The 288,358-nt window shown below is 38.4% G+C and overlaps 4 protein-coding genes, 1 non-coding gene and 1 pseudogene across 7 annotated transcripts; 2 read left to right on the top strand and 4 right to left on the bottom strand.

Annotated features, from left to right (window-relative positions):
• Positions 1-68,452: 68,452 nt before the first annotated feature.
• C9H9orf40 (chromosome 9 C9orf40 homolog) lies at positions 68,453-73,746 on the bottom strand. Its single transcript, XM_061201184.1, has 2 exons — positions 73,026-73,746; positions 68,453-68,964 (listed from the first exon to the last, which is right to left on the bottom strand). Exons 1-2 carry the CDS (start codon positions 73,452-73,454, stop codon positions 68,806-68,808), a joined length of 588 nt encoding a protein of 195 aa, XP_061057167.1. The 5' UTR covers positions 73,455-73,746; the 3' UTR covers positions 68,453-68,805.
• A 10,847-nt stretch (positions 73,747-84,593) lies between these two features.
• On the bottom strand, positions 84,594-124,922 carry CARNMT1 (carnosine N-methyltransferase 1). Its single transcript, XM_061201183.1, has 8 exons — positions 124,452-124,922; positions 116,725-116,920; positions 115,718-115,881; positions 100,309-100,449; positions 99,182-99,360; positions 97,035-97,148; positions 86,540-86,643; positions 84,594-85,835 (listed from the first exon to the last, which is right to left on the bottom strand). Exons 1-8 carry the CDS (start codon positions 124,895-124,897, stop codon positions 85,734-85,736), a joined length of 1,446 nt encoding a protein of 481 aa, XP_061057166.1. The 5' UTR covers positions 124,898-124,922; the 3' UTR covers positions 84,594-85,733.
• A 761-nt stretch (positions 124,923-125,683) lies between these two features.
• LOC133098391 (ribosomal protein eL22-like 1) lies at positions 125,684-126,135 on the top strand (annotated as a pseudogene).
• A 21,431-nt stretch (positions 126,136-147,566) lies between these two features.
• On the bottom strand, positions 147,567-182,194 carry NMRK1 (nicotinamide riboside kinase 1). 3 transcript variants are annotated; one of them, XR_009702136.1, is made up of 10 exons: positions 181,974-182,194; positions 169,131-169,184; positions 164,051-164,141; positions 163,707-163,755; positions 157,221-157,368; positions 157,070-157,141; positions 156,340-156,446; positions 154,002-154,085; positions 149,668-149,778; positions 147,567-147,771 (listed from the first exon to the last, which is right to left on the bottom strand). XR_009702136.1 is itself a non-coding variant. In XM_061201179.1 (9 exons), the coding sequence occupies exons 2-9, from the start codon at positions 169,157-169,159 to the stop codon at positions 149,759-149,761; spliced, it is 600 nt and encodes a 199-aa protein (XP_061057162.1). In that variant the 5' UTR covers positions 169,160-169,184; positions 181,974-182,194; the 3' UTR covers positions 149,182-149,758. The 3 variants fall into 3 exon arrangements, 2 of the variants coding, with proteins under 2 accessions (XP_061057162.1, XP_061057163.1); XM_061201179.1 differs by lacking the exon at positions 147,567-147,771 and having other exon boundaries at positions 149,182-149,778; XM_061201180.1 differs by lacking the exons at positions 147,567-147,771; positions 157,070-157,141 and having other exon boundaries at positions 149,182-149,778.
• Positions 182,195-182,412: 218 nt separating this feature from the next.
• Positions 182,413-228,620, top strand: OSTF1 (osteoclast stimulating factor 1). Its single transcript, XM_061201178.1, has 10 exons — positions 182,413-182,703; positions 202,751-202,797; positions 208,664-208,714; positions 211,508-211,571; positions 213,243-213,296; positions 214,728-214,835; positions 215,732-215,781; positions 218,834-218,912; positions 222,126-222,224; positions 228,232-228,620. Exons 1-10 carry the CDS (start codon positions 182,670-182,672, stop codon positions 228,288-228,290), a joined length of 645 nt encoding a protein of 214 aa, XP_061057161.1. The 5' UTR covers positions 182,413-182,669; the 3' UTR covers positions 228,291-228,620.
• TRNAV-UAC (transfer RNA valine (anticodon UAC)) lies at positions 207,801-207,872 on the bottom strand. The gene has a single exon. It is a non-coding gene; the product is annotated as a tRNA-Val (tRNA).
• Positions 228,621-288,358: the final 59,738 nt, after the last annotated feature.

The following is a 288,358-nucleotide window of genomic DNA, read 5'->3' as shown; positions in this document are numbered from 1 at the left end:
CCCTGAGAAAACCATAATTCAAAAAGAGTCATGTACCACAATGTTCATTGCAGCTCTTTTTACAATAGCCAGGACATGGAAACAACCTAAGTGTCCATCAACAGATGAATGGATAAAGAAGATGTGGTACATATATACAATGGAATATTACTCAGCCATTAAAAGAAACAAAATTGAATTATTTGTAGTGAGGTGGATGAACCTAGAGTCTGTCATACAGAGTGAAGTAAGTCAGAAAGAGAAAAACAAATGCTGTATGCTATATGGAATCTAAAAAAAAAAAAAAGGTTCTGAAGAAGCTGTGGGCAGGACAGGAACAAAGACACAGATGTAGAGAATGGACTTGAGGACACGGGGAGGGGGAAGGGTAAGCTGAGATGAAGTAAGAGAGTGGCATGGACATATATACACTACCACATGTAAAATAGATAGCTAGTGGGAAGCAATTACATAGCACAGGGAGATCAGCACGGTGCTTTGTGACCACCTAGAGGGGTGGGATAGGGAGGATGGGAGGGAGACTCAAGAGGGAGGAGATATGGGGATATATGTATATGTATAGCTGATTCACTTTGTTATAAAGCAGAAACTAACACACCATTGTAAAGCAATTATACTCGAATAAAGATGTTAAGAATATATATATATCACCAGTCTCACAGCTAATTAGGTGTGAAGCCAACAAAAATTTGAAAACAGATGTGTGTGGCTGTAAAAGTCCATTGTTTTCTGTACTCACACCTTGAACATAACGAGCATTCATTAAAAATTTAGTTGGATGACTGTCTGAATCAGAACTTGTTTTTTTGTTTTTGTTTTTGTTTTATTAATTAATTATTTATTTGGCTGTGCCGGGTCTTAGTTGTGGCACGCTGGATCTTTGTTGCCTCGTGCCAGCTCTTTTAGTCGCAGCATGTGAACTCTTAGTTGCGGCATGCAGAATCTAGTTCCCTGACAAGGGATCAAACCCAGGCATTGGGAGCCTGGAGTCTTAACCACTGGACCACCAGGAAAGTCCCAGAACTTGGTTTTTATTACTTGTATATATCAGAATTAAGAATATATTTATTGGAACTTCCCTGGTGGCGCAGTGGTTGAGACTCTGTGCTCCCAATGCAGGGGGCCTGGGTTCGATCCCTGGTGAAGGAACTAGATCCCACATGCATGCCACAACTAAGAGTTCGCATGCCACAACTAAGGAGCCTGTGTGCCGCAACTAAAGGAGCCCACCTGCCGCAACTAAGACCCAGAGCAAGCAAAAAAAAAAAAGAATATATTTATTCAACAAGACATGTCTACTAGTAAGAAATTTTTAACCCTTAGTCCTTTTCTCTTGATTAAATTACTTGAAAGGAAACAGTATTCAACCTATTATGTTCTCCCTAAAATGTGAACCACAATTGTTCATCCTTGGAACAAGTACTCTAGTAGCTTAGGAATTGTGTTTCTCCATTTCAGGTGAGAAACTGAGAGACAGAAAAAATAAATGACTTAACCAGAAGGAACCAACTAATTGAACCCTCCATACCTGACTCATTTACCTAATACTGTCTTTTTTATTTTTCTTAACTTTTTATTTTAAAAATTTTATTATTATTATTATTATTTTGGCCACATGGAGCGGCATGCGGAACTTCCCCCACCAGGGATCAAACTCATGACCCTGCAGTGGAAGCATGGAGCCTTAACCACTGGACCACCGGGGAAGTCCAACTTTTTATTTTTAAATGAATATAGTACAGCCTCACAGAAAGTTGCAAAACTCATTTATAGAGTCCCTTGAACTAAAATGAGTCTTTTTAAGTAGTTTATTTTATTTATTTATTTATTTATTTATTTAAATTTATTTATTTTTTGGCTGTGTTGGGTCTTCGTTGCTGCACACAGGTTTTCTCTTGTTGCAGCGAGTGAGGGCTACTCTTCGTTGCGGTGCGTGGGCTTCTTATTGCAGTGGCTTCTCTTGTTGTGGAGCACGGGCTCTAGGCACGCAGGCTTTCAGTAGTTGTGGTGCACGGGCTTTGTTGCTCTGCGGCATGTGGGATCTTCCCGCACCAGGGCTCGAACCCGTGTACCCTGCATTGGCAGGCAGATTCTTAACCACTGCGCCACCAGGGAAGTCCCTTTTTAAGTATTTTAAATTATATATTTCCTCCTGAAATATTCTTTACATTTTCAGTGTGAGCCATGAATAAAGGAGGGAAGAAATATTACTAATTAGTAATAAATGGGCACTCACTGTAGACTAGGCAATTTGATACATGCCTTATTTTTATTTAATACATTATTAACCACCATTTTATACAATCTGAGTTTCTGAAAAGCCAAAACTTGTCCAGAGTCAGAGGTTGAATAAGTGGCAGAGCTGCAATTCCAAAGACAGTTTGTCTGACTCCAGGGCCCATGGTGTTTCCATCCTGTCAGAGTTCCTATCCAAAATAATTTCAACTTTCATTTACTAGTGAGGTTTTATTTTGTGATTATTTAATTTTTTTTTAATGTTACTTTGGTAAAAGTATTTATAAACCCTGGGCAAAGTCTTATTTTTTTCCAACTCTCAGTGCAGTAGCATGTCTGCATAGCAAAACAATCTGCACACTTCCATTACTGATGAGATCTTTCTATTACATCTTTCTCTAAACAAACTGCATGTAATTTACTTGATGATAAAGATGCCCAGACAGACAAAACAAAATTTTTTTAAAGAAAAAATATTTTAATTAAAAAAAAAAAAGATGCCCAAGCATTTCTGTAACATCCTTGAAGGTATAATAATTCAAACTTCTTTAAGACAAGGTCATTATCAGACTTCCCTGGTGGCACAGTGGTTAAGAATCCACCTGCCAATGCAGGGGACACGGGTTCGAGCCCTGGGCCAGGAAGATCCCACACGCTGCAGAGCAACTTAGCCCATGTGCCACAACTACCGAGCCTGCACTCTAGGGCCACAACTACTGAGTCCACGTGCCGCAACTACTGAAGCCCGCGCACCTAGAGCCCGTGCTCCGCAACAAGTGAAGCCACCACAACGAGAAGCCCGCATACCACAACGAAGAGTAGCCCCCGCTCGCTGCAACTAGAGAAAACCTGCGTGCAGCAATGAAGACCCAATTCAACCAAAGATAAAATAAATAAATAAATATAAAAATATATATATTAAAAAAATCTTTTTTAAAAAAAGACAAGGTCATTATGCTTAGATATTAAATTCAGAATTGCTGCGATCCAACCACGAAATTTATTTAGTCATTTTAGGCTCTGATAAAATGGAGACTATCTTACTGACCTAAGAACAAAGTGCTGTCATAAAAGGCCTCATAACCCTATGACCCAGAAAGATCACATCTCCTGCCCAAAAAAACCCTAATATGATGAAAATTTACATAATAAGATATTTATATCAAAATTATATAACATAATACATGAGGGATTTGTTAAAGTCTATTATTTGAGAAGTAATTAAGTAAGCTATCAGATAGGCAATTATATAACTGTTAAAAAATGTTAACAATGAAGAGTATGCAAAGCCAAAAAGGGAGCTAGAACATTGTATGTACTGTATGAGTACAACTATGTCAAAGACCATATAGAAAAAAATTAGGAAGAAATGACTCCTTTTCATTTTTCCAAGTATTCTGTAATGAGACCTTATATTGAAAATAATTTTTTAAATTAATTTAAAATTAAAATCCTATATATCTTGGAATGACTTACAGGATTAGTGTGTCTGAAATTCCAATATTACACTTTTACTGATCATTTATTCTTCCTGACTTAATAAAACATGCATTTCACTCACTTCGCAGGCCCTTTGAGCCCACAAGTTAAGGACCAAGGCTATTGTTATTTTCTTTTAATGTTTTATGATTTGTGTATTACACTGACTAACCTGGTGCTTCTTTTTTGTTTTTTTTTAAAGCCTGGTGCTTCCTAACCACATAGTCTAGGATAATTTTGTTTTAGCTACAGCTGTTTAACTGAACACACAACAGTGATATGCCAATTTCTTCTTTGCCAAGAAAATGTGTGTACCACTATTTTATCTATACTTATGAAGATCAAGATAAATGAAGAAAGCGTAACATAAGAGTAAGAACAATCCTATGTGAATTTCAGCATGGAATCTACGTGTCATCATAATGTATGAAGTTTCTCATTGACCTTTCACGGTAATGACACAAGAACACAGATTGCATTTTGCAAGCAGGTAAAGGCCTAATGTTCCTACATCTAAGCCACTAACATGTAAGCCAAACAAAATGTATATTCCTCTCCTTAACTTTCTGTCTGCCTGCTATTCAATATTTTGAAAGTATAAGTGATCAGTTTTATATGCAATTGCACGAACATGCCCAAAGGCGAAAAACCTTTGTCACTATAACCACTTTGAACTAACTCAAGATCATTCCTCCACAGAGCTCAGAATTCATCATATTTATTATTCTGTGAATCATAAAATCCCTGTGGAGATGGGGAAAGGAAAAAATAGCTTTTAATTTCATAAGTAAAGTCAGATCTCATAGTAGAGAATTATCAACTAATGTGGTAAAAATTGACCAGTCTATTTGTGGCACCTCCCAGACATGGCATCCCATAGCTCCACATGCTCTAGTCAACTGCCACTTGAACATCCTCTGCCACCAGTGTCCAGTCTTTATTGCCCAATGGAAGGAGGAATTGTGGAACACTAATAATCCCCCAAAATAAAAGTTTCTATTTCTCTAATCATCCTCCATTCTGTTTATTCTCCCCACCCATCTTACCTTATTAAAGCCTATAATAGAATTGCCTCCTGATCATGATGTATACTAAGAAGATAGTGCCCACTAGCCATCCAGATGTAACATCTCTTCTATTGTGGTGCTCTTGTCAAGTTTCTACCATCTTTCCTGTTATTAGTTAAATCATGCCCCCCACCAAACAAAGATATATTAGTGTACTAATCCCCAGTACTTCAGAATGTGACCTTATCTGGAGATATGGTCTTTATGGAGGCAATCAAGATAAATGAGGTCATTAGGATGGACTCTAAGCCAATATGACTAGTGTACTTATAAAAAGGGGAAATTTGGACATACAGACATGCATAGAGGGGAGATGATGTGAAGATACAGGAAAAAGACAACCTTCCTCAGCCACGGAGAGAGGTCTGGAACAGATCTTTCCCTCACAGTCTTCAGAAAGAACTGACCCTGCTGACACCTTGATTTTGGACTTCTAACTTCCAAAACTGCAAGACAATAAAATTTCCATTGTTTAAGCCATCCTTTTGTGGCAGCCCTCGCAAACTAATACACTTCCCTACCATTTATATTCATGGAAGTTCTCCTAAATTCATTTTTTTAACGAAGGGCACCATGACTCCCTGTTGGCCTAAAATGGACTAAGATTGTGCCTCTTGCATAAACATAAGTATTAGTAGCACCTCTTTTATTCTCAAAAGTGCCCAGGTTTATATAGTCATCCTACCTCTCATGCCACCCACAATCCTTCCTACACCCCACTTCCATTCAGCCAGGAGGTTCTTCACAATCACTTTAGTATCTCTGATTATTACAGACCTCCTTTGGTACGATGACAAAAGGGATATTCACTTAAAAGCTTTCATCAATTTTTGTTTTGTTTTGACTAGATTGTACACCCTGTAAAGATAGGAACTGCTTCTTTCTCACTTTTGCTTCACTTAGCATTGACATGGTCCAGCATGCAAGAAATGTTTATACAACAAAATTAAATTGAAGTAGGAACTTTATTATCTTTACTAAAATATCATATTTGTTCCAAATTAACCTCTCTTAAAGTTATCAAGAAATAGATGCAAATTGCTAAGTATCTCTATTTTATGGGACTGAGGAATTCTCATTTTTTTAAAAGCATGAAGAATAAGCAAGTTGAAGCATTTTAGCTTTTTATGGCATTAGTATGCTTAGGCCAGCATGATTGTATCTACAGGGAGAAACCAAATATATTGCACATGTATTAGTATCATGTTCCCATAAACATTCTACGAAGTTGTAATAGCATAATGGAAATCAAAAACTACAAAAGCAGATGATTACTGGAAGTAATGCAATCATCACTGAGATAAGGAGAGAAGAGAAGACAAATACTTTCATGTGGGCTTGTAGACCATATTTAAAGGGCATGGCATAAGTATTTATAAGTATCTATAAACTTAAAGTCCCATCTAGGACAGCATAGAGAGGACCTAAGAAGCCTAAACACTGCTGTTTGACGCTCTGGGCAGAAATGGAAAATGATATGTGAACATGCCTTAACATGCATGGTTTTCAGTATAACTTCTTCCAGAATGGTGATGTAAACCCAGGGCTTAAAGGACTTATGGCTCAGTAGCAATCAGGCTACTTTCTTGACTCTGGCAGGACCCTGCCCAAAGGTGTCAATGGTAGCTTTGTATTTCATTGCAGGAACCAAGGAAAGGATAGCATCTGTGCATTCCCAGAGTAAACCTCTCCCCTGTAAAGTGCTGAATTGTGTACATGCCTGTGCCCACTCAGAAGGTTCCTACCTTTCCAGGTACCTGTTACTGTACTTGGAAACCACCTTGCTTCTACCTTGTGGAGCACATTGCTCCATATTCTACCCCCTCTCCTGCCAACCATATTGGGAACTGCTTCAAAAACCTGCATGCACTTCTTTCATTCCAGAGCACTCTAATGTTTGTGGTTATAAAAGCAATGCATCCCAGTTGTAGAGAATTTGGAAAATTCAGAAAGATACAAAAGAAACAGAGAGAGTGAGGATGAGGGAGAGGGAGAGAGAGAAAGAGAGAAAATATGAAGAATGAATCATTGGTAATTCCACCTCTCAGAGACAATCACTGTATTATTCTGGTGTATTTCCTTTAAGGAGCTCTCTTTCCAGTATTTCTCTGCCTAGTTCTCCTAACAGCTCCCTTGTCTGCACTTCCTCTGTCATCTCTTACAGAACTGATAGTTAAGTGGGTGAACACTTGAATTAGGAAAGATTTTATTTTGTGTAATTAAAAGTATAAAAAAGGGGCTTTTCCTTTAATATTACCCATTGTATGCAGTGGGAGTTTGTAGCAATAGAACTCCTATTAAGATAGGAGCCCATCTGACATAGCAGAGAATCCTCCTCCCTAACTCTCAGAAACCCAACCACTACCACCATGTACAGCAATGATCAGTATTGTTCTGTAAAGAGATTAGTTACATTTTGAGTTACGTGGCCCAGAGATAGGCCAGGGAACCCATAATCTATGTACCTTTGTTTCCATGAGAAAATCTGTTCTGGGTTCCATCTACTTATTTACAAACTAGCTCACAGAAAACAAATGGTTTCTAGGAGGGAGACTGCCTATGTTTGGATCACTGGAATAAGAGAACAGGAGTGACAGATGAATGGATAAAGAAGATGTGGTACATATACACAATGGAATACTACTCAGCCATAAAAAGAGCGAAATAATGCCATTTGCAGCAACATGGATGTAACCAGGGATTATCATATGAAGTGAGGTAAGTCAGAAAGAGAAAGACAAACCATGTGATATCACTTATATGTAGACTCTAAAATATAACACAGATGAACCTATCTATGAAACAGAAACAGAATCACAGACATAGAGAACAGATTGGTGGTTGCCAGGGGGGAGAGGGTTGGTGGAGGGATGGAGTGGGAGGTTGCAGGTAGCAGACTTAAGCTTTTATATATAGAATGGATAAACAACACGGTCCTACTGTATAGCACAGAGAACAATATTCAATATCCTATGATAAACCATAATGGAAAAGAATATTTTTTAAAAAGAGCATGTATATATATATATAAATGAATCATTTTGTTGTTCAGCAGTAATTAACACAACATTGTAAATCAACTACACTTCAATGAAAAGAAGAGAGAGAGAGAACAGGAGTAAGTGCTTGGGTAACATTTGTGAAGAGGAGGTAACAAGCCAACCTCCAGTGAGGAAAGCAGTGTGGTTAATTTGCATAGGGGATGCCTAAGAGTTGGAAGAACAAGAAAGAGGACAGTTCTTCAAAGTAACTGCCCTGTGAGACTTTGTTTATCTCTAGTTTTTTTCTCATTCCTCTTGTCTATTGAACTCATTTATCAAAACTCAGCTCCATGGAAGTGTGTGCATGTGAAACTGGTGAAATCTGGAAAAGAGCTGTAGGTTGTCTCAATGTCGGTATGCCAGTGTGGGTATTGTACTCAAGTTATATAAGACGTTACTATTGGGGGAACCTGGGGGAATGGTACATGGGACCTCTTTGTACTATTTTTGCTACTTCCTGTGTGTCTATAATTATTTCAAAAGAAAAACTTAGCTCCAGAGCTTGCTGCAGCACAGAGTCTTGCCTGACAATTGGATTCACATTACCTTCCAACTGCTTTGGCTTATTGTCCCTTCATGTAATTTTCATACTGCATCTTGCCCACTTTCTAATTATCTGCGCCACACCACTTAGCATACGTGTATATTTACGTTGTACTGCATATGTTTATATATGTTTACATACATTGAGATAAACACACAAGATATAATATATATAATACATCTTGTTCACTAGCTGGTTCATATGTATATATACTGTGAATCCCCACAAGACTGTAAGCTCTTTCTTTGTACTTCCTTCCTTGATACCCCCAGGGCACCCCACTGCTAACTGTATGGTAGGTACTCAATAACTACTACTTAAACCACTGAAAAAGCAAGAAATATTAAAGGAAAAAAAATAGTTAAAACACTTGACCAAGTTTTTTTTTTTAAAACAATATAGTTTGGTGCCCAGGAAACATTTACTAGTCCAAGATTAGAGTTTAAAGGCTGTAGAAGCCTGTACCTCTGTCTCCTTTAATCTTGGTTATCACCATAAACAGGCAGTTATCAGCTGAGAAGCACAAAGGTTAGTCACAGGTGCGTTGTTTTAACACTTGCCATAAAATCTCTGTGAGTTCATTGAAGGAAATGCTGAAGAAGCACTTTGCTAATTCCAGAATCCACCCTTCCCTAGGTAATCTTGTCTGAATCAAAGGGTGAACAGGTTTGTTTAAGCTGAAAAGTTGGGTGAAAAAAACAAACAGGTAAATTTTAAACTTTATGAAAAATGTGTACCTTCAAAATCAATATGAACAGTATCTCCACATTGAGAAATTAGAAACATATCTGCTGACTTAATAGAGAATATTCTTAGAAAAGTTACCTTCTGATTTAAACTGCTATTTACAGGCTAAAATATATGGGTTGTCGCCTAGAAATAGGAAATGACTTTATACAGTTGACCATTGAACAATATGGGTTTGAACAGTGTGAGTTCACTTATATGCAGATATTTTTCAATAAATACAATAGAATTTTTAAAAATATTTTTGACAATTTGAAAAAATGTGCAGATGAAATGTGTGGCCTAAAATATTGAAAAAATTAAGAAAAAGGCGTGTCATGAATGAGTAAAAATTATGTAGATACTAGTCTATTCCTACATAGGCATAAGGTGAGTGATATTTAATACAAAATTAATAATGTGTTAGTTTTCTTACTGGTTTATAAGCTTTCAAAGAATTACATTACTATACAGGATGCCTCTCTCTCCTGTACTTGGAGAAACTGCATATCAGCCTGTTACCTCAGGTAAGTGTTTTTTTAAAAAATGTAATAATGTTTCCAATACTGTGTTATAAATAAGACTGTAATACTACATGCCACAAAAATTTTATAATGATTTATTCATTAGTGTATAGGCTACTCTACCATGAAGCAATCTTATTGATTACACAAAGCTACCATTAAAGCAAACACATTGCTGCTTCTTTGTTATCAAAGCATGAATCGTTTTATCTGTTAAAAAATATGAATTTCTTTTTCACATTATCTTTTCATTTTTGATGTCTAGTGTTAGTAACATGTATAACATCTACAGCGTTTTGTATTACATACAATATTAATGTAGGTACTGACAAGTAACTCACCTTGTAAACAGAGGACATAAACTTAAGTATAGTACTGTAAATGTATTTTCTCCTCCTATGATTTTCTTAATAACATTTTTTAATCTAGCTTACTTTATTGTAAGAAAACAGTATATAATACTTATACAAAATATGTCTTAACCGAGTGTTAATGTTATTGGTAAGGCTTCCAGTTAGGTTTTTGAGGAGTCAAAAGTTATATGTGATTTTCGACTGTGAGGGGAATCAGCACACCTAACCCCCATGTTGTTTAAGGGCACTATGTGATAGTAGATATATCATCCACAAAATAAAATATTTAGTGAAATAAACAAAGATCAGAATATGTGCATGGTATTCTTTTTTTTTAAGTTTATTTTGTATTTTAATAACTTTTTATAATTATCAAAGTAAAAGCCACACAATTTTGGATATTTAGAAAATATGGCAATGTAAAGAGAAAAAATCGTTTTTAATTGAAGTATAATTGATTTACAACATTGTGTTAGTTTAAGGTGTACAGCAAAGTGATTCAGTTATTTTTTTTTCAGATTATATTCCACTATAGGTAGGATATCGAATATAATTCCCTGTTGTGCATGGTATTCTAATTCTACCACTTATACTTTTAAATGAGAGGAAATTTTATACACATTTATATTTATATATACATACATATATATATATATATACACACATACATACGTGTATGTGTGTGATTTTATATGCATGAGATCTCTCTGGATAGATACACAAGAAGCAGGTGACAACGGCTACTCCTAGGGAAGAAAATTACTAGGAGATGAGTTGGGAAGATTGATTTTTCACTATATAAAATTTTCCACTGTTTTGAGTCGTTTACCACATGGATGTATTATCTTTAGAGATGTTGTTTTTATCTTTTTAATTGTAAAATAAAACACAGGTAAAGAAAAACCACATGAAACAAATTCATGTCTCAGTAAATTATTAAAAGGTAAACACTTTCATTTACCTTGACACCAGGTCAAGAAATAAAACTTTGCCAGCCACCCAGAAGCCTCTCCATGTGCCCCATCTCAATCACAGACTGTCCCCACCCTTTCCAAAAGTAACTACTATCTTGGCTTTTAGAGTAATCATTTACTTCCACTCTCCTGCTTTGATAACTTCCCTTGCACTTCTTTATAATTTTATCAATCAAGTGTGCATCCCTAGCTGCTATAGTTAGTCTTGACCATTTTTTTTTTTAAATTGGTCTTTTATGTCTCTTGTAAGGTGTAGTTTTCTAAATTTTTTCTACTGTGAATTCATGGACTTAAGCATATCTAATGGGTTTCAGATTGTGGGAGCCAGAGTCCAGGACGGCCCCCAGTGATCCCTGCCTTCTGGTATTCACACCTTTATATGGTCCCCTCCCACACTGGACAAGGGTCGGTCTGTGTAACCAATAAATTACAGGCATACCTCAGAGATATTGCAGGTCGGGTTCCAGACCACCACAATAATGAGAATATTGCAATGAAGTGAGTCACAGGAGCTTTTTGGTTTCCCAGTAACTATAAGTTATATTTACACTATACTGCAGTCTATTAAGTGTTCAATGGCATTGTCTAAAAAAAAGTACATATCTTACTTTTAAAATACTTTATTGCTAAAAATTTCTAACCATTATCTAAGGCTTTAGCGAACCCTAATCTTTTGCTGGTGGAGGGTCTTGCCTCGATGTTGATGACTGCTGACTAATCAGGGTGTTGGTTGCTGAAGATTGGGGTAGCTTTGGTCAACCCAACCCATTTCTTAAAATAAGACAACAATGAACGTTGCTGTGTTGATTGACTCTTCCTTTCATGAACAATTTCTCTGTAGCATGCATTGATCTTTGATAGCATTTTACCATGGTAGAACTTCTTTCAAAATTGAAGTCAGTCCTCTCAAACCCTGTTGCTGTTTTATCAACTAAGTTTATGTAATATTCTAAATCCTTTGTTGTCATTTCAACAATCTTCACAGCACCTTCACCAGGAGTAGATTCCATCTCAAGAAACCAATTTCTTTGCTCATCCATAAGATGCAACTCATTCTTTAAAGTTTTATCATGAGATTGTAGCAATTCAGTCACATCTTCAGGCTCCACTTCTAATTCTAGATCTCTTGCTATTTCCACCATACCTACAGTTACTTCCTCCAATGAAGTCCTGAACCCCTCAAAATCACCTGTGAGGGTCAGAATCACTTCTTCCAAATTCCTGTTAATGTTGATATTTTGACCTCTTCCCATGAATCACAAATGTTCTTAATGGCATCTAGAATGGTGAATCTTTTCCAGAGGTTTTCAATTTACTTTGCCCTCCATCAGAGGAATCACTATCTATGGGAGCTATAGCCTCATGAAGTATATTTCTTCAATAATAAGACTTGAAAGTCGAAATGACTCCTTGATCCATGGGCTGCAGTATGAATGTTGTGTTAACAGGCATGAAAACAACATTAATCTCACTGTACATCTCCATCAGAGCTCTTCGGTGACCAGGTACATTGTCAATGGGCAGTAACATTTTGAAAGGAATCTTTCCTTTCTGAGCAATAGGTCTCCACAGTGGCTTTAAAATATTCAACTTAAAGTCACCAGCTACATAAGCCCCAAACAAGAGGGTCACCCTGTCCTTTGAAGACTTGAAGCCAGGCATTGATTTCTCCTCTGTAGTTTTAAAAGTCCTAGATGGCATCTTCTTCCAATATAAGTCTGTTTTGTCTACACTGAAAATCTCTTGTTTAGTGTAGCTACCTTCATTAATTATCTTAACTAAATCTTCTGGATAACTTGCTGCAGATTCTGCATCACCTTGCTGCTTCATCTTGTACTTTTATGTTATGGAGGTGGCTTCTTTCCTTAAACCTCATGAAGCAGCCTCTGCTAGCTTCAGACTTTTCTTCTGCAGTTTCCTCATCTCTCTCAGCCTTCCTAGAATTGAAGAGAGTTAGGCCTTGCTTTGAATTAAGGGAATTTTGTGGCTGGTTTGCTCTTCTAACCTGATCACTCAAACTTTCTCCATATCAGTAATAAGGCTGTTTCACTTTCTTAACATTTGTGTGTTCACTGGAGTAGCACTTTTAATTTCCTTTAAGAACTTTTCCTTTGCATTCACAACTTGGTTAACTGTTTAGCGCAAGAGGCCTAGCTTTCTGCCTATGTCTTTTGACATACCTTCTTCACTAAGCTTAATCATTTCTGGCTTTGGATTTAAAGTGAGAGAGAGCATTGAGTAGAGTTCCCTGTGCTATACAGGAGATTCTCATTAGTTATCTATTTTATACATAGTATCAAAATTGTAAATATGTCAATCCCAATCTCCCAATTCATCCCACCTCCCCTTACCCTCTTGGTAGCCATATGTTAAAAATTTTTAAAATAGGCCAGTGAGAGGAGAGACCTTCAAGATGGCAAAAGAGTAAGACGTGGAGATCACCTTCCTCCCCACAAATATGTCAGAAATACATCTACATGTGGAACAGCTCCTACAGAACACCTACTGAACGCTGGCAGAAGACCTCAGACCTCCCAAAAGGCAAGAAACTCCCCACATACCTGGGTAGGGCAAAAGAAAAAAGAAAAAACAGAGACAAAAGAATAAGGACGGGACCTGCACCTCTGGGAGGGAGCTGTGAAGTTTCCACACACTAGGAAGCCCCTTCACTGGAGGAGACAGGGGGTGGCATGGGGGAAGCTTCAGAGCCACGGAGGAAAGCGCAGCAACTGGGGTGCAGAGGGCAAAGCAGAGAGATTCCCGCACAAAGGATCAGTGCCGACCAGCACTCACCAGCCCGAGAGGCTTGTCTGCTCACCAGCTGGGGCGAGTGGGGGCTGGGAGCTGAGGCTCGGGCTTCGGGGGTCAGACCCCAGGGAGAGGACTGGGGTTGGCTGCGTGAACACAGTCTGAAGGGGGCTAGTGCGCCACAGCTAGCCGGGAGGGAGTCTGGGGAAAACTCTGGACCCGCCTAAGAGGCAAAACACCATTGTTTCAGGGTGCACGAGGAGAGGGGGGTCAGAGCACAGCCTAAAGGAGCTCCAGAGACAGGCACGAGCCGAGCCGTGGCTATCAGCGCAGATACCGGAGACGGGTATGAGACGCTAAGGCTGCTGCTGCAGCCACCAAGAAGCCTGTGAGCAAGCACAGGTCACTATCCACACCGCCCCTCCCGGGAGCCTGTGCAGCCCGCCACTGCCAGGGTCCCGTGATCCAGGGACAACTTCCCCAGGAGAACACACAGCACGCCTCAGGCTGTTGCAACGTCACACCGGACTCTGCCGCGGCAGGCTCGCCCCACATTCCGTACCCCTCCCTCCCCCCAGCCTGAGTGAGCCAGAGTCCCCTAATCAGCTGCTCCTTTAACCCCGTCCTGTCTGGGCAAAGAACAGACGCCCTCAGGCGACCAACACGCAGAGGCGGGGCCAGATCCAAAGCTGAACCCCAGGAGCTGTGCAAACAAAGAAGAGAAAGGGAAATTTCTCCCAGCAGCCGCAGGAGCAGTGGATTAAATCTCCACAATCAACCTGATGTACCCTGCATCTCTGAAATACTTGAATAGACAACGAATCATCCCAAAATTGAGGCAGTGGACGTTGGGAGCAACTGTAGACTTCGGGTTAGCTTTCTGCATCTAATTTGTTTCCGGTTTTATGTTTATCTTAGTCTAGTATTTGGAGTTTATTATCATTAGTAGATTTATTGATTTGGTTGCTCTCTTCTTTTCTTTATATATATATAGATATAGATATATTTTTTTCTTTTTCTCTTTCTGTGAGTGTGTATGTGTATGCTTCTTTGTGTGTTTTTGTCTGTATAGCTTTGCTTTTACCATTTGTCCTGTCTGTCCATTTTTTTTTTTTTTTAGTATAGTTTTTAGCACTTGCTATCATTGGTGGATTTGTTTTTTGGTTTGGTTGCTCTCTTCTTTCATACTTTCTTTTTTATTTTTCTTTTTATTAATTTTTTATTTTTTATTTTTAATAATTTATTTCTATTTTTTCATTTTAATAACTTTATTTTACTTTATTTTTTTCTTTCCTTCTTTCTTTTTTTCTCCCTTTTCTTCTGAGCCATGTGGCTGACAGGGTCTTGGTGCTCCAGCTGGGTGTCAGGCCTGTGCCTCTAACATGGGAGAGCCGAGGTCAGGACACTGGTCCACCAGAGACCTCCCACCTCCACGTAATATCAAACTGTGAAAGCTCTCCCAGTGATCTCCATCTCTATGCTAAGCCCCAGCTCCACTCAATGACCAGCAAGCTATAGTGCTGGACACCCTATGCCAAAAACTAACAAGACAGGAACACAACCCCACCCATTAGCAGAGACGCTGCCTAAAAGCATAATAAGGTCATAGACACCCCAAAACACACCACTGGACATGGTCCTGCCCACCAGAAACACAAAATTCAGCCTCATCCACCAGAACACAGGCACCAGTCCCCTCCACCGGGATGCCTACACAAACCACTGACCCAACCTTACCACTGGGGGCAGACACCAAAAACAATAGGAACTACGAACACACAGCCTGCAAAAAGGTGACCCCAAACACAGTAAGTTAAGCAAAATGAGAAGACAGAGAAAAACACAGCAGATGAAGGAGCAAGGTAACAACCCACCAAACCAAACAAATGAAGAGGAAATAGGCAGTCTACCTGAAAAAGAATTCAGAGTAATCATAGTAAAGAGGATCCAAAATCTTGGAAACAGAATGGAGAAAACACAAGAAAACTTTAAGAAGGACCTAGAAGAACTAAAGAGCAAACAAACAATGATTAACAACACAATAAATGAAATTAAAAATTCTCTAGAAGGAGTCAATAGCAGAATAACTGAGGCAGAAGAACGGATAAGTGACCTGGAAGATAAAATAGTGGCAATAACTACCGCAGAGCAGAATAAAGAAAAAAGAATGAAAAGAACTGAGGACACTCTCAGAGATCTCAGGGACAACATTAAATGCACCAAGATTCAAATTACAGGAGTCCCAGAAGAGGAAGAGAAAAAGAAAGGGACTGAGAAAATATTTGAAGAGATTATAGTTGAAAACTTCCCTAATATGGGAAAGGAAATAGTTACTCAAGTCCAGGAAGTGCAGAGAGTCCCATGCAGGATAAATCCAAGGAGAAACACGCCAAGACACATATTAATCAAACTATCAAAAATTAAATACAAAGAAAAAATATTAAAAGCAGCAAGGGAAAAACAACAAATAACATACAAAGGAATCCCCATACGGTTAACAGCTGATCTTTCAGCAGAAACTCTGCAAGCCAGAAGGGAGTGGCAGGACATATTTAAAGTGATGAAAGGGAAAAACCTACAACCAAGATTACTCTACCCAGCAAGGATCTCATTCACATTCGATGGAGAAATTAAAACATTTACAGATAAGCAAGAGCTAAGAGAATTCAGCACCACCAAACCAGCTTTACGACAAATGCTAAAGGAACTTCTCTAGGCAAGAAACACAAGAGAAAGAATAGACCTACAATAACAAACCCAAAACAATTAAGAAAATGGTAATAGGAACATACATAGCAATAACTACCTTAAATGTAAATGGATTAAATGCTCCAACCAAAAGACATAGACTGGCTGAATGGATACAAAAGCAAGACCCATATAGATGCTGTCTACAAGAGACCCACTTCAGACCCAGGGACACATACAGACTGAAAGTGAGGGGATGGAAAAAGATATTCCATGCAAATGGAAATCAAAAGAAAGCTGGAGTAGCAATTCTCATACCAGACAAAACAGACTTTAAAATAAAGACTATTACAAGAGACAAAGAAGGACACTACATAATGATCAAGGGGTCAATCCAAGAAGAAGGTATAACAATTGTAAATATTTATGCACCCAACATAGGAGCACCTCAATACACAGGCAAATTCTAACAGCCATAAAAGGGGAAATCGACAGTAACACAATCATAGTAGGGGACTTTAACACCCCACTTTCACCAATGCACAGATCATCCAAAATGAAAATAAATAAGGAAACACAAGCTTTAAATGATACATTAAAAAACATGGACTTAATCAATATTTATAGGACATTCCATCCAAAAACAACACAATACACTTTCTTCTCAAGTGTTCATGGACCATTCTCCAGGATAGATCATATCTTGGGTCACAAATCAAGCCTTGGTAAATTTAAAAAAATTAAAATCGTATCAAGTATCTTTTCCAACCACAACGCTATGAGACTAGATATCAATTACAGGAAAAAATCTGTAAAAAATACAAACACATGGAGGCTAAACAATGCACTAGTAAATAACCAAGAGATCACTGAAGAAATCAAAGAGGAAATCAAAAAATACCTAGAAACAAATGACAATGAAAACACGACAAACCAAAACCTATGGGATGCAGCAAAAGCAGTTCTAAGAGGGAAGTTTATAGCAATACAAGCCTACCTCAAGAAACAAGAAACATCTCAAATAAACAACCTAACCTTACACCTAAAGAAATTAGAGAAAGAAGAACAAAAAAACCCCAAAGTTAGCAGAAGGAAAGGAATCATAAAGATCAGATCAGAAATAAATGAAAAAGAAAGGAAGGAAATGATAGCAAAGATCAATAAAACTAAAAGCTGGTTCTTTGAGAAGATAAACAAAATTGATAAACCATTAGCCAGACTCATCAAGAAAAAAAGGAAGAGGACTCAAATCAATAGAATTAGAAACGAAAAAGGAGAAGTAACAACAGACACTGCAGATATACAAAGGATCATGAGAGATTACTACAAGCAACTATATGCCAATACAATGGACAACCTGGAAGAAATGGACAAATTCTTAGAAAAGCACTACCTTCCAAGACTGAACCAGGAAGAAACTGAAAATATAAACAGACTAATCACAAGCACTGAAATTGAGACTGTGATTAAAAATCTTCCAACAAACAAAAGCACAGGACCAGATGGCTTCACAGGCGACTTTTTTCACACATTTAGAGAAGAGCTAATACCTATCCTTCTCAAACTCTTCCAAAATATATCAGAGGGAAGAACACTCCCAAACTCATTCTACGAGGCCACCATCACCCTGATACCAAAACCAGGCAAAGATGTCCCAAAGACAGAAAACTACAGGCCAATATCACTGATGAACATAGATGCAAAAATCCTCAACAAAATACTAGCACACAGAATCCAACAACACATTAAAAGGATCATACACCATGATCAAGTGGCGTTTAGCCCACGAATGCAAGGATTCTTCAACATACACAAATCAATCAATGTGATAAACCATATTAACAAATTGAAGGAGAAAAACCATATGATCATCTCAATAGATGCAGAAAAAGCTTTTGACAAAATTCAACACCCATTTAAAATAAAAACCCTCCAGAAAGTAGGCATAGAGGGAACTTACCTCAACATAATAAAGACCATATATGACAAACCCACAGCCAACATTGTTCTCAATGGTGAAAAACTGAAACCATGTCCACTAAGATCAGGAACAAGACAAGGTTGTCCAATCTCACCATTATTATTCAAGATAGTTTTGGAAGTGTTAGCCACAGCAATCAGAGAAGACAAAGAAATAAAAGGAATCCAAATCGGAAAAGAAGAAGTAAAGCTGTCACTGTTTGCAGATGACATGATACTGTACATAGAGAATCCTAAAGACTCTACCAGAAAACTACTAGAGCTAATCAATGAATTTGGTAAAGTAGCAGGATACAAAATTAATGCACAGAAATCTCTTGCATTCCTGTACATTAATGATGAAATATCTGAAAGAGAAATTAAAGAAACACTCCCATTTAGCATTGCAACAAAAAGAATAAAATACCTAGGAATAAACCTATCTAAGGAGACAAAAGACCTGTATGCAGAAAACTATAAGACATTGATGCAAGAAATTAAAGGTGATACAAACAGATGGAGAGATATACCATGTTCTTGGACTGGAAGAATCAACATTGTGAAAATGACTCTACTACCCAAAGCAATCTACAGATTCAATGCAATCCCTATCAAACTACCAATGGCATTTTTCACAGAACTAGAACAAAAAATTTCACAATTTGTATGGAAACACAAAAGACCCCAAATAGCCAATGCAGTCTTGAAGGAAAGAAACGGAGCTGGAGGAATCAGACTCCCTAACTTCAGACTATACTACAAAGCTACAGTAATCAAGACAGTATGGTACTGGCACAAAAAGAGAAATATAGATCAGTGGAACAGGATAGAAAGCCCAGAGATAAACCCACGCACATATGGTCACCTTATTTTTGATAAAGGAGGCAAGAATATACAATGGAGAAAAGACAGCCTCTTCAATAAGTGCTGCTGGGAAAACTGGACAGCTACATGTAAAAGAATGAAATTAGAACACTTCCTAACACCATACACAAAAATGAACTCAAAATGGATTTAAGACCTAAATAACCAGACACTCTAATACTCTTAGAGGAAAACACAGGCAGAACACTCTATTACATACATCACAGCAAGATCCTTTTTGACCCACCTCCTAGAGAAATGGAAATAAAAACAAAAATAAACAAATGGGACCTAATGAAACTTAAAAGCTTTTGCACAGCAAAGGAAAACATAAGGTGAAAAGACAACCCTCAGAATGGGAGAAAATATTTACAAATGAAGCAACTGACAAAGGATTAATCTCCAAAATTTACAAGCAGCCCATGCAGCTCAATATCACAAAAGCAAACAACCCAATCCTATAATGGGCAGAAGACCTAAATAGACATTTCTCCAAAGAAGATATACAGATTGCCAACAAACACATGAAAGAATGCTCAACATCATTAATCATTAGAGAAATGCAAGTCAAAACTACAATGAGATATCATCTCACACCGGTCAGAATGGCCATCATCAAAAAATCTAGAAACAATAAATGCTGGAGAGGGTGTGGAGAAAAGGGAACACTCTTGCACTGTTGGTGGGAATGTAAATTGATACAGCCACTATGGAGAACAGTATGGAGGTTCCTTAAAAAACTAAAAATAGAACTACCATACAACCCAGCAATCCCACTAGTGGGCATATACCCAGAGAAAACCATAATTCATAAAGCGTCATGTACCACAATGTTCATTGCAGCTCTATTTACAATAGTCAGGACATGGAAGCAACTAAGTGTCCATGGACAGATGAATGGATAAAGAAGATGTGACACATATATAAAATGGAATATTACTCAGCCATAAAAAGAAACGAAATTGAGTTATTTGTAGTGAGGTGAATGGACCTAGAGTCTGTCATACAGAGTGAAGTAAGTCAGAATGAGAAAAACAAATACCGTATGCTAACACATATATATGGAATCTAAAAAAAAAAAAAAAAAAAATGGTTCTGAAGAACCTGGGGGCAGGACACGTATAAAGACACACATGTCGACGATGGACTTGAGGACACCAGGAGGGGGAAAGGTAAGCTGGGATGAAGTGAGAGAGTGGCATGGACATATATACACTACCAAATGTAAAATAGATAGCTAGTGGGAAGCAGCCGCATAGCACAGGGAGGTCAGCTCGGTGCTTTGTGTCCACCTAGACGGGTGGGATAGGGAGGGTGGGAGGGAGATGCAAGAGGGAGGAGACATGGAGATGTATGTGTATGTATAGCTGATTCACTTTGTTGTACAGAAGAAACTAACACACCATTGTAAAGCAATTATACTCCAATAAAGATGTTAAAAAGAAAAAAAAAAGAAGGCCAGTGAATGCTAATGAGGGAAATGCAATATGAGTGAAGACCCCATCAACAGAGGAGGTTGCAGAGAGAAAGGCAGTAGCCTGGGTGCTGAAGTGACCTCAGACTTAGGGGACCACACACTGGCTGCCCTACTTGTTTCATCATGTCCGCCACCTCAGGCCCCTGGTCTAATGGCTATTCCTGTTCCTATTCCATGTTTATTTGATTCACTTTTTTTTGTATGTCCCAGTAGTGGGTGAACCTAGCCCTTTTCTCACTTTTGATTTCTTTTGGTTTGGGCTTTGATCTCTTTTTTGACAAATCCAATGGGCACACTCTCGTTCTGCTTCTCTTCCTCAACCAACATGTCAATGAACCCCCTCCTGGACCATACTCTATAAAATCCTGCATATTCCATTACAATCTACCCCCTTTCTTTATATGATTTATCCCTGTCGACCTTATGTCATACAAGCATTTGCTTCATCGCTCTTTGCTTTCTTTATTATAATGTATTATCCAAACGAGCAGGGACCTCATCTGCTTCGTCCACTTCTATGTTTTCACAAAGGTGTGCATTTAAGCAGAAACAAATTTTAGAAAATGGCAATTCATTAAATAAAAAGAATGGTACTGAAAATAAAACTCTGTTCAATATAGTAGATTCAAATAATTGTATTAAAAATTAATAAATATGTAATACTAACATCTCAAAGAAAATATATAAAATAATAATAAATTAATCACACCAAAAAAAAAAATTCTTTTTAAATAAAGCGAGAGAGATATGTGACCCCTGCTTTCACTTGAACACTTAGATGCCACTGTAGGGCCATTATTGGCCTAATTTCAGTATTGTTGTATCTCGGAATAGGAAGGCCCAAGGAGAGGGAAAGAGAAGGGGGAACAGCCAGTTGGTGGAACAGTCAGAACACACACATTTATCGATTACGTTCGAAGTCTCATATGGGCGGAGTTCATGGCGCCCCAAAACAATTATAATAATAACATCAAAGATCACTGATTGCAGATCACCATAACAAATATAATGACAATGAAAAAGTTTGAAATAGTGCAAGAATTACCAAAGTTTTACACAGAGCCACACAGTGAGCAAATGCTGTTGGAAAAATTGTGCCAACAGACTTGCTCAAGGCAGGGTTGTCACAAACCTTCAATTTGTAAAATAAAAGCATTATCTGCGAAGTACAATAAAGCAAAGCACAATAAAACAAGGTAAGCCTGTACAGCAGAAGTAATGGTGTGTCACTTCTGAGATTAGGTTACAAAAGTCTGCAGCTTTTATTTTTGGTGATCACTCACTGGACTGCTCTGTCTCCCTACACTCACTCTGGGGGAAGCCATGTTGTAAGCAGCCCTGTAAGCCTCCTGTCAAGAGCCATGTGAATGAGTTTCAAAGTGGATCTTCCACACCCAGATTCAAATAAACATATTCCCATTGAACATCCTGACTGCAATCTCTTTAAGGACACTGAGACAGAATCACCAGTTAAGCTGATCTTGGAGTCCTGACTCTCTGAAACTGCACAATATGATAAACATGTCTGGCTTTAAGCAAAGCTTTGGGGCAACTTTTTACACAGCAATACATAACTGATTTACAATCCACTGCAATTCTTATTGTTACTGAAAGTCAATTTGTCCCATCTTCCCAGTGGAGGCCTCTTCGAATTGTCTCCTGAGTTATTTGAGATAATCCTAGTAGTCTTTAATAGTTCTTTTTCTCGCTAATATGTGAAGATTTTCCAGGGTTTTCTTATACATTGCTTGCTCTAACTTCCTGGTGGTCCAGTGGTTAAGATCCCACGCTTCCAGTGCAGGGGGCACGGGTTTGACCCATGGTTGGGGAACTAAGATGCAACATCCCCCAGGGCACAGCCAAAAAAAGAAAAAGAAAAAGAAAAAGTATGGGGTAAAAAAAAAAAATTAGCTATTTCTCCAAGAAGTCCTGGTTTATTTTATTCAGAATGGTCTTGAGAAAGACCACAGTCTGGGTGCCATGGGTGCTTGGTTGGTCATTATTTCTAGATCTTTTCAGTAATGAGATAAAATATTTATCTTGTGAGTTCATACTTAAATTTCCAATTCATATTCAGGATTAAAGATGTTTATTTAACTTCTTTTATATTAAATCTGATTCTTTTCAACTACATGAAGAATCTTAGTCCTCAAAGACAGAGCCAACAAAATTAAATATCCATTAATTAGTCATTTGCTTTATTCCACATAAGCACACAACAGTCTCAGAAAACAACTCCAATACTATAACCAATCATTATGATTTCTGAAAACCATTTGAAAAACTTCTGCATATGCTACCATACTTTTCTCCTTTTTAAATACTTGTACCATGTCTACATTCTATGATCAGGTAATCATTTTTAATGATTAAACCTTTTTAATATTCACATAATGTTAGTTCTAGAACTAACCATACAGTATATTTGATGCCTACCACCAGTACAATGATATGATAGGGTCTTTCATATCACTCTGGTTGGTAAGTTGTTCTTTAGTAGATTACTCAGGGAAAGCTCAGGAAAACAATATTCTCTAAATCCTTGCATGTTGCTAACAGTTTATGCCCTTCATACTTGATGGTCAATTTTGTTGGATATAAAAGCCTCAGTTCACATTTTCTTTCACTGAATATCTAAAATGTGTTACTTAAGTTCCTTCGGAATAGATTATTGTGGTCAAAATGTCTGATGATAATATGATTTTCTTTCTCTTATACATCACATGCTATTTTTTTTCCTAGATGACAAATTTTTTTATTTTTTTAATTTTAAAAAAATATTTATTTATTTATTTATCTTTGGCTGCATTGGGTCTTCGTTTCTGCACGTGGGCTTTCTGTAGTCATGGCGATCGGGGGCTACTCTTCCTTGTGGTGCATGGGCTTCTCATTGTGGTGGCTTCTCTTGTTGCAGAGCATGGGCTCTAGGCACACGGGCTTCAGTAGTTGTGGCATGCGGGCTCAGTAGTTGTGGCTTGCGGGCTCTAGAGTGCAGGCTCAGTAGTTGTGGCGCATGGGCTTAGTTGCTCCATGGCATGTGGGATCTTCCTGGACCAGGGCTTGAACCCGTGTCCCCTGCATTGGCAGGCGGATTCTTAACCACTGTGCCACCAGGGAAGCCCCTGTTCTTTAAACTTCAGCAATTTTACCAGAATATGACTTGGTCATAGTTATTCTAAGTCAGTGTTCTCAGATATTCAATGTACTCTTTCAATACTTATTTCAAATATTTTTATTTCAGGAAATCTTAGAAAAATTATACCTTTTACTATTTGCTCTGTTCTCTTAAGTTTTCTTCTTCAGGGACTCCTATGACCCACATGTTGAAACATCTTTGTCTATCTTCAATACTTATGGGATTTTCTCAAATACTTTTCCCCCTTTTTCTTCTCCTTTTTCTATTTTTTAAAAATTCCCATTATTATTCCATTTTTATTAAGGCATTATTTGCTGTGTTTATTTACTCTTTTGCCTCTTCTAGTTTAGTCATTAAAATTTTTTTTTTGTTTTTTTTCTAATTCTTTCTTGAGTTCTGTCACCTGATTTCTGAATTTTTCTATTTCTGTTTCATATTGCTCATTCATGTCTTTTATCATTTCCCTATTGTCTATTAATTTGTTTTGAGATAGTTATAGTTTTAAATCATTACATTATTTTTAATCATGTTTACATGATTACATTATTTTAATCATGTTTTTCTGATTAAATGCTTTCATTTTCTATAAGGATATTATTCTGATCCTTATTCTCTTTTTTTGCATATAGTAATTTTGTGTGAGACTTGAATACTTGAATACTTTTCTGTTACTCATTTTATGTAAAATTAAGTCTCCTGAGATTTTAGAAGGAGAGGAAGTTCAGGATAGTTGGGGTTTTTGGGGGTTTTTTTGTTTTTGTTTTTGTCTTCACAGAGCTCCCTCTTTTATAGGTTTCCATGTAGTGTGCAGAAATGTGGTGTCTCACTTTCTGAGGTTTCCTGGCTCTACTCCAACTCCCACTTGTATCTGGACCTTCTCTTTCCTCTTCCTCTGTTTTCCCCTCTTGCTCAATTTTGTTTTCACTCCCAGCAGGTTTTCCCCTGTTTGAGCTCTTCTGGGAAGAAACCCTAGAGGGTCCATTTCAAGAGTTGATAGGGGTGGACTCACTAGTCCTTTACGCTTTATCACAAGGCCACCTGCCCTCATTCATGGGTAGTAGTGTCCGAGTAGTGACACTGAGTAGCGTCAGCTGATGTTCTCAAAGTGCCCACCGCACTTTTCAGTGATTACCTGTTGGTTCCTTTGAGTTTCTCCTGTTCTCAGTCCATCTGCCACCCCATTGTTTCTGTCTGCTGTCTCCCACATAGATGATAATAACATACACAATCTGGTTGTTGATGATTTCTCTCTACCTGGTTGTACTTGGGGGTTCCTAGAGTTGTCACTTAGTTTGGTATTTATTCTTCTCGGTGTTCTCTGAGCTTCTGGATCTGTGGTTTGGTGTTTATCATTAATTTTGGGAAATTCCTAGTCATTATTTCTTCAAATATTTCTGTGCTCCTCCCTTTCTTCTCCTTCTGGTATTCCCACTGCATGTATGTTACACATTTTCTAATTGTCCCACAGAATTGAATATCTGTTCTGTCTTTTTCATTCTCTTTTTCTCTTTGCATTTCAGTTTTAGAAGTTTCTATCAACATTTCTTCAAAGAAGAGTTGTTGGGTTTCAGTTTGTTCAGTTTTTTTCTTGTTGTGGCATTGGGAGAGAAAACTTCTAATCTCCTTACATGCTGGACTAGAAACTGAAGTCTATTTAGTTCTGTTGTAAATTTTGTTCATGGGTTTTTTGTTTTGCCATATATTTTATATGTGAGGGTTTAGGAGGGTCAAAAAATATACAGACACTGCTATCCTCTCAAAATCAGAAATAATGTTTAATAATAATAAAGTAAGAGGCATTTGGCACAAAGTAATTCAATGTTACAACTTGAGCTAAGTTTCTTGGTTTAAAAATGATTTAATAAATATTTAATTATAAATTAACAAGCAGGGACTTCCCTGGTGGTCCAGTGGTAAAGAATCCGCCTTCCAATGCAGGCGACGCGGGTTCAATCCCTGGTCAGAGAACTAAGATCCCACATGCCATGGGGCAACTAAGCCCACATGCCAAACTACTGAGCTTGTGCGCCTCAACTAGAGAGCTCGCGTGCCACAAACTACAGAGCCCACGCTCTCTGGAGCCCGTACCACAACTAGAGAGAAGCCTGCGCCCCGCAACGAAGAGCCCTCGTGCCACAACTAAGACCCGACGCAGCTGAAAATAAATAAATAAAAATAAATTTAAAAAATAACTACTATATTTAAAAAATTCTGAAAAAGTTTAAAAAAATAAATTAACAAGCAAAAGACAAGAATTCCCTTGGTAATCACAAGCACTGAAATTGAAACTGTGATTAAAAATCTTCCAACACACAAAAGCCCAGGACCAGATGGCTTCACAGGCGAATTCTATCAAACATTTAGAGAAGAGCTAACACCTATCCTTCTCAAACTCTTCCAAAATATTGCAGAGGGAGGAACACTCCCTAACTCATTCTACGAGGCCACCATCACCCTGATACCAAAACCAGGCAAAGATGTCACAAAGAAAGAAAACTACAGGCCAATATCACTGATGAACATAGATGCAAAAATCCTCAACAAAATACTAGCAAACAGAATCCAACAGCACATTCAAAGGATCATACACCATGATCAAGTGGGGTTTATTCCAGGAATGCAAGGATTCTTCAATATACGCAAATCAATCAACGTGATACATCATATTAACAAATTGAAGGAGAAAAACCATATGATCATCTCAATAGATGCAGAGAAAGCTTTCGACAAAATTCAACACCCATTTATGATAAAAGTCCTGCAGAAAGTAGGCATAGAGGGAACTTTCCTCAACATAATAAAGGCCGTATATGACAAACCCACAGCCAACATTGTCCTCAATGGTGAAAAACTGAAACCATTTCCACTAAGATCAGGAACAAGACAAGGTTGCCCACTCTCACCACTATTATTCAACATAGTTTTGGAAGTGTTAGCCACAGCAATCAGAGACGAAAAAGAAATAAAAGGAATCCAAATCGGAAAAGAAGAAGTAAAGCTGTCACTGTTTGCAGATGACATGATACTATACATAGAGAATCCAAAAGATGCTACCAGAAAACTACTAGAGCTAATCAATGAATTTGGTAAAGTAGCAGGATACAAAATTAATGCACAGAAATCTCTTGCATTCCTATACACTAATGATGAAAAATCTGAAAGTGAAATTAAGAAAACACTCCCGTTTACCATTGCAACAAAAAGAATAAAATACCTAGGAATAAACCTACCTAAGGAGACAAAAGACCTGTATGCAGAAAATTATAGGACACTGATGAAAGAAATTAAAGATGATACAAATAGATGGAGAGATATACCATGTTCTTGGATTGGAAGAATAAACATTGTGAAAATGACTCTGCTACCCAAAGCAATCTACAGATTCAATGCAATCCCTATCAAACTACCACTGGCATTTTTCACAGAACTAGAACAAAAAATTTCACAATTTGTATGGAAACACAAAAGACCCCGAATAGCCAAAGCAATCTTGAGAACGAAAAATGGAGCTGGAGGAATCAGGCTCCCTGACTTCAGACTATATTACAAAGCTACAGTAATCAAGACAGTTTGGTACTGGCACAAAAACAGAAATATAGATCAATGGAACAGGATAGAAAGCCCAGAGATAAGCCCACGCACATATGGTCACCTTATCTTTGATAAAGGAGGCAAGCATATACAGTGGAGAAAAGACAGCCTCTTCAATAAGTGGTGCTGGGAAAATTGGACAGGTACATGTAAAAGTATGAAATTAGAACACTCCCTAACACCATACACAAAAATAAACTCAAAATGGATTAAAGACCTAAGTGTAAGGCCAGACACTATCAAACTCTTAGAGGAAAACATAGGCAGAACACTGTATGACATAAGTCACAGCAAGATCCTTTTTGACCCAGGTCCTAGAGAAATGGAAATAAAAACACAAATAAACAAATGGGACCTAATGAAACTTAAAAGCTTTTGCACAGCAAAGGAAACCATAAACAAGACCAAAAGACAACCCTCAGAATGGGAGAAAATATTTGCAAATGAAGCAACGGACAAAGGATTAATCTCCAAGATTTACAAGCAGCTCATGCAGCTCAATAACAAAAAAACAAACAACCCAATCCAAAAATGGGCAGAAGACCTAAATAGACATTTCTCCAAAGAAGAGATACAGATTGCCAACAGACACATGAAAGAATGCTCAACATCATTAATCATTAGAGAAATGCAAATCAAAACTACAATGAGGTATCATCTCACACCGGTCAGAATGGCCATCATCAAAAAATCTAGAAACAATAAATGCTGGAGAGGGTGTGGAGAAAAGGGAACACTCTTGCACTGTTGGTGGGAATGTAAATTGATACAGCCACTATGGAGAACAGTATGGAGGTTCCTTAAAAAACTAAAAATAGAACTACCATATGACCCAGCAATCCCACTACTGGGCATATACCCTGAGAAAACCATAATTCAGAAAGAGTCATGTACCAAAATATTCATTGCAGCTCTGTTTACAATAGCCAGGACATGGAAGCAACCTAGGTGTCCATCATCGGATGAATGGATAAAGAAGATGTGGCACATATATACAATGGAATATTACTCAGCCATAAAAAGAAATGAAATGGAGGTGTTTGTAATGAGGTGGATGGAGTTAGAGTCTGTCATACAGAGTGAAGTAAGTCAGAAAGAGAAAAACAAATACAGTATGCTAACACATATATATGGAATCTAAGGGAAAAAAAAAAAAAAAAAAAAGAGGTCATGAAGAACCTAGTGGCAAGATGGGAATAAAGACACAGACCTACTAGAGAATGGACTTGAGGATATGGGGAGGGGGAGGGGTGAGATGTGACAGGGTGAGAGAGTGTCATGGACATATATACACTACCAAATGTAAAATAGATAACTAGTGGGAAGCAGCCGCATAGCACAGGGAGATCAGCTCGGTGCTTTGTGACCACCTAGAGGGGTGGGATAGGGAGGGTGGGAGGGAGGGAGATGCAAGAGGGAAGAGATATGGCAACATATGTATATGTGTAACTGATTCACTTTGTTGTAAAGCAGAAGCTAGCACACCATTGTAAAGCAATTATACTTCAATAAAGATGTTTAAAAAAAAAAAAAAAAAAAAAAAAGAATTCCCTTGGTAAAAAACAGAAAATATATTTACAATCAGGCAATTTATAGAAGAAAGTGAAATAAACATGAAGATTTTGAAACTCATTAGTAAACAATCGAACACCTATTAGAACAACAATGAAATATCAATTTTAACCCTGTTAGTCTAGCAAAAATTAGAAAACTGGGTAATACTAAGTGCTGATAGGGTTGTAGTTTATAGAAACCCTGACACAGAGCCTGCCTGGAAATGTTTTGTTTTGTTTTTTTATTTTATTTATTTATTTTTGGCTGTGTTGGGTCTTTGTTGCTGTGCACGGGCTTTCTCTAGCTGCGGCGAGCAGGGGCTACTCTTTGTTGCAGTGTGTGGGCTTCCCATTGCAGTGGCTTCTCTTGTTGCAGACCACGGGCTCTAGGCACGTGGGCTTCAGTACTTGTGGCATGCGGGCTCAGTAGTTGTGGCTCATGGGCTTAGTTTCTCCCCGGCATGTGGGATCTTAGTTCCCTGACCAGGGCTCAAACCCGTGTCCCTTGCATTGGCAGGTGGATTCTTAACCACTGCATCACCTGGGAAGTCCCCTGGAAAGGTTCTTACAGGCAGACTTTTTTTTTAAGTGAAAGAGACTTTATGGGGGGGCGGGTGGGGGAGAGAGAATGTGTGCATAAACTAATGCCACCATTCTGCAGTGAAATCTGGTACTTCTTAGTCAAATTAAATAGATGCATATCCTGTGATCCAGCAATGCCATTCCAGGAGATACATCCCAAATAAACTCTCAGACTAGATGTATGAAGAAACAATATGAGATTGTGCTATTGGTTTCCATCACTGGAGATGTAACTAGGTGAAATGTGATGAATTCACATCATGACGTCTTATGTAGCAATTAGAAACAACAGATCTATAGCAATATGCATAGATCTTTAAAACCTTAACGCTTAGTGAAAAAGGTAAGAACCCAAATTGAGATCCATAACGCATTACAGCATATATAAATGTTTTAAACACATGCTAAAAAACAAAAAGAAATACACATTTTACAAAAACTGATACAAAAAGAGAATACACATTAACCGAATTAGAATGGCTGCTGTGACAGTAATGACAATAGGAAAGGAGATAAAGAGGAACACAATAAATAAATAGATTTTTTTTAAAAAAAAGAGCAAGATCTTATCAATGATGATAAATTTCCTTAAACTGAGAAGTATATCAACTCATTTCTCCACATCTGAATTTCCATAATGTTTTAAAGTAAACTTAAATATTGTCTCTCAAAACCTGTACTTCTTGAGAATACCTCAAACCACAAAGTACTATTTATTTTCCTTGTCCTATTAGCATCTCCTCTAATTATTTTCCATTCTTTGACTTCCTTTTTTAGCAGCATTTCTAACCTCATAACTTTTTATTCATCTGACTCATTCATTTATTTACTCAATAAGTATTTAAGTGTCTACTCAAATATTAAGTGTACATAAAGTATTGTTGGGCACTAAAAGGATATTCGGGAAATGTCTTATGATCCCTTTTTCTGGAACGTTTATTCTAATGGTGGATGTAAAGCATTAACCCATGAAACAGCTCAAAACAGTCCAAGGCAGTACTGATTTAGTGTCTAAAAATGAGAGGTGAATGCTAACATGTGATGGGATCCAGAGAAGAGATCAGTGAGGATTGGAGTAGATGGGAAAAATCTGTCGAAAGTGTCAAGGTGCAGGACTTCCCTGGCACTCCAGTGGTTAAGACTCCAAGCTTCCACTGCAGGGGGCATGGATTCGATCCCTGGTCAGGGAACTAAGATCCCGCATGCCATGCGAGGTGCAGCAAAAAAGAAAAAAAGAAAGAGTCTAGGTGCATTGGATCTTTTTTTTTTTTTTTTGGCTGTGTTGGGTCTTCACTACTGAGCACGGACTTTCTCTAGTTCTCCATTGCGGTGCGCGGGCTTCTCATTGCGGTGGCTTCTCTTGTTGCGGAGCACAGGCTCTAGGCACCCAGGCTTCAGTAGTTGTGGCACGCGGGCTCAGTAGTTGTGGCTCGCAGGCTGTGGAGCGCAGGCTCAGTAGTTGTGGTACATGGGCTTAGTTTTTCCGCGGCATGTGGGATCTTCCCGGACCAGGGCTTGAACCCATGTCCCCTGCATTGGCAGGCAGATTCTTAACCACTGCACCACCAAGGAAGTCCTGTGCACTGGGTCTTATATAATGAGTGAGAGAGAGAGAGAGAGAGAGAGAGAGAGAGAGAGAGAGAGAGAGAGAGAGAGAGAGAGAGAGAGAGAGAGAAAGAAAGAAAGAGAGAAAGAGAGAAGAGCATTCCAAGCAGGGATATGTCTTTTTACAAGGCACAAAGTTAAGACTGAATAAAGCATAATCGGAAAGCATAAAACTAGAGGGTAGGAACTGAGGTAAGGAATTAAGGGCAATAAGATTAAACCAGGGGCTTCCCTGGTGGCTCAGTGGTTAAGAATCTGCCTACCAATACAAGGGACACGGGTTCGAGCCCTGGTCCGGGAAGATCCCACATGCCGTGGAGCAACTAAGTCCGTGTGCCACAACTACTGAGCCCACAAGCCACAACTACGGAGCCCATGTGCCACAACTACTGAAGCCTGCACGCCTAGAGCCCGTGCTCTGCAACAAGAGAAGCCACAACAATGAGAAGCCCACGCACCACAACAAAGAGTAGCCCCAGCTCGCCGCAACTAGAGAAAGCCTGCGCACAGCACCGAAGACCCAACACAGCCAAAAATAAATAAATAAATAAATAAATAAATAAATAAATAAATAAATAAATAAATTTATAAAAAAGAAAAAAAAAGATGAAGCTAGCAGAGAACAAATTACACAGGACTTGAAGGTCTAACCTAGTAATCTTGATTTTATACTGTAGATAGCAGGAAGCTTCTGGAGGTTTTTTGATTTGGAAACTGAATAGATTTTTCTGTGTTATATTATCACATGAAATCTTTCACCAAATACTGCTCGGGATCATAGTTCTCTTTCTGTCCAGTCCCACAATGATAGACCTTGTCCAAGATCGGTCCAGTGAACTACTACAACCCCTTCATTGCTCCCCTCCCTCCCCGACTTGCTGCCTTTTTTCCTTCACTTCTTCCACTTCTTCAGCTTCATAACTTGACCTCATTCCATCAGAGTTTGGGTTAGGTGTGTTTCCCTGGCATCCTATGCTTGCCTCTACCACATTAATTGATCATTAGTTTATTTATCAAATATTTAGTGACCCCCTACTGCCTTCTAGGCTGAACCCACAGTGATGAGCAAAAACAGAACCAAACCCTGCCCTCATGTAGCCTAGAAGCAGAGAGAGAAGCTATCATATTTTGGAATCCTATTTTTCACTGTAGAATGTACTGCACTGCATTTCAACTGAGCTCAGAGTGTCCCACACTTTGTAGATGCTCAATAAATGTTTACTGAATGAATGAATGCGAAGATGCTTGGAGAATCCTACTCATACAGCCACAAGCATTATCATCAGTCTTGGATTGATAATGGCAATCTCATCCCTTCTCAGAACTGCTTATCACATAAAAACGTAAACTCTAGGTCAAAGGTCGGCAAACTTTTTCTGTAAAGTGCTAGCTAGTAAATATTTTAGGCTTTATAAGCTATATAGTGTCTGTCACAACTACTCAGCTCTGCCATGGTTGTGCAAAAGCAGCCATAGGCAATATGTAAACAAATGAATGTGGCTGGTTCCAATAAAATATTATTTATAAAAACAGGTGGCCGTCTAGATTTGGCACACAGGCCCTTGTTTGCCACCCTGTGCTGTAGGTCAGGGGTCCCCAACCCCGGGGCTGTGCACTGGTACGGGACCACGGCCTGTTAGGAGCGGGGCCGCACAGCAGGAGGTGAGTGGCAGGCGAGCGAGCAAGCAAGTGAAGCTTCATCTGCCACTCCCCATCGCTCCCCATCGCTCGCATTGCTGCCTGAACCATCCCCCCCCACCCCCATCTGTGGAAAAATTGTCTTCCATGAATCCGGTCCCTGGTGTCAAAAAGGCTGGGGACTGCTGCTGTAGATGATGCCACTTCTGTCAATTTTTCAGGACCGCCTTCATGCCTAGTCCATACTCTGTTCTTTAGTCAGGTAAATTGACTTGCTACACCCAACAGCTGAGTTCCCCCTTAAACTCATGTCTGACACCTGTAATTGTGGTAATGCGAAACAGTATATAATTTGGAGCTCAAAAGACCCACTTTATTCATTGATTGACCTTTTGCCAAGTTACTTCAGCATTATTGAACCTTTATTTCCTCACGGTAAATGGAGTTTGGGTTTTTTTTTTTAATCCTGACTATGAAGATCAAGTGTGAAATGTATATTGAGAACTGAACACGATGCTTACACAGAGTAGACAGTTCACAAATATGCCCCCCCCCCATATCTTTGCCCAGTTATGTTCTTTTCCTCTTTTAAATCAAGTCATCAGATATTTATGGAGGATCTACTATATCCAAGGTACAGTTTCAGGTACCTTTAAAACTATTCTAAATCCTCCCCGATATCTCTCTTGACCACTGGGTCTCCAAATTGCATATAACACAATACACCTGGGAGCCTAAAAGTACTGATGCTTGAGTCCCAACACTAGGTATTCTGATACAAGTGTTATAAAGAGTGGCCTGAGCATCAGAATTACCCACAGAGAATTTCAGTATAGAGCAAATTTGAGAGTCATTGCTCCCAAATAGGACTCTGGGTTCAATCAATTCAGAAGCTCTCTTCTTCCATCTTTCCAACTGCTTTCTCTTTAACAGTTAGTACCTGTATGCACATCCTTATAGAGTTAGAGTTGATTGAGTTCTCCCAGCGATTACTTACTCATATGTGGATATATTTATGTTAAGGAGAGAGGAAAAAAGAGAATGAAGTAATTCTCTTACCTTGAATTTGACATTTGTTGTTTAATTAACAGGCATCCATTCCCCTTTCTTGTAGCAACAACCTTGATTTTTATTTGGGGATCCTCCTCTCCCCACTCTCAGTTCGCTTGGCCTACTTGAGGCTTTATTCCTGGCCCCTAGAAGCTCATGAAACCAGTACACTAACATCCTGGTTTCAGTTACTGTTGGTCCACTCTGAGCAACTGTCATGGTTTAGTTTTCTAGGATTGCTGAAAGACACTCACTTTTTTTCTGCTCCATTGGAATCTGAAAGAATATGGTTCTTGGAGATTCAGGCAGCTATTTTATAACCTCAAAGAGAAAGCCTGTCTGAGAACAGAATAAGAGAAAGAGAGACAAACAGACAAAGAGAGAGATATCACTTTGTGCCACAGTGTCTAGCTATTTCTCAAGCCAGGTGCACCATTAAACTGCTATATGAGCCAATAAATCCCCTTTGCTTCCGCTTCTGCTTCTGCCAATTTTAGTCAGGTATTCTATCACTGGCAACCAAAAGAATCCCAAACTGATACAGTCTCCTCTCATCTCCCTCAGAACCCCATTTACCAGCCATACACACAGAGATTACATGCCAGAGTCAATCACCAATCATTCGTTCAATAAATGTACTGAGTGCCTACTGTATACGATGCTTAGCCTAGGAGGAGGGATTATAGTAGTATGCCATCATTAAGAACTGCACAAAAGTTTGTGGAAACTTAGTTAGTCCTACTAACTCACTATTTTTTTTTTGAAACTTGCTTTTTTAAAAAAATAACTTAGAAATATTATTTGGACTGCCTTCATGTTAATAAATATAGATTCACCTCATTCTTTTTTACAGGTTATGTAGTATGCCATTGTCTTTAACCGCTGTTCTGTTCATTAACATTTAGTTCTTTCCAGGTTTTCACAATGATGAGCAATGCTGTTGTAAAAAACAGGTGGCATTTTCTATAATTTTTCAAACACTCAGAAGAAAAGTATTAATTACAGTTCTCCAAAATGGAAAGGTTTGGTTCATAGTGGGAAAGAGGTGAATTAAATTCCTTCCAGATAAAGACCCTTTTCTATTTCCTTTTTAATTCATCATTGACATATTGAGTACTGAATAAAGTTTTACACAAGTGACTAGAAGATATCTTCTAAAATCCATTAATGTAAGTGCAGACTTAAAAATAAATAATCAATAGCTAATTCCACAAAGTCTTCTATGTGCCCGGGACTATTTTAGGCCTCAAAAAAGAGAAATCCTGTATTTTTCTTGAAATAAAAGGTCACCACAATTGAAATGCGCAAGAACAGAGTCAGTACTCTTCTAATGAAAGCACTTCTATTATACCCAAATATAATTTTCCTTTTCCAGAAAGACAATAATTGAAATATCATTATAGGTTTAATTCATAAAACTGTTATGACTACTTCAAATAGATTTCAAGAAACAAGAAAAAAATCATCTTGCTAAATAAAAACACACAGCTAATATATTTCTATTAGAATTATTTGACATTTGAAGTCTGCCTCCAGATGTTCCATCCAGTTCCTACCTTGGCTATTTCCAAAAATCAAAATTATTTATGTCTTTTTGTTCACAAAAAATTGTTTCCAGTCTATTTACTGAACAGTCCAACATTCCATTAATGCAGAAAGACATTTCAATAACCGTTCAATTAACTAAATAAACTGTATAATTAATAGAAATGATTTTTTTTAGGAGGAAAATGAAACAATTTTGTTTGGCATGTATGCCTAATTGTGCTTTAAATTCTTGGTTTTGGCCTGTGATCACTTAAAAACAACCTCCAAACACATCTAAATGGTTAACTATAAATGCAAGATTATGCCTTTTGCATTTTATGGTGTATAAAATCTAGCATAAGAGAAAATAAACCCAAGGGCAACAAAGAGGTCCAGTCACTTACCCTCTTCATAACCACAGCCAGGGTAAACTTCACTCAGCCTTCAGCCATTGAATTTTATCCTGAGGTTCCCATCTACCACACAATCAGATAAACCCCAATTTGTGGGAGCAACTAATGGAAATTGTGATGTAAAAAGAATTGCCAAACAAATTTCCATGTGCTTAACCTGAAAGGGAGAAACTGCAAAGTGAACTGAGTAAAAAGTTTTTTAGCTGCTTTTAAACCCAAGGGGCTGATTTCACTTTTAGTGAACTTGTGACTAAGATTGCCTGGTCGGGAAATGATTAACACTCCTGTTGTCGTCATCTGCTTGAGCTCTCCAGCTGCAGGAAATTGGCTGAGGAACCTTATCAATCCTGGGCATGTGTGCTGTGAATACACTGTCCTCCTGAGCTGGCATTTAGTTATTTTAAATAAAAATGTATTTAGAACCTCTACCAACTTCGTTAGTGGTTATTTTATTAAAACTATTATTATAAAACATTTTATTTTCATTTTTCATTTCTTTACCACCCCCTTAAAGGAAAGATCATCACTTAGATCCTTTTTCTTTAAATTCCAAAGTTTTATAAGTAACATTAGCAATACCTCTGTGTTCTCTCAGCCTTGTTTCTCTTCCCAGCCATGCTTGTGTCTAAAGCTTCAGTGTCCTTTTGAACTGCCAGTTTTCAACTCATCTGGAAACAGGGGCATGAAAAAATAAGGAGTTAACAGGTGTACATAATTTGGAGGCATTAGATAGCTATCAAAGGATTTTTTGTTCTTTAAAATGATTGTCATGAATAGCATCTACTACCTGATGAGTCCTTCATAAATATTTGTAGAAGAAAAGAAAAATCTCATCCAAATATGAGAAAGAAATGGCAGAGATTTATTTAGATAAACTTCTGTGCAGTATTTGTGAACAGGAGCCTGAGATGATATTGCAAATGCATGGCTTCTCTAAGGAGGGCTTTCACTCCAACAACAGGGAGAAGTAAATGGTGCATTTCAGGTCAAATGGCCAAAGAAAGTTGAAACTGGGTTTCAAATACAGTGCTGAGCAAAGAGTTTAAGAACTAGTTGTCAGTTGTGTTTATTACACTATAAACTTCATTTTTCTCATAACCTTAGATTGCTGATTTAGGAGCAGATTGATGACTGAAGAGTTCATATCACCCTTCCTGAGGTATTTTCCATGAATTGCCAAGTTCCTTTTAGGAACTCAGTTTCATCACCACCAAAGAAAGCAAGTTTGAACTGTTTCAATGCTATAAAACAATTCCAAACAAATTCAACTAGTTTTTCCATTTGCACCTTTATATTGCTTTTATCTCTGAAAAATAACAGGCACTCTGAGTTTCAAATATTCTTTGCATGCCTTCATGCTGAGTACTTTACAGTCCTAACTACCACAACTTCACTTTATTTTGCTGGGCCACAAGAAACAGCTAGGAAGTTGAAGGAAAATGCCTCCTCCCCCTGCCCCCGGCCCCCCGCCCCCCAAGCTTTAAGTCATCTTAGTTGCTTATCATTATAACAGTGCCTGGATCATAATAAGCACTGAATAATCATTTGTCATTATTATTCAGTGGTACAAAAGAATAGTGTCCACAAGCATACGAAAAAAGCAAAACGCAAAAACAAACAAACAAACAAACAACAACAAAAACAAATCTTCCAGAACTGAAGTTCTTAACCTAGATTTTAAGGGAACCAGAGGTTCTAGGAACACCCTGAACTATATGTAAAATTTACAATTCTGTGCATTTTTCTGGGGAAAACATGGTTAGGATTCATCAGATCCTTAACTGAATGAGTCAATAACACACATAGAAAAGGGCAAGAAACACCACCTCAGAGAAATATTAAAAATATGTAGTCTCAAAAGAGAGAGGACCAAAATAAGAAAGAGGAGAAATAATAACTAACATCACAGAGATTAAAAAAAAATCATGAGAATACTACCATCAGTTATATACCAACAAGCTAGACAACCTAGAAGAAATGGATAAATTTCTAGAAACATACAATCTTCCAAGACTGAATCAGGAAGAAATAGGCAATCTGAACAGAACAATCACTAGTAGTGAAACTGAGTTAGTAATCAAAAACCTCCCAGCAAACAAAAGTCCAGGACCAGACAGTGTCACAGGGAAATTCTACCAAACACATAAATAAGAGCTAAATAAATATCTATCTTTCTCAAAATATACCAAAAAAATTGATGAGGACGGAATATGCTCAGATTCATTCTATGAGGCTACCATTACCCTGATACCAAAACCAGACAAAGACATTACAAAAAAAAGAAAATTAGGGGCTTCCGTGGTGGCACAGTGGTTGAGAATCTGCCTGCCAATGCAGGGGACACGGGTTCGAGCCCTGGTCTGGGAAGATCCCACATGCCGCGGAGCAACTGGGCCCGTGAGCCACAATGACTGAGCCTGCGCGTCAAGAGCCTGTGCTCGGCCGCGACAGTGAGACGCCCGCGCACTGCGATGAAGAGTGGCCCCCGCTTGCCACAACTAGAGAAAGCCCTCGCACAGAAACGAAGATCCAACACAGCGGGGGTCTGGGCAAGATGGTGGAAGAGTAAGATGCGGAGATCACCTTCCTCCCCACAGATACATCAGAAATACATCTACACGTGGAACTGCTCCTATAAAACACCCACTGAATGCTAGCAGAAGACGTCAGACCTCCCAAAAGGCAAGAAACTCCCCACGTACCTGGGTAGGGCAAAAGAAAAAAGAAATAACAGGGACAAAAGAATAGGGACGGGACCTGCACCAGTGGGAGGGAGCTGTGAAGGAGGAAAGGTTTCCACAAACTAGGAAGCCCCTTCGAGGGTGGAGACTGCGGGTGGCAGAGGGGGGAAGCTTCGGAGCCAAGGAGGAGAGCGCAGCCACAGGGGTGCGGAGGGCAAAGCGGAGAGATTCCCGCACAGAGGATCAGTGCTGAGCAGCACTCACCAGCCCAAGAAGCTTGTCTGCTCACCCGCCGGGGTGGGCGGGGGCTGGGAGCTGCGGCTCGGGCTTCCATCGGATCGCGGGGAAAGGACTGGGGTTGGTGACGTGAACACAGCCTGAAGGGGTTAGCGCACCACAGCTAGCCGGAAGGGAGTCCGGGAAAAGGTCTGGAGCTGCCGAACAGGCAAGAGACTTTTTCTTGCCTCTTTGTTTCGCGGCGCGTGAGGAGAAGGGATTCAGAGCGCCGCCTAAACGAGCTCCCCAGACGGGCGCGAGCCACGGCTATCAGCGCGGACCCCAGAGATGGGCATGAGACGCTAAGGCTGCTGCTGCCGCCACCAAGAAACCTGTGTGCGAGCACAGGTCACTATCCACACCGCCCCTCCCGGGAGCCTGTGCAGCCCGCCACTGCCAGGGTCCCGTGATCCAGGGACAACTTCCCCGGGAGAACGCACAGCGCGCCTCAGGCTGTTGCAACGTCACGCTGGCTTCTGCCGCCGCAGGCTCGCCCCGCATCCGTACCCCTCCCTCCCCGCGGCCTGAGTGAGCCAGAGCCCCCGAAGCAGCTGCTCCTTTAACCCTGTCCTGTGTGAGCGAAGAACAGATGCCCTCAGGCGACCTACACACAGAGGCGGGTCCAAATACAAAGCTGAACCCCGGGAGCTGTACGAACAAAGAAGAGAAAGGGAAATTTCTCCCAGCAGCCTCAGAAGCAGCGGATTAAATCTCCACAAACAACTTGATGTGCCTGCATCTGTTGAATACCTGAATAGACAACGAATCATCCCAAATTGAGGAGGTGGACTTTGGCAGCAGGCTATACTATTTTTTCCCCTTTTCCTCTTTTTGTGAGTGTATATGTGTATGCTTCTGTGTGAGATTTTGTCTGTATAGCTTTGCTTTCACCATTTGTCCTATGGTTCGGTCCGTCTGTTTTTTTTTGTTTGTTTGTTTTTACTTAAAAAAATTTTCTTTCTTAATAATTCTCTTAATAATTTTTTTCTTATTTTTTATTTTAAAAAATTAAAAAATTTTTCTTAATAAATTTTTTCTTAATTTTTTTATTTTTTATTTTAAAAAATTAAAAAAAATTTTTTCTTAATAATTTTTTTCTTACTTTTTATTTTAAAAAATTAAAAAATTTATTTCTCAATAAATTTTTTCTTAATTTTTTTCTTATTTTTTATTTTAAAAAATTTAAAAATTTTTTTCTTAAAATATTTTTTCTTAATATTTTTTTTCTTATTTTTTATTTTAAAGAATTAAGAAATTTATTTTAAAAAATTTAAAAATTTTTATTTCTTAATAAATTTTTCTTAATAATTTTTTTATTTTTTATTATAATAGATTTATTTTATTTTATCTTTATTTTATTTTATACTCTTTCTTTCTTTCTATTTTTTCTCCCTTTTATTCTGAGCCGTGTGGATGAAAGGCTCTTGGTGCTCCAGCCAGGCATCAGGGCTGTGCCTCTGAGGTGGGACAGCCAACTTCAGGACACTGGTCCACAAGAGACCTCCCAGCTCCACGTAATACCAAATGGTGAAAATCTCTCAGAGATCTCCATCTCAACACCAAGACCCAGCTTCACTCAACGACCAGCAAGCTACAGTGCTGGACACCCTATGCCAAACAACTAGCAAGACAGGAACACAGCCCCATCCATTAGCAGAGAGGCTGCCTAAAATCATAATAAGGCCACAGACACCCCAAAACACACCACCAGACGTGGACGTGCCCACCAGAAAGACAAGATCCAGCCTCATCCACCAGAACACAGGCACTAGTCCCCTCCACCAGGAAGCCTACACAACCCACTGAACCAACCTTAGCCACTGGGGGCAGATACCAAAAACAACAGGAACTACGAACCTGCAGCCTGTGAAAAGGAGACCCCAAACACAGTAAGATAAACAAAATGAGAAGACAGAAAAACACACAGCAGATGAAGGAGCAAGGTAAAAACACACCAGACCTAACAAATGAAGAGGAAATACGCAGTCTACCGGAAAAAGAATTCAGAATAATGATAGTAAAGATGATCCAAAATCTTGGAAATACAATAGACAAAATGCAAGAAACATTTAACAAGGACATAGAAGAATTAAAGAGGAACCAAGCAACAATGAAAGAAAAATAAATGAAATTAAAAATACTCTAGAAGGGATCAATAGCAGAATAACTGAGGCAGAAGAACGGGTAACTGACCTGGAAGATAAAATAGTGGAAATAACTACTGCAGAGCAGGATAAAGAAAAAAGAATGAAAAGAACTGAGGACAGTCTCAGAGAACTCTGGGACAACATTAAACACACCAACATTCGAATTATAGGGGTCCCAGAAGAAGAAGAGAAAAAGAAAGGGACTGAGAAAATATTTGAAGAGATTATAGTTGAAAACTTCCCTAATATGGGAAAGGAAATAGTTAATCAAGTCCAGGAAGCACAGAGAGTCCCATACAGGATAAATCCAAGGAGAAACACACCAAGACACATATTAATCAAACTATCAAAAATTAAATATAAAGAAAACATATTAAAAGCAGCAAGGGAAAAACAACAAATAACACACAAGGGAATCCCCATAAGGTTAACAGCTGATCTTTCAGCAGAAACTCTGCAAGCCAGAAGGCAGTGGCAGGATATACTTAAAGTGATGAAGGAGAAAAACCTACAACCAAGATTACTCTACCCAGCAAGGATCTCATTCAGATTTGATGGAGAAATTAAAACCTTTACAGACAAGCAAAAGCTGAGAGAGTTCAGCACCACCAAACCAGCTTTACAACAAATGCTAAAGGAACTTCTCTAGGCAAGAAACACAAGAGAAGGAAAACACCTACAATAACAAACCCAAAACATTTAAGAAAATGGGAATAGGAACATACATATCGATAACTACCTTAAATGTAAATGGATTAAATGCTCCCACCAAAAGACACAGACTGGCTGAATGGATACAAAAACAAGACCCATATATATGCTGTCTACAAGAGACCCACTTCAGACCTAGAGACACATACAGACTGAAAGTGAGGGGATGGAAAATGATATTCCATGCAAATGGAAGTCAAAAGAAAGCTGGAGTAGCAATTCTCATATCAGACAAAATAGACTTTAAAATAAAGACTACTACAGGAGACAAAGAAGGACAGTATATAATGATCAAGGGATCGATCCAAGAAGAAGGTATAACAATTGTAAATATTTATGCACCCAACATAGGAGCACCTCAATACATAAGGCAAATACTAACAGCCATAAAAGGGGAAATCGACAGTAACACAATCATAGTAGGGGACTTTAACACCCCACTTTCACCAAAGGACAGATCATCCAAAATGAAAATAAATAAGAAAACACAAGCTTTAAATGATACATTAAACAAGATGGACTTAATTGATATTTATAGGACATTCCACCCCAAAACAACAGAATACACATTTTTCTCAAGTGCTCATGGAACATTCTCCAGGATAGATCATATCTTGGGTCACAAATCAAGCCTTCGTAAATTAAAGAAAATTGAAATCGTATCAAGTATCTTTTCCGACCACAACGCTATGAGGCTAGATATCAATTACAGGAAAAGATCTGTAAAAAATACAAACACATGGAGGCTACACAATACACTACTTAATAACGAAGTGATCACTGAAGAAATCAAAGGGGAAATCAAAAAATACCTAGAAACAAATGACAATGGAGACACGATGACCCAAAACCTATGGGATGCAGCAAAAGCAGTTCTAAGAGGGAAGTTTATAGCAATACAATCCTACCTCAAGAAACAGGAAACATCTTGAATAAACAACCTAACCTTGCACCTAAAGCAATTAGCGAAAGAAGAACAAAAAAACCCCAAAGCTAGCAGAAGGAAAGAAATCATAAAGATCAGATCAGAAATAAATGAAAAAGAAATGAAGGAAACAATAGCAAAGATCAATAAAACTAAAAGCTGGTTCTTTGAGAAGATAAACAAAATTGATAAACCATTAGCCAGACTCATCAAGAAAAAATGGGAGAAGACTCAAATCAATAGAATTAGAAATGAAAAAGGAGAAGTAACAACTGACACTGCAGAAATACAAACGATCATGAGAGATTACTACAAGCAACTCTATGCCAATAAAATGGACAACCTGGAAGAAATGGACAGATTCTTAGAAATGCACAACCTGCCGATACTGAACCAGGAAGAAATAGAAAATATGAGCAGACCAATCACAAGCACTGAAATTGAAACTGTGATTAAAAATCTTCCAACAAACAAAAGCACAGGACCAGATGGCTTCACAGGCGAATTTGATCAAACATTTAGAGAAGAGCTAACACCTATCCTTCTCAAACTCTTCCAAAATATTGCAGAGGGAGGAACCCTCCCCAACTCATTCTACAAGGCCACCATCACCCTGATACCAAAACCAGACAAAGATGTCACAAAGACAGAAAACTACAGGCCAATATCACTGATGAACAAAGGTGCAAAAATCCTCAACAAAATACTAGCAACCAGAATCCAACAGCACATTAAAAGGATCATACACCATGATGAAGTGGGGTTTACTCCAGGAATGCAAGGATTCTTCAATATACGCAAATCAATCAACGTGATACACCATATTAACAAATTGAAGGAGAAAAACCATATGATCATCTCAATAGATGTAGAGAAAGCTTTCGACAAAATTCAACACCGATTTATGATAAAAGCCCTGCAGAAAGTAGGCATAGAGGGAACTTTCCTCAACATAATAAAGGCCATATATGACAAACCCACAGCCAACATCGTCCTCAATGGTGAAAAACTGAAACCATTTCCACTAAGATCAGGAACAAGACAAGGTTGCCCACTCTCACCACTATTATTCAAGATAGTTTTGGAAGTGTTAGCCACAGCAATCAGAGAAGAAAAAGAAATAAAAGGAATCCAAATCGGAAAAGAAGAAGTAAAGCTGTCACTGTTTGCAGATGACATGATACTATAAATAGACAATCCTAAAGATGCTACCAGAAAACTACTAGAGCTAATCAATGAATTTGGTAAAGTAGCAGGATACAAAATTAATGCACAGAAATCTCTTGCATTCCTATACACTAATGATGAAAAATCTGAAAGTGAAATTAAGAAAACAGTCCCGTTTACCATTGCAACAAAAAGAATAAAATATCTAGGAATAAACCTACCTAAGGAGACAAAAGACCTGTATGCAGAAAATTATAAGACACTGATGAAAGAAATTAAAGATGATACAAATAGATGGAGAGATATACCATGTTCTTGGATTGGAAGAATCAACATTGTGAAAATGACTCTGCTACCCAAAGCAATCTACAGATTCAATGCAATTCCTATCAAACTACCACTGGCATTTTTCACAGAACTAGAACAAAAAATTTCACAATTTGTATGGAAACACAAAAGACCCCGAATAGCCAAAGCAATCTTGAGAACGAAAAATGGAGCTGGAGGAATCAGGCTTCCTGACTTCAGACTATACTACAAAGCTACAGTAATCAAGACAGTTTGGTACTGGCACAAAAACAGAAACATAGATCAATGGAACAGGATAGAAAGCCCAGAGATAAACCCACACACATATGGCCACCTTATCTTTGATAAAGGAGGCACGCATATACAGTGGAGAAAAGACAGCCTCTTCAATAAGTGGTGCTGGGAAAACTGGACAGGTACATGTAAAAGTATGAAATTAGAACACTCCCTGACACCATACACAAAAATAAACTCAAAATGGATTAAAGACCTAAATGTAAGGCCAGACACTATCAAACTCTTAGAGGAAACCATAGGCAGAACACTCTATGACATAAATCACAGCAAGATCCTTTCTGACCCAGCTCCTAGAGAAATGGAAATAAAAACAAAAATAAACAAATGGGACCTAATGAAACTTAAAAGCTTTTGCACAGCAAAGGAAACCATAAACAAGACCAAAAGACAACCCTCAGAATGGGAGAAAATATTTGCAAATGAAGCAACTGACAAAGGATTAATCTCCAAGATTTACAAGCAGCTCATGCAGCTCAATAACAAAAAAACAAACAACCCAATCCAAAAATGGGCAGAAGACCTAAATAGACATTTCTCCAAAGAAGATATACAGATTGCCAACAAACACATGAAAGATGCTCAACATCATTAATCATTAGAGAAATGCAAATCAAAACTACAATGAGATATCATCTCACACCGGTCAGAATGGCCATCATCAAAAAATCTACAAACAATAAATGCTGGAGAGGGTGTGGAGAAAAGGGAACCCTCTTGCACTGTTGGTGAGAATGTAAATTGATACAGCTACTATGGAGAACAGTATGGAGGTTCCTTAAAAAACTAAAAATAGAACTACCATACGACCCAGCAATCCCACTACTGGGCATATACCCTGAGAAAACCATAATTCAAAAAGAGTCATGTACCACAACGTTCATTGCAGCACTATTTACAATAGCCAGGACATGGAAGCAACCTAAATGTCCATTGACAGATGAATGGATAAAGAAGATGTGACACAGATATACAATGGAATATTACTCAGCCATAAAAAGAAATGAAATGGAGGTATTTGTAATGAGGTGGATGGAGTTAGAGTCTGTCATACAGAGTGAAGTAAGTCAGAAAGAGAAAAGCAAATACAGTATGCTAACACATATACATGGAATCTAAGGAAAAAGAAAAAACAAAAGGTCATGAAGAACCTAGTGGCAAGACGGGAATAAAGACACAGACCTACTAGAGAATGCACTTAAGGATACGGAGAGGGGGAAGGGTAAGATGAATAGAAATAGAAACCCAAATAGAAACCCCTCTCCCCATCCTTGGTTTGAGAGACGCTACACTCTCTTCCCCTGTCTCTGACTGCCCTTCTTCTGCCTCCTACCCTTTCTATAGTTTTAAAGAGGTAGTGGTCCTAGGTATGTGGCCAGAGTCTTCTTTCTGTCTTCTCCCTCAATATCTCAATTACTCTTTTTGCTTCAATGGGCACCTCCAGGCAAATGACTCTGAAATCTAATACTTCAGCCCCAAGTCTTCTCCAGCCTGAGATTTCCTGACTACCTGCTGAACATTTGCAGCCACCGCCAAGTTCAGTTCAACAATACTAAACTGGCCTTGCACTCATTCTCACAATTCCCATTCTTACTTCTCTATTTCTAGCAATGGTCCATTATTGTCTCTCTTACCAAGGTCTGAAACTTCAGTGCCATGTTTTATCTAACTCTCTCTCTGTCTCAGGGTCCTTTCCCACTCACTAGTATATCTAATCATTGCCTAAGTTTTATGGGGTTTTTTTCCCTTCATTAAAAAAACTCTTGGGGGAGGGACTTCCCTGGTGGTCCAGGGGGTAAGACTCCATGCTCCCAATGCAGGGGACCCAGGTTCGATCCCTGGTCGGGGAACTAAGATCCCACATGCATGCCACAACTAAGAAGCCCACAGGCCACAACTAAGAGAAGTCCGCATGCTGCAACTAAAAGATCCTGCATGCCACAAGGAAGATCCCGCGTGCCACAACTAAGACCCGGCGCAGCCAAAATAAACAAATAAAAATAAATGATATAAATAAAATAAATATTAAAAAAAAAAAACTCTTGGGGGAATTCCCTGGCGGTCCAGTGGTTAGGACTCCGTGCTTCCACTGCAGGGGGCATGGGTTCGATACTTGGTCAGGGAACTAAGATCCCCCATGCTGTGTATGGCGCGGCCAACAAAACAAAACAAAAAACTCTTGGGAGGGAGAGGGAAAAACTGAAGTTGCTGGAGACAAAAAAAAAAGTCAAAGGAGGAGATGAGAAGGAGGGGATCAAGGATTTGGAGGGAAGTATTAGTCTTAAACAAGAAGGGCAGTGCTTAAGATCGGAGAACATAGATAAACAAAGACAAGTATAGGTATGAATAAGTGTATGGGGGTATGTGGGAAAAGAATGAGTACTGAAGGACAACATACATTGTAGCCTAGGAAGAGAATGGTTATGAAGAATTAAGGACATGGGAATTTCAAGATGAAATAATTAATAGCATATCTTGGCACAAAGATGCCAAGGAACATGAAGAATGATAGAGGATCACTAGATTTGCAAAACCATCCATTGGTGTCATACAGGAGTGTATTTTTAGGAGAATGGTGATGATAGAAGCCTGATTATAAGGGTGAAAAAAGAAAAGAGATATAAAGACAAATAAAGGGATATAAATAACAGGAAAACAAAACAAAACTCCGGAATTCCCTGGCAGTCCAGTGGTTAGGACTTGGCGCTTTCACTGCCGTGGCCCAGGTTCAATCCCTGGTCAGGGAACTAAAATCTAAGATCTCGCAAGCTGCTCAGCCAAAGACAAAAACAAAAAAACTCTTGCCTCCATTCCTTCTTTTTTTAAATTATTTTTCACTCCTACTGTCATTAGCCTACTTCAGCCATTCAGCCCCAAACTTCTGGGTAATTGGGGTTATTGTAATTTCCTCCTGGTTGGTATCCTCTCTTCTCTATCTCTTTGCTACCAAATAAAATTTCCACAGAGCATCACTTCAATAGTATCCTTCCCCTGATCAATAAGCTTCAACAACAGTATTTCATAGTTTAGATGAGGGTTCCTCAAACTTCAGTGTGCACATGAATCACCTGGGGCTCTTCCTAAAATGCAGATTGAGATTCAACTGGTCTGGAGTGAGGCCTGAGACTCTGCATTTCTAGGTACCAGGTGATGTGGCTGCTCCTGGTCCATGGACCACATGTTGAAGGTTTATGACCTTGGTCATGTCCAAGTTACATTCTCCTCATCTATCACATGGGCAGACTAATAGCTAATAAAAGGCCACCCTGCCCTCACCCTTGTCCCATTCAGTCTATTCTCAATAAAGCAGAACAATTTTGTTATATGTAAGTCTGATCATGTCACTCCTCTGATCAAGATTCCAATGCCTTCCTTCTCAGGCAAAAAGAAAGTCCTCACAATGGCCTGCAAGGCCTACATGATCTCACCCACCCTTTGCCCACCTGACTGCATCTCCCTGCACTCTCTTTCTTGCTCACTCTATTCCAGCCACACTGCTTTCCTTGTTTTTAGAACACAACAAGCTCCTTCCTCTAGGCTTTTGCTCTCATCTTTTCTTCTGCCTAGAATGTTTTCCTCCAGACAGTTGGACAGCTTGATCCTTCACTTCCTTTAAGCTTGGACTCAAAGGTCATTCTCTCACTGATATCTTCCTCAGCCCACTATCTAAAACTGCAAACATCTCTCCTTCATCACCATTTCCTCACATCCCCTTCCTTGCTCTATTTTTCTAAGGAACATTTATCCATATCTAGTATACCAAATATTTTCCTTGTATAATGTAAGCTCCAGAAAGGTGTAGATTCTTCTCTGCTTCATTTAACTATTCATAGATTTCTGTTTCTTTTAGTTGATTCCCCAACACCTAGAAAACTGCCTGGAACATAATAGGTATATTAATAGGTATATTAATAAATATTAATAATTGAATGAGGAATGAATGTATGAATGATAGTATCCACTTCTAGGATTATTATGAGGATAAATAAGATAACACACATAAAGCATTTAACACAGTACTTGACCAATTTCATAGAAACAGAATAAAATGGTTGCCAGGTACTGAGGGGGAGAGGAAAATGGGTGATATAGGTTAAATGGGCACACGTTTTCAGTTCTAAGAAGTATGAGGATCTAATTTACAGCATGGTGACTATAGTTATTAATATGATATTATGCATCTAAAACTTGCTGAGGGTAGATCTTAAGTATTCTCACCACGCACACAAAAAGTTACCTATGTTAACTATGTGAGGTGTTATAATTAACTATATGTTAACTACCTTGATAATCATTCTATGTATGTATACCAAATCATCATGTTGTACACTTTAAATATATACAATTATACTTGTCAATTATTCCTCAGTAAAGTTTAAAAAATACAGTGCTTGAAATATAGATACCAAATCATCATGTACACTTTAAATATATACAATTATACTTATATATATGTATAATATATATATATGTATACCAAATCATCACGTTGTACACTTTAAATATATACATTTATACTTGTCAATTACTCCTCAGCAAAGTTTAAAAAATACAGTGCTTGAAATATAGAACCATAATTCTTTGATTCTAACTCAATTGTCCATCAACAGTAAAACGGAAAAATAAATTGTGGTAAATTCATACAGTGGAATTCTTTGAAGCCATGAAAATAAACAGCTACATGTAATAGTACGGATAAATCTAAGTAACATAATGTTGAGTGAAAGAAGCCAACAAATAAGGAAATAACATATATTTGTGTGTGTGTTTAACGATGGGCAAAAACTAATCTGGAGTGGTAGAATTTTTTTTTTTTTTCTGCTGGGCCGTGCGGCTTGCAGGATCCTCACTTCCTCAACCAGGGACTGAACCCAGGCCATGGCAGTGAAAGCCTGGAATCCTAACCACTAGGCCAACAGGGTACTCCCTGGAGTGATAGAATTTAAAATATTAGTTACCTTTGATGGTGGGACAAGAATGACTGAAGATGCATAAAGTAGGCATCTGAGGTGCTGATTATGTTTTATATCTTGATCTGTGTGGTGCTTACACAGCTGTATTTACTGTGTAAGAATTCAGTGAGTTCCACATTTATGTGTGCACTCTCTGTATGTTACATTTCAATAAAAACACTTCCTTTAAAAAAGAGAAAATAGTCTTTAGACTAGGAAACACAAAGCAAAATTAAGGTAAGAGAAATTAATCAGAATTTCATGTAATAAATGTCTAGACCATCAGTCTTCTCTTTACTTGCCAATTAGAGCACACTCAGTCAGCATTTTCCTTCCAGACAGGAGGTTAGAAGATTCTTCCCTGGGAACTCTGACTAGTTGGAAGAAAAGACCTATAAGTATTAATATTAGGAGTTCCTCAAAATAAGGCATAGCCGGACCACTGTCTAATGAAGGTGCCAGTTGACAGGCTTCACACATGCACAGAGCACGTAATAAGCTTTTTACTATCCAAATCTTAAATATGAACACATAGCTAAGGGCTACTGGATATTTTAAAAAATATTTAATAGGAGTAAAAGGAGAAAAAATTTTCAAAAAAGAAATCATTCCTACACTTATCGAGTTAAGATCATATTACATCCATGAACAAGAATAGGATTGTTATTTTGAAGGGAATAGTCTGAGAACAAGCAAAAGCTCTTAAAAATTAAAAGTATGGTAGGAGAAATTAAAAAAACTCTACAAAATGGTTGGAAGATAAAACTGAAAAAAATCTTCCAGGAAGTAGGACAAAAAGACAATGATATAAAAAATAGGATGGAAAAGCTAAGAAAATTAATAGACCAGTTTGAGAAGTCCAAGATAGAAGAGAAAATCCAGAGTCAAGGATATTATCAAAGAATAGATTTTTTAAAAATTACCTAGAATACAAGAACCTAAATTTCCAGACTGAATGAGCACCTAACACAAAGAATGAAATGAGAGTCAAACTGCTGTGAAATTCTACAACAGTGGCAACGAATAAAAACTCCTACAAGCTTTCAACAGAAAAATGTCATACAAAAACTGATGAATCAGGACTTCCCTGGTGGTGCAATGGTTAAGAATCCGCCTGCCAATGCAGGGGACATGGGTTCCCACATGCCATGGAGCAACTAAGCCCGTGTGCCACAGCTACTGCCTAGAGCCCTAGCGCTGCAACTACTGAAGCCCGTGTGCTCTAGGGCCCGTGTGCTGCAACGACTGAGCCTGTGTGCTGCAGCTACCGAAGCCTGAGTGCCCAGAGCCCGTGCTCTGCAACAAGAGAAGCCACTGCAGTGAGAAGCCCATGCACCTCTATGAAGAGTAGCCCCCGCTGGCTGCAACTATGACCCAACGCAGCCAAAAAAAGAAAAAAAAAAATGATGAATCAGAAGAACATTGGGGGAATTCCCTGGCAGTCCAGTGGTTAGGACTCAGAACTTCCACTGCTGTGGCCCAGGTTCAATCCTTGGTCTGGGAACTAAGATCCCGCAAGCTGTGCTGTGTGGCCAAAAAAAAAAAAAAAAAGAAAGAAAAGAAGAAGAAGTTGGGAAGTCTAACTCCAATGCTGGTGCAACTGTCCAAGGATCTTAGAGAACCATAACCCTTCAATATTTCTGCTGTGCAACGTTTAGTATGTGATTTCTGACTTCATTGTTACAAGATGGCTGCTGCCCAACCACATAAAAGACATATGACTATGTTAATTAATTAACAAAGGATAAAATTTAAGAGCAATCCCTAATAAAATATCTATTTGAGTTTTCTAGGTATGATATTTTTAAAATCTACATAGAGATCATTTTCTCTTTTCTTCTCCATGTTTGGCTGATTATTTTAGTTTCTGAACCATTAGCTAGAATCTCCAGAAAATTTTTTAAATAAAATAGTGATAATGGACATTATTTGCTGTTCTTAATTTTTCCAGAAATTGATTCAGTAATTCACTGTTTTTATTTCATTTTCTTACTGTATTTGTAGGACTGCCAAAACAATGTTGAATAATGAGGATAGTAGTGTACCTTTTTATATTGTCTTGATTTTACTAAAAAAATGCTTCAGCATTTTATTACTCAGCATGATATTTATCACTTTTAAGGAGTTTTCTTTTATTTGTGTTTTATTTAGAATAATGCCTAAAAGGTTCTGAGAGGGAAAAAGTGAGACTTAAGAATATTATAGCCAGTCAAGCTTTGTTGAAATGTAAAGGCAATGGGCAGACAATGTCCACCATGCAAGAGCTGAAGGACTATAGAAATTGAGCACTCTTCTTGAAAAAATTCCTTAATTATAAATTCAAGACTATCAAAAATGAAAAATTTTATACCAGCCAAGATGTAATACAAATATAAGAATAGGGCATAGGCACTCTTGAATAAGCAAAGCAACACATATAAAAATAAACTTTAAAGAAAAACTATACAGCAATGAAATCAGCCAACCAGGAGATAACTTTTTTTAATCCTCTAGAATGAATGGGGTATGGTAAAAAATATGTTAACAAGCATCTATGGCAATTATGTGTAGAACTAAAAGTAAATAAACATGGAATTATGATTACAGAGGGAAAATAAATGTTTTTAAGCTGACAAAGTAAAAATAATGTAAGTAACAAAAGTTAGAAGAAGGGAAATAGAAAAAAATATGAGAATATTAATTTCCTTGTCTTTTAGTAAAGAAAATCAATCAATATGATCTAAAATTGAGGGAATTCCCTGGGGGTCCAGTGGTTGGGACTCTGCCCTTCCACTACGGGGGGCCCGAGTTCCATCCCTGGTTGGGAAACTAGGATCACGCAAGTGGCGTGGCGAGGCCAAAAATAATTAAATAAGTAAGTAAATAAGTAAATAAATAAAATTGAAACATGTAGGTCATGTAGAATTCTTCATGATCTTTCCTTCTTAACTTTTGATAATTTTTTATTTGCTAAAATATTTAGCGGTAAAGAAACATTTACCTGATGTTTAGCAATTTCTTCTGTTTTACTTCAATTTCTTCTATTAAATTCAAGTAAAACTGCATGTAATACTTTTCATGGTGCCATTTTATAAACCTACTTCTGTCTACCTTTCCTCTACCCACCAATGTATTTCTATCCATCAATTCCTCTATCCATCAAGAGGTGCTAGATATGATGCTCACTTAGTGTTGTCAAACATTACTTCTAAGTGATAGTGGTGGCATTTTACATTCTTCTTTGCATTTACCTGCATTGCTTAAATTCCTATGAGTATACTTCATTTTAATAAAGTCAAAGCCATTAAATTTTAAAATACTTGGGAATTTCAAGCACACAGAAAGGTCACAAAAGAAGAGTGTGTTAACAGATGTAGAGAACAAATGTATGGATACCAAGGGGGGAAAGTGGGGAGATGAATTGGGAGATTGGGATTGACATATATACACTACTATGTATAAAATAGATTACTAATGTGCTACTGTATAGCACAGGGAACTCTACTCAATGCTCTGTGGTGACCTAAATGAGAAGGAAATCCAAAAAAGAGGGGATATATGTATACATATAGCTGATTCACTTTGCTGTATGGCAGAAACTAACACACCATTGTAAAGCAACTATACTCCAATAAAAATTAATTTAAAAAAAAGAAGAGTGTGTTAAAACAACTCAAGAGTTCTCTAAAAACAATGTGAATTTGAAAAAAATTAAATGTATATTCAGCCATGTCCCTGAATTTCTTTGATTAAATAAAGCAATAATGGTGAATTCAAATATATATATAAGAAAAATCAAGCTAAAACCATGATTGTCTCTGGAAACAGGATTTTAATTTTTTCTGTATCTTCATGCCTTCATGAATTTCCAAAATGGGCACATATTACTTATATAGTCAGAAAAAGAATATATGTGTTTTAAATATAGATTTATCATTTATAGATGATAGATTTAGCTATGTACAGTTAGAGAGTCATGTACTGGGTTAACATCTTTGCCTGCAAGACTTTACAGCTGCTTGTTTAACAATGAAACACAGTGATCAAATGATGCCTGTAAAGCTTAGAGTTAGAATTCTATTAGACAGTATTGAATACACCCACACTTTTGCACCTGCAGTTTTACAAGCTCAAGTTAGAAAACCTATCATATTAGAAAAATAAAAATATTTTCAAATTTTAATAAGCATTATAAAATTATATAATAATGCCCTTTGTAATTCTAACTACCACCTTTCATCTAAAGGTCAAGCCAGTATATTTTAAAGAGTTGATTAAAAATATTGTGCTACTTATATGAAAAGCAATACTATTTTTAAAAGTCCAGGTGTTCAAAAGACTCATTAAGCCTTAGAAATACCCAAATAAAATATTCAGGAGTAATAATGATTACAGCATCACTCTATCTTGGACTAAAAAACAAAACCAAAACAAAATAGACACACAAAAACCAGAATTAGCTTATTGTAAGAAAAAAAGAACAACATTTATATCTATTCAATCTATTCTAGTAGATTAGAGGGGGATATTTATTTTTATCTTTTTGTACATTATCATTTTAATATATTGTTAGATTTATTTGCAAATATTTTCTAGAGGATTTTTGTGTTTAGCTTCATGAGGGGTACTGATCTATCGTTTTTTTTTTTTTTTGTAATTATTTGTCTGGATTTGGTAGCAGGGTAATGCTGGTCTCATAAAATGAACTGGAAAGTGTTCTATCCTCTTTTATTTTTCTGAAAGAGATTATATTATTTCTTCCTTAACTGTCTGGTAGATTCCCCAGTGAAACCATGTTAAGTCTGGAGTTTTAAAGAATTAACTAGGAGTTTAATTTTTTTAATAGATATAGGACTATTCAGGTTATCTATTTTCTCTTGACTGAGCCTCGGTAGATTATGCCTTTGAATAACTTGGTCCATTTCATCAAATTTGTGAAACTTACAGGAATAAAGTTGTTCATAATATCTGAGACTACGATGACACAAGTAAATTATGTGTTTTGATACATACAGGTCACAGAGGCTCTGCTAATTTCTTTTAATCGTTTTTCTCCTTGTTTTTCAGACTGGAGAATCTCTATTGAATTATCTTCAAGTTCACTGATTCTTTCCTCTGTCATCTCTATTCTACTCCTTAGCACATTTACTGAATCTTCTATTTCAGATATCTTATTTTTCTCTTCTAAAATGTACATTTCTTTCTTTTCTTACCATTTATATTTCTCTTCTGAGAAATTCTATATTTTCATTAAGTTCATTTTCTTTATGGAACATAGTTTTAATAACTGCTTTAAAAGCACTGAAAATTTGGAGGGAGGGATCAAGATGGCAGAGTAGGAGAAGGTGGACCTCACCTCCCCTCAGGAACACATCAAATATATATCTATACGTGTAACAGTTATCACTGAAAACTAACTTCAAATTGGCAGCAGAACTTCTGTACAACCAAGACTGTAAGAAAGATACACATATAATCAGGTACTAGGGGAAGAAAAGTGTGATTGGTTTGAGACCTGTGTCCCTGGGAGGGGACTCAAAGAAAAAGGAAAATTACATGGGCAGATACCCTCCCTGATGAGTGAGTGGTTTGAGCCAGATTTGGGGCCCCAATTCTGGGGTTCTATGTGAAGGAGACAGCTGCCTGGACTAGTTTGAGGACCACTGAGACAAACAGAAAGGCTGTGGGAAGACTGGACTCTGATTGTGAGGAGCATGTGTGCACTGGCTTGCTCATGAGGCAGAGCACAGAGAGGTCTGCTCTAGTGGCTGCCAGGTTTCCCATTACCACATCATTGTGTGCCCCAGCCCAAGCTGAGCGAACACTCCAGCCTCATTCACTCCATGCCACGGCACAGCACTGGATCTGGGGTGCCCACAACCGGGGAAAATACTCAACTATGGGACACAGAGGTGACCTGGTCCCAGGGTGGAGCCTGAGTAGGGTGGCAGCAGCCACTGTTGGTGCTTACTCAAGCAGTACCTCAGAAGACAGATCTCTGATGGTGGCTGCTCCACCACAGCTGACCTCCTGATACATGCTGAGAGTCCATGGGCCCTGCCAGCCATGTGGAGTCAGTCTACAATGGTGCAGTGATCAGCTGTGAGGGACAAAGGGGACTTGCACCCAAGGCTGCATCTAAGCAGAGCCACAGATGCCTGCACAGGCAGTACATCAGACCTCAGTCTGCACATGGGCCACACTTGCACTCCCCTCTGAGGCAAGGGCCCCAGTGTGGGAAGGGGTAAAAATCACACTTAAAAGCAACAGAGTCAGCTTGGGCCCAACCCTCAAGGCTTCAGCAACTTGGGATCAGACCCTGCTCCCAACAGGGTGATGACAGCCACCGAGCAGAAGGAAGTCCTGCCTCACAGCTGGCACCAGCTCTAGCCCCTCCATCTCTAGCCCCACAACCTACCAAGGTGATAGCTGCCAAGAAACCCTGAGGACAGACATGACTTGCATCCATGTCAAACCCAGCTCTTCCACCAAAGGCACTTGACAAATATAGTCTGCACAGGAATGCTCCCACATAAGAACATTCCTTCAAGACCATAATAGGTAACTACTTCACCTAAGTTCTTAGAGGCAGAGAAAGTTAAGCAAAATGAAAAGTCGGAGGAACTACTCTCAATTGGAAGAACAAGAGAAAACACCTCTTGTTTTCTCATAAATAATGAAACAGAAATAAATAATTTACCAGATAAAGAATTCAAAACATTAGTAATAAAGATGTTAACTGAATTAGGGGAAAAATCAATGCAAAAAGTGAATATTTTAACAAAGTACTAGAAAATGTAAAAAAGACCCAATCAGAAATGAATAATTAAATAGCTGAAACACATTAGAAGGAATGAATAGCAGACTAAGTGATATAGAAGAACACATAAGTGATCTGGAAGATACAATAATGGAAATCACCCAATCACAACAGAAAAAAGAAAAACAAATTTTAAAAATGAAAGCAATTAAAGATATCTCTGAGATAACATTAAGTATATCAACATTCACATTATAGGGGTCCTAGAAGAAGAAGAGAGAGAAAAAGGGATCAAAAATTTATTTGAAGAAACTATGGCTGAAAACTTCCCAAACCTGAAGAAGGAAACAGATATCCAGGTCCAGGAAGCACAGAGGATCGCAAATATTAACCCAAACAACCCACACCAAGATATATCATGATTAAAGTGGCAAAAATTAAAGATAAAGAGAATTCTAAAGGCTGCAGGAGAAAAACAAAGAGTCATGTACAAGGGAATCCCCATAAGGATATCAGTTGATTTCTCTGCAGAAACTTCACAGGCCAGAAGGAATGGCATGATATATGCAAACTGCTCAATGGTAAAACCCTGCAACCTAGGATACTCTACCCAGGAGGATTATCATTTAGAATAGAAGGAGAGATAAAGAACTTCTCTGACAACCAAAAACTAAAAGAGTTCATCAATACTAACCCTACTCCAAAGTAAATGTTGAAGGGTCTTCTCTAAGGGGAAAAGAAGAAGAATCTATAGAATAGGGAAAATCCCACCAGGAAAGGCAAATATATAGTAAGGTCTGTGGATCAACTACTTAATTAAGCCAGTATGTAGATTAAAAGTCAAAAAATTTAAAAAGCAACTACAACTCCAATAAACATTTAAGGGATAAGCATGAAGATGTAAAATATGACATCAAAAACACAAAATGTAAGAGAGGGGGGTAAAAAATGTAGATCTTTTAGAATGTGTTTGAACTTAAATGACTACCAGTTTAAAACAAGTAGACATAATTATAGGTCAACATATATGAACCACATGGTAAATCACAAATCAAAAACCTACAGTAGAAAAAGAAAACTAAAAAGAAAGGAACACAGCACTCTACTGAAGAAAATCACCAACCACAAAGGAGGAAACAAAAAGAAAAATGAACAGAGAAGAACTACAAAAACAACCAGAAAACAAGTAATAAAATGGCAATAAATACATATCTATCAATAATAGCTTTAAATGTCAAAGGACTAAATGCTTGAATCAAAAGACATGGGGAGGCTGACTGGATTTTTAAAAAGACTCTTCAATATGCTGCCTACAAGAGAATCACTTTGAGGCTAAAGACACACATAGACTGAAAGTAAGAGGACAGAAAAAGATATTTCATGCAAATTGAAATGAGAAGAAAGTGGGGGTAGCAATAATTATATCAAACAAAAGAAATTTTAAAACAAAGTCTAAACCAAAGACAAAGAAGGGCATAATATAATGATCAATACAAAAAGAGGATATTACACTCATTAACACATATGAACCCAATAAAGGAGTGCTTAAATATATAAAGCAAACACTAACAGATAGAAAAGGAAAACTGACAACTATACAATAATATTAGGAGATTTTAGCACTCCACTTACATCAATGGACAGATTAGCCAAATAGAAAACAGTAGTCTTAAATGACACAATAGACCAGTTGGACTTAATCTACAGCTACAGAACATTATATCCCAAAACAGCAGAATACACATTGTTTTCAAGTGCACATGGAATGTTCTCCAGGAGAAATCAAATGGCAGACAAAAAAGTCTCAACAAATTTAAGAGGACAGAAATTACATCAAACATTTTTTCTGAACACAACAGTATGAAACTAGAAATTAGTTACATTAAAAGACATGGGAAAAGAACAAACACATGGAAACTAAACAACATGCTACTAAAAATCCAATGCTTAATGAAGAAATCAAAGAGGACATCAGAAAATACCTCCAGACAAATGAAAATGGAAACACAACACTCCAAAATGTACGTGATACAGCAAAAGCAGTTCTAAGAGGGAAGTTTATAGTGATGCAGGCCTTCTCCAAGAAACAAGAAAAATCTCAAATAAAAAACATAACCTACCATCTAAAGAAATGAGAAAAGGAAGAAAAAGCAAAGCCCAAAGTCAGCAGAAGCTAGGAAATAATAAAGATCAGAGAAGTAAATAAAATAGAGATCCAAAAAAAAACAATAGAAAATATCAATGAAGCCAAGAGCTGGTCTTTGAAAAGATAAACAAAACTGATAAACCTTTAGCCAGGCTCACCAAGAAGAAAAGAGAGAGGAACAAATAAACAAAATAAGAAATGAAAGAGGAGAAATTACAACCAATACCACAGAGATACAAAAAATCATAAGAGGATACTACCATCAGTTATATGCCAACAAATTAGACAGCCTAGAAGAAATGGATATATTTCTAGAAACATACAACCTGCCAAGACTAAATCAAGAAGAAACAAACAATTTGAACTGCTTGATCACTAGTAGTGAAATTGAGCTTGTAATTAAAAAACTTCCAGCAAACAAAAGTCCAGGGTTGAACAGCTTCACAGAGGAATTCTACCAAATATAAAAAGAAGAACTAATACATATCCTTCTCAAACTATACCAAAAAAAAAAAAAATTGAAGAGGACGGAACACTCTCAAATTCATTCTATGAGGCCACCATTACCCTGATACCACAACCAGACAATGACACTACAAAAAAGGAAAATCACAGGCTAATATTTTGATGAATATAAACAAAAAATACTCAACAAAATATCAGCAAACCAAATCCAACAAAAAGGATCACACACCATGACCAAATGGGATTTATTCCAGGGATGCAAGGATGGTTCAATATCTGCAAATCAATCAATGTGAAACACCACATTAACAAAAGAAAGGATAAAAACCACATGATCATCTCACTAGACACAAAAAAAGCATTTGACAAAATTCAACATCCACTCATGATAAAAACTCTCATCAAAGTGGATACAGAGGGAATATATCTCAACATAATAAAGACCATTTATGAAAAACCTCAGCTAACATTATACTCAATGGTGAAAAGCTGAAATCCTTTCCTCTAAAATTGGGAACAAGACAGCAACATCCACTCTCCCCACTTTTATTTAACATAGTATTGGAAGTCCTAGCCACAGCAATCAGACAAGAAAAAGAAATGAAAGGTAACCAAATTGGAAGGGAAGAAGAAAAACTGTTTTCATCCCAATATTATTAGAACTAATAAATGAGTTCAGCAAAGTTGCAGGATACAAGATTAATATACAGAAATATGTTGCTTTTCTTTTTTTTTTTTAAGTTAATTCATTTATTTGTTTTTGGTGCGTTGGGTCCTTGTTGCTATGCGCGGGCCCTCTCTACTCTTCATTGCTGTGCGTGCACCTCTCACTGCGGTGGCCTCTCCCATCGCAGAGCATGGGCTCTAGGCACGCATGGGCTCAGTAGTCACGGCCTGTGGGCTCCAGAGTGCAGGCCCAGCAGCCAGGGCACACGGGCTCAGCCGCTCCGCAGCATGCGGGATCCTCCCAGACCAGGGATTGAACCCGCGTCCCCCACACTGGCAGGCGGACCCTCACCACTGCCCCACCAGGGAAGTCCCTATGTTGTTTTCTACACACTAATAACTATGAACTATCAAATGAATGATCAGAAAGAGACAGCAGAAAAAATTCTATTTAAAATTGTTTATCAAAAGAATAAAATAACTAGGAATGAACTTAACCAAGGAGGTGAAAAACCTATACTCTGAAGACTATAAGACACTGATGGAGAAAACTGAAGATGATACAAACAAATGGAAATGTATGCCATGTTCATGGACTGGAAGAATTAATATTGTTAAAATGTCCATACTACTCAAAGCTATCTACAGACATTTTTCATAGAACTAGAACAGATAATCCTATAGATAATTATGGATAATCCATATGGAACCACAAAAGTTGCCAAAGCAACCTTGAGAAAAAAGAACAAATCTGGAGGTATCATACTCCCAGAGTTCAGACTATACTACAAAGCAACAGTAGTCAAAACAGTATGGCCTGGCACAAAAACTGACACATAAAGCAATGGAAGAGAATAGAGAGCCCAGAAATAAACCCATGCACTTATGGTCAATTAATCTACGAGCAAGGGGGCAAGAACATACAATGGATAGAAGACAATCTCTTCAATAAGTGGTGCTGGGAAAACTGGAGAGCTACATATAAAAGAATGAGATTCGAATATTTCCTCACATTATATACAAAAATAAACTCAAAAATGGATTAAAGAGCTGAAACCATAAAACTCCTAGATGAGAACACTCTTTGACATAAATCATAGCAATATTTTTTAGACCTGTCTCCTAAGGCAAAAGAAACAAAAGTAAAAATAAACAAATGGAACCTAATTAAACTTAGAAGTTTTTGCACAGCAAAGGAAACCATTAACAAAATGAAAAGACAGCCTACTGACTGGGAGAAAATAATTGCAAATGATATGACCAGCAAGCGGTTAATATCCAAAATATATAAACAGATCATCAACTCAATATTAAAAAACAAACAAACAAACAAACAACCAAAGAATGGGCAGAAGACCTGAATAGACATTTTCCCAAAGAAGACATACAGATGGCCAACAGGCACATGAAAATATGCTGAACATTGGTAATCATCAGGAAAATGCAAATCAAATTCTCAATGAGATTTCACCTCACACGTGTCAGAATGGCTATCATCAAAAAGTCTACAAATAATAAATATTGGAGAGGATGTGGAGAAAAGTGAACACTTATCCACTGTTGATGGGAATGTAAATTAGTGCAGGCACTATGGAAAACAATATAGAGGTTCCTCAAAAAATTAAAAGTAGAACTACCATATGATCCAGCAACTCCACTCCTGGGAATATATCCAGAAAAAACAACAACACTAATTCAAAAATATACATGCACCCCAGTGTTCATACCAGCTCTATTTACAATAGCCAAGACATGGAAGCAACCTAAGTATCCATCAACAGACAAATGGATAAAGAAGATGTAGTATATATATGCAGTGGAATAGTACTGAGGTATAAAAAAAGAATGAAATTTTGCTATTTGGAGCAATGTGGATGGACCTAGAGAATATTTTGCTTAGTGAAATAAGTCAGACAGAGAAAGACTTTATATTATCACTTATATGTGGAATCTAAAAAATAATACAAATGAATATATATATCAAAACAGAAACAGACTCACAGATATTGAAAACAAACTAGTGGTTACCAGAGGGGAAAGGGAAGGGGGGAGGGGAAAATTAGGGGTATGGGATTAAAAGATGCAAACTACTGTGTATAAAATAGATAAGCAACAAGGCTATATTGTATAACATAGGGAATTATAGCCATTATCTTTTAGTAACTTTTAATGGAGTATAATCTATTAAAATACTGAATCATTATGTTGTACACCTGAAACTAATATTGACTGTAAATCAACTATATTTCAATACAAAAATAACTTTCATAATTCTAACATCTGTCTCATCTTGGAATTGGCATCTGTTGATTACCTTTCCCTTGTAAATTGATCACATTTTCTTGATTGTTTGCATATTAAGTATTTTGGATTGTGTCCTGAATATTATGTTGTGAGATTCTGGGACTTTTTAAAATCCTCTAGAGGATGTTGATTTTTTTTTAAAAGCAGGCACTCAGCCCAGTTAGGTTCAGACCATAAATTCTGTCTCTTCTGTGGGTACGGCTCTCAGGTCAGTTCAGTTTTTAAAGTCCTGGCTATGCTGCTATGTGCCGGTCCCATGCATGCATCACTCAGACATCAGTGAAGAAATTGGGCAGAAGTTCATACTGTTGTTTAGTTCTCAAAGCCTTTGCTATATAGCTTTCAGTCTGTGCCATGCATGTGTACCTTAGGGATGAGCCCAGGATTAGTGCCAGTTTATATACAGAATTATGGGATCACTTACCCAGCTCTCATCTCCAGAATTCTCTCTCCTGCTCAAAGCAGCTCCCTTTCCTGGTCTTCAACCCAAAAAGTGAAGCTTCTCTCAGAATTTGAGCTGCCCATGCTGCCACTGCAGTTCTGCTGGGTGTTCACTCTTAGTTCAAAGCTGAGGAAAAGAGTAAGAAATAAAACCAGAAAACTTAACGCTGTATGAGTTGCTTTGCCAAATTTGACTTCTGTTTCCAATCCAGTAATGCTTTCATTTAGCTTTCAGAGACCACAGGTATGTGTTAGCTAGAGTTTTTAGTTGTAATTAGTGGGAAAGAGAGAGTGTACTGAGTTTACTCCGCCTTGATCAACTCTTAAAGTCCTAATTTTTTTATTTTTAAGCATTTTTCTATATCATTAAAAATTCTTAACACTATTTTATGATTTCATTATCTTCTATTACACATATTTAAATTACCCATCCATTCTCTTTAAAGCTATTTTTTATTTCTAATATTTTGCTATTACAAATAACACTACAAATAATAAGTGTGCATCTAATTTTCTGATTATTTCTTTAGGATAATTTTTAGACATAGAATTACCAGTTCAAATTATAATAAGGCTCTGAAAGCATATTATCAAATTGCTTTACAGAAAGGTGTTACTAAAACTAAAGCATCATCTGCAACTTTTGCCAATTTATATAGAAAAATATTATAGTATCTTGTTTTAAATTTAGGACCACAATTGATTAGAAATGTTTATTTTTTATACTCACGTATATTTTTTCTTTTATAAACTATTTTTTGTAGTTTAATGCATGTCCATTACTCATTTATTAGAATCATAGTTTTATAATAAATTTGTATGAATTATATATATAAATAAAGAAGAAATTACATGTCTACCTGCCCACTAGTGCAAAAATAAAAACAATAGAACAAATCAGAAATTAAGGAGATTTTTACTTACAGGGGCAAGTGACAAAGTAGGAAAAATAGGGGAGTGAGAGTGGGGTAAAATATTTAGGGGGAATGACTTCTCTGATGATACATTTTTGTATAGTTCTGACTTGTAGAACTATGTGAATGTCTTACAAACTTATAAAATTAAAAGAACATAGATGGAAAGTCAAAACAAAATAGAAACAACTGAATCCAACTATATTACAAATAAATAACATAACCACTTTGAAGAGAGGGATGGGAAAATAGAATCAAATGAAGTAACTTTGGGAAACAATATTTTAATTGCATATCCAAAGACTAAAGACAACAAGAAAAGTGTATACAAATATTTTGCTCTAATTAGCCGCCTACTTATTACAGAAGTATGGGTTAGCAGTTTACAAACTATGTTATATGTATTTGAGGACTGAGTAAATAAATATACTGTGGATAAAAAGCCTCATTTTCTCACAGTTGGAGAAAGGAGTTACAAATAAGGAAAGATGGGAAGATAAAATGAACCCTGTCATGTTTATCAGTATGAATTCAAGTGTTTTTAAATATTTTTATATGTTTTAAAAATCCACTTAAAAATATGTATAGGAATTCCCTGGCGGTCCAGTGGTTAGGACTCCATGGTTGCACTGCAGGGGGCATGGGTTCGATCCCTGGTGGGGAACTAAGATCCCACAAGCCGTGCAGCCAAAAATAAAAATAAATAAATAATTAAAATATGTATATACAGATATAGACAAAACATACAGATACATATAGAAACACATTAGTTGTATACACAAAATATATTTTATTGTTCTGTCAGCTGAGAGGACCTAAAAGGAATGATACCCAATACCAATGAGCAGATCTTGCACTGAGCTCATTTCTAAATACCATTCTCTAATAAAGGAATCAGGGCTTTTTGGAGAAATAATTTCAGGACTAGGGTAGAGAAATTACAAGAGAAACATCTGTGCCAAACATCTTGTGTGAGAAGCTAAGGAAGTGTTAAAAAGTGATGGGGTCTGTATTAGCTGTCTATTGCTTCATAATAAATTGCCACAAACTAAGCAGCCTGGAAAAACAGAACAAAATTTATCAATTTATTAACTCACTTCTAAATGTCAGAAGTCCAGCTTGACATGTAACGTTCTCTGTTGAGTATCATTAAGCTGAAATCAAGGTGTCAGCCAGGCTATGTTCCTTCTGAAGGTTCTGGGGAAGAATCCACTTCCAAGTTCATTCAGGTTGTTGGCTGAGTTGATCCTTGAGGTTGTAGGACTGGGGTCCCATTTTCTTTCTGGGTTGTCACCAGGACTTAGGCCCTCGGCCTCTTGTGGTTGCTCTCAGGTTCTTGTCACATTGGCTCCCTCCATCTTCAAAGCCAGAGGAAAATCACTCTCATATTGAATCCCTCCTCCACTCTGTATCTCTCTGACTTCTCTAGCCTCTCCACCCATATTTAAAGGGCTTGTATGATTAGATCAGGCCCACCAACTCATCTCCCTATCTTAAGGTCAACTTGTTTGAGACCTTAATTATATCTGCAAAGGTATTCAAGTAGTACCTAAATTAGTGTTTGATCAAATAACTGGATGTTAACAACAGGGTCTGGGAATCTTGGGGCCCATCTCTGCCTATCACAGGGTCATATCATTAGAATACAAGATACAGCAATCAACAAATATAAGGTGTTATGGTATTACTGTTTAGGTCTGTGGACTCCAGATAATTCAGCAGCTGAAATTCTTTAAAACTGATCTTCCTAGAGTGTTTTCCTCAATCAACTTCAGGTATTGAGAGATCACTAATAGTTATCTATCTGTCTGTCTATCTATCCATCTACCTATCTGAAAGATAGTGAATACATACATTTCAAGTACTGTAAAAGAAGAGAGATATGTATTTAGTGCCCACTATGGTTTCCCCACAGCCACCATATCATTTCACCCCAACTCTGCTCCTCTGAGAGAAGTATTAGTGTCCCCATTTTCTGACGAGGATACCAAGGCTCAAACTGTTTAGTGAGTAACAGAGTTGCCACAGCTGGCACTGATTTCCATCCAGAGACCTTGTAAATGCAAAAGTGCACTGCCAATATTAACCAGTATTCACACAATAAATAATAAAATACATTTAAAAAGGGGAAGGCACAAGAGCCAACTTGAAGGGACTCCCAATGGCTAAACCTAGGATTTGTGCAACAAAATAATGATAGTAACAGATTATAAGTCATAGAATAAAATATATACTCATTAGTCTATATTGATATAAACAACTGAATATAGAAATGAGGATGAAAGGAAAGCTCTTCCTTTACAGTAGAATTCCAATAAATAAATATACTAGGGATGATGGAAATAGAAAATTACCATTTGACAGATACCAGAGAAATAAGTATTTCAGGCAAGAATCATCAAGATTCTAAAATTTGTGGGCAGAATGAGAAATTTATATAGTTTCAAAGTATCTTTCTAAAAGATAATTATTAATTACAAAGGAGAAAATTGTAACTTTACAAGAGAGAAACCTGGCAGACACCCCCTTGACCAAGTAATCAGTTACAATCACCAATAAAGAGACAAGCTGACATCCCATGCCTCCTGGTATGATGCACTAAGGTTACATCACTTCTATGGAGTTCTTATCAAAAATGCATAATTATGGGAAGTAACAAACAGAAATTGAGTGCCACCTGATAAAATAACTAACCAGAATACTCGTCAAAAAGTATCAAGATCATGAAAGGCAAAGAAATTCTGAGGAATTGTTTAAAGAGGACTAAGGAGGTACAACTAAATATATGACACGGATTGAATCTTGAGGCAGAAAAGGGATGTTAATAAGACAGAAAAGGGATGTTAATAAGACAATGGTGAAATCTGAACCTTCCTTTTTTTTGGGTTTTTGACATATATTCTTGCAAAGAGTTGTCTGAAGTCACTCTTTCCATGTCCTCATCAAAGTATAATAGAATTATATTGATGTTAATTTCCTCATGTTCATAATCATACTGTGATAATGTAAGATATTACAATAGGGAATCTGGGTGAAGGGCATACAAGTTTAAAAAAAAAGAAAAAGAAAAAGAAAAACCTACTTTTTAATTTCCATCTCAATTTATCCACAATGCAATTTTGCCAAGTTACCTGAGGGTTACTAAATTAACAACTTTTTTTTAAAGGACAAAATTATTTCAAATCTCTCTCTGTATATATATGTATACATACACACACACACACACACCCTGCATGTGTATATTATACATATTTAACATATATGTGTAAATGTTTACATTGTACTTATACACCTACATAAAAATATTAAATCTTTTAACATATTAACAGCAAGTGTTTTCCCTGAATCTTTACCTTATTTTTTTTGTTTTATTTATTTTTGGCTGCATTGGGTCTTTGTTGCTGTGTGCAGGCTTTCTCTAGTTGCGGCGAGCAGGGGCTACTCTTCATTGCAGTGTGCAGGCTTCTCATTGTGGTGGCTTCTCTTGTTGCAGAGCTCAGGCTCTAGGCCGTGGGCTTCAGTAGCTGTGGCACATGGGCTCAGTAGTTATGACTCGCAAGCTCTAGAGTGCAGGCTCAGTAGTTAAGGCACACAGGCTTAGCTGCTCCGTGGCATGTGGGATCTTCCCGGACCAGGGATCGAACCCGTGTCCCCTGCATTGGCAGGCAAATTCTTAACCACTGTGCCACCAGGGAAGTCCTATCTTATGGTTTTGATGTTTTTTGACATATGCTTGAAAAAGTCATCCAAGCTACTCTTTGGATCTCTTTCACTCTGACACTGCAGTGTGGTGTCCGATGAAACTTCTTGTCAAAGTAACCACCTCCTATTGTTCATCCGGGGGACATGTCTTAGTCCTTACGTTACTATACAATAAATATAATAAAGTTAGCACATTTCCAATGTTTTACTACTGGATCTCTGTAACAAAACTTTTGTATATGCATCTTCAGGAAATGGTCTAAAATTGCTGGCATGACCCTCCCATCAACAAATAGGAACACCCATTCATTCGTTCATGCAATATTTATTGACGGACTACTATGTGGCAGGCACTGTTCAGGCACTAGGAAGACCAGTGCACAAAAATAGACACCTTCCAAAAATAAAAAATGAACACCTTCCTACCCTCAGGTCAAAGAGAAAGGAGGAAGAAAGTTTATCCTTTCCACAGTACTTTAACTGCTTCTTCCCCCTGCCTGCCTGCTTTGTTTGCTATTTCTTCAATCCCAACTCTTATTCTTAAACTTCTAGTAGCAATTTAAAGTGGAATGAAGTGCAACTATAGGAAGCACATTTATTCCAATTATTTTTTTTGTACCCATAAGATCATTACGAGAATTAAACAAGATGATGCAGGTACTTAGTATACTGCTTGAAAATAAACATAGTCTGAGGTAGATACTATTTATTCTCATTTTACAAGTGAGGCATCTGGAGCTTGGAGATGAAAAATAACTTGCTTAATGTTACACAGGTAGAAAGTGGCAGGCCAAGACTTTGAACTGTCTGACTTCAAACCCTCAATTATACAGTTTGTCTTCTGTTCTAGAATATTATTAATGTAAACCCATACTTAAATCCTACAGTACACACAAAACATTGGTGGTTCTCTCTCTCTCTCATTGGCATTTATCATCTTTCCTAAATTTTGGATCTAATGTCATTAACAACAACAAAAAATATACAAGCAAGATGAGTTAGTCAATTACAAAGCCAACATTCTGAATGCAATACAAAAATTAACTTAATTACTAAGTTATTAGTAACTTAGTTATTAATATAACAAACACAAATTGCTTACTTTATTTAACAATGAAACAGTAATAATGACACAGTAATTCAGTTGTAACAAAGCCATCAACAGAGCAAAATAAAAACAAAGCTAACTAAGGAGGCAGTGCTTCAGCTCAAGTTAGTTATCTCCTTTAAACAGGAAAAACAATCATTAGTCTAGTGGTTCTTGAACTGGCCTGCTCATTTGAGGAATGGGAGGAAGGAAGACTGGTGCTTAAAAAAATAGCTACACCCAAAGCCCACCTCAGAACAATTATATGAGAATTTCTCAAGAGTGGGGCCCGTTTGAAGTGTTGTCAGTGTTGACAAGTACAAGTCTAAAATAATAAGCAATAAACAGCATGCCCTCAAAGCAATTCAAAACCAAGAAATTTAAAAAAGAAAAGAAAAGAAAAAGAAATATAATAAATTTCTTTCCTCCTATCCTGGGAAAAGGGGGAAGGAAGCACCTACTCATTTCTCTTTGTTCTTTATCCATCTTTGATTGCCCAAAGTCAAGTTTAACAAACGTTAAATATTGGAAGTTATGCAAACATCCTACCCAAATTAAAATTTTCACTACTGTACATTTAGAAAGCTCTTTTAAAATACCAGGTTTCAGAAAGAATCCCCCACATTTTAAGTTTGCATAGATGTTTAAGTCAGCTATTTGTTCAACGAAGAAGAGTCGATGAAATGTATTAGAAAGCATTTTATTAATAAGTTATTATAAAACAATATTCATTTCATGTACCACAAATTAACTTTTTGGTGCAACAAGAGGAATATCTGAATGTTTCCCATCTATTTCTAAAACTGTCACAATTCCTTTTTATAAGATTGATACCTTCATATTTAGAACCTAAACATAAATTTTTCTTAAGAATGCATACATAAAATACTTCTCCTATAACTGCACTATATCCTTGACAAATCCCTATCGGGAGGTATAGTAGTGACTGCAGGCATTTATCTTTAAAACAACTTTTCCTCATTTTTCAGGTTTGGGGATGATATCACATCAAGTATGGAAAATAACTTTTTTCCTTAAGAATACAGAAATTCACTTAGCGATGTCTCCTCAAATTCAGAAAAACCCATTTCTTCAGCTCCTTCTGTCAGGACTCCATATCAATCTCAACAACTTCATTCTTGTCCTGAAGTGTTGTTTCTGTCAGGTTGTCTTCACTTACATCTTCAATGTCTGCCAGATCAATAGGTGGTAAAGGATTCCTCCAGTACTGGAAGGTGTTATACTGCCAAAATTCTTCACTGAGCTTTAGTGAAAAGAAGAGAGAGATGAAAGTACATCAATGGTGTAGAAAAAATTAAGTTTTTTCATGAAACAAATTTTTTTCTGTTTTAAAAGCAAACTCACGTTAAGATTTTGCAGTCTTTAACTTTGCATCTTCAACAAATATATATTTTTAATTCTGCCTAATCAAAGTACTTCATGGACTCAGTCAAATCTGTGCATTTTCATATTCATGAATTTGTGAAAGTATTTCCTGTTAGTAGTCTAAATTTAAAAGAATTTCCTCCAAGAGCTTCTCTTCCCAGAATTTTCTTCCATTTTTCAACCAAAAAATAATGCCTGAAGATGGTCTTAAAATTTTTTACCTTTCAGTGAGGAAAACAATTTATTTAAAAAACACATGCACACATCTTAAAATTTACTTTTGGTCTTTTTCCTGATGTTTGGTATTTTAAGGGATTGACTTGACGTAGGCTAAAATATTTTGACAACCTTCTAAAAAGCATTAGAATAAAAACATGGTAAATAACAAGAAAATCTTAAACTGGTCATTTTATTAAAGATGCCATTTTGTACAAGACATGAGTCAAGATACCAAAACTGATAAATCCAAGTGAATGCTGGCCCCTTCAAAATTCAACAGCTTACTGTAACAGGCTATAAAATTGTTTCAAGTAACTATGAAGTGAAGTTGATATTCCAATGAAGTTCAAAACTGGCACAAAATTAAAATACTTTGTGCAAAGGAAGTGGCATTGCAATTACATATAGGCTTCCAAAGTGACCATTTTGAAGGTTAACACCTTTCCCAGATGGATATCTATATATCTATATTTAGTCTACTAAGTTGTGTTTGTACTTTAGGTTCATACTTGCTATAGCAGCATTAACCAACAGAAATATAATGAAAGCCACATATGTAATTTAAAATTTTCTAGTAACTTCAGTTAAAAAAAAAAGTAAAAAGAAACAGGTGAAATTAATCTTAAAATTTCATTTGACCTAATAAAGCCAAAATACTATCATTTCAACATGCAGTCAATATTTTTAAAAATTAATGAGATATTTTACATTCTTTTTGTCTAACTAAAAGTTTTCAAAATCTGCCAGGTATTTTACACTTCCAGCACTAGTCAGACTAGCCCCATTTCAATGCTCAATAGCCACATGTGGCTAGTTACTTAAATGGGGAGCACAGGTCTTCTCAATAATAAGTTTATTCACTGCCTTAGACACTAAGGCTTAAGAGAATTAAGAGTCTCTTTGGAATTCCTTAACACTGGGATAAAAATGTAATAACTCAAAGGATGCCAAGAAAAACTTAATTTTAATAAGTAAATAGGGTTAAAAACAAGGACCTATTTCTCTTTTGGAAAAAAAAACTATTGTTCAAATGATCTACTTATAAAAACAAACCAAAAAAGATCCTTAATGAGGTCAGTATAACCTAGTAGCTAAGAGCACAGACTTTGCCACCAGACAGACCTGGGCTTGCATGATAACTCCTCCACCCATTAACTCTGATCTTGACCTAGGTCTCTTTCATCATTGGTAAAAAAGCAGAAAGGCTCTTGTGCAAATTACAGTTTAGCACTATAAGTGCCCAATATAGCTAGTTATTATATCCCAAGAAGCCTACGAACCAATATCACTATGAACCAAAATCACAACATTTCTGCTTCCTTTCTATTTAAAGTATTTAACAGTAAGGGTCAGCACCGACAGAGTACTCAATCTGCATAAACTGACACTAAAGTGACACTAACATGAGAAAATACATGAATATTTATTGAAGTAATACCTGGTTTTATTTTAGTTCTCCGGTTAAAAAAACACCTGAAACAACTCAAATATTGAGGTTCTAGGACAGAAAAATAGGTACCACGATTCTGCCTAGATTGCATCCTCAATATGGAAAGGACATATTTGAGGAAATTCTTCCCAAATGAGATCCCAAGGGTAAGGGTAGGGACTTAAGCTCTTTTCTGAGCAAAACAGGAACCAGGGAGACATTTGCTGCATGAACTGAAAAAGCTTTTTAACTTCTACATGTTTTTGCTATATCCTATTTTCCCTTGGCTGTAAGACCCTTAAAACAAAAACCATGCATCTTTGGTGGCAGGAAAGAAAGAGGGAAGCTGGAGAAAATTAAGTTTGCACAAAGAAGCAGCTCAAGGAACAGAACAAAAGAAAGGAACATGAGGGTTTCTGGGCTTTTGCCAAAAGAGAACAGGGGACTAGCCTTGATGAAGAAGGAACCCCTAGAGGCAAGCTTGTTCCCTGTCACAGGCTTGTAGTGACTACAAGAAGCAGAGAGCTGTCAGATGTGGTCACTGCTGTGGAAGAAGACACAGGTGTGTCTAGGAGATTCTAAGCAAATGTCTGTGTCAGTTTACTAAAAATTTCCTTTGCTTACCTGCCATTTCCATGTCCCTCTTATCAATTTGTGGCATACTGCAGTCAGTATATTCTGGTAGGAAAGACAAGCCTAAGTATGGGTTGGGTACCAAAAATGGTCAAGTTTGCAAACTACACAGTACTTATCTCCATACCAAATAGGTCTGGATGACTGTCACTCTGGATTTTTGTTTTTTCAGGTTTTGCACATTGGTGTGACATGATTTAATTGGAAATTCTAATTCTTTATTCTACTTTCAAAACATAAGTGCTATCTAAAAGCAGTCTGAAGAAAAAAAAATCTAAATAAGGCTCATGTTTTCTAAATTCCAAGAAAACTGGGGGTAGAAATATTTACAATTTATAGTTTCATCCAGAAATGCTCATCGCAATAATTATATCTAAAGGATAATTTCTCATGACCACAAAAAAAGATCTTTCCCAACTACTGTGTTTTATTGGCAAGGTGTTTGATAAATTCTGCATAAGATACTTGAGACAATGGAAAAATGTGGGGAGGATGCTATGATGGAGTAGTTGAAGAGAATTTGGTGAAGTCTGGGCTCTACATTTGGCTCTTCCACCCCCAAAGCTCCTGGTTCAACCCAGGACTGCCAAAACGCAACTTGAATTCCAAAGATTAGACCAACGCTGCCCAATAAATACAAAATGCCAGCCACAAACGTAATTCGAAATTTTCTGATGGCTATATTAAAAAAGTAAAAGAAATAAGTGAAATGAATTTTAATATAATTTATTCAATCCAATATCTCCAGATTATTTCAACGTGTATTCAATATAAAATTTTTTGAGATCTTCGAAATCTAGTGTGTATTTTACTTTGACTGCATCTCAATTTGGACTAGTCCCATTTTAGGTGTCGTGTCACATAGCTAGTGGCTGCCACACTGAATAGCACAGATCTAGACAGATCTTATGTGCAGTGATAGGGCAGGCTCATTTCCCAAGGAAGAGGAACTCTCCAAAGATCCTCATACAGACGCTTGATCTTAAGAACCAAATTAATTCTCAACGATCCTTTTTCATAGGATCAGATTTAACACTGCCTTTTCCCAATATACGGAGGCCCTTCCTCTCAACCAAAAGAGCTGTACCATGCCTAAAGGATGTCCAACTGGTGGCTACCACATTCGTCACCCTCTTTAGAAAGAAATCGATCACGAATTCCAGAAAAAAACTCATCGTTAAACCAAGGAAGACGCAGTACACCTTTCTCTGACGTTTGTTGTTGAGCTTAACTTATTGCGGTTCACGGTCAACGTCTTCCCTAAGTTCTACAGTCTGTCATGACTCACGCCCCTGCTTCCCTCTTGGACAGCACAGATGCTGAAGGTGCAAGGCCACGTCTACTACCTCACCCAACGATCTGTCTCCCCCTAGTTTAGCTTAGTGCTCTCAGCTCGTCGGACTCTCCCAAAACGTTGCCAAAGGTGGGCTCTGGGGCCCCTGGTGTGCTGCCTGGGGCGGTGGGTCGGTGTTCATTCTTGCGGCGAGGATCCCGGCTTTTCATCTTTTGGGGGGTCGTGACGAACACGAGTCTAGAGGGGAACGATCGGTTCCTTCCCGGGACGCGCAGTGCCCGGGAAAGTGTGACCCTTTTTCCCCTCACCCCGGGCCCCGCCTCCCGTCCCCCGCCGGAGCGCCCAGCCCACCGCCAGCCCCTACCTGGCGCGGTGCGGCCCCCCAGTCTCCCCGCAGGGACTCTGCGCGCTCCGCCCCGTCGTCGCCACCGCCCCTCGGGGGCCGAACGCCCCGGGGCTCCTCCCCCGGCCCGCGAGGCCGCACGGGCGGCTGCAGCAGCGGCGGCTCGCCGGCCTCCAGGCCGCGGCCCTCACGCTCCGCGCCGTCCGGAGCGCCAGTGTCCCCGCCGTCGCGGCGCTTGCTGGGCGAAACCAAAGGCTCAGTCATACCCCCTGCGTCGATTTTACGCTTTCGGGGCAGCTCCGGGACGCCGAGGGGCTGCTCCGGATGCGAGGCCCCCGGCGGCGGGATCCAGAGCGGTGGCCGCGGCGGCTCCTCAGGAAAGTCGCAGAGCAGGAGCCGCTTCCAAGGCACGTGGAACGTCAGGGGCTCGGCCGCACGCCGCTTGGCCATGGGCCCCGAAGGCTCGGGCGGAGCCCGCCGGGCGCGGGAGGCCGAGCGCCGATAGCTGTGGGGGCGGAGGGCGAGGGCGGAGCGTGCAGAGCGCTAGGAAGGGCGAGGACCGAGTCCGGGCGAGGCTGCGGCTGGAAAGTGCAGAGGGCGGAGGGGGCGGGGCAGCCGGTGCGGCCCAGCCCGCGCACGCTGCCCTGGCCACCGCCGAGGTGCGGCCGGACGCTGAGGAGCAACCACGAAGCGGCGGAGATTCGAACCTGCGCACAAATGTGCGCGCGCGCACTCGCGCCGGCGAGGCGGAGCCTTTGGTTGGTGGAGGCTCGCGGGGCGAACTCCCGAGCGCCCCTGCGGCCGGAAGTGCGCGCCCCGGGGCGAGGCGGGAAGGCCGCGGCAGGTTTATTAAAGGCCGAGTGGTGGTGTTCTTGGAGGATGTGATTTTTCCTCAGGGACGGGGAGAGGGGTGTGCAAATCCCGAGCTTAAAGTGTATATGTTAATATTCCCTTCCTTGAGTCAGTGGTCGCCGGGACGTCCCCAGGAGGTTAAAACAGAATTATACAAATTTAATAAATTAGTGTTAACAGGCTTTAGCGCTACATTAAATGATTACGCCAAACAGACTGCTGAACGGGGGTCGGGGCTGAGGGAAATAGATAAAGCCAGTATGCAAAAACAAAACAAAAGAAAACAAACCAACGAGCGTGTTTTGCAGTGGCTGTTGTGGAAGGTGAAGTAGGCACTACATTCCTTGATCTTTTGATTAAAAATTCACTGATGAAATTGCAGAGAAGATGCGTCGCTCATCTACGAGCTAATCCTGGAGCACAGCCCTCTTCCGACTGAAACCTAAAATCGTTTGGCTCTTAACTTACGTGGGAAGCGCACAGAATTCCCTGCTTGCTCTGCGCGGTGATCAAAAGTGAGATTCCAAGACCTTTGTTATATCAAACTTGTGTGTGTTGTCAAAGAAAATGAGGAGACGATAACAACATATAAGGTATTTACCTTATATTTTAATAGTTAATAAAGACAGTAACCAAGTAAAGAAGAAGGTAAGGAAGAAAATTATATATAAGTGCTTTGAAGGGAGAAACTACTATGATCTTCTAGAGGAAAAGAGTGCAAGGAAGGTAACTGTCCTCTAACTGGTTGGTACTACCTATATTAATTACCCCACGCCCCTATACCTCAAGGCTGTTGTGAGAAGATAGGGCAACCAGTTGTTTATTAATAAGCACAGAAATATAATAAGTAGGGTAATAAACAGTAGCTTTTCTGCTTGATCTTTCCATTTCCTCTTGTTTTGTTTTCCTCTCATCCCCGCGTCCCCCTCCCCTCTGGCAACCACCTGTTTGTTCTGTGTATCTATGACTGCTTCTCAAGTTTGCTCACTTGTTTTTTAGATTCCGCATATAAATAAAATGATACAATATTTGTCTTTCTCTGACTTACTTCACTTTGCATAATATCCTCTAGGTCCATCCATATTGTTGCAGATGGCAAGATTTCATTCTTTTTCATAGCTGAGTAATTTTCCATTTATTTTATTGATATTGATATTTATATATATATATATATGGATGGATATATCACAATTTGTTTATCCATTCACTGATGATGGACATGTAGGTTGCTTTCAGTTTGGGGCTATTACAGATAAAGCTGCTGAGAACATTTGTATGGACATAGGCTTTTTTTCTCTTGGGTGAATAAATACCTAGGAGTGGAAAGGCTGGATCACATAGTAAGTGTATATTTGACTTATTAGCAAACTGCCAAACTGGTTTCCAAAGTGGTTGTACCATTCTACATTGCCACGAGCAGTGTATGAGAGTTCTAGCTCCTACATATTCTCTCCAACAGTTGGTTTAGTCAGACTTTAATGTTAATCTTTCTAAATAAGTATCTCATGTATCCCTTTGTAGTTTATCCCTTTGCATTCCCCTAATGACTAATGATGTTGAGCATCTTCTAAGTGCTTACTTGCTATCTGTATATCGTCTTTGGTAAAATGTTCAAATTTTGCCCAATTTTATTTTATTTTTGCCCAATTTTAAAATTGGGTCATTTGCTTTCTTATTTTTCTTATTTCATATTTTTATGCATGTAATCATATTTCATTCATTTGTATTAAGTATAGTATTCCATCATATGAATCCACTTCATTGTTGATAAACATTTCAGTTTATTCAGATTTTTGCAGTTACAAATAGTGTGCTATGAGCATGCTTGTTCATAATTTCTAAGGCACATGTGCAAGAATGTCTCTACAGAGTGGAATTACTGAGTTGTAGAATATGTTTAACTTCACCTGGACTAGGTAGTGCCAAAGCTTCCTAAAGTGCTTTTTACCAGTTTATCATTCTAGTAGAGGACGAGAGATGCCTTTTTGTCACATCCTCACCAGTAAACTTGAGTATGGTCTTACCGGAGCAGTGTGATATGGTATCTCATTGTGGCCTCAGTTTGTATTTCCCCAGTGAAATTGGACATCTTTTTATATGGTTTATGGACCATTCCTGGAGCAGTAATCCTGGCTCTTTACTCTGCATGGTGTCTTGTTGAACAAGTTCTAAACTTAAATGTGGTCTAAATTATCAATCTTTTCTTTGTCTAGTTTATGCTTCTTTTTTGTCTTGTTTAAGGCATTGGCCCTTTCACCACCACCTCTGCCTCAAGACCACCCTGCCTAATCCCAGTCTCTGCTTGGCCCAACTTGGATCTCTAGCTTTTTGTAAAAGGATTGTTAAATTCTTTGCCCTTTAAAAAAATTGGTTTAGTTGGGTTTTTTCTGATTTGGAAGAGCTTCTTTTTTATTCTAGAAAGCAATGTTCTTATGGGTAGTAGGTGTTGTAAATATTATAAATATTTCCTCCCAATTTGTGTCTTGTATTTTTACTCTCTGTGATACCTTATTAATGTAGTCAAGTTTATCAATGTTTTCTTTTCTGGTTTACACATATTACATCTTGTTTAAGAAGTCCTTTCCTGTCCCAGTTCTAGACATTTTATGGTTTTATATTTTTGCTTCCACATTTAAATCTTTCATCCATGTGGAATTGATTTGTGTGTTTTTGTGGTGTGAAAAAAGGCAAGTTCATTCTCCTTCCCTGTATGGAATAACTAGTTTTCTTAACACCATAAATTGAATAGTTGTCCTTTTTTCACTGTTATGCAGTACCTGCTTTGTCACAAGTTAAGTTTTCATAAATACACACAACTTTGGGGGAGCTCTCTATTCAGTTAGATTGGTCTATTTGCTATCTTGGGCCAATTCAACAGTGTCTTAATTACCATAGCTTTGTAATAAATCCTTGATATCTTTAGAGCAATCCTCCACATCTTGTTCTTCAGGAATATCTTGACTCTACTAGGCCTTTTGCTCTTCCATGTACAGTCATCTTGTAGCATTACATTACCCTTTGGAATCATAATTGCATTGAAACTATAGATCAATTTGGAGAGAACTGTCATCTTTACAATATGGAGCCCATTTCCTTTTCAATGATATTTTATAGCCTCAAATTATTTAGGTCTTTTAAAAAGTCTCTCAATAAAGTTTTATAATTCTCACTGCAAGGAGCTTATGTATCTTTTGTTAGGTTTATTCCTAGGCACTTTATAGTTTTTGTAAATAGTTTTTCCCCCCACACCATACCTTTCTTTTTCTCCAACATTTTGAGTTATTACTCAGGAGTTGTTACTCCTGCGCTGTCTTTAAAAAATTAGTTTACTCCAAGTTTTATATAGTACCAGATTCATTGCTTCAAGGAATTTGTCCATTTCATTCCAGCTGTCAAATTTGTTGGCGTAGTATTTTCTATTTTCTGTTTCCTTGATTTCTACTTAATTGGGGTTTACTTTGTTCTTCTTTCTCTAGGTTCTTTTGATTTAACCTCTAGCGTCATTGATTTTAGCCTTTCTTCTTTTCTAATATAAACATTTAAAGCTATAAATTTCCCTGTAGCACTTCTTTATCTGCAGCCGCCCAAATTTTGATATATTTTCATTATCTTTCAGTTTGAAATACTTTCTAATTTCCCTGATTTCTTTTTTGACCTATGGATTATTTCAATGTGTTAATTTTTCAAATATCTGAGATTTCCCTAAATATCTTTTTCTTATTTCTAGTTTAATTTCATTCCCCTTTAATTCATACTCTGTGTAATTTTAATCCTTTTAAATTTATTGAGATTTTATGACCCTATATATGAATTATCATGGTGCATGTACCACGTGCTCCTGAAAAGAATATATAGTCTGCATGTATTGGGCACAGTGCTGTCACGTAAGTAAATGTCACTTAGGTAAAGGTGGTTGATAATGTTTTTTAGATCTTATGTCTTTACTGATTTTTTTTTTTTTGTCTAATAGTTCTATTAATTGCCAAGAAAGGAGTGTTAAAAATCTCCATCTATGATGGTGATATTTTGTTTCTCCCTTAAGTTCCATCAATTTTTGTCTATGTATTTTGAAGCTCTGTTATTAGGTACACATGTATTATGATTGTCATGTCTCTGATGTACATCCATCTTTCTCTCTGATAATGCTCTTTGTTTTGAAGTTGTCTTAATTTGAGATTAGTATAGTTGTTCCAGCCCTCCTATGCTTACCATTTGCATAGTATATCTTTTTTTTCCATCCATTTACTTTCAGCTTGTCTGTATTTTTACATTTAACCTATCTCTTGCAGACAACTTACACAGCTGGATCTTGCTTTTCTGGCATTCTGACCATTTCTGAATTTTAATTGGAATGTTTAGTCCTTTAACATTTGATATAAATTATTGATATGGCTATATTTAGGTCTGCTGTTGTACTATTTGTTTGTTCTCTTTCTTTTCTGGCTCTGTACCTCCTTTCCTGACTTTTTTTTTTTTTAATATTTATTTATTTATTTGGCTGCACAAGATCTTAGTTGTGGCACGCAGGATCTTTAATTGCAGCATGTGGGCTGTCTTAGTTGCAGCATGTGGGATCTAGTTCCCTTACCAGGGATTGAACTCGGGCCCCCAGCATTGGGAACGCAGAGTCTTAACCGCTGGACCACCAGAGAAGTCCCTTTCCTGACTTCTTTTGGATTAACTGAATATTGTTTTGAATTTCATTTTAATTTAATTCTTAACATTTAACTATATCTCTTTGCATTAATTTTTAGAGATTGCTCTAAGGATTGCAGTATACATCTTTAACTTTTTAGTCTATATGAAGTTAACACAGTACCACTTCGTGTAAAGCAGAAATCTTGAAACCCTTCTTTCTCACCCCTGCCCTGTCCCAGAAGCACTTTTATACTGACCCAGTAGGATATTCTACCTATCCTATAATTTCGTTAGAAGCACTCTGACTTCTTTCCCCAATACTTCTTGTGGAAAATAACCCAGAACTCATCATTAGTAACAACAAAGCAACAAGGACGTTTTCTTAATGTCTTCTTGGTAAAGACTCTCATGAATTTATTCTGCTTTTCTTTAAACTTGCCTGTTGCAGACTGATTGAATGAAGCCCCACAGCAGTTTAGGATAGGGAAGTGGTTTAAAAATTTTTAGCAACTACGTATTTGCCAGACCTTTTACATATCTCATTTAATCCTAAAAACTGCAGCAGATGCTATTACCAATTTAACAGATAAACCTCACCCCTGAGCATCAGATCCCTGTCAACTTCTCAATGCGTCCAGACTTCACCACCGTATTTAAAATTGCAACTCACTCGGCACTACCCATGTTAAGATTCCCCTTGCCTTTTTTTCCCCCATAGCACTTTGCACCTTCCAATCTGTTATATAATTCACTTATTTGTTATTCTTATTATCTCCCTCTCTAGAAAGTAAGCTCCTTGAGGGTAGGGTTCTTTGTTTTTTTTTCACTGATATATTCAAGCACTTAGAACAGCGCCTGGCATGTATTAGTAGCTCTTTACATATTGTTGAATGAATGACTATTCTTCATTTTACCTGGGTGTTTCACAGGCGTCTCATACTCCATCCTCCAGTATTCCCTATGAGCCATCATTCATCCAACCAGGTACTCATATCAGAAGTACTCCTGTGCCCCTTCACAATCTTATGTTCAGTCATTAATTTATTCTTTGAACAAATATTTTGAGCATCTGCTGTGACTGGGCAAAATTCTAGACACTAGAGTTTCAACAATAAACAAAGCTAAAATCCCTATCCCTTGACTCTCCCACCGAAGCTCTGTATTGGGGGGATTAGACAATAAACAAGTACATCTGTCAAATGCTGAGGAAAAAAATAAAGCAGGGTAAGAAGGATAGGGAGGGTTTATATAAGGTGAGCAAGAAGGATCTCTCTGATAAGGAGACTTAAGCAGAGACCTGAGGAAAATGAAGGGACAAGTTGTATATATATATGGGGAGTGTTTGTAGGCAGAGGCAATGGCAAATACAAATGTCCTAGAGCAAGAGCATACCTGGCATGAGCTTGGGACAGCAAAAAAGCCAGTGTGGCCTTTTTTCTCTCAGTGTTTTGTTTTGCATAGTTGCTATATCTGCTGTTAATCTATACATTTTTTCATCCCAGACAATGTACCTTTCAATTCTAGAAGCTCAATGTGGGTTTTATATGTCTCTACATAACTTTTTGAACATATGGAATACAGTTATGCTATTTTATTATTTTTTAAAATATTTATTTGGCTGCACCAGGTCTTAGTTGGGGCATGTGGGATCTTTTAGTTGTGGCATGTGGGGTCTTTAGTTGGGGCATGGGGGATCTTTAGTTATGGCCTGTGGGATCTAGTTCCCTGACCAGGGATTGAACCCGGGCCCCTTGCATGGGTGCACAGAGTCTTAGCCACTGGACGACCAGGGAAGTCCCCAGTTATGCTATTTTAATGTTCTCTGCTAATTGTTGGTTCTGGGTTGGTTTCAATTGATTTTTCTCCTCTTTATGGGTGGTGGTTTCTTCTTTCTCTGCACAAATGGTAATTTTTGATTGGATACCAGATAGTATGAGTTTTATTTTGTTGGGTGTTTTTTTTTCCTCTGGCTTGGGTATCTAGTTATCTCACACACATGCACTGATCAGTACTCTACAGATTACTCCAGGGGCACTGTCCTCAGATCTCCAATGTTCTCTCTGTGTGCAACTCTTTCCTCTCAGGAACTCTGTCCTACACAAGGTAACAACAGCTCACTGCCAGTGGAATCTGAAGCCTGTGATGCTGTGTGATAACAAAAACACGACGCAAACCCAACTCAAGGTCTTCTAAGATTGACTCAACCTCCCATGCCTGCCTGAGAGGCATATATTTACACCCAGGCATAAATACTGTTTACTTCAGGTTCTGTTTTTTTTCTACACAGTAAGTGGAATTCAGTATTATGAGACTCAGGGAAAAAAAGGAAAAAAAAAAAAGCCCTTGTCAGCAGATGAAGCAATTAATGGAACTAGACTCAGAGTTGACCCACATATTGGGATTATCAGTTAGGGACTAAAATATCTATAATATATTAAAGGATACAGTAAAAAAAAAAGGTGGACAACATGCACTGATACACAGGGAATTTCAGCAGAGATGAAAACTACAAAAAATAGATAAATAGATATGCTAGAAATAAAAAACATAATATCAGAGATAAAATTTCTTTCAATGGTTTCATTAGTAGAATGGACAAAGATGAGGAAAGACTCAAGGAACTTGAAGATAGGTAAAAAGAAACTATTCAGTTTGAAACACACAGAAAAAATTTTTTTAAAAAGTGTAAAAAACAAAACAAAAACTAAGAAACCACCAAAAACAGCATCCAGGAGTTGTGGGACAATGACAAGACAATCTGATGTACATGTAATAGAAGCCCCAGAAGCAAGAAGCAAGAGACAGCAGGGCAGAAGAAATATTTGAAGAGATAACGGCAAAGAACATTACAGAAATAGTAACAAAATATCAAACCACAGATCCAACAAATGGGGTCCAATGGGCTGCTGCTGGTCAGCCTCAGTGCCAGCTACGTAAAACCAAAAGCAGATGTGGTCAGTCTTCAGAGGCCAGAACTCAGAACAGTCCTCACGACTCTGGCCAATCCTCCGCTTAATGAACCTCACTACGTTTTTACTAACTTTTGGGTCTGGTCTGCCAGGTGAGAGCCTACAGACTGGCAGATTAAAGACACCTCTCTTTGGCCCTTAAACTTACGCAAATTGCTCAGCTTCCCTCATAGTTAAAAGAATAAATATTAAAATTAGATACTTATATTGACAAAATATGGAAAGCTTAGCAATATCTAGTACTGGCCAGGAATGGATGCAAAGTTATTCTCAAACGCTGGATGGAATGTAAATTGGTAGTCTTCTTGAAAGGCAACTTGACTGAAAGTGCACATACACACTCAATGATCCCACTTCTAAACAGCTACTGAAGAGAAATAAACATATATATGAGGCATGTACTACTAGCATGTTTGTAAAAGTGAGGGTAAACCTCCATTAAATTTTACTTGTGCCCTCTCTCCCATTACCTACTATTATATTTCTTTACACTTCCCACCAAGCTTTTGGAATCTATACTTATACCCGTCATCTTTGATTTTTTTCCCTAAGATTGCACTGAAACTGTTTTCAAAGGGTCACCATAAATATTAAAAGTAATGTCCTGTTACCAATCTTCATCTTTTTCTATCACTATACATCTTTTTCTATCACTATACAACAGTCAACACAGATTGAAATCACATTTACTTGTCCACCATGTGCTTTCACATATTCACATACAGGCATACCTCAGAGACATTGCAGACTCGGTTCCAGACCATTGCAATAAAGCTAATATCGCAATAAAGTGAGTCACACAAATATTCTGGTTTCCCAGGACATCTGAAAGTTATGTTTATACTGTCGTTTATTAAGTGTGCAGTAGCATTATGTCTTAAAAAAATGCACATACCCTAATTTAAAAATACCTATTGCTAAAAATGCTACCATCATCTGAACCTTCAGCAAGTCATAATCTCTTTGCAATGGTAACATCAAAGATCACTGTTCACAGATGACCATAACAAATACAATAATGGAAAAGTTTGAAATATTGCAAGAATTACCAAAATGTGACACAAAGACAGGAAATGAGCAAATACTGTTGGAAAAATGGTGCCGACAGACTTGCTCAACACAAGGGTTATCACAAACCTTTGATTTGTAAAAAATGCACTATTTGCAAAGTGCAGTAAAATGAGGTACACCTGTATAATATTTCACAGATAGCACATACGACCTCATAAAAGCCCACTGAAATAGGTGGTATCAATCCTCTCTTATAGATGAGGAAACAAACTCGGAGCACCTTGCCCAAGATCACAAATAATAATTCAGGAAAAGTATCTAAGTGCAAGTTAAGTGCTCATCCTACTAATGGCTGGTCCTGGAATTTTCTTCTACTGGTTCCTTTACAATTCTTGTTTGATTATTTAACAAAACCAAAGACCAAGATTAATTAGCATAAGGCCTAGCATACTCAGAAACCAAGTAATCATATTAGATGCATATAAAAATAGGCTAATCCAAGGGTTCAAAAGTATTATGTGTTCAATTAATTAAAATTCCCATGTCTATGGTTATGAGTAATTTAGATGGAAACAACCAAGCAAATATTGTTTCATAGCAATTGGCAGACTTTAATATTCAAGAAAAATTAAGTCCATCATACACATTAAAAATATAGGAAATTTCATGCAGACATGAAGCTTCCGATTCAGCCTTTGTGGCAATTTTTAGAATGAGAGTTACATATAAATACAGTACATTTTACAATTCCCAAACTTCATAATTTTATACTGTGATTTATACAGCTTCTCTTTATATTTTACATATCCCATCTTGCTCACTTGGTTAATATACCCTAGCCTGCACTGCTTCAGATTATGGAAATTTTAAAAAAAACAACAAAAGCAAGCACAATGACCTATCTCCTCCCACTTGATGAAAATGAATGAAAACATTTGTGTATAGAGTTATTTAAGAAAAATGTTTTAAACTTTAAGGCTTACACACTTTAGTAGCTATTTCTACACATAAGAAATACAAAATTAAATCCTCCAGTGACACCTCTATCATTGATTGATACCACAATTTTCAAGTTTAGATTAACTACAAAAGCTATAAGAAAAAGAGTGACGCAAATTTGTGAAGTACGTTTAAAAAACAGTATTCATAACATGAGGGAGAAATTAGAAACAAATGAAATAACTGATTTCAGAGTTAACTAAAATATAAGCTATAATTTAGAAATATAAGTAACATTATTAAAGAATAAAACCTGATAGCAAAAATTTTAAGTAATAATGCCAACCCATTGGTGTCAACTTGTTTTTCCCTCTATGAGAAAACCAAGATCGTTTGTTTTGATACAAGTTGTAAAAAAGTGAATATTAATCAGTGAATAAAAAGCATTTCTAAATTACAAACAGCATGATTCCTTTCCTTTCAATGGCTTTTTAAAAATACTTATGCTCCTTTTAAGTTTCTTTCTTTAAAAGAAAATAATAAATTTGGGGTGTTTTTCCCCTTGCAATTAATTTCAAGTTCATCCATGTGGTAGGTAAGGAGAATTCCCACTAAGTGAATATCTGCCAAGTATTGAGGAACACAAAAAAGAGAAACAGTTTTTCAGAAACACTCAACAGGTTACATACAAGTGTCCATAACTTGACAAATCAAATTAACTTCACGGAATCCTTCACTGCATCATGGGCATGAAGGCCACAGGAGCTCCTGTAGCGTATGCAGAAAAGGTCCTACTGGTAAGATGCCAAATCGCGTAGTGACTCCCCCGCACCTAACTGACAGTAAAGGTCTAAAGATTTCTAAGTAAGTTTTCCTATGAAAACATGACATTTATGCTACCAGCACATTATTGAGATTAAGTCTATCTAATCCAAACTGCCACAGAGGTCACTTAATGTCATCACAATCATCTGTGAAAATATTCAATATTACTTCCTTTTCTCCAAGAAAAGGTTAAATTAGTCATCTCTACTTATCAAGCTACTGGAAAACAGGATAATAAACATTAAAAAAATACAAAGGAAAACTCCCTCCAATAAAAGATCCACTAGAGGTAGAAATTTAAAGCAGCATATATACTGTTTTAGCTACAGCTATCAGGGAACAAAATTGGTATTAATCTGAAATTATATTAATGGCTGCTTCTTACAATATCAAAGACACAGACCATGGGCAGTAATGTATCCCCAAATTTCATAATCAAAATTTCTCCACATTAATACTATCATGACAGTTTTTACTAGTATATAATTGTTTTAACGGAAAAAAAGTGCTTGCTTTTGTAATTCATGTAACCTAAAGAAAAGACATTATTGTAAACATCTCACTGACAAACTCTGTATTCATTTATAGTTTGAAATCATACATTTCAAATGGGCAGATTTTATTCTTATGTCCCTAGTTTCCGAGCAGTACCTTTAATAAAGGCTTTTGTGCCTCACTTAGAATGGTGTGATCTCATACATTTCAGAGTGATCCATGATGAGTATGCTTTCAAAAAGCGTTCAATTTAGTGTGGCCAAAAGACTTAATTTCTCAGTTATTTAAAATGCATTTTACTGGCCTGTGATCCTATGAATTCAGCATTTCATAAAAATGAAATGTTTGATGCTAACTATAAATTCAGCTGAGCTAGAAAATAAAATCAAATAATCTGAATGATAAAAGAATAGATGCACATTTTATGTATAGATTCCTTAGGTCCAAAGTAAACAAAATTCCCAATTCCAGATGTTGAAAGTGACAGAGGATCCTTAGACTCTTTTAAAAATAACATGTGCAATGCATACAAAAGAACAAAAAAGGAGATTATTATGGACTTCAATACTATTAGTCATTCATATGGCAGACTTGCAATGGACAGCTTCATGAAGACACTGGAGATAAAGTTTTTTCTACTGAAAGACAATTCTGGACTTCAAGGAAAATGTATACTTGAAGACATTTCCTCCATTTTTACTTGTGTAGTACAAATATGCATGGCATAGTATGTTTCTGAAAAAGCAATAGACATATTAAGAAAATAGACGCTATTTCTTAATTCTGTTAGGAATAAGAAGGCACCACTGACTTGAGGTTGTGTCCTGTCATTGTGATAGTTGACTTTGAGTTGTTTATTTCAGCATCTGCTATTATTAAGCTTTTTTCCTTGTGATACCACTTGAGATTGTGTCCTGTCATTGTGATAGTTGACTTTGAGTTGTTTATTTCAGCATCTGCTATTATTAAACTTTTTTCCTTGTGATACCACTTGAGACCATTACTGTGGTTTACGGACCACAAACAAGACACATTCATAGTAGTACTTCATCATGGAGAGATCATTCACAGTATATGTTGACAAGACAGATTCTTTTTCCACCTGAAATGCAAACAATAATCATAATGATGATGATGATGACAACCATGGTGCTATTTTAAACATATTCTGTATATTAATTCATTTATTACACACAAGTACCCCCTAAGATTGGCACTATTAGTAATCCCACTTTACCAACAACAGTTTTGCTCAAGGTCACACCACTAATAAGTGGTGGAACTGGAATTCACACTCAAGAAGTCTAATTCCAAAGCTTGAACTCTAAACTACTATAATATGTTGCTTTTCTTTATCTTTAAGAACAAACCTGTTGTTTACTTTTTAAATGAATCAAATGCTTCTAAATAAACATACAACTAAAACACAATAGTCAAAGTATCATGAAACCTTATAATCACATGATAAGGAAAGACTGAACAGTACAAAAGTACATACAGTAAACAATATCCCTCTTACACCTGCCCTCCCACCCTGTCTACCTGGTATTTTTCAGTCTACAAAGGCCAATATTATAATGGTCAGCTACCACTTATTGAAAGGTGATTACACCAGAGATTACAGTTTTCCATTTACATACACATTATCTCAAATCCTTATAGTTCTAAAAGCTAAGTATTATTATTTTCACTTTATGGGTGAGAAAACAAAGGTTAAGAGGTAAAGCCAGTAACTGCCATAACATCACCATTCCTGTTTAAGTGCTTTGGAAGTTAAATTTTGGCAATACTTCATTCCATCCTTACCTCTACCTGGAATCCATACTGCAGGACAACGTTTTTTATATCCTCATAGCTCAATTCTATGGAAAGTTCATTTGCCAAATTTTCAAAGTGGTATAGCAGAGGACCTATGGTTTAAAGATACTATGAATGAACTACTTAAATATAAACATGCACTAGTAGCCGTTTAAACTGAACTCCAAGTTGAGAAATAAGTTGGGTAGAGGATGAAACGTAAAAAGGAGAAGTAAAGAACCATTACATTTGCCAAGGACAAGTATCTAGACCACTGAAACTTTGGCCAAGTAACTGCCATTTGAGTGCTGGGCCTACATTCATGGGGATCGAGACCCTCTGGTATAACCGCCTTGCACTGTGATTCTCCACATCATGGGCCTTACACCTGTAACTCTTAAGGTCCTGAAGGAGTAGCTGAATCACAGAATACCAAGTCCCCAAAATGCAAGGGTATACTGTAATTATAATTCCATAAGTAAATGCAAAACTGCAGTTACAAACTGAGTATCGCGTGAAAACAGAGAAGAGTCCTCAAGCCAGACTGGGAAGGAAAAATGCTGGGGTAAGGGGGGTTGGAGAGTTATAGGCTGGGCTTCCTAGAAGGAAAAGGTGATACGAGAGCTGGCTTTTTTTTTTTTTTTTTCCCTTCTTTTTTGGCAGCACCTCGTGGCTTGCAGGATCTTAGTTCCCTGACCAGGGATTGAACCCGGGCTACCACAGTTAAAGCACTGAGTCCTAACCACTTGACCACCTTGTGCTGGCTTTTTAAGTGCACAGTTCATATCCCAGCTCTAACACCAACTAATTGTGTGCCTATGAACAAGTCACTAACTCTGCCCCATCTGTAACATGACTTTAACGTGAGATAACACACCTGGCATATAGTAGGCACTAAGCTCATCAAAGCTATTACAACTTCGTAAAATGACATTCCCCCTTTACTATTCTCTCACTCCAGATATCCAAGGAACTATCACCTGACTCAAACCAAATTTTCCAATCTTTTAGTCTCACATTTTGCCCGATCTATCAGCTTTATCCAGGTAACATTATCATTCCAAAGTTATACTAAAAGATTAATCTAGACAATCGTCTCTGTACCTTTCATTGGGTTACTTATAAATCCTGAGACCAACTCACCACCCACACCCCATCCCCACTGCTCATACCATGTGCTAATAATCACAAGAGATAAAAGTAACAAACAAGACAAAGTTTCTGCTCCCAAACTGCTCAACACTCTGTGGAACATACTTACTTAGGGTTAAAAGGTTTTTCTTCTTCTCTTTTTTATTGTACATAAACCACTAGAAAAAAATAACTATAATTTATATATTAGTGCTCTTTTCAAAAGATAACAATGACTCCCCACCAAACTACTCACTCTATCAAGCTTCAATTCGTTTTAGCTGGATTAGTACTAGTAAAAATGAAAGATGCTACCATTTACTGAGCACCTATTGTATCCAAGATCATCCCAAAGCTTTTGAAACCTTTTATTAAAGAACGCAGAGCCTCATAGCAAAGTCTTTCCAGCTCTAAAGCATATGGTGTTCCTTCTCTATTATTTTAAGAACCTCCAACAATACTGTTTTATTATATCTACATAAACACATTCCTAGGCCAGATTTTACTTCTACTTATGTTGTATTCCATTACAAGCTATACGTCTTAAGTTTCTTTTGAATCCAACATAACGCCCAGCATAGCACTGAATGTACAGTTAAGCATCTGTAACTTTACCACCCAAAGACAACCATTACAACTGTGCTGTATTTTTCAGTCTCCTATTACAAATGGTACTTCAACAAATAACTCTGTGTATATTTCAGATTCTTCCTTACAAAGACATTCCTTGAAATGAAATTTCCAGGTCAAAGAGAATAAACAGGGCTTCCCTGGGGGCGCAGTGGTTAAGAATCTGCCTGCCAATGCAGGGGACACGGTTCGATCCCTGGTCTGGGAAGATCCCACATGCCGCGGAGCAACTAAGACCGTGCGCCACAACTACTAAGCTTGCACTCTAGAGTCCGCGAGCCACAACTACTGAGCCTGTGTGCCACAACTACTGAAGCCCACGTGCCTAGAGCCCGTGCTCCGCAACAAGAGAGGCCACCGCAATGAGAAGCCTGTGCACTGCAATGAAGAGTAGCCCCTGCTCACCGCAACTAGAGAAAGCCCACGCGTAGCAACGAAGACCCAACGTAGCCAAAACTAAATTTATTAAATAAATAAATAAAATAAAACAAAGAGAATAAACATTTTTACTGACTTGATTCAAACTGCCAAAATGCTTTCCAAAGGAGATATAACAGTTTTCACTCACAACTGCAATGGTAAGTACTTGTTTTAACACCTTACTTTAGGAAGTGGTGGGAATGCAATGGTACAGTCACTCTGGAAAACTGGTTGGCAGTTTCTTGTAAAGTTTTACATACATGCACCACATATGACCCAGTAATTCCACCAGTAGGTACTTATCCAAGAGAAATGAAAACTTGTGGCTACATAAAGATTTGTACTCAAGTGTTTATAGCAACTTTATTCATAATCATAATAATTTGGGAACAACCCGAATGTCCATCAACCAGTGAAAGAATAAACAGAATGTAGTATATCCATACAATGAAATATTACTCAGCAATTAAAAAGAAAAAAGCTACTGGTATATGCAACAAAATGGATGAATTTCAAAAGCATTATGCTAAGCGAAGAAAGCCAGACACAAAAAGCAACTTACTGTATGATTCTATTTATATGGTATTCTGGAAAAGGGAGAACTATAGTAACATAAAACAGAGAACTGCCAGGTATTAAGGATGAGAGAACTGCCTACCAAGGGGCACAAGAGACCTTTTGGGGATGATAGAAATGTTCCCTATCTTGACAGAGGTAACAGTTACATGATTATCCAGCTTTCAAAATACATCAAACTGTACACTTAAAAAAAAAAAGGGTGAATTTATTATATGTCAACTACACCCCCCCCAAATCTAACTTAAAAAGAAAAAACACAGTAAGTATTTTTATTAAACTAAGTATTTGCTAATTTGGCAAGAGGAAAATGATAGGCCAGACACGATTTCATCTGCATTTCCTTGAGGCTGAGCAGTTTTTCACATTTATTACCTGGTCGCTCATTCTTTAAATGAATGTTTACCAAGCACCTAGCAAATACCTGGCACTGGATATATAAAGATGAATAAAACATTGCCACACTCCTCAAGGAGTTCTTTATTTTCTCAACTCGCGTGTCTCTTCACATTTTTTAACGGAAATAACAGAAGAAGCAAAGAAATATTTTTTCCTTGACCATAAGTATAAAGCAAGCTCAATAAGAGAAAGCTAAAATAACATGAAATATCATAAAAATAAAATCAAACCCATGAGTAATCCTAACACTCACAGATAACCACTTGAAAACTTAATGTATCTCCTTGCAGTCTTTCCCTGATGCATTAGCATGAGATATTACGTATATAGTTTTGCATCTTACACTTCATTAGGAACATTTCCCTATTTTATTGATTATTTCTGGAGAATGGTTTTACTATGTGGCTATCCTATGACTATTTATCCATTCCATTACTGTTAGAAATGTAGGTTCAGTATAAGTTTTCGCTCAGTGAGTATGTCCATTAATTGGTCTTTAGTCTTCACCCATATCTAATTATTTCGCTCTGACAGACTTCTACAAGTATAATTAACCTAACACATGTACGTAATACTGAATGCAATTATGTAATAGGTTAGATGGCAAGGCAAATATTTGAGGCTTTGTGGACCACATACAATCTCAATCACACATTCTTATTTGTGTGTCCCCCTACCCCAACCCTTTAAAAAATGTAAAAAATACTCTTAGCTGGTGGGCCATAAATAGGCGGCTGGCCAGATATGGCCTGTGGGCTATAGTTTGCCAAACCCTGACCAGTGTATGAATTGTTAAGATTTTATCATACATTATCAAATTGTTTTCTTCCTGAATAAAGTTTTATTACTATACTCCCACTAGCAGTACATAAGCATACCCTATCTCACTGTACCTTATCTAAACATCAAGCAAAAAATTTTAAAATCTACCCAATATGATACGTGAAAAATGGCATCTCATGTATATTTATTTGATTAGCAATGAAGGCGAACATTTTTTCCCCCTGTATATAGGTCATTTACATTTACTCTTTTATAACTTATACATTTATGTTGTCTGTCTATTTCACTTCTGGGTAGGTTTCTCTTAAAGACCTTTAACCTTTTTTCCCTTTCCAATTTTTTTCTAATTAAAAAAATAGAGCTCATTGCAAAAATACAAAAACATATAAAGGAACTTCTGCTTCCTGTAAAGGCAGGTTAGGTTATTCAGACCAATGCTTCTACTGAAAACAACTAAAATTGGCGTATATAATTTATTTTTTTAAATTTAAAAATATAGAATACATGGCAAGTTACTAAGAAACTACCAGGAGCCCAGAGGATTCACCAGAGGTAAAGCTAGATGCCATTTTTACCCTGAGGGTATTTGACTATCCATATGAAATGGACCTGCAATTTAACAAACTCTTTTGGCCAGGGTGATAAAAAGACAAAACTCTGAGCCTACCCAAGGTAGGTCTGACAGATCACCCAACATTATATTTGGAATCTTACAGGCTATCTTCTGCTTTTTTTTTTTTTTAATTTTTTTTTAAACATCTTTATTGGAGTATAATTGCTTTATAATGGTGTGCTAGTTTCTGCTGTATAACAAAGTGAATCAGCTATACGTATACATATATCCCCATATCCCCTCCCTCTTGCATCTCTCTCTCACCCTCCCTATCCCACCCCTCTAGGTGGTCACAAAGCACCGAGCTGATCTCCCTGTGCTATGTGGCTGCTTCCCACTAGCTATCTATTTTACATTTGGTAGTGTATATATGTCCATGCCACTCTCTCACTTTGTCTTATGGGCTATCTTTAAGGTAAGAAATAAGTAAATTGAACTCTATCCTTTAACCTGGGGGTTGGGGGAGAAGGGGGTTGCAAGAAAAGCTGACCTAGTGCTTACTAAACAAGGGGAAAAAAAGAGAAAAAAAATAATTTCAGAGAGATATTGTAAATCATGCTTTAACCCTAGGGTAGATTTTCAGCCTAATTTTACATAACATGAGTGGTCCAATGAATCTCAAGTCCAGGTTTCAGTTTAATATTTAATTTTAATTTAATTTAGAATTTAATATTCTGTTGTTTATCTGATAATGTTCCAATCTTCTCCCAGAAGCAAATGCACGTTCCTCTGGAGAAAAAACCCTTTAATGTAGGTCTCCAGAAATCTCCAAAAGTGACTTCTCAAGGGCAATGAGCAATAAATAAATGGTTAAGGTCCACAGCCCAGGGAAACAAAGAACCATAAACAAGAACCGGCAGGAACAGGAGAAAGCAGAGACTGACCTGCAAAGACTTGAGATATTACAATTACTGGACAAAATACACTCAGTATTTTCAAAGAAATAAAAGACTATCTTGAAAATATATTCAGAGAATAGAAGATTCTTAAATGACATCGCAGACCAAAACACACAAACAAACAAAAAAACCCCACCTAATAGAAATAAAACAGATGTTAGACACAGTGAAAGAGAGAATTTGTGAATGGGAGGACAGGTCAGAATAAATTATCCAGAATGCAGAACAGAGAGACAAAAAAATACCAAGTAAAGAGAAGTGAAAGCTAGAGTGAGAAGGTCTAAAATACATTTGACTGCATTTCCAGGAGAGAAAACGAATGAGGGAGAGGAGGTTTATGAAATAATAATAGAAATAATACATGTTATTACTTATTTTGATGCTACGCTTGTCTCATATTGGCAAGTGGAGACCCTTTTTTAAGCTAAGATTTTTCAGAACTGATGAAAAAATTTACAGACTCAGGTAGCCCAATAAACTGTATAGTTTTTAAAAAGAAAAATTCACAACTAGATATAATATTGAACCTGAAAAAACTACAAAGTGAAAAATCTTAAAAACAAAACTGATTACTTAAAGAAGCAACAGTTAAAATAGCTAAAGTCTCAACAGCAAAAATGGAAGCTAGAAGCCACTGGAATGATATCTTCCATGTATTGAAAGCTATATGCCAACCTTGTACTCTATACCTAGTGTTGCTTGGGAACTAAAAGTACCAGCATAAACTCATGATCTATAAACATGAACTGTGTCTATAGACATAGAAGGGTACAAACATATACTTCTAAAAAGGTCTAGAAGCAATAGCATCACGGAGGTAGAATCCAGATTTTCATTTCTACATACCATTCCCCACTAAAAGGAACCAGGAATCCTTGGAAAAAATGACTGATTTCAGGGATCTCAGGCAGAAAAAGTATAAGATGGGCCTGGTATACCTGGTTATGCCAGAAAGGAGGTGCTCAAAAAATGACAGGGATATGTCAAAAGGACACAGGAGCCAGCTTGAAGGAGATCCCATTTACCAAATCTGGGATAAGTTGATTTAAACCATTTATATCCTTAAGGTTCTAAAAGTTCCAGTTAAGAGACAGAGATTATTAGATTGGATAGTGAAAGAAAATTTAACTGTATGCTGTGTATAAGAGACGCATCTAAAACATAAAGATACAGAAAGGATTTAAGAGAAAAAGATCCACCATACGATTATTAAAAGCTGGTGTAGGACTTCCCTGGTGGTGCAGTGGTTAAAAATCCACCTGCCAATGCAGGTGACATGGGTTTGAGCCCTGGTCCAGGAAGATGCCACATGCCGCGGAGCAACTAAGCCTGTGCACTGCAACTACTGAACCTGCACTTTAGAGCCCGCGAGCCACAACTACTGAGCCTGCATGCCAAAACTACTGAAGCCCACGCACCTCTAGCCCATGCTCCACAAGAGAAGCCACCGCAATGAGAAGCCCGCACACTGCAACGAAGAGTAGCCCCCGGTTGGCCACAACTAGAGAAAGCCTGCGTGCAGCAATGAAGACCCAATGCAGCCAAAAATAAATAAATAAATTTAAAAAAAAAAAAAAAAAAAAAAAAAAAGCTCATGTAGCTATACTGACATGCCCACTTAAAGAAACATGGCTTGCATCTGTGCAAAACAGACAGCTGGCACTCAAACCCCAGCAAAAAGTTTTATAGGCAGGGTAAGGAGGTGTTGGGAGTAGGAGTAGGGTGAACTGGTGGTCACTGCCTGATCATTTTCCAATGCAGACTTTTAATTAATCCTCTTCTTTTCTGTCCTACATTTCACACTCACTCTCTACTAGGCCATGCTTTCATAAATTCTGCTCCTTTTCCATTTACTTTTTCCAGGGAATTAAACTTCTGGTCTCCTGCCTGAGCATGGACTGGAAGGGGGCATAAGGTAGGCATCTTGGTTACATAAGAGGTCAACTGTTTCCTAAACATAGATTTTCAACTTATGTTGTTTTCATTTGGTGCCTCATTTTCCAGGGTTATTCCAGGTCAACCGGCTCTATTCACGTTGGTCTCTTTGCACAACTTATCCACCTACCCCATCTTCTGAAATACTGTTACATTCTTTTGTCCCCTGATGACATCCCTGCCATTCTTTGTTCATGTGTTTTATACCTTTTTATAAACTGTAACAAGATCTCAGTGAGGAGATAATGTATGTGTTCAATCATCCACCTTTTATAGGAAATCGCTCATGTTTTTAAAAATTCTGTAGGTTTACAGTGCTTTCAAATCTGATAGGCTCCATTTCTCATTACGCTTTACAAAGACCTCCTTTGGTACTTTTTAACCTGTTTATTCTTCCAGATGAAGTTAGATTCAATTTGCTAATTGCCTGCCCTCTGCTATCCAACTATAAATGTATCAGTGCATGGGCACAGACACTCACACCTACACCCCCACTTTAAGAAATAAATTCCATATAAATGCATTTAAGGGGTACTGATCACCATGAAAAACTAAAAAACAGTTGCACAGGATGCACAGGCATTCTTCTGCATTTTGCCAGATCAGAGCCTTTCCCAAAGGACATATGCATAAGCGTTCCCTTGAAAAGCTCACTAGTTTTCCCGAACCTAGGAAACATTAATGTGAATACCTTAAATACCCCTTAAAGCATTTTATAAATTAATAATATTCCCAACTCTAATCTCATATAATGTCACAAATTTTTCATTACAATTTAACTTCCAATGTAACTTTTTAGTATTCCAGAATGGCTAGCAGTTACCTCTCTCATTACATATGAATATGTTGACATTCTGGTCTATGTAAGCATGATTAGGGTGAAACTGTCCCCGAGGGGCTGGGGACACACTCTCAGTTTACAGATAAAACTAATTTTCCAAGTCCACATGGCTGAAGCCGAAACCATAGGAATGTTATGAATTTACCAATATAAATGCCATTTTATTAAGTCCCTTGGCAGCAAACTTCTGTGGCATCTTAACATTACTTTGATCCTGATTTCAAATTCTGAAACAATACATCCATTCATACACATAACAGTTGCTAAATATTCACTCCAAGTGAGGAAGAGGCATTAGATTCCTGCCCTCATCAAGCTTGAAGACTAGTAGGGGAAACAAAAAGATGACTATACCACAATATGTTAAATGCTACTGACAGATTCTGTGAGAATATAAAAGAGAAATACAGGATATTTAACCCAATCTGAAAGGATCTCCTGAGCTGAGTGTTAAAGAGCACATAGGGCAGAGCCAAATGAAAACAGAGAAGAAAAAGAAAGCGCTTTCTAGGCCAGAGGACTAGCACTTGAGGTCAGGGCAGGGGCAGTAAAAAAAAAAAAAAAAAAAAAATGAAGCTGAGACACAAGACAGAAGAAAGATCACAAAGGGCACTATACATCCAGAAGAGTTTAGGTTACCAACAAAGTTAGACTTTTATGCAGGGAGTCTGACAGGGATAGATGTGCACGTTGGGAAGATCACTCTGGTGGTAAATGGAGAACTGAAAGAGGTGTAGAGGGTTGAAGATAACTTGAAAGCAGGGATACTCTTAAGAAAACGACTGCATTAATCCAGGCAAGCAATGATGAGGGCCTGGACTAAGGCATTAGCACAAGGCTAGAGCAATGGTTTTTGATCAAGGGTAGTTTTGCATTTTTGGCTGTCACAACTGGGGAACTACTACTGGAATCTAGTAGGTACAAGCCAGGGATGCTGTCAACCATCCTACAGTGTACAGGACAAACCCCCAACCCCCAAATGACTGCACAGTCAGAATAATGCTAAGTTATAGACTGACCCAGCACAAGCCTGCAGAGGTAGCTGATTAGGCTTTCAAGGGGTTGGATGGGGGCTGTCAGCCTGTCTCTGCCATATATAAGCTCCACAACCTTTCTGCTAGTTACTTAACCCAAGATTCAGTTTCTTCAATTATAAAATAGCAATAATCCCATTTCAACATAGGGTTGTTTTGAGACTAAACAAGGTATTTTTAAGTGGCTAACATAATGCCTAACCCACAGGGAGCAAATACCCAGTAGGTAATGTTATCTTTCAATTATTCCTCAGGAAAAAGAATACTTTTCTTTTACGGAAGACCCAAGGTTAGAGATACTTGCTTCATATCATGGCTACAGTTTACAGCTGCTCTCATCTTTCCTATGGACTTCTAAAGAGAAGTCTGGAAAAGACCTACTACTACCTGTAGGCTTAGTCCTACTGGCTAATGCTCTGGTAAAGTCAAATCATTAAAGAGAGCACGTAACAGAACCCACCAACAAAACTACACCAATACTGAAGACACCAAGGACTCAAACAATGTTTATCTGACTTTTACATAATATAAAGTCTTTCTTAGTATGGATTATATATCCTACTAAAAAAGACAAGTATATTTACCTTGATTATCATTATTCTCCCTTTATTTTAAAGGAAGAGGATAAAATTGGCAATTTCCCTTAGACTCTGGATGGGAAGGACCATGTCATACTCATTATTTGATTTCTAGCACGTGGCAATAGGATGCAGTAAAAAGTTTTTTGCATAAATTAAATTATATTTCTACCCTTTCTTAAACTCAAGGTAGTAACATAAGTTATCATACCTACTCTTTTCCTAGTATGTATATGTACTGGGGAGGAGGCTTCCATGGGAGAGATTAAGTGCTTTCCCTCAAATGTTTCATTACAGAAATAAAAAAAGAACACTTCCTTCTTAAAGGAAGCGCTGTCTCCATGGAATGGAGGGTGGGGAAGATGAGGGAACGATTATAATCAAGTTAATAGTTAGTACCTCTTTGAAATTATGACTGCTGTGAGACTGACCTAGTATGAATATACAAATTTTGGGGGTTCTACTGCTTTTGGAGGAACTAACTATGATTGGAGGAGCTGTACCACTAACTAGAATGCAGTCTAGAGGAAACTGCGGAGGTTTTAAAACATGTATGACATAATTACAACTTCCGTGAACATTTAGTACTGGGAAGTTACCAAATGCAGAACAGCTCTAAGTACTCAGATTAATGTGTAAATTCTAATAAATACTGAGGAACTTACCTAGATTTATCCAAATTCCACCTGGTTTGAGTATTTTCCATATTGTGTCAATATAATCAATTACATTGTGAGCTGTGTCTATGAAGAAACAGGTAGCAATACAGTCCCAGGTACCTATTCAAGGAAAATCAAATTACTACATGTTATATTATTTTGCCTTTCTTTTAATGAATTCTATAAAGGTACCAGTTACCTCTTTACAGACTATGAATATTTCATTTAACTGCAGGGGTATAGAAGCTAAACTCTTCCAATCAACTACTAAAATCAAGGCTACCAAATAATCATTTATGAGATACTTTGTAATTCATAAAAGCTTTTATTACTAATTTGATAAGGTAATCAATTTGGAAATCAATTTTGATAACCTATATCACTATATCTTTACCAAATAATATTTATAAGAGTTTTGTTTATAATCTTTTCAACTTCTAGCCTTCATTTAAAATCAGTTTAGATGAAATAATATTTGAATTTTAAGTTGTGATTTAAACCAGTGTTAGCTACCAATTCTGGAAGGTTTCAAAAAGACTGCATGCATTTGCTGCCAATTGAGAAATGAATGGCATCAAAATACATAAGCATCCACCAGTACTTGGGAGAACTGCCAGTTGAAAAGGGGGATGGGGGCAGTCAGCAGCAGTGGGTGGGAACCCAGCAGAGAGCTCTGTTTGCCTTTTGGAGGCTGTGGCCTGGCACAGAGACAGAAGAGACTGCATTGAAGGTGGCTGTCTGTACAAATAAGGCACTTGATCCAACTGTGGATTACCTTCACCATCTCCTCTTTCAAACCTGCTCCAGAAGAAAGTTACTTTTACTTGACAAAGCAATGTTTTCCATTATTTCACTCCTATTTTGAGACCCTGCTCCCTAACTTACCCCCAGCACCTAACACCTTCTATTTCTCTCCTACCTTCAGAGTGCAGGTTTTCCCAAGGTCAGCGTTCAGGGAAAAATAAACAAAAACTTTACTATCTTATTCCTCTCCTGCTCTAATCTCTCCAAGGCCTCCCATTTCTCTCAGAGCACAATTCAAAGTCTTCGCTGTGGCCTACGAGTCAGCCTCACCAAACCCACTCCAACCTGATCTCCCATCATTTGCCCACTGCTTATCACACCCCAGCCAAACTGACCCTCTTACTCTTCTTGAGCAGAACAAGCGTCCTTCCCACCCCCTAATCTTCTTTCCTTTGCCATTCCCTCTGCAACACTTTCCCCCACATATCTGAATGGCTTGTTTCTTCATTCCTTTGAGGTTCTCTGCTCAATCTTTCTTTTTAAGTTCCCCTTTTAGAAAGACCTTCCCTGGGAATTCTATATAAACCAGCAGTCTCTCCCCAGTCACTCATTATCCCCTTTACCCTGCCTTATTTTTAGTTCATCACAATATTAATTTGTTAACGCCTCTCTCTCCGAACTAGAATATGGGTTCCCTGTGCACAGGGGCTTTGCTTTGCTCACTGCTCTCTTTGCAATGCCTGCTACTTAGCAGGTACTCAACAAATACCTGTCAAATGAATGAACTTGCTGACCCCTCAGCCTTCTATTTTTCTTCTTCCTTTTATTGCCAATCCCTCTCTCCTCTTTCCCCATTATCATCTCCCTTTCTCTAATGCCTAGCTCAAATTTCTTCAACATTTTGCCAGGCTGAAGTCCAAACTTCATAGCCTGATTATAAAGGTCATCCACAATCTGGAACCAACCTACTTCTCTAGCCGTATCTCCCATTAAATCCCCAAATGTCCTTTTTCCTTCCAGTAAGGCTATTCTACCATCCCCGATTACCTTACTCATTCATATCTTTGTACCTCTGAATGCCATTCCTCCCTATCCTTCAAGTCACAGCCTCTCCACAAAGAGCTCACTTCTCACACTAACCTACTTCCATCTTTATTGTATTCATTACTCAACCTTTGTTTACATGTTGTCTTATATTAATAGACCCAACAGATTCTACATTTCTTAATTGTGGGATCTCATATTTCTTTATATTTCCCATCACTGCCTTATACATAACTTTGAAAATATTCTAAATTGTCGTTGAAGTATACCTTATATTCTATCGTCAAAATGAATGACCACAACTTTGGCTTAGCATAAAATTAGCTCATTAAATTTAGAATAAAGCATGTGATCTTTGGACTTACTGCATTCTGAGTATATCTCCTGAAAATCTCCTGCTGTCATAGAAAAGTTAGAACCGGGAGGAAGACTGTGGGGGTCAACATCAGGGAAAAAGATGGGTCGAATCTGATCAGCTGACCTCCGGTTATTGCTAAACTGATGAATCCAGGGATAAAGCTTATATTTATTAATTTCAGAACATCTGCAAAATATGAGCATAAAATTCAGTGTTAACTAAATATTTTACCAGGGAAATCTACTTTAAACACTAAAATACAATCTGTTTGATTGAAGATTTACTTATATAATTAATACTTAAAAGGGTTACCACTACACTCCACCCTGTTATCTGAAACTCCACATAGGCATGTAGATGAGTAACCAATCACGGATTAAAACACAGAAACAAAATTAAGGTAAATTCAGATATATAAATGTGCTATTTTCATTCAAATTTTTAAAAATATATCGCTGAGACTCAAGCTCAAGTAAAAAAGTCTAAGTATTTTTTTCAAAAAAGGTATGGGTTTTGTTTGTTACCTAATTATTTTAATTATTCTGTACAACACTCTCCTTTTTACCTTCTCACTATCCCCTAACTCATACTGCTACCAAGACAACACATTATTTAAACAAGGCAGCTATTTACTTTTTCTCTAACACACCTCTTCTGGCTTTAAAAACTCTTTTCCACTACTTTCTAAACGAGGCCACAGAAGTTCTGCGAGATCTTTCCAACTCAGATATGTGAGCCATTTATAAGAATTTGATTAAGAAAAAAATTATGACTGCTACATTATAATCTTACTCCACTAAAGAAACAAAGGGGTGAATAAGTTTAAGGAACAATAAGAAAATACTCCTTCCAGGACAATACTTAGCCCAAAATTCTGCAGAGAAATCATTTCAGTTTCATGGAGTACCAATCACTTTTTAAACATCACTTACCCATCCCGTTCAACATTCTGTTAACTAGGCAACTAATTAAAGTAGTAATTGTATAAGCAATTTAATTTTAATAAGAAACATTTATGATATATACCATAATTAAACACTATGTACTTATCTTCAAATTCAGAATTCTGCAAAAATAGGTAAGTCAATCTGATTCTGAGAAATTACTATTTCCAGCAAAAAGTAAATTAAATACCTGTTGAGTACAAAGTTGGAAGAAAAGAGCATAAAAAAACTCCATTCATTTCCTTGACAAGCATAACCTAGCATAGCTATTTCCCAGGCCAGTCTTCCTAGTCCAGCACCAGGTACCAGAATATTTACTTTAGAAGGATCCCTGAAATGAAATAAGGCAATTATGTCCAACCCCTCAAAGAAAAGGGGAAAAAAAAAAAAAAGACAAAATCCATATTAACAACTAAAAACTTAAGATATTTAGTAAGAATAAGCTCACTCAAGACTCTGACTTCTTAAATTTGAGAAATACTTCTAAATATCAGTGAGAAATAAGGCTATAAAGAATTATCAAATGTTCAGTTGTTGTTTTAGGGTTTTATCCCCAAAGTATTATTTTTAAGAAGAAAAAGGAGTCGCCTTATATCCAAGACTTATGAAGACACTCATATTCCTAGTAGCTATCACCTATCTTGGGAAGACAAATTATTCCAAAAGGATCCCTATACATACAAAGAGACTGAACAAAATTATTTTAGCATATGAGACAGTAAAACAAGATATAACTTTATTTCTGAATTCTGTATGTAATACAATGGTTTATGTAACCAAATTAAGTACAAACAGATTTTAATGTGTCAGGTCTCTCCTTAAAATCTTATATATTTCAATTGGCAAAAGAATCTGGAGCTGGGATATTCTCATGGGGAAAATGGGGAACTGCCTTCTAATTGAGCATATATGATGGCAAACATATCACACCAAACCAGAGGTTCACAATCAAACTGTTCTCCACTTATTAGCATCATTCTACCACCACAAATTTCCTTTACTGTAACATCTGTCATTCTATTTTCAGACCACTGAAAAGCCTTAGCAAAGCAAAGACTTTTCTCAGTACTTCTGGCAAATCAGAATAAGCCTGTGGAAACTAAAATGTGTTCTTGTGGAAAACCAGAGAAAAATGTGTATAATCAGCTGTCATTGTGTCAATTAAAAAGGAATTTCATTATTGTCTGTATTCCCCAAATTTAGCTCATAAGTCAATTCCAATTTCCAAGTCTACTCCCATGAACAATTCTTTTTTATCTTTAAACTGTATGGGCTTTAAGTTTGATGTGCTCCAAATGGCAACAGGACTTTTACTAGTAGCCCGTATGACAACCTTTAGCATTTCCCACTTTGAAATGAAAAGAAACAAATAGAACTATGGGGCTTCTGAAAATTCAGTCTACAAATACAGTAACAAGGGAATTTGCCCAGGGTCCTTCAATCTTAAATGTCTATATATGGAACACGTATTTGTATAAAAATCTCAACAAAGTCTATTTAGTCTGTTTTACTGCTGAATTTTATATATACAATAAGACATAAACTGAAATTTGTTAAAAATGATTTCTGACAAATAGGCTTATTATGATTAGTAAGATATTCTTTAATACTTGACATGGACAAACTAATGCCAAGGTGCCTTATAATAGTTTTCACTAAAATAAAATAGAATGTTTCCTTTTCATTCCAGATTATGTGCAATATGTTTGTATGTGCAAACACTAATTTTTAATAAAGAGAATGGGTACATCCTCTCATTCTGTTCAGGCCTACCTATATCAGTTATCTAACATGAACATATATATTTTTAATACTAGAATCTGAAAAACTCCTAGCTGTAGGACTCTATGCTAGCCCTTGTATAAAGGACCGGCCACTGTCATTTTTCTACTCCCCACGAGACCCACCAAAACACTTACTCTCCAGAACTACTACCTCTTTTCTTTTCCCAGTTCCCATTTGCCCAATCAAAAACATGCGTTTTTTTTACAAGTGGCTGTTTTCAGCTTAGATTTTTTTAAAAAAATAAAGGTAATGCAACAGAAAGTAAAAGGATCTGGAAGTAAATTCATAGAGTATTTAAATCTCTATAAAAACAATCACTAATAATCAATTTCTGAACGGCTCATAATCCGAGTAAAAGATTACCATGCAGAAATTAGAAATCATGCCAAACTTAAGGGAAAGTTGTGTTAATAACTGTACTAATATTTATTTTGTTCACTTAAAGAAAGTTAACTTTATGATAGCTATTACCAAATACTTCCAAACTGATCAGGCCTATAGAACTCTTTATCCCTACCTTGTGGCAGAAAGTTTCTATATAAAACCTCTATTAAAAGGCTGTCATAAGGCCATGGAATACAGAATACATCAAGCCTTACCTTAAGAGTTAGTAGAGATTACTATAGATCTATCAATTATTTGTATTACAGAAAAAAAAAAAGGATTTTAGTGGGAATATTAAAGGAGACACATTAAAACAAATTCTCTAAGAACTGAAAAAATGATCAAGAATCAAGCACTGAATGGGAGAATTTTTCCCCAAATCTTTGTTCTTAGCTAGATTTTTCCCCCCCAATTGGGTCTTCATATAAGGGATATTAATAGCATACAAGAAAGTCTCTCTAAACACAATGTGTATAAAACTAAGGCACTCTAAAAGGCATTTTCTAGTATGAGTTCTTATAAAGTCAAGGGCATTTCTACTCTGTGGAGAATAAGAGACATATAAATCTAAGTATAGACCTTAATGGTGAACTGACCTTAAACTTAGAAAACCGGGAATAGAGCCATATGATTAATATGTGCCTCAGTAATCAAATGTTGCCTGCTTGAGATTCTCAGCAAAAAATTGGCAAGCAAACAAGTTTATGTAGTTATTAAGGCCCAACTATGGAGAAGCAGTATATTCACTACAAATGTAACACCTCTGATAATAGTGGGAAAGTTTCAATGGTTTTCCAGACAAGCAAGAATGAAGACGACAGAGAGCCCCTGTGTGTCTGAAGAGGCCGTGGATCATGTTTGCACCAACCTTTGTGCTCCAACTATTTTACCACCAGGAAATGTTGTTCTTGAAAGAAGTTTCCTTTATTGTACACGGAATGATTTTTGCATAGCAGCTGCAAATCAGCAAATTCCAACACACAAAATTCTTTTTCTCGGTGTGTCAGCAGAGTGACACTTAGCTGACCCCTGGTGATAGGAGTATGCACAACTTTCAAGCATCAAAAGTGCTGGGTTCTATTTGAATCACAGCAATTCACATGGTAAAAGCCACAACTCATTTGTGGCTACTAAATACTTAAAATGTGGTTAGTTCTAATTGAGATGTGTTTCAAGTATAAAATAAATACCAGATTTCAAAGACTTAGTATAAAAAAGGAATGTAAAATATCTCATTAATAATCTTGTATACTGATTATATGTTAATATATTTTAGATATACTGGGTTATTAAAGTATATTATTCATTTCACCTGTTTCCATATACACTTCTTATGTGACTACAAGAAAATTTAAAGTAACACAGGCAATTTGCATTGTATTTCTGTTGAACAGTGCTGGTCCATACAGAGAAATCATAAAAACACAATTCTGAGCAAAAAAACAATTGTGAAATGACACCACAAACCATTATATGATCTTTTAAAACACACAGAACACAATATGTTTTTTATGTACATGTATATAGACAAGTAGCTAATGTAGGAAGGTAAGATTAGAATAACAAATTTATATTAGTTGTTATCTCTGGAAAGAGAGAAGAATGTGCTCTGTATGGTTTGCAGGGCAGTTTCAAGTGTATCTGTAATGTTTCTTTTAAAAAATACAGAAAAAAGAGATCTGAAGCAACTATGGCAAAATGTCAAGGTTTAATAGAGTTGGATGTTGAAACACTTTTTATTCAAACTAGAAAATGGGTTAGAAATCAGAATTAGTGTCTAGCCCCTTCAAAAATATGGTCCCAACTTACTTATCTACTCCCAGTAAAGAACTCCATATATCAGCAAGACAACTTCTCAATTTCAGAAAACACTTTCTCACCTTAATCTTTAGAGCTCCTATAGAAACTGAGTTTAAATTATCACCGTATCTATAAAGTCATTCTTTTCCCAAATATCCCAGGCAAAGCTTTAACTCACTTCTCAATGCTTTCAATACTTCATTCATACCTCTGTTATAGTTTATATACCTAGTTCATCATTTCGCTTCTTTCATTTAATACGGGGGTCAGCAACTATGACCCACTAGCCAATCACCTGTATTTGCAAATAAGGTTTTATTAGAACACAGCCATGTCCAGTATTTATGTATTGTCTATGGTTGCATTCCCATGACAAGAGAGCTAAATAGTCAGTCCCCAGAGACCAAATTGCCTTCAAAATCTAAAATATTTTCTAGCTGGCCCTTTAAGAAAAAGTTTACTAATCCTGATCTAATGTATCTTGAACTTCTTTCCCAATCAGTGCACAGAGCTTTCTTAATCTGTTTTATGACTGAATAAGCAGTCCATTGTAATACTGTATAATAATGTATCAAAATTTGCTAATTAAGGACAACTAGATTGTTTCCAATCTCTTGTTATTATAACATTAAAACTAATATCCTTGGCATAAATAGTTTCCCTCATGTACCTCTGTGGATAGCTTTCCCAAAACTGAACTGCAAGGATCAAAAGATATGCATTTGAATTTTGTTAAAATTACCAAGTTGCCCTCCATAAAATTTTACTAATTTATTCTTCCATCAGCAACATGTTGCCTCACACCTTCAGTAAGTTATATAACTTTTAAATCTTTGCAATATAATGAATGAAAATGGCATCTTAGTGTGGTTTTTACATTTGCATTTTTGTATGAGATTAAGCATCCTGTATTTCTTTTTCTGTTTACTATTTACACTATTTTTCTACTAGGTTATAGTCTTGAATTGTTTTTCCACTGAGTTATTACTCTAGATTTATAAGCACGTGAAATCCTGGAATGTAGGTGCTTGAGATCTTGATTTGAAAGAAATCTGAAATATATATCTGTCTTTGGTCTAAGAGGACTTTCTGGATAGAAAAAAGAGACTATTTTCAGTCACTAAACTACTTTGGCATTATTTGGCAATCTCCATTTGCTCTTTTAAAATGGTTTCTTACAGCTAAAAATAATCCTTTTAAAATGTGTAAATCTTAACAGTTACTATCTCTGATAGATTAAACAATATGATTTTTTTAAAAATCCTTTTATAAATTATAACTTACATTCTTTATTTCAATCTAAGTGAAAAATGCTTCTTTAGGGCTTCCCTGGTAGCGCAGTGGTTGAGAATCTGCCTGCCAATGCAGGCGACACGGGTTCGAGCCCTGGTCTGGGAGGATCCCACATGCCGCGGAGCAACTAGGCCCGTGAGCCACAATTACTGAGCCTGCGCGTCTGGAGCCTGTGCTCCGCAACAAGAGAGGCCGCGATAGTGAGAGGCCAGCGCACCGCGATGAAGAGTGGCCCCCGCTTGCCACAACTAGAGAAAGCCCTCACACAGAAACGAAGACCCAACACAGCCATAAATTAATTAATTAATTAATTTTAAAAAAAATGCTTCTTTAAAGCTCAGCATATTTTTTTCTAATGCTCAACTATATAAAAGAAAAAATATATTCCATATAGTCAATAGTATATCATTGTCTTCTTGAAGTGTTAGACATATACTGAAATGCAAAGGCATAATAGATTTACCACCCACAAACAAAATATCACTTCAAATTCTTCTAAAATAGAATGGGTTAATAAAATTAAGCTCTAAAAAGTACAGTCCAGAAATTTTCAGTATTCATAAGAGAATATGATTCTACATGGTTGTGATTTCCCATTTCAAACAGAACTCGTACCTAAGAATCTCTCCTTAGCAACTATAAACTTTATAGCACTAAATTCTTGAGCTAATAACTACTGAAGTGTTCGGCATTCAGCACAATTAAAACAGCATTTCCTTAATTTAAAAATAGACCCCAATATAGATGTTAACCTGTGGCTTCAAAGCTGCTTGTACTTGTAAACTCAGACACTTAAAAATTCTAAACAGGAACAAATTGGACAAACTGATAAGAAAAATATGCTTTCATAGGAAAAAGTATTTTAATGATCACAAGTACAGTTAATTTATGCATATTTAGGTATATTGATTTTTGCAGACAGCTGTTAGAAAAGGCCTTATTGAAATTTCAAAAAGAAAAGAATACAATCCAAAGGCTAGCTGACATAAATATAAGTCAAATTCAGCCTGAGTGTAAAAATATAAAATTCTCACATGCTTGCTGTGGCACAAACAGAATCCTAAAAATTTATCTGAGACCCAAACTTAACCAGGATTTACCTAGAGTCAACCTGGATTCTGAAGGGCTATAATTATGTCCCTTTTCCAGGACTCGGAGTTTACTCTTTATGGCAAAGTTAAAACTTTAATATGGATAAAGATTTTGCTGTATTTTATTAGGTTTATTTTTACGTTTTTTTTTAATAGCTCATCTTATTATAAGGAAACCAATCTAAGTTTAACAAGCAAAACAAATGACATAGGAAGAAACATGTAAATTTTCCATTGGGTACCAGAATGACAAAAAAAAAAGTTTGATATTTTGGTGCACTTCATTTAAAGTTCATATATCTCTGTCCACTTTTATAACATTGACTACTTTCAGGGAAGGGAAATGGGTAGCTGGGTAGGAAACTTTATATCCTTTGAAACCTTTAAAATTTTGAACCCTGTAAAATGTTTTACCTATTCAAAAATTTTTTTCAATTATTTACTTATTTTAAAGAAACATAAAGAGTTAATGTTAGAAACATTAAGAGTTAATTCATCCTTTTCTCACCAGTCTACATTGTATCTTTCAACAGTAATAATAATAATAATAATAATAATAATAATAATAACAACAACAATAACAGGGACTTCCCTGGTGGTTCTTCCAATGCAAGGGATGCGGGTTTGATCCCTGGTTGGGGAACTAAGATCCCACATGCCGTGAGGCAACTAAGCCCACGCACCGCAACTACTGTGCCCACGCGCCACAACTAGAGAACCCACACGCCACAACTACTGAGCCTGCATGCCACGATGAAAGATCCCACATGCTACAACTAAGACCCAATGCAGCCAAAAATACATAAATTTTAAAATAATAATAATAACAATAACAGATAAATAATAGTAAAATAATACTTGTGCTAGTTCAGTAAGTACCTTTAACAGTGACATGCCTTTTTAGTACATTGTTATGTACTAAATGTTTAGTAACATTGTTATGCTGACTGGATACCATGGTAATATACATGATTCAATGATCACTGAGTATGAACGAAATCATGTTTAAAGTGCTAGAAATTATGCTGACTTAAGCATTTGACATTCGGCCTTCCAAAAATACCCAAACTTTTGTATATTCCAACAGTAAAAAGTCTTATCTCACAACCTACTTTTCAGAAACAAAGATATTTTGAATTTTGAGAAATACCTGGATTTTATGTTTAAAAAAGCTATCAAACTATATTATCCATTATTTTATAAATAGTATATACATTGAGAGAGTGCACCAACTAGGAACTTTAAGAATATATTTTTGGAAGCAGCAATATTTATAAAAGTTCCTAAAACTGAAAACATATATTTATAAAAAGTATGAAAAATAATGAGACTAGATTATAATTCTAATAGTTGTAGAATATTTAAGGTAAGACTATCGATAAAAGTTAACAAAAAAACTTGTAACATTTATTAAAGTAAACAAAGGTAGGCTTTAAGAATAGAAGAAAATTAATAGAACAAAGGAAAAAAACATCATCATTTCATCTGACACAGAAAAGGTATTTGACAAAAGGCAACACTCTTTCATGACAAAAACTCTCAGGACAATAGGAATACAGGGAAAATTCCTCAATATAAAAAAGAGTATTTATGAAAAACCCAGAGCTAACATCATACTCAATGGTGAAAGACTGAAATCTTTCCCTCTAAGATCAGAATACTAGATATGGATGCCCCCTTTCACCACTGCTATGTATTGTTATGTACTTCCAGAGCTATTTAAATGGGAAAGGAAGAGGTAAAAACTATATTCACAGATGAGATGCTCCTATATGTAGAAAAACCCAAAGAATCCAGAAGAAAGCTACTAGAGCTAATAAACAAGCAAAGTTGCAGAGTACAAGATGAACATAAAAAAGTTAGTTGTTTCTATACATCAGCAATGAACAATCAGAAAAGGAAATTAAGAAAACAATTCCATTTACAATAACATCTAAAAGAATTGAAAACTTAGGAATAAATCTAAACAAGGAGGTGTTACATTGAAAACTTGTACACTGAAAACTAAAAAACAAAGCTTAAAGATATTAAAGAACACCTAAATAAATGGAAAGACATCCTGTATTCATGGATAGGAAGATTTAACATTATTAAGATATCAAAACACCAAAAACAATCTACCTATTCAACACACTCCCTAACAATATTCCAATAGCCTCTTTCACAGAAATGGAAAAACTGACTCTGAAATTCATATGGAATTGCAAGGAGCCCCAAATAGCCAAAACAATCTTGAAAAAGAATAAAATGTACGAATCACACTTCCTGACTTCAAAACTTGCAAAGCTACAGAAATTTAAATAGTATGGTACTGGCAAAGGGCAGACACATAGACCAATGGAATAGAATAGAGAGTCCAGAAATAAACCGTCACATATGGTCAATTGATTTTCAAGGACAGTGCCAAGACAATTCAATGGGGGGAAAAGACAGTCTTTTTAACAAATGGTGCTGGGAAAACTGGATATTCACATGTAAAAGAATGAAGTCAGACCCTTACCTGATACCATATGCAAAAATTAACTCGAAATGGACCAAAGACGTAAGCTTAAGAACTAAAATTATAAAACTCTTGGAAGAGAATATTGGGGAAAATCTTCATGACACTGGATTTGGCAATGATTTAATGGATATGGTATGAAAAGCACAGGTAACAAAAGAAAAAAATTGATAAACTGGACTTCAAATTATAAAATTTTGTACATCAAAAGACACTATCAAGAAAGTAAAAACAGCCTACAGAACGGGAGAAAATATTTGCAAATCATATATCGAACAATGGATTAACACATGCAAAAAAAGGAAAAAGAGTCAAATCTTATCACACAATCTTACCTATGACAAATCATCTTCAATCCAGACATAATAAAGTATAAAAATGCATTAACAAAGCCTATGGACAATAAAAATGTAAATTAAAAGCTTGTCAAGTGAGTACTATATATGTCAAGCATTTGAAATCTGAAATCTGAAGTATCTGTAGTTGAATTATTTGAAATCTGCCTAGCTTTGAAGCCTAAGAATAAACTTCTTTCTAGAAAAACCATGTCACTAAAAAACTTCTTTCTAAATCGTATCTGCAGAGCACACACAAAAAGGCAGTGAATTATTACCGATTCTACATCTGAATCTTGTGCATTAGATATCTGGACATGCAGAAATAAGCAGTCGTCTTTTTTTTTCTTTTTTAAGTCTGACAACATGGCTGAAATAATGATAAATTCAATTGTGGGGCATCCAAAGTTACTCGCTTACTGAGCTATTTCTGGGTCTCACACCCAGAACACTACACACTTGACTGAAGAAATATTTATAGAATTGAACATCAGTAGTGTCATGACTTCATCTACAATGGAATAAAAGTTATGAAGCTTTAAGTGATTAAAAAAAAATCAAAAGTATACAACGAATCTATTATCCCTTCAACTGTGTTCAGAACATAATTACAGCACAGCATGCCAAAAAACTACTGGTCACAAGCAGAAATACATTGGGTGATTTTCATACTTATTCAGCTAAAGACAATCTACATGGCACACAGACATAAAAGTATTCATACAAGGTGGAACAGCATCCATTACATGTTAAAGGCTCACTAAATAAAACAGATTTTTTAAAGTCTTTCAATGGGCTTATCAACAGACTGGCATAATAAAGAATCAGTGAAGTTCAAGTAAAGTCAATAGAAATTATCCAAACTAAAATATAAAACGAGTTAAGGGGGAGGGGCAGTGTAGAAAAAGAGCCACCTGAAACCTGAGAGACAATAGCAAACAGTTTAATATACATGTAACTGGCATCCCATAAGAGAAAGAAATAGAGAAAAAGGTAGGAGAAGTATGTTAAGAGATAAGAGCAAAGAATTATTGATTCGGTGATATATATCTACTCAACCCCCCAAAAGCAAAGCCAACCTCAAGTGGGAGAAACACAAAGAAAACCACATCTAGTCACACTGCTGACAAAGGTGGGGAATGGGGTGAAGAGAATGGGGAGTAACTGTTTAATGGGTATGGGATTTATTCTGGGTTGACGAAAATGTTTTAGAAGTATACAGAGATGATGGATGCACAATACTGTGAATGTATTTAATGCTACTGAATTGTTTCCTTTAACATGGTTACTTTTGGGGCTTCCCTGGTGGCGCAGTGGTTAAGAATCCACCTGCCAATGCAGGGGACACGGGTTTGAGCCCTGGTCCGGGAAGATCCCACATGCCGCAGAGCAACTAAGCCTGTGCGCCACAACTACTGAGCCTGTGCTCTAGAGCCCGAGAGCCACAACTACTGAAGCTCCCATGCCACAACTACTGAGCCTGCACACCTAGAACCTGTGCTCTGCAACAAGAGAAGCCACTGCAATGAGAAGCCTGCACACCGCAAGGAAGAGTGGCCCCTGCTCACCGCAACTAGAGAAAGCCTGCTTGCAACAAAGACCCAACACAGCCAAAAATAAATAAATTAAATAAATAAATTAAAAACAAATAAATAAATAAAACTAAGCCAAGATACAATTTCCCATCTATTAGATTGGCAAAAGTTCAAAAGCTTAATAATACAATATATTTGGCAAGGCTGTGAGTAAACAGGCACGTTCATATATTGCTGGTAGAAGGCAAAACAATACAAACCCTTATAGTGATATGTGGCAATAACTGTGGCAGACAGACTCTAAAGTGGTCCCCACCTCCTGGTGTTCACGCCTTTTTATAATTCCTTCCTTTGAGTGTACCCCGGACCTATGACTTGCTTCTAACCAACAGATGTCACTCCTGTGACTGTGTTACATTAGAAAAGACTCCACTGAGTCTTCTATAATGTAACAGAGCCTGCTGGCTCTAGAGACTTTCCTTGCCGGCTTGATGAAGTTAAGTAGCTATTTGTGAAAGCCCACAAGACAAGGGACTGTGAGAGGCCTCCAGGAGCTGAGGTAGGCTTCTAGCCCTCAGTCAACTAGAGCCAGGGCCTACAACCACAAAGAAACAAATTCTGCCAACAACCTGAGTGAGCTTGGAAGTCAATGCTTCTACAGTCAAGCCTCTAGATGAGAACACAGCCCAGAAGACATCTTGATTACAGCCTTATAAGATCTTATACAGAGAACTCAGTGAAGCCACGCCCAGACTTTTGAGCCACAGAAATTATGAAATAACAAATATGTGTTGTTTTAAGCAGTTAAATTTATGGTATTTTGTTGCACAGCAACCAATATACATTTACCTTTCAGATGCAGCAATCCCACATCTAAGAATTTACACTAAAGATACATCTCCAACAATACAAAAATATACATGCACAAGGTTATTAACTGTAGCATTATAACTGCAAGATACTGCCAGCTACTTTACTTAAATAACCAAATATAAGAGACTGGTTGAAGTATTCTGAAACTGTTTAAAAAAAAAACATTGATAAGATTTCCATGAACTGATACAGAGCTAATCGAGGATTAAGTGGAAAAAGGAAAGAGCAAAATAAAATATAGTATGCTCCATTTTGTGTATGAAAAAGGGGGTACTTAAAAAGAAAAAAATACTTATCTGCTTACTTCCATTAAAAAAAAACAGAAAAACACAAGAAGGATACATGAGAAATCAATAATATTGATCACCTACATGGCAGAGTGGGGGTGAGATGGAGTATCGAAAAAACAAGGGAAGGAATGACATTTTTTCTGAATATCACTTTTTTGTATAGTTTTGTTGAGATGATTAGTCCACAAATCAAAAAAATAAAAAATCAACAAGAATGGGATAGGGGGAAGGGACACGCAACCCTAAAACTGAAAGAAAACAGAAACAAATAAACCTAAGTATACTGAATTTCACATAAAAAATATAACTACAGTGAGATTGCAAAGGCTGAAGGGGAGCTAATTTGAGTAAACTGTGAAGAATATTTTTATTAAAAACCCTTAATTTAGGGGTCAAAATAATTAATTGCTAGCAAATCCTGAACTTTTGGGGTAGTTTTGTTTTTCCTACGTTATGGAGGTAGCAATTCTGAAACAATTTTGTGTGTATTGTAGGACTGAGTGAATGAACAAATATACTGATGTTGTCAGAAGCCAGGGTTTTCACTGTGGAAAAAGACAGACAGATTTAAAGAATGGGGGAGGGCTTCCCTGGTGGCGCAGTGGTTGAGAATCTGCCTGCCAATGCAGGGGACACGGGTTCGAGCCCTGGTCTGGGAGGATCCCACATGCCGCGGAGCAACTAGGCCCGTGAGCCACAACTACTGAGCCTGCGTGTCTGGAGCCTGTGCTCTGCAACAAGAGAGGCCGCGATAGTGAGAGGCCCGCGCACCGCGATGAAGAGTGGCCCCCGCTTGCTGCAGCTGGAGAAAGCCCTCGCACAGAAACGAAGACCCAACACAGCCAAAAATAATAAATTAATTAATTAATTAATTAATAAAAAAAAAATAGTTGCTTATTTATTAAAAAAAAAAAAAGAATGGGGGAAGCCAAGGGATGAACCCAATGGGGTTGGAATAGAATTGAAGATATCAGTATGAACTCATTATTTCTTGTGTTTGGTTTGTGTGTGTGTTCTGTCCACTGAAAGGCCCATAAGCAATGACATCTTAGGAACAGTGAACATGCCTAGTGCCAGATCTTGGCTTCGACCCACCATTCCACATTAAAAGGAACCAGGTCCTTGGAAAAACACTCAATTTCAGGACTGAGGTAGTGAAGATACAAGATGGGACTGAAATATCTTATGTCAGAAAGTAAGGAAGTGCTCAAAAAAATGACGGAGGCATGCCATGCCAAAAGGACATAGGCACCAATTGACTGAACTCCTGCTGGCCAAACCTGAGGAAATTTGAAAAAGAAAATTAAAAAAAAAAAATGGTAATGGATTATAACCTATTGAATAAAATAGGAACCATGAGTCTTTCCTGTAATAGATAGTTAGAGCAGAATGCTGACTGATAATTGTAGAGTTAGAAAATCACCATTCCACAACCATCATAGCACAGGTTAGTTCATGTAAGATTCAATGGATGACAATTCTAGGAGGCAGAAGGTTTAAGAAGGAGCAGGATATTAATTGCATGGTGTCAAAGTGTCTCCTCAGAAATTGCTTATTGGTTGCAAGAAGAGAAACAGTGGACTTCCCTGGTGGCTCAGTGGTTGAGAATCGCCTGCCAATGCAGGGGACACGAGTTCGAGCTCTGGTCCGGGAAGATCCCACATGCCGAGGAGCAACTAAGCCAATGAGCCACAACTACTGAGCCTGCGCGCCACAACTACTAAAGCCCGCGCGCCTAGAGCCCGTGCTCTGCAACAAGAGTAGCCACCGCAATGAGAAGCCCGCGCACCACAACGAAGAGTAGCCCCCGCTCGCCGCAACTAGAGAAAGCCCGCGCTCAGCAACGAAGACTCAATGCGGTGAAATTAATTAATTAATTTTTTTAAAAAAAAGAAGAGAAACAGTAACTAAACAGTGGGAAAACCAAATAACATCTTGATTAGAATCATCAATGATGGGCTAACAGACTTTGCATGTCTCTGAAGCTGATATCCTGAAAAGGATACAACATCAATTATCTATTATTTTGAGAGAGGACATATAATCTAGATCTAATCATGAAGAAACATCAGACAATGTCAAACTGAGGAAGAGTCTATAAAATAACTTACTTGTATTCTTCAAAAATGTTAATGTCATGAAAGTCAAAAAAAGGCCTAGGAACTGTTCCAGATTAAAAACATTAGAATTAAACATAACACAATATCCTGGATTGGATCCTAGACTGTACAGAAAAATAAGTGTCATAAAGGACATTATTAGGATAATTTATGAAACTTAAATATAGACCATTGATTACAAAGCAGTAATCAAGTTTAAATTTCCTCAATCTGGTAACTGCACTGTATGCTTATGTAAGAGTGTATCATTGTTCTTAAGAAAAAAACTCAAGTATTAAGCAGTAAACAAGCATGATATATGGAAACTGGTCTCTCAAATAGTTTAAATAATAATCGTGAATATGTACGGCTGTAGACAAACACATAAAGGGGGGAAGGAGGAAGGAAGGGAAGGAGGAAAGGAAATAAAGATGCAAATGTACAATGCTAAGAATTGGTGAATTTAGGTAAAAAAAAATATATGGGAGCTCTTTGTACAATTCATACAATTTATCTGTAATTTTGAAGTTATTTCAAAATAAAAAGTTTTCAAAAAAGAGAGGGCGAGAAGGGACACACACATATGTACGGAAATTTCTGGATGGATACATCCAAACTTAAAGATGTCAATCAATGAGGAGGGGAAGAAGATGAGGAAAAGGAGCCTCTCTCTCTCTAATGATCCTTTTAAACAATAGACTGAACTCCATCCAGTGGTTCTCTTTAAATATATAACCTGTAAGTCAGGTTCCTAACCTGGGATCCATGGACCAAAGAGGTCTACGGACAGAATTCACTGTACCTATAAGGGGGTGGAAAAAAATTACATTTTCATTACATTAACCTTTAACTGATTATTTTTTTGTCAATTATGAATGTAGACAACAAACAATAGTAGTTTTAGAAGTACCTGTAACTGTATCACCAATAGAAATCATATATATTTTCACTTCACATTAGCTGCTGAGATTCTCAAAATAGCATATACCGTTCAGTTATTTTCAAAGTACATTAACACTTCCTGCTAGACTTTTATTTAATGTGATACATGATAAAAAGCAGGTTACATAACATTTGCTTTTTAAGTATTTTCATAAGTATATTCCAAAATAACTGGTTTCTTTGTAATCCTATGTATGTTATTTTATTCACTTATAAATGTTATTCTGAAAAAGAAAATTATGAGCTTCAGACTGCTCAAGGTTTTCATGGCATAAAAAAGTTAAGAATCTCTTCTCTGAGCTATAGATCCCTCACTTGTTTACAAATATGCCATAATGAGGAAAAATAAAATAGTTTGCAGCTTTTTGCTCTGCTATAAAGCAAATTATAAAAAAAAGACGTCGTTGATAATGAACATTCAATCTAATCTTCTCATTATGTAATTTCTAGATAGAGTAATTTCCCATAGTGCTAGAGCAATAATCATTCAAAACACTAACTGCAATCTCACACAAAGTACCCAAGAACAAATATAACAGCATACACCCACACATGAAAAAATACAGGCACACAGCAACTTGTAAAAATGAATCAACACTGTGAAATGTCTCTTAGAGAAACTCAGTGCTTACATATCTTAAAGAAACTGGTTAAAAACAAGATACTATTTACCATCTCTCTTTTGGAAAATTTTTTAAAATTTCTTTAATGATTGGCTGGTAGCAGGCATCCCTTTCTGCTTTCCCAGTTTCACTCCAGTCTCTCACAAACTGTTTCAATGTGGATTTTAACTTATCCATGTCAAATGTAGATGCTGGCATAATCTTTCCATTCTCCTGTTTAAAAAACAGAAATCAATTAGTTTCTCAGAAAGTAATCAATCTTGAATATGATTAAATAAACATGCTACTAAGGGGCTTTATAGATGGTTTAGAGGGTAAGTCACTAGCCTTTCAACTCGACCGGGGTTCAAGTGCAGCTTGAGATTCTAAATGAAAAGAGTTTGGTGGTCTCACTTCTACCCTCAATACAGTATGGTCCATTAATCATGAAACCACCATATAATTAAGCAGTCTTTACTCAGGAGAGGACCAGAACTGAGCCGCTATGGAGACCAAACATTCTCTCCGTCTAAGAGAGGAAAGAAAGTCCCTCCAGGTCATTGATGGAGCAGCATGGAGAGGCTCACACTGGAGTGGCCCAACTGTATCTATCCTGTGGATACAAAAACAGGACTTCAGTTTCTATTACTTCCAGTCCCTTGAGATTTATAAGTGAAAATAATCTTTTAGAGTAAAAGATGAATATCAATAGATGCAAGATTCTGAAGATAATGTTTAGCAAGGGAAATTAATTTCACACAGCTAGGAAGGTTGTTGATAAAAATGTAAGTCACTAACTCCATATGCCACAATAGGCGGAACACTATGTGAAAAGTGTATCAAAATGCCCACAATTATCTTAGTACTTTTAGGGGAAAAAAATCAGTGAACAAATCCAGTTTCTGGCATACTGTTCTATTAAGCCTAATAAAATGACTGAACATACAAGTGAAAACATTCTCTAAGTAGAGCCAATGACTCTTTCATTTCATAAAAATGAAATCCAGGAAGATAAAGATCTCAAAATACAGAAGTCAAACTCTAAAATAAAAACAAATAGAACAAACTTGCACATACATCTTCTCCATATTCTTTATTTTCAAACATATGTATGCAATCATTCACAATGGTGAGTAGTATTTCTTGATTATGATCAACGCATTTCCGGATCTTGTCCAAGTGAAGAAGAAACTGCGGCAGTAGTTTCTGCTGATTAGCTGGGAGTGATCGAAATTGTCTTTCTGTTCGGTGTACTCGCTCATGCATACTGGTGCTAAAACATAAAAGGTGTTTTTTAAATCGGCAAAGAATTCTCACCAGAGGCCAATCTTATTTTAAGTTTGTCTTCCTGTACAATTATTTCCTTATAATGTTGGATACTGTCCAGCCATTTTCAATCTTTTGGTTTCTTAAAGGATATCGATTTACAAAGTTTTGTATATTTTCATGTTATTACAAACTCTCTAAGCAACCAAACAAAAGACAAATAGTTAAAACACCTGCACCAATTAGAAGGGAGAAAAAAAGGAAATGTAAAGAGGATTAATGCACAACATGTTTATTTTTATGATTTCAATTTCCAAAACTAAAATTTTCAGCAAAACAGCTTTGATTTTAGAAATTTAGATTTTAGAAATTTTAGATTTCTCCATCCAGTAGCAGAATGCTGCTCTGAAATTAGAATATATACAAAATGTGTTTTGAAATTATTAAGAGCCAACCAAGTTGAATTTTTTTAAATATTGTAAAAGATCTTATATACTACAAAAGTAGTAAACAAATGAAAAACTGAAATTCTATAGCTTTTTACATGACGATATTCACACTTTGTATTCCAAAAGTTTCCAGATAACTCTAAAGGTCACTTTGAGGACTTTTTTAAAAAATAAAACCTAAAAAGAACATCATTTTTAAAACTTAAATATTATACTCAAAATGAAATGTCATTTTACATCAATCAGATGGGCAAATTTTAAAGCCTGACTATATGAAATATTGGTAAAAGTGCGGAAGATTTAGAATATTTATATACTGATTGATGGTGGGTGCATAAATTAGTACAACCACTTCAGAAAATTTAGCATTACCTAGTAAAGCTTAATATGTAGACTCCCTATAACCAAGCAAGCATACACCTAGACACATACTCAAGAAACTGTTGCAAATGGGCACATGACACATGAATAAGTCTCATCACAGCACTGTAAGAAATAACAAGCAAAAAATCTGGAAACAACCCAAAAAGTCTATCACCAGTAGACTGAATGAAGAAAATACAGTATAGTTATACACAGAATACAGTTAATAAATCCAGCTACACACAATAATATGGATAAAACTCAGAAACAAAATATTTGTTGACAAAAGCAAGTTGCAGAAAAATACATAATGTACAATTCCATCTTATATAAAAATAAGCAATATATTGTAGGGACTAAACATATGTAGAGAAACTACAAGGGAAGTAAGGAAACGAAAATGCAGGTAAATGATGTCCTATGAGGGGAAAAGGATAAGATAATGTTCTTTTTGTAAACCGGGTGGTAGGTGTTCACTACATCATTCTTTACATTTTACAGATACAAATAAACAAATACATAAATGCATATGCTTCTTTTAAATGTCCTTTGGCATTTACTCAATATTAAATGGAAATGAAAAATATTCTTTTTCATTTGGTTGCCTGAGTCTCTCTATTTATCCAAATAATTCTGTCATTTTATCGTATGTCAAATTACTGTATAATTTCTGAACAGTCATATTTAAAGAGGTTCTGAAGAAACTTGACAAAACTGAAGCAAAAACCTGGTAACATTTTTAGAAGATTGTGTGTGGTGGTATTCTGGGGGTGGTTAGGGATAATGTGAAACCAAGTAGGCAGTGGCTGCACTAATGTTTGCTTTTTTTCCCCCCTGGAGACAGTACAACAGTGAGCTCTGGAGTCTAACAGATCCAGATTGAAACCCAGGTTATGCTACCTATTCGCTATGTGACCCTTGGCAAGTTACTTCCTTTCCCTGTGGCTCAACTGTCTCACATACCAAAACAAGGAAATACATAACAATGATGATGATGACAGAAGCTATGATTTATTGAGATTTAATAAATGTCAGGCACTAAACCAAGTCACTTAAAATGAATTATTCTGAAAAATCTCCATAAAACCCCACGAGGTAGACACTATTATACTCCTCTGCCTATTTAATGGATTTCATTGAAAGTGTAACAAAATAAAGCACACAACACACTTAGCCCAGTGCCTAAATCATAGTCAATGCTCAAATATAGGAGGTATATCTAATTTATATAACTAATGTGTACACAGTGAAAATACGAAAAATGAAGAAAAGTAAAAGTATTCAGGAGGAAAAAAGTTCCTAATAATTCCTCTTCTAGAGGCAACCACTTCTAACTTTCTGGCATATTTCTCTCTGTTTTATTGTTGTTGTTTAAGACAAAGTCATCTAACACCTTTCTAGTCAAAATGCAGTACAGACCACAGCAGATCACGTGGAAGTGGTTAAGAATGGAGAATCTCTGGCGCCATGCAAGACCTACTGAAATGTAATCTGCCTTTTAACAAGATCACCAAATGCTTCACATGCACATTAAAGTTTTAGAAACACTTGTAATTCTTCATCCTTATCGAAAGAATTTTCCCAGGTCAGAAAAAAGTTCTCAAATGACTATATGACAAATGACTATAAGGGCTGCTCATCATCATCCCATCTTAGGCAACCAAAATTTACTTAGCTATTTCCCAAACATTGGGCATCTAGATACTTTCACTTGTCTATACAGTGAAATTTTGTGTTCAAAATCTGTCTACATTTTAGAAAAAAAAAAAAAAAAATTACCACAAATTCCCAAAAGAATTACCAGATCAGAAAAGATAAGTATTTTTAAAGCTCTTGATACAAACTGATTTTCAGAAAGATTTTACCAATTTACATTCCTATCAGTAGAGTATGACACTAACTACTTAAAGTGGGCAAACAGCAGAGTTGCAACAGTTTAAAATTTACTGTCAACAGGTTAAATAGTCTCACAGTAATCCTTTCCTAGAATTCCTGGGCACTGGATACCCCACCAACTCCCTCTCACCACACCTCAAAACTCAGCATTTCCAAACTGAACTTAGCACACATCCCACCAAAAAAACTTGCACATCTTCCTATATGGCTGATGTTGATGAATGGTACACCACACGTCCACTCAAGTCAGAAACTAATGAGTCATCCTAAAATGCCTCTTCTCATAGCACACACAATCAAGAAGCCTGAAATCCTTTTGATTCTACTTCATAAAACTATCTACATATTCCCCCTCCTCCAATGCTTTACCTCGGGCCCTCACTATGTCTCCCAAAGATAAACTGAGAGGCCTGCTACCTTAATATGCTTTCCCCAACCTAACCCCCTCCCACCTCCACTCAGATAAATTCTTCTAAGATACAAAACTCATCTTTGTCACTATTTAAACTCCATATTTCAGCATATGTAAAAAGCAATCAATAAATGTTCAGTTACGCTCCCTCGGCACCACTTCTGGTTCTCCTTGGAGACTACTTATTTCCGTAAGTGCAGGGGAGTTGAGTAAGTTATGGATTGGTCAGAAAAGCCAATCCATATAAAAGTTCTGTTAATTCCATATAAAAGTGATGTAACGGGGCTTCCCTGGTGGCGCAGTGGTTGAGAGTCCGCTGGCCAGTGCAGGGGACATGGGTTTGATCCCTGGTCCGGGAAGATCCCACATGCCGTGAAGCAATTAAGACCGTGTGCCACAACTACTGAGCCTGCGCTCTAGAGGCTGCGAGCCACAACTACTGAGCCAGCGTGCAACTACTGAAGCCCTCGCACCTAGAGCCCATGCTTCGCAATAAGAGAAGCCACTGCAATGAGAAGCCTGCGCACCGCAATGAAGGGTAGCCCCCGCTCGCCGCACCCAGAGAAAGCCCGCACGCAGCAAGGAAGACCCAACGCAGCCAAAAACAACAACAAAAAACCAAACCAAAACAAAAAACAACAAAGAAAGTGATGTAACTACACAGAGCAGGATGAGATGCAGCATACCCCTTAACCCTTGGTTACTTAATGGTATGCAAAGCTGTCCATAACATACATCTATATACTCTCTTGAAATAAGTGAGGTCTTACCAAAGTTGAGAAGAGTCCAATCCTTACTATACTATTAAAACTGGGGCTAATTTCACTATTCTGTAAATGCTTACATTATCAATGTGTTTTAAGACAGTGGTGGGCAAGTTATGACCTCCTGGCTACTTGACTGTTTTTGTAAAGAGTTCTTCTGGAACACAGCTATGCTCATTCCTTCGCATACTGCCTGTGGTTGCTTTCACACAAGCATACAGTTAAACAGTTTTAACAGAGACCACCTAGCTCTCAGAGCTTAAAATGTTCATTGCCTGGCTCTTTAAAGAAAGTTTGCCAACCTTGATTTAAAGGAAGGTTTTACAACCTTCAGACTCTCCTTGGTTCTGAACTCAGTCAGCATTAAGAGGCCACATCCTTGGGCACCTAAGAGGAGAATAGAGTCAGCAGCCATATTTCCTCAAGGATATCCCTACCTCCAGCTCTCTCTAGAAGGCTGATCTCAGCAGTGACCCCAACTCTGACTCAAAGTGGGTCCAATGCTGGATCTAGCCAAGGGCTAAGGTCATAGACCCATTCCTCTGCACCTGTTGAACTATTCTAGAATTCCAAACACGGAAGCATACCTTTTCAGAGGAGAGTCTGTCTCAATCCATTTAAAATATTTATTAAATACCCAAGGTTAAAATTGTCTTACTAGTACCACTGCTTACTAATGCAGGGTAAATTTTTAGTTAATGACTTTGGATTTCAGGCCAGACTCTACCACAATTATTTGGTTGTATAACCCTAGGCAAGTTGCCCACCTCTTTATATCCCCTCACCTGTAAAAATGAGCTATACATCTCAGTTTTTAAGATCTACCTAACTGCTATTTCTAAAAGTAGGACATTTCTGACGACGTTTGATATTTCAAATGTAGTATTTCCTCTGTGAGTAGGTATCTCCATTCATAACAACAGCGGTATTTTAAGGCTAACGTTTTTTGCTATTCAGTACAATGCTATAATCATTTTTACCTCAGTCAGAATATGTCATCTAAGCAAAATCTGTAGAAAGTACAGAACTGGAAGCCACTGGAAAGAGAAATTTTTTTTTCTGAATTTTGAATTTTATTTTATTTATTTTTTTATACAGCAGGTTCTTATTAGTTATCCATTTTATACATATTAGTGTGCACATGTCAATCCCAACCTCCCAATTCATCCCACCCACCCACCCACCACCACTTTCCCCCCTTTGTGTCCATACATTTGTTCTCTGCATCTGTGCCTCTATTTCTGCCCTGCAAACCGGTTCATCTGTACCATTTTTCTAGGTTCCACATACATGCGTTAATATATGATATTTGTTTTTCTCTTGGAAAGAGAAAATATTAATCAAAAGACATTTCTTGCCTTATGACCTTTATCTATATCTCCTATATATTGACAAAAAGGCAGTGAGTAGTAAAACCAAACTGTCTGAAATTTGGAAGTATCTGCTAAAGGTCTAGAATAGAATTGTCCATAAGAACTTACTACAATGATGGAAAGGCTTACATCTGCACTGTCCAATACAGCAGACAATAGCCACATGTGGCTACTGAGTACCTGAAATGTAGCTAGTGAAACTGAGGAAAGGAATTTTTAATTTTATTAAATTTTAAGTAATTTAAGCTTAAATGCAGCCAGATGTGATTAGTGGCTATGGTATTGGGCAGTACAGGTCTAGAAGATTATAAAATGTTGGAATGTAATAATCCAGTGTTTTCTGCTACACAATCCTTCCCATACCCCTAAACATATTTTTAATTGTATACTATTTTCAGCACAGGGATTTCAATTTTTTCATTAAGAGAGTACATGCAAATAAAAAGGATTGTTGTTAAAAATGAAATTTTCCTCGGTCCCACACTGAAGTGGTAAAGAAGAGGGAGGAGAGTATAGGAAATTGTATCACAACCACCAGAACATGCACACAGTGCCCTTTCTATATTGCCACACTTAGGTCCTAGTTTCAGGTCAAAACCCCCTGCCCTCCCCCACAAAAAGGCCCAGCTGATACCCAATCATAAATATCAATTCTAAATTAGTCCCAATATATTTGAACTGCGTACAAACACACATTTTAACTGAGTCCACAACAGTCCCAAGACATTTCCCAGTATTCTTTCTACACTTTTCAACAGTAAAATATACCAGACTTTTCTGCAGCTAACACTTCTGGCTATCTAATGTCAGCTTCTTCCCCTCGCTGTATGGTTCTTCCAGACACAATACTTGTAACAAGTTCAATGCTCCAGTTGTCTGCCTTCCTCACTCCGTTGATACTAAATCAAATCCCCATGTTATTAATTCCCTTTTGAGCTCCATAAGTAATGCAATCCATGGCTCCTATGCCCGAGTTTAATTAGTAAATTATTTCATCAAGATCTCTCAATTTCAAAAATTCATGTCACAAATTTAATCAGAGTCTAAAGTAACTTTAAGCTTTCATTAAGCAAGTTTTAAAATTCAGAATAGTAACAAACTAGTTTAACCATCAGTCACAAATTGACAAACTATTTGGGAATAATAAATGTACTTCTTTGCTACTACTTGTCTTATTTGTTAAAAATAGAGCTCCAACAACATGCCAAGCACTGGCAACATAAAAATAAATAAGGCTCAGTCCCTGCCCTTGAGGAGGTCAGTCAAGCAATATTAAAAAATTTGCATACAGCACAGGAGGCCATCTAAGGGAACAGTTTTACTTCAGTAGGAGGTCACATCTATGTGATTCCAACTGCAGACTCAGAACATCGCCGTCGGTGTACACATCTCTCACACGAATAAAAGTGCTTTCTTTACCTGAAAATCCAATTGTTTTAAGTCCCTTTCAGATCTTGGAATTATAATTTTGTGACTAAGCTACTTTAAGATTTATCTACAAGAAAAATGAAAGGAAGTTTAGAAGTCCTACCACTGTGCCCAACCCACAGTGAGAATTCGATAAATATTTGCAGAAAAAAAATCATAAAAGCGGCTCTTACAGTGCTTTCCCTCATTTCCCCCTTAAAAATCTGCAAATTTTAGAACATCCGGACCATCTCCGACCTTAATTTCACCCACCAGTTAAAGACACTGAGCAGCATCATTCACTCGCTCACCACAAAAGTGCTGTGCTTTCGCAGCGCCAAGGGTGGGGGTGTGTAAGGGGCGGAAATCTTAATGCTGCTCTCACAAGAACTGACAACAGTTTGAGAAAAAACATCCTACGGCATCCCACGTGTAGGTGAACTTGGGCTCTCCGCCTGTTCAGTTTGCAGGACAGCGACAATACATACAAATCATGCCCAGCACTGGACGATTTTACCACCACCATCTTCTATCTGAAATTCTTACAGCACTTTTCCGGTCACCCTCACCGGCCTCAAAGCCAAACCTTTAACGAGGGATGAAAGACAAGAGGGCTAATGTGATCCTGAGATCAGAAGACAAGAGGCTGAGCAACAGACGGCGCGGCAGACACGCGGGAGTGCAGGGCCGGGAAGGGCTAAGGTGGTGCGAGATGACTCGGGGGCGCGGAGGTCAGCTCAGGCGGCCCGGTTCCGACGCCCCGGAGGCGTGGCGACCGGAGGGCGAGCGCGGCGTGCGCCACGGTGCGGACGGGTCAGCCGCAATCAGCGGGGGCGCCGACGGGCTGAGCAGGGGTCCGCCACGGGCTCCTTACCCGTAGTAGCGGAAGGCATTAATGATCTTCCAGAAGTGCTCGCGCTCGAGCCTCTCCTCCTCTTCCTCTGTGCTGCGCGTGGCCGCCGCCGCCGAAACCGCCGCGGCGGAGCCCAAACGCCCGGCGGAGAACTGCACTTCCACCTCCTCGCTCCCACCGCCTCCTCCGCGGCTGCCGCCGCCTCCCCCGCAGCCCTCGGGCAGCTGAGAGACTGGCGGCGGAGGGCGCCGCCGTCGCTGCATCGCCGCCGCGGCCCTCGGCCTGGCTCGCTTGCGTCTCGCCGCGACGGAAAGCGTGGTGGCGGCTGCTCGGCCCTCCTCTAGACGGCGCCCGCCGTGGACATGCCCCCAGCTCGCGGCGCGCCCCGCCCCCGCCGCCCTCGGGCCTCCATCAGCGCCGGGCTCCGCCAGGTCTTCCGAGCACCCGGAACGACCGCGCTTGCGCATTCGAGAGTACGACGAAGGGCCGCAGCCACCTGCGCTCATTTGCTGCCGGCCTTTGGCGACGGCGCGCTGATGTCACGACAACGCGTGAAGTGGGCGGGGGCAAGGGCCAGATGGGTGGGGCGAAGGAGGAGATTCCAGGCAGGTTGGGGATGGCACCTGCGAGCAGCCGCGTGGTTTGGGCTTGAGAGCCGGTGAGTGCTGGGTCGTGGAACAGGCAGCTGAACTAAGGTTAACACATTAGCAAAGGAGAAATGCTGAAAAAAAGTTCAGCTTTGATGAATTTAATCGGAACTTTTATTTCAGAAAGTCTAGAAGGAAGGTCTTGCATTCGCCCTGTTAAGTTTTAATGAATTTCTTAAGTGAATTTCTATTTTTAATTGCATAAATGTAGAGGGACACTGTCATCTTTTCAGTGTTTAGGGGCCAGCGAAAGCCCTAACCCAAGCCCTGGACTGGTCATGGCAGCAGATCGGGAAAAATTCAGGAACCTAACTCTGTCTAGTACTCGCACTTTGGAAGACCACCAAAGCGCAAAGGAGCCGTAACGCGGTGGAGCACTAACATCAAACGGTGGCCCATAGCAATGTCAGACTTAACCACTAACTCTTATTTACCTGCGTTCATTTTCCGCCCCATTTCTCTCTGGGCTCGTGGATAAAACCGCTGCCCTACCTGCATTTGATGTTATTCTTAGAAAATAACTCGTTTCACTCAATTTAATCTACCATCCAGCAAAATAGTCTTTCAAAATAATGGTAAAAGAAGATTGTTTTATTCAGGAGAATTAAACTTGCTCAGGGACCACGGATTCTGTTAAAAAGATATAATCATATTGAAAATGAAGTGGCTCTCTGATCGCGCGGCGGGCCTTCAGGATGGCGCCGAAGAAAGACAAGAAGCCTAAGAAGTCAACCTGGAAGTTTAATTTGGACCTTACTCATCCAGTAGAGATGGAATTTTTGATTCTGTAAATTTTGAACAGTTTCTACGGGAGAAGGTTAAAGTGAATGGAAAAACTGGGAATCTTGGGAATGTCGTTCACATTGAACGCTTCAAGAATAAAATCACAGTTGTTTCTGAGAAACAGTTCTCGAAAAGGTATTTGAAATACCAAGAAATACCTTAAAAAGAACAATCTTTGTGATTGGCTTCGTGTGGTTGCATCTGACAAGGAGATTTACGAACTTCGTTACTTCCAGATTAGTCAAGATGAAGATGGATCCGAGTCTGAGGACTAGATGAAGCCATCCCTTATAGGGCTTTGCTTGCTAATAAAACAAATGAAGTATACAAGAGAGACATCTTGAAGTGGACCTTTAGTTTATCAGTGAATAAAAAACATTACTCTGGGGCTTCCCTGGTGGCACAGTGGTTAAGCATCCACCTGCCACTGCAGGGGACACAGGTTCGAGCCCTAATCCGGGAAGATCCCACATGCCGTGGAGCAACTAAGCCAGTGCGCCACAACTACTGAGCCTGCGCTCTAGAGCCCGCAAGCCACAACTACTGAGCCCGTGTGCCAGAACTACTGAAACCCGCGCACCTAGAGCCCGTGCTCCACAACAGGAGAAGCCACCACAGTGAGAAGCCCGCGCACCGCAACGAAGAGTGGCCCCTGCTCGCTGCAACTAGAGAAAGCCCGCGCACAGCAACGAAGACCCAACACAGCCAAAAATAAATAAATAAATTTATTTATTTAAAAAACAAAAAAAATTACTCTGTATGATAAGCATTCATCTCTTTTATTTAAGTGTATGCTGTTTATATGGTGCTGGCTTTCTTTAATATTTTTTAAAAATTTTTATTGGAGTATAGTTGATTTACAATGTTGTGTTAGTTCCGAGTGTATAGCAAAGTGAATCAGTTATACACATATGCACTGCTTTTTTTTTTAAGATTCTTTTTCCATATAGGCCATTACAGAATATTGAGTAGAGTTCCCTGTGCTATAGAGCAGGTTCTTATTAGTTATCTATTTTATATATAGTAGTGTGTACATGTCAGTCCCAGTCTCCCAATTTATCCCTCCCCCCCTTATCCCCTGGTAACCATAAGTTTGTTTTCTACATTTGTGACTCTACTTCTGTTTTGTAAATAAGTGCATTTGTACTCCCCCCCTTTTTTTTTAAAATACTTTCTGTAAGCAGTATTTAAATAGCCTATAAACTGGGCCCGTGAGCCACAACTACTGAGCCTGCGCGTCTGGAGCCTGTGCTCCGCAACAAGAGAGGCTGCGATAGTGAGAGGCCCACGCACCGCGATGAAGAGTGGCCCTCGCTTGCCGCAACTAGAGAAAGCCCTCGCACAGAAACGAAGACCCAACACAGCCAAAATAAATAAATAAATAAATAAATAAATAAAGATCTACGTCAGAACTCTTTAAAAAAAAAATAATAATAAAATAAATAGCCTATAGCTAGTGGAATTTCTTTCAGGATTTCTAAAATGTACTGCTTTTACAAATGTTCTTGAGTTAAAGTATATAGTGAAAAAATGAAGCACAATTTTGGGTATAACTTTATATAATAAAATATTTAAATTCTCAAAAAAGAAAAAGAAAATGAAGTGGCTTCATTTTCATAATTTAAATTAATAACTGAAATAAAGGCAATGCTAAAAAAAAGTACTGTGGTTATTCTGTGTTAATGTTACATTTTAATACAATGTTTTTATAAAGTTTAAAGTTATTTATTTTTTGAATAGTAATGCAGTAATACATGGTTCAAAATTCAAAAGGAAAATGCAAAGGGTTACAAATGTAAAGTTTCTTTACCCTGTCCCTAACCTCCAATATCCCCGTCCCAGACACAATATATCAATTCCTTGCCTATTCTTCCAACTTTTCTATCCAGTACCTTTTTTCTTAGAGTCTGGTGTTTGGAAGTTATGTATAAATTCTCATTTTTTTTTTTTTTTTTTTTTTTTATGGCTGTGTTGGGTCTTCGTTTCTGTGCGAGGGCTTTCTCTAGTTGTGGCAAGCGGGGGCCACTCTTCATCGCAGTGCGCGGCCTCACTATCGCAGCTCTCTTGTTGCGGAGCACAGGCTCCAGATGCGCAGGCTCAGCAATTGTGGCTCACGGGCCCAGCTGCTCCGCGGCATGTGGGATCTTCCCAGACCAGGGCTCGAACCCGTGTCCCCTGCATTGGCAGGCAGATTCTCAACCACTGCGCCACCAGGGAAGCCCTCATAATATTAACTGTTACCAATGCTGTTTTCATATGCACACACAAATTATACATGTCATAATTTGTGACATATATCATGCTAACATTTAATATTTTATATTTTAATTGTTTTTCCCTATTGTATCACCTTATTTGTTCCTTACCTCAACTCTGTGAAGTAAGTCTTGTTATATTCCTTTAAGAAATGAAGACAGACTCAGAAAAATTGTCTTACCCAGGGACACATAAATAGCAGAGCTAAAGTACATTTATTCATTCATTCTTTCCAGCAAATGTGTTGGTTGCCTCCTATGTCTCTTGCACTGAGCTAAAGGCAGCTAGAAGCTAGTGGAAACATGGACTTCTCATTTTCACTTTGCCAGTTAGTAAGTGTGACCTGTTTAAAAAAGTTACTTGAGGTCTCGACTGTATTGTTTCTAAAATGGATGTAATATTACCCTTCCTACAGGGCCATTGGGAGAAATAAATGAGATAAAGAGCAAGAAATGCCTAGTATATCAGCTTAATAAATATTTTCTCTTCAGAATACATTTTTGACCTTGTTTTAAAACACTTTTCTTAAGACTTCCTCTTCCTAACTTCTTTGCAATGAGTTTCTCTTATAGAAATCTTCCCAAACAATAGAGCCCTTTGGGCTGAAAGTTTGGGAATGTTTTCATCCCAAGGTCAATTAACCTCCAAGAATTAATAACCAAAACATACTAAGCGTCCCTTAGTTTTCCCAGTCCTACCAACAAAGTTACGCCTTCATTATTCTCAAGGTTGTTTCATAATAAATAAATGTTTATAAATAAAGGCTTAGAAATCAGCAGGCCTATTCACCTGTTAATCATAAGTATATTTCTATTCGCCTCATGTTCCCCAAGTGGATATCTCACTGAAAGTTGGCACTTAAATATTATGTTGGTTTACCTTTTAACCAGTTGCTTTCCCTACTAGACTCTTAAGTTCTTTGAGGGCGAGATGCATATATTGATCTGTTTTGTTCAAGACCATATCCCCAACATCCAGCACAGTGTCTGGCATGTGAAGATTTTGTAAAACCAGTTTATGGATTGAGTACAAGAATTTACAAGTGCCAGGCACTGTGCTAAACACTACATACATCATTGCCTTTAACTTAGTACTTAAAATAGTATCATCATTCCTGGGTTTTTTTTAACAGATGAAACCACTGTAATTTAAAGACTTTAAGTAATGCTATCAAAGCATACAGCTCCTAGACAAAGCCCAAAATACTATGAACCACTGGATCTACTGCCTCTACTGAAGTTGATCTTGTTTATTCTTACATCAGTTTCATGAAGTCCTTTTACTTTTGTAAACCTTGCAAATAATTGTTATTTACAGCAATTTGACATTCTAGGTGGGCGAGAAAAGATATGTATACTTTACTTATGAAAAGCAATAGACTAGATCGCTCAAGAAATATGTTTATGGAGATAAACTATTTATTACTCTTTATGTTTAAATATCTTGTTTTTATATCAACAAAGATTCAAATTGCTATTGATCTAAGGACCTCATGGAAAAAGGGGACAGCAGCTAGGGACTTCCTCAGCTTAATATCAGGGTCCCCTTATAATCATCATCATTCTGGGGTTTACAGTTTTTCTTCTTGGAATCCCTCTATTCAGTCTGCTCTTTATGAGTACTGTCTTTGACTGAGAACTAGCTAGTTTTGCTTTTGTATTCTTTGTTCTAATACCTGGATTTAGGCTAAGAATACCATAATTTGTCTTTAAATAATGACGATACTCTCCACTGTGGAACTAAAGATATGACTCCTATAAATGGTCTCTTTTTACCTTTAGAGAATCTTTATATTCTTAATCACAGGAGCCACTTCCAGTTGCAATCTTTGTGTACACATTATTTTAATGCTCTCAATAGTTATTCTCAAACTTGGGAAAATAAGTCATAGATTATTTACCATACTGCTAGGAGTCACTACTTCTTTCCAGAAGCACTAAATTAGCCCTACAAATAAGTTTTCCCATCCTCTAAGCTCTAAATCATTTTGTTGTTGTTGTTGGGAAACATTTCAAGTTAAAAGAATAATTTAAACTGACATTATTCCATGCTTCCCTGTCCAGAAATCCAGGGCCAACCGACCCTATTGGCATACCCATGCATGTTTAGGGTACCAGTCAAGCAAATGTACCCCCACCAAAAATTTAAGAAGAGTAACATATCTATTATTTCCCCCCCCCAAAAAAGTGTCAGAGTAGTCATTGTGGAGGAAAATCAAAATTTGTACTTCCTTACACTTATTTTACAGATTATTTTGTTGGTGGTGGTTTAAATTACCTATGGTGGTAAAGATGGGAGTACCGCAGTATTTTCAGGCAAAAGGCCTATAAAAGTCATCTAAAAGACCTGCTAGTACCAAGAATTTGTGCTTTGTCTGAGCACCTCCTACAAGTAAGAAAGACACTTTCTACTTCCTTCTTCTCTGCAGAGGCAGCCTCTAAGATCTTGTCCTGGTTTCTGTCTGCCCCTGGCACCTATCTGCCCCTTATCTTTTCTGAAATTATCAGTATTAATAAGGAATAATGTTGGGCTAATCTGTTTGAATTAGCAGTCACTACTGTACCTCATCCTGACTCCTGGCTCTCCCTTTAAAAATCCTATCAGTCACTTGGAGGTTTCCCATCTATCTAACCTTTAATGAGCTATAGCTGTGGTCTACATTTGCTGCTCAAAGGTGTGGACCCTATTCCAGCACCACGGACAAATCCTGGGAGCTTCTTAGAAATGTAGTATTTCAGGCCTCACCTACTGAATTTGCATTTAAACAATACCCCCAGGTGTTTTATAGGTACGTTAAAATTTGAAAAGCACTGCTTTAGAAACAACACAGAACATACACATATGAGTCCTTTTACTGATGATAGATAAATGTCTCATAGTCTCTTTCTCTCTGAGAGCCTATATTAGGTAGACTGCTCTCAGTGATATGAACAGAACACCCAACTAAAACTAGCTTAAATAAGGACATTTACTATCTAAAAAAACATGAAGTTCCAAGCTACATCAGCTCCAGATTATCAACCCAGTCCTTTCCATCCTTGGGCTCGGCTATTTTCAGCATGCTAGCTTACTCCCTCACAATCGTAAGATGGTTGCCACAGTTCAAGGCATCACACCCAGATACAACAAATTCAGCAAAGAAAGCCTGTTTCCTCCTATATGTGTCTCTTTTCTTCAACAGGAACACTTTTCCTGGAAGCCACCCAGCAGACTTCCCATAGTGCTTCACATTCCCATTTCTAAACTAACAGTAGACAAAAGATATAGAATTACCTGGACAGGCTTAGACTAAATAATATCATCTTCATAATCCTGAAATACAATCAGAATTTTTATTTTGGCCTAAACCTATCAGGTCTCTCTTATCAAGAAGAAAACTAAACACTCTAAGCTAGGTGGGGATGGGGGGAGTTTGCTGCTAAGAAGGCAAATAACAGGACCTTTATCTTCATGTTTAAACAGAAAAAAGAAATAAAGTAGGAGTGACAGAAATCCTCTCAAAGAACAAATCCTCTCTGATTTAATATATACCCATACTATAAGCATAACTAACTTAATATGTATATATAATTAAGGTTTGGCTTTAGTTTCTTTTATTGTACTCTATGCTGTATGCCAAATGAATCCTGGTATGTACTTTACTTGCTAATAAATAGGCTTACATAAAAATTATTTGGGGCAGGGCTTGGCCGAGGTCAAGAATCTGGTCTATTGCAACACTTCCTAACTTATCTGCTAGCCTCCAGATTTCCCTCACATATGCTAGTGCCCCAGGTATATGAGAGACTTCAAATGATTTTTTTCTCAATAAATAGTTTTCTTTTTCAAAAGTGAATTGAGTAGGGACTTCCCTGGTGGTCCAGTGGTTTAGAGTCTGCCTTCCAATGCAGGGCACGCAGGTTCAATCCCTGGTTGGAGAACTAAGATCCCACATGCCGCAGGGCAACTAAACCTGTGCACCACAACTACCGAGCACACAAGCCACAACTAGAGAGCCTACGTGCCACAACTACACAGCCCACACACTCTGGAGCCTGCGTGCTGCAAGAAAAGATCCCGCATGCCGCAACTAAGACCTGACGCAGCCAAAAATAAGTAAATAAATAAATATTTTTAAAAAGTGAATTGATTATGTTGCTCTTCTGATTCAAATCCCGCAGTGATGTTCCACTGCTTATTGAATAAAGTCTAAGTTCTTTAACATAACATATAACATATAACATCCTTCCCAGTGGGCCACAGGCAATCTTTCCAGTTATGTCCTATAAGTCCCCACCCATCCCCTCACCTTATCACCCACAAAGAATCACTCCTTCCCCTATGATCTCAGAGCTCTCCTTCCTCTGTTACTGAGTGCCTCACACTCCTTTGTAATTAGTTGCTAAAATATCTGGTTCCCCAGCAGAATATGAGCTCATTTATCTTCTTCACTTTGCATGACTGAATTTTCTAATTTTTCTACAAAATTTTATACCAAAAGTTTTATATCAGCATTTTACTAAAAGTGTGCCTTAATAAAAAATATGTTGTAAACAAGCTTGTAATATTTTGGATGGACATAAAAAATCTTGGTGGGAGGAGGCATCAGCCTGCAGAAGAAGGAAGTATCCGTGGTGGATGTGATGTCCATGTTCAGATTTAATGTCTTTTCAGAGAGAGAGAGAAAAAAAAAAGCCTTTTTACCTTCAGCCAAAGGCAGAATAAGAGTATGATGTCATACAGCAGAAAACTGAAGTTCTGAAGATAGAAGAGTTTCTTTTGCAGAATTAGAGCCATCCAATAGATGAAGATGAAGAAATGAAAACTTACAAGCTGGAATCATGGCTAGGGAAGTGGCAGAATTCCATTATCTTACTAAAATCTCCAGAAAAATCAATGTTTTTTGGTGGGAGGTAATGTTTCTTTCCCACTCTTGACCTGTCCATCTACGAAAAGGGAGTTCAGTCAAGCAATACCCCTTGACTTTCTCTACTCCTCTGCCTGGGGAAGGTGGGGTGTCTCATCTGATTGGAACATTTGGGAGGAATAAACTGGGCGTGCTCAACTCAGCTCCGGGCCTTATTTATTTCGCCCCTCTTGGGAGTAAACTTGCTTATAGTAAGCACAATTTCTTCTCTGTTACTCATGCCATAAAATCCTTCCCAGCTGGAAAAGTTGTCCTGGTCCAATACTGCTATGACTATATGAGTAAGTCTAATTCTGAATGGAGTTAGGAGGCCCATTTGACTCTCGTGTAAAGATATATTCTCCAAGGTAGGCTTTATCAGTAAAAGAGGGGATATTTGGACTACCATCTGCCTCTGCTTTGTCTTATTGCTCAATTGTTCTGAACCCAGGTGGGAAAGAGGGGAGTGTAGTAACTATATTTTCTTATTTTCTGTATTCTTTTTTTTTTTTAAGTTTTATTATGGAAAATTTCTAACATGTACAAAGTACTGAGAATAGCAATGAGAACTACCACACAGCTTCAACAGTCATCACTCACGGCCAATCTTGTTTCCTTTGTACCTCCCACTCTCCGTTATTCTGAAGCAAATTCTAGATACCACATTATTTCGCCCCTAAACATGTAGGCACACACCTCTAAAACAAAAGAATGGGAACCAAGACATTTGGTGTCTATGCCTAGCTCAGTGAGTGGCAGTCCTCTGTATCTTCATTTCTGCAATTTGTAAAATACGATTTATAGGTGGTTGCAATGAAATTTTTTTTGTTTTTTAAGTAACCACAATCAAAAAGGAGGGCTAAATCCTCACAGGGCTCCAGGAGGGAAGCTCACCCCATAAATCCAGGCTGGCAAAGCCCAAGGCACCACTCAGGAACAATTCCCTTTAAGGTGGGGATCCCAGGCACTGCCCATGGTCCCTGGCCGTCTAGGGTGCAGTGGGTCCTTGTCCTGCCCCTTATTTTCCGTATTCTTGATGCTCTGCCACCTGGGGCCTCACTGACTGGGGAGAGACTGCTCCTCTCAGGGCTAGCTAATTGTCCAATAGCTAACAAATCCCCTGGACCTTTCATATACAAACTGACCAATCCAGAACCCACATCCATCCTTCAACCACCTTCTTTATCAAACTCTCACACACCAAGTCAATATTCCCCTGCCCTAATCAACCCAGCGCCAGGTACTAGATAACTGGAGACAGTCCCTACACCCCAGAGCCTGCTGAAATTATTCCGACTAGCCAGTCCTAAGCATGCTTACTCTGCCTTGCCTTTACTGTGGAAACCACAATAAATGCTTTTGCCCACGCTTTCCCCTTGACCACCCCCATCTCCTGATTGATCCTGGTGCTTCCCTGTATGGCCCTATGTGGTGAAGCATGCCCCTCTTCTTGAAGTAAAAACTATCTTGTCAATGGCATCTGTCTCCTGATCTCCTGGTCTCACCATACCTGAATAATAATAAAACCTACATTTTAAAATGAGGAGCTGTTATCAGGATCCTCCAAAGGCCCCCAAAAAATCTTCAGGAGGTGGTACAAAATGTGTCTTTATAACACACTCATTGATATCATTTCCCCTTCTTTCTTGCCATATTTGTTTTTAAATCAGTAAGGTGGGAACAGAATTACCCAAAGAGCTAGGCCCTGATTAGCAACAATTTGCCCAGTTTTCATTTGTTCTTGAGATTCTAACCACTGATTTCTAAAGAAGAATAACATATCCAATAATTTATCAGTCAATCTGCATCTTAAGTGTAAAAAATTCTTAAGTGTTGTGAACACAAGAGAAATGTAATTCATGGTCCAAGCGTTCAAGAAGGTTATGGTACAGTGGGGAAGTAAAACTAGGAAATATTAAACAATTGAGATGATTTAGTGTTAAAGCAGTAGATTAAGTAAGGTATAATGGGAGTTAAGGAAAGGGAAGAACAGTTTGAAAGTAGCATGAGAGCTAGATCTTAAAGGGTAAACTTAACTTGAAGAGGCAAAGAGGTGGGAGTATTCTTTGCAAACCAATTCAAATTGGTTCAAGTCAAAACAGAAAAAAAAAGTATTAATTGTTTCTTATTACCAAAGAGATCAGTCATATGTAGATCGAGAAGCTCAATTATATCATCAGGAATCTGTCAGTTGCTGTTTCTTGGCTTTGTCAAGCACTACTTTTTCTAAAAGTTCCTACTGAAGGTTCAGGCAAGGCTCACATTGGGCCAGCTTGGGTCATATGTTTTTTTTTCAGTAAAGTTACTTATGTATTTATTTTTTGGCTGAGTTGGGTCTTTGTTGTGGTACGTGGGCTTCTCATTGCAGTGGCTTCTCTTGTTGCGGAGCACGGGCTCTAGGCGTGTGGGCTTCAGTAGTTGTGGCTCACGGGCTCTAGAGCGCAGGCTCAGTAGTTGTGGTGCACAGGCTTAGTTGCTCCGCAGCATGTGGGATCTTCCCGGACCAGGGCTCGAACCCATGTCCCCTGCATTAGCAGGCGGATTCTTAACCACTGCGCCACCAGGGAAGCCCCGGGTCATATGTTCTTTATTGAACTGATTGCTGTGACCAAGGGGTCATGGTCCTCTGATTAGCCGGGCTTGGGTCACATGTCCACCCTAGAGCTGGCTGTGGAGTCAGCCACATGCAAACTATGGACCAAAGGTAAGAGTCTGATGATTCCCAAAGGAAATTCTGAACGATGTTACCAAAAGGTAAGATCAATTCTGGACAGGAAAGTATAACAATCTTTGGCGTGGTGGGGGAATAACAGCATAAGCAAGGTGGAAAGGAAAGCAAAGACCAGTCTGACTATAATCCATATTAAGAAACAGAGGAAAATTTTGATAATTCAGGTGGTATAAAATTATTAGAACCTTTAAAAGTCAGACTGAAGAGATTGAATGACTCACTAAGCAGTGGAGATTCATTTTAGATTCTGAAGCAATAGAGTGATATGGTAAAAACAGTATTACAGAACAATTAATCAGACAAGAGCCAGTAGCTAAACTGTTGTCAGGAAGACCAGATGAGGAGATTGTTCAAATAATCCTGAAATGACATGATAAAGATTTATGCTAGACAGTAATAGTGAAGGGAAGAGATTAAGGTAAATCTAGATATTACTTTCCAACGAAGAAAAGACTAAATTGAATACAGGGATGAAGAGAAGAATCAGAAGGGATGACAAAGGTTGTAGCTAGAGTTACAAAACTATTGCTAATAGAAATTTATAAGGAGAGTGGGTTTCCCTTTCTCCCAATGCCCCCGCCTGCTCTCTTAGCCTACGATTTCTTTCAGTAGCCTGGATATAGACTGCTAAAGGGTCTAAGTACTGAAAGATTATGGTACCTAACTCCACCATCATATGTGATTCCATATAAAAATATTAAATGGTAAAATAAGCATAAGAAGTCCAACGGTCATGATTTGTCAAGTGATGTTGTTTTTACAATCACAAAATTTTCTCATTAGAAATTTACTGGTGACCTAAATGGGAATGAAATCCAAAAAACGGGATATATGTATACATATAGCTGATTCACTTTGCTGTACAGTAGAAACTAACACAACATTGTAAAGCAACTATACTCCAATAAAAATTTTTAAAAATTAAATTAAAAATAAAAGAAATTTACTTATTGATACCCTAATTCACATTTAGTTTATATAATCCAGCACTACTTGTTAGTAATTATGTACTTATTTTCACCCTCAGGTTGAAAACACAGATTTCTAGACTAGATGTTCTTTTTTTTTTTTTTAAGCAACTTTTAACAGTGCCCTAATACAGCTGAAATACTTCCCCCCCCACCAAAGGAAATGAAAACAGGGTATCGAAGAGATATCTGCATTCCCATGTTCATAGCATCATTATTCACAATTGCCAAGACATGCAAACAACCTAAGTGTCCTTCAACGGATGATTGGATAAAGAAGATGTGGTACACATATACATATAAATAAGAATTCTGAAATTCTTATTTATAACTGTCAGCTGTTTAAAAAATAAACGCTTATTTATATAATCTTAGTAATTAGGACTATTCAATTGGGGGTACTAATTATACATAGGCAGAGGGAAGAGAAAAGAGGGAAGAGGAAAGATGAAAAGTACATGAGGTAAAGCTATCTCTTGATGGGGGATGGGACTCACATTAGCATTCAGGCAAAGAGATTCATCTTCCCTTCTAGCTTCCCTTCTCTGGTCACTAGATCAGAGGATGGATTCCTCGTTTTAGGAAGCTAGAGAGATTCAATGATTTGGTGGATAGAATACAGAGACTGTGAGAATTACTGAAGGAGTAAAGTCTAGAATGGAAAAAGAAAGCTGAGTAACAGCTCCTAATTTAAAAACTATTGATTACTGGATTGATGGAGCATGCATTTGGAGTCATACTTGAATGTCTTGTCACTAACCTTCCACTGCTACAAATTTTAGACATTTTCTCTAAGTAACTAATATTTAAATAATAAATAAAAATAAATTTAAATAATAACGAATATTTAATGAACACACATTCTGTGCCAGATTACTATGTTAAGTGTAAAGCATTTGCATGGGTTAAAAATTTAATCTTCACAGCAAATTTATAAAGTAAATTGATCATTATCATTATCTCTATTTTATGGACAAGGTGACTAAGCCTCAACATAGATAATAACTTGCTTGAGGTCACAGAGCTAGATTTGATTCGGCTCTATGTGATGGACACCAAGCCCTGGTTTTCACTACCACATTATACTCTTTTCCAAATAAATAATCTCTTAAATTTCTTATAGCTGGGTGACAATGCTCTGGCCTGAAAAACCAGGATTTTTATTGCTAAAGGAGGGGCAGTGGGAAATTGGGAGGCTTTCTCTGCCACATTCAATAAATCAGCACAGTTTTTCCTCTACTGTTGGAACAGATCACTGTTTCTTCAGCTGAGCACCAGATGAAGTAACTGGCTTGCATTTAGGGGGTGTATTTTCTAAAGAGTGAACCACATTTAGCATTGTGGGATGCTCATACTATATGCGTATGTGAGGCACTAGTGGGAGATCTTATAAATTCATGTCTTATCCCATGGTACCTGCCAAACGTACATTCATTTTCTGTCTTTCTGCCTCTCTTTCTCCCTTTCCTCCTTCCAGCTATCCCTCTCTCCCTCTCTGCTAAGCTTCTATAGTTAATTGGAATTTGTTGTAATAGCATATGATTTTTCTTCTGGTCTCTTTTTCTTTTTTTTAATATTTATTTATTTGGTTGCACCGGGTCTTAGTTGTGGCACATGGGCTCCTTAGTTGCGGCAGGCAGGCTCCTTAGTTGTGGCTCACCGGCTCCTTAGTTGTGGCATGCGAACTCTTAGTTGCAGCATGCATGTGGGATCTAGTTCCCTGACCAGGGATCGAACCCCGGCCCCCTGCATTGGGAGCACGCAGTCTTAACCACTGCGCCACCAGGGAAGTCCCTCTGGTTTCTTTTTTATCTACCTTTTGAAATAATTTTTCACTTTGTAAAAGTTACAAGAGTGGTACAGAGAGTTTTCGTATTCTCTCCACCCAGCTTCCTCTCATGTTAACATCTTGCTTAATCATAGTACAATGATCAAAACTAAGAAGTTGGTATGGTAGCATTAACTACAGAATTTATATGAATTTAATCAGTTTTTCCACTTATGTCCTTCCACTGGTCCAGAATCCAATCCAGGATGTAGCATTGCATTTACTCATCATGCCTCCTTTGTCTTCTCCAGTTTGTCACAGCTCCTCAGTCTTTCTTTTCCTTTCATGATCTTGACACTTTGGAGAAGTACTGATCATTTGTTTTGTACAATGGCCCTCAATTGGGTTTATCTCATGTTTAGATTGAGGCTCTGCATTTTTGGCAAGAATACCGCAGATGTGATGAGCCCTTCCCAGTGCACCATGTTGGGGAGTACATGATGTAAATGGCATGTTTTTAATCAAGGGAGTGGCCTGATAAAATCTACAATTTCGAAAGATAACTCTGACAGTGAGGTGCAGAGTAAACAGGAATGAAGGAAGGTTGTTGTCAAGATACCAATTAAGGGGCGGTTGTAATAGACTAGGCAGGGTATGAAGGTAGTCTGAACAAAGGCTGTGGCTGTAGGGATGGGTGTGAAAGTCTGAATATGAGATTCCCAAAGTAAAACGAATAGGATCTGGGGAGTTGTTTCCATGAGTGAAATGAGGTGAGAGAGGAACTGAGGATAATTACTAGGATATTAGGATATCAGGTAGATGGTTGACTCCATTGTCAATTGGTGGCCAAGATCTTTGTAATTCAGATTCCCTAATAAGATTTTAAAAAAAAATAATATGCTGGTGTGTGGCTGCAATAAGAGGTTGTTTGCATGTTTGTGACAAAAAGATACAGAAAGAGGGGAAGAAAGAGATCTTCGACCATTTATTTACTCCTGTTTTCAAGGTTCAGGTTTGGAAATTCAGCGTCTTTGCTCTGTATCTATGAGTGAGAGAGAAGTCAGCATCTCATCACAGCCCTCGTTTTCACTGGGTAAAAGGGAATTTTCATACATACTTGACAAATATTTGTGGAATAGTGCATGAAAGAGTTAGTATGTCTGAGTCAGTGGCAAGGGAGACAACAGAATGGGATGGAAGCCACTGCAAATTGTCCCATGGCCAGAAGTATTTCAAATAAACTGGCTCTGGTCTTAACCTGGAACAGTGAAGCCAAGATGGAAATTCAAGATGAAAGCAGTGAAGTTTAACCTTTCTTGCTCATTTCTATGTTAGAGATAGAGGAGAGGAAGAAACCTCGGATTTTCCTAATGTTGGAGAAACCTACCTGAGCTTCCACTGACCTAAAAGCTGACCTCACAGTGCATCATGGCGGGAAGAAGGGAGTTTAGCTGATTTGAAGCCAATGGATTATAATTACATGTTAAACATTCATACTTCCCAATAAAACAGAGGTTTTTAACTGGGCTGCACATAAGGTTTTTAACTGGGCTGCACATAAGGTTTATCTGCAGAGCTTTAAAAAACTACAGATGCCCAAGACCCATCCCAAGTGATTCTGGTATGGAAGGCATATTATTCAGAATTTCTTTGACTGAAAGCAGCAAAAAAGCAACTCAAATCAGCCTCAGCCACAATTTGGAGTGAGTTGTGAATTATTATCTAATGCTGCATAACAAATTAACCAACTCAAACCTTAGCAGCTTAAAACACACCTTGTACAGTTTTTGTTGATCAGGATTTGGGGGGTGGCCTAGCTGGGGTTCTGCCTCAGGGTCTTTCACGAAGTTGAAATCAAGGTGTCAACTGGGCTTCAGTCATCCAAAGGCTTGACTGGGGTTGGAGGACCCACTTCCAAGGTGGCTCCGTTACATGGCTGGCAAACTGTTTTGCCACACAGGTTTTTTGCACAGGGCTGCTTGAGTCTTCTCACAATTTATTGGCTGGTTTTCCCCAGATCAAGCAATCCAAGAGAACAAGGCTGAAGCAGCTTGATACGATTTTATGGCTTGGATGAAGGTGTCTTTGAGTAGGAGGAGGGGGATCATCACAGGTGGGATGTCTATTGTCGCAAAGGCTGAGGACCATCCTAGAGCAAACATACCATATGTTCCAACACACCCATTCATTGTTTATAGGGTGAAAATGATTAAAATGAGTATCAAGGGAAGGCTTGAAGGGGAAAGTATAATAATTTTAAAAACCTCAAGGGTTATGACTCACCTCTAACTATGGTAATAGACTTAGATCTGTCTTAATAAGCCTTTAACATTTGCAGATCCCTTTAGAGTTTCTCGGATGATTTCATAACATCTTATTTGATCTTAAGAACAATGTTAGGTTTGTAGGCTGAAAGACAGAGCTAATAATAGTGAACACCCACCAAATGCCAGGCATTTGACTAGATACTTCATATTCATAAACTTTTAAACCAAATACCATGAGGTCAATATTAGTAATTTCAATTTTGAGGGAGGCTTAGCTTCCTTGGGCTCAGAGAAGTTAAATGACATGCCCACAGCCGAGCATTGGAGCCAGAAGGAGAACCCAGATTTTCCTTCTCACAGTCCTACATGCTTTCCACTTGGCTGCTTCCCTTTCCAACATAACAACCACTGCTGCTACTTTCTCCACATGCTACATCCTTGACTTAACCTTCATCTTATGGTAGCATGGGATTCCCCAAAAGACAGAGGACTCAATAATTGCAGGCCGGGGCGCGGGGGGGTGGTGGCGGTGGGATGAATTGGGAGATTGGGATTGACATATATACACTAATATGTATAAAATGGATAACTAATAAGAAACTGCTGTATAAAAAATAAATAAAATAAAATTCAAAAATTCAAAAAAAAAAAAAATTGCAGGCCCAGACTTATAGTACCCTAAGAAGGGTGTTTTTTTGGTTTTGTTCTGCCTTGTTATTTTGGTGACCACTTCATTACAAGCCTATTGGAATGAAAAAAGAAAGGCAGAGAAAAAATGTATTGAACAAGAAAAGATACCTAGTTTGCAGTTTATACTGAAAAAATCCAATTCTCTAGGAATGTCTACCTTCGTTTGATTTTTATTAAAAATCTGTCTCCAAAGCAGACAACTTGAGTGGCCACAAATAACATCTTGGCATCTCATTTTCCTTTGTTGTCAAGTTGGGTAATATTTCTTAAGGTTGGCCTAACTTTCATGGGTGTGGAAGGATAGGTGGCATGAAAGATAAGATGTACTTTGTGTTCCTACATGTGTTTGAGTGAAATAAATGATTTTCAAGAGGTAAACATCATCTCTATTACTAATGGCCTCAAACTTCTAACTGTTCTTCTAACTTATAAATATGCAATTACACCTCCATGTTGTTTGTGGCTTACTAAAAGCAATGTGCAATAGTATTACCTGAGATAATCCAAAACAGATGTCAAGTCTCCCACCAAATAAATCTGCTATTTTTAGCAGCTGTAGGCTAGCTAGGCAATATGTCCTCCATCCAATATTGTCAGGGTGACCATAGCACCTTTTCTGAGCTCTGTACAACCTTTGCTTCAGTAAGGACCACATCAAAACAGAGGTCTGGAGGTTCTCTCCTCTTACATACCCTATATATCCTGGCTTACAGGATACTCAGCCAGTCATATCTTCAATGAAGGCTTATCCCTTAACCCCCTCATTCCAGTCCTACCAGTCAGGTACTCAAGCATTCCTGTTATTATGGTAGAGTATAGTAGTTAAGAGCATGAAATTGGAAATCAAATTTGGATTTGGCTCTGCCACTACTTGTACGGCCTTGAGCAAGTTATTTTACCTCTTTGTGCCTCAGTTTCTTCATCTGAAAAATAATACTATCTTCTAGTAGGATTTAATGAGTATTAAATGAGATAATATATGTAGGGAGTTTAGAATGATGCCAGGTATATGGTAAGCACTATACAGGTGATACCTATTTTTATTATTGCATGTATTTTTCATAAAGCTAGGTTACCTCCTAAAAATTTGAAGACTCAGGCAACTGATTGTTTAACCAGTGGGTCAAATAAACATTTATATGCTGCCTACTGTAATCTGTATTATTGGACTAGACAGAGAAGACATGAAGATCAGCATAGACCTAAACAAAGTAGCTTTAAGTGTAGATGTCATGAATCCCTGACGCCTTTCTGCCTTATTCTACCGCATCCCCCATTTTTAAAACAGGGAAAGGGACAAAAAGTGATTACCAGGGGAAGCAAGTTCCAACAGAGTCTCCTGCTGCGTCTTTTACAGGGTTGGGGGAGAAAGAGAGAGAGAGAGAGAGAGAGAGAGAGGGAGGGAGGGAGAGAGAGGGAGAAGGTGCATAGCAACTCACTCACAAAGATAAGTTCAAGAAGTGTGTTGAATATGGAGTCTTGAGTTGAGTTGCTACAGATTCCAGGTCTCCTCTGTCAGCCTCCTATTTTGTTGACATCTGTGATATTATAATAAAGTGAGCACAGAATGGTCCAAAGTTAGAAGGCTACTCTGATTGGTTCTTGGATTTTTAACTATGAAGGCCTTTCATAGTGTATAAATGGGGTGGCCAAGAGCTGCAGAGGTATAGTTGCAAGCTAAGCATAATGACAACAGCAAGCCGAGTCCCAGAGTTTCAGGACTAGCCTCATAATACAGAGTAGCACGGTGATTCACTATTTGGGGTCATAAAGTCTTGGGTTCCAAACCTAGTTCCAACAAATGTTAGCAGTGTGACTCTGGGTAGTTACTTTATCTTTCAAAGCCTCAGATTTATACAGTTGTTATGAGAATTAAATAAAGTAATGTATGTAAGGTACTGTCAAAACATACTTCCCAAAAAGTTAAAAACATGACTCTCATACAAATATAAAGTGAGCATGCGTCAAAGATTCATTTCACATGTTAATGAGAGAACTGACAAGATGGTTTAAAGAAAATTGGAGAGAGCAAAGTATTTACAGTGGCTAAAGAAAAAGGCTTGAAAAAGCTGACTAATTTAGATACAAAACTGGTTAATGTACAGGGCAATAAAACTGTAACTTTTGGGGTTGTCTTCTTTACCAGATAAATAATTTGCATCTCTAGTGAACAAATTTCATTTTCATCACAATCATCAGCTGTTCTCAAGTGGGGGTAATTTCTCTTTCCAGGGGACATTTGGCAATGGCTGAAGACATTTTTGGTTGTTATAGCTGGGGGGTGAGGGTGTGTGTGAGTGCTACTGGCGTCTAGCGGGTAGAGAACAGGCATGGTCCTACACATCCTTCAACGTACAGGACAGCCCTCCCCCGCAAAAAAGAATTTTCCAGCCCCCAATCCCAATAGTGCTGAGCTTGAGAAACCCTGTCTATCAATTTCTACAAGTTAACATCTACTCTTATGAAATTTAAAATATGCTAATTAAGAGAAAATAGCGAGTCAAACAAAGATACACACTCCCAGAGAACTGGCTAAGGTGGGTTGGCTAGAAAATGCTTAGATAACTCTGAAAGGACATGCAGTAGCCCTTTTGCCTATTTCCCAGTTTTGGAAAGTTTTCTTGACAATACTTGACACCATACCTGAAACACGGTAGGTGTTCAATAAAGGTTAGTTATTTCTATAAATTTATAGGCCACTAGATAGAAGTCCAAATGCCCATACAGTAAAATAAATACCATACTTTTACAGAAGCATCGTCACTGTTGGAAATTTCTTCCCTGTTGGATTTTTTCATCGTGGTCACTTTGAAGTTTTAAGAAAGTCCTCCAATATAACCTTCATACTTACAGATGATAGATCTATTAAAAAAGACAAGTCGTGTTTAAAAAATTTCCTGAAAGCCTCATTCAAAAAACTAAGCCCCTCCTCCTGCATGAAAAACTTTTATTGTCAAATTGAGAATATCCAAGATATCCTTAGGAAATCCATTTAAAGTCTGCTATAGAAAGGATAGTAAGGTAAAGATCATAGAATTGCAGATCATGGCCCTTTTTATTGGCCAAAATGTGTGTGTGTGTTTTTTGGGTTTTTTTTGACATTTTAAAAATTGAAGCATAATTGACGTACAATAGTATATTAGTTTTAGGTGTACAACATAGTGATTCAATATTTATATACATTACAAAATGGTAACCACAATAAACCTAGTTACCGTCTGTCACCATACAAATTTATTACAATATTATTGACTGTATTCCTTATGCCGTACATTACAAAGGTAAAAAAAGAAAAAAAAGCAGCCACGCAATTGCCCAAATTCATCTTGTATAAATCAGTTGAATAGTATATCCAGTGGTTGTATCTATCAGTCTGAGTCCAAAGGAAGAGGTTTTATTCACCCCCCACCCCTTCCCCCCTTATTAATGACAGCCAGATCTTGTTGGAGAAGGCACTGCCACGGCTCACTGAGTGTCAAGGAAGCAGCTGTGGTGAAATGCTGGCAAAACTTGCTGGAAATCTATCCCCTGGAATTTTGGGGAAATCCACCCTCTAGGGTGCCATGGAAAAGCTGTTCCCCAGGAGATGTCTCACCAGAGACACTCTGCTACATTGCCAACCCACAGGAACATACAAGCAAAATCCTTTTCCTGCAATGGCTCTCCAGTGCCCTCTATTGACAATGCGTAACATTGTTCCACTCGGCAAAGGAAAACTATTTAGAAGGCCCAGATTCATTTTCACAGAGAAAGCAAAAAGGGAGAATTTGGAGCTAAGAGTGAATAAAATCAATAACTGATGCAAGAGTTATTCTGTAATATTTTTAGGAGCTGACAATACTGATAATTTCAGGCGGGTAGTGTCTGAATAACAGCCAGTTTGGGCCCTCCTGGGCCCGCAAGGTGCTTATTTGTCCACTATAGAGCAGTAATTCCGCCTGGGCCCTGAGTAGGCAATATCGACATCACCTGGGAACTTGTTAGAAATTCAGATTCTAGCACCCTACCCCAAACTAACTCAACCAGAAACTCTGGAGTTGGGGACCAGCAATCTCTGTTTTAATAAACCCTGCAAAGGATTCTGGTGCATGCTAAGGTTTGAGAAGCACTGTTATAACAGTAAGTTCTAGGAACTTGCTGTGCGGGCACGAAGAGAAGAGTCAATAAGGATTTATTTGTATGAGTTTTAGTCTCAATTTTTAAAAAAAATTTATTTATTTTTTTTGGCTGCTTTGGGTCTTCGTTGCTGTGCGGGCTTTCTCTAGTTGCAGCGAGGGGGGGCTACTTGTTGTTGCGGTGCACAGGCTTCTCATTGTGGTGGCTTCTCTTTGCTGCAGAGCATGGGCTCTAGGCATGCGGGCTTCAGTAGTTGTGGCACGTGGGCTCAGTAGTTGTGGCTCGCGGGCTCTAGAGTGCAGGCTCAGTAGTTGTGGCACAAGGGCTTAGTTGCTCCGCGGCATGTGCGATCTTCCTGGACCAGGGCTTGAACCCGTGTCCCCTGCACTGGCAGGCAGATTCTTAACCACTGCGCCACCAGGGACGTCCTTAGTCTCAATTTTTAATCTTGAAGAAGACAACCTAACTTCTCTGGGATCTGGAAGCTAGCACGGAAAATAATATTTTAATCTCTACTTTTACATTGATGATGTGTTTCTGGACTCGTGGGCATGAATGCATCAGCTATGCTCACTTTGGTAAGAAATTCTGTTTTTGATGTTCTCTTATCTGCAGGTCATGCTACCTTGATGCGGGCCCCAAAGCTGCTATTGCAATTTTCATCTGTTTCTGTGTGTACACAGAAGTGGAGAGTAATGCCCATTCTACATTTTCCATACCCTTGCTTTTCCCTAGGTCTCCACCATGACTGCAGTTACTGGAAGAATAGCTAGAGCCACAAACCTAAGGTCAGCATAGCAGATAGTGGCATGGAGCTCACATTAGCTCACCACTGTTCCTTGCCCTTCAGATAACCTCATGAGTTGGCTTGCCTCCTTGACAAAGCTCCAATAGCCCAGAACAGAAAGCTTCATTTTCCCCTGACACAGCCTTTGCCTTTCCAATTTGCTCCTTTCGAAGGAAAGATGGTGAGATGTATGCTAGCAAGATAGTTTTCTGCCGTTTTTTGCTTTAAAATGAAAAATATGTGTGTGCATGTTTGTGTGGTGTAGGGATTATGTCCTGGCCCTGGTCCTGCCAATAACTAGCTGCATGGGGTTGGGCAGGTCACCAACTCTGGCTCTAATTTCTACACATAACTATAGAGCATTAGACAAGCTGATACTGCTCCAACATTTTATGATTCTATGCACTACCACAAGCGTATCTTTAAAAGGTAACTTGGTGGGCTTGAATCTCACCCTTTAGTGTAACAGTCTGTGCATGAGGCCCTCTTCTAAATTCCCTCTTCTGGGTTTAACATTAAGCACAATGAAACCTTCCTACAGCAAATTCATCCTAAAGGGACTGAGGTTATTTATACATAGAAAGTGAAGTCTTCAGCAGATTTGCTCCTTTTCAATAAATAAAGAGCATGTGTCTTTCTAAACAGATATCTATCCCATTAACTGCTTTGATAAGAGTAACTAAATGTGAAAGCACACACTGGAAATGAAGCACTAGTATTCTTTATTTCAAATTCCTTATTTCTCACTCATAGTAGTAAGCAAAAATGTTTACTTCTTCCCAAAATGATTTGAACGTTTACATTTTTAATGTTTGTTAAAGTTTTGTTTTTTCTCAAGATAAAGAGTCTTTCTCTGAGCTATTTTCACATGCTGAAATGGGGGGAAATGACCGTCAAGTATGATGCTTCTCAATCAACAATTGCCCTCTGTGAGGGATGGTATTTCAGAAATTCTTGGAAATAATAAAGTTTGAAAAGTCATATCTAGACTTTTACACTAAAAAAAAAAAAATCCTCTTGTTTTGATAACACAAATTACATCTATCTAAGCTTGCTAAAATCAGAGCCAGGGAGGATAAGCAGAAAAAAGGTTGTGGTAATACTTGCTGTTGCTTACCTATTTTCTCCTCCTTCCTTAGTAAAAGCTTTTTCTTCCCCGTGGCAACATCCCCAGACAATGAAACACAATGAGCTCAAACCTCTCAGAACGCCTCTTCCCAGCCTCTCTTGCGGTGAGAAGTGGCCATGGAGGTAGTTCTGGCTGTTGGGGTCACTGCTGGGTGACTCTGGAAGGCCTGCGGCTGGCTGTGCATCCTCTACCCAGCTTCCTGCCTTTATAGTTGACACTGTGTGGGGAGCTTCTGCTGCCTTCCTGTGACCTCCTGGGGTAGCTCCGCAGCCAAGGATGAAAGACCCTGGCTTTTCCATAACACTTTCAAGTTGCTAAATTTCAGAAAAACAGGTCTTCAATATGTAATATTTGGGACTTACACTAAAAAGTTATTTATATGAAATTCAAATTTAACTGTATGCCCTCTAATTTTCTTTTTGGTTTTTTCCCCCTAAATCTGACAACTCTAACCCTAATCCTAACTCTAACTCTAACCCATAATTCTTGGTTATGTAAAAAGAATAAACCCCAATAAGCTACTATTAGTCAAGTAACACGTTGCTTGCATGTGAATTCATTCCTGACATAGTAGTAATTTATAACAAGTACCCAACATTTATTGTGTTCATTATGTGCCAGACACTGTGCTAGTTAGCAGGGGTGTGTTTGTAATTAAGTCACAGAGGTAGGTCCTGCCTTCAAGCAGCTTGCAGTCTAGCTGGAGAGACAGCCACTAAATAAGTGATTCTGTAAGCAGCAGTATAACTACAATTGTGATTAACGCTTTGAAGGAAAAGCAGAACTTTGAGAGCACCTATGAGGGCGGGGCAAGGAGGAGGGAATCCTCTGAGAAGCAGCATTTTAGGGGTGAGCTGAAGGAGGAGTAGGAGTTAGCAGACTAATTGGAGGGAAGGGTTGTAGAAGTTTGCTCTAAGTATCAGGAGCAGCACATGAGCCCGCTGTGAAGCAGGAAGGGTCCTGGTAAGTTTGAGGAGAGGAGGGCCCAATGGCTGAACAGCAGTGGGTCGAGTGACTGGAAATGAGGGTAGAGAGGCACTCATAAGCTAGATCAGGGAATGTCTTGGGGGCCATATTAAGGATTGTGAACTTTATCCTTACTCTCCACTAAACCCACACTAAGCACTGTTGATATCCCCTTCTTATAAAGAGGAAATATAGACTTTAAATGCTTTGATCAAAGACATATAGCTATTAAAAGGATGAACTGTAATTTGAGCCCAGATTTTTTTGTTTTTCAGTGTGTGTGACCAAAAAACCCCCTAGTCATCACTGAGAGCAAGCTAGTTACACATTTCTAAGTTCTGAGTACTGATCAGATGAGTCTGTAGAGAATGTTTAAAGTTAATGTAAGAATATATTTTATATTTGTAAGGACTGCGAGGGTGTGAGCAATCTATCTATTATTAATAAATAACAAGTTGATCACTAATTTAAATTCCAGCATTGAATGAGGCCTCAAAAAAATTATACGATTATACAGATCTCCTGTTGTGCTTTTCAATGAAAGCTCCCCTGTATTACATATCACTGAAGTAACTGTAACTTATTTCTGCTATTTTAGACCAATGGTTTGACAAAAACAAAATAAAACATGCACATAAAAAACCTTATTTGTAACAAAGTCTCAACATAAGTGACACAAATGATTCAGTGGTTTCAGACACATATAAAAAACAGTAACAGCAGCAACAAGGACAAAACACAAAAAAGATACTGTTGCAAATTGTTGATTTATTCAATATGATTACCAATATGACTACTCCTGGTAATCCCATTATTTGCAGGAGGTGGGCATTGGTATAGGATGGTAACCAATATTTTAAAAAAATTAAAAATAGAAAAATATCAAGAGTACATTGTATGTGAGGTAAATATTTTATGATTCTTGATATGATACATGCAACACATATAGACACATACACACAAACACACACATCAATAGATTACATATATACTGGATTGTGATCTATAACTTATTCCTTACTCTGGGTCCCATTCAGAAGAGTTTGACAATCCCTGGTCTAGAGAAACTGACTCACTCTTTGTGAGCTATGCTGTATCTTGTACTTCCTGGAGTGAGAACAAAGTTAAGGTAAATTCCTGTCCATTGTCATGGATAACTACTTACTTTTCCATGTGTTAAGGAAATCATGTGTGATAGAGCAAACAGAGAAACAAACAAACAAAACAACAGGCTGTCATCGTACCGAAGTACACATTGTATCTTGGTTAAGGTTCTTGCATAGATTCCTTTGAATTTCCTAATTCACTCCAGGAAGGATTCAGTGCATTCCAACTTTACGCTGTCACTTGCAGACCTGGGGAATAATTATAAATAGAAAAGAAATTAATGGAGAATTCCAATTGTCATTTTATTAAATCTTCACACTAACATCTAAGGGTGTTAAGATTACAGGGATTCTGGGGCAAGAAATGCTGGTTTTCTGTAAAGAACTAAATAGAGTCCAAGTCTCATTCATTTAATCCTTGCGTTAAATTCAAGCCTATTTTCAGCTATCAGATATCCAATATCATTTGCAATTGGTATAATAATCCTTGACTTCAAGGAATGAAATAATTTGAGAACTAGAAGAATAACACAAAAGGTGGCTGGTACAGTCGAATTCTTGTTTTGGAATGTTATCCTTGGTTTGAGGAAAGAAGTATTCTTACCTTCAATCTTTATTTTTTTAATATTTTTTTATTTTTTTAAAGTAAGGAAGCCTTGCTGAATACTTAGTGACTTTGGCTTAGAAACTCAGTGATAAGCCTACCGCATTCTTATTACACATCTCATGCTGGAAAAGCACACCTATTTTAGGATACTATTTAATCTTTGAAGCATATAAAATATAAAAATGATTATACTCTTTGACCAAGCAAGTGCTACTTCTGAAAAATTTTAATATAATTCAAGAAGAAGAAAACCAGCAATTTGTGCAGATATTTTTACCGCATGTTATTTGCCAATATAAAAAACTTTTTAACAACACAAAATATCCAACAATTGGGAAATGGTTCAATAATTTTGTTAATTTGGATATTATACTATATAATTATACTACTATTACTTTATAACTGGAAACTATTTTAAATTCAATATAGAAAAATATCCCCTCAAATTCATTTTATTAAATTTTTATTTTGCAATGTTTGTTCCTTTGATTTGACATCTTTCTTCTGTAGTAAGATGTCACTGTCAGGTCTTATAATTTACTTTTAACGAGCAAAACAGAACTCAGCCTTGAATCCTTCAACTGGGAGAACTATTTAGTTTTATTCAGTTTCATTACATAATGGACTCTATAAAGCTTATTAAATATTAAATACTAATTTAAAAACAAAAGTAAGCATGGCAATTAACTATGTAAACCATGTAACCATATAAAAGACTGATGTGAATAGCAAAAACATTGGATAGGTAGTTATCAAAATGTTAACAGTGATGATTGGTGGGAATATAGGTGATTATTTTCTCCCTAAAAGATTAAAATTTTTTAAAAATTATTATGTTTTTATAATGAGATGAAAATAAACATTTTATTTAAAGGGAGTTTGAATGTTCCTGGTAGCTAGAGCTGCCTTGTCATAGGGAGAATAGGTAATGATTAAATTTTGCCTCAAAGTCTGGATTTAAATAAGGATTAAATTAAACATATAACTTTATAAACTTACTCTCCTGGGTCATTTGTTTCATTAATAATTAAATTCAATCTTTGTGTTTGCCTTTCATTATTATTACTTAATCACAATTATGATTCTATATGCTTAGAATAGAAAATTAGTTAAACAGTTTATGAGATGCTATCAGAAGCTTGAGGTGTAGTTAACTGAAACATTTGAAAGGTCTCCTGGCTAGCTCAGACCCATACTGAGGGTTAAATCAGGCTACGCTGAGGATCCCTCCAGGCTGGCTTTGGCAGGTACTGTGGTTGGAAGAACTGGGAAATGTGATGTGTTATGAATAATGCAGTAACTTATTTATGCAACTGGAAAAAAACGAACATAGATCTTGGAGGCAGGAAAAGCTGATCTTCTTTGGATTTTACGTCTCTTCTAACATTTTGCTATTATGTTTTTCTTTTTAAGCTTTATGCAATATCTTGAACACAAGCAAGATAGCCTTACAAGGAATACTTCCTTACAAACCTCTAGGATGTAGGCAAGGAAAGAGGAGGGTGTCACACACATGGAAATGTACTTTCCTGTGGGCTTTCAGCCCTCATCAAAACATGTCAGCTATTCTTGGGCCTTGGACCAGATGGCACAAGCTGGCACTTGGTATGGAATTAGGTGCAATTTGCCTGAGCTACACGATCAAGGCTCCTTCATTTTTTTATAAATAAATAAATAAATAAATAAATAAATAAATTTATTTAGTTGCGGCGAGCGGGGGCTACCCTTCGTTGTGGTGCGCGGGTTTCTCATTGAGGTGGCTTCTCTTGTTGCGCAGCACGGGCCCTAGGCGCACAGGCTTCAGCAGTTGTGGCACGAGGGCTCTAGAGCGCAGGCTCAGTTGCGGCTCAGGGGCTTAGTTGCTCCGCAGCATGTGGGATCTTCCCAGACCAGGGATGGAACCCATGACCCCTGCATTGGCAGGCGGATTCTTAACCACTGTGCCACCAGGGAAGTCCCAAGGATCCTTTATTTTTATCAGCAGGTGGATCATAAGGGCAAACTTCAACGTATGACTTGGTCATTAAAGGAAAATTGGACCCAAGTATTAGCCATTATTGAGAGGATGGAAAGGTATAGGTGTCCAACTGCTGAAACACCCAATAAGTATCTTATCAAGGTCAGCAAGGGAGCCAATAACTCTCAGAGAAGTGGCTCTGGCTCAGGTGCTATCGTTTACAAACGCTGAGCCCCTGTCTTCACCCTACACTCTGTATGCACTTATGCTGGTGCCTGAGCTTCATTATGGGAGGTCTATCAGAGTAACATGGCAGGGGTGAGCAGGCATACCTGAGCAGGCAAGGATTTTTTTTTTTTTTGAACATCTTTATTGGAGTATAATTGCTTTACAATGGTGTGTTAGTTTCTGCTTTATAACAAAGTGAATCAGCTCCTGGCAAGGATTTTAAGTTCCACTTAAAGGAAGAAATTTTAATATGGTCCTGAAATTTCTTTAAATAGGTTCATGCCTACGTGAAGGGCTGATCCTGAAATTGGGAGTGTGTCAGGATCAATGAGCTGCCTGGCTGGGCTTAGACTGCTAGTCAGATAGGAATTTACTGAGGGCATAGGAAATCTAATTCTTATTGAGAGATTTTGAGATTTGGACTGGGGGATTTGCTTCTCACCAAAAGAGCATGTAATATTCTTCACTGCCAAAGTGACTCATACTGTCATCTCTTGAGCCAGCTGATGATTGCATTTTGTATGTTAGCCATGAAAACCCTTTTAGTTCAAACAGTTCCAATGAAACAGCTAGATCTATAGTTTTGTTTTCCCGGCACACTTTGTCATCCTTCTTCTTCTGCTTTCTACCTCCTGCCCTGCTTTCCCTTGGGGAATTTCTCCCCTTAAGTCAGGAGGCCTTAGGAGAGGTACTCAACTACAAGATGAGTACACGATCCAGTCCTAGCCAATCAGAATAAACCATCTCCCCAGGCATAGTGATTGGTTTAGCAAAAGTCATGTGACCCAAGCAGGACCAATCAAAATCTTTCCTGGGAATTTTCAGCTGGGCTAAAATGGAAAACTGCTTTAAAAAATGTTCAAAATAAACAATTTTAAACATATGCAAAACTAGTGAGAATAATATATAGACCCCCCTGTACTCAACACCCAGCTTCAACATTTATCAACTCATAGACAATCTTGAAAAAGAATAAACTGTCTTTTTACTGGGGCTGTTGGACCTAGGAGGATGGTGCTTCCAAAAGACATCATATCTGTCAGTGGAGAGAGACTGACTTCAAAATATACCCAAACAGAAAATGAAACTGAGGCAAAACCATGAGGACCCCATTTGAGCTCCTTAATACAGCTGAGCCTGAAGCCACTGCCACTCCTGTACTTTCTTTCTGCTTAAGCCAGATTTAGGAGGATTTCTGTCACTTGCAAAATGTATTGTCTGATATGAAAACCTTGAAGAAACACTCAGTAAGTAATTTTTTAAATCTTTTGTTTATTTTGGGAAATAGAATTTATGAAAAATCTTTAGGAGGAATAAATGAGAAAGGGAACTCTATACATATTAAAAGAAGATCACCAGCATTTTAACTTCACTAGACTCAAAGGATAATTTCAGTCCCATTGAAATAACAGCCATCTACTAAAAATTTTAAACTAAATAACATAAATATCATTAAGAGACATAACAAAGGGTGAATATTTTCACCCTTAAAAAAAACTCACAAAGTAATCAAGTCCCTAGACCCATTCAGAGTGTCTGATTCTGTACTATCTTCAAAGCAATGCATGAATAGATACAATCACTCCTACATTAGCTTTCTGGTATACCATTCTTGGGTATGTAGTGAACTATTTCTCCCGGCTGCTCCTTCACAGTCCACTTTGATTGGACAATACTTACACTTTTGCTTTGCTAGTTCTTGTATTAGGTCTTCATACACTTGTGAAAAGAGGTCCTCTTCAGATTTTGTTCCATCTAGGTAAACTGAGAAGGGGAAAAGAGAGCAGTTCAAATGCTAACAGGCTTATTAATACAGGATGCTTACTCTGGCACTTGGCATCTCTTGAGAACACCAATAGGTTTAACCAAAGAACCCAGGAATATAACTTAAAAAGAATTAATAGCCATTAAAGAGAGAAATATATCACATCCAGGTACAACGGGTAAGAAATTTTGATTTATTGCAGAGAAAATTCAAACTAGCTGATGTGAAAATTGAAAAAAAAAAGAAAGAAAGAAACAGAGTTAAGTGGCACTGTGCATATGGCACTTTAGGAGCACTGAAGAGGTCCTTTCTCAAAACAATCATTTATGGAATTCCCTGGCAGTCCACTGGTTAGGACTCCAGGTTCAATCCTGGTCCGGGAACTAAGCTCCCACAAGCTGCACAGCATGGCAAAAAAAAAAAAAGAAAGAAAAAGAAATCACTTAAGGGAGTAGTTCTTGAACTTACTTATACATCAGGATCACCTGTGAAGCTTCTTAAACCATGCAGGGGTCTGAGTTCACATGTGTACTGAATCTGAATTCTCCAGGCCCATGAGATATATATTTTTAACAAAACTGGCATAGTCAGTTTGGGATAAAAAGTAGGAGTTATGTAGGTTAAAGGAAAGAAAGGGCCTTCTAGGCAGAAAATTGCAGAGGTAGGGAGGTAAGAGGAACTTTGTCTATTAAGGAAAAGATGCTCAGTGTGGAAAGGCTAGAATGTGGGGAGGCAGGAACAGTATAGAGATGAGATTTTAGAGCTGTGCCTTAGTCTTTAGTGGCCTTGAGGTCTGGCTGTTTGAATTTTATCCTGAAGGGCTGGAGACTCTTCGAAGGTATTTAAGCAAGGTAGGAGCATGGTTGGATTTGCATTTTAGATGGAGAGAGAGAGAGGGGTAGTAAGAAGAAGACATCCCTGCAACCAATGGTCCATGTTGGAAGTGGTGTGGCCAGAATGTCATGAAAGGCTCTGTGGATGGGGAAGAGGGGTTGAACTGGACTGAAGACGGGATCATAAGAGCCGCCAGATCATGGAGAGGCCCTGTGTGCTTTCTGTAGCTACCAAAGAGGTCACGAGGCTTCTCACAATATACGCAACTCCCTTTATTCTGAAAAGATACGTCAGTTTTGATTGCTCTACCCCATCCAAAACCCTTCTCTCTCCAGCATCCTGCATCTTCTCCATGTGGTACTCTATATCCCAAGGATCCGTTCTTGGCCCAGGCCCATAGATCCAGATATCTATTTCTAAATCACTGCTTTAAGTCCCTCAGGCATCTCAACTTCATTACGTGCAAAACAGACTCGCATTCCTCCTTGCAAATCTGCGACTCCTTCACTTTTTCCTATTTTCTGAAATAATGCCTGCCAATTCCTAAGCTGTTGTCCTTGCCACCTCAATTGCCTGCACCCTCCATGTCTATCCTATCACGCAGTTCTTCTGAGTACATATGTCCAATATTGCACCCTCTACATCTACCCTTCACATAGCCAGAGGGATCTTACTAAAACAAAAATTTTATATCTACCACATCCTTGTATAAAGCCTCTCTGTAGAGGGCTTCCCACTTTCCTTAGGATAATGAACTAAGTCCTTAACTGGTCTATGGCCTTGCAGGGTTTGGACCCTTCCTGTATCAGCAACATCACCTCTTGCCTTGGCTTTCTCTACCACAACCTTCCTTCTGGTGCCCCCTGGTCTTTTCATGCACCATACCCAACATCTGGGGTAACCTTCTATCTCCCCAAGTTACCTCCTTTTGTCCAGTTAAATCTATCATGTGGTTTAAATATGGCTTCCTCAAGGAAGCCTTCCTGGATTGCTGAGACTTGGGCAGTCCCCCTGAAGCTCAGTGTCGCAGTATTCAGCACAGCTAAAAAGGATAATCTTGTGCATCATCCATTTAACATCCATTTTCCTGATAGAATGCTGGTTCATAAGAGTAGAGACTGAGTCTGCCTTATTTCCCTTGATATCACCAGGGCAATGCCTTGTACACGGAAGGCATTCAATCAATATTTGTTGAATGAATGACCATCTAGAAGTTGACAAACTTTGACAAGAGCCATAGAGAGAGAAACAGAAGGCAGGAGAGCCAGTGTGGAAAAGGTGGAGCCCAGAGTGTTCTAGCTTAAAGTGTCCTTTGATAATCTAATACATGAGAAAATGCCTTCTAAAGTCCTTTCTTTTGTGTACTTTGAGGCAATGACAAGTAAAAAGCCTTCCGTGGAGGGAAAAAAAGGCACTTACCGATTTCCCATGAGATGTTCTCCATTTCTTTTCTGTGCTTTAGATACATGGGCCACACGTGGCCCTCAAAGTACCCTGGGGTGTCTGGAGGCTCGTAGATCCTTGTACTATCAAAATACATAGGAAACTTTATGTTGACATAAACACAATTGATAAAGTAAAATAATGGTCAGGACAACGGGGAAATCACCCAGAGACTGAGTCTAAACAGGATTAAGACTACACTTTTTAGACTCAATGCCAGTTACAAAGACAACACCCAATGGATTTAGTCCCCTGATCTAAAAAATGAACTCTGTAATTCACTGACTACCATTCATAATTATTTTCCCCCCCTAGTGATTTATAAAAGAAGTGAGAGACAAATATTAATGTAAATAATGATAGAGATACTGATATGTTGTAGTAAGCTTTAATCGGTGTTCTCTGTGGCTGTAGCAGCATACAGGCCCCCTAATTTAAAACCATAATCAACATAGGATTGCTTCATATGAAGATTTAGGAAAGATGAGCCAAATAGCTTGTACAAGAGCCTTTTCTTAGAAAAGTAATTTGCATTACTCCATGTGGGTGACCATTTATGGAAAAAGGTCTTGCTCTTTGTATGAAGAATTGAGGCTTCCCTTGCTTGAAAAATGACATATACACATTGCTCAATAATGCTGTTTCCTTGTTTTTCCTAAAGTTTGTCTTTTGAATTACAATCCACAAAGGCAATGTCAAAACTTACCTCCTCCTCCTCTTACATTCTTCATACGGAATGGTCAGAAAATAGCTTCTATTCCATATAGTGTCAAGGGGCCTAAATTAACAGCATATTTAGTGCACAAAGTTTTTTTCCCCATTCATTCAGAGTCAATATTAGAGTGGGGAATGCTTACTTATAATTATAGAGAAGGAAACCTTCGATAATTAAGATGGGAATTTCCTCAGTGTTTCCCCTGTCTGTTGATGCCAGAGGGTGTGCTGCGCTTTCCATCCAGCAGGAAATGGCGGACATCATTTCCTCCATGTTAAGTGCTTCAAGCACTTCAAACAAACACACAAAAAAATGAAATCAATACAACAAAAGTTTTACGCTGTGGCTTTTTATGATGAGTATAGCCAGTGGTCTATAAATATATAAAATAATACTATTATATTTACCCTTCAAAACACCTAATTAGGGACTTCCCTGGTGGTCCAGTGGTTAAGAATCTGCCTTCCAATGCAGGGGACATGGGTTCGATCCCTGGTCTGGGAACTAAGGTCCCACATGCTGCAGGGCAACTGAGTCTGAGCGCTCTAGAGCCTGCGCGCCACAACCAGAGAGTTAACGTGCTGCAACTACTGAGCCCACGTGCTCTAACTAGAGAGGAGCCCGCATGCCACAACTAGAGAGAAGCCCACGCACCACAATGCAGAGCCTGTGTGTCGCAACTAAGAGCCTGTGTGCTGCAGCTAAGACTAAAAAAACACCTAATTAACAAATATTTAGACAAAAAATATAAACTCTAATATTGATAAAGTGGTATGCTTGATATATTTTCATTCTGGAAAATTTTATTTATCTATTTATTTATATTTGGCTGCATTGGGTCTTTGTTGCTGCACGTGGGCTTTCTCTAGTTGCTGCGAGCGGGGACTACTCTGTTGCAGTGCGTGGGCATCTCATCGCAGTGGCTTCTGTTGTTGCGGAGCACGGGCTCTAGGCGTGCGGGCTTCAGTAGTTGTGGCTCTTGGGCTCTAGAGCGCAGGCTCAGTAGTTGTGGCGCATAAGCTTAGTTGCTCCGCGGCATGTGGGATCTTCCCGGACCAGGGCTCAAACCTGTGTCCCCTGCATTGGCAGGCGGATTCTTAACCACTGCGCCACCAGGAAACTCCTGGAAAATTTTAAACATATACAAAAGTAGAGCATAGAGTACAATGAACTTCCATGTCCCCATTACCAGCTTTGACAATTATAAACTTATTGCTTTATTTATAACTTCTATTCCCCCTTGACTATATAAAAGTTTAACATTTTTGGATGACAAAATATTTATAAATTAGTTTGAAAGATATGACACACTGGTGAAAATACCTGCAATGTATTTGGCAAAGAATGGATATCTTTAATATATAAAGAGCTCTTACAGATAAATAAGAGGAGGAAAATCATTAAAAGAATTTACAAAGGATACAAGTATGTCACATTCAAATTCTAAAATGTGCATACCTTTAGAGTTTACAGTTGTTAATGCTAGAAAAGTACCCTATAACAGTGATTCTCAAAGCATGCTATCTACACTAGCAGCATCAGCATCATCTGAGAACTTATTAGAAATGCAAATTCTCAGCCCCACTCCAGAATGACTGAACTGAGCCATCTGGTCTTAAAGGTTTTTTAGTGGAAGGTTTTAAAATTATGAATTAATTCATTTAAAAGATATAGAGCTATTAAGATTTTCTCTTTTTTTCTGGTGTTTGTTTTGGTTAATTTGCATTTGGTAAGACTGTCAATTTCATTTACGTTTTCAAATTTATTTGCATAAAATTCTTCATAATATCCTCATCTTTTTAATGTTTGTAGGATTTGTAGTGATATTAACCTTTTTGGTTTTGATATATGTAATTTGTGCCTTCTCTATTTTTTTTATTGATCAGTCTTGTTTAATTTTTTTGAGGATCACTCAGATTCTTCAATCTGTAGGTTTATGTCTTATGCCAAATTTGAGATGTTTTACATCATTACTTATTTGAATACTTTTTCAGCACCACACTCCTCCTCTCCTTCTGAGCTTCCAATGATATAAATGTTAGATCTTTCATTATTGTCCCACATTTCTGTTCTTTTTTTTTTGGGGGGGGGCTGCTTTGTGTCTTCGTTGCTGCGCGTGGGCTTTCTCTAGTTGCAGCGAGCGGGGGCTACTATTCGTTGAGGTACACAGGATTCTTATTGTGGTAGCTTCTCTTGTTGCAGAGCACAGGCTCTAGGCACGTGGGCTTCAGTAGTTGCAGCACGCAGGCTCAGTAGTTGCGGCATGCAGGCCCTAGAGCACGTGGGCTTCAGTAGTTGTGGCACATGGGCTCAGTAGTTGCAGTGTGAGGGTTCTAGAGCGTGTGGGCTTCAGTAGTTGTGACGTGTGGGCTCAATAGTTGTGGCTCGCAGGCTCTAGAGAGCAGGCTCAGTAGTTGTGGTGCACGGGCTTAGCTGCTCCGCGGCATGTGGGATCTTCCCGGACCAGGGATTGAACCCTTGGAACCTGCACTGGCAGGTGGATTCTTAACCACTGCACCACCAGGGAAGTCCCCCTGTTCATTTCTTTTCAGTCTACTTTCTCTTGCTTGTTCAGATTGAATAATTTCTATTGTTCTGTCTTGAAGTTCACTGATTCTTTCCTCTGTCATATTTATACTGCTGTTACACCCATCCAGTGAGTTTTAAAATTTCAATTATTGTATCAGTTTTCAGTTCTAAAATTTATATATGGTTCTTTTTCACATCTTCTCTTTCTTTGTTGAGGCTTTCTAATTTTTCACTTGATTCAAGAATGGTCACAAATGCTCACTGAAGCCTTTTTATGAATGCTGCTTTAAAATCCTTGTCAGAATTCCAGCATCTGTGTCATCACAGTGTTACTGTCTAATTGTCTTTTCTCATTCAAGTTGAAAGTTGCCTGGTTCTTAATATGACAAATGATTTTTAGTCTCATCCTGGAAATTTTGGGTATTATGCTATGAGGCTCTGGATCCTATTTAATCTTTTTTTTTGCAGGCAGTGTCCCTGTTTAGGTGTAGTGTGCAGGTCCAGGTGGGGTGGATGTTCAGCTGCCTGCTGGGCCTCACCAATACTGAGGTGGGGGGGGTGACTGTGGGGGGAAAAGAGGAAAGCAGCATGTGGGTGTGGCTTCATTACAGCTCAGTGAGGATAGAAGTTCAGCTCTCAAGTGGGTCCTGCTGACAGTAGTTGACACTGCCCGGTTAAGGAAAGTGGAGTGCCAACTAGCACCACCTCACACTGCCTTATTCGGTCTCTTTGCTGCCAGGTAGGTGTGGAAGTTCAGCTCCGTTCAGCACCACTGATATGATCCCTATGACGATGTGGAAAGCCAACTCACCAGACCTTGCTGGTGCTGATGGGTCCAAAAGTCTAGCCTTCCACTGGGCCCTGCTAACACCATGAGGGGAAGTTGGTTCTTCCTTTTGTTTGCCTACAGTAAGGTGGATATTATCAACATAATTTTCTATTCTGTTAGGTCACCATTTTTCTAGTCCTTTGACTATAGGGAACAGGTTTCTTGGGAGTTTTGGGTTGCACCTATTGATGGTTCCATGTTGTACCCTTCTCCATCACCAATCACCCCCTTTCAGATATATGAGAGACAGACAAAAAACAAAAAAACAAAAAACAAAAAAACCCCAGGAAACTCACAGCTATGTCATTCCTCAAGGTCCAAAGTCCCCAGTCAGTCTGCTCTCTTCATCATTCAGAGTCTTTCCTTTTTGTTGTATTCCATCCATGGTTTTTAGTTATAAGAGGGAGGAATAGCAAGGAATGGGGCCAAGCCATCTTGGCTGGAACCAGAAGTACCATCAGTTTTAATGTATTTCCACTATCATTCAGTTAAAAATATTTTCTGATTTTCATTGTGATTTATTCTGTGACCCATGGGATATACAGAAGTGTTTTGCTTCAGATAAAATGTGATGATGTCTGGAATTTGCTTCAAAATAATATAGAAGGAGCAGGTGGGTGAGGGTATAGATGAAATATAATTGGCCAAGAGTTCATCATTTTAAAAGCAGGATGGTGAATTCATGAGAGTTCATTATACTTTTCTGCCTTTCTTTGTATATGTTTAAAATTTTCCATAAGAAAAAGTTTTTAAGAATCAGACAAAAGGTACTGATTAATTTTCAAACACTTGGGAATTTAGTATTTACTCTTTTGCTATTGATTTCTAATTCAGTTCTCTGTGATTAGAAGATATCTCTATATTACTTCAATACATTGAAATGTATTAGGACTTGTTTCATGTCCTTGTGTATGCCTTCCATTTTGGTTAATGTTCCATGTGTTCTTGAGGAAAAAAATGTGTATTCTGCTGTTGTTGGGTGCATGTTCTATATATGTTAGTTTGGTCAAGTTTGTTGTGTTGTTCAAATCTGTTAGACTCATAATTTTTGTCAGTTTGTTCCATAAGTTACTGAGGAAATTGTATTAAAGTCTCCTGCAATAATTATAGATTTGTCTATTTGTCCTCTTAGTTTTGTCAGTTTTTGCTTAATGTATTTTGAGGTCATATTATTAAGTGCATACAAATTTTAGATTGTTTTATATTCCAGTTGAATTGATTCATTGAGCTCTCTTTATCTCTAGTAATACTCTTTGCCTTAAATTTTACTTTGTCTGATATTAGTACAGTTATACTAATTTTCTTTCAGTAGGTATTTGCATGGTATATCTTTTTCTAGCTTTTACTATTTACTTTTCTATATCCTAATGTTTAAATATATCTCTTATAAGGAGCTTATAGTTGGCTTCTTAAAAAAATCCAGTCTGACAACTTTTGAGTATTTCATTTTAGTTAATTTAACTTAATATAGCTACTGATATGTTTGATTTAAGCTATCATTTTACTATCATCTTCTATTTTTCTACCATCCTTTGATATTTTAGTTCTGTTTTTTACTTCTTTTGTATTTATCAGGTATAGTTTAATGATTCTACCTACTTATAAATGTGATAGCTATATACTTTATTACTATTGTTATTATTTTAAAAAATATTTATTTTATTTATTTGCGGCAGGCGTGCTCCTTAGTTGTGGCGTGCAAACTCTTAGTTGAAGCATGCATGTGGGATCTATTTCCCTGAGCAGGGAACAAACCCGGGCCCACTGCGTTGGGAGTGCGGGGTCTTAACCACTGTGCCACCAGGGAAGTACCGATAGCTATATACTTTAAAACTATTGTTTTGGTAGTTATCACAAAGATTTCAACATTACCTTGACTTACCTTAAAGTTGTACATTTACCTAAAAAGTTCAGATTTCTCCTTAAGATAGATTCCTGGAAGTGGGACACTTGAACACATGGCATGAATATTTTACCGTCTTTGGGACATGTGCTCAACCTCCTTACCAGAAAAGGTTGTACCAATTTATATTCCCATCTATAAGTTTTTGTTTTATTTGGCCTATGCCATTACTAATTATTAATGTTTTAAAAATCTGTTTATTAGGTAAGTGAGGAAAAAATAAGTTATAATTCTTTGACTACTTTTCTTTTTTCTTTTTTAAATTTTTAAAAAAATTTGGCCACACTGTGCAGTATGCGGGATCTTAGTTCCCCAACCAGGGATCGAACCCGGGCCCTGGCAGTGAAAGCGCCAAGTCCTAATCACTGGGCCGCCAGAGAATTTCCTTGACTACTTTTGAGGTTGACTTTTTATTGTACATTTATTAATCATATAACCTTTTGCTTCTGTGAATAACTTATTCACATCATTGGACATTTTTCAACTGGGATATTAGTGTTTTTCTTATCAGTTTGTAAGAACTTATTTAGATTAGGAATAATTCTTCGTCAATTGTTGAAAACAGTTTTTCCTTGTTTAACTCTTACTTTGTAATAATCTTCCTTAATAACCTTTAGAAAAGGGGGAGAGAAGAAAAAAATATCCTGGCTGCAGCTCAAGACGCAAGAATAGATAGCCAGTCAAGGATTTTGCCTCTCTTAAAACTATCATGTTTCTGTAAGAACTGATTACACAACATTTTTCCTCCAAGGTTATCAAAGTTAAAAATAAAGAACAAATTTTATGGCTCTTTAAGAGAGCTCTCTCTATTGCTAGTTTGCATAAGCACTCAATGATCATCTTGTTAATTATAAATGTTGATAAGACCATTAAATATAGTTTACTAGTATGACATTCCTTTACAGGTCTATATAGATGTTTTTCTGATGGACTTTACTCCGCTGGCTTCAAAGCACTGTTAGCCTGGGCAAGAGGGTAAAGTGAATCCATCTAAAAAATATTCACTATTCTTTTTGAGCAGTGAAAAGACTCAGTACCTTGGTCACTGAGAAAGTAAGCTCAGAAGATAGATAGCCCTAAAGTTTGCTACAAGCGAGAGGAATAGACTAACAGAGACCCACCTTACCCCACCTTCAAAAGAAAAATTTATTTTCCAATGTTTTCAGTTTTAACTATAAAAGTGGGGAAAAGGTTTCATTTATTTAAATAGCTGAACATAAATCAGAAACCCTTACAAAAGCATGCTTAAAGTACAGCAACATAATTTAAACTTATTTTGAGACTCTCTTCAGAGATAGCAAAGTTATTTGGGTTTGGAAAAGGAAACAAACATTATTGCATAATGTTTTGTAAGCTCATCTACTTACCATCATACTGAAGAAATCCATTTTCATCTGTCTCTATCTCAGACTGTGGCTGGAAAAATAATAAAGTACCCATAAAAACTGTGCAGTGCAGAAATAATACAATCATAGAATGAAGAGTTGATAAACCTTTATTACAACAAATGCTTTGGATGGTGAGGATAAATAAAATCAAAGATTAGCTCCCATAAGTGTGCCATCTAGTGGAGAACTAACACTACTGCATTGAGCCTCCCTTCACTACAAAAGCTCAATCACTCAGCAAACGCTTTTGGATGTAATTCAATTAACTTTGCTACTATAACTTCTTTTGGTTAAATAAATTATCTGAGAATTTTTATAGATACCTTAAAGAAATTATCCTGAGATATGATACTGCAGTTTGGAAGGCGTTTCTGCAAATTCTTAGCCAATGTTGTCTTCCCACCGTTTGTCACACTGAACAAAAAAAGAAAACAAAGAAAGAAAATACCAAGAAGCAAGATGCATTAAAAGAACATAAAACACTTTAAATTGATCTTAGAAAAAGGATATTTAAAACAATATGTAATATCTAAGAAAAAATTATTTCTTTCATAGATAGGACTTTTTTGGCAAAAATCATAGGCTCAAGCAGGTCTGATGCAACAAATGATAAGAAGTAAGCTGGGGGCTTCCCTGGTGGTGCAGTGGTTGAGAATCCGCCTGCCAATGCAGGGGACACGGGTTCGAGCCCTGGTCTGGGAAGATCCCACATGCCACGGAGCAACTGGGCCCGTGAGCCACAACTACTGAGCCTGCGCGTCTGGAGCCTGTGCTCCACAACAAGAGAGGCCGCGATAGTGAGAGGCCCGCGCACCGCGATGAAGAGTGGCCCCCCGCTCGCCGCAACTAGAGAAAGCCCTCGCACAGAAACAAAGATCCAACACAGCCAAAAATAAATAAATAAATAAATAAATAAATTAAAAAAAAAAAAAAAAAAAAAAAAGAAGTAAGCTGGAAAGGATGGAGCAGAAAGGTAACTAATATTGGGCAAGTGAACTGCGTAATACTAAGACATATTACAGCTATCGTATTGGAAGCAAAAGAATTTTTTGTCTACGCTGAAACATTCACAAGGTTCACATGCCACACAGAGAATATGAGTAGCACACTTTAGTGCAAGTATATAAAACTGCACTTGGTCACTGTGATTTTGTTTCAATGCACAGTGAAGAAAAATGGAGGAATGGCTTATTACAAGCCCACCTATCATGACTTTTCATCTCCTTTGGAATGCCTCCTTTTCCCCAATCTCTCTCTACTTTGGCGCTGGTTGGGAGGTCCATTGTAGCTTATCAAATCCTGTCAGTTACTTGTCCCCTCTGGCTGGACTGTGACATCAAGGAGAATGGCGACCCTGACCAACTCCTCTGTGTATGTATCTAGTTTTCCAGTACCCAGAACCACGCATAGTTGGGGGGAAGGCACTTCTCCACTCAGTCACTCAAAGAGTTTTTTTTTTTAAATCTGGGGCTTATGTACTTCCAAAGAGTCTATGGACAGATTCGGGGTCTTTGTGAACTTGAAAGATGTTATATCTTTATTTTCAATAAATTCTAACAGAATTTTGGCATTTCCTTTAATTAAAATATAAGTCACTAGCAACAGTATTATTAATAGTACCTGTGGCTTTTTCACCAACAGAAATCACAGACAGGTATTTTCATATCATGTTGCACTTTGGGAAGACATCTTGAAGTATCACTGACACTCTATTACTTCAAATTTACAGCAGCTTTTAGACTCACCACAGGACACTGTTATTTAGTGAGTTAACAAAGAAGCATGTGTATCATAATGCTACAAATTTGCTTTTAAAAATATTTTTATAACTATATTATTATCATAACTGGTTTCCTTTGTATTTCTGTATTTTATTTTGTGCATTTAAAACCACTACTCGGAGAAAGCAAGACTTCATCATACCACCAAATGTCTACAGCACAAAAAACTTCTGACTGCACATGAATTGTGCTTACTCCGAGGTAAGATGAATTGCAGTATGTTTATAATCTAGAAAGGGGAAAGGAACTAATACTTATTCATCAAAATTGTTTATTGGATATAATTCAATTATTAGCCAAATATCTTACACCTACAAAGTATTAATAGAAGAAACTTGATTCACACTTTTTTTGTTTTTTTGGGATTTTTTTGTTTGTTTTGTTTTTTCTGTTTAACCTTAGATCACACAATTGGGTAGGATATGGGCAATCTCCTTAAAAATGGAAAAGTGGGTGGGTATTACCCTATGCACTGAGAAAATACTGTTAGAAGAATTTTTTTCCCCCTTTACTGAAAATGTCTGTAATCCATGTTGAATACCCATAGTTTGATTATTGAATTTTGGTTTAAAATACACAGTAAACAGGGATAACTTTATTACAGTATGAGCAACCTGGCTAGAAAATGTATCATTTTCTAGACTTACCTCTTTAGTTAAGATCATGCAATTGAACCAACAGTAATTAGATCCCTTCTCACTGACTTAGCTAGAGCCAATGAGAAATAAGCACCTCATTTTTGTAGACTTAGTAGAGATGGACCAGCTAGAAGGCAGTCCAGGTCAGAAAGATGAGGGAGGGGGAAAAGTATGTAACAAGTCTGAGCCTAGGACCTGTAATTAGACTGCCACCATCCAGGTCAGGTGACACCTTAAGACTCAACCCTTCTCCTTCAGCATGCTCATACCCACCATGCACCAGCAGGCTCACAGCTTCATGCATGTGCTCTCCAACCCTGGGGCCAGAGTGTCCAGACAGGAGCATGTTCTACCCTGGGGTCTAGGGAAGGAAATGGGGGACTCCTTGGGCCCACTTGCTCCTTTGTTTATAACACCCAAATAAATGCACAACTCCTAGTCCATTTGTTTTCTATGTGACAGGTGAAAAGAGAGGTCACTGTATTTGGAACATGGTATTTGGGAAGGGAGAAGTTAAAAAGGCTGTCTGTAATTACTCCAACAAGTGGAGAATCCATTCTGCAATCCATTCGTCCAAGGTAGATAATAATTTTCCCATTGTCCAGTTGAGGAAAGGGTTGAAAAGCTGTATTCTCATAAAACTTGCTCAAGGTAACAACTAGCAAGTAATGGAGATGAGATACAGAGTCCAACTCTAACACCCATGGAGTTTACATTTTTTAACATTAAGGAAGGAACTTTGCGAGAATCTGATCAAAGTTATAAAATCTTTCCCCAGAAAAATGAACATCTTCATACATGCATTAAGTTTTCAGGAGGTTCATGGATGCCACTTGAATCCTCTAGAACCTTTACTATTCCTTGCAGTCTCAACTGAATATTTAGTTCATAGGGCAGCAAGTGGTAAATACATGAGAGAGATACAGCACAGTGAGTTTGGAGAAAGGAAGGCAGGAACTGCAGCTAAGTCTGGCAGGGGCTTTGCAGAAGCAGCAGCACTAAAATGAAATCCTGGCACTTGCTGAGGAAGAGACAGTGAAGAGAGGCTTTCTTAGGAAGTTATGCATAGAACCAAATGCACGTGGCAAGAAAGCATGACACAGGGCTTCCCTGGTGGCGCAGTGGTTGAGAATCTGCCTGCCAATGCAGGGGACACGGGTTCGAGCCCTGGTCTGGGAAGATCCCACATGCCGCAGAGCAACTGGGCCCGTGAGCCACAATTACTGAGCCTGCGTGTCTGGAGCCTGTGCTCCGCAACAAGAGAGGCCGCGATAGTGAGAGGCCCGCGCACCGTGATGAAGAGTGGCCCCCGCTTGCCACAACTAGAGAAAGCCCTCGCAGAGAAACGAAGACCCAACACAGCCATAAATAAAATAAATAAAAAAAAAAAAAAAAAAAAAGCATGACACAGGTTTCTAGACAGAGGGCATTATACTGGAATATTGAGATGAGGGGAATTTATTCACACACGTGCAGAATAGAAGTCGGATTGGATTCTGTAGTGGACCTGGTAGTGGCCTCCCCAGGTTCCACCCCTGTTTCCAAGGTCTGGTTGGGATTGACCCCGCTCTCAACTCCAGAGCAGGGACCCAATGGCCTAAAACAATCAAGGCAATCCCCTCGCTTTTGCCACAGTTAACTGTGGCTATGTGACCCAGGTGGTCCTGTCAAAGACCCTTGGCCTAGGGGAAGCAAAGCACTTTTTTCCCCCTAGTGACAGGCTAAGAAGAAGCATGAGGTCCCAGGAGCTGCTAGCAGTCCCTTGCGACCAAAAAATGGAGCCAGCTTTAGGATGAATCCAAAAGGAGGAAGACACAGAGAAGAGGCAGAGAGAAATGGAGTCTTTGGTGACACCACTAAGCTCCTGTATCAAATCTTTCCTGTACCCTGCCTATCTGCCCACCCCTGAAGCTAATACATGTTATTATTTTTGGATGGTCCTCATATATCAGGAAATTTAGACTGCATTTTAAATAATTGGGAACCACTGAATACTGTTCATCAGGTGAGAGAAAATTTAAAAATTCTGTTTGAAGATTAAACTGGTAGAGGTATGTAAGAAAGATTAAGAGGAGGAGATTGGAATTAGGGAATGAGGGCTTGAATTAGGATGGTGGCAGTGAGTGTGGAAAGGAAAAGACGGACGAGAAGCAACGCAGAGAAAAACTGAACTTGGTTCTGATTAGATGGGAGCAAGTCAAGGCAGAGTTCTGGCATTTAATTCATTCAATGTTACTTCTAATTGATTACTTACTATAGTTATGTAATGCAATAATACGATGATCTCCCCCAAATTATAAACTTTTAATTTCAATAGTCTTAAATATTTTATTAACTAGACTACACATAATGTGAAAGGACTCAGAAGAAAGATGAACATAATACACTAACAAAACAAATAATGTCCTTTTAAGTTGCTATTGTCTTATTTGAATGCCCACTTCTTGGTACCATGGGTAGGGTGACCATATAATTTAGGACACTTCTGAGAGGGAGAGGGGTGAATGATTAATAATCATGCCAGGGAAATAAGGACTACCTCAAGATGAAAAGTATGGGGAAAAGGGGTAGAGGTGAGGTGGTTCCTTATTCCACATGTCCAAAGCTGGGCATAACTGGCAAGAAATGATAGATTTTCTCCTATGTCACACTGGAGGAGCAGCCATATGGAGAACGATAAATCACCCTAAACCAATGTAGCATCAGATCAGGCCTTGCCTCTGGTGTTAGCTTTAGAAAACAAACAGTAAAGCAGGTAAACTTTGTGTACCGACTCCCCTGTTTCTGTTTATAGGAAACTCTCTCGTCTCCTGTTGGCATTTACGTAGCCGATGCTCCGCTGTTTTAAATTCAAGTGTCCTGTTCTCTTTTCTGGGACTCAGGAATCCTTCTCACTGCTTCTCCTTTCCCCACCACATCCACATGGAAACACCCTTTGGACATCCTGAGTATCTCGATCAGCTGTTTGTAGCAAAATTACTCACCCACCGATTCCAATGACAAATGTTTTCATAATTAGCTTTGAAAATCACGTCTTCCTAAAATTAAAAAAAAAAAAATCGAAGGCACATCACTTAGGTGTCTAAAGAGATAAGAGTCCTAACTTACAAGGGCCAGCTGAGGGGGAAAGATGTCAGTGATCTTTGGGTTAGCCCCCTAGGATTACCCACATTCTGTGGGAAAGCTTCACACTATACTGGCTTCTCTCTGCCACAGTCTCCTGCTACGTGCCAACAGCTGGCAGTGCTCAAGGCCTGTAAGCAAGTCAAGTGAACTAAAAGGACCCCCACGGCCAAGCATACATCCTTGAGGGTCTGTTTTCAAGGGCATGGAAGAGTTGCTGAGCCACAAGGCACACTACAGAGTTTCATGCTCCCCTCAGGCAGGTGGCCTGTCACCTGCATGACTCAGTCACCCAGGGATGACCCATTACCCCCAAGGCAGAGAAGTGGCAGAGATGGCCTCTCTCTCCTTCTGAAATGAGGAGACAGTCACTGCTGGCCAGAGGCAAGAGGAAGTGAATTCGCTTTAAGTATGCTATTTCCTCACCCTAGGGCCAGGGTAGACAAACTTTCAAAAATGAGCCAGTTAGTAAATCTTTGAGGCTTTACAGGCCAAGAGACAAAATCAAGATTATTATGTAATAATCTCATTATAATATAATATTATATTATTTTCTCTTTCTGACTTACTTCACTCTGTATTACAGACTCTAGGTCCATCCACCTCACTACAAATAATTTCGTTTCTTTTTATGGCTGAGTAATATTCCATTGTGTATATGTGTCACATCTTCTTTATCCATTCATCTTATTATAATATAATAATAATATTATTATTATTACTTATATAATAACAGAGAAAACATTTCCATAAACTTTCTGATGGAGATCAAAACATAATAATAATTGAGTACAATTTTTTTTTTTTTTTTCCGTAATGCATGTCTACAAATGAGAAGAATAGAATTCCTTTTCTATTGGGATAACATTTCATTTATTGGATATCAGAGTGAGCGTCCCCTATTACAAAATGGACTGCAGGTGTTCAGGCAGAGGGCCAGGTTTTATTTTTTTAAATTTTTTATTGAAAAAAAAATTTTTTTAATATTTATTTATTTATTTATCATTTGCTTGTGCCAGGTCTTAGCTGCAGCATGCGGGCTCCTTAGTTGCAGCATGCATGTGGGATCTAGTTCCCTGACCAGGGATCGAACTCATGCCCCCTGCATTGGGGGTGCAGAGTCTTTTTTTTTTTTCTTAACATCTTTATTGGAATATAATTGCTTTACAATGGTGTGTTAGTTTCTGCTTTACAACAAAGTGAATCAGCTATACATATACATATATCCTCATATCTCCTCCTTCTTGGGTCTCCTTCCCATCTTCCTATCCCACCCCTCTAGGTGGTCACAAAGCACTGAGCTGATCTCCCTGTGCTATGCGGCTGCTTCCCACTAGCTATATATTTTACATTTGGTAGTATATATAAGTCCATGACACTCTCTCACTTCATCCCAACTTACCCTTCCCCCTCCCCGTGTCCTCAAGTCCATTCTCTACATCTGCGTCTTTATTCCTGTCCTGCCCACAGCTTCTTCAGAACCTTTTTTTTTTTTTTTAAGATTCCATATATATGTGTTAGCATACGGTATTTTTTTCTTTCTGACTTACTTCACTCTGTATTACAGACTCTAGGTCCATCCACTTCACTACAAATAACTTCGTTTCTTTTTATGGCTGAGTAATATTCCATTGTATATATGTGTCACATCTTCTTTATCCATTCATCTGTCAATGGACACTTAGGTTGCTTCCATGTCCTGGCTATTGTAAATAGAGCTGTAATGAACGTTGTGATACATGACTCTTTTTGAATTATGGTTTTCTCAGGGTATATGCCCACTAGTGGGATTGCTGGGTCGTATGGTAGTTCTATTTTTAGTTTTTAAGGAACCTCCATACTGTTCTCCATAGTGGCTGTATCAATTTACATTCCCACCAACAGTTCAAGAGGGTTCCCTTTTCTCCACACCCTCTCCAGCATTTACTGTTTGTAGATTTTTTGATGATGGCCATTCTGACTGCTGTGAGGTGATACCTCATTGTAGTTTTGATTTGCATTTCTCTAATGATTAGTGATGTTGAGCATCCTTTCATGTGTTTGCTGGCCATCTGTGTATCTTCTTTGGAGAAATGTCTGTTTAGGTCTTCTGCCCACTTTTGGATTGGGTTGTATGTTTTTTTGATAATGAGCTGCATGAGCTGCTTGTAAATTTTGGAGATTAATCCTTTGTCAGTTGCTTCATTTGCAAATATGTTCTCCCATTCTGAGGGTTGTCTTTTCGTCTTGTTTATGGTTTCCTTTGCTGTGCAAAAGGTTTTAAGTTTCATTAGGTCCCATTTGTTTATTTTTGTTTTTATTTCCGTTTCTCTAGGAGGTGGGTCAAAAAGGATCTTGTTGTCATTTATGTCATGAAGTGTTCTGCCTATGTTTTCCTCTAAGAGTTTTATAGTGTCTGGCCTTACATTTAGGTCTTTAATCCATTTTGAGTTTATTTTTGTGTATGGTGTCAGGGAGTGTTCTAATTTCATTCTTTTACATGTAGCTGTCCAGTTTTCCCAGCACCACTTATTGAAGAGACTGTCTTTTCTCCACTGTGTATTCTTGCCTCCTTTATCAAAGATAAGGTGACCATATGTGCGTGGGTTTATCTCTGGGCTTTCTATCCTGTTCCATTGATCTCTCTTTCTGTTTTTGTGCCAGTACCATACTGTCTTGATTACTGTAGCTTTGTAGTATAGTCTGAGGTCTTGGAGTCTGATTCCTCCAGCTCCATTTTTCTTTCTCAAGATTGCTTTGGCTATTCGGGGTCTTTTGTGTTTCCATACAAATTGTGAAATTTTTTGTTCTAGTTCTGTGAAAAATGCCAGTGGTAGTTTGATTGGGATTGCACTAAATCAGCAGATTGCTTTGGGTAGTATAGTCATTTTCACAATGTTGATTCTTCCAATCCAAAAACATGGTATGTCTCTCCATCTGCTTGTATCATCTTTAATTTCTTTCATCAGTGTCTTATAGTTTTCTGCATACAGGTATTTTGTCTCCTTAGGTAGGTTTATTCCTACGTTTTTTATTCTTTTTGTTGCAGTGGTAAATGGGAGTGTGTCCTTAATTTCTCTTTCAGATTTTTCATCATTAGTGTATAGGAATGCAAGAGATTTCTATGCATTAATTTTGTATCCTGCTACTTTACCAGATTCGTTGATTAGCTCTAGTAGTTTGCTGGTAGCATCTTTAGGATTCTCTATGTATAGTGTCATGTCATCTGCAAACAGTGACAGATTTACTTCTTCTTTTCTGATTTGGATTCATTTCTTTTTCTTCTCTGATTGTTGTGGCTAAAACTTCCAAAACTATGTTGAATAACAGTGGTGAGAGTGGACAACCTTGTCTTGTTCTTGATCTTAGTGGAAATGGTTTCAGGTTTTCACCATTGAGAACAATGTTAGTTGTGGCTTTGTCATATATGGCCTTTATTATGTTGAAGTTAAGTTCCCTCTATGCCTACTTTCTGGAGGGTTTTTATCATAAATGGGTGTTGAATTTTGTCGAAAGCTTTTTCTGCACCTATTGAGATGATCATATGGTTTTTCTGCTTCAATTTGTTAATATGGTTTATCACATTGATTGATTTGCGTATATTGAAGAATCCTTGCATTCCTGGGATAGACCTCACTTGATCATGGTGTATGATCCTTTTAATGTGCTGTTGGATTCTGTTTGCTAGTATTTTGTTGAGGATTTTTGCATCTATGTTCATCAGTGATATTGGCCTGTAGTTTTCTTTCTTTGTGACATCTTTGCCTGGTGTTGGTATCAGGGTGATGGTGGCCTTGTGGAATGAGTTTGGGAGTGTTCCTCCCTCTGGTATATTTTGGAAGAATTTGAGAAGGATAGGTGTTGGCTCGTCTCTAAATGTTTGAAGAATCCGCCTGTGAAGCCATCTGGTCCTGGGCTTTTGTTTCTTGGAAGATTTTTAATCACAGTCTCAATTTCAGTGCTTGTGATTGGTCTGTTTATATTTTCTATTTCTTCCTGGTTCACTCTTGGAAGGTTGTGCTTTTCTAAGAATTTGTCCATTTCTTCCAGGTTGTCCATTTTATTGGCATATAGTTGCTTGTAGTAATGTCTCAGGATCCTTTGTATTTCTGCAGTGTCAGTGGTTACTTCTCCTTTTTCATTTCTAATTCTACTGATTTGAGTCTTCTCCCTTTTTTTCTCGATGAGTCTGGCTAATGGCTTATCAGTTTTTTTAATCATCTCAAAGAATCAGCTTTTAATTTTATTGATCTTTGCTATTGTTTCCTTCATTTCTTTTTCATTTATTTCTGATCTGATCTTTATGATTCCTTTCCTTCTGCTACCTTTGAGGTTTTTTGTTCTTCTTTCTCTAACTGCTTTAGCTGTAAGGTTAGGTTGTTTATTTGAGATGTTTCTTGTTTCTTGAGGTAGGACTGTATTGCTCTAAACTTCCCTCTTAGAACTGCTTTTGCTGCATCCCATAGGTTTTGGGTCGTCGTGTTTTCATTGTCATTTGTTTCTAGGTAGTTTTTGATTTCCTCTTTGATTTCTTCAGTGATCTCTTGGTTATTTACTAGTGTATTGTTTAGCCTCCATGTGTTTGTATTTTTTACAGATTTTTTCCTGTAATGATATCTAGTCTCATAGCGTTGTGGTTGGAAAAGATACTTGATACGATTTTAATTTTCTTAAATTTACCAAGGCTTGATTTGTGACCCAAGATATGATCTTTCCTGGAGAATGGCCCATGAGCACTTGAGAAGAAAGTGTATTCTGCTGTTTTGGGGTGGAATGTCCTATAAATATCAATTAAGTCCATCTTGCTTAATGTATCATTTAAAGCTTGTGTTTCCTTATTTATTTTCATTTTGGATGATCTGTCCATTGGTGAAAGTGGGGTGTTAAAGTCCCCTACTATGATTGTGTTACTGTTGATTTCCCCTTTTATGGCTGTTAGCATTTGCCTTATGTATTGAGGTGCTCCTATGTTGGGTGCATAAATATTTATAATTGTTATATCTTCTCCTTGGATCAATCCCTTGATCATTATGCAGTGTCCTTCTTTGTCTCTTGTAATAGTCTTTATTTTAAAGTCTGTTTTGCCTGATATGAGAATTGCTACTCCAGCTTTCTTTTGATTTCCATTTGCATGGAATATCTTTTTCCATCCCCTCACTTTCAGTCTATATGTGTCCCTAGGTCTGAAGTGGGTCTCTTGCAGACAGCATATATGCGGGTCTTGTTATTGTATCCATTCAGCCAGTCTATGTCTTTTGGTTGGACCATTTAATCCATTTACATTTAAGGTAGTTATTGATATGTATGTTCTTATTACCATTTTCTTAATTGTTTTGGGTTTGTTATTGTAGGTCTTTTCCTTCTCTTGTGTTTTGTACCTTAAGAAGTTCCTTTAGCATTTGTTGTAAAGCTGGCTTGGTGGTGCTGAATTCTCTTAGCTTTTGCTTCTCTGTAAAGGTTTTAATTTCTCCGCCGAATCTGAATGAGATCCTTGCTGGGTAGAGTAATCTTGGTTGTAGGTTTTTCCCTTTCATCACTTTAAATATGTCTGCCACTCCCTTCTGGCCTACATAGTTTCTGCTGAAAGACTGGCTGTTAATCTTAAGGGGATTCCCTTGTATGTTATTTATTGTTTTTCCCTTGCTGTTTTTAATATTTTTGCTTTGTATTTAATTTTTGATAGTTTGATTAATATGTGTCTTGGCATGTTTCTTCTTGGATTTATCCTGTATGGGACTCTCTGTGCTTCCTGGACTTGATTGACTGTTTCCTTTCCCATATTAGGGAAGTTTTCAACTATAATCTCTTCAAATATTTTCTCAGTTCCTTTCTTTTTCTCTTCTTCTTCTGGGACCCGTATTATTTGAACGTTGGTGTGTTTAATGTTGTCCCAGAGGTCTCCGAGACTGTCCTCAATTCTTTTCATTCTTTTTTCTTTATTCTGCTCTGTGGTAGTTATTTCCACTGTTTTGTCTTCCAGGTCACTTATCCGTTCTTCTGCCTCAGTTATTCTGCTATTGATTCCTTCTAGATAATTTTAAATTTCATTTATTGTGTTGTTCATCATTGTTTGTTTGCCCTGTAGTTCTTCTAGGTCCTTGTTAAACGTTTCTTGTATTTTCTCCATTCTATTTCCAAGATTTTGGATCCTCTTTACTATCATTACTCTGAATTCTTTTTCAGGTAGACTGCCTATTTCCTCTTCATTTGTTTGGTCTCGTGGGTTTTTACCTTGCTCCTTCATTTGCGGTGTGTTTCTCTGTCTTCTCATTTTGCTTAACTTACTGTGTTTGGGGTCTCTTTTTCGCAGGCTGCAGGTTTGTAGTTCCCGTTGTTTTTGGTGTCTGCCCCCAGTGGCTAAAGTTGGTTCAGTGGGTTGTGTAGGCTTCCTGGTGGAGGGGACTAGTGCCTGTGTTCAGGTGGATGAGGTTGGATCTTGTCTTTCTGGTGAGCAGGACCACATCTGGTGGTGTGTTTTAGGGTGTCTGTGACTTTATTATGATTTTAGGCAGCCTCTCTGCTAATGGGTGGGGTTGTGTTCCTGTCTTGCTCATTGTTTGGCTTAGGGTGTCCAGCACTCTAGCTTGCTGGTCGTTGAGTGAGGCTGGGTCTTAGCATTGAGATGGAGATCTCTGGGAGAGCTTTTGGTGTTTGATATTACGTGGAGCTGGGAGGTCTCTGGTGGACCACTGTCCTGAACTTGGCTCTCCCACCTCAGAGGCAGAGGCCTGACACCCAGCTGGAGCACCAAAACCCTGTCAGCCACACCGCTCAGAAGAAAAGGGAGAAAAAAAGAAAGAAAGAAAAAAATAAATAAAATAAAATAAAGTTATTAAAATAAAAAATAAAAAATAATTATTAAAAATAAAAAAATTAAAAAGTAATTGAAAAAAAGAAAGAAAGAAAGAAGAGAGCAACCAAACCAAAAAACAAATCGACCAATTATAACAAGTGCTAAAAAGTATACTCAAACAAACAAAAAACGGACAGACAGAACCCTAGGACAAATGGTAAAAGCAAAGCTATACAGACAAAATCACACAAAGCAGCATACACATACACACTCACAAAAAGGGAAAAAGGAAAAAATCATATATATCTATATATATAAAAAAATAGGAGGAAGAGAGCAACCAAATCAATAAACAAATCTACCAATGATAATAAACTCTAAATACTAAACTAAGCTAAACATAAAACCAGAAACAAATTAGATGTGGAAAGCAAACCCCAAGTCTACAGTTGCTCCCAAAGTCCACCATCTCAATTTTGGGATGATTCGTTGTCTCTTCAGGTATTCCAGTGATGCAGGGTACATCAAGTTGATTGTGGAGATTTAATCCACTACTCCTGAGGCTGCTGGGAGAAATTTCCCTTTTTCTTCTTTGTTCGCACAGCTCCTGGGGTTCAGCTTTGGATTTGGCCCTGCCTCTGTGTGTAGGTCGCCTGAGGGCATCTGTTCTTGGCTCAGACAGGACGGGGTTAAAGTAGCAGCTGATTCGGGGGCTCTGGCTCACTCAGGCCGGGGGGAGGGAGGGGTACGGAATGCAGGGCGAGCCTGCAGCGGCAGAGGCCATCATGACGTCACAACTGCCTGAGGTGCACCGTGTGTTCTCCCGGGGAAGTTGTCCCTGGATCACGGGACCCTGGCAGTGGCAGGCTGCACAGCCTCCTGGGAGGGGAGGTGTGGATAGTGACCCGTGCTTGCACACAGGCTTTTTGGTTGCTGCAGCAGCAGCCTTAGCACCTGATGCCCGTCTCTGGTGTCCACGCTGATGCTGATAGCCGTGGCTCGCACCCGTCTCTGGAGCTTGTTTAGGCGGTGCTCTGAATCCCCTCTCCTTGCGCACCCCACAACAGTGGTCTCTTGCCTCTTAGGCAGGTGCAGACGTTTTCCCAGACTCCCTCCCGGCTAGCTGTGGTGCATTAACCCCTTCAGGCTGTGTTCACGCAGCCAACCCCTGTCCTCTCCCTGGGATCTGACCTCCGGAGCTCGAGCCTCAGCTCCCAGTCCCCACTTGCTCCGGCGGGGGAGGAGACAAGCCTCTCTGGCTGGTGAGTGCTGGTCGGCACTGATCCTCCGTGCAGGAATCTCTCCGCTTTGCCCTCTGCACCCCTGCTGCTGCGCTCTCCTCCGTGGCTCCGAAGCTTCCCCCCCACCCACCCCCCATCTCCACCAGTGAAGTGGCTTCCTAGTGTGTGGAAACTTTTCCTCCTTCACAGCTTCCTCCCAGAGGTGCAGGTCCCATCCCTATTCTTTTTTCTTTTGCCCTACCCAGGTATGTGGGGAGTTTCTTGCCTTTTGGGAAGTCTGAGGTCTTATGCCAGCGTTCAGTAGGTGATCTGTAGGAGCTGTTCCATATGTAGATGTATTTTTGATGTATTTGTGGGGAGGAAGGTTATCTCCACATCTTACTCCTCTGCCATCTTGAAGGTCTCCGGGTGTGGAGTCTTAATCACTGTGCCACCAGGGAAGTCCCTAGGGGGCCAGGTTTTAGCTGCAGCCCATTGCTTATTGACCCCTGGTACGGGGGGGGGTAGAGGACAGCTTCATGCACGGCCCCCTAAGGTTCACCAAAGCAGTCCTGTGGATATTCCAAGGACCACTGTCATCTCTTTAAGTGAAAAGATGAAGCTCAGCTGCAGGGAACCTTAGCATAGTAGTTCTAGAAGGTTGCCTCTGACTGACGCTGCTCTTTATTCCTGACTGCTCTGGTGGGGTGACCAGGAACCTAAGCTGTTCCACTTGGGGTGTGTGGTGGCTGAGCTGGAGGCTCTCAGCCACCCTCCCAGTTCCTATCCTGTGTCCCCTGTGGGGAGGTAGTAGGGAAGAGCGTGGTGGAGAGAGGGGTGTTGTTCCTCGGCTTCTCCTCAGTTTTTTCAGAACACAGTTGGCCCTCCATGTCTGAGGGTTCCACATTCGCAGATCCAACAAACAGTGGTTTGAAAGTACTTAGGGGAAAGAATTTTAGAAAGTTCCAAAAAGCCAAACTTGAATTTGCTGCACCAGCAACTATTTACATAGTATTTTCATTGTATTTACAACTATTTCCATAGCATTTACATTGTATTAGGGATTACCTGTAATCTAGAAATGATTCAAAGTATGTGGGAGGACGTGCATAGGTTATATGCAAATACTTTGCCATTTTATATAAAGAACTTGGGTACCTGCAGATTCTGGTATTCCTGGGTTGGGGGGTGTTGTCCAATCACAGCCACCCCCCTTACCAAGGAACAGCTGTATTCCAAATTGAGTGCGATTTAGTAAGGTTTGGTTCCACTTTCATTTACTAGACTACATGAGACAAGAATGTGACTGTGATAGAAATAAAATAACATATCAAGTTGGACATCTGAGTTTCACCAGGAGCTGCATTGTTGAATATTTATCTCCATCCAAATTGCCACAGTGTATCAAGGGAACAATTACATATAATGAGTATTGTAAAATAAATTTTTACATTGTAATTTTTCTGCTTTTGAATTATATTTTACCTTATTATTATTTTTAATATGTCAGTGCAAGGCTGCCAACTATCCTTTTTTGGGAAAGGAAAGGTTGCCCTTTATCCTGAGATGGTAGCTTGCTTACATTTTTTGGTGCTAAATGTCCTTTCTCCTATGAAATCATGTTGGCAGTAGGTAGTAGTAGATTGATGTCCTCACTTGGCAAAATAAGAAAAAAAATTCATGAAACTTTGTTATTCCTTGCTTCCACCTCACCTATTGTTGGATAATTTATCAGAGCATAAATTCTCAAGCCTGGAGAAATATAGCCTTAGATATCACATAGTCCACCCCTTCATTTTGCAGAAGTTGAAACTGGCCCAGACAATGGAGTGACTTGTTCAAGATCACACAGATAGTAAATGGAAAACTAGAGAGAGTTCCCTGGTGGTCCAGTGGTGAGGACCCGGCGCTTTCACTGCTGGGGCCCGGGTTCGATCCCTGGTCAGGGAACTAAGATCCTACAAGCCGTGAGGTGTGGCCAAAAAACAAAACAAAACTAGAAACAAAACTAAACCAAGTGAGTTAACTTCTTTCCATCTTTCTAAGCTGTTAAAAAGCACTTTATTACCAAGAGCAAAGAAAGGATGTTGCACAGGTGCTGGCTTAATTGTGAGGCTCTCATGTATAATAGATGTTATTTTTATTGATGTATTATTGATGGGGTATTTTCTGTATCCACTGAGTGGCAAGGACTACTAGTCTCCTGTGCTTCTTGTCACATCTATGCGTACACATGAGGATGTTGTACTGATTACATAGCATGTAAATAACAAGGAAGTGTGGCTGAAGCACTGGAAATAGGCTTGAGGCGGTTATTTGGGTGGAAAATCTAACAATTCAGAAACTAACAGTAAGGGAGTCAAGAGTCTTCTTATGAAATCTCCTGGGCTCGGGAGAGAACTCCCACGGTCAAATGCCAGTTTTTACCAAAATAGGAACCCTCACTTCTATATTAGTTAGCAGCTTTAGCCTTTCCAAGACAGTGTTTGGGTAAATATTGGGCACAGTCCATTAGCAATGAACAGGTGACACTGTGGTGAGAGGTTAGGGAATTGAGAGAAGCAGAAGCAAGACCTATGGCTGGGCTGAGTGGCTAGGGTGTGGGATAGGTATAGCAATCCCAGAAGCCATGTGTTTCAAAACCAGTGTTGGATGCACAGGGCAGCTTCAGGTGAACTCCAAGTTCAGCCCTGGCACTGTCCATCTCCACACTATGTTCTATTATTTCACTGCCTGTTGTCCCCTTTAAGAACTATTTTAAAATCACATTTAAAAAGCTTGCACTCGAGAGGTGCCAGGCTCCAAAAATACGTAGCAGTAGACTTCAATGAATGAAACACAATCTCCATCACCTACAAACTGTAAATCACTGGATGTCTCCGGAGAGACAACCATTTGGACTTTCCAACCTCATCAATCCAGGGCATCCAATTACTAGGAGTACATACCACTGCCAATCTTGTGGGATATTTATGTACAGTTGACCCTTGAACAACTCAGGGGTTGGAGATGTCAACCTCCTCACAATCAAAAATCCACATATAACTTTACTCAGCCCTCTGTATCCACCATTCTGCATTCTCAGATTAAACCAACCTTGGATTGTGTAGTACTGCAGTATGAATTTAGTGAAAGAAATCCGAGTATAGGGGCTTTCCTGGTGGCACAGTGGTTGATAGTCTGCCTGCCGATGCAGGGAACACGGGTTCAAGCCCTGGTCCGGGAAGATCCCACATGCTGTGGAGCAACTAAGCCCGTGCGCCACAACTACTGAGCCTGCGCGTCTGGAGCCTGTGCTCCGCAACGAGAGGCTGCGACAGTGAGAGGCCCGCGCACCGCGATGAAGAGTGGCCCCCGCTCGCCACAACTGGAGAAAGCCCTAGCACAGAAACGAAGAACCAACACAGCCAAAAATAAAATAAAAAAAAAAAAAAAAAAAAAGAAATCCGAGTATAAATAAACACATGCAGTTAAAACTTGTGTTGTTTAAGGGTCAACTGTACTTTATTCTCCCAGTAACTGCAAGACTTTCCTCAACAGCAGAGTGAATTTGCTTAGGAGGAGGAGAACAGATGAAGATGGCAAACAGCAAATCCAAAATGAGTACTTTCAATTTTTTTATACTTTTTTTAACCCTAAGTAAAATATGTTGTTGAGTCCTTTTTTCATAACTGGTATGTGTTTACTATACTTAAATTATTTCACTACTAAATATGGTACATTTTGGATTCTAAAAGAGTGAAAGGTTTCAGGACTTCTCACTCATTTATTTAATTCAATATTTTGATTATCTTCTATGTGACAGGGTAGTCTTTTTCTACTATTTTTTAAACTTTGCTCCTTTTTGGTAAATGCCAAGGCTGGAGTGTTTGAAAACACAACCCTTGCCCAGTTCTCTTGGAATCACTCTGTCACTAACCCCTAGTAGAAACTTCGAAGCTTCATTTTACATAGACTCTCACGTAAAGTTTTTCTTTTCAATTTTTCTTCCCCCAAACATACAAGCGATTTATCATATTGCCTGTGCTATTTTAATTTACGCACGGTGCATTTATTGTCTGCTCCAGCCCTTGCCTCTCAGTAGAAATTCATTCTGCTAGGTCTGGGGTCGGCAAACTTGCTCTGCAAAGTGCTAGATGGTAAATGTTTTTGGCTTTACGGACAGCTGCTCAACTCTGCTGTTAGGAAGTGAAAGCGGCCGCAGACAATACATAAGCAAATGACCGTGGCTCTGTTCTAATAAAACTTTATGGACACTGAAATTTGAATTTCATATAATTTTCACGTGCCACAAAATCTGCTTCTTTTGATTTCTTTTAAGCCATTAAAATAAACTTGAAAACCATTCTTAGGCTGTACAATAACAGGCAGCAGGAGGGCCGCAGTTAGTCAACCTCAACGCTAGAGGAGTCAGGCTGTCTCTTCTGGCAGGGATCAACACCTGACCCTGACCTCAGTGACTTCTCCCAACCACCTGTCCAGTCTCTAGAAGGCAGAGTCCCGTTTTCAGGATTATAAGGGGGCGTGAGGGCACTACACCATCACGAGTGCACGTCCTCCTTGGCAGGCCACTTATCAGCCCATTTAGGGTGGTAGGAGTCCCAAAAGGGCTTGCAAGACACAACGGGGCTCGGACTCCAGCGCAGGAACACCCTGGAAACACCTCCAGACCCCAAGGAGTCTGCGCGGCGGGGCGTCAGGCAGGTACTCACCGGGCGCCAGTTCGAGTGCTCCCAAGCAAAGCGGCACAGGCGATTGCCAAGCGCGCCTGTCACTAACCCGCCGCAACCCCCGAAGCTCGTTAACCGAGAGGCCCACGGCCCCTTCCCCCGTGCCCCTCCCGGGTGAGAGGCGGCGCAGGGTAGAGGTGGCCAACTTAAGGTTCTGTCCCACCCTGAGCGGACGCGACACCCAGCTCCGGCCAGCGTTGGATGGGGCGGGACTCCGGCGAGCGTGGTTGCACGCGCGCGCGCTCCTGCCCAGTCCAGCCCTTTCTCGTCCGGGGCGCGCGCGGCCAGGCCGGCCCCGGCGCGAGCCTGCGGCGCCCCCGTTCGGCTCCCGCTGGTTCGGCCGCGCCGCGCCGCCGTGCGCGCCGCCCGCGCTCCTGCAGCGGCGAAGCTGGCAGCCGGGGAGCCAATTAGCGCTCGGCGAGGCTGCAGCTACTTCCTCGTCTGCCCGGCTGCGCGCTCCGGACAGCTCTGTCGGCCGCGGCGCGGGGCGGGGCACTGCGCCGAGCTGCTCTGCCTGCCTCTGCTCGTCCGGCTGCCCAGGGTGGACGCAGGTCCTTGAAGGCGCACCACTGCAAACCAGACAAAAAGAAACTCTGAGGCGCCCGCAGTGCCGGCTGGAGGGGCGTTCGGTTGGCTTGTCGTGCGTGGTCTTTAGAATCAGCCGCTCCAGGAAGAGAGATGTCGAAGCCGCCACCCAAACCGGTCAAACCAGGTAAGGAAGGTGGCTCGCTGGGTCCCCTGGCCGCCGCCGTGCCCTGCGCTCCCTCTGCCACTTGGCAGGGCAGATCAGGCACGTACCCGGCCCCGAGCCTCGCTTTCGATGCCACCCACCAGGGTGGGAGTTGTTAGCGTTGCTGCGTTCGCTGCAGGGGACGGATCGTTTTGGATAGCAAGAAGATTTTCGAGGAATTTTAAAAATTTTACTTTTAAAGAGGAGTCACCCTCGGTTTTGCAGCATTGTCATTCGCTGCAACTTTCCAGTCGACGTGATGGCTACGTCCCATTGAGATTTCCTGGAAGACAGGGCCATTGATCTCCCTTAGGAAAAAAATTAAATAAATGTCTTGAAATGTTTTTTTAGCCACTTCCTCTTTTTTTTTTTTTTCAGTGTGTGTCGCTGTCAAGTTTGGGTTCTTGACCGGCCAAAGCGAACGGGAAGTGCGCTGCTGGTAGGGTGGGGTGGGTGAGTGAGTCTCCGCAAATTGACCTCGAGATCTTGGGAAAAGCTTTTAGAAAACTGTACTCGAGCTCCTGACTAGAAGAATCTAGGCTGCGGCAGAGTAATCTCAGCTATTACTATTCAGAAGTGTCACTTTATCATTGCAGTACAAGTCTTTTGCCTCCACTCCCTCAGTGAATTAGGCGAGTTAAACTGGAGAGGGTGAGCTTACTAACTTCCTCAAGCAGCTTTCTTGGCCGATAGTCCTTGTTCATTTTTTATTCGATCCTTGGAATATTTTCTGGGACATGGAGAAAGGAGAATTTAAAAGCGACTGAGATATTTCAGTTCAACACTGTAATAAACTCTTTCGTGCATTCATTGAGTAGGTAGTTACTGAAAACGTGGGAAATGGAAGAGAAGTGGCTCTTACATACTCTGAACTTTTTTCTTCCAATCTCATGCAACTTCATTCAGTATAGCACAGGCTGAAATTTATCCATTTACATCAAATTTCGAAGTAACCTTGATTAGGAAGGAGTAATTTCAGTGATTAATTTTTTTCTTGATTTTTCTAAACTTTAGTCAAGCACTTCAACTTTCATGATTATCCAGTTTTCTTCCTTTACCATCATACAGTGGTAGTTTCAAATCATTTTATTTGAAAATTATGTACATACTCACATATATGGCATAGTCATTCACTGAGGACTTAAATTTTGCTGGACTGAGTGTGACTTTGTTGGGACTTTGGCTCCACTGTGAGCAATGGTGGAGAAAGGCTAGAAGTGGGCTCTGTGCTTCTTTAGATATGGAGGCTGATGAGGAATTTGCATTTTAAGTGCGTTTGTAGGAGGCAGCAGCCTTCTAAACTCAGATGTAAATCAGGACCTCAAGTAACCAACAAAGAAGAGTTGTTCTTTGATAGCTAAACAGAGTACTTTATTTCAAAGAAGGTCCTGAGAAGCCGTTCATGAGGTTTTTCATCTCTAGACGTTAAGTGATGTCTGTGCTGTAGCTGGAGGGACATCAACGTGATGTGTATGTGTGTGTTTGCCCAGGTGTGGCTTAGGGATCACACGGCCGTGGCCGTGAAAGCCTGGAATCCTAACCAATAAGGCCACCGAGGAGCTCCCTCACAAAGACTTTTTAAAAAGAGACTTTATTCTGAGTCTTGAGGTAAAGATGGGCCAAAAGATGTTGAATGAGATTTGGCCTAGAATCCTCTCATTCTAAGCACGTTTGATAACCTTCCCCTGTAGTTGGAAGCCTGATGTATGACCTTGACCAATTCTTTTAAATGGCTTATTGATTTTGGTGGTGGAAGTAAAGTGGCATAAATATTTCACTTGTCTTGGGAAAATAAATTAGTGGGACTTTGAAGAAGCATATGTCCATGTTTTGGGTTCTTTCATATTTACAGTAAAAACATCATAAAACTTCAAAGATGTCACACATATGTTGCTTATATAACACCTTTGAGAGGGAAAAGGTTTTCACCTAAAATGATCTGAAGTTTTGTATAATTTTTTCTTCTCTGAATAAATGAATTAGTTAAAGGTGAGATATAGAGTTGGCTCAAGGTGTGCACATGAATAATTTTTCTTCATAAACTTGATGCTCTGTTAATACCTGATGGCAGAATAAAGTCTGAGAAACATCTTGAAAATTCCAGAATGATGATGACGATTATAATAGTAATAGTTAACATTTATTTGGCCCTGAGTGTCAGGCGCTGTGCCAAGTACTTTGTATGCTCTGTCTCATTTAATTGTTCTAATTTCCCTATGAGGTGGATCCTAATATCCCCATTTTATGGATGAAATAGGACTTAGTGAGGTTAAATAAACTTTGTAAGTTCTCAAAGCTAGGAAGTGGTTGGTTTGGCCTGGGAATGGAACAAAAGCCTTAACTGGAGTCTATGCATTTTGGGCAGAGAAACCTGTGAGGATTCTATTAGGTTGGACCGGGTTTACTTGGGCAGCCACCTTTATTAACTTATGCAGTTGTATTATTTGCATTTGCTTTGTGTAGCTCCCCTCTTTAATTGGATCTGTATTAGACTATTTGACACTTAAAATTGCTTTTTAATTTTATATTGGAGCATAGTTGATTAACAATATTTGACACTTTTTGAGAGTAGAATAGTCTCTTGTTTCTTTGTAACTGCACAGCAACTAAACTTTGTATGTGTGGCAGTTACATAAAAAGTCTTGATACATAATAAAGTCTTTGTCTAGAAGAAAGCAGGGGAGACTGTGATTGGGCATATCTTGTAGCTTCACATTAAATAGCAAAGGCTGGAGGCAGTGTCCATCAACAGGACTTCTGGAAGTAGAGAGGTCTCCTCCCTCTTGTGTTTTCAGCATTCCCATGGTTTGACTTCAATGGGACTAAGTGATGAGCTTTTCTGACATGCCTCTGTAAGGGAGAAAAAAACTTTTCCTCTACCCTCTTAGGTTTGATATCTAGTTACTGTGAATTAACTGAATTAAACTAACAAAAAGCCAGATTAACAGGAGGAAAAGGCATACAAATTTAATTGATGTTTTTAATTTTATGTGTGTAAGGGCTATACAGAAAAGAAGTGAAAATCCAAAGAAGTGGTTAGACTTGGACGTTTATATACCACTTTAACAAAGGGCAACACATTGTAGAGAAGTGACTAAAAGGAAAGAGGCGTTGAACTTATGGGGGAGTAGAAGATATGGGGAAGGTAGAGATATGGGGAAACTAATGGAAAATAAGAGTTATTTTAGTAAGGTTTACTTATGCAGACTCATCTCTGTGCCATCTCTATCCCTGGTGATAAGGGTTCTTCTCCTCTGTCTTTAATGGGGGACCTACAGGAGGAGGATACCTTCATGAGGAATTTATGTCTTGTTTTCAGGCAGATGGGGAGGGCTCAGAGTTCTTCCTGTGTCTGCTTTTTCTCAATTGCCTTCAACTCAAAATAATCCTTATGCCAAAGTGGCATATTTTGGGTTGACATTTTCTGATCCCCTTCACCTCATACTTCACGTCCAATGAAGACCATCGCCAAATTTGTCCTCACTTGCTTAATGGCCAGGGGAAGCAAAATACATGGGAGTGAGGAGAGGGAGAGAGAGAGGGGGCAGACACACCCTTTTAGTGGGCTGGTGTGAGCTATTAAGTCAAAATTCTCTATTGACTTGTCATTCATACTTCAGTAAAGCTGGGGAAAAAAGATTCTCTATCAGATAAATTAAAGGACTTTGGGAAAAGAGTTTCAGACACCAGTATGGAGAGAGATTTCTGATTCTTACTGCATGGTACTCTATTGTATTTATTTAACCAGACCCGTATTAAAATGTGCTTCTATTGTTTCCACTCTTTTGTTATAACAAATAGTGTTACAACAACCCTGTTGCTTACCTGTGTGAGTATAGCCACAGGACAAAGTCCTGGCAGTGGGATTGTTGTGTCAGAGGGTATATGCATTGCCGTATTCACAGACATTTCCAAAATGCTCTCCAAAGAGGTTGTACTAATATACTTCCCTACCAAAAATGTGTGAGCACGCCTTACACAGAAAAATTACAACGCATGTGATAGGAGATATTATCAAAGTGTGGTCAGAGGTCTAGGAAGTACAAGGCAAGGAGCTTGAGGAAGCTGAAAAGGTGTCACAGAAGAGGGGAAATTTAAGCAGGGTCTTGAATGCTGAGTAAGAATTTGGTAGGCAGAAAAGAGGGGAAAGTCGTTTGACGTGGACAGAAATGAAATAACTTGACATGATGTCCTGCCCACGTTTGATTGACTGCATAGGAGCTGAGCTTCTCTCACAGAAGCCAGGGGGATTTGGTGTGGAACTGTGAACCAGAGAAATTTGTTCTGAATTAAAGAGAAAGCCGTTTGCCTAGTGTAGCAGGTTGTGGAAAACAGTATTGCTCCACACAGAAAGCAAGTATTTGAACGTCCACATGTGAGCCATCTACTCATGTGCTTATCTGTTTGTTAGAGTGTTAACAAGAGCTGTGGGTGGTAGTTTGCAGAAATGAGTTAAAGAGGGCCACAGCTTCAACTCACTTACACAAGTCACTGGTGGGACAGCTGAGGTCACCTCCTTTTTATTAGTTCTTGCCAGTTGTTTCCCACTCACTGTTTGAGTATCTGTAGAATTTTTAGAAAGTTACAAGGCAAATCCCTCAACTTACTCTCAGGGTAAGAGTTAGGGGAGAGTTTTGTATTTGTGCATTTTGATTAGCATGTTCAACTTGTTAACATTCCTTAGAATTTGATAAATTACCTTGGTTTTATATTCTTGGAATGAAAGAATGTACTCATTCTTTTCTTTTTTTTTTTTTTTTTTACCCCCCTGTGGACATGAATTTATTAGAGGAGCCAGGTCAGAGTGGGTACAAGTTGCAGGTTGAGAGGAAGGGGCAGGGGGCATGGGCGGCCCTGCCAGCCTGAAGCCAAGAAGACAGGAGGCCGGAGGGGGCTCAGCCAGTAGAGCACTGAGTCAGCAGGCGAGCAGACAGGCTGTTCTTCACCCTCCAAGTGTCAGGGCCGAGGGCAGAGCAGCAGCTTCGAGAGGGCGTGGAGGATGTAGGTGCCTGGCTCCAGTTGCGGCTAGGTGGGCAGGACAGTGAGGAAGCCCCCCACCCCAGGGGTCTTCAGCGCAGCAAGAGGGCAAGCCACAGAGGGGACAGTGGGGTGGCGAGAGGCCGGGGGTCCCGGGCTTGGGGGGAGGGATCTGAGGGTTCCTTCCTAGTCTGGTGCTCCTGTTTCCCAGGGAACCTAAAAGCAATTTAAATTCAAATTCAGGAAGACCCTAGAGACCCATCTAGGGTCTCTAGACCAAGTTGATTCTCTTGCTGGAGGGTCTGCCTCCAGCCTCTTACTATGATCTGAAAGCAGCCCTAGAGAGTCTTTCTGGCATCCCTACACTCCAGGGATTTTGGTAGGTTCTGAGAAACTCATGGGTTCTATTTCAGGATTCTCTCATCTAGGAGGAAAGGCTTGATTCAACTCACTTGTATGAGACAAGGAAATTACTTCCACTTGGAGAGTGTTCTGGAGTGGCTGTACCTTCTTGGAATTTCTTGACCCAATCCATGCTTAGGGGGAGGACCCCTCCAAATTCCAGCTCTCTGAGCATAGATGAGGGCAGCTAGAGGCGGAGAGAAGCTCCTCCAGGCTTTTGGCACAGTTGGCAGGTATCTCAAGACTCCAGATTTGGAAGATTCCACAGAGTCTCATATTTCCTTTCTTGGAAACCAGACTCTTAGGACTATCTCTAAAATGTTGCCTATCCATGTTTACAGGGTTTGGGGGCTGCTTTCTGGGCCCATTGTTTTGATGAGTCAGTGCAAGTTTGTTGACAGTAGCCCTGGGAGGACCTAAACTGGTTTTTCAGGCAAAGAAACTGGCTGGGAAACATAGCAACAGACACCATTCCCTCCAGAGTTCGTTTCTGAACGGTATAGCAAACCCGAGATGGTTTTCAACGTTGTTTTTCGGTTGAGGAGTAAATCATTCTCTGTTATTCGTCTGTACTCAGGTTCTAACTCTAAGACGCCCAAGCAGCTGCTAACCACAACCTGGGCCTACGTTAAGCAGAGCCGTGAAGTGGGAGTCAACCGCTTATGGTGACTGCCCACTTCCTCTTTCAGGGAGTCTGTCCCATCCACAGGGCTGCTTCTAGTTCTTGCCTAACACCTTGCCACTCTTGAGGGCCAGTTCTATACCTAAATATTGGGTCTCTAAATGGTCCCTAGGACTTGACATTGGTTTAGTAGGAGCTCTGTTCTCCATAATGGGTTCCTGCCCATTTCCTGATTCTTGGTTGGTACTGGGTCTCTCTGATGTTTTGACATCTAACCAGGCACTCTCTTGTTAACTGGCACTGGGATATCTGCTGCCCTGAACCCTTGTCATTAGCTTGCTTGGACACGTGCTCCATGTTGTACGGCCCTTTGGCTAACACACCCGTGCCTTTCCAACATGCTGTGACCTTAAGATTGGCGTCGGTCTGTGTCTGCTCTTAGATGGATTTCCCCTGGGGCGCCCATCCTTCAGACCTAACCTTTGGCAGACCTGAGTGCCATAGCCAGTTGTTGTTGGAGCTCTGATTTTGGTACCTCTGGGACCAGGGCCACATGCCCAGAGAGCCTTATAATATCCCGCTCAGGACCATCCTGGTTTTCGTTGCTGACATCACCTGGAACTTGGTTTCCTCTTCTCTTAGTTCCACGGGCCTCTGAGAATAAACTCTCTGCTTCACATCTGATGAGCAAATTCACCTGCAGTATTAAACCAATCATTGATTTATCAAAATCCCCTTCCCCAATGTGCTTACAGTAAAAAATAAGCTAGGGGCTTCCCTGGTGGCGCAGTGGTTGAGAATCTGCCTGCCAATGCAGGGGACACGGGGGCCCTGGTCTGGGAGGATCCCACATGCCGCGGAGCAACTAGGCCCGTGAGCCACAATTACTGAGGCTGCGCGTCTGGAGCCTGTGCTCTGCAACAAGAGAGGCCGCGATAGTGAGAGGCCTGTGCCCCGCGATGAAGAGTGGCCCCCGCTCGCCGCAACTAGAGAAAGCCCTCGCACAGAAACAAAGACCCAACACAACCAAAAATAGATAAATAAAATACAATTAAAGAATGACAGCAGTTAAACTTATATGATGACAAAAAAAAAAAAAAAAAGCTAAAAGTAAGATTCCTGAGAGAGAAATTCGCTTTTCAAATGAACTAGTCTTTAGTAATAGGAATTTAAGCATAAAGATGGGCTAATTAGGGCAGATATTCTAGGACCAAGCTGTGATCTGGAGGAGAGGGATGCAGAATATAGTAATGGGAAATGGACATTAGTTTTGGAGTGAAGTTCTGGTCCCAGTTTTTTTTTTTTTTTATTAACTTGCTAGGTCACTTTGATAAGCAGTCCCTAGACTACTCTGGGCCTCAGTTTTTCGTTTGATTCTAAATCTGATTCTGAATCTTTATTGCCTTAGACTGACTTTTCAGATAATTCCCCAAATTTCTACATGATTTCATCCTGTGCTTTTTATAGAGCCCCGGGACATTTTCGATAAGCCCTACCCATCTTCCTGCTACTTCCAGTGTTCAGTGCCACGTGAATGCAAACATGGAGGAATTAAATACTTTTTAAAGGCAGTTCATAAATCCAGATTTCTATGAGAGAGAGAAAGAGAGAGAGAAGGATGGGAAGTGGGTTAGGGTGGGGACATAATGTATTCTTAATTAGGTCTGATCTATTTCAGTTAGGTCTCTGGCTACACAGGGCAGTGGAGTTTTGGGTTTGTTTTTTTTTTTGCAGCTGCCTAGAAGGCAACATTGGGATGGCTCTGCAGAAATGTGTCTGGGGTCTGCATGCACGGATTCCAGTAAGACCCTCACAAAATGTAGCCATCATGTGGACGTTTATGTTTGGAAAATGTATAACATTAATTATAACTCAATAATATCAGCTCCATAGATTTGAGATCTAAGAATATATCTTCGGCTAGTTTTGTTTTTTGTTTTTTTGGGCTGCGTTGGGTCTTCATTGCTGCACACAGGCTTTGTCTAGTTGTGGTGAGGGGGGCCTACTCTTCGTTGTGGTGCGTGGGCTTCTTGTTGTGGTGGCTTCTCTTGTTGCGGAGCACGGGCTCTAGGTGCGTGGGCTTCAGTAGTTGTGGCACGCGGGCTCAGTAGTTGTGGCTCGCGGGCTCTAGAGCGCAGGTCCAGTAGTTGTGGCACACGGGCTTAGTTGCTTTGAGGCATGTGGGATCTTCCTGGACCAGGGCTTGAACCCATGTCCCCTGTATTGGCAGGCCGATTCTTAACCACTGCACCACCAGGGAAGCCCTTTGGCTAGTTTTCAGAAATTAATTCTCTGTGTAAAATACTGTTCAGAATCCCTTTTCTCCTTGTTTTTTTTCCTGTCTTTATTGGAGGTGATAGTTTTAAGCCATGAATTCAAGTTCAGACCTCGCCATATAGAAATTCTCACATTTCATTCCAGGAAGGAGGGTTTTCAATGCTTCTCTCTAAAAGAGGATTGATAGTCTTCCTCTAAGAGAGTGGTTCTCAGCCCACCCTTCGCACTGTCAGTTATGTAGATCTCACACAAGAAACCAACTTTTTAAAGAAAATAACATTTACATGCTTACAGGGCTTCTGATATAATGACAGTGTTAAGAACATAGAATTGTACTGATGGGAATAAGTTTTATTGCTATAACTTTAGAACTCACACACAAAAAATTTGGTTCATAGTTAAAAATTATTATAGTGCTCTTGAGTGTTAATTTTCCACTAAACATCTTTTAAGACTATAGGTAAAGAACTTCAATTTGTTAGGACAGATGACAAGAGAAGGCGGGGTACTTCTGCATCTGGACGGTGGGTACTGAAGGAGGGCAAATTCCTAGTACTTATTATGAAAGCCTGCAATTTGGATGACCGCTGCATATTGGTGGAAAGCCACTGCCCTAGAGAGCATGGAGTTTTCCCTCTTCTGTCCCTGTGGGCAGAGAGGTTATTTTCACTGTCTACCCATCCACACTGTAAACAACAAATAGTTCTGCAAGCTCAAGGGAGGGGACCAGCGGTATTCCTAGAAGTTTAAGAACAAATTCCAATGTCTCAATACTTTGTCTTCCCCCATGACCCTGTGTTAATAAAAAAGAGAAATGATCTTCTGGGCATCCATTAATGAAAAAGAGTTAAGAAAAAGTCCAGAGCAATTTGCAATCTCAGGAGTAGGTGTGAAAGGTGCCTTGGGCCTTCTAGTGGCTGAGGTTAGTCACTGAAAGTAAGTGTAGAACCCTCAGGAATGTTATCACAGCTCCCGCCCAAGGCCTTGAGTAGAAGGGAGATTTTCATAAGAATGGTCCTGTAATTACCCTATGTTAATTATAACCCCAGAAAACTAGAGCTTTTTGTTTGTCTTTCTCTAGCCTTGTCCTTCTCTAGGGGAAATCCTAAGGACTCCATTCTCTCTTCCTCTCTTCCTCCTCCCAACAGCTGATCTGGTTTGGGAAAATACCTGAACATTTCTTGGGGTTAAGATTCTCCCCTGACCTTTTCCAGGAGTCACTTGGTCTCTTTGGGTCTTCCCAGACCTTCCAGTTGTAGCCCCTCCTTTCCATAGACAATCTTGACTTTCAGGACCAGGTGAGTTGGGCAGAGGAACTCATCACCTAGGGCATCCCCTTGCCAGGGCTGAGTCTTCAACAATGCCAGGTCTGGCCCTGGAATGGCCGATGGGCGTAGCTTCCACTAGAGGTGTCATGTCCAACATTTCTGGGGCCACCGATCAAGGCTCACCACTTTCATGCCAGGAACGTGACCCTTCGGAATACTTCATAAACCTTTTGAAGGAGCACTGTTGTGTGACTTGAGAAAGGATGCAATTAGGGAAACAATTTCCAGTTTAAAAGCTGTTGTCTTAGTGAGTAGCTGATCTTGGAAGGAATGAATGTCTTAGACATCTTGTTGGTTTCCTATAGATGGCCTCTCTGAACTCACTTTCCTTGTTTTGGTTCTGTTATAATTTTGGATAGGGACTTTTTTTTTTTAACATCTTTTTTGGAGTATAATTGCTTTACAATGGTGTGTTAGTTTCTGCTTTAAAACAAAGTGAATCAGCTATACATATACATATATCCTCATATCTCCTCCCTCTTGGGTCTCCTTCCCATCTTCCTATCCCACCCCTCTAGGTGGTCACAGAGCACCAAGCTGATCTCCCTGTGCTATGCAGCTGCTTCCCACTAGCTATCTATTTTACATTTGGTAGTGTATATATGTCCATGCCACTCTCTCACTTCATCCCAGCTTACCCTTCCCCCTCCCCGTGTCCTCAAGTCCATTCTCTACATCTGCATCTGTCTTTATTCCTGTCCTGCCCCTAGGTTCTTAAGAACCCTGGTGGTCCAGTGGTTAGGACTCTGTGCTCTGCTTGCTGAGGGCCCAGGTTCGATCCCTGGTTGGGGAACTAAAATCCCACAAGCCGTGCGCGGTGTGGCCAAAAAAAGAAAAGGACTCATGTGAATAAATACTCTGCCGATAAATAAAGCACACATAATTTTTAGGTTGTCCTTCAATAGGGCATTAAAAGAGACCATGTTTTCCTGGTTATGTATGGGATTTGTATTCTTTGTAGACAATTAAGAAAATAGAGAAGAAAATAAACATGACTCATAGTTCTACCACCCAGAGATTACATTGTGATGTTGTTTCCTCCCAGTTTTTCTTCTGTGAATATCTTTATTTTACATAGCTGATTGTATGTATAAATTACCACCAGTGACATTATATTTACATAACATAAGCATATCCCCTCAAAGCTAATTTTTTTAAAGGTCATGATAAATCCTTTTTTTATTATTGCTGTGGTAACCTGTATAACAACATATGTATATATTTACATGTTCGTGCATTTCTGTTTTTTTCTGTAATTCTATATTCATTGCTGTTACGGACTGAATGTTTATGTCCCCCCCAAAATTCATGTATTGAAATCCTAACCCCCAATGTGATGGGGATGGGGCCTTGGGGAAGTAATTAAGGTTAGATTGGGTCTTGAGGGTGGGGCCCACATGATGGGATTAGTGTTTTTGTAAGATGAGGAAGAGAGATCTCTCTATCTGTGCCTGTACAGAGGAAAGGCCATGTGAGCACACAGTGAGAAGGCAGCCATCTGCCAGCCGGGAAGAGTGCTCTCAACAGTACCCAAATTGACCAGCACCTTGATTCTGGACTTCCTGGCCTCTAGAACTGTGAGAAATAAATGTTTGCTGCTTAAGCACACAGTCTATAGTATTTTGTTGAGGAAGCCTGAGCTGACTGAGGATGATGACTATAGGTTTCAAAAATGACAACTTAAAACTCTCATTGAATTTTTTAATAGCCACTAAGGGATATAATATTAGATGTTATGCCTTGTTTGCTTAACAAAATCATTTCAGTTTCTCTGCAGGGGCCTTGTAAATGATAAATTATCTAATATACAGGATACATAGGGTATATATATAATATAGGATATATATATCTAATATACAGGATATATATAATATATAGGGTTTTGATAAGGCCATCTTGCCAGTGAAGATAAAAACTCAAGGAATAAGTAATAAGGTAAAACTTTATAGTAATTAATAAAAGCTAACACTTATGGGCACATACAACACCTCAGGAACTGCACTCAGTACTTTACATATATAAATTTGTTTAAACCCATTTAATCCCAGCGTGCCAGCATTAAAAGCTTAGATCTTTTTTTTTTTATTTTTGGCTGCTTTGGGTCTCCGCTGTTGCACCCGGGCTTTCTCTAGTTGTGGCGAGCGGGGGTTACTCTTCATTGCGGTGTGCGCGTTTCTCATTGTGGTGGCTTCTCTTGTTGTGGAGCACGGGCTCTAGGCGCGCGGGCTTCAGTAGTTGTGGCACGCAGGCTCAGTAGTTGTGTGGCTTGTGGGCTCTAGAGCGCAGGCTCAGTAGCTGTGGCGCACGGGCTTAGCTGCTCCTCGGCATGTGGGATCTTCCCGGACCAGGGCTCGAACCCATGTCGCCTGCACTGGCAGGCGGATTCTTAACCACTGTGCCACCAGGGAAGTCCCCGAAAGCTCAGATCTTTTGGAGCCACATCCAGAGTGTTTAGAGCATGAGCCCTGGAGCCAGATAGCATGGGTTTAAACCTCATCTCTGCCGCTTCCTAGCTGTGTAGACCTGGACTAGTTACCCCCTCTAACCTCAGTTTCCTCAGCTGTAAAATAGTCTTAATAAAGTATTTATGTCCCAGGATTGTTTTGAGGATTAAAAGAGTTGCTGCAAGTCAGCACTTTGCATGGTGTCTGGTCCGTGGTAAGTGTCCCATAAATGTGAGCTTAAATGGGTCATTCCCTTTTAGATTAGAGGTTCCAGTGTTAGGGAATTTTCTATTTCAATCTTGGATGTATGGACTCATTTCCCACAGGCCGAGGCCGAGCCCCAGACTGCTTGCGGGGCCAGAGAGAGGCAGACCCACAGCTCCTCAGGCTGTGACATATGCTTCTTTGGTCTGACTTGTCCTTCACAGGAAAAGGGGGACCATGGGATAGAGGGCAGCAGACTTTTTCTGTAAAGGTACAGATAGTAAATATTTTAGGCTTTGTGGGCCACAGATGGTCTCTGTTACAACCACTCAACCCTGCCATTGGAATGGGGAAGCAGCCGTAGAGGATACACAAATATTGGCTCCGTTCCAGAAAACTTTTATTTATGGACACTGCAGTTTGAATTTCAGATAATTTTCATATGTCATGAAATATTTTTTCGATCCTCCCTCCCTCCCTCCCTCTCAACCATTTAAAAATGTAAAGCCATTCTTTTTTTTTTTTTTTAAATCTTTATTGGAGTATAATTGCTTCAAAATACTGTGTTAGTTTCTGTTGTACAACAAAGTGAATCAGCCATATGCATACACATGTCCCCATTCTTAATTCTTAGCTCACAGGTTGTACAGAAACAGGTATTGCTGTCATGAGTCAGCCCTCAGACTCATCTTGCCCTTTTGCAGAAGGTGCTGTGGCCTTTTTTCTTTAAATTCCAAGGACTGAAATAAAGAGTTTTCTTCCATTCTTCCCCCCGGTCTCCTTGTCAAACTGACTCTGCAAGCAGGGTGTCTTGAGGTGAAGGGTTTTACGGGCCATTGCTCTTTTGTCTAATTTTTAACCAGTCAAGACATGGTTGGCAGTGAGCTTGTCTTTTGAAATTTTGAACCCTGCTCTTAGGGACTTCTATGTTATACCTCAGAGAAGAAATAAAAATAACCAGCAGATATGGCCCTTCAAGATGTGAAAGTAACCAAGTTTGCCGAAAGGCACTGCAAAGTATAAGCAAAGGAAAAAATGGATAAGAAAGGCACACTGTTAATAAACAGAACCCTCTTGTCAGAAAACACACTGGCTACTGTTTTTAATGAGTCTGCCATTCCTGCAGCTGCAATCAAGACACGTTTCAAATTCTTTAGTGTTTTTTTTTTTCCCCTTTGGATTGCATAGGGTGGAAGCAGGGAAGAGGTGGTACTGGAGTAAGGAGAGATGAAAACATTATGTTCATAGTCTTTTTTGTTAGTTATAGCCTTTAAAGGTATATGCAAATAGAGTTCGTTGGATTTGATTTAATTCATCCAAGAATATAAGTATGAGGGAAGGAACTTATTCTTTACATTGGAAACTCTTGGACATTGCTCTACTCACATGGTGATTTTCTTTGCAAGAAAAACATTTTATTTTTCAAGAGCACTGGGCTTTTGTGGACTGACATGAATAGAGATCGTCACCCTGAAGCCTGTTCTGAGCTGACCACCTCATTTATGGGCGTTGGAATCCACAAAGCCCAGGGGAGCCCCGTGTTGGCCTAACAGAGCCCAGCTGTTTCCTTTCACCCCAGCAATGGAAATGATGACCTTGACTCTTGGATACTACCACATAGACTCCTGTTTTGTTTTTGAGCAGAAAACATCCTGTTTCATCATGCTTGTTTAATGGAATAATTTAAATATGCCTCGTAGAAATAACATTAATACTTTTACTTACCCTGAGATACATTTTTTTTCATATCCACAGGATATAAATTAAGATTAATACTCCCTGCATTCGCTTAGATAAATGTGAGAAATATATGTACATAGTAAATTCTTATTTTTCTATAATTTTTCCTTGTTCAAATAATTCTCTTCCTCATCTTTCATTTTGATTGGTTATAATTATCTAAAATTGGTTATAATATCTGCTTTTGGGGGTGATGGGAGAATATTATATTTTATATGCTAGCTGAATTTTGAGATTCATAAAGTAGAAGAGTATTACCCATTCTTTAGAGTCCTGTAGCAAATTTCTAACTTGATCAGATAGTCTAGAGCAGTGGCTTTCAAACTTTCTTTGACCTTGACCTCCAATAAGAAATATATATGTTTTACTTAATGACCTGGTACATTCAAACACACACACACACACACACACACACACACACACACGAGCATAGGGGTACACAGAAGTTTACCTTCCCCTCATATTTCTTCCAAAGTCTGCCATTCAGCTTTGGATGACTGACCCAATGATGGAATGCCTACTTCAGTGTCACTTTTGGCACACCAAGACTTGTACTTGATCAAGGATTGTAGATTGCATAGGTATCCCTTATGCCATGCCTGTGATGCAAACAAGGCATGCCATTTGGATTTACTGTTCTCTTAATATTCACTTTGAAAGATAGGTACATACTCTAAATGTAACTTAATTCAAATGTCCTCTTTGTACTTTATATATGAAAATTCTCTCAGTCAACTGAAAGTATAAATGTACATTTTTTTATTGGAGAATAAAATATTGTGATAATTAATGATGATTGTGAGGCTATGAATTTTATATGTCCAAATGTTATTATATAAATAGTAAAAATCATAGGTGTGGATTGACAATGTTGAGAAAATACAGTCCCTAATACTTTGGGGGAAACAATTGTCTCCTTTGTGGGATTGCTTTCAATGAAATTGTATCACCAGCATTGAGCAAATCTTCAAGCCCAGGAGATGAAGAGGAGGTAAGTCTTGACCTCAGTCAGTTTCTATTAGGGAGGAAGGACAGCTTACTAACTTGGTGGCAAAATCATCATCAGAAACAGCTATACTGGCAGAAGTAGCACCATAATATCTTGCTTTTACACAGACCTCATTTTAGAGAGAATATTTATTTAGTTTTGCAGAAGTTTTATCAGGCTGCAGTTGACAGTGCTGAGGAATTATGGTTCCTGCCCTTTTATATCAAACTTTAAATATGGGTCTACCAGGATTTTTAATAATAAAATTGTAATCATAATTAATTTTTGAATAAAATTTCAGATTTATTCTTCTTTCCCAGTAGTTCATTCTGTAAAGGCAACATTTAGCTTTGGCAAATGTTGATTTTAATATTTGGCCATTTGGCATTATGCCGAAATGTGTATTTGGTAAATTTCTAAAATAAACATTCATTTCTGCATCCATCTGTCCAGTCCTCCTAGTGAAACAAAAATTTCACAAAGTCATAATTATTTCTGTTATTTACAGTGTACTCTGGTCTTTTCTGTTTTATTTAATATTCTTAAAAGCCACTAAATTAGTTTTACCATCTACTAATATGTCATGATCTATAGTTTAAAAATGTTGAGACTCACTGTACTCTGGGGATAGTGACATTGTCTGGGAGGGGTCATTTTTGTATGCAATGTAAGGATGGTTTTCTTCCTCAGAAATGCATTTAAGATCTCAAAGACATGTTAAGACATAAAAAATGAATTAATGCTACTGCCAAGTAATTTTCTATAGTGGTTGTACCAGTTTACACACCTACTGGTAATGTTTGAGAATTCCAGTTGTTCCATATCCTTCTTAACACTTAGCGTTGTCAGTGTTTTTAGGTTTAACTATCGTGGTGGGTGTGTAGTAGTTATCATAGCCATTTTAAATGAAGTCCATCTAAAATGTCTCATGCCTCCCAACATTTTTCAGCAGAATGTAAATGAAATAGTCGATCTGTTACAGATGACTAAGTTCTGATGTTTTGAATAGTCATTCTTCTTGCCATTTATGGTATGTCTATCCATTGTGGTGAGCAGTCCGCTTTTAATGCTGTCGTAGTGGCTCACTGTAGAAGCTTTTCCTCCACTCTTCCACCAACAGAGAATAAAGTAGATTAGAAATTGCATGTTTGAGTTTGTAAGCCCCAAGTCCTTCTACGTGCTACTTCAGGGCCTTGGTGGTGCAACAATACATATTCTTTTTGCAGACCTCAGAAACAGCAAATTCTCTTACTCGTTGCCTGTTCGAGACCCCATCCCAGATCCCCTTCCCTCTATCAGCCTCAACTGCTATGGACAAGGATTAGTTTATTGAAGTCGGGGGTGATGGGAGGTTGGGAGGTGGTAGTAGGGGAAGCAGTCAGCCTAACTCCAGAGGAAGATAGTGTTTGGCTGATGACTAGTGGACTCAGCCTTTCACTACAGGGTTTAGGTGGGGTTTCAAAGAAAAGAGAAGGGTGTGCCTGGCAAGGAGAGGAGCCAGCTGCTGTTGGAATTTGCTTATCTTGCTTATGTTAGGAGGCCAGCCCTACTGAAATCCTTAACACCATTCACATGCTAGTTCATGTTTATGAGAGTCGCATAAAGCATCAGGCAAAGGATTGGGCCTGTTTCCAGTCTTAATTCAGGGTGAATTCCAGGGTGACTTCAGGTAATTCATGCCATCTTCTCAGTTCCACTTTCTCCCTTCGTTGTATGTAACCAGACTTCTGTGAGAAAATGATCAAGACGGAGGGTATCTGAAGAAGGCATCTAATTTAGCCTCTCTGCATATACCAGAACACGACTATTTTACGTTGTGAATCTGCCTTCATTAAGTATGTTTGGAATTGATCAGCGCCTGCTCTTGATGATTTATTAAGATGGTTTTTTTGTTTGTCTTTTGGATGTCTGCAAGGACAATACTATAGAAACACAGAGTACCCTGATTTTTTTCCCTTTAGTACTCTGTGTAAACCTGTGCTATAGAATATTGCACACAGTTGAATTAAATATGATGTAAAAATGATCAGTGAATTAAGTATTATTAATTACTGTTCTCTTGAGAGGCTATATCCAGGGTTGGCAAACTAATCATGAAAGTCATCTGTTTTTCTTCTTTATGCTCTTCTTTCATAACCTCTGCCTGCTTCTTTGTATTCTTTCATTTCTACTTGACTCAGCTTTGAGAATGGAATAAATTAAGGCCTAGAACTTTTATAATATATGAGTTAAAAGGGACCCACAAGGGGCTAATGTCCCAACATTAATTGATAAAAAGGATCGTGTATGTGAAAGTGTTTTCTACAGCATTACATAAAGAGAGTGTTCCCTCGTATAATGGCCTAGAGGGTTGCCTGATGTTCTCTGTTTAGTATAAATCAAGATGCAAATAAATCTCCAACTTCCTCTTAAGTTGTGAACATTTTAAGTAAGACAATCACAAAAGATACAGTTACAAAAATCAGCGGCTTAGTCGCACTCCAAGTTTTCTTTTTCCAGGTTTTAAAATTTATACTGAATTTTATCTAAGCTCATTAAGTTGACATTGGATCTTGTTTCCAAAATCATACATAGCCTGTCTCATCCCTGCCCTTCCCTCAAAGGAGCAAGAAAATTCTGTCATTATTGAGTTTGGTCACCAGTGGATGCTTCCTTGTGTAACTTCTCTTTGGAAAGTTTGACGTAATCAAGATAGTTAATCTCTCCTCTCAGAGAGACAGGTCAGCAGAAAATATTTCTCCTGGCAGCTCCTCCTTCCATTTAATGTTTCCTTTCTTAGGCCTAAGGGTGTGGGGTAAAAAACAAACTCCAAACAAAAAAGAGTTTTCACTTTTGCTTCTAGAAGTGGCACTAGAATTCAGATCGCAAAAATAATGTTTTCTTGCAGCCACACTAAGTAACAGGGGATTTGAGGGGCTCTTCTATATTAGGGCATTTAGAAGAAAGAATGATTCCCACCCCTCCATACCCCCAGTGAAAGTATCTTTGTTTTCATTGATAATAAAAGTAATACACGCTCAGTGTAATAAATTTAAACAATGCGTGTAAAGTAGAATGTGAAGATTCCCATAATTGGTGTTTTCACTCAAGATGTTTGTGTGCTATCAACATAAATAGATGGTACTTGGCATACTGTTCTATAACGTGTTTTTTTTTTTTTTTCCCCACTGAATATTTTGCAGGCTTTTTGCTACATCAGTGTCTGTGGGTCTGTCTGCAGCATTCTTTTTAAATGACTTTATCATAAGGTTGAATCAGAGTTGATTTACATAGTCCCCTCTTAATGGACATCATGTCATTTCTCATTTTCTGATGTTCTAAATTTGTGTCATTCAGTATGCTAGCCACCAGTCACTTGTGGCAATTTAACCTTATTCAAATTAAATAATGTGTAAAAGTCAGTTCCTCAATAGCCATATTTCAAGTGCTCAGTAGCTATATGTGAGTAGCACAGATGTAGAGCTTTTCCATCATTGCATAAAGTTGTATTGGGCAGTGCTGTTCTAAACTACTGGTTTTCAGACTTTTTTTTGAGTACATGTTTCCATTCCTTTATTCATCCATTCTTCATTCATTCAATAAATAATTATTAAGTGCTTCCTATGTGTCAGGCACTGTGCTAGGTACTTGGATATATCATTCATAAAACAAAACACCTACCCTCATAATGCTTAACATTCTATCAGCAAAAGGTTTTGACTACTCCCAGTAAATGTATTTATAAGTTGTATATGTATTCTATCATGCTGTTATATTTTATTTACTTATTTATTCAATATTTATTTATTTATTTATTTATGGTTGCATCAGGTCTTAGTTGCGGCACGCAACTAAGATTTTTTTCATTGCGGCACTTGGGCTCTTCGTTGCGGTGCGTGGGCTTCTCTCTAGTTGTGGCGCATGGGCCCCAGAGCTCGTGGGCTCAGTAGTTGTGGCATGCGGGCATAGTTGCCCCGTGACATGTGGGATCTTAGTTCCCCGACCAGATGATAGAACCTGCATCCCCTGCATTAGAAGGTGGATTCTTAACCACTGGACTACCAGGGAAGTCCCAATCATGCTGTTATATTTTAAAACATGTTAAAATAGGAATGAAAATGAATAAGATAAAAATATACATAATTTCTGAAGTAGTCTTCCTGTGTCCCACCCACCCTGGGGACCACTGTTCTGAATAATGCCCTTGGACGAGGTGGTCATCTCTAAAGGTTCGTCCAGTACTGAAACTGAACTGTTATCGCATCTTAAGTAGGTAGTTCTTCTATTTTGATATGTGTAGGCTTTTTCCGACACTGTTTGAATTTGTTCTTATACTTATATATTTATTTAGCAAGCATTTATTAAGTTCGTACTATATGTCAGGTAGGTGCCAGGAGATTGAACAAGTCAGGGTTCCTGCCCTCAAATGAGACAGGCCAGCAAATCAGTTATTCTGATACCAGGTGTTATGGAAATGCAGCAAAGGGACATATAAAGAGAGAGATGGTTTGGCAGAATGGACAGCTCTCATGAACATGACTCATTTTTGGATAGTTATTGAACTCTGTTGTGGGACTTAATGGAATCACAGATTTCTCCAACAGGTACAATTTTTCTCCCTGATATTTTCTTTTCTCTTAGAAAATATAAAATCCTAAGCCATTAATTTAAGAATATTCAACTATTGAATATTGATTCAATACTGATTGAATCAATTGATTCAATCAATTGATTGTCCCATTAAGTATCTCTTTATGTTAAACTCTCACCTTTCTGTTTTTAAACTTAGATCTTAGGGTTGGAGAGGTTCTACATAGGACAGAAGCTAAGTACAAATAATTTGGTAGCTCCTGTTGTTTGAGAGGGGGAAGGTATGTGTTTATTCATACTTTCATTTAACAAATATTTTAAAAATACCTCCTATGCAGAAAAAACACTTAATTCCAAAATAAATTTCTCACAGGGGCTTTTAGTTAAGGAATTCTGAAGAATAGAAAGGAAAATACGGTTTACAGCAAATTTAGAAATGAAAGAATTGATCATGTGTTTTTTCTTTCCTTTCTTTCAGGGCAAGTTAAAGTGTTCAGAGCTCTTTATACGTTTGAACCCAGAACTGTAAGTATTCAGTTTTTCACTTTAAAATTGACATAAAAACCAAAAGTGATTTCATTTAGATACTTCCTCTGTCCTAAATGGTCATCAGCTGCTTCAACCCTTCATTTGACTAAGGACAGAGTCCTCTGTGGTCCAGCCCCCTTTCTAGTCCTGCTGTCCTCTGCTCCTTCCCCTTGTGGACCATTCCAGTCTGGATTCAGTGCACAGTATAACTCATCTCTGAACTCTTTCTAGACTCATGGCTCTGCACCTCTCTAAGCTTTGATTACACACTTCCTCTTCCATAAAGACTTTCTGATCACCCCAGGGAGGGGTGGGATGTCTCTCCCGCCTCTGAACTTCTGCACTTGGCATTGCAGTCCTGCTCACCAGCACGGTTTCTAGGGTGCAGAACACAGGGCTTTAGAGCTTACAGTAGCTTTTAGGACCCGCTCTGCCTCTTTTAGCAGCTGTGTGACCTGGTAAATTCAGAAATTACCTAACCTCTGTGCCTCAGTGTACTCATCTGTAAAGTGAAAATAATAATAATCTCATAGGGTTTTAGTGAGAATTAAGTGAGATTGTGTAAAGCTGCTGTTACTATTAAGGAGTCATTGTTACTATTAGAAGGAGTAGTGGTTGCTATATTCATAGACTCTTAACACATACTTTTGATTGGTTGATGTATTGATTACTTTAATTCACCTCCAGTTCTATTCCAGGATGGAGTCTCTCTACTGTTATTTATTTATTTTTGGCTGCGTCGGGTCTTCGTTGCTGCGCGAGGGCTTTCTCTAGTTGCGGCGAGCAGGGGCTACTCTTCGTTGCGGTGCGCGGGCTTCTCATCACGATGGCTTCTCTTGTTGGGGAGCACGGGCTCTAGGCGCGCGGGCTTCAGTAGTTGTGGCACGTGGGCTCAGTAGTTGTGGCTCGCGGGCTCTAGAGCGCAGGCTCAGTAGTTGTGGCGCACGGGCTTAGTTGCTCCGTGGCATGTGGGATCTTCCTGGACCAGAGATCAAACCCATGTCCCCTGCATTGGCAGGCAGATTCTTAACCACTGCACCACCAGGGAGGTCCCTCTACTGCTTTTTACAAGTCTTGGTTATTATTGAATGCACAGGAGAAAATAGACATTTAATTCATTAGGTTTTTTGAATATTCCACATTTAAAATGCTATTTTTAATATCCATGGTCCCAAGGATCCTAGGCTGTAGAGCAGTGCCGCTAATTCATCCTGTGTGTGCTGGATGGTCAGTAATGGCTACCTCATGCCCTGCTGCTCCCACACTCTGCTCCTCTCCATCTCCCCTCAATCCAGATGTTAAAGGGGAGGTGTCTGGCTGATCAGGTCCCAGGGGTCTTCCTGACTGCTTAAGTGCCCATGCTGTACCAGTTGCTCAGTATTTTGAATATCATCCTAGAACTAGGTTCATCTTAACATTCTTTTCTGAATGAGAATTTCTTTTGGACAAGCTCAGTTTGGTCTTTCTCCCCTGAGCCCAGTGGCCGTCTTCTCTAGTGGGATGGGTGTACCCCAGTATATCCTAAACTCACCTAAAAGTCATTGAGACAAAGAAGTTGGAAGGGCTGAGCTGGACTCTGTGAGACCATCGCTGACATGTACAGCACCCCAGAAATACCTGGGTCCAGTTGTTAGCTACTATACTCCTCTCAGGAGATAGGGACAGCAATACCCAACTCGTCTTGGTGATCCACTGGGAAGCTTGTCACTCCTGGTTCTTCCTGTCAGTGCATTTCTCTCCTCTGTCGTGCATGAAGGCAAGGTAGTCCTGACACCACCCAGCCCTGTTTGGTTCTTATTTCTTACCCAACCCCCAATCCAATAAAGTGTCATAGAGAGGCCTGGTAAGACTGGATAGACCAGTGTAAAGTTGCACTGATGGAGAGAGAACAGTATTTCCTGTGTGCTGGAGGTATATTGATTTCTGCAAGGAAACCAGCAGGATCCTCCTCTATCATGTAACATTTGCTGGACTCCTCTAGGTTTATTGCACTATATGTAGGGGAAGGAGCCCTAGGATGGGATTCCAAAAGCTGAAGTAGGAGCCCAGCCCTACCACTCACTAACTGTGTGATTTGTGGCCAGTTCTTCAACCTCTCTGAGCCTGGCTGTGAGATGGAGATTATACCCATGACCCAGCCCTGCCTTAATGGGCTGTTGTAAGGATCAAATGACGTTAAGTATGCTTTGCAAGTATAAGGCACTGCTGTTGATTTTGTTGTATTGCATTATGTTGGGGTGGGGAAGAGAGAAACAACAGATATTTTCCACAGCCATTGCCTTTTATCCTGGTCATGACACCATGGCAGCCAGTAATGGCTATGCATGACCCTTCTGTATGAGAGAAAGCAGAGGTGGTGATGAAGGGCAGGGACTCCAGAATCTGAATGTCATGGTTCAAGTTTAGGGTCTACCATGTACCTGCTGTATGGCCTTGGACAAGTTTCTCATCTATAATGTGATGATAAGAATAGCACCCACCTCACAGTGTTGCTGTGAGATTGTAAGTGTCCAGACCAGTGCCTGGCACATGATAATACTATAAAGTGCTAAATGAAAACATCTGTGGAGAATTTGATTTTTTTTTTTCTTTTTATTAATTCTCAGGGCTCCAGGTTGACAAATGTGGAAAATTTCAAAAGGACGTCACGGTCTTTCCAAAATTTTTCATAAAATATATATTTGCATAAACCAACCAAAATTAATGCCTTGAGAATTACATGTTACCAAGAATATATGGAACAGGATATACATTACCAAGTGCGTACTCATCCCTATAACATCCCAGTGGCCAACAATTTACTTGTTCTGATACCTTGTGGTTCTTCAAGGAGAGAGGAGAAGAAGAATGTGGTTAAAAACCAAAGAACAGACTAGAAATAGACAAGTGCTTACTTGATTGTGTCACTCTTTTCCCATCATAGTCCATGAATACAATGCCAGGAATTTAAAAGTCGATCCTCACTGAACATTTACATTGTGTCCTGCAAGTGGTTTCTTAATGGAAAGTGTGAATACTGGAGGTACAAATCTATCTAAGTTTTAAAATCGTGAAATTACCTTGTTGTTTATACTGCCACCAGCAGTGTGAAGAATTTGGTAAACGACGTTAGGAAAAACCACCCCTAGCTTCTTTGGAAGAAGATATTTTAGCGGGGGTAGCATTGTGTGTCTGGGAGCTATTGATTAAAAAGAAAATAAACCTCCCACTCTCTTTTCTCAGGATGAAAAATTAGCGAGACCTTTTTTTACCTGACTGAAATCGACTGCCTATTGTTGCTGCCTTAGTTGAAAAACAAGTCTGATCTAATAGGTAGCTGAGGCAGGCACCGCTATTGAACAGCAGCCGTTAATTTAAAATCCGAAACAGCACAAGAAGTTTTGAAATGACTGTACTTGGTGACATATTCCAAATCATGCATTTTACCAAACCACAAAAGAAAAGAATTATTTACAAATACCATATGATTTTTAAAATTGAGGTAAAATTCACATAACACAGCATTAACCATTTTTTGTATTTAAAGTGAACAATGAAGCGGCATTTAGTACAATCACAGTGTTGTGCAGCTATTACCTCTGTCTAGTTCCAAAATATTTTCACTGTCCCCAAAGAAAACTCTGTACCCATTAAACACTGACTTCCCATTCTTCCAGGCTTTATTCCTTTTTATGAGGAAGACTAATTACAGAGACTTGTGTGTGTTCTTTGTTTTTTAAGTTATGTGTTTGGTACTTTCTCAAAATGTGCCTTTTGTTTCAAGGGTGAATCATCTTATTAAGAGTGGAAATTCAGGCAAACTTGACTTTAGTGATTTTAGAGATGACTCCTTCACTTCAATGTAAGCACTGATTGAGGAGGATTCATTGTTAGACATAAATGGGCAAGGTTAGCTTCTCTTCAAGACATTGAACTCTTTCAAAACTCCAAGAAACTCAGTCACTCCAAAAAAATGCTAAGATTTGACATATATTCTCTTTTCTTTACTTTCTTACATCCTGCTTCATTCTCCCCACCCACTCCTTACTGTCATCTAAAGGAGAGATAGTCAGATGCTGTTCAAATTGCCAGCTAAGGCCAACCTTTCTGTTGTAAGGATGGCTACTCCATCCCACCAGCTGGGATGCTATGGTGGCAGTGAGTCACCTTTCTGGCCTCTGAGAAGTGAGCCAGTTAACAGCAGGGAAGTGCTAAAGTAAACAATTTGTTTCCCTAATCACTTTCTATATCCATCACATATTGGTAGTAATAATGATCATAGACCATCAGGACATTTTAGAGAAAAATTGAGAAAAGTCTTAGAAGGCTTTACTTTTTTTCTTCCAAATGCCTATTTCCAATAATATTAAAATGTATGTCATTGATCTACATAGGCTCAACTAATTTTGCATAGATATGCTATGTGTAAGTCTAGTCTCTGCAGATCGAAGTGTAAATTAAGAAATGCTTCAGAAAGTGCTTTTTAGAGGAACTCACATTTTTTAGTTTCATTAATCATCATTTGCTAATTTTTATATTTGAATGCATATTGCATCTAAATATTTATGAATTGTGGTTGCTTAAAGCGTCATATAGCTGATATAGTCTTCATTTATATTCACGGGGAAATAGTTATAAAAATAATAGAGATCATCTTTGAAACTAAATAAATGACTGTTGTAGAGTCACATTTACTGCCCTAGTCTGCAGCTGAGAGAGGAGGAGATAAACAAAAGGAAAATGAAAGAATGAAATAATTTGTTTCACTAGCATAATTTTTATTTGTGTGGAGCAGTAACTGGAATCAAATATCAAAGCCTTTAAAAAAAACTTTTTTTCCAACCAGCATTATGAAACTAATATGTGCTCATGATCTTATCCTATGTAAAATTTTGTGCCCTACATTCTTCACTCAGCATGACAATGTAAACATTTCCCAATATCTGAAACTTGCTCATCAGTAGACATAAATATACATATATATATATTTTGGCCACACTGCGCGGCTTGCAGGATCTTAGTTCCCTGACCAGGGATTGAACCTGGGCCACAGCACTGTAAGCGCTGAGTCCTAACCAGTGGACCACCAGGGAACTCCCTAGACATTTTATTTACTCATACAGTTATGCTGATAAGTGTTATCTACTGATGGGAAAAAGATGTTTAATTAAAGTGCCTGGCTTTACTCAGGGAGTTTGTAGGACATTTGGCTGGTATAAGAGCACGTATTGTCTGTGTAATTAATTAACCCCTTAGAGCTTGCTTATGGTCTAGAATGAGTTACTGCTTCATATCTTTCAGCTCTTTAGCCTTATTAATGGTTGAATTATGTATTAACTGTTCTCATATATAAGATATTCATCTTCTCTGAACATGAAGAGTTAAGATAATGGTTTTCTCAAAATAAGTAGAGAGCGATGTTGATATGAAAGTGTTTTAAGGATTGAAGGCTAATCGTTTAGGAGAGAGCCAAGCTTCTAGCTATTTTTCATGGTTTTAGTTCTAGACATTTATCCTTTTATGAAAAAATATATATCACCTTTTGAAATTTTTACAATGAAAAAGTTTTATTAATATTCTATTTTGGTATAAAAATGCGTTGCTTTCATTGTGGAAGAAAATAAGGTGTGTGTGTGGGGGGGGAATTCTTATTTCTTATATTAATTCTTTGAAGTTTATCATGGGAAAATTCACATTTCTATGCATGTGTTAGCTTGTCAATGATGTTTTGTTATATGGTTTATGTGCAGATTTAAGTATATAAAAACTACGCTGTCTATAAGGATTTTAGAATCTGGAATTTGTATAATTATCATCATCATTGTATTCTAATTCATGAAAAAATCACATGGAGTAAAACTTAATTTTTTTTTTTTTTTTTTAGCCAGATGAATTGTACTTTGAAGAAGGTGATATTATCTACATTACTGACATGGTAAGCCCAGCCAATATTTTGTCATACCACACATGAACTAAAGATATATATGACTATTTTGTATAGCTGTAATATTGTACATTATTTACATGTATATCTGTATAGAAATACATATACCCAAGTTTACTCACTGAGCATAATTTGTAATAACGTAAGATTGGAAGTAGCCCTTAGTCCATCAATAGGAAAATAGTTGAATAAACTTTGCTATATCTACAAATAGAGTATTATGCAGCTCTAAAAAGGAGTGAGGAATATCTCTATATGATATTATGGAGTAATTTAAGTGAAAAAAAGCAAGGTGAAAAAAATGTGGATAGTGTGCCTTTACTTATGTAAGTAAGAAAGGGTGAGAGGATATACATATACTTATTTTCCTCAATTTAAAATAAAAAGTCAAAGGAGGAGTCATAAATTTTTAAAAAGTAGTTTCTTCTCTGAAAGGAAGGGAAAAAGGGTAGAGGAAACATAGATGGAATATAGACTTTTAAAAAATTACACCTTGTTTTGGAGATCTGTCTTTGGAATCATGTAAACTTTTGCATAGTTATAAAATTAAATTAAATGATAAAAAGCAATCCCTAAAAATTAAAAGCAGAATGAATCAAATGAACTTAGTTGTACCCCAGGTATTTGGCATGACACACAGAGAGGAACTATTCCAAGTGACTTTAAAACTCAGCATTTTGACTGAATATCTCTAGTAGAATAATATGAAGAACAAAAAGAACTTCTACCCACAAATTATAAACAGTTTTTAATCATGATGTTGGAGAAGTGTTGGTATTATTATTCTGAGATTGCTGCATGTGTGTTGCAGTTTAGAGCAAATGAGTCATTAAGTCAATGATGTAGAAAACTGGCAGTTTCAGCCTGCAAGAAAGGATGTACAGATAGATGTAAGATCAATGAAGTTAAGTAGCTCTGCATTTGAATTGGAAGTATGTTGTATTTTATCTAAAATAAAATAAACAAAAAGATTTCTTGCTCTGTCCTTTGAAAAGGCCAAAAAAAAAAAGAAAAAGACCAACCTAATAATAATATGTTATTTCCCATTAAAAGGAACAAAGTTCCTTTGAGAAATGTCTGGTACCAGGTTGGGGGCAGGAAAGGTACAAGATAATCCCAGGACATCTCGTTATTAGAAAGCAAGAAAGCTCCCAAAGACTACTAGGGTCACACTGGAAAGACACAGAACTAAATTGAAGAGGCTGCCACTGGTCAAAGATAGGACAATTTGAGCAATCAGTTAGGGCAACAATCCCAAGGATTGAAACAAATCTGCTCTGTTTAAATTCATGAGCTCCTAATGATACTTAAAAACAAAAACAAACATCATTGGTCAACCTGAGAGAATGCTAGGGAACCAACTTTTTATTCTGATGACTGTTAAGGAAAAGAATCAGTATTTATTCTGACAACTCTAAAGGAAAAGAATCAGTATTTATTCTGCCTTTCTCCATCAACTTTATCTCTGGGTAACCTGAGAGTTGATGAGGGAAAGTTCGTCTTTAAAGTAATATTCTAGTTATGTAAATGAAGAAGGAATGATAGAATTAGAATGTCACCATTTGCAACCCTTATGAAATAATGGATCCAAATAATGCTCATCAGTGGTTACTAATGTTACAAAAAGAGAGACATTGTGTGTCTCCTGATGGAAGAATCAATGCTACACATGAAATAGTCTTGCTAAAAAATTGAATTTGAATCTAATTAAGCCTCTAGAACTAATGACCGATTTATAGGCAATACAGGGAACAGAGGAACACATTTTTTTATAACAAGGGATGCAACAAGGAAAATCCAGACTCTTCCAAACTCTTCGGAACAAACTAGTTTCTTTGAAAAGTCTATTGTGAGGGAGTGAAAAAAAAATGAAGGGGGAAACTATAGACTAAAAGAGACTTAAGAGGCAAATCAATCAATCATACTGTATGGACTTTATTATAAGACATACTGGAAATTTTGAGTATTGTAAATATTTGATGGTATTAAGGAATTATTGTTGAGAAAATTTTAAGCTAGCAAACAAAATAACACATGATAATGGTGTTATTATTATGGAAAAGTCCTTATCTTTCAGAGATTCATATTAAAATATTTACAGATAAAAGAATATGATGTCTAGAATTTATTTCAGGATAATCTGAAGGGGAGGGAGGTTGTAGGTGAGGATATGCATGAAACAGTATTGGCCATGAGTAAATAGTTCATGCAGTTAGGAAATGGGTATGTGTAGGTTCCTTATACGGTTCCTTCTACTTTGGTATAGGTTTGAATTTTTCTATGATAAAAAGTTACCAAAAAAGCAAAGGTGAAATAAAGAGATCTTTAGAAAACCAAATATATGCATATCTTGAGACTAAGAGAAATTAGACTCTGGACCAAAAAATCCTACAGATAGTCTAAACTAAACATAGTTTTTTCCCTTCTCTTTCATATTATCTCTGTTTGATTTGTTTGAATGTGGAATCTCTATGATGAAGTGTCTTTGATTTGTTGCAGGCAGATGTGTGTATATTTGTAATTTAATGATAAGGGGAATGGACATCCATAACTAAGGAGTGAGGAAGCTTGATCAATGTGACCAGGGCTGATGGACATTTGGTAAAGCAGTAACTCTGCATTTGAATTGGAAGTATGTTGTATTTTATCTTAAATAAAACAAAAAATGTCAACTGCTCTACCTTTGAAAAGGCCAAAATGAGGCCAATATGAGCCACATGGTTTTAAAAATGACTGAATGTAAACTGGATTCGGTGCCACTTAATTTAACTCTTCTTTCACCAGAGTGATACCAATTGGTGGAAAGGCACCTCCAAAGGCAGGACAGGACTAATCCCAAGCAACTATGGTAAGTATGGCCGCAGTGGCTTTACTTGGGCTGTACTTTGTGTATTTTCAGTTATCTGGTTCCTGAGGCCTTTCTGCTTCCGGCTGTGGCTGAGAAATCAATGGAGTCATTGCCAGCCTAGGGCATTTTCTACTCTGAGCCTCCTCTTAATAGAGTGGCCATGGATGCTGGATGTACTTGAACTTGACTCCTTGGCTTAAGAAAATGCATTGTAACATTCTTGAAAGAACCTAAGGTTTCCAGGGAAATGCTTATGGTTTTACTTTATTCAACGCTTAGAACATTTTTCTTTTTCTTTTCTTTCTTTTTTGTTTTTTTTAGACTAGCCCTTTCTTTTGTGATGAAGTAACCTTGCCTTGTTATGTTAATTAATGTTTGGGGCAGTGATGTTCATTAAATGAATATTAGGGCAGTTTGAGGAGCTTGAACAGTGAGATGTGGGCCCTGCCTGGAAGCCACTTCTAGTTGGAAGGGGGACAAAGCAGACTTTCGTAGAAATCAGCAGAGTAAAGTAAAAAGCACACAGGATTGATAAACAAGGGTCCTGGGTTTTAATCCTTCTTCCACTTCTAACAACAAGGGACCTTAGTTAGGGCACTTAACTGCTGCCCCTGGGACCGTTTCTCCATCTGTATTAAGAGAGGGTTTGATTTAAATCACTTCCAAGGTTCCTTTGGACTTTAGCATTAGATACATCCTTAGACCAATAGGGCTGACATCAGGCACCAGTTCCAAACACTGGAAGGGGACTTAGAAATTTCAAGGAAGGCAATTCAAAGCTCCTAGGGGAGGGGAGGGGAGGAGGTGGAGGAGAGGAGAGGAAGGGGGGGGAGGGAAATGAGTGAGACCTGGGGCTCAACACATGGGCCCTACTTACCTAGTCTAAGGGCCATATCATTCTGGATTTTAAAAGACTTTAAGCATTTCTACACTCCTCTAACCTTTGAAATCCCAAATAAACAACTTCTCCAGCTGGTCATAGACTGAGGGTACAAAATGTTTCTCAGTTGCTAGATCCCTGGTAGCCAAGGGAGTATCTAGTTACAGCCCTTTATGGTGGGAGGGGTGGGTCTGAAGTCTCATTTGAACAACAGTCTTCATGTGGTCACTCCTACTGATTCTAGGACAGCAGGGAATACACCTTCCTTAGGGGCAGGTAGGTATGCTGATTGCCCGTTCTGAATATAGAAAGCAAAATATTTCTCCTTTACCTCACCCTTCATATCCACACACACAAGGGAAACAATTATTTTCAGCCATCTTCAAAGCAGGGTGTTTTTATAGAATGTAAAAACGAACCTCAAATGCTTTCTTTTGCAGTTTCCTGACTAAATTTGTTGGTGAAATGTTTGAGCAAACTGGTAGGCAGACCTTGGATCTGTTTGTTTCTATTTATACTTCTAGTTAATTGCTATGTTTGTTTCTGTTTATACTCCCAGTTAATTGCTGTGTTATTGTCTTAGCTTGGTTTCTTTTGACACATAATTCAGCTTCTTTCAAAGCACAAAACATCACTTTTGATTTTCTGCCATTTTTTAACACTCACATTAAGTAAGGGAAGCTGTATGGTGGAAGGTCCTGGCACTTCTGAAGTTGGGACACTGAATTGGCTTCAGGGAATCCTTTGGGTGGTCCTCTCAACATTGATTTGCACCTTTTTTTTCGATCTAGTGGCTGAGCAGGCAGAATCCATTGACAATCCATTGCATGAAGCTGCAAAAAGAGGTAGGTCTGATTCTTTTTGATTGAGATAAACAGTACAGTAAAACACAGACATATTAATTATGTAGTTTGATGACTTTTAACAAATGCATATACCTGTGTAACCAACACCCAGATCAAGATCCAGAACATTTCTATCATCCCAGAAAGTTCCCTTCCCAGTTAAATCCTTGCCTCCCCCAGAGGCAATCTCTGTTCTGGCCTTCTTTCACTCTACAGAAATGTGTGATTTTAATTTTTAAAATGTCAGTCAACAAATAACTTTTGAGTCTTACCTGCCCTGTGCTTAGTTGCAAGTGGAAAGTCATGCTCTGTGACTCACAGAGCTCAAAGTCTGGCGGGGGAGAGATGTGTGTAGCAGATCATTACAAGATGGTGTGATAAGTATAGCGGTTGAAGTGTGTTTCAGTTAAACAGGCTATAGAGGCCAGAATGAGTAACAGGAGGGCAGAGGGTGGGGGCTTCTCAGGGGTCCAGCATCTGGGAGAGTGTTGGTATATTGCAAGTATGAATGGTGAGGATGGAGTTGGGGAGGAAGGGAGCACCAGGGATGGGGCTTGTACTTGGGGCTTTGTCCCGTAGGTCAGTGGTTCTCCACAGAGGGTAATTCCTCTCTGCAAACCCTGGGACATTTGGCAGTATCTGGAGGCATTTTGACTGTCATAACTGGGGGGATGCTGGCACCTTTTGCGTAGAGGCTGGGGATGTTGCTAAACATCGTGCGGTGCACAGTACAGCCCCCATAACAAAGAATCCTCCAGCGCCAGATGTCAATAGGGCCGCTGTTGAGAAACCCTGCTGTAGATCATGGGGAATTTTTTGTAAGGCCACAGTAAGCTCTCTTTCCTTTAATTGTAGATATTTCTGAAATCTGAATGTGCAAAAGGAAATTATTGGTTTAGGATTGTACATAAGTAGAACTACTAAATAGAAATTTAAAAAATTCTTTGTAAACTAGATATTTAGGGCATTAGCCAGAGGATTTTAAATGAATAGTTATACTTTATCATATAAGAGCAGCAGCTTTGAGTAGGTTATTTAGTTTTTCTTTTCTTGTAGGAACTGAAAATGTGTTTTAAATATGAATATGAGTAGTGTCTGCTTGTTCTTAGGTTTGACATTTTTCCCCAAAGTTCCAGGATTTCACAAAGGAAAAAAAAGTTTTTTTTACAGAGTAAAAATACCTTAAATGGACCCATTTAGGCAACTCTTCCCATTAACCTACCATTAAAAATTGATGTTAATGCTTTCCATTAATAAACTGGAAGTCAAAATGTACCATAGAGAATGCGTTATGGGGCAGGTTTTCATTTCAGACTTGCTGATTAATCCTTTGCAAATGCGAATTTATGCAGGATGAAATTGATTTAAAAGCAAAATGAAAAAAACTAAAAACCTTTTTCATGTGTTTTTATAAATGTAAAATGTTTTCAGGCAACTTGAGTTGGTTGAGAGAGTGTTTGGACAACCGAGTAGGTGTTAATGGCTTGGACAAAGCTGGAAGCACCGCCCTGTACTGGGCTTGTCACGGGGGTCACAAAGGTATTACATTTTGTTTGTTATCATAGATGTCTGTGCTACTGAAAATGTGCTTCATCTAAGGGAGCCAGAGTTACACAAATGAAAAAAAAAATTGGTTATTCTTTTAAAATTTTTCACAACGTCAGCCAAAAGCCCAGTCCCTGGAAGCTCTGTAAAACAGTAGGTAGAATGTGATTGGTCAGCCTCACTACATGGACCTTTTCACTTGAAAGAGTGGAAGCTTCCTTTCTTCTCTCAGACTTGCAAAGGTTACAGGAAAACAACAGTAATATAAAAACAAACCCCACTGTCTAATCTCACAGAAGAAAGGACCAGAATTGATTCCTCTGACTTAGTTTTTCCCAGGAAGCTTTTATGATTTACATTCTAAGTTTAAGATTTAGGAAAGAGACAGCATTTGCTTGAGTTAGTGATTCAGTTGATAACTTCCTCTGTTATAATCAATAATAATGACAAATGGAATTTCTAGATGTATTTCAGCCTGGCCGAGAATCTACCACACCCATTCTCTTTCTCCCTCTCTCTACAACGCACAGAAAATGATCCCAGCAGTAATGAGAAACAAAGAATCCAACAAATTAAATAGCATGGCCAGAGGAAAATTTAAACACAAATTAGTGGTATGAATATTAAGTGCCCCAGCAAATGTAAAAATATTCCTATCATAGATGTCATGTGAAAATACAAAAGCCAAAATATTTGAAAAAAATTTTCCCTAAGTAATTCTACCTTTTATAGTCTTAGGTCTTCTATTTACATAAATGTTGAAAACTTTGTTATAACGATTTTCTTGATGATTCTTCTAAAAAGAATCCTCTCTTTTAAAATTATTATGCCAAGTCTTGTCAGACTTTTAGTCTCATTCTTTAAAAAGATCTTTTCTATTTGAATTTCAGATATAGTGGAAATGCTATTTACTCAACCAAACATTGAACTGAACCAACAGGTGAGATTGCTTATGCAGAAGTCATTTAACCCACCTACCTTGCTCTCTTGGTACAGCTTATGTGTGTGTAAAATCCTACCTTGGTGTCTTGGAACTCACCTTTTCCCATTTATTATCTTTCATAAAACTTTTAATCAAAATACAACAAGCACATAGTTAAAAAATTATTATTACATTAAAGTCCAAATTGCATAAAGCCCCAAATTCCTGCCATACTCCACCTCGTACATCACTTTCAGCTTTTAGTGCTTTCCTCTTACCTTCATGTTACTAAGGAATATGCTTGTGGAGCTGTCTCATAATTTATCATCTTCATAAAGTATTTTGGCATCCTATCTGGTAGGTGAAGGTTTACGCTTGTCAAGCGCCCAGCTGTCATCTTCCAGCACCCAGCGCCCAATCTTTCCTCCTTTGGTCCTCCTAATGTATCATACATAGCATAGTTTTTGGTTATATTACTATATAATGCTTATGGTATTATGGCTATTTAAATATCGTTCACTGCTTGTGTAACTTTTTTGTTTCTGTATTTATTGACTTTTATTTAGTGCTTTTTTTTTTTTTTTTGTATTTCGCAAAGACCTCTACACTGTTTTATACTCTCTTGATATACTTTTCTAAATTGTATAAGATAATTGCCTTCTTTTTTTACTTCCTGGAATCATACCGACGCCTTCCATCTTCATTCTCTAATCGGAGCAACTTGGTCTCTACTACCCTTTGCTGTCTTCCTGGGAAACGCTTCACCTCTCTCCTGTGTTGTGTCCTCACTTTTCTGGATCCTTTGTCTTCCATTTGTTGAAGAATACCTTCAAGTAAATTCCTGAGAAAGGGGAGCTTGGGCTTGATTATTTGGCTGATAGAATTCTGGGTTGAAAATGACTTCCCTCAGAATTTTGCAGGCATGGCTCCATGGTATTCTAGTCCAGGGTTGCTTTTGAGAGGTTTGATGCCTTTTTGAGTCCCATTCTTTGTGTGTTAACTGCTTTTTCCCTTTTTTATTTGGCCGTGCCGCGAGGCTTGTAGGATCTTAGTTCCCTGACCAGGGATTGAACCCGGGCCCCTGGGCCCTCAGCAGTGAAAGTGCAGAGTCCTAACCACTGGGCGGCCAGGAAATTCCCTGCTTTTTCTCATGATTAGAATTTTACTCTATCCGTGGTTTTCCAAACTTTCACAATGATGTGCTTTTAGAATGGGTCTTTTCCTGAAAATGGTAGTGAACTCTTTCAGCCTGGAAAAATATCTTGTATTATTTCTTATATATTTTTATCTGACTGTTTCCTTTGTTCTTTGGTTCTGGAATGCCCATTAGTAGCTATGTTGGACCTCTCAGATTGAGCCTCTAATTTTCTTAGTTTTCCTCAGAGGTTTTCTCATCTTTATGTTTTATTTTGGTCACCTTCTTAATTCCCCAGAGCACTGTATTAGATCTCTGTTGCTGTGTAACAAATTGCCACAGATTTAGCAGCTTAAAAGTATACCCATTTACCTTATGCTTTCTATAGGTGAGAATTCTGGGTGGCATAGCTGGGTTTTCTGCTCAGGGTCTCACAGGTTGGAATCAAGGTATTGGCTGGAGTGGGGTTCTCATCTGGAGCTCGAGTCCTATTCCAAATTCATTCATGTTGCTGGGAGAATTGTGTTTCTTGCACCTATGGTACTGAGGCCCTCAACTTTTAGAGACCACCGCTCCTGATGGACAGTTCACAACATGGCTATTTGCTTTCTTTCTCAAGGCCAGCAGGAGATTGTGTTGCTGGTGCTATGCCTTTCCTTATAAGGGCCCACCTGACTAGGTCAGGTCCACCCAGGGTAATATCTTTTGATGAACTTAACATAAACTGATTAGAAAATATGGGTGTGATATCCTATTATATTCACTGGTCTCACCCACACTCAAGGGGAGGAAATTATACAGGGAGGTGTATCCCAGGGGGCAGGGAGCTTGAGGGCTGTCTTAGAATTCTTTCTACCACAAGCTCCTCCTTTTACTCTTATTTTTACTTTTACATAGCATCTTTTTCTCATTTCCTAACATAATGTCATATTATATCTCTGATATATTAATTATATACATATTTTAAAACATTTTCTGCTATTCACTACACTGTGTCTTTTTCCTCTGAGATCCATTAGCTTTGTTTTGATCTTTCTTCAGATATTGGAGGCTGTCCTCAAATATATAGTGCCTTTGTCTGTCCATTCATGTTTGAGTATGACTGAAAGCTCTGTGTGCTTGTGGGGCTTATTGACTGGTAGTTTTCTCCGTAGGGTGAAGTGGTGAGGTCCTGAATGTTCTGCTGGCTTATACCCAGATGCCAGTTAAAATATTCCCTTCCTCCCCCGCATTGGGACTGTTCAGCTCTCCCAGAGAAGTATTCTCCAGCCTCCTCCCTGGGCGTAGATGCTAGACTGTACACACTGGGGCACTGGGGTAGGTAAAGGCAGCTGGGAGAGGGGTCTTACTGCTCAGTTTGTAGCTTTTTCAGCTAGCCCCCTGCTTTTAGTTCCTAGCCTAGTTGCCACCTTCTCTTGTGCCTGCAAGTTCCATGAGCTTGGAAGCTATCTGGTTAATTTCTCAACAGGGTAATTCTACCATCTGTACTGGGTCATCTGGCAGCAGGGAGAAAGGAAGGTGATCTGGGGTTCTGGGGTTCTAATTACTCCTGAGAAACACTTTCACCCAGTACTCTTGGTTTCACTCCCATGCTTCATGCCTGCTCCCGTGTCTCCAGGCATCTCCAGTTCCTAATTCATGCTGGTTTCTGCGGAGACAAATCTGCTTGTTTCCTCCTGGCGTCTCCCTCTGCAGGCATCTGCACTTCCACCTGTGCTCTGCCGAGTCAGTTTCTCCTCTTCCATCCCATTCCCTTTCCCCAAATGACTCACCTCTCATCTCTTGAGTCTCCTTTCCCTCTTTGGAATTTTATATGATTTTATAACTTCGTTTTCATTTTAGATTTACTTAGGTTAGAGTAAACCTAAAGTCATGCGCGTTTTCAATCCACACTCTCTTTTTCAAATGCTGCTTTCTCTTGTTATATCACCATAGAACAAGTTGGGAGACACAGCTTTGCATGCTGCTGCCTGGAAGGGTTATGCAGATATTGTCCAGTTGCTTCTGGCAAAAGGTAAAGTGTGCTTAGTTTATCTGGTCTTTGCTTACCCTGAAAAATAGGCTACATCCACTTATACCACTTGAAATAGTAGGGAAAATAATAGGCTTCTTATTTTAAAACTGGAATTTTGATCTCTACTCTGTCTGCATCACAGAGTTTTAGGATAAGATAAAACTGAGGTAATTTGTGTAAGTTTTTAATTTTAACTCAAAAGCTTGGTAAGCTTTAATCACATATATTACCCTTAGTAAGAATTTACTGTACATTTCTGCAGGATTAAAGGGCCTCAGAAGGAAGGGGTGTGTGTGTGCGTGTATGTGTGCATGTGCACACATGTGCATGCACACATACAGAGGAGATCTCTCTAAGAAAGTTGTATGGGTAAAGTTGCTGCGGCCCTTGTTCTCACAGGAAAGCTTGATAGATAAGAAAGAATGCTGTGGCTGCTATGTCCTGCTTTGAGCTGAGCAGATGCCAGATGTACAGAAAATGAGAAGATACGTTGATTCCCTGTTTTTACACAAGTCAGAAGCAACAGTGAAATTATGGACTCACCATCCATTCATCTATTTGTCCCACAAATATTAGTTAACCCTTATAGAAGGCCAGGGATATCACCCCGTACTGCACCCTGGTCCAGAAGGCTATAATACAGGATGCTGGAATCCCCAACCTACATGTCACATGGATGCACTATCATTAGGGATCCTTGGAGCAATGTTGTGGGTTATATGAGAGGAAATGTTTTTGATTTAAAGGATGTTTATGATGTAAACTCCAGGTGCAAAAGATCAGACACCTTGAGGACCACTGTAGTGCCCCCCAAAGGTACGCCAACATCTGCACTGTCTGCTCTGGCAGCCACTAAGCACACGTGCTACTGAGCCCTTGAAATGAGGCTAGTCTGAATTGAGTTGTGCTGTAAGTGTAAAATGAATTCCAGATTTTGAAGACTTAGTAGAAACAAAAAGAGTAAAATATCACAATAATTTTTATATTGGTTGCATGATGAAGTGATAACACTTTGGATATACTGGGTTAAATGAAATATATTATTAAAATGAATTTCACATTTTGAAAACGTAGCCACTAGAAAAATTTTAATTACATCTATGGCTCACCTAATTTTCTGCTGGGCAGCGCTGGTTGAGAGGGACACAGGAGATGGTTGAGTTTCTTCTCTAGCATCCTGTCTCTGAACATTTCCCGTCCTGACAGAAATCATGTATGTGAGTTCTCAAGTGTAAAGTAAGGTATGATTAGTCACAGAACTATGAACCCGCAGGATTTTTGACCTGTAGTACAGCGAGAGAATGAGTTTTTCCCTATAACCCCAGCTGTGGATATCTAAATCTGTTCATGAGAGATTTTCACACACGGTCACCGTATTCCTAATTAAACATACTATTTTTTTCTTGACAGTATTTTTGTACCTTTGAGTTTTAGGACATTTATATTTTGTTTACTGGAGAGGATGTGGGTGTAGAGAAAATGGCACTCTCAAACACTGGGGCAGAAAGTGTAAATTGGTAAGCCTTCTTGGCAGGCAGTCTAACAGTAGCTAGCAGAATGAAAACATACATATCCTTACATTTCAGCACCACTTCTAAGAAAGCGTCCTTCAGAAATGCATATAAACAAAGATGTTGTTCAAGGAGGTTCACGGCAGCATTGTTTGTGATAATGAAAATTAGGAACAGCCTAAACGCCCCTCAATAGAGGAGTGGTTAAATAAATTTTGGAATACCCACAAAATGGAATAATTATAAATATTTAAATAGATTGGGTTATAAGTATGTGTACTACTAAGGAATGAATACGATAATATATTATTAAGTTAAAAAAATCAAAACTAGTGGTTACCAGGGAGGAGAGGGAGGGAAAGGGGTAAGATAGGGGTAGGGGATTAAGAGGTACAAACTACTGTGTATAAAATAAGTAAGCTACAGGGATACATGGTACAACACAGGGAATATAGCCAATATTTTGTGACAATTATAAATGAAATATAACCTTTAAAAATTGTGAACCCCTATGTTATATACCTGAAACTTATAAATATTGTACATCAACTAAAAAAAAAAGGAAAATATCATTGGCAAAAAAAAAAAATCAAATTACAGACTAGTACATGGAGTATGATTTTGTGTATATGTCCACATATGTCTGTGAATGCATTCTTGCACATAAGGGAGATGGGAACTGATGCCCACTTGTTGAGAATGGTCACCTCTGGGGAAGGTAGAAGATGGGGAAGGAAGGGGTTAGTTGAAGGCTGAAATGAGAAGGCTGAAATGGGCCAGCCTCCTGGCCCATCAGCATACATCTGTATTTTTGAATCTTTGACAATGAGAAAGATTTATGAATTCTGATGTAATTTATCACATAATAAAGACAAGGAAAAAAGGGAGTAGAAGATGGGCTGTGGGAACAATGGATTGCCTCTAGATTTTAGTGTTACTAATTCTGCTAATAAGCATGAGAGTATACTTAAGATAAATATTAATCTCCTCAAGCTCAACTTACATTGTCTTTTCTAAAGACCTTCTTGAAAAGAAGAGGCAAAGGGTGTATTGAATTTAATCTCCAAAAACTCATGCCAAGGCGCGTTGAGTCTAACTGATTTACTGTCCACAGGGACAGTAAACTTCTCACTGAAAAGGTCACATGCAATTCTATAAGGACTCGAAAGGAAGGCTATATTTTAATTGTGTATAATTATTACAGGTGCAGCAATAAGCTCCCTGATTAAAGCTGCCAAATATGCTATTACTGTTTTGAGAAAGTTTTACTGTTTGGAAAGAGCCTACTTCGGGGCCAGAATGGTTCTCTAGTTAGTTCTGCCAAAAGTGATTAGTTTTGATGGAAAGAGGATTGGCTGCTATATAATTAACACTACTGTTTGTTATATAAGAAAGTTGTTAAGAGAGTAAATCCTAAGAGTTCTCATTACAAGGAAAAAAATTTTATATTCTTTTAATTTTGTATCTATATGGGATGATGGATGTTCACTAAACTTACTGTGATAATCATTTCGTGATGTTTGTAAGTCAAATCATTATGCTGTACACCTTAAACTTATACAGTGTTGTGTGTCAATTATATCTCAATATAACTGGAAGAAAGAAAAGAAAAAGAGAAAAAAGAAACTAAAAAAAAAAAGAAGGATTGGCTGCTACTATAGAGTCTTCAAAACACCTAATTTACTTTCTTGTGTTGGGGAAGGTGCTAGAACAGACTTAAGAAACAATGAGAAGAAGCTGGCCCTGGACATGGCTACTAATGCTGCCTGTGCATCTCTCCTGAAAAAGAAACAGGGAACAGGTACTTTATTTTAATCCTTCCTCCTGATGCCATCATGACTAAGAGTTATAGATTTAATATTAGGGAAAATTTTTTCTTGGTAAATTCTTCAGGTGATTCTAAAGTTAGATTTTATATCCTTGGTCTGAATCAGAACTTCCAACATGGAAGAATACCTTTATGCAAACAAATTTGAAAAGACACCGATTTTTTGCTGTGATTAGTGTGTTTCTTTTATTCCTTGCAATCAAGTTCTAATTACTTTGCTTTCCATTACAGTCCTTATCAGAGAACCATTGTTTCCATATTCTCATTTCAGATTTGTTTTTATGAGTGGTTATCGCTAAATATTTTTTTAATTATGCATTCAAGAGTTTTATGATTATATTTTGTTTCTATTTTAAATGAGGGTATCAAAATTATTTGTAATCAAAATTTTGTAATCAAAATTATTCTAGACTTTGTAAATGTATCGGTATCTCTTCACAGTTCTATGCGTGGTTTCTTAAAGATAAGAGTGTATATATATTTTTTAATTAATTTATTTTTGGCTGTGTTGGGTCTTTGTTGCTGCGCACAGGCTTTCTCTAGTTGCGGCGAGTGGGGGCTACTCTTTGTTGCGGTGCGCGGGCTTCTCATTGCAGTGGCTTCTCTTGTTGCGGAGCACGGGCTCTAGGTGCGCGGGCTTCAGTAGTTGGTGGCGCGCGGGCTTCAGTAGTTGGTGGCTCGCGGGCTGTAGAGCGCAGGCTCAGTAGTTGTGGTGCACGGGCTTAGTTGCTCCGTGGCATGTGGGATCTTCCCGGACCGGGGATCGAATTCGTGTCCCCTGCATTGGCAGGTGGATTCTTAACCATTGCGCCACCAGGGAAGTCTGAAGATAGAGTGTATATTCTTAAAGATACTATCTATTGACGTGGGAGAAGAGGTTTGAAAAGTTCACATGCAATTCTATAAAAATGAAGAGTTTGTGTGGTGGTTTTGAAAAGGTGTTAAAGGAAAGAAAAGGTGTTAAACACATCTGCACAGTTCATGATTGCTATTCAGAGATTGGCTGTTGATTTGACTTCCCAGTATGTAGCCTGCTGAATGTGTTCCCCTAGATTCATTCTAACATGGTGATTCCAGAAAGGAGTACTGGGAGTGGGAGGGTGTGAACTCTTCTTCCCATCCACCTCTCCTCTGTCCCTCTTTCATTTATCATCAGCCTCCTGGCCCATGAGAAACCCAGAGAGGTAGAAAAAAAGAAAGGTGGAAGATGCTTGGTTGGAGGGAACACTTGAACTCTTTTTTCTCACTCCTCAAGCCTTATTCTACTTAATTATCTCATGTTTGGCATTTTAATTCCACTTTGAAGTATAAGCCTGTAATGGATACATTTTTACTGCCGTTTTCTAGAAAGGAACTAGTATAATGGAGGATTCACCTTTTGCAAGTCTTTGCATTGCTACTCATCATTCTGGACTTTTTTAGTATTGCTTTAGAGTCTGAAGTTTAGACTGATTCATGTTGGTGGAGAATCACCAAGACAACTTTTTAGAAACTTCCATTATAGAGGCTAAGTTCATGTGTTTTCATTTTATCCTTAGGGTATTATCATTTTCAGAGTTCTCAAACTTGGGTAATGAGATACTCATTTCTGTTTCTATCATTTGAATCAAATTCCCATTAATGTTTGAACCCTTGGAAGACTTATTTCTCCCTCAGGTATCCCTTGATTTATGAGAAAAGTCAATATTATGCTGTCCCATATTCCATTTCTAGCAGAAGCAACGAAGTACATCAGTCCCCTGGTTTCCTGCTTTAGTTAATTAAAGAAAGCAAACAGCCCCCCTCTCTTCAAGGCTTACCAAGGGAACTTCCCAGAATCATCTTCCTTACCTATCATCAAATTCCCATCATAGTTCTCCTCACAAATCCATTGTTCCGTGTGTCCCTTATTTCAGATAAGTGTTTGTTCCAGATTCTTATTTAACCTCAGTTCAGGTATAGCGTAAACTGTTAAGCAGTTAGGGATTTCTTAATTATTTAAGCCATGAATGTTTGCTGGCAGAGCAAGTCTTCCTTTAAAGTAATTACTCATGCATAGATGTGTATAGGTTCTACCAAATGAGTGAGAAAGTGTTTACCAGCTGAGTGGTGCTCCCTAGCTACATTTTGACTGAGAAGCCGTATTTGCAGCCACGTGGGAGAAACACTTTTACTTGAGGTGGACCTCTCACACCCTGCTGCCTTGGTTGGGTCAGGAAGAAGGACTATGACCTAATTTCCTTTCTCTGCCACTGACTTCCTGTTGCTTTATGGGTACCTCCAAAACATCCTGACTGAGGAGTAAGATTTCTTATGAGCTAAAGGTTGTCAGAGTCTCATGCACACTATGAGTTTGACGGTGATAGACAATGAAACTATCACACCTGCTCAGACCCCAGAGAGCTACACCCAGAAGCCTCCACATGAACAACTGGCTGGAAGAGGCAGGTGGCAAACCTGCTTCTCTTTTTCTCCTCATTTTTCTGTAGTCTTTGTAGAAGAGGGCAGGGACGTTGGTGTTCTGTTTCTCTGTTTACTCCAAGTTTCTTTAGTTCACCTTCCTAAATTTGTGCTATACTGATTTCAGTAATGAGGTAATCTTGGGGCCTGGCACACAGAGCCAAGAAATGAATTTTCGTATTTCATTTTTCATGTTACCTTTTTCTCTGTTTTTTTTTTTCTTCATTTGCCCAATTATCCAGTTTAAAAAATTTTAATTTGTATTTTGATCCTAGCTGGAATGAGAGTTTGAATATTTGGCCATATAGCAAATTGCCAGCATGAACTCTAAACCAGAAAAGGTATATTCGGATATCGTTGTCCACTTTTAAAAGCACATCTTGAATTTCTTATAGGGACAAAATAATTTACATGTTACAGTTACCATGAAGGGTAACTTTAGGATATAGGGTGGGGTCAAGCCATACTTGAGGAGTGAACCTTTAAGTTCTTTTTCCAATTTTTAAAAACTAGGGTGTAATTTACATTAAGTAAAGTACATAAATCTTAAGTGTACATCTTGGTGATTTTTTTTTTACTGTGCTTACACTTTTTTTAAAATTCATTAACCTGATTTAATCCACACTGAAATTAACCTTTTTTTTTTTTTTTTTGGCCGTGCCACACGGCATGCAGAACCTTAGTTCCCCAATCAGGGATTGAACCTGAGCCCCCTGCAGTGGAAGTGCAGAGTCCTAACCACTGGACCACCAGGGAATTCCCACTGTGCCTAAACTTATTAACCACAAGCCAGATGATAGAGGACACTTCCCACACAAGAGAACCCTCCCTCAGAATCCTCTGCTTCTCTCACCATAGATTAGTTTTGCCTGTTTTCAAACTTGATATAAATGGAATCAAACAGTATGTGCTTTTTGGTGTCTAACTTCTTTCACGTAACACGTCTATGAGATTTATACATGTTACTGTGTTTATCCCTCCACCATTTGTTTATCTATTTGTTTGTTTGTCTATCTAAGTTCTGGTGCTTTGGAACGTGTAAATCCAGAGCAGTGAGATTGAGAAAAAAATGGAAGTGAGGTAGGGGAGGCTGGGAAGCACTACTAGGGGATACATTACCATGATAGTCATGCCCCAAGACAGGCTATGAAGATACAGCTCATTATCAGCACCTGGCCATGTGAGAAGTTTCCAGAGAAACTGTGCCTCAGAGCAGTCCACGGAAGGAAGGAAGGAGAAGGAGTTTATTTGCCTGGCTCTCACTTTCTATTTGGTCAGAATTTGCACCGTGGCAAGTCATCTTTCTCTTGCTTAAAGCAAAGTGCCGAAGTAACCATTGAAGGACAAAGAATATCTCCAATATCGAAAAACACAGGATTGTAGTAGCAAAGTAGAAAAGGGAAGAGCTTTGCTATTTGTCTTTTTGTCTTTAGCTTAAAAGGCTACTTTTACCAAGTTCATGGCCAGTCCTGAAGTTTGTGGGTGTGTATGGAATAGAACAAAATTCCTTCCTCCCAGGTCTCCAGATCTCCTCTTAAGGAGAATGGAGAAGAGTACAGTCAACCCGGAGACTTCTAATAGTTTGGAAGCTTGTGTGAAGTCGTTGAAGCCCACCTCTGTTCTGCGTAAAGCCACTTGTTCTTTTACCTTTCTTTCTCTCTCTTGTATAAGATAAATCGGTTTCTATATCCCTGCCCTCTCCCCTGCCCCTTCCTTTTTTTTTCAATAATTTTTCTAAACCTATAAAGACTTAAAAAAAAACTACAGTATCATCAAACATCTTGTGATGGTCTAAATTAATCATTTTCTCTTACATGTTTGTTTATTCTTTGCTTATTTATTTATGTTTTTTTAAGTAGGGTCCAAACTGATAGCTATGTCTCTTGTTTCTTTGTTTTTCAATTAATGTTTCCTTTCCCTCTCCTTTTCCTCTTTGTTTAGCCTTGCAGTTTATTTGTTAAAGAAACTGGGCCAATTTCCCTGAATTTCCCAGTGTAGACATTGCATGCATGCATTCCCACAGTGTTATTTGTCATGCTCCTCTGTCTTCTGTATTTTTGTCAATTGGTGTTACATCTAGAGGTTTGATTAGATTTGGATTCTATCTATCCATCTATCTATCTATCTATCTATCTATCTATCTTAGGGATAGAGGGAAGAATACTTCATAAAGTAAATTGTGTTCTTCTATCAGAGGCGCATAATATCTGTTTGTCACTTGTCCTGCAATGTTAGCATCCATGGATGATCATTGTCTAGATTCATTATTTCACTAATGGTTGCAAAATGGTGATATTCTAATTTTGTCACTCCTTTCTTGGTTATTAGTTGGAACATTCTATAAAGAAAAATTTCCCCTTATCAACTGTTTGGTTACTAGAGCAATAGTTTGTATATCAGGGGCAGAATAAAGGCTTGATTTTTGCCTTTTAAGAGTTTTCAAAATAACCTGCTGGTTCCCTATTATTTTTCGAAGGGGGCCAATGAATTCTCTTTGGTGTGTGTTGAAATATTTGCTGTGTTTTAATCCAGCATAGTTTCCTTACTGGTAGCCTATCTTTGGCTAGTGGAGGCCTCTTCTGGTTGGATCCTGAGCCCTTTTAAAATGATGCTGTCTTTGCTAGGATCCTTGTTTAATGGCATAACAAGAGGTTTCAGGTCTATCTTTTACAGTTTCTTCCCCAGACTTGGAATCAGTCATATCTCCAATGAGCATGGGCTTATAGTATTTAGAGACCATGTTCTGGGTGCTATATATAACATACATTTATTGAGCTCTAACAGTGTGCTTATACTTGCATTTCAGTTTTCCCCTTAAAACTATACCTCGTGTAACCTGTTACTATAGGAATTTGACTAGACAGTTTGAATTTGACTGGACAGGTGAACAGTTAAAGATCAGATGTCTTCCTTTTGAACTCTGTTTAAAGTTGACTTAACATTTGATGGGGTTCAGCTCTTTCTATTTTAAAACTTTTGTTTTTCATTTCAGTTTCTTTTGCTTCTGAGTATACTTTATCAATGTTTTCTAAAATGAAACTGAAGCTTTTGTGTTTTCATTCTCTTTCTTTTCCTTTTCCCCCCCTCATTAGTTATCTTTCTACCCAGTGACCTTGCCCTCAGGTAAGGCCACAGGTTGTCGACTGACTGGAGCCACCTGTGCACTTGTCATTGGGAGAGGAGGTTGGAAGCACAGTTGTCAGGGTGGACGGGCTTCTGGTGTGTTCCACATTGGTCATGGTGCATGTGACTGGTCGTATTTTGTTTGAGATAGACTAATGGTACCTCAACACCATGTGCTTTACTTTTCTGCATGTCTAGGTAACATGCAGACAAATGTATTTGTCAGCCTCTGTGGCAACAGAAACTAATCAGTTAGTTAGACTGGAAAGCAAAAGTAGAAAACTATCCTTGGGGAAAATACAACCCCTAGGTCTGAGGGAAGATTACAGTGTTTTGAATTGTTAGGAGCTTTGAAAGTGAAAACAAAATCTGAGCCATTTGTAATTTCTCTGTTTTGCTTTTCCCCCATTCCTTTTAGATGCAGTCCGAACATTAAGCAATGCCGAGGACTATCTTGATGATGAAGACTCAGATTAATTCCTTTCCAGAGCTTTGAGATCTAAAACTTGTGTTGCTTTTGCCATTTCAAAGCCTTGTCTTTGCCAGAAGAGTGTTGGTAACTGTAAAAAAAAAAAAAAAAGTCTATATGAACGTGGCAGTATTGCACTGTTTGAATAAAACATGTAAATGAATAGTTCTCACCTTCAGTTTGCCAATAAGTGACTGGATATTTTGCTGTATAAAGTACATTTTTGTTCACCAGAGTAGAACAAGAAGAGATTATTTCTATTTATCAAGCTTAAAGGAATTTTAAGAATTTTTTTCTTTAAAAAAATCGGGATTTTTTTTTTTTTTTCAAGTTCTTTACCTCAAGGATTGAGATATTTTGAATGGATTTTTCAAGGGGGGAATGCTTATTATAATAATAAACCGAAAGACTTAATAGAAAATCGTCAGCTATTCTGACAAAAATAAACATTTTAAGAGACTTTATTTCCTTTGTTTTGTGGTATCACTCTTTGCTGGTAAATAAAGCTTTTTATATTTATATTTAGATAAAGACTGATTTGATTTTTTAAATAACATTTTGTATTATTAGCACAGAAGAATCATAGTAGCCAAATTTTCTTTCTTTCTTTTTTTTTTTCTGGATACAGTATACTTTATTGACGGTACATGACAAAGTAGGGCTCCCTAAGCCCCTCCCCTTCTTTAGGGGGTCTGGGATGGAAACCATGTGGAGGTCGGGAGATTCTCAGTGTCTTGGGGGATCGAGTTGGCATAGTAGCCAAATTTCTGTTCAGCCTTCTATATCTGCTTTGATTAAAGTGAAGACAACAGTCATTGAGGAGATACATTTCTAATAAAATATATAAACTTTAATAATTATGAGACTTTCAATTTTCTCTCCAATGTTGTCCTTAATGTGAAGAAACCCAGCAACTCATTAAAGTTTGCTTAAGGTTTAAAAGATTAAAAAATTGATTTCCTTATTATGGAAGCTGCTATAATTTTCCATAATGGAGTAGCATTCAGTTTTTCACTCTGGTGACAATTATTTTCTCTGAACATGGCTCTACCTCGTAATGATCTGGATTCTTTTGCTAAAACATCAGTTTAACATTGCAGGGAGCCTTCTGTACTACTGAAGTGACACTTCATTTGAGATTCTAATTTTGTATCACTGCAGTGATGATATTAAAAATGACACAGCCATTGGCATTTGCCTGGATTCCAGGCCCCAGACCCAGAAGTATATTTTGCAAGAAGCCTTTGATGCTGATTTCAAAAAAACACATTGATGAAGAGAAGAAAATGTTTGAAGAAGGAAGTGGGTTAGCTCAGGAAATGAATAACTGCCTCTAGAGGAGTTTCCTCTGTCTGTGACTTTGGCTTTTCTCTCTGTGGGTGCTTTGAGAAAGGATACCCTGAGAAGCCTGGTAGAGGTCTATCAAATACCCCAAATAAATTTTAGTAGAAAGACATCTGTACAAGTAGTAACAGCAAAAGATGAGCACAAAATCTGAAATTAGTAAAAAAGTATTTTATTTTCAAAACAAATGTGTAAATTTTAATTAAACATTTTTATTGCTTCATAAGCATAAACTTGAATATATGAAATTCTCATTGAAATTCTGTTCCCACAGAACCTTTTAAGGATTTGTTTTTTAAAATAGGGCTTGTGCCTTAACAAAAAGCTTTTGGAAATCTCTAACTTTTTACTCTTGTGTACTTTGGACCTGGGGTAATCAGGATAGATGCCAACTAAGCGCTCAATTTTTTTTTAACATCAGTAGAGATAATACAGTTTGTAGGAATATAGATAATTTTAATGAAAATACTACGTGCTTGTTGTAGATTTATAATGTATTTGAGGAAAAGAGGCCTCACTGTCATTGCTTTTAACATTATCAAAACTAAGAGAATTCTAGAAAGTTGGCCAACTATGTATAGTTTTTTTGGCAGTGGAGGGTAGACTTAGGTATATGCACAACTTTTTTGGTTGAAACAGCACAATGCATTTGGCTGTGGTTGAAACTCCATGGGAAAATTTACTTTGCTGCTTGTTTATTCAGTCTAGCTTATCTGAGCTTTTGCAGAGATTGTTTAATGCTGAACTCAGCAAAAAAATTCAGTTCCAGGAACTTGCCACCACTCTGACTCTGTGCAGAGGAGAGCTTTGATTATATTCTAGAAATGACTTTGAAGGTTTTGCTGTAACCCGAGCTTTCCGACAGTCACTGTGGCCTGAACTCCTTCCCAGACACTGCATCCTTTACATAGAAAATGCCTTTCAGCCCCTTGGGCAGTGGGAGACTTGTCCAGCTATAGGCCCAGTAACCTCATGCAAAGAACAGTTTTTATCATAGTTTCCCATTTTAGTTTCTTTCTGGGACTGGTGTCTTGCAAATTATTTGTTGCTAGACTGCCATGCATTACAGTTGTCAGTTTCTGTTTCTTCAGTGAGCACCCCCACTGGCTGCTTTTAAAAATAGGATTGGCTATGTTGTTACCCAAAGGGAAATGTTGAGCAAAGCAGTGGTGACCGTATTTTTTTTTTTATCTTAAAAATCAAACTGGAAATAATGCTAAAAATGAAATCTGAGATAATTTTAGGCAGAGGAAAACATAATGTTTCCATATAAACTTTCCTCATAAATGTTCTTTATTGTGTAGAATTTCTGATTTACTGATATTTTTTCTTTTGTGAATCACGTATTTTTCATCTTTTCTTTGTAAATGATGATTTCTGATAGGCTACAAGAGCCTAACATTTACATCTGACCATCAGCATTTCCCTGTTGACTTTTTTGTGTTTGTTCTCGTGAATTTTATGTTGTAAATATGTATGTAGCAGTAATACACAGATAGCCATACATTGTGCAGTCAAACTTTGAAGTGTCTGATTACTAAAAGTTGAGGTTTTGGTGGGAGAGGTATTGCAAAAGATTTTGCTCTGTCTATTTTAACTGAAAGTATAGCTTTGGTGAACAGTTTTCTTAAGTGAAGGAAAAATTACAGACCACAAATTTACGGTTTCTGTCTCCTTATTTCTTAATAACAAGTCTGTACATCTTCTCCTCCCTTAAAATGACATAAAATTAAATAAAACAACCATTTATTAAATGCCTACTCTGCTAGTTCTGTGCTAGGTACTTTCATAGACTTGATGTCACTTGATCCTTACAGCAACCCCCAGGGCGGCGAACATTAATGCCCCTACCTTTTTACAGAGAAGCTGAGGTTTGAAGAAGTTAAGTAACTGGCTCAAGGTCGCACTGCTGGAAGGTGGAAATGCAGGTCTGGCCGACTCCTGAGCCCATGCATCTGCTGCCTACTGCAGCTGACAGGTGACGCCATTCACATGCTGCCAGAAAAATATGTAGACAGAGACCAGCTCCTTTTCCAACTCAAGCTTTGGATGTAGTATCTAATAAATTGAGCTAACGTAATTGAATGTGTTATTTAAACCAACCCTCTAAAAAAAAATTTTTTTTTTTTAATAAAGGATCTCCTTTTTTTTCCCCCAGAAAAATTTTGGCAAAACTTTTTGGTTCCCAGTAACCCTGAAGAAATATGATTTAATGAAGCAGGTTGTACCCCTAAGTTTCCAAAATTTCCAACTCAATGCATTAGCAGACTGAGTATTAAAGAAGGAAAGTCTAGATTAGCAGCTGTTCATCTTGCTCTGAGTTTGCATTGCTAAATTCAACATTTCCCTCAGAGAGTCTGAGGGCTCCTCACATATCTCCACCTCACCATGAAAACAAATGCGTCCCTGGGAAGGGTCGGAGAATGTTTCTTACCCAAGTGTGGGAGGTCATCATGGACATGTAGGTAACCTCACGCTTCCCAGGCAGTTCCGCTGTGTCTTCTGCCAATGGCCACCTGCTTGTGGCTCCCAACAGGCTCCCGCCTAAACTTGCACTGTTGCCAACTAGGAGCTGGAGTGAGGCCAGGTTCCTAGCTGTGGCTGGAAAAGAAAACTGAGGAATCTAAAGGTGCAAGTTAGACAGACTGAGAGGAAGCAGGAAGGAAGATGGAAGAAGAGACAAGGAGGAAAGAGACTAAACAGCAAAGGAGAAATGGTGACCTTTCATAAATTACCCATAGTTCTGATATGAAATCATAAGAATGCTTCAAGAAGTGGCTAAGCGTATGGGCTTTGGCGTGGAATTCTCTGGATTCAAGTCTGGTTCTGTTGCCTGTTGCTGAGTGACCTGGACAGGTTACCTAAAACACTCAAGATTCCTTAACTGTAAAATGGGGGATGTAATAGTACCTACTGCTTAAAGTTAAGAGGATTAAATAAAATGATCTATGTAAATGACTTGGGATAGTACCTGGCAGAGTAACTGCTAAATAAATGTTGGCTATACTCATAAGCTTGAATGAGGAAGTTTTCATTAAAAACAAATAGATGTGTGCAGATGAAGAATGTATTAACAGTGTTTTTCAAAGGCACCATTATTGTGAAGAGTGGGATTCCCTAAAATGCTTTTAAAATGGGTGGAGGACAATGTTATTTCCTTACAGTCATTGAGATGTGTTTACTTGTGATAGTAGCATTTTTCAAGATAAATATACTTTCTGTGAGTTACAGGAAGAGATGTGTAACTTGAAAAAGACCTGGTAATTAGCTGTTATTATTAAAATAATTCAAACATCAAGTGGGGAAAATGTCTCTGCCACTGCTTCAGCTTTATATTGTTGCTTTGGAGTGGTTTGATGGGCTTGAAAGACCATATGTCCAATATTTGGTATGTGGTGATTTGTAATTGGAATTGGATAATTTCTAATTTGGTGTTAGCATCTTGCTCTTCTGTATGCCTTCAAAATGGGAACAATGTGTCTATTTAAATGGATAAGCTTTTCAGCTTTGTATGTTTCCCCCATAATGTCTAAGCTTCAAGAATTTGGTCTCCCAGTGTCAGTGACATACAGAGAATCTAAGACACCTGGAAGTAAAGTATCATAGAATCCTCACTAACTTTGAACAAGAAGGTGATAGCATAAGGACTAAATTGGGTATTTCATCATTTGCCACTCCAGGAGGGGAACTGTCGGGGCCACAAGGAAAATGCCTTCTTATTCCAAGAGGAAGTTTCAGATGTAGAAGCGAGGCCTGTTTGGGTACTGGGTGGTGTGGAGACTCAGCCGAAGCCAGTCATTGACTGAAACTAGAAATAGCTTCAGAGAAGTCCACAGCTCCGAAAAGCTCTCAGGTAGAGAGGATTTGTCACTATGACACCAGGACTCAGGGAAACCTGGCCTGTAGCCCTTGTCCTGTCATTTCTGTGCGCTGTGACACTAGCCAGGCCCCTTGATGCCCCTGTAATGAGGATCAGGTGACACTGGCTCCTTGTGTGAATGCCAAGTGTCATTGATGCAATTTTTTAGAGGACCTCAATCAAGGACCTGATTTCTGAGATCCTTGTAATCCTTGTAATTTTTGAGATTTTTGTAATCTCAGATTACAGCATAAGTCACTGTGGTTGCTGTGTCAGTTTTCCATTATGTGATACCCCCTGATCTGCAGCAGGATACATGAAGAACCCCTGCACTTAATCTCAGAACTGGGGTTCAGATGGTGGATCTCAGGATGAAAGGGCACTTGGAGGTCTTCAACCCAGCTAAGTATGAGTGTGGTGTGGTGTAGTGGGAGGTTTTTGCTTATCTTTAGATCTGCATTCATCAGCACTGGGGATACTGCTTTTCTATGAGTCATGTGATTTACACTTTTTTTTTTTTAACATCTTTATTGGAGTATATAATTTCTTTACAATGGTGTGTTAGTTTCTCCTTTGTAACAAAGTGAATCAGCTATACATATACATATATCCCCATATCTCTTCCCTCTTGCGTCGATTTCCATGTTTTTAACCACTTGGTCACTACTTACAGATACTGTATCAAATTTGTGAATGCCTTTCTTCTCTTAAAATTGGAAATTGTGCCTTCTCTCTCTCTCCATTTTTCATTTTTAGTTAGTAATGGTTTCTTCTGTACTGTTATGTGAATTCAGTTACTACCACTACATCTGATTATTTAGCATTTATTTCCCACTGGGAAATTTCAGCAAGAAAACTTTTTGTACAAGAATTGTTCTTAAATTGCATCCTTGAACATTCCTCAGATGTTATTTATTCAGTCTAATTTCTGGCCCCTCTCCACTTCTTAATAGCTGGAGCTTGAGGCCCAGAAGTGACGTCTTAATTAGAAACAGTAAATTAATGGCAGAGCTGATCACCAAGGAGGAATCAGATGCAGAGGATTCGAAATAGTTGCCATGGGTGTTTCTTTCTAAATCATGTTGCTGTGTGAGAGATTGTTTTCCTACTTCAGGCATTTTTTTCCTCTAGAGGATTTTCCAAGTTCTTTATCTTCAGCTCTGACATTCCATCCGCTTTTCTTTTTCTCTAACTACATTTTAGCCACACACAGGGGGAATGGGAAGGGCCTGATTGAATCAACTTTTTTTTTTTTTTAAATTTTATCTCCTGATAAAAGGTTAGTATGGGAAGAAATGGAAATGCTAGCCAAAATGAAATCTGAAAGGATTGAATTTATCATCTGTGTTTTGTGGCTGGCCCCTACTACCTATCCTAGATGAAAAGGAGTTGAAACCCTTGTGTCCTAATTTTTATGGTGTCTGAGTTACTACAATAAAATGACTCAATTCCATAGAGTATGTCCAATCACAGAATATCAGTGTTCATTGTGCTTTCTCTCTGTTTCATCTATCAGCAATAAATATTGCTGAATATTCAGCAAATATTGATAACACTTTTGCGTTTAAGGTGCTTCCTTCTAAGCTGAAGAATAATAACTAAATATGTTGAATGGTTTTACTTAGTACTTGTCTAACAGCATTGTCATTAGACCCACCGAGGAATCCTAAGAATGAAGCCGTGGTAAAAAGGTAAATATTTGTGTGTATTATGTTTCCTTTGAACCAAGAGCCCAGTAAACTTTGTAATGACTTCGAGTAAGAATAAAAGGCCAGTTTCACTTTCTCAGTTTTTATTGATGTGCCTTGCTTATTTTAATGGCTTGCATGTATTTTTTATTGTTGTGTTAGTAATGATTTCAGGTAAATTCATACCAATAGGAAAAATCTCATTGTGTTCAAATTAGTTTGTGGATCCCTTCTGCTGCATACAATTGTGGTTTAGTACTAAAACCGTAACAATATACATCCAGTACTATCAAATTTTCCTTTTTACTGCAAGTTGTGTAACAAACTTTATTCTCTATATGTCATTTTTATTTCTCTTTCAACATAATTCCTTTATTGTGAGAAAAGTCACCAATACTCATTTTTAAAGAATACTTTGATTATATACTATATTCTTGTTCTGTATTTTATAAAATCCATGAAAATTCTCTCATCTCCACACCAGTAAGGAGTTTTTAATTGTGATCTGAGGGATTGTCTATTATGATTTTTTAAAAAATTGGATTACATCAGGCTGTTGCTTAAAATACCTTTAAGTTTTTAATTTGAAGTTGGAATGGCCTGTTCTTGAACATTTTTTTATTGCCCTGCATGTATTTTTTTAATGAAGAAAAATTGGTTTCATTTTAAAATATTGATTAAAGCAAACTAATATTTAAATGCAATTGTTGGATAATAATAAAATTATCACTATCTACATTTCATCCTTTTAGAACTTTGAAACCTGTATTTGTTCTTTCTTCCCTGTTCCTTTACCCTTACATCCAATTTACAACCCTTGTCAATCCTAACTCCAAAATGATGTCTCTCAATCTGTGCTTTCCTTTCCATTTCCACTACTACTGCCTGGATTCTCAAGGAGGAGTTTGTGACACTGTTTTGGGGGTAGCATCTGAGTAGAGGTTGCTGGTAAATAAAATAAGCTGGAAAGGGATGTCCTTGGGGATTTGAGGACAAACTGCAGGTAAGAGACAGCATAATTATAATTAGGAAGAGCCAAAGTTGCAGCAAGGAAAATGAAGATGTGCCCCACATTTGTAAATGAGGCAAAAAACTCAACTGGTGGGAATAAAATGAAGATGTGGACCAGACGAACCTTATACATGGTCTCCAGGGTACCTTGCAGGTGTGGGTCTAGCTGCCTAGAAAGGCTTGCTGTGCTATATGGCCAGCACCCCAGCTCAGGCTCTCCCCAAATGCCTTACCATCTAACCAGGCACACTTTCTACGCTCAGGCACTTTCCCAGCTCAGGCTCTCCCAAAATTCCTTGCCATCTAACCAGACTCACTTTCTGCACTCAGGCACTTTCTGTTCCGTTCCTTCCTGCACACTATTGACATGATTATTTAATTGACCATTTTCCATAGGGAATGATCCTCTGTCCTCTCTTGCTCTTGAAACTGAAATCCAAGGCAACCTCTGCTCTGAAGCATTTTCTGTTCAGTTTAAGCTGGAAATTATCTCTTTCTCCTTTAATTTCCTGTAACATTTGCTGTTTTTACTTTTCAGTTATCATATATCAAATATTTTTGTGCCATAGTTACTTTGTGTTTATATTCACTCCTTATCTCATTGAGCTCATTGTTTTTGCCTCAGATAACATAGCGCCTGGCACAGAGTAAGTGCTTTAAAAAAAAAGTTATACTGTAAAATTGATTTTTTCCCCTTTTCTATGTAGAGTTCTATGAATTTCAACACGTGTATATATTTGTATAACCACCATAATCAGGATACAGAACAGTTCCGTCACCCCAGATAACTTTATGTGCTCTTTTTAGTCACACCCTCCCCCTACTCCACCCCAATCACTCCATCTACTGTCAATTCCTGATCTGTTCTCCATCCCTGTTTTGTCTTTTCCAGGATGTCATGTAAATGGAGTCACACAGTATATATAATCTTTTGAGACAAACTTCTTTCACTCAGCATAATGCCTTTGAGATTATCCAAATTTGTTGCATGTATCAACAGTTCCATTTTTTAAAATTGCTGGGCAATATTCCACTTCATGAATGTAACACAGTTTGTTGCTGAACATCTGGGTTGTTTCCAGTTTTTGGCAATTTTGAAAAGCCATATACATTTATGTACACGTTTAGTAAGTGTTTGGATTTTTTTTTTTTTAATGGAAAGCAAATCAGATTTCTCCCCCTATTTCCGTCTTCGTCAGGGGGTGAAGCAGCAGAAATGGAACAGGTGCTTGAATTCTAACCTCCCACGGCAGCATGGACCTTTTCTTGGGCCCATGATTTCCTTACCTGTCCTTCAAATATTTTTCCATTTACTTTGGAAATCTACATTTCTTTGGCAACACACCCAAGGCCCAGGTGCACGGATCTCTGCTACCACCTGGGTGATAACCAAGCTGTACCTCTAAATCCGCGATTTTCCGCAAGCATTCAGCAGCCGGTCCAGAGGGTCTCCACGCAGGGCTCACCCCTCCGGAGTAGCATGGGGTCCGCGCGGGCCAATGCCGTCTACCCGCCGGGGCGGGGGACCCGCAGGCAGAAGCACAACTACTCGGACCGGAGCGACAGAGCAGCCGGATCTCTGCAGCACCCGCAGCCCCTCCCTCGCCATACTGCTCTTCACCCTCTCGCCTGCGCGGGGTCATCTCGCGAGATCTGGGCTAGGCGCTCTCACACCACCACGTGTAGTACCGCGCGGGCGTCGCTGGGCAGCTGTGGTTTTAGCGCCTCTTAACACAAAGTCTCCCCGGACCTGTGTCGCGTGCTCCGCTGCGCCCTCTGCCACCGGGGCAGCGAGCACCCCTGCTGCTGCCACATTTCCGAGGGTGAGTCCCCAGGCTGCTGGCCCCTCGCCCTGGGGGACTGGAGCCCAGGCCTCCACGTCCAGCGCGGGCAGCGCACCAGCCACCAGGCAAGTGCCTTTTCAGTGAGTCGATGAATACATAGTCACCATGGTTTCAGCCGCTTGGTCTTATGGACCGCCTTATGTTAGCAAAACTTGGGATAGGCCTCAGTGGAGGCTGAGAAGGAAAACCCTCGTTTCCTTTACTGTTCACACTCTGACACCAATGTGTGGGTTTCCCCACCATGCAATTCTCCAACTCTTCAGAGGACAACCGGGTGTCCTATAATTCAGTTAAATTCTGATACTCTCTACCTGGGGTTAGGGCTAGATACCACAGGTTAAGGGCTCGGTCCTACAAGACTGCCCCTGGCCACCCTTCAGATGCCAATCACAAGCCCAGGTTGTCACCTGTGCACCTGGGTGGTTATGATTCAGATATACCCATGACCCCTGACCCCTCTTGAGCTTGATAATTTGCTAACGTGGCTCACAGAACTTAGGAAAATGTTTACTAGTTTAACAGAGCTGCATAGGGCAAGGTGTGGCGGAAAGTACTGGGAGAGTCCCCACCTCTCTCTGAGTGGGCTGCCCTCCCAGTGCCTCCATGTATTCACCAACCCAAAAGTTCCCCAAATCCTTTCCCTTAGGTTTTCTTACGGAGGCTTCATTACACAGGCATGATTGATTAAATCATTGGTCATAGGTGATTAACTCAACCTCCAGTCCCTCCTTCCTCCCAGAGGTGGGGAGGCTTGTTTCCCTGGTTAAAAGAGCTCTCATCCTGAGGCTTTCCAGGATCCCCCAGCTGTTAGTCATCTCATTAGCATACAAAAAAGACACATCACTTCCGAGGTTACAAGGGTTTTAGGAACTGTGAGCCAGGAAAAGGGGAGGGACACCAAATGTATATTTCTTATTATGTATTCTCTCTCTATATATAATTAATGTATATGTTATACATACATTAAATTATATATACAAGTTGCATTGTATATGTATATATATAATGAGTACTTCTAAAATAGGCATACAATGATCTTTCAGATTTCAGGAAAACAGGATTACTTCTGGCTAGTTGTGGGTGTCACTGAGGTATGATCAATATTATTTGGATTCTGAAGTCAAATAATTGCTTCCCAAACAGGGGCTTGACACTACAAATCAAGGAAATATAAGGACTTATATAAAGATTTGTTTGTTTGTGATTTATATACAACTGACCATTTTTGAAATGCTTGTTTATATTATTTATATCAAGAGGTACAAAATGTCAGTTTATATCATCGATAGAATCATTCCCTATGATTCAGAAATACAGAACATTTTAAGTATAGATTTCTTAAGACGTCGTCACTTTAGACATTCTCAGAAATTTCAAATAGAGCAAGACATTCTTGGAAAAAGTCAAAATAGTGCAAGACATTCTGACTTCCCGTTTTACTAACAGAAGGCAGTATGTTTTACAAATTATGGCATAGAGAAAAAGACATTCATTTTCAGGGAGAGCTGAATTTTTAGTCCTGGATTGGCTACAAACTAGCTGAATGACTTCAGGCAAGTCACTTAACCTCTCTGAGCCTGTTTCCTCATCTCTAAAATGAGGATACTATTGGCTACCAAGCAAAATGGTTATGCAGATGTCAAGAGATAATGTACAGAAAATGCTAGTCATATTATTCATTTAATAAATGTTAAGTTCTTGCCTTCTTTCCTTCTCTGAAATTTAATTTCATTATCTTTAAAATTTCATTTTCAATTATCTACCATGGGTCAAACTAGAGCATAAAAGAGAATGTAAGACATAATAGTTTACTTGCTGATCTAGAAATTTTGTGCCTGAAAGATGTATCTGTTCACAGTTCACACAATCACAAAAAGTAAAAGTAAAAATTAAAAAATCCAGAACTGGAAAAATTTTATAGTAAATCATTTGGTCTTAGTTCTACACTTTAAAGATAAGGAAGTTTTTTCTATTTGAAATTTCTTTGAAGGGTGTGATGAGGGAGGTTATGCATTGTGATCCAGGCTTTCAAATTAAGGAATATATTTCATTATAAATGAGGAAAAATGCCATTAAATGTTTAACCTTGAACTCAAAGATTCCTAAGTGCTCTTTAGAATTTATTTTTTAGTCTGGAGTCCAGTTTTTTTTTTTGGCCGTGGTGTGTGGCGTGCGGGAGCTTAGTTCCCTGACCAGGGATCGAACCCACACCCCCTGCAGTGGAAGCGCAGTCTTAACCACTGGACCTCCAGGGGAGTGCCCCCCCCCACCTTTTTTTTTTAAGACTTCATTTCTTTAGAGCAGTTTTAGGTTCACAGCAACATTAAGAGGAAAATACAGTTTTCTCATATATCACCTGACCCCACACATGCATAATTTTCCCCATTATCAACATCTTCTGCCAGAGAATACATTTGTTATAATTGATGAACCTATATTGACACATTGTAATCATCCAAATTCCACATTAGGGTTCACTCTTGGTGTGGTACATTCTATAGTTTTTTACAAATGTATAATGACACGTATCCATGGTTATAGTGTCATACAGAGTATTGTACAGCAGTAATACTGCCTTAAAAATCCTCTGTCCTTTACCTAATCATCACCCCTTCCCTGACAACCACTGTCAACCACTGATCTTTCTACCATTTCCATAATTTTGCCTTTTCCAGAATGTCATGTAATTAGAATAATACAGTATGTAGCCTTTTCAGATTGGCTTCTTTCACTTAGTAATATGCATTTAAGGTTCCTCCATGTCTTTTCATGGCTTGGTAGCTCATTTCTTTTTAGCACTGAAGAATACTCTATTGTCTGGATGTGCCATAGTTTATTTATCCATTGACCTACTGAAGCATATCTTCATTGCTTTCAAGTTTTGGCAATTATAAATAAAGCTGCTGTAAATATTTGTGTGCAGGTTTTCGTGTGGACATAGTTTCTAATTCCTTTGGGTAAATATCAGGAAGCATGATTACAGGATTGTATGGTAAGAGTATGTTCAGTTTTGTAGGTAACTACCAAAGTGTCTTCCAAAGTGGCTGCACTGTTTTGCATTTCCACCAGCAATGAATGTGAGTTCCTGTTGCTCCACATTCTTACAGCATTTGGTGTTGTCAGAGTTTTGGATTTTGGCCGTTGTAATAGGCGAGTCATGGTATCTCGTTTTAATTTGCATTTCTCTGAATATGTGGAGCATCTTGTCATATGCTTATTTGCCATCTATCTGTACATCTTCGCTGGTGAAGTGTCTGTTATGGTCTTTGGCCCATTTTTTAAATTGAATTGTTTTGTTTTCTTTTTTATAAATTTATTTATTTATTTTTGGCTGTGTTGAGTCTTCGTTGCTGCACGTGGGCTTTTCTTGTTGTGGCGAGCGGGGGCTACTCTTCGTTGTGGTGTGCCAGCTTCTCATTGCAGTGTCTTCTCTTGTTGCGGAGCACGGGCTCTAGGCGTGGGCTTCAGTAGTTGTGTCACATGGCTCAGTAGTTGTGGCTCACGGGCTCAGTAGTTGTGGCGCATGGGCTTAGTTGCTCAGCGGCACGTGGGATCCTCCCCGACTAGGGCTCGAACCCGTGTCCCCTGCATTGGCAGGTGGATTCTTAACCACTGCGCCACCAGGGAAGCCCCTGTTTGTTTTCTTATTGTTGAATTTTAAGAGTTCTTTGTATATTCTGGGTAACATCTTTTTCTTTTTATCACGTATGTCTCTTGGAAATATTGATATTTCTCCCAGTCTGTGGATTTTCTTATTCTCTTGACATTGTATTTGACAGAGCAGAAGTTTTTAGTTTTAATGAAGTCCAGCTTATCATTTTTTTTTTTCATGGATTGTGTCTTTGGTGTTGTATCTAAAAAGGCATCACCATACCCAAGGTCCTCCAGGTTTTCTCCTATGTTATCTTCTAGGCATTTTATAGTTTTGCATTTTACATTTAGGTCTATGATCCATTTTGAGTTAATTTTTGTGAAGGGTGTAAGGTCTGTGTCTGGAGCCCACTTTTAAAATTAATTCTTATGGATGTTCCTAAAACACAGAGAAGATGAGAAACCCATAGGACTCTAATCAATATGTCAGACAGATGGTCAGGAGGAAATTTAGAACTGGATGTTGAATGACTAATATTGCTAGGAGTCAGTTGCACAATAGGCATTATTATCTCTCCAATAGGCATAAATTTGAAGGCAGCAAATGTCCTTATTTTCCAAAGAAGAATATAGTGAGTTGAATTGCAGAAACTATAGGTAAATGGGCTTTACAGCAATCATTGCCAAAATTATGGAGGGAATTATAAAGCAAATAGTGAATTTATAGAAGAGAAGGACATTCTCCTATATAATCACAACACAATCAAGACATTCAGGAAATTTAACATTGTTATCATGCTAGTTCCCCAATTGTCTTACTAATGTCCTTTATAGCATTTTTCTTCTTAAATCCAAGATTTTTTTCTTTTGTTTTTACACAAATAGTAACTTATTTTTCCTTTGTTTATTTTTTGTTATTGTTTAAAATTTTATTTTGATAATAACATTTTCTCTTTAAATTTAGATCCTCCCTCCCTCTTCTTTTTTTTTTACATAAAGAGTGTCATATTTTACAGTCTTTTTGGGAGGAGTTTGTTCTGTTTTCATTATTGTTATTACTTAAAAATTTATCGTGACAATTATTCTCTATGTATACATGAGACCTTTATCACTTATTTTTTTATTATCAAATAGTATTCCAGTGTTTGGCTGTACCATAATTTATTTGACAAGGTTGCAACTAATGAATATTTAGACTATTTCCAATCTCTTATGATTACAGACAGTGCAGTGATAAATAACATTATATGTATGTCATTTTATACATGAACATACCTATCTGTAGGATGAATTCCCAGAAGAACTGCTGAATACGTACGTAAGTTTTCATAAATATTGTCAAATTACCCTGATAGGATAACTGCCCTCTATCAGTAATGTGTGAGAATGCCTGTTTACCCAAAGCCTCACCAACAGAGAATTTATCAAAAGTTTGTGATTTTAGGGCATTATTGATAGGTCTTCTGTCTGCTGAAGATTTCTCCTTTAAACTTTAGTTTTACCACCCTTAAATCCATCTTAATAGAGCGGCCCATAATTATATTACCACCTCACTGCCCCTCTATAACCACCACTGCCTCCCCAACTCTGCTCCAACCTTGCTCAACCACTGGCAGTTCCTCCGTAATGTACAGTGCTTGTCTCACCTCCAGCCGTGTAAAAGCTGTTGTTCTTGCCCAGAATACTTTGATCCTTTTTAGTCTTATTTCTTTATCTATCCTGGTCTGGATTAGGTACTTCTTTGTGTGTGGCCTGGCTTCCCAAGTTTACATCTATCCCTGAATTTATCATGGTTGGCATTAGGCATATCTTCCTCTTCTACTGGATTGTAAGTTCCTTGAGGTCAAGGACCTTGTTGTAATGTTTGTTGACCAGAGCATTAGCACAGAGTCTGGACCAGGAGGAAATGTTAGTTCAATAAATATAGTTCCCCACTAAAAGGCACATATTCCCAGGATATATGTCTGCTCACATTCGTTAGTGTACATGTGTTTATTTATATATATTTTTAAACTGTGCTAAAATACATAAAACATAGAATTTACCATTTTAACCATTTTTATTTATTCACTTTTTATTTTTTAAAAAATATTTATTTATTTGAATTTTCTTGGAATCAGGATCCACCTTAAATCTGGATTACAGTTAGTCCTCTGAATCTTTGTCTTTTTTTTTTTTATTATTTATTTATCTATTTAGGCTGTGCAGGTCTTAGTTGCAGCACGTGGGATCTTCCTTGCGGCATGCAGGATCTTTAGTTGTGGAATGCAGGTTTCTGCTTTATTTTGTTTTTGTTTTTTTTTAGTTCCAGCATGCAGACTTCTTAGTTGCAGCATTTGGGCTTCTTAGTTGTGGCATGCGGACTTTTAAGTTGCAGCCTGCATGCGGGATCTAGTTCCCCGACCAGGGATTGAATCCAGGCCCCCTGCACTGGGAGCGCAGTCTTACCCACTGGACCACCAGGAAGTCCCTAACCATTTTTATATGTATAATTCAGTGGCATTAATTATATTCACATTGTTGTGCAACCATTATTACTATCTGTTTCCAAAATGTTTTCATCACCCTAAACAGAAAGTCTCTAATCATTAGGAAGTAATTCCTCATTCCCCTCCTCTCCTAGCCCCTGATAACCTCTAATTCACTTTCTGTCTCTTTGAGTTTGCTTATTCTAATATTTCTTATGTGAAATCATAAATATTTGTCCTTTGTGTTTGTCTTACTTCACTTAGCATAGTGTTTTCAAGGTTCATCTATGTTGTAGCATGTATGAGAACTTCCTTGTGAATAGTGCTGTAGTGTATGTTGCCATACAAGTATCCATATGAGTCCTTATTTTAAAATTCTTTTGGATATTATACTTGGGAAAGGAATGCTGGGTCATATGGTCATTCTATATTTAGCTTTTTAAAGGAACTACCAAAATCTTTTCCACAGCAGTTGTACTGTTTTATATCCCCACCAGCAATGTATGAGAGTTCTAGTTTCTCCCGTCCTCACCAACAGTTATTTTCCATTTTTTATATTTTCCATTTTTTATAGACGTCCTAGTAGGTGTGAAGTGGTATCACATTGTGGTTTTAATTTGTATTTCCCTAATGACTGAGGATGTTGCACATATTTTCATGTGCTTCTTGGCCATTTGTATACTTCTTTGGAGAAATGTCTATTCAAGTACTTTGTCCATTTAAAAATTGGGTTGTTTGTCTTTTTTTATTGACTTTTAGGAGTTCTTTATATATTCTGGATATTAAAACCTTACGTACATGTGACTGGCAAATATTTTATCCCATGCTGTAATTTGCCTTTTTACTTTCATGATAATGTCCTTTGATGCACAAAAGTTTTTTTTTTTTTTGAAATATAGTTGATTTACAAAATTGTGTTAGTTTCAGGTATACACAAAAGTTTTTAATATTGATGAAGCCCAATTTATCTATTTTTATCTTTTGCTGCTTATGATTTTAATTTTGGTATAATATCTAAAACTTTGTTGCTAATTCCAAGGTCATGAAGATTTACCACTATGTTTTCTTCTAAGAATTTTGTAGTTTCAGCTCTTATGTTTAGATCATTGATCCATTTTAAATTAATTTTTATATATGTTGTGAGGTAGGGGTCCAACTTCATTTCTTTTGCATGTGGAAATCCAGTTGATCCAGCACCATTTGTTGAAAAGCCTGTTCTTTCCCCGTTGATACGACACTCCTTCATAGATTTTTGAATCTATTGGTCATACACATATAGGTTTACTTCTGGACTCCCAGTGCTATTCCATTGATCTCTATTCTACCCTTAGGCCAGTACCACACTGTTTTGATTACTGTACCTTTGTAGTAAGTTTTGAAATTTGGGCATGTGGGTGCTCCAACTTTGTTCTTCTTTTTCAAAACTATTTTTGGCTACTTGGAGTCCATTGAAATTTCATATGAATTTGAGGATTGACTTTTCCATTTCTGCAAAAAAGGCCATTGGAATTTGATAGGGATTGCATTAATCTGTGGTTTGATTTGGGTAGTAGTGACATCTTAACAATTTTAAGTCTTCCTACCCATGAACCTGGGATGTCTTCCCATTTATTTAGGTCTTTAATTTCTTTCAGCAATGTTCTATAGTTTTCAGTGTACAAGTCTCTCACCTCCTTGGTTAGATTTATTTTACCTCCTAAGTATTTTATTCTTTTGGATGCTATTGTAAGTGGAATTCTTTCTTGATTTACTTTTTGGATTGTTCAAGAAACATACTGATTTTTGTGTGTTGATCTTGTGCATTCATTTCCATCTTAGTTATTTATGTCATCTCTTTTTTCTTTGTCAGTCTAGCTAAAGTTTTGTCAATTTTGTTGATCTTTTCAAAGAGCCAACTTTCGATTTTGTTGATTTTCTCTATTATCTTTCTATACTTTTTTCTCCACTCTAGTTTTTATTATTTCTTTCCTTCTGCTAGCTTTGAGTTTAATTTATTCTTCTTTTTCTAGTTCCTCAAGGTATAAATTTAGGTTATTGACTAGACATATCTCTTCTTTTCTAATGTAATTCTTTACAGCTAGAAATTCCCCACTAAGCACTGCCTTCACTGCATTCTGTAAGTTTTGGTATGTTTTGTTTCATTTTCATCTGTCTACAAGTATTTTCTAATTGCCTTTGTGATTTTTTTCTTTGTTCCATTGGTTATTTAAGAATGCGTTGTTTAATTTCCACATATTTGTGAAATTTTCAGTTTTCCTTTTGTATTGATTTCTAGCTTCATTCCAATATTGTAATCAGAAAAGATATTTTATATGATTTCCATTAAAAACTTTATTAAAACTTGTTTTGTGGCTTATCACATGCTGTAGCCTGGAGAGATATTCTGCAAAGTTCCATGTACACTTCAGAAGAATGTGTATTCTGCTGTTGTTAGGTAGAGTGTTGTATACATGTCTGTTAAATCTACTTGGTTTATAGCATTGTTCAAATCCTCTATTTCCTTATTGATCTTCTGTCTAGATGTTCTACCCATGATTGAAAGTATATTAAAGTCTCCAACTGTTATTGTAGAATTGTCTATTTTCCCCTTCAGTTTTGTCAATATTTGCTTCATATATTTGGGACTCTTGTTTTATGTTGCATTTATGTTTATAACTGTTATATCTTCTTGATGAAGTAACCCTTTTAATCAATATATAATATCCTTCCTTGTTTCTTTTTAGCAGACTTAAAGTCTATTTTGTCTGATCTTAGTATAGGCACTGAGCTCTCTTTTGGTCACTATTTGCATGGGGTGTTTTTTCCCATCCATTTATTTTCAATCTATTTGTACCGTTGGATTTAAAGTGAGTCTTCTGTAGTCAGCATACAGATGGATCACAGTTTTTCATTCATTATGCTAACTCTGCCTTTTGCGTAGAAAGTTTAATCCATTTACATTTCAAGTAATTGCTGATAAGGAAGGACTTCTGTCATTTTGTTATTTGTTTTCTGTACATCTTATATCTTTTTTGTTCTTCATTTCCTCCATTACTGCCTTCATTTGTGTTTATTTATTTATTTACTTTTTTGCAGTGGATTGTTTTGATTCTCTTCTCATTTCCTTCTGTGTGTTTATTTAAGATATTTTCTTTGAGGTTACCATGGAGATTACACCTAACATCCTAAATTTATAACAATCTAATTTGAATTGATAAGAACTTAACTTCAGTAGCATACACAAACTGCTTCTATACAGTTCCATCCATCCTCTTCTTATGTTGTTGTTGTCACAAATTACATCTGTATGCATTGTGTGTCCAGTAACATAAGTTTATATATTTTAAAGCACTTGCCTTTAATCCTGTGTGAAATAAAAATTGTAGTTATAAATTTCAATATAATACAACTTGATAAAACTACAATAATATTTGGTTTTACATTTACGCATGTATTTACCTTTACTAGAGATTTTAATTTTTTTTATATGGCTTTGAGTTACTGTTTAGAGTCCTTTCATTTCTACCTGAAAGATTCTCTGTAGTGTTTCTTGTAGGTTAGGGCTACTGGTAATGAACTCCTTCATTGTTGTTAATCTGGTTGTGTCTTGATTTCCCCACCACTTTTTTTTTTTAACTCATTTGCGTTTTTTTTTTTTTAATTAATTAATTAATTAATTAATTTTTGGCTGTGTTGGGTCTTCGTTTCTGTGCGAGGGCTTTTCTCTAGTTGCAGCAAGCGGGGGCCACTCTTCATCGCGGTGAGCGGGCCTCTCACTATCGTGGCCTCTCTTGTTGCGGAGCACAGGCTCCAGACGCGAAGGCTCAGTAGTTGTGGCTCATGGGCCCAGTTGTTCCACGGCATGTGGGATCTTCCCAGACCAGGGCTCGAACCTGTGTCCCCTGCATTAGCAGGCAGATTCTCAACCACTGCGCCACCAGGGAAGCCCCTCCCCACCACTTTTGAAGGACAGTTTTGTTGGATATAGAATTCATGGTTGACAGTTTTTTTTTTTTCAGCACTTAGATCTGTCATCCCACTGTCCTCTGGCCTGCATGTTTTCTGAAATCAGTTGTTAAGCTTATTAAGGATCTGATGTATATGATGCATCACTTCTCTCCTGCTAATTTCAAGATTCTCTCTTTGTCTTTTAACAGTTTGATTATAAGTGTCTAAGTGTGGATTTTTTTGGGTGTGTTACTTGGAGTTGATTGAGTTTCTCAAATTTGGGAAGTTTCAGCCATTATTTCTTCAAATGTTCTTTCTGCCTTTTTCCCTCTATCTTCTTCTCAGGCTCCTGTAATACATATATTGGTCTTCTTGATGGCATTCCACAGGTCCCTTAGGCTCTGCTCATTTTTCTTCACTCTTTCTTTTTCTGCTCCTCAGACTCAATAATTTCAATTGTAAAACTTTCAAGTTTGCTGATTCTTTTGCCTGCTCACGTTTGCTTTTGAATCCCTGTAGTGAATTTTAAAATTTCAGTTATTTTACTTTTCAGCTCCAGATTTTCTGTTTGACTCCTTTTAATAATTTCTTTCTCTTTATTGATATTCTTAATTTATTCACTCATCATTTTCCTGATTTCCTTTAGTTCTTTTTTAAATTTATTTTTGTTTTTATTTTTTAAATTTATTTTGGCTGTGTCAGTATTTAGTTGTGGCACATGGGATCTTCGTTGTGGCATGTGGGATCTTTTGTTGCAGTTCACGGGCTCTTCGCTGTGGTGTGTGGGCTTCTCTCTAGTTGTGGCGTGTGGGTTTTCTTTCTCTAGTTGTGGTGTGCAGGCTCCAGAGCATGTGAGCTCTGTAGTTTGCGGCATGTGGGGCTCTCTAGTTGAGGTGCATGAGCTCAGTAGCTGTGGCTCGCGGGCCTAGTTTCCCCGCAGCATGTGGGATCTTAGTTCCCCGACCAGGGATCAAACCTGCTTCCCCTGCATTGCAGGATGGATTCTTTACCACTTGACCACGAGGGAAATCCCTCCTTTAGTTCTTTGTCTGTGTTTTCGTTTAGGTCTTTGAGCACACTTCAGAGAGTTGTTTAAAGTATTTGTCTAGTAAGTTTGATGTTTGGGCTTCCTCAAGGATATTTCCTGTCAATTTTGTTCCTTTTGAATGGGCTATATTTTCCTTGCTATTTTTGTATGCCTTGTGTTTTTTGTTTTTTGGTTTTTTTTTGGTTGAAAACCAGATATTTGAATATTATAACATGGTAACTCTTGAAATCAGATTTGCTTCCTTCCCTAGAGTTGGCTTTGTGGGGTTTTTTGTTTGTTTTTGGTTTTGTTTTGTTTTTGGTTGTTGAAGGCTATAGTAGTATGTAGTGAATTTTTGAAAATATTATTGCCAAGACTGTCTTTCTCTGTTGTGTGAAGTCACTGAAGTCTCTTTTCCTTTGTTGTGTTCAACTAATGTTTTGACCGATTTCCTTGAATTCTAGGAGCTAAAAATAACACAAACCAGCCAAAAAAACCCCACAAAAAACAGGGAAAGGAAAAAATCACCTATCCCAATCCTTACAGTTTTATAAGTTTGGTTCTGTGCTGGGGCCCTCCTTCAACTTGGCCATGGATCAGCCCCAGGTGAAAGCTTAGGGTCTTCTAAGGTCTTTTCTCTGCATGTGTCTTGTCCTGGGCATGCATAGCTTTCTAAATCCCAGTGTACCCAGATGCTTTGAATGTCCTAATATCCCAAAACACTTTCCCTAGCTTTTGCCTTTAGCAGTCTATTGTACATTTCGACTGTGATCTTTTGCCCCAGGTATCTGTGAGTTGTTTGTTTGGCTTACAATGGTTTTGAGCAGTGCTATGCCTTTTGCCAGCCTGATTTCTGAGTTAGGCAAGACAGAGAAGATTGCCTTACATCGGTCCGTCCCATAACTCCAGACTAAGCCCTGTAGACTTAGAACAGACGTACACAATTTGTGAATAAGGTCTGCTCTGCTCCCTCCTGGACAAGTGTACCATTCTGGGAACATAGGTATCCACTGTTTAAAGACCAAAACCACTGCCTGGCATGGACAAGTAAAATTAGAAAACGTACCTAACATTTTGAAGTGCCTTTTTTTTTGACTCAGTATTAGTTTGCTACAGTTCTGACAAATGTGGTTCTGACAGTTTCTGCCTGTTTTTCATTGTTTCTATGGGAAATGAGAGCTGGGATCTGCCTCATTTTGTTGACACTGGTTAGTGAGCATGTTTGACTCTTCAGGATCTAGAGGCAACCCCTTTCCTCTCCGTCATCCCTACCCGGACCCTTTGACCCTGAAAAAGGAATATTAGACATTCTAGGGAGTGCTAAAGAGGCACCTTTTCCTAGTTCTCCAACTCCTTTGTTATTTGGTCAGAGATTCTGAAATCTAATTCTTGGCTCATGCTCATTGTTTAGCTTTGGCTTTGAGGCTTCTGCAATTTATGTCTGACACTTTCTCTCTAACCCCCACCCTCTAAATTGAGGATCTCCTAATCCCTTATTTAATGTTTCAAATGTGGATGGTTGTATCTTGAAAAATATTTTCTGCATGCATAAAAATTAATTGAATTTCTCCAGGAAAACAGTGGAGAAATTAAATTTCATTTTTTTCCAGTTAGTCAGCTAGGGCACCACCTGCTTATCGAGCCTTTTTCTCTACAAAGGCTTCAAGATTCTTATATGCTTGGAGAAGATTTTTGGTTTTGATTGACTTATTTTTCATATTCAGGTTATTATACAACAGCCAACAAATAAAAGACAAAATTAAAAAATCATGAAACAAAACTGCCATGAGACAAACAAAAAAATCATAGTTTTGGTCTCTCCTCCTACCCTAGTTGTGCTATTTTAAGTCTTAACTTTAAATGTTGTCCCCTGTGGGTGAATGGAGTGTAAATGCCACATACTTAATACTAAGTGAGTAAAAGAGTATTTATGAAGTTACTCAAAAGGATGGAAGAAACTCAGAATGATTTTTCTTTTGCACAAAAGCGCTATTAAGGTCAGTTAATTGCAGACAGTTGTGTCATTATATAATTATTTTGGGTTTAGTACTATCCTTCAGGGTATTTTGAATTTAAATAAACAGTTGAACAAACCCACAGAATAATGGTATGCTTTTGTAGTTTGTTTTGACTAGGTTGGCTTGGCCCAAGTGCTCAGTATTCAAGGATAGACAGCACGGCTATTGATGGACTTTGTCAGAAAAGCTCACTCATTTATTCATTCATTCAGTCAATCAATCAACAAATATTTATGTAGTGCCTAATATATGCCAGGTATTGGTGATGAATAAAGGTGATATGGTTCTTGCTATTACTGAACTGAGGTCTAGTTTAGGAGACAAACAGTAAACATATAAACAAACAAATAGTATGACTTATGATAAGTGGTATGCAGGGATGGATTAGGTGCTGTGTTAGGGAATAACAGGTCTAGTTACTTCAGTTGAAATACTCATTTGAGAAGATGGAGTTAAAATGAGACTGGATGAGAAGGATCTCTCTAGACGGGAGTGGGGGATGGTGAAGCTTTCAGATTCCGGGAAAGGAATGTGCCTTAAAGCTGGAAAGAACATGTTCTGTTTAAGATATAGAAAGTAGGGCAGGACGAGAGTGAAAGAGAGAGTCCTTAAGACAAAGTTGGACAGTTAGGAAGGAGCCAGATTATCTAGTTCAGTACCAATCCTTGAATTGCCCCACAAAGGGATAAATACAGAAAATGAAAAAAAGCACTTAAAATCTTTAAAATGATTTGACAAGTGGTTTTACATCTATAAAAATCTAATAAAAATTTGGACTTGTATTTTTGTCCTTTTTTCTGGTATTTTTTTTCTAGTAATTCATTTCCGTTATATCTTATAAAAGTATCTATCAGAGACGGATTGGAAATTAAAAAACAAAAAAAAAGAAACTAGTCTTTACCATAGATAGTTTGAGAAGTGCTGTTGCGGGGGACTTATAGGCCCCAGTAAAGGGTTAGATTTTCTTTTAAATGCAAAGGGAAGTCATTGAGAAGTTTTAAGCAGAAGAGTTACATGAATTGATCTGTCTTTTATAAGAAGACCACTATGGAGCTCATTTGGCTAGCACACATGTCAAAAAGTGGACTCCCTGGGCAGGTGGGGGATATATTCCTTAGGCATTTTACTGACATATAAAAAAGAACAGTAAGACAAGAAGATTTATGAGAACAGAAACATTGCCTCTTAGAAAGAGTAAGGTCTGATACCTAAGCTGTTGTTACAGTTGAATAAGAATTCTGTAACTCTTTTTCTTCTTGAGTCCTTTGAGGGAGGAAAAATGGAAATACATGTGTATGAAAAACAAATCATTTTTCAGAAGAGCTACAGTGGTTGCTGTGTGAAGAGTATATTGAGGGTTGTCAAGGTAGGGATGGGGAGAACTGTTCAGAAGACCATGGCAATGTCCAGGGTAGCTTGCACTAGGGTTCTGGCAGTGAAAAGGTAGGTAGTAGATGAATTCTAGATATATTTTGTATGTGGACTCAACAGAACTTGTTAATGAAGATTGGATATGGTGGATTGAGGGAGAAGTAGGAGTCAAGCATTATTCTTGAGCATATGACTGGAGAACTGGTTATATGGTGATTCGTCATTTACTGAGATAGGGAAGACTCAAAGAACAACAGATTTCAGGGTGCAATGGGAGCACAAGAGCAGTGTGGGTAGGGGCAGAATCAAATAATGTATTGTCTACATGTTGAATATAAGATATGTGAAATATACAAGCAGAGATGTCAGGCAGTTAGATATATGATGGTGGAGCTCTGAGGAGAGGTTCTGGTCTTAAGATATACGTTTGGGGGTGATCAGTGTATAGGTGGTATAGGTGGTATTTAGTTCTATGGGAGGAGAATGGTTGCCATTTCTGAAGCTTGAGGACCTCCAACCTTTAGAGGTGATGTCAAGGAGAAGGGACAGCAAAGGAAACTAACTTGGAAGGAGTAGACAGAGAGAGGAGGAAACAAGAAGAGTGTGGAGTAATTGAAACTAAGAGAGAAAAACATTTAAAGGAAGGAGAGGATAGGTTAATTGTGTGAAAAGCTACTGAAAGAAATAATAAGATTTAAGACAGAGGGTGGTAACTGGTGTTGGTAACATAGAAGTTCATTGGTGACTTCGTGTTAAGATTCTAATTATTCTTCTTATAAAGATAAGACAGTTTTCCTGTAAGAATGATCTATGTGGACATGGGGATTTTCAGTGTTATGATTGCCTCACCCTTAGTCACTAAAGCCGTTTCCCAGCCTAATGGTACAAGCACTCCCATGAGTGTGCCAAGACCGGCTCTTACCTGGGTCTGCATGCCCAAGGCAGAGTTTTGTGGATATTGCATAACTGCCACTAAGTTCACGTTCCTCCCAGACTCATCTCCTTTTCTTCTGCTTTAAAATACTGTGGCTTGTACATCAACTTTCCTGTGCCCCCCAACCAATAGATGTCATGTCTTTTCATGATCAATTTCTGTATATCTCCTTTTGCATTTATTTTTATGGCACCTTTAGACTTTTCACCTTGACACAAACATGGAGGTTCTGTAGGATGGTTCTTCCAGTAACTACTCCTCAGCGGCACATACTGCAATTGTTGGCAAGAGTTGCTTCTCTCCCGAATTCTGCTGGATGGGTCTGATGATTCTTTAACCTGCTTCCCATCCGGATATTTGCCCAAGATCCTATAACTAATAAGCTAGGAAGATGTGAACTGAGTCAAGATCTGCCTGACTCCAGAGCCCTGCTTTCAACTTCTGAGCTAAATTGTTAATACAATCCCGCTGTTTGGATCTCAGTTAACATGAAAAAGTAAATTTGTGTTAATTGAGTGTGTTGAACATTTAGTTTTTCAGACCTTAGTTGCCTCTTTTTATTCTAAGGATTATGATGGTTCGTAAACAGATAAGGAATTTTGGAATCACCCAGAAAGTAAGCATAATCACTCTACAGTGTTACAGTGCTCACTTACCATATCAGCTCTCTGGATTGTATCTGAGATCACTGAGGGAAGCACAAAGAGGTTCTGAGTAGTGAGAAATGAAACAGAAACCACACCTTGCAAAACTGTACCATAATTTGCAAAACAGATAAACTTGTACCAAACCATGACTACAAGACAAACTGTCTAAGCTCTGATCCCTTTGTTCAAGATAAGTCACAAACTTGATCAAATAGTAACTGTATAAGGACTTGTATCTTTTAGAGATAAAAACCACTGATTGTTCCAGTAACTCACCTATATGCTTACCATGTACATTTTGTCAAAATTGCAGTTTCTTTTGGTCTGATGTCACCTTTCCCATTATTCAACTCTACAGATTTATTCTCATGTTTATATTTCTTTAATTATTTCAGTGTGATTGGGAAGGAAAGAGAGAGAAATGTGTATGCTTGGCTAGCTATCTTGAAAACTAGCCATCACTGCTAGTTTTAAAAGGAAGAAAAGGTGTGTAATAATTATATTATAGGTTAATGTCAGAGAGTTCAAATTTCCATATCAGCATTCATGATTCATTAAATCACACCAGGATTTCTGATTTGTATTGCAATTACTGAAGTAAATTTCTGCACCCAAGATGGAGCTGCAACTGCCTGGGGTGCCACGTCAGCAAACTGAAACTTAGATCTTTTGTGTCCCTGTAAATGCTCTGCTTGATCAGAAATGCAGTATATCCAGTCAGCCAAACCCCAAGTGCCAAGCCAACTCTGAGAAAAAGTTGAACAGGATACAGAGTTTATTTGTCTAGATATATCACATAGACATCTGCAGTGTATGATATATTAGATGCTCAGTATATGTTTAATCAGTGAGCAAGAAAAAGGATTAAAATGTTCAGTTTTTATTATAAGTTCTGACATTGGCCACTAGAGGGCACTAGTTGCAATGATTAAAAATTAGAATTCCTAAAAAATTATATCCAGAATTTGATATCTGTAGTATTAATTCTAAAATCAGCTTTGATCACACTTTATGTGCAATCTGATTTCTGATATTTAGTCTGAGAAAGGCAGCTTTATTTGGGGGCTACCCTGCATTTTCTGCTAAAATCTGCAAAGTTTCCAGTATGAATAAAACTATAAGGAAAAGGATTCAGAATAATGGAAAGATTTTTCCTCAGGGAATATGAGGAAAGAGAAACCAGTTAAATAGTGGAAAATAAATAGAAAAACATAACAATCAAACAGATAAATGAAGAGAAGGGATTGAGCAAGACTATGTAGAGGAGAAAAGGAAAAGAGAGTGGAAGGTTCATGTGAAATGAAGGGGAGTATCTTTTGATGTGGAATTTTTTCATTCATTCTCCCTCAAATGTGCTTCTCAAATTTAAGTGTTGAAGTGGGCTGAAGGGTGGTCTCCTTAAAGGATGTGTTCCCAGAACCTGTGAATGTGAGGGGAATAGGTGTCTTTGCAGGTGTAGTTAAGTGAAAGATCTCCAGGTGGACCCTAAATCCAATGATGGGTGTCCTCATAAGAGACAGAGAAAAGACCCGGGCACACAGGGGAGAAGGCCGTGCAGAGATGGAAGCGGGGATTGGAGAGATGCAGCCACAAGGAATGTCAACAGCCAGCAGAAGCTGGAAGAGGCAAGGAGCAGGAGCCTTCGGAGGGAGGGCAGTCCTGCTGACACCTCCAGAGCTGTGAGGAAATAAATGTCACTGCTTTCCTAGCAGCCCCAGGGAATGAATACAGGTGTGCACCAGGCTCACCTGGGGGGGTTGTTGAAACAGATTGCTGGCCCCCACTCCCAGATTATCTGATTCAATAGGTGTGAGTCAGCGGTGAGAATGCACGTTTCTGACGAGTTTCCATGAGATGTTGGTGCTGTTTATCTGGGAACAACATTCTGAGAATCACTGTTCTAGACCTCTGATTTTCAACACTGGCTTTACGTTACAAATTTACCTGGGATGCTCTTAAAACACTCAGAGATTCTGATTTTTAATCAGTCTCTAGTGGGACTTAGGGATCAGTGATTTAAAAAACTCACCAGGTGATTCTAATTATAGCTGGCAAAGAACTACTTCAGACCTGCCATTTACTTTACAGTTCCTCCAAAGTAGCCTCGAAATGCCTGAAAAAGGGCATTTTTATGAGACTTTAAAAGCAGTGGATTGAATCATTAATATAAAGTTAACAGTGATTATTTATTTTTAAGAGGTCAGGAATGAGAATCTATTTTTTAAAATTTTTATTTTATATTGGAGTATAGTTGATTAACAATGTTGTGTTAGCTTCAGGAGTACAGCAAACTGATTCAGTTATACATATACATATCTATTCTTTTTCATATTCTTTTCCCATTTAGGTTATTACAGCATATTGAGCAGAGCTCCCTGTGCTATACAGTAGGTCCTTGTTGGTTATCTATTTTAAATATAGCAGTGTGTACATGTCAATCCCAAACTCCTGATCAATCCTTCCCCTCCACCCTTCCCTCTTGGTAACCATAAGTTCATTCTCTAAGTCTGTGAGCCTGTTTCTGTTTTGTAAATAAGTTCGTTTGTATCATTTTTTTTTAGATTCCTCATAAAGCAATATCATGATATTTGTGTTTCTCTGTCTGACTTACATCACTTGGTATGATAATCTCCAGGTCCATCTATGCTGCTGCAAATGGCATTATTTCATTCTTTTTAATGGCTGAGTAATATTCCATTTTATGTATGTACCACATCTTTATCCATTCCTCTGTCAATGGACATTTAGGTTGCATCCATATCTTGGCTATTGTAAATAGTGCTGCAATGAACATTGGGGTGCATGTATCCTTTTTTTTTGATCATTTCTTAAAAAATAAATTTATTTTATTTATTTTATTTTTGGCTGTGTTGGGTCTTCATTGCTGCGTGCAGGCTTTCTCTAGTTGTGGCATGCGGGCCTCTCATTGAGGTGGCTTTGCTTGTTTTGGAGCATGGGCTCTAGGGCGCGTGGGCTTCAGTAGTTGCAACACACAGGCTCAGTAGCTGTGGCTCGCGGGCTGTAGTGCGCAGGCTCAGTAGTGGTGGCGCATGGGCCTACTTGCTCTGCGGCATGTGGGATCTTCCCGGACCAGGGCTCGAACCCGTGTCCCCTGCATTGGCAGGCGGATTCTTAACCAATGCACCACCAGGGAAGCCCCTGGGGTGCATGTATCCTTTTGAACCATGTTTTTCTCCATATATATGCCCAAGAGTGGGATTGCTGGATCACATGGTAGCTCTATTTTTAGTTTCTTAGGGAACCTCCATACTGTTCAATGAGAATCTATTTTAAAATGATTTCCTAAAATTATAAGATCTTAGTATTACAGTTAATTCTCAGAGAATGTGGGTCAAAGGATGTGCTACTTTTTGTTGTTAGCATATTATGCTCACAAATGGTTTGGTACAATTCTTCTCTGCAATTAATTTCTGAGTAATATCCCTAAGATGATGCTATTTGAGACTTTGTGGTGTTAGAAATGCACATCTTGTGGAGTAGGATTTAGAACTTAAACACTAGAGATATAAAAGATGACATTGCCAAAGAGGCAGAATCAGCATGTAGAGGGGTTAAAAGCACAGATTTTGCATAACAGACTTAGATTGGAATTCTGCCACCATCATTACTATGAGTATAACCTATGGCAAGTTACAACTTAAAAAAATTTGTTTTATTATTGGTAAAATGGATCCTCATGCTTAAATGATATTCCTTAGTTTTTCAGTTTTAAATATATTCTACCGATTTTCTACTAGAGAAGTTGAGGTTTTCTCTCTCTTGTACTCCCTTAACACATGCTCCCATCAACCCCATCTAAGCTTCTGCTCCCATCTTCCTAATACAGTCATATTATACATTTTTAGTGAAATCAATATTCACTATTTACATTATTTTGATCATGTAAATATTGTTCACAAATCATCATAAAGTATATGATTATAGTTCCTTACAGTTTTCTCTTCCCTGAAGTTTATAATTGCTGTGTTTTTTCATATGTGCCTATCATTACTTCTTCCCCAAACGTTCTGTCAGAATGGTAAATGTCTTTTTTGCATAGCCACAGTCATCAGATAATCTATTAGCTGCCATCCAGGAACCACTCTCTTCCAAATTCCCTTCACCTCTCTCCTTGTTTAACTCCTTGTTTTCTGGATCTTGTGGCTTCTTGGTTTGTTTCTTTTTTTTTGACTGGAATTTACACTATAATAGCTTTCTGGGAAACAATTCTTGAGAGATATATTATCTGAGGAGTACCTTATATTCTAAAAAGTCTTTATTTTATTTTTTGTTTGATAATGTAGATGGGAAAGAATTCTAATTTGGAAAGAATTGCTTCCTCAGAATTTTGATGACATTTTCTATGCCCCCCTCCTCCCTTATTTTTGCTTGTTAGACGTCTGATGATATTCTTATTCCTGAATCTTTGATGTATCCTCCTTTTTTTTCTATTTAAACTTTTATGATCTTTTTATCCCTGGTATGCTAAATTTTATGATGAAGTGTCTTGGTATTTTGGGGTACTTCATGGGCCTTTTCAAACTGTAGATTTATTTTCTTCAGTTCGGAGAAAATTTCTTCTATTAAATCTTTTATAGTTTCCTCTTCACTATTTTTTGTTAATATTCTCTTTTTCTGGAATTTCTATTATTCAGATGACAAACTCCTCAAAATATACTCTGATTTTCCTGTCTTTACTTTCTATCAGTATTAAAGAAGAAAAAAACTTAACGGGAAATTTTTTGACTTAACCTTCTCAGCCTTCTTTTGAATTTCATTTTTAATTTTGATTATGACGATTTTAATTTTTCAAGAACTCTTCCATTTTCTTTTTGAAAGTTCCCTTATTTTAAGAGTTCTGTTGTATGAAGGTTATACATTCTCTTATTTTTTTGAAGTTGTTAATTATTATTTTAATAATTGTTGTTTTGGTTCCTGTTCCCTGTATTTTGTTTCCTCTGAACTCCTTAATTCTATTTTGTTTTTCCACTTCTGTTTTTTACTTTAGAAGTATGCCACTTACTTATCTGTTGTCCCTAACCCGGACACTTCCTCTTGCATACTTGGTTCTGTACTGTAGCATCTGGGAGTCTACAAACTACATTTCCCAGGCTCCTTTGCCAACTGGCTTCCTCTTAGGTTCTGTCATTGAGAGGCATTTGTGAGAATTCAGAAGTGAGAGGAGAAGATACATTTTCTGTTTTTGGCTTGCACAATAGCAGATGGTTGCTGGAAGCTGCTGGTGATTGCTGTGAGGGTTGTGGGATTGTGCAAACTACAAACTCCAGCGGTCCCTTAAGCAGCAGTAGCACCTCTTTGGCATTTCCGCTTCTATGTCTGGGGAGCCCTAGGCTGCCTCCTTATAAGAGAATGAAGGAAAGTGAAATGGTCATTGATTTGCTATTTATGAAGGTTAAATCCAAACACATCTCATTTTCAAGGAAATCAACTCCAGAGACAGTAAATGGGAAATCAATTCACCTCACCAATTCTGTACTCTGTTGACAGAATTGATGTAAACCTTGCTCTATCCTTCTTGAACAAGAGGGATAAATTGTATTAATATGCTGTATATTTTACGTGAACTACTGGAGAGAGAAGCTAAAGGAAGGTGTTTAATTTGAAATAGATTGGTAGCATCTATAGAAAACTTGTTTATGACGCAGCATTCTGCTTGGCCAGGACCTATGCTTCATCAGGAAAATGTTACATCTGAATTGGAAATAGGATTTGAGGCCATTTATTTCTCTGTATATGAAAACACATTCAGTTTTCTTTTCTATTCATACTAGATTATACCTTTCAAAGGCCATGGAGTCTTGCTTCAGTTACATTTGTCACCAGGTTCATTTCCGCCTCTGTGTGCAGTTACCCAGGTAACGTGTGTGTGTGGGTGTGTGTATGTATGTAACATGATTAGTGCTGAGCACTGTTGCCATATGGTTCACCAGAGTTTTTCCATGTTAATTACCTTTATGAGTCAATAAAGAGACAAAGATAAAGGCAGAAGAACTAGAGCCAGGCAGTTTTTTGGTGTGTGTGTGAGCACAACACAGTTCTCCCCCTACTTGGTTAAGTAAGGAAAGCTGGAAAACTCTTAAAGAGGCTCTGGCCCACAGACATTGAGTCAGAAGAGATTCCCGATCCAAGCCATTAGGACAATGTAAGTTAGGCAAGAACTGCATTTTTTGTTGACTGTATGTCTCAAAAAGCATATTATTTAATAAACTGTCAGTCGAGTATTCTGGAGTGAGAATTGCATTCAATTGAATTGGGCAATCAATATAAACTTCTGTGTGTGTGTTCATGGGGATCTGCATATTTGTTTCTGTATTTGTGCAGAATCTGTGTATAGCAAATCTAATGTGGCTTAAATCTCCCCATTTTGGCATAGAGAAAAAAATATTAACTTGGAATCAGAAGAATTAAGATCTAGCTCCAGGTCAGAGATACTTCTTGCACATGAAAAACCTCCTAGGAGACTTAACAACAAGAATGTTCAGCAATTGTGTTGTTTATAACAATGAAATCCAAAAAAAAAATTCATTAAATTTCCAACAATTGGGAATTGTTTAAATAAGTTATGGTAAATGTACATAATGTAATTTTTTCAGCCATTTAAAATACTGCTATAGACTAATGTTTATTGGCATGAAATGATATTTTCATATATAGATTTACTTCATAAGATGTTCATTTAATTCTTTTTTGCCTATTTAACAGCTTTAATATTTTTTAACATATTTATTTAACAGTTTTAACATATTTAACATTTTTCAGACAACTCTTTAAAAAAAGTATTTGTTTTTCACCCGAGCAATACTAAATAAATATGCTATAAGAAACATTATGGTTTTAGGCTAATGAACACTCACCAATTTTCTCAACACAATAGTTTCTAATCAAATACTACAATATGAAACAGTGAATTGGGCACCATATTTGGGGATTCCAAAATGATTGCTTTTTACATGTTCACTAATCAAGTGCAATAAAGATATAGCATCTCTGTGTGCTCTTTCCATATGTTACTAAGGACTGGCAGATTTAGCCTTTATTTTGCCTGAAAAATGGTTTTCAGTGTTATATCTAGGTCCCATTTCAGTGCAAAATAATGACCATGAATACCCCAAAGTTTGAAAATCTGGTAAAGAAAATGGTACATGGAGAATTCATCTTCTGAAAGAGTGACTCCCTCAAGCAGTGCCCAGTCAGTACCTACTATCAAGACTCTTCCTTATTTTGTGAGAATAATAAATCTTTATTATATTTCAGCCAATGTACAAACCATATTCATATCATTTCATATATTGTTGTCTATTGCTTATATAACTTGTTTTCATTTTTCAGTTAGCAGTGTGAAAATTGTCTGGGTATTATAGGTTGGGATGAAATGTATCGTAATTTTCCCCATTAAAATTAATGAAAATATAAAAATTACTGTTCGCTCACTTTAATAAAGCAGGTTGCAAGCTACAGGTAGCAAAAGTTAGGAATCGTAGAAATATATACATGTGCATATAAATAGATAATGAACTGAAAAGATATATACCAAAATTGTCCCCAGTGATTATGGTGTTGATTGATGGGTGCTTTAGGTTTTCGTATTATATCCAACTGCTTTTTCCCTATTCTTTCCTTCTTTCTTCTTTTATTTGTTTAGGTGGCAAGATAATATTTTGAGAAATAAACTAATATTCCTCCCTACCCTGCCCCTCCCCCCCACAGATTTTGTACCTCTGTGTCGGCTTGATGTGTTATGAAATTCACCTTCATGCCATGGGGATGGGCTGACACACAACTGATTTTAACTTGTATTTTTGAAATCAAGACCTTGCAAAGACAAAAGTGTCCTGCATAAAGACTGGATAACGTTGCCTGGAGTTGGACAGAAGAGAATCAGAGGGAAAGCGTGAAGGTAGTGGGTCTGAGATGGACCACGTTCTAGAATTTAGAGGGAGGAGGAGAGTGACAGAATCCTCATTTCATCTGAGGATTTAAGAGCAGGAAAGGACTTCTTTCAGAGGAATTAAAATGCACAGGTAAACAGAGTCACCTCAGGTAAACAGAGGTAAACAGAGTATGCACAGGTAACAGAGGTAAAATGCACAGGTAAACAGAGTAGCTGTGATCTGGCTAGCTGCTGATTTAGGGCTCTTCACATTTGGATGAGGGACAGAAGGAGAGAAAAGATGAGGGAGAGGGATGGGGTGAGTTTCTTCCTAGACTCAGAGATTTCTATCTCAACCATAGTTTAGTAAGGTTCTGGGTCAATAAGATCATTTAATGATGTACAGAATATTATTATCTCCAAATAACAATAATGACAACCAACATTACAATACACAGAGATAAATTTCCTGGAATTTGCCTGGCTTCAGAACACATTTATAGTTGCTCTCAAGCCACTTCAGAAATAAACAGAAGTAACAGTCTTGAAAGTTCAGAGATTCATGAAGCTTCGTTTCTATTAAAACCTAATATGGGCTTCCGTGGTGGCGCAGTCGTTGGGAATCTGCCTGCCAATGCAGGGGACACGGGTTCGAGCCCTGGTCTGGGAAGATCCCACATGCCGCGGAGCAACTAGGCCCGTGAGCCACAACTGCTGAGCCTGCGCGTCCGGAGCCTGTGCTCTGCAACAAGGGAGGCCGCGATAGTGAGAGGCCCGCGCACCGCGATGAAGAGTGGCCCCCGCTTGCCGCAACTAGAGAAAGACCTCACACAGAAACGAAGACCCAACACAGCCAAAAATAAATAAATAAATAATAATTTAAAACTTCCTTATAAAAAAAAAACCAAAAACCTAATCAGAACAAAATATGCCAGTCTAGTTCCACATGAGGTTGAAATGTGACTTCATTTCTAACCTGCCAAGTCGCCTAATTTAAAAAATAGCATGGCATGAATGAAGCATCTCCTTATGCCTCTAGTAATGAATTCTGTCCTACTATTTATATCTATTAAAAAAATTACAACTCAAGTGTAAAAAAATTTGCAAATATGCATTGCTCTTATTCCTCACGTTGTTTTCCCTCCATTTCTCTCAGCGTTTATTCTGCATATTCAGCCCTTAACTCTGCACCCCAGGTGCTGCCCCCTCCACTGCTCTGAAGATTCTCTTTTCGAGGTCATCAGCATCCTCCTTGCTGCTGAACCCTTGGATGCCTTCTCTGCCCTTGCCTAACTTAATCTCCCATTAACATCTGGCACTATTGCTCATGCCCTCCTTGTTGATATCTCCCTCCCCCTTTGCTTTGTCCACTATGGTTTCTTGGATTTGTCCTTTCTCTTTTAATCTTTCTTAAGAGCTCTTCTTTTTCCTTTTCCCACTCCTTAAATAGTGATGATCTTTTGACATGTCCTAAATTCTTTTTTTTTCTTTTCATTCATTCTCATATTCTTCCTGAGAAATCTCATTTATTTTCAAGGCTTTGATGATTACCTTTATGCTGATTATTCTCAAATCTGTATCTCTGGTAGAGCTTTTTTCTCCTGAGCTCCATATTTATGTATCTGCTCACTGGACATCTCCACAAGCATATCCTGTAATCTCTCAAACTCTATCTGCACAGAACTGAACTCATCATCCTTCTCCATAAGCCTGTTTGTCCTATGCTTCTCTATCAGTGGCTGGTACCCCAAGCAATCCAGTGACCGAGCTAGAGCCCTAGATGTTCCATTGGACTCCTTCCCTTCCCTGAATTCCCATCTGTATTAGTCTGCTTAGGCTGCTATAACAAAATACCACAGTATTCTGTTAGGTTCTGGGGGGCTTAAACAACAGAAATTTATTTTCTCAAAATTTTTTAGGCTGGGAAGTCCAAGATCAAGGTGCTGGCAAATTTGGTTTCTGGTGAGAGCTCTTTTCCTGGCTTACACATGTCTGCCTTCTCACTGTGTGCTCACATAGGGGAGAGAAAGAGACAGACAGACAGACACACAGGGAGACAGAGACAGAGGGAGGCAGAGAAAGCTCTCTCTGGTGTCTCTGCTTATAAAGACTAATTTCATCAGATCAGGTCATCCTTATGACCTCTTTTAACCTTAATTACTTCTTTAGAGGCTCTATCTCCAAATCTAGGCACACCGAGAATTACGGCTTCAGCATAGGAATTTTGGGGGGGACACAAACATTTGGTCAGTAACACCATCCATCAATCATCAAGGTTTTCCCATTCTTCCTAAAAAATAGTGTTTAAAACACCTACTTCTCAACTCCTGTGGTAATTAATTTAGTTCTGGACACCATTTCCTTTCACCCTATTGACCACAGCACGCATCGTTACTTGTCTCCCTGCTTCTAGTCTACCTGTGTCCCATGTAGTCCCTATGCTGCAACTAGGGTGTCCTTTCTCAAATGCAAACCTGGTCATGTCACTCCTCTTTTAAGTCTTTTCTGTGTCCCTCCATTACTGTCATGATGAAGCTCAGATCCCTTAATTGGCTCACAAGGCCCTTTGTGAGCTGGGCCTTGCTTGGCACCCTAGTCTGCTCTCACTACTCCCCACCTTGTGCTCGGTGCTCCAGCCTTGGAAACAACCACAGTTCCCCAAGGAACCATGCTCCCTCCCCCTCCCCTTTTCTCTCTCTCTCCCCGTCCCAGGCCTTTGCACTGCTGTCCTTTCTGCAGGAGCAGCAGTTGTGCTCTCCTTCGCCTCCCTCCCTCCCCTCCTTTCTTCTTCCCTCTCTCCTCCCCAGCAGTTCCAGAGTCCAGCTAATGTTTGTTCATCTCTCAGGTTTCAGTGTTGACAGCAGTTTCTCTGGAAAGCTTTTCCTACCCTCTAAGGCTAGCTTGGGGTCCTTCCTCCTTAGATACTTATGTGTCACTCATTATTGTGTCCCCAGAGTCTAGCACAGTGTTTGGCACATAGCAAGACTTCAATAATTACATGTCTTAAAATGAATGAATACATCTTACCTAACCTTTAGGTAAGTTAATCAGTCAGTAAAGCTCTTGTGTTCTGGTTACAGTCTCTTCCACCTGTGAAGGAAAAAGCAAACTAGATGCACATTGTATCAACATGTGCCTTAGAGGAGTTGGCTGGAGATATCGTAGCACAGAGGTTAGTGGGGTAGGAGCTAAGGGCCATGGATACACCCAGGTGAGGTCAGCCACTGTGTAGGAGGGAGGTTTGTCTTTGTATACCCTCATTTGCTGCACAGGCCCCTCCCTGACAGTTCCCTGTCTCCATGGAAATGAATGCCTGTAAACCTGAGTGATGTTTGAAACAGCAACTACTATGCTTATATACATAAATAAGTGAATAAGAAAACGAGAAATGTATTTTTTTAACATCTTTATTGGAGTATAATTGCTTTACAATGGTGTGTTAGTTTCTGCTTTATAACAAAGTGGATCAGTTATACATATACATATATCCCTATATCTCTTCCCTCTTTCGTCTCCCTCCCTCCCACCCTCCCTATCCCACTGTGCTAGGTGGTCACAAAGCACCGAGCTGATCTCCCTGTGCTATGCGGCTGCTTCCCACTAGCTATCTATTTTACATTTGGTAGTGTATGTATGTCCATGCCACTCTCTCACTTTATCCCAGCTTACCCTTCCCCCTCCCCGTGTCCTCAAGTCCATTCTCTAGTAGGTCTGCGTCTTTATTCCCGTCTTGCCCCTAGGTTCTTCATGACCATTTTTTTTTTTTAGATTCCATATATATGTGTTAGCATGTGGTATTTGTTTCTCTCTTTCTGACTTACTTCACTCTGTATGACAGACTCTAGGTCCATCCACCTCACTACAAATAACTCAGTTTCATTTCTTTCTATGGCTGAGTAATATTCCATTGTATATATGCCACATCTTCTTTATCCATTCATCTGTCAGTGGACACTTAGGTTGCTTCCATGTCCTGGCTATTGTAAATAGAGCTGCAATGAACATTGTGGTACATGACTCTTTTTGAATTATGGTTTTCTCAGGGTATATGCCCACTAGTGGGATTGCTGGGTTGTATGGTAGTTCTATTTTTAGTTTTTTAAGGAACCTCCATACTGTTCTCCATAGTGGCTGTGTCAATTTACATTCCCACCAACAGTGCAAGAAGGTTCCCTTTTCTCCACACCCTCTCCAGCATTTATTGTTTGTAGATTTTTTGGTGATGGCCATTCTGACCGGTGTGAGATGATATCTCATTGTAGTTTTGATTTGCATTTCTCTAATGATTAATGATGTTGAGCATTCTTTAATGTGTTTGTTGGCAATCTGTATATCTTCTTGGGAGAAATGTCTATTTAGGTTTTCTGCCCATTTTTGGATTGGGTTGTTTGTTTTTTTGATATTGAGCTGCATGAGCTGCTTGTAAATTTTGGAGATTAATCCTTTGTCAGTTGCTTCATTTGCAAATATTTTCTTCCATTCTGAGGGCCGTCTTTTCGTCTTGTTTATGGTTTCCTTTGCTGTGCAAAAGCTTTTAAGTTTCATTAGGTCCCATTTGTTTATTTTTGGTTTTATTTCCATTTCTCTAGGAGGTGGGTCAAAAAGGATCTTGCTGTGATTTATGTCATAGAGTGTTCTGCCTATGTTTTCCTCTAAGAGATTTATAGTGTCTGGCCTTACATTTAGGTCTTTAATCCATTTTGAGTTTATTTTTGTGTATGGTGTTAGGGAGTGTTCTAATTTCATTCTTCTACATGTAGCTGTCCAGTTTTCTCAGCACCACTTATTGAAGAGGCTGTCTTTTCTCCACTGTATATTCTTGCCTCCTTTATCAAAGATAAGGTGACCATATGTGCGTGGGTTTATCTCTGGGCTTTCTATCCTGTTCCATTGATCTCTCTTTCTGTTTTTGTGCCAGTACCAAACTGTCTTGATTACTGTAGCTTTGTAGTATAGTCTGAAGTCCGGGAGCCTGATTCCTCCAGCTCCATTTTTCTCTCTCATGATTGCTTTGGCTATTCGGGGTCTTTTGTGTTTCAATACAAATTGTGAAATTTTTTGTTCTAGTTCTGTGAAAAATGACATTGGTAGTTTGATAGGGATTGCATTGAATCTGTAGATTGCTTTGGGTAGTAGAGTCATTTTCACAATGTTGATTCTTCCAATCCAAGAACATGGTGTATCTCTCCATCTATTTATATCATTTTTAATTTCTTTCATCAGTGTCTTATAGTTTTCTGCATACAGGTCTTTTGTCTCCTTAGGTAGGTTTATTCCTAGGTATTTTATTCTTTTTGTTGCAATGGTAAATGGGAGTGTTTTCTTAATTTCACTTTCAGATTTGTCATCATTAGTGTATAGGAATGCAAGAGACTTCTTTGCATTAATTTTGTATCCTGCTACTTTACCAAATTCATTGATTAGCTCTACTAGTTTTCTGGTAGCATCTTTAGTATTTTCTATGTATAGTATCATGTCATCTGCAAACAGTGACAGCTTTACTTCTTCTTTTCCAATTTGGATTCTTTTTATTTCTTTTTCTTCTCTGATTGCTGTGGCTAAAACTTCCAAAACTATGTTGAATAATAGTGGTGAGAGTGGGCAACCTTGTCTTGTTCCTGATCTTAGTGGCAAAGGTTTCAGTTTTTCACCATTGAGGATGATGTTGGCTGTGGGTTTGTCATATATGGCCTTTATTATGTTGAGGTAAGTTCCCTCTATGCCTACTTTCTGGAGGGTTTTTATTATAAATGGGTGTTGAATTTTGTAGAAAGCTTTTTCTGCATCTATTGAGATAATCTTATGGTTTTTCTCCTTCAATTTATTAATATGGTATATCACATTGATTGCGTATATTGAAGAATCCTTGCATTCCTGGGATAAACCCCACTTGATCATGGTGTATGATCCTTTTAATGTGCTGTTGGATTCTGTTTGCTAGTATTTTGTTGAGGATTTTTGCATCTATGTTCATCAGTGATATTGGCCTGTAGTTTTCTTTCTTTGTGACATCTTTGTCTGGTTTTGGTATCAGGGTGATGGTGGCCTCGTAGAATGAGTTTGGGAGTATTCCTCCCTCTGCTATACTTTGGAAGAGTTTGAGAAGGATAGGTGTTAGCTCTTCTCTAAGCGTTTGATAGAATTCACCTGTGAAACCATCTGGTCCTGGGCTTTTGTTTGTTGGAAGATTTTTAATCACAGTTTGAATTTCAGTGCTTGTTATTGGTCTGTTCATATTTTCTATTTCTTCCTGGTTCAGTCTCAGAAGGTTGTGCATTTTTAAGAATTTGTCCATTTCTTCCAGGTTGTCCATTTTATTGGCATATAGTTGCTTGTAGTAATCGCTCATGATCGTTTGTATTTCTGCAGTGTCAGTTGTTACTTCTCCTTTTTCATTTCTAATTCTATTAATTTGAGTCTTCTTTTTTTTCTTGTTGAGTCTGGCTAATTGTTTATCAATTTTGTTTATCTTCTCAAAGAGCCAGCTTTTAGTTTTATCGATCTTTGCTATCATTTCCTTCATTTCTTTTTCATTTTTTTCTGATCTGATCTTTATGATTTCTTTCCTTCTGCTAACTTTGGGTTTTTTTGTTCTTCTTTCTCTAATTGTTTTAGGTGTAAGGTTAGGTTGTTTATTTGAGATGTTTCTTGTTTCTTAAGGTAGGATTTTATTGCTATAAACTTCCCTCTTAGAACTGCTTTTGCTGCATCCCATAGGTTTTGGGTTGTCGTGTTTTCATTGTCATTTGTTTCTAGGTATTTTTTGACTTCGTCTTTGACTTCTTCAGTGATCTCTTGGTTATTAAGTAGTATATTGTTTAGCCTCCATGTGTTTGTATTTTTTACAGATTTTTTTCCTGTAATTGATATCTAGTCTCATAGCGTTGTGGTCAGAAAAGATACTTGATACGATTTCAGTTTTCTTAAATTTACCAAGGCTTGATTTGTGACCCAAGATATGATGAGAAATGTATTTCTTATTCTCTAACTGAACTTTATGCCATAAAACAAGTGCTGTAAATTCTAGTGTAAATCGTTCATCCAGTTCTAATAATTTGTAAATTGTCTGTTGATTTTAGAAAAAAAATGTTTTTGTGGTTATCCCTGACTAAATCATGTTGCATTTAGAGCCATGATTCTATACCAGGAACTCCATCAAGGTCTTTCCAAGGACTTTCTCATTAGCTGTGTTGCAGCCAAAAGTGCCTGGGATGGGTGTGTATCCAGATGTTAGCACCTCCCACATGATGGGACCTGGAGACCCCAAGTCCCAGCCCCACCCACATTGCCACCACCAAGGTGACTACCACCTACTTGCTCTGCTTTCCAGCCCAGGTCCCGGTGGAGCAGTGTGGGGAAGGGAAGGTGCTGCTGCCTTCACCATTGCCTCGGTCTGCTAAGCGGCCACCGGGGTCACCCTCACCCATCCTACCAGTGCTTCCAGACCCTTTCACCCGCCTTTGTGGTCCCAACAGGTAGCAAATTCTAGAAACAGCAATGGTTGGGATGGATGGCCCAAGGAACTACTAGCAAGCTGAATTGCTGGCTTTCAGTGGGGGAGGGCGGTTTGAGCTTTCAGTGGGGGAGGGCGGTTTGAGCTTTCAGTGGGGGAGGAAAGCTGTGCTCAAAAATCCGCTTTCTTTCTAGTAGGAAATACTTAAATACAGATACCTCAGGCTGGCCCAGAGAGCCCTTGGTAATATGCTCCAGTCTGCCACCCTGCAAACTGGAGCACTTCTTCTGACACACACCCACACACCCACACACCCACAGGCTCCTGCCTCTCTCACTGCGCTTGGACTCTTGCCTCTTTATAAATTGCTCTCCCTCTCCCTCTCTCCCTTAATTTTGCCTGTTAATATTTTATCCATCCTTCAAGGCATATTTGACATGCTGCCACCTCCTATGAAGGGATTCTTGATCCCTCCAACCAGATTATAACCATTCTCTCATTTGAACTTACACTTATTCCTTTTCTTATGACCTTGGCGTTACTGAGCTATGTATTTTTAAATTATCATTTGCATACTTAAAAAATCCTCTCCATTTTCCTAGACTGAGGATCCCAGAGAGAAATGTGTTCTACTTTTTCTTTTTATCCCTTGAAGATCTTACTGTAGTGCCCTTCAACAGATATATGACACTTTTTTTGGTGGGAGTTGGAATTATTTTTATGTGATATATAAAAGTGTTACTGAAGAAAAGTTCTAGAACCAGTGTGAAAACTGCAAGAAGAAAGGTTTCTGGTTTCTGTATTTCTCTAGGTCTTAGGTTCCTCCTCTACTGTAATGTGTGTGATAAAGGTACATGTATCATAGGGGGTTGTGTGGATTAAGTGAGATCATGTATTACTTAGCACAGTGTCTGCTGTGCAGTAAGCAATCAGTAAATGGCAGTTGTTGTTCTTATTACTTTTACCTTGCTCTATGGTAAGATCTTCCAAAGATGGAAAAGTCTGCTACACAGTTCTTCCTTCTTTCCTTGGTGGTATTTGTTTATCCTTTCATTCAACTTATATTTATGGAGGTTTATGATGTGCTAGATCTGTGCTAGGGGCTGGAAATCCCATGCTTAGAACAAATACCAGCTGTGGTTCCCACTTTCATAGAGTTCTGAGTCTAGAGTGGGAGATGGATGTTTATCCAGCAATTATGCAAGGAGAGGTACCTGGCCCTGTGGGAGCTTGGCTTAGGGAACCTTGACCTAGTGAGGGAAGGTGTCCCTGAAGTGTTCACAGCTGGCCAACCACCTTGAGGAGGCACTTTTAATCAGGGCTGGGACTGGGGTGAGGCAAGTGAGGCAGTCATCTTCTGTGAAACATTTAGGAGGACACAAAAAAGACTCAATACTCAAGATAAACAATATTTTAATACAATATTTAAAAAACGGAAATTAATGCAGAATAATCCATGGGGAACAAAATATCACAATTTTGAATAAAGACGGGATCAGTAACAATGGCATGCCAAGCCATAGTGGAGTCTTATGCAAAAAGGAAAATCAAATACTGATCCTTAGTCTCATCTTAGCCCTGGGTTTGACTACATAAGGGTAACTTTAAAAGTCCCTTACTAGCCAGAGTCTGGAAAATTATGTACATTTATGTGGAAACTTCTAATTCTATCCAGCAGAGGGCAGTGATACCTAAGAAAACGGAGGCTTTTCTTTTCATCTCATCATCATCGTTGTCGTCATCATTATCAAATTCTTGGAATTACTTTATTGGTTAAAAGTTTTTGCAGTAGAAGGAGGATGTGCTATGGAAACTTTGTATAACTCTAGTGTTGGAGGACCAGCAAACTCTTATAAAGTGCCTTATTATAACAAGCTTTCTCTTTAGTAGATATATTTTTACAGGTTTAATTTTTGCAGGTTTAATTGCAGCAGTTAATATTTGGCTGGTTTTTCTCTTTATTCCTGCTTTTTCTTCTTTCAATATTAGGATTAGAGATTTGGAAGGGAAGTTGGACATATCATGTAGAAGGAGATCATTTGCCAGATGAGAAAACTAATGCAAGCCAGGCTGAGTTTATTTACCTGTCAGTTCATTTGTTCATTCATTTATTGCCTCATTTATTCACAAGTATTTAGTGTCTACCATGTAACAAGACTGTGGTGGCACTGTGGACACAAAGACTAACATAAATCACAGTTCTCATATTTGATGAACAACCACTCAGGAGTAGGAAACACTGGCAGAAACAGATACTTATGATACTTACGGTAAGTGTACAACGTATGTGCCAAGCGCTTGGGGAAACTCGGTTGAGGAGCAACTAACAAGTATTCATTTGTCCAATTTACTCTTATGAATACTTTTAGGATCTGATATATGAGGCCTAAAGTACTTTGTTTTTATTTAACTATGACTTTGGCACAAAGTATATCTCTTATTAAACTTGATAAATTTCCCAGGTTCTAGTTCACTGGGGGCATCCATCAAATATGTTTATTGATAACCATCTGAGAATCAAGACAGAAAGGCTGGCTCCTAGAGAAATCACCTAGGCATGTAGTTTGTAAATTGTGCCATAGGAAACTTGAGGGCAGTGTTTCTCACAGTGTGGTCTGTATCACCTGCATCAGGTAGTTTGGAGTACTTGGTGAGTGTTCTGATTTCCTTTCTTGAGCTCTAGAGAATCAGATGCTGGAGGAATGTAGGTGGGGGAGTTACACAAGTGCTCCAGATGATTCTTATGCATCCTGAAAAGCCCCAGGGACTGTTCCCCTTGCCTCTCCCAGCTAATAATACACTTCAGCCAGAGCACTTCTTCTAAATTGTAAATTCCACAAGGTCTGGGTTTTATGTCTATTGTGTTCACTGCTGTACTTTGAACAATGCCTGGTTCACAAAAAATATTTGTTGATTGAATAAATGAACATATATAAATTGGGTTTCTACCTAAGAGTTCAGTTTGAATAACTTTCTACTGGTAATAAAAACCCCAAAATTTCCATTCCAAGAGTTTGCATTATCCTCTTTCTTTAAAGAAAACAAATAGAACTGAAGGTCCTCAGGTAATTACCTTGGGTATAGAACCTAATTAATTACATTTTCAAGGCTATGTTTTCTTTTCATTTTAATAATAATCTGTAAGGCATAAGTATCACTCCAGGATTTATTCCAGTAGAGATTGTAATTTGCCAAATGTCAAATCACTGGCGAGCTTGATCTCCGGTCCAGCTGTCCTGACTTGTGGGCCAAAGCTCTTAATACTGGCTTGTCTGACACTCTTGATTCGAGGTGAAGCTCATATGTGATTGTGACATTGTATGTGTTACATTGTCAGTGATAGAGCTGGAGCTAGGCTTTTCTGCTTGGGCCCTTATGTTCAATTCTATGTTCCTTTCTAATTTTTATCATGCTTTCATGACTCATGTGCTCAATTCTACAATTGAAAGGTAGTCATTCATTCATTCTCTTATCTGTTCATCCATGAATAAGTATTGATTGAGCATCTCTGTCTAGGAATGCCTTTATCATTAATTCAGCTTTACAGATACAGTTGGGTAGTCTTCATATATTTATGAGAAGAATCTACTTGCTATTTTATAATGTGACTTCCAGGTTTGTGTGTGTTTGTGTGAGTGCATTACCAAAAGTGAAATTCTTGGATAGCAAAGGGAATGGTCCATTATTCCTGGGTCTCTCTTCTCAGTGTAATAGAGATCAACTATTTTTTAAAATGAATTGTAGAGATAAGCTTTCTTTATACCGATTGGGGGTTTAAAGCAGGGAGGTGGTAGTAAGAAGGGAAGGGAGCAATGCAGAGTGAATATAGCTGCTTGGAGATGGTCTTTGTTTAGCTTCTCCCCAAAGCACATGCTATGACCAGGATTTGGGTGCAAGTAGCATCTGTGGGAGGTCCTGTGATGGAGTGGGGAAATGAGACAGGGAAGGGAGGAAAGATAAGTCCTGCCCTTCAAAATGGGATGGAATGAGCTTCCAAATGTCACCCTGAGTGATGAGGAATTTTGGGTTTTCTAGCAGCTCCCACCCTCACTAGTTAAGGGTTGCTCCTGGAGCATTTACTTCCTGGTACTTCCAGTCTGTGCGTGGTCAGCGGATGCCCTCAAGTAAGGAGATGCTGCAGGAAGCCATAGTGGTAAATGGAACTGTCTGCAAGTGACCTCTGGGTAGGTGAAGGGGATATGGGCAGGACTTTGAAACCGTGTGTGTATGCATATGCTTGATTTCTTCTGGCTAGGAATTAAAGCAGTAACTACTTTTTGACAAAGAAGGCAAAGTTTTGTTGGTTTTATGTATTTTATTTTAATTATAAAATAGGTTGACATTCTAATGAGTTTTCTGAAAGTTGTAAAACATTTTGCTTAAACATTTTCTAAAGGTAACTAAAAGTATAAACCCAGACAACTTTAAACTCTTAAAACCAAGTACCACTGTTGATAGCAGGGTTCTCATTTCAGAAGCATCTTATGCATGACAGGGGTGTACAGTTATATAAATCTGTGTTTTTGTTGTTGTTCTTTTTGGGATCCTGTATGTAGGCTACATTTTTTTTTTTTTTTTTTTTTTTTACAGTGGTTTAGCTCACAGTACATTCTGTCCACGAAACACTGTTCAAATTACTGTTGAAGGTGTGTCTGGCCTTATCTGTTTAGTGCTACCCAGAGTATATAAAATCAGAATGAATTTAGAATTTCCTAGTAAGTTCTTAGGTTCCTTATTCTTATCTCTGATTATTTAGGTTCTTAAGTCCCTGGAAACAACTCTTAAGAATAACTCTAGATGCAGGATAGCAACATAAATGTATTCTTATTTGCATAGTCTGAAATTTCTCTATTATATACACTGCACTGTTTTACTACATGTCAACATTCAGTTGGAGTCCTTTGAATATCTAAAAAACCTAAGCCAGATAAGAAGCATTAAATATGGTGTTATTTTCTACATTAAAAAACTAATTTTCAGAGCAGCAATTAGTATGAAGCAAATAATCAGATTATTTCCTTTATCTCTAAGTGTTTCCCAGATGGAACAGGCTGTATAATAGTATACTATGCAGCTTGAGTTGGATGTACATCAAAACCATTAGCTTATTTTAAAAGCTCCACTGGGAAGATGAGAACTAGAGTCAAGATGAAATTTACTCTTTGAAGAAGAATTCCAAGAAAGTGAAGCCAAATATGTAGGAAAAAACATCTTTTGAAAAAATATCAACTATATTTAATATTCTTTGATTTCTGTTAGACAGTCTGAAGCAGACAATTAGTGATGGAATAAATTATTAAGTAGGAGATAAAGTTGGGAAGAGACTGTTTATTCTCAGCTGTCGTTCTTTTACTTATGCCATTTTGCTTATTATTAGAAGAACAATAATTGCTGCCTGTATTGATTAGAACTCTGTGGCATATAAGTGACAGAAGCCCAGCCTTCAGCATAGCCAAGCTATAGGGAGGGTGAAGCTGGACAGAAGGATAATTAGAACCAAGGACTTGAACAATGTCAAGACTCTTAGTCCCTCCCTTCGACTTTTCTCTGGGTTCAGCTTCATTCATCTTTCTTAGCACAGACTTTCCCCATATGTCATGAGATATGACCATTGATAGTTCCCAAGATTTACATCTTTAATTTCATTCACTGGAGAGAGTTTGACTTAATGTGCATAGACTCAAGTGCTTATGAAATACTCACATACACACAACCCTCCTCAAATTGGGTGAGGGCATTCATTGATTGAGTGTGGGACCCCTCAGCCTTGGCCAGAGTGAGGTTCCATCACTGAATACCTGCAACATTCAGGCAGGCTCTCACTGGGGCTTCACATTCATGATCTCTAATCAAGGGACTCTTGCAAGGTAAGTCTTATTATTCCTTTTTTCCATAACAGACTTAGAGAGGTTAAATCATCCAAAGTCACACTGCTAATAAATGGTGGACCTTGGATTTGAACCCAAGTCCATCTGTGTTCTTTCTTCTGTACCATGCTGTGCCACTAAAAAACTTTTTTTGGACTGCATGACATTTATAATGCAGTTTGGTCACCAACATGTCTTTTTGCCTGTTAGATACGTTCAGATTTCATCATATTCATTTTATTGCCGAGCAATGGAAAGGAATTAATCTAAATTTTTTTCAAATTCTACAAGTGGTAAAATGCTCAAGTATTACTCAGATGAGTTTTGCTTACAGAGATTAACTAGTCACACCAGCGTCTGTAACCAGTGATACAATGAAGTTGTGTTTTTTATGTGAGAGTCTCAGGTACTCAATTATTTTCCCCTTCAGAAGTTCACTGAACCTGGCAAGGTTGAACTTTGCCTGAGCCCTGAAAACACCGAAGTTAAGATAACCGCTCACTCTTTTGTCTTCTGGGAACAGCTTGCCACAAAGAACCAACCTTCTCCATATGACTGAGATACGACTTGCCATCTACGCTTCACTCTTTCTCATGACTCTAGTAAGATTCTCAGATGACTCCTTTGTTCACCTGTGACAAGGCAGAGCACTGACCTTTCCCCCTTGGCTTGAACCTGCTGACAATGCCGGACATAGACTGTCCAACTTTCCATGCTTTGTCTCATGAATGATTAGCTCAACTCTTTGTCCCCTAAAAACTAGCCAGACACAGAGATAAGCATTTCCTGGTCCACATAGAAGACGAAGTGTGTGTGTGTGTATGTGTGTATGTGTGTGTGTGTGTGTGTGTGTGTATCTCTGTATGTGTCTGTATGAGAGAGTCATTGTCTTAAAAGGAACATTGGAAATTATCCAAATGTAAGTGGCACACCTCAGATTTTATAACAGAAAAGTCCTGTACTGAGTATATATTGGTGCTAACCACAATAGATTTAGAGGCACACTGAGTCTCCTTAGCGACATTTGCATGCTGAGGACCCAGAGAGTTTTATGTCCAGATCCATCTAGATTTTCTTTCATTCTTGCTCCTACCACCCATATGGTTGGAACCTGTTTATAACAGGAGCATCGTGTCTTTATTAAGCACCAGTCTTTATTAAGTATAAATGCAAAGAGATAGCAGTCTGACAAAAAATTGCAATTGATTACTATCAAATCTTAGAGTTTCTCAAAAACATCAAAAAGAATCCTTTTTTATAACCTATAGTCATGCTTCTTAAAACCCCTTTCCCCCCATCTATCTTTTTATCACCAAAAACCTTTCAACTGACTTCAACTATCCTCTCTCCCACACCCCCAAATACCCAAGGACACAATGGAGACAAGTAGTAAATTAATGTGTAAGTATATATAGTGTTCCGTCCTCTCCCATCCTCTATAAAAGTTCTGTCTCTGCCTGCTCAGTTTCTTGACTTCGTGATGCTGAATCAAGATGAGTAAGAACTGGAAAAACTAGGCGAGGGCTGAGGTTTACTCATGGAAGAAAAAGAACAATGCTTAAAGAAAAGTGGATGCATAGAGGGGCATATGTGGGAGGAGTAGGAGGACAAGAGAAAAAAACCTCTGTGTGACAGTTTTCTCAACACAGAACTTTGTCTACAGTAAATTCCAAGAAACTATCTGAAATAGATTAATGGCTTCCAATCAATTTTTTAAAAAAATCAGTGGAATCATTAAAAAAAATCTTAAGTGAAGCTTTATTAAAGAAAATATAACCGAAGTTTGGATAAGGAGCCTGGATATCTGCATGCTCTGCTTCTTTCCTGGCAAAGACAGTTTGAGAACCAGTTGGAAATTCTGGGTCAGTGAGAGTACATGCTACTGATTTTTAAAATTAAGAAACAAATTATCATTGTTTTTTTTAAAAACTTATGAGAGCAATGTATTTTATTTGGGGGAAAAATTAAAAATACAGACAAGTACAGAAAATACCATAATCTCAGCACCCCAAGATAACTTTGATTAAAAACACTGTTAACATTTCCCTGTTTACTCACTGATTTTTAAATATGCCAGTGTTTTAATATGGTAATGCCATAGTTTTTTTTCTGGTTCATACAAAGAATCACATCGTGTCATTAAAGGCTCAGAATTGATCTAGATACTGTCATAAGCACAGTAAACTGTGATCTCCAGGCTGTCGAAAAATTGACTTCCCTTTAAGCTTTTTTTTTTCTTAGCGTTTCCTGTTATCTGTCACATTAAAGGTAATGATCTTGCTCCTTATTTCTTACACCTGGGTAAATTCTCTGTCTCCAGTGAATTTGGTTCATAAATACCCAAACAAATGAAAACCCAAATGGTCCAATTAAATTATGCTCTGTACAGCTTCCACTGTCAGAAAGCGTAGCACAGGGCTCCAGGTCAGGGGGTCTATTAGCAGCAGGGACAAAACAGCAAGCTCAAAACTGCACAATGGGACCTTGAGAGGGCTCCACAGTTTTATAAGGTGCCATCACTTTGAATGAATTAAAAGATTATTTGTTTATCTTAATTTAAGGATTTTGTTTAGTCAATCTATTAAGTAAGCGTAGAACACTAATAAAATGGGGCTGAAACTGGGGTTTGAAATTAACTGTGAAATTAATTTATCCTTGTTATGCATGACTTTCATTTGCCTAGATAACTGAGAATTACACTCTTTTCCTAAGGAAAGAACAGTTCTGGTTTGGGGGAGATAAGAGCATTTAATGAGAGAAGAAGGGACATGGAATTTCTTAGCAGCACTCTCCCATTCCTACCTCGGTTAGGGAAGAGAGAGTCCAGGGTCTGCAATCGCAGAGCCAACCTTCAAATTGCTTACTTGACTTTAAAAAGTGAAAAGCATGTTCTGCTTTATGTTTTAAACTCTTGACCCCTGATCATTATCAGGTAAGAACCATATCAATTACCATAACTGTAATTGCATTGCTTTTAATATTATCTAGAAAATCATGCACATTAATAGTGGAGCTTTTTATCTCTTTGAAGAACAATTACTCCTAAAAATTTATTATAGTCTGAAAGTAGATGATTTTTGTTTCATTTTTGTGCAAAAGAATCCCAGCATTGAAGTACTTTAAAAAATTGTTTTGGGAAGAAATACATTAAGTTTCTTCAACAACATGATCTTTTAGTGCAGGAGTAATTTTGCATTATAGAAATGCAAATGTTCCTTCCTTCAGGATTAATGTGTTTATTTCTTGACTGATGATCAGCCTCTTTATCTGGCGGGGATGTGATAAGCCCAGTTTGACTACTTACATGTTTTGTTTTACAAAGCTTTATGGTTTCTATGCTATTTCATTTTGCCTGTGGGCTATAACAGCTTAAAATAATCGTTTTAATATCTGAAATTGATAAGAACAGTCTAAAAAGAAGTACAGCATTGTTTGAATTATATCTCCACTTAGAAGGTAATGGCTGTAATAAGATTAAACTCGTATATGAATTAATTATATTGCTGCTTCATCTCTCCAGTGAATATCTCTTGAACAGCGTACAAAAGAACACAGCAGATGTGTAGGTTGTGCTTGCTTTAAATCTTTGGTTGTAATGTATTTGTTGTTGAACAGATAGCAGTTATCTTTATCGAGGACCACCATGCTAAGGTAATATTTTTAAGGTTTTGGTTATAAAATGGTTTTCTGATTATTCTGTAGTTCCCAAGGCCAACTGCTGGAGTGTGCTTCTTTTCCTTGATACATTAAAAATTCTTGATTAAAAAGATCTTTCTTAAGTAAAGAAACAAATACAATTTCTTTTTTTCGGGTTTTTTCCCTACAGATATTTTTCTTTTCAGCAATGTTTCACCTCAGCACTATTTCCTTTCTCTGAAAACTAGCCCAACTAGATGTATTTTGGGGCATATTCTCAGTGATATTTTGTTCTATGAGAAATAATAATCATAAATATGACCACAAATTATCATAGTTGACTTGACTGTGTTTGAGTATAACAACTTAATATCAATATGTTGTAAATAAATATCTTTTAAGATTGAGATTTAAAACAAAATTGAAGTGAAATTCACATAACGTAAAATTAGCCATTAAAAAAGAATTAATGTATTTATTTATTTTTGGCTGTGTTGGGTCTTTGTTGCTGCACACGGGCTTTCTCTAGTTGTGAAGAGCGGGGGCTACTCTTCATTGCGGTGCGCGGGCCTCACATTGCGGTGACTTCTCTTGTTGCGGAACACAGGCTCTAGGCGCACGGGCTTCAGGAGTTGTGGCATGCAGGCTCAGTAGTTGTGGCTCGCAGGCTCTAGAGCGCAGGCTCAGTAGTTGTGGCGCATGGACCTAGTTGCTCTGTGGCATGTGGGATCTTCCTGGACCAGGGCTTGAACCCGTGTCCCCTCCATTGGCAGGAGGAGTCTTAACCACTGCACCACCAGGGAAGCCCAGAATTAACCATTTTAAAGCAAGCAATTCAGGGGCATTTAGTACATTCATAATGTTGTCAATAAGCACCACCTCTATCTAGTTCCAAAATATTGTCATCACCCCAAAAGGAAACGCCTAAACTGTTAAGAAGTTATATTCAATTTCCTTCTCCTTCTTGCCCCTGGCAACCACCAATCTGTGTTCTGTGTCTATGGATTTACCTATTCTGGGTATTTCATATAAATGAAGTCATAATATTTGTCCTTTTGTGTTTTGCTTCATTCACTTAAGATGATGCTTTTGAGGTTCACTCACATTGTAGCATGAATGAGTACTACATTCCTTTTTATGACTGAATAGTATTTCACTGTATGTATATATCACAATTTGTTTATCCATTCATCCATTGATGTACATCTGGACTGTTTCCACCTTTTGGCTATTGCGAATATGAATAGTGCTGTTATGAGCAGGATGTATAAGTACTTGTTTGAGTAGCTCTCTTCAGTTCTTTTAACTTAGAGTAGAATTGCTGGGTTATATGGTAATTCTCTGTTTAATTTTGGAGGATCAGAATTTTTTATTTAAAATTTGGGACAGATATTTGTATCAGTAACGCTTGTTAGATTACTAGCTGTGCTTGATTCATCTGTTGACTTAACTAGGCAAACTTAAAAAGTTTGTGACTAAACTAAAGACTGTGAAATGAATGAGATATGTAATAGAATGTGAACAACAATACTCACCTTAGACTAGGGCAAGTAGGGTGCTTTCCTGGGTCCCAGGCCTCAGAGGGCCCCATGCTTTAGAATACCTTGATTGAAAACTTGTAAGACCGTCTTGGGCCTGGGGTTGGCCAGGGTTGTGGTACAGATGGCATTGACCACATGCCCCAGTGAACTCATGCCTGTGGAGTTGTCCTGGGGCCCTGTGGCTGGCTGGTTCCAGGAGGGCAGCAGATCGCTCCTGTTGCAGTATTTTTTTTTTTTTTTTCGAGATCACATGAGATTGTGCCAACAGAATGATGCTGACATTCTGACTTTAGGTGACTTTCATCACACCAGACTCAAAGTGAGCTCTGGTCTGAATTTCCAACGGTCCACCTTGGGCTTGAGCCATGTGTGTGGGCTTGTGTGTCTTCTCTTGCTCACCCATGTGTCTTGACCATAGTGTCACCTCTAATCTATAGCACATAATCATGGCAGGGGTGGGGCCAGGTGTCCTTTATCCTGGGTGCGCCCCTCCATTAGTGCCCAGGTTGGTCACTCTACTTTTCTGAGGGCTCCACTACTTGTCAGACAGTCTCCAGGCATGATGTATCTATGTTCTCCATGGGCTTTCAAGACCTTTGATCTGTGACACCAGTGGAACCTTCCCATCCATGTTCTTTCTTGCCTCCAATCGATATGGTGACATTTGTGCTCTCTCAGGTTGGTCATAAGGGATGAACATTCCTTGTGTGTATGGGTCAGCTCCTCTTCCAGCACCCATGGGCCCCCGCCTATCCTCCTTATAGGTGTCAGTGTGGGGGGGGCAGGTGTGTGGTTAATGTGGAGAGAGTTCACATTCTAAGAATGCAGTGATTACAGGAAGACATGGTTGGAAGATATGTTGTTCTATGTTTATGCTATCAAATTTTGAATGGCAAATTTAATGGGGCCAGAAAACAAATTTTTGTCCACATTTGCCCTTCTTACTCTGGGTAAATCTTGTGTTTATGGTCTTCATCAGTGAACCACAGTAACAACCTTTGAGAGAATCATTAGAAACCAGCTTTATGGGCAGTGCAATGGCTAATGCAGTGTTATGAGTAATGAAATAATCAACACTAAATAAATGGTATTAGGGAACTGCAAAGGCAAGATGACTTATGTTGTTTCAACACAAAGAGTTTCTGAAGAGATAGGGCATGGTGAATAAGTGTGTGGCTACTTTTTCTCATGGTGGAGATAGGACATTATCTAGGCATGACACATTTGACAGTGAAAAAAAAGAAGACATGATGGACCTGAACAGGAAGAAATGGTGCCTGGACACTCTGAAGAATCTTCACATGCACCGATTGGACAATCAGTTAATTCTAAATACCTTTCTCTACCCATTATTCCCTGTACTTCACGTGAAGCCATGCATTTTACAATACATTTAAAAATCTAATATTGCCCAGCGTCCTGCATGCCCTAGAGTGTGGCCCTACTGAACAATGCTGTGGGCTTGGGTAAACTAATGGATGCCTTCAATAACTGAATACAATAGTTTCTCCAATGATGGAAAGGGTAGTCCTCTCCAAACAGAGATTGATCGTCATTTCAGGTTATAAAAAGAATACTGCACTCCAAATCAAATTATAAGTAATGTCAGCAGAGTCTAGGTCATGAAGAATTCTATCTCTTATTTGTAACTTGGACACTATTTCATAGTGAAACTGGTCTAGAGAGGCTGTTATTTAGTAGAGAATTATTTTATTTTTTATTTCTTCTTCTTATTTTTTAAATTAATTAATTTATTTTTGGCTCTGTTGGGTCTTCATTGCTGTGCTCCGGCTTTCTCTAGTTGCTGCGAGCGGGGGCTACTCTTCATTGCGATGTGTGGGCTTCTCATTGTGGTGGCTTCTCTTATTGCGGAGCACGGGCTCTAGGCACACGGGCTTCAGTAGTTGTGGCACGTGGGCTCAGTAGTTGTGGCTCACAGGATCTAGCGTGCAGGCTCAGTAGTTGTGACACACGGGCTTGGTTGCTCTGTGGCAAGTGGGATCTTCCCGGACCAGGCCTTGAACCCATGTCCCCTGCATTGGCAGGCAGATTCTTACCCACTGCACCACCAGGGAAACCCTGAGAATTATTTTAAAAGAGCCAAGACCAGACAAAATGATGCTATTTATGAAGCCATTGCAACAGTTCTGGAAGAGATAATGAGGGTAGTGATACAAAGAATGGACATAATGGGTGTTCTCTATAATGTTTATTATGTTTTAAAATTGAAGATGTTCATTTATTCATTAACATGGAACTGATTAAAAAGGTATGATACATTCATTCAATGGAAAATAATTCAATTATTTTAAATGATATAGACCTATATTTAACATGTAATGTTATCACATTATTTTTTCAAGTAAAATACAGACTGTAAAACAGTTTGTATAGTATTATCTCATTTGGGAAGGAATTAACTCTGCCCCTATATGCATTTGTACATTTATGCAGGAAACATTTCTGAAAATAAATATCCCCAAATACTAACAATGCTTGATTCTTCATGGCTGGATTAAAGCTGTTCTTAAAAAAAATACCCCCTCCTCCCCAACCTATAACAGCATCAATACAAAATAAACTGCTATATACCTCCACCTCATCAGCTTAGGATATAATAAAGCCACAGCATATTTGCTATTCAAATGAATATGGCTTTGTATTCCCCATCCTAACATATGAAAAGTTCATTTTGCTTCAGAAGTTCTCTTCTCTGATATTTTCTGGGACCCCCCAGGTTTACTTACTAAGTCCAAAGGAGTCAGTTAAGGATACCATCAATAAAATGTTCAGGCTGCTGAAGAGTCCAGCCTCTTTGCTGCAATTTCTGCTCCTGGTGGGACACAGTGTAACCTCCAAGATCAGGTAATCCAGAGTACTGAGCAAGACTCTGTCCTTGGCAGGAATCACCATGGTGGTTGAGGCCCCATCTGCCATAACTCTGGTCCTGCAGTCATTTCTCAGGATGCTAGATCAAGAACTGTTCTAGCATCAACTTTTTGTGTCCAGGCTCATCCCTTTTTTGCCAGTTTGCTCCAAATGCAAACACAGCTGTCTTATTTAGCTGCCTCAAGTCGTGGTCCAGTGTAAACTTTCTCGTCCAGACTGAGCATCACAATAGTCCACAACACAGTTTTCAGAATGTGGATCATCCAGTCATAAATAACCCTATGTGATTGTATGTATGTCTCATGCGGGTGAGGGGAGCATGGAGAACGTTATAGATTATACCAATAATCTCTCCTCTGGGACATCTTTTTCTTTTCCCTCCTCAAGGGCATAGTCCAGTTAAACAAACCCTTAGTTTACATGATTACATTCAGTTAACATCTCAATCAGTTGTTGTTGCATTCAGATACAAGGTGGCCTCCCATTTTTCTCCAAAAGCAATGATTGGATAATTACCTTACATTGATGTAACTAAAGGATATATCCTGGTAGTTTTTCCATATATAGGATAGCTCCAAAGGTCTTCCAAAATGTTCAGAAGCTCCCTAAAAGATGGTTTACTTTTTAAAATAATAAAAAATATTAACAAAGTTTGCTGATCATTAGTCTGGCTGATGTTTATTGCAGCAATAAGGAGGCTGTAATTTCATGACTTCCCTCATTAAAGAGGAATCATAGATTATCTTTCAAGTAAAAGAAAGTGAGTAGTCTTCATAATTAAAGGAAAATGTGTTTAAGTTTTCCAAGTACTGTGAGTTTGGAGTTTATTCATATTATTACATTTCTTATGAATGAACTAACCTCAAGTCCTGGAATTAGCTGTCTTTAAAAATTTAATTTGTATTTTTATGAAAAGAATGAATGTGTATAGTTAAAATATCAAATAATGATAAAAAGCTTATAAAATCCAAAAAGGACTTCTATTTTATTTTATTATTTTTCTTTTTAGATCTTTATTTCCATTCACACCTATCCTCACTGACCATTGCTGATCTACTTTCCAGAGGCATCCATCTTTTTTTTTTTTTAATTTTTACTGGAGTATAGTTGATTTACAATGTTGTGTTAGTTTCAGGTTACAGCAAAGTGAATCAGTTATACATATACATATACATATTTATACATATACATATGTATATATATATATATTTTTTTTTTCCACTCTTTTTTAGATTCTTTTCCTATATAGGCCATTACAGACTATTGAGCAGAGTTCCTGTGCTATACAGTAGGTCCTTATTAGTTATTCATTTTATATATAGTAGTGTGTATATGTCAATCCCAATGTCCCAATTTAACCCTCCCCCCTGTTACCCCCTGGTAACCGTAAGTTTGTTTTCTACATCTGTAACTCTATTTCTGTTTTGTAGATAAGTTCATTTTTACCCTTTTTTTAGATTCCGCATATAAGTGATATCATATGATATTGTCTTTCTCTGTCTGACTTATTTCACTCAGTATGATAATCTCTGGGTTCATCCATGTTGCTGCAAATGGCATTATTTCGTTCTTTTTTATGGCTAATATTCCATTGTATGTATGTACCACATCTTCTTTATCCACTCCTCTGTTGATGGACATTTAGGTTGCTTCCATGTCCTGGCTTTTGTAAATAGTGCCAGAGGCATCCATCTTTAATTTTTTAAGCTATATCTTCTGTCTTTATTTCCATATTTCCAAATAATATAGTTTACATCTGTCTCTTTAGTCTTCAGTCTCAGACATTTATTGACTTCCTATTATGGAAGATGAGAATTTTAGCTCTTTATCAACTCCCTCTTTTTATCCACTCATTGTTTCATATAGTTTGGGTAAGTCTATATTCAAGTGAGTCAAGTGATTGCATTTTCTTTCTACTACAACCTTTTGTTTTTCCTGGAGATAATGATTCTCTCTCTCTCTCCCCCCCTTTCCCTCGCTCTTCCTCTCTTTTTTTAAAATTTGCTTATATATATTTGAAACCATGGGTTAGTTTCCCTCACCCTCCAGTACTATTGTAAAATACCTCTTATTTCAGTTTCCACATAAACTTGTCAGATAAAATTTCAGTTTCATATTATCTGGTAGATATCTTTCCTCAAGGCTCCTCTCCTTCTGCTCCATGCTGTCCTTCTAGACTGGTTGCTTGCTTGCTCTAATTCACAACTATTATCTTTGCATTTCGTTTTCCCATATTCCTGGAAGCTCTCTTTGCTTTATTCTGTGTTGGGTTCCCCATTTCGCTGAGTCATTTGCTTTCCTTTTCTCTTGGTAATTCCTTTGGTTTTCTGGAGCATATCCTTCTGTAGTTTCCTTAGAAAAGGCTAAAGGAAAGGAACAGTTTTGACACTGTACACCTGATAATTTTTTTATTCTTCCCTCACGCTTAATTGATCACTTGCCTGGGTATAAAATTTTGGGTAGAAACTAATTTTCTCTTCAGAATTGCCCTGTAGTTTTCTACAGAGCTTTTAAGGATCTTGTTGGGACATGCAATGCAATGCAATGCAGATTCCTGAACCCTTTCTGGAAATTTTTAGAATTTTTCCCCTTATTCTTGCTATTCTCAAATTTCAGAATATATGCCTTAGCACTAATCTTTTCCATTTATTAGTCTGAGCACTTAGTGGATCCTTTTCATCAAATTTCACTTGGAAATTTTCTCGCATTGTTCTTTTTTGCAACTTCTACTATATGGATATGATGGATCTCCTGAATTGATGTTCTCTAATTTCTTATTTTTGTTCTTTTTTCCAGTCTCTTTGTTTTTACTTTCTAGAAGAGTTCTTTTACTTTACCTTCTCACTCACTATTTAATTGAAATTTCTATTTAATTGAAATTTCTATTTTGGTGGTCATATTTTTAATATTGAAATTTATTTCCTTTCTTTGATCATTTATAAAGATAGCATCTTGTTCTTTTTCATGAATGCAATACCTTTTATTTTCCCTCTGATAATATAGCTATTTTTATTTTAAAGGTTTTTCCCCCCATTCCTTGCATTGCTTGTTTTCTCCAAATTCTCTTTTTAGTCTATTTATTTTCTCTTTACCTTTCATGTTGGAGGCATTGTTTATTTGCCTCAAATGATCCGTGGCTCATCATTCACATTTACTAGTGGTGGCTTGAAGCTGACTGAAAGCCAGTGTGTGTTGGTGTTGTTGACTGATTATCCAGCTTTTAGGTTGAAAACCCTTACACGTCAGTCTCTGTAGGTCTTTATTCTGGGGTGGTTCAACTTTATCAGGAAAATATTCTCCAATATATTGTTTGGGGAGTAAAGATTGGACTGCTAGAATTCTGGAACTGGTCAAAAAAGAGGGTTTGGGGGAGGTCTCTCTGTTCAGCATATAGACTTTCAAATTACGTAGTTACTGGTTTTGGTTAAGTACCTTTTTTGTGTCTGGTGTCCTCACTTCTGCAGTTTCTTTTGTTCATTTTCCCCCAGCATACAGCCCATCTCCTGCAGGGAATGGGAAGGTGTTCATCTGTTAGTGTTGGGTAGGGAACTGGGGCCTCATTGCTTCTCATAACACATTTCCAAATAATCTTTTTCTTTTCAACCTGTTGCCTCACCTGTGTCTTCTGCTTTACCAGGTATCTAAAATTCTTGAGAATTAAAAAAAAATATGTTAGCTTGTTTCTTGACTGAATGGTTGTACCCATTCTTCCATGATTTTTCTCTCTTAATGTATTGCGGCTCTGGGTTATATGTGTCTTGGTTTTATAAAATGGAGATTGTGCTTCTGTTTCTTATTCATGTTGATGTTTTGGGGGTTAATTTTAGAGCATAGAATGTAAATGTTTACCATTCTTAAGGTATATAAAGTATTCACCTCTCAAGTCATTACTCTTTACAATAAAAGCATAAAGAGAAACTTTATTCATGCATTTGCTAGTTATTTATCTTTACTGGGGAATGTTAGTTGGAGTTTCTCTTTAATTATAAGATGTGTTTTTTCAGTTGACAATGAGAAATATAGGATACCAAAAACAGTCTGGCCAAAATAGCTATGGTTATATGAACATATATTTCATATATTTATATGAAAATATATTCCTGAGATAGTTCTTAATATAGTAATGTAACATAAATGAAAAATTATACCAGTAACTAAAAATTAGAAAGAATGAATCATTTAAAATGTGTCTGTTAAGTGCTAGGCTCTGAGACAACAGAAAAAAATGACCGAATTGTACACTCTGTTAGAAGAAAAAGCCAGAAGTTGTTAACAGTCAAAGCCTTTCATACCCTCCCAACAAAAATCAGGGGGACCTTCCTTTTCTGCTGTTTTCAGCCAGTTCTGAGGATGCAGGTTGCTCTGTCTGTGACATTTTCTCCTCTGCACGGCTTCCACTGAAACCAGATCCATTGGTCTTGATACAGGTTATCATATGAGAATAGTAGGAATTATAGTTAACTAACTCAGAAGTCCAGGAAATACTGCATTAAATTTTTTTTTCTGGAAATGAACTCAATTTTTCAGCTTGGGCCCTCCCTCCCACCCCCCATTCTGCAATCTTAGGCAAGTGCCAGGATGTTTGCAAGCCTGTTTGGGTCATTTGTCTTCTGTACAAGTGGTTAACTGTGAGAACACCATTGTCCCAGGCCACATGGTCTTCTCAGATCTGGCTGACCTGGTTCTTTTGGGTTGTGCTTGGTGTGTGGTGAGCTTTGGTGAGTCTGGGAGCCCCCAACCCAGAAGATTAGCCTTTATCATGGCCCACGAGGTTCTTTCTTGGCAGTCCTGTTGCCTCTTGGGCATTGCCAGGGAGCAGTCTACAAGCCATCTGCTCTCTACATTTGCAGACATCTTTCTCTTCAACTTTCATCTCTCAAATTCTTTTCTCCTATATGGTCTTGGTTCTTTTGGAAATAAAATCTAGGAAAGGAATTGCATGTAGGCAACTTTTGATTTCTAGTTTGCTCCACAGGATAGATACATTGATTTCTACCTTCTTGAATGGAAAGGTGAAAACATAAGAAAATCATAATTAGTATCTCAAAAAGTTACTCTGTCAAGTTGTGA

Source organism: Eubalaena glacialis, chromosome 9, assembly GCF_028564815.1.
Source record: "Eubalaena glacialis isolate mEubGla1 chromosome 9, mEubGla1.1.hap2.+ XY, whole genome shotgun sequence".
NCBI lineage: Eukaryota > Metazoa > Chordata > Mammalia > Artiodactyla > Balaenidae > Eubalaena > Eubalaena glacialis.
The sequence above is the reverse complement of the archived record's forward strand: the minus strand, read 5'-3'. Positions and strand labels throughout refer to the sequence as shown.

Bases quoted from the DNA above. Each gene is read 5' to 3' on its own strand.
- OSTF1 (XM_061201178.1), top strand. From the start codon at position 182,670: ATGTCGAAGCCGCCACCCAAACCGGTCAAACCAG. The intron at 182,704-202,750 runs GTAAGGAAGGTG...CCTTTCTTTCAG, and splicing joins ACCCAAACCGGTCAAACCAG to GGCAAGTTAAAGTGTTCAGA. The intron at 222,225-228,231 runs GTACTTTATTTT...CATTCCTTTTAG, and splicing joins GAAAAAGAAACAGGGAACAG to ATGCAGTCCGAACATTAAGC.
- CARNMT1 (XM_061201183.1), bottom strand. From the start codon at position 124,897: ATGCGCAAGCGCGGTCGTTCCGGGTGCTCGGAAGACCTGGCGGAGCCC. The intron at 115,882-116,724 runs GTATGTGCAAGT...TTTTTTAAACAG, and splicing joins ATAAAGAATATGGAGAAGAT to GAGAATGGAAAGATTATGCC. The intron at 99,361-100,308 runs GTATTTAATTTA...CATATTTTGCAG, and splicing joins TCCAACTTTGTACTCAACAG to ATGTTCTGAAATTAATAAAT.
- NMRK1 (XM_061201179.1), bottom strand. From the start codon at position 169,159: ATGAAAACATTTGTCATTGGAATCGGTGG. The intron at 163,756-164,050 runs GTATCTATAAAA...TTATTTTTCCAG, and splicing joins CTCAGGATAATTTCTTTAAG to CCACAGTCTGAGATAGAGAC. The intron at 157,142-157,220 runs GTAAGCATTCCC...CTGTTAATTTAG, and splicing joins TTCCTTCTCTATAATTATAA to GCCCCTTGACACTATATGGA.
- C9H9orf40 (XM_061201184.1), bottom strand. From the start codon at position 73,454: ATGGCCAAGCGGCGTGCGGCCGAGCCCCTGACGTTCCACGTGCCTTGG. The intron at 68,965-73,025 runs GTAGGGGCTGGC...TTTTCACTAAAG, and splicing joins GGGGGGCCGCACCGCGCCAG to CTCAGTGAAGAATTTTGGCA.